Source organism: Microchirus variegatus, assembly GCF_963457635.1.
Source record: "Microchirus variegatus genome assembly, chromosome: 4".
NCBI classification, from domain to species: Eukaryota; Metazoa; Chordata; class Actinopteri; order Pleuronectiformes; family Soleidae; genus Microchirus; species Microchirus variegatus.
This window is the reverse complement of record NC_139805.1, coordinates 4,796,508-5,084,865: the sequence shown is the minus strand read 5'-3', so window position 1 is coordinate 5,084,865 and position 288,358 is coordinate 4,796,508. Positions and strand designations below refer to the sequence as shown.

The following is a 288,358-nucleotide window of genomic DNA, read 5'->3' as shown; positions in this document are numbered from 1 at the left end:
AAAGTGCAGTCTAGCAACAGCAGCGTGTTTCATGATATACAGGTCTAAGCATGCAGACAGCATCGTTAAACCTGTGTGCTGTTGCTCACCTGTCAACAGTTGTCCTGTTGCGTGTGCCGTGCTGTTGCAGTCATGTCCCACTGCGCTGACAGACACAGAGTAGCTCTCACCACAGTGCAGCCCATCCAGCTTACAGTTGGTCGCGTTGGTGTCAAAGGTGACGTTGCCTGACGCGGCAACAGCGTTCACCACGTACGACAACGCTCCATCACTGTCGTACCATGACACCATGGCGGTCTGCGAGGGGCAGTCAAAATGTGCCTGGATGTGTGTTGGTTCGCATGGAACTGAGAGAAGAACAGATGATAAGATGACTTGTTTAAGAGTAAGTGGATGTTATGGTATATTATAGTATTGCACTATGTATTATAGAATAGGATTAACAATATGTCAAACCTTCAAAAAATCACTAGCTATGTTTGCATGGACAAAAATAATTGGAAAATAAAACCCGGAATGGAATAAAAGTAAAACAACTTAAAACATGGCTGGACATGGACATAAAACATGGTGTTCTAATACAATTTGTTTTATTATTTTGGGTTTAAGACCCCTGGTCTAAAATATGAACGATATAACCATATCACAGTGCTTATAGGACAGACGGGAATCCTTACTCTACTTGATTGATCAGTATTATGTAGTGACAGTTACCTGAGGGCAATTCAACCACAGGAGTGGTTGGGCTGTCACATAATCCATCAGAAGCGATCACAGAGACGCGGTAGATCTGACCGCAGCCGATTCCCGGCACATTGCAGCCGCCCTCCGTTGTGCCCTGACAGGTTGTGGTCTGACTGTAGCTGTCCTGCACTGTGGCGATGTACGAGTCAGCTCCTGCACTCTCCGACCAGCTCACAACCAGGGCATTGGCCTCACAGTCCACCACTGAGGAGATGTTTTCTGGGATGCACGGCGCTAGTGAGAGGAGATGGAGACAACATTTTTTGTTATTAGATGTTTCTGATGTTTGTTATGACATAAAAAATATTTAAATTTCAGACTTTAACAACTGGTGTACGGTCATAGAAGCAGAAGTAATCAAGGAGCTGCAGCAAAAGTCTGGACACCCACAGTACAGCACAGCCACACCCAGGCTTTTGAACAGATTGATTAAACACACCGTAACACAGCTTTACAATAAATTAACCATGACATACACTAACAGTGAATCCAGCCCTCCATCAAACTCTTGGCAAGAAAGTGAGAAACAAATGTTCCCATGAAAACAAAAAAACATTTAATGTAATAAAACTGTACAGGAATGAGTGTGTGTCAGTACACACCTGTCCTGATGGTCACATTGTCACTGGGTTGGCTCCTGCAGCCCTGGTCCTCTACTGTCACAGTCGCAATGTAGAGCTGTCCACAGCGAAGGCCTGTCAGCTCACACTGCTTCTGAAAGGAGATGCACTCGTCCTCGTGGCCGTCGGTACTCACAGCTCTCACTCGGTAAAGACCCCAGCCTTTGCTGTAGTCCCACGACATGGTGGCAAGATTGTCAGTGCAGCGCAGACTGGCGTTGAGGTTCTGAGGAACGCATAACACTGTGGGGAGAGATTAACACAGCAATGAACGTCTGCAACATTTGGATTCATTTTAATTAATTTTACGCTCAGTTCCCTTCCATTCACATGTACTTTAAACATACTCTACCTGTCCTGGTGATTTGCATTTCAGTCTGGGAGCTGTTGCAGACTCGTCCCTCAGCTGTGAGATGAAGTGTGTAGAATTCTCCACACTCCAGGTCAGTGATGGTGCAGCTATTGTCAGCTGTGGTACAGCAAGTTGTTTGTCCATTCATGTCTTCCAGTGTGGCCTTGTACAGCACTGCACCAAAAACTGTTGACCAGTCGATACTGACTGTGGCGTTGTTGCAGGACACTGTAGTTACTACATTTTCGGGGGGACACGGAGCTAGGGGAAGGAGAAGCCATTTTAAAAATAACCACTTTCACTTTGCACATACCTACGGAGCCCCCGAAGTGACATGAGAAAATTTTAAAAAAGACGAAAAAAAATTAAAATTTTAAACCTCGAGTTTCCCAAAAAAATATGATTTTTTTTTTTGTTAAATGTTTTGTTTTTTTCAATTTTTTTCAAATTTCAAAATTTCAAAATTTCAAAATTTCAAAATTTCAAAATTTCAAAATTTCAAAATTTCAAAATTTCAAAAATGTTTTTCAAATTTTTTCTTTTTTTTTGTTAAATGTTTTGTTTTTTCAAATTTTCAAATTTTCAAATTTCAAAAATGTTTTTCAAATTTATTTATTTTTTCAAATTTTTGAACATTTTCAAATTTCAAAAAAAAAATCTAACATTTTTTTTTTTGTTTTTTGGGAAACTCGAGATCTCAACTTTGAAACTCGAGATTTCATATTTCTTTTTTTTTCATCATTTTTTTTCTTTTTCTCATGTCACTTCGGGGGCTCCGTACATACCCCATCATTTTTCCTTTTACAGCAAAAAAAATCAATAAAACATGTACATGAGTTGTACCTGTCTCTGATGTGACAGCATTGCTGGGTGGACTGGAGCACTGATGGTCGCGTGCCATAAGGGCAAAGGTGAGGTTCTCGCTGCACTTCAGCTCCGGCAGAGAACACACCCCCTCTGAGGAGTCGTTGCACACAAACGTCTGGACGGCACCTAGGCTGTCTGTCACCATGACGACATAGTCCTCAGCCCCTGTAGACTCGTTATACATCAGCCAGGCTGAGTTTGACAGGCAGTCGATCTCCACATCAGAGACTTTGGGTATGCAGGGAACTGGAGGTAACAGGTAAGGAAGGATCAGAAAATAAGTACATGAAGGCTTCAAAACATGTTGGATGCTAAAAATAATGACATCTTTTCTAAATGTGTTTAGTTCAAACAAACTTTTACAAACCTTTGTGCCGTTTTGTACATGTATAACATGATTATGTTTTCGCTCAATATTTTGACTTAATTTAGTTTCTGTTCTTATTTTTTTTGCTGTGTCAATTTGAATTCCCCCCTTAGGGGTCAATAAAAGTACATCTCATCTCAACCAAGTAAAATTCAAGGTGCATCCAGAATTATCCCAGGCTTAAATCAGTCTGGGATAATAATAGAAATCCTTTCCTGTAATGGCTTGCCCACACTGACAGAAGTGCTGTATAAAGGACATAAATGGCAATGAGACAAATAAAAATAAAAATAAAAAGAATAGAAATGTAATACAAGCATTTTGTTACACCCACATGCTCACAATGATCTCTTTACCTAAATTGAATTGAAATAAACTAAAAATATTACTGATCCTTGCCTGTTGTGATCATTTGTGTGGGACTGTCTGTGCCCATACATCCGTCCCTGGAAGGCGTGATGGTGATGTTGTACTCTGTCCCACAATCCAGTGAGCTCAGGTCACAGCTGCTGGTTGTGCCAGTGCAATTGTGCCCGTAACCCATTTTGTCAACCGCCGTCACCGTGTACTCGACTCCTGCCATGCTGTCATTCCAGGTCACGGACACAACTCCAGTGCTGCAGTCAATGGTAGGAGTGTAGGTCAAAGGTGGGCAGGGCGCTGTGCAGAACGAGAGAAGATGAAGACGAAGATGTAGAAGTAGAGGAAGAGAACATCGTTGAGGTGAGGCTACACGATGAGAATGTCTAACGGTACAAAAAAAACCTTCACAAATGGCCGTAAAATATAAAAACTCCAACCAAATTTAAATGTGGATATATCTACAGTATATTTATAACTTTTTTTTTTACTTTTTACAAGAACAAGAACACATTTGTGCATGACAGCATTTCTGATTTTTATTACTTCCATTTCTGTAACACCTAAGATTACTCTGTATGGGTAAAAGGAACCATCCACATACATTCACACCTATGGTCATGTTTTTGGACAGCCCACACGCACACAGGGTAAATGTGTAAACTTTAGGTTATCAACATAACCCTGGTTCTCTGAGTAATATAAGTGAGATGTCTCTTGAATGACGTGGTCCTGTCCGCACACACTATTTATGGTAGGTGGGACTATCTGTGGCAGATTGGACACTTTCACCAGCCAATCAGGATTGGCGTAATGAGATTAATGCTTCTAAGGGCTGCAGCAGGGGCGTGCATCCCATAGTGAGACATCTCACGAGATATTATGAAAGAGAACTCCGGATATAAAAGGGCCCTTGAGCGCAACCGACCGACATTATTATATATATTAAAGCATTACACAACACTGTAACCGTCACCTGGAGCTTTACCTACCTGTAAAGATCTGTTCTTGGGGACTATATGAGCTGTTGCAGAGATTATCCATGGCCATCACTGAAACATTGTACATTGTGTCACACTGCAGGTTTCTCATTACACTGTGATGCTGATCTGTCACGTGGGTGCTGACGTGGCCTTCACTGCTCAACAGGGAGGTACAGAACTGTATAAAGTCTCCCGTGGACTCCCAGGTGATGTTTAGGAGGCCATCCCGACAGTCCAAATGGTGCTGTAGGTTCTGTGGCACACAAGGAGCTGAGGGGAGAGAACACACAGATTGAAGGGAAAATTACCTGTAAACTGTTTGATCAGTGTATAGATTATATTGTAACTAAGTGCATTCATGTTGAATTTCATGGTGAAGGTTTTATTTACTTATAGTTGCAATAAAAAAAAACTGTGACTGTATTGTTTTGTCTGGTGGTATATTTTTATGTATAAAATGTATTATTACAGTGAAGCTGCATATCAGTATCTAGATACCATTTCAAAACATGTATATGTTGTCGTCTCTCACTTGATTTATTTGCAAGCAAACATATGTTTATGTTATGCTAACATCATTAATTAACCAGTTCAACCAGGGAACGCCAAAGATGAAACAGATCTTGGATTTTCACACCTTTGTGCACTTGTTTCACAAAAGCCAGACATGGTTTATAAACCTACCTGTACTAATCGTTTCGATGTTACTCTTGTCTCCGACACACGTTTCATCCACACCCACAGCGTAGACGTGGTACTGCTGTCCACAGGGCAATTGAGTTATCTGGCAGCTGGTGCTGCTGGTGTTGCAGGACCAGCTGCTGCCCTCTGCATTCTCAGCTACAGCCATGTAGGAGGCCGAGCCCTGTGAGGGCTGCCACATCAGCATGATGTCATTTGATGCGCAGTTGGAGAAGACCCTCAGGTTGATGGGAGGGCAGGGAGCTGGAGAAGAATAGACAAGTCACATTCATTACAGGCATCACACGAGCATTTATATACAGTATAACGTAAACACACAAAAACAAGAACAATCAATTGAGTGAAAACCACGGGGGTGTTATTTACAGAGGTGGACAGAGTACACAGCTTCATTACTTGAGTAAAAGTACAGATATCCCTTGCTAAATTTTACTCAAGTACAAGTAAAAGTACTACAGTCAGATGTCTACTTAAGTAAAAGTACTGAAGTACTTGTTTTTAAAAGTACTTGAGTATCATGAGTACAAGAATACATTTTTTAAATATTGCATTACTACTGCCACAGTTCTTACATTTACGTATAGAAATGTCCAACATGGAGTTATGAAAAATGTTAATGTTAATACCTTGAAAAATGTAAAAGGAATTGAAAGTAAAATCAAGTCATTTTCATCTTTTTACCATGTTGCTTTATTTAACATTCCTCACTTGCCCACAAGGCAACAGCACAATGGCAACGCTCTCGCTTAGAAATGTAAGGAAGTTTATTTCAATGTAAGCACCTTGACATGCTTCCTCAAGTTGGAAGACTAAAGGCACCATATAAGAATGGTGGAACTCAATTTAAAATACAGAGGTCTTTTAGGTTTTCGCCGCCATTATAGCTCAGACGTAACTGGCGTCCATGGTTGCTCGGCAGCAGAGACTCTATTGACTGCAATGATTGGTAGATGGCAGTACGTGGCGCCACATGCCAAAAGATGATTTTAAAAAATACACATGATTTACGGATTTACTGTTGTTGTTGGTGAGTTCAGTTTGTCATATGAACATTATTCCTGAGTCTCTGTGACATATTAGGAGGGTTTTATGGCCAGTTGCTTTAGATTTATTACATTATGCACCTTTAATTTTTGTAGGCGGTGATGAAGTTTTGTTTGGGTAAACACAGCAAACACTTGAGGTGAACACTATCATTAACTTGTTCAGAAAATTGAAATAGTCTGGCGAGGTGGGGCCACGTGTTGGCACATTCCCAGGATAGTGCTGCTGCGTCTTCGTCCATTGTTTCGTCCATGGTTTCGTCTCCCAACTAAATCTGACCATGAAATTGTTGGGGGGGTTTTTTTGTTATAGAAGAAGTAACAGGTTCTCACGGTTATAGATAGAAATGTATTGGAGTAAAGAGTACAATATTTGCCTCTCAAATGTACTTGAGTAAAGTCACGAGTACTCCCCAAAAATGATACTCGAGTAAAGTACAAATCCCTCAAAATTGTACTTAAGTACTGTACTACTGTACTGTAAGTAAATGTACTCTGTTACTGTCCGCCTCTGGTTAATTGACATCACCATACCTGCGGTTATTCTGTTCCACTCCATGGCTCGGCTGGGGCAGTTTAGTCCCTGTCCACTGACCGACACAATGTAGGTCTCTCCGCACTGCAGAGAGGTGATGTTACAGGAGGAGCCACTGGTGGAGCAGGTCTGCAGTGGTGCGCTGGAAGACGGATCGGCTGAGGCATTGTAGTACAAGATGCCGCTGCCAGGCGTCCAGGACACAGTGGCAATGTTGGTTTTGCAGTCAAATGTGGTCGTTATTCCACTGTGGGGACAAGGACCTAGCATACATAGCAGAATTTCATGTGGATATGCAATTTATATATATATATGTGTAAAAAAAATCTGTTTCAAGTAATATCGATTCCTGAATTTAAATTGACCTTATAAGCAGATTTAATATGTGTGAATATTTAAATGATATGATTCTTTTACCAAATCAGAGCATTACAGTTAGTCTCCGTGAACAGAAATGATGTCATATTCATATATTGTCATATTCCCACACCTTGGTTGACATTAAATTGAAGGATTTTGAAGGACTTTCCTGGACCATTTCCCTCAAATTAAAGGACAGAATGTGCTGACACAACTTAAATTGGTAGGGCAACTTGTAAGAGCCGCTTCACCCACGGCATCCACGTTTATTGATTTGCAGCACGCTCTGCATCTGGTGATCAAGTGATTGTCCTTGGGATCTTCGGCAAGCAAGACTTTTTCTTTGGTGAGCCAGAGATTTTGGAATTTGCATTTCAGCAGGCATCATGTAATTTGCTCTCTCTTGCTTCATTTTACTTGGTCATTGTTCTGCATGCACTGCTAGTAATCATGACTCAATGTTTTTTTTTGGCATAGATCTAGACCATGTACATCAAGCAACGCAGGGCATGAAACAATAGGTGGTGTCATAACAAATAAGGGAGACATTTAACTATGACTTCTTTCTTGCCCATAATTGATTCATGTCTATTTAGGGCAATTTTCAAAAAAACTTTCAAGGAGCTTGAAAAGGTTTTTTTTCAAATTCTCAAACTTTCAAGGATTTCAAGGACCAGTGGGAAGCATGAATATGATTTATATGCTGCATCCCTCACCTGAAAACCAGCTCTATCAATCAATGCAATCGGATCAGACTGTGTGTAAACAGCAGCTGTTATTGCTTTAAGTTTCTTTAAGCATTAAAATTATGTCCTGTGTCTTTTTGTTGGCATTTCTTTGTGTCTTCAGTCATGCTCAAACTTCTTTGCAGTCGTCCCACTTTACTAGCACAATGTTGTGTGTTTCTCTCTGTCTTGACATAAACCAAATCACATCCTGTGCAAAGGCATGATGCATGGTGACAAGGGTTTGAATGTATCAGATATTTATTTACATTTTAATGTCATTCACTTTGTGAGTTATGACTGACATTCATCTGCAACAGGTTAGCAAACCTTGATTGAACAAAAATGTTTTATTACCTGTGGATCTAGTGACGGTCTCACTGACCAAACTGGCGCAGGAGTCGTGAAGAGCCACAACAGTGAAGTTATAGTCCTGGCCACATGGCAGGCTGTTGAAGTTACAGGTGGTGCCTATGCTGCTACAAGTCTTGTTGTAGCCAAGACTGCCATGAGCATAGACGATGTAAGATGAGGCACCAAGCGCAGAGTTCCACATGGTCATGGTGGAACCGGTCAGGCAGTCTATTTGAACCCGGAGGTTGGTGGGAACGCATGGGGCTAGTGAAGATGAAGAGTTAAATATGAGGCAAGGTCATTTTGAGTTGAGCTGCACTGACTAGTGAAAATAATTTATTCCTGTATCATTTTGGCTTTGTTTAGTCCAAGAAAGGTAACATAATTAAAACTAAATCGTTATTTGGACAAATTAGAGAAGATTGGGACAATTCTATTCAAGCCTCTCAGTGAGTTACAGGGTGACGGCACCATCCATCATCCATCATCCTGCACCACAGGGTCGCGGGAAATGCTGTGCCTATCTCAGCTGACATAGGGCGATAGGCGGGTACACTCTGGACAGTTCGCCAGACCATCGCAGGGCCACACATAGAGACAATCAACCATTCACTCTCACATTCACACCTACGGTCAATTTAGAGTGACCAATTCACCTAATACCCAAATCTGGATGTCTTTGGACTGTGGGAGGACGGCGGAGAACCCGGAGAAAACCCACACACACACACGGGGAGAACATGCAAACTCCATGCAGGAAGGCCCTTGTTCCAACCGGGGCTCGAACTCGGATCGTCTTGCTGCAAAGGCAAGAGTGCTAACCACTACACCAACCGTGTGGCCCCGCCCACAGCATCATCATTTCTTATTTAAGCTTAATAAGTTCAATAGTACACACGCAAATCAGGTGATAATTGTATCACCACAGATTAAACCACAACTGTATTGAGATTCTCCTCCATCTACCCTTTCACCTCCAATACATCAAAAAAATGCTGCAAAGAAATATATTATTCAGATATAATTAAACAAATATGTGATTGTTATACAGCTTGTATTCCTGTGTTGTATTTCTTCATAATGTCATTATCTACTATTATTATTATCATCATTATTATTATTATTATTATAATAATAATAATAATAATAATGCATTATATTTGAAGGCGCCTTTCATGACACTTAATAATGATAATAATAATAATAATAACATATATGCATATATACATATATATATACATACACTGATTTGCATGTACCAATGCTATCTTTGCATGTGATAAAAATAAAGGTAATTCGAAAGAAAATACATATTTACATTTCAGAGCTACATCTGTAGGGACCAAATTGTCTGTAAAAATCATTCAAATGAACAGAAGATGCACAGATTGTCTGCTGCACATTACAATAATGTTTGCTACCTTATGAGTGATTCTACCTGTGTTGAGGCTTTTGGTAACAGGCGGGTCACTGCTGCATGAGTTTGTGTGGCCGACCACACTGATGACGTAGGTGTCGCCACAGGTCAGATGGTCAAAGGTGCAGTTGGAGCAGCTCGAGTTGCACGTGGTGATCACTCCCGCGCTGTCGACCGCTGTCACCACCTGAGTCTGGTTCGGGCCTGAGTTTTCCCACGTCACCGATGCCAAGTGAGTGCTGCACTCCAGACTCACCATCACATTGTCTGGTTTACAAGGCGCTGGTGATTTGGACAAGAAAAAATAGGATTAAAAGTGAAATGTAAGAGCCATCATATTACCAAGAACTAGGCTGAAACTCAGAGGGCATCGGGCTTTTCGCGGCCATGGCTCCCGATCTAGTTGCAGAACTTCTAACTTTATTTTTATTATTATTGTACAGCACTTTGGGCGACTGCGTGTGCCTGTGTTTTTAAATGTGCTCTGTAAAAAAGGGGATTGGATTGGATTGGAAACAAATCCTAACTTGTTTAAGGGTGCAATCTACAGAGGCATCTCAAATATAAATGTTATTTGCCATAGTGGCGAGTCATTCTTGAGTCATGAAATTTGAATCTTAAATAAAAAATAATAAAAAACATGCATCCACTTAAAAAAACCGACACAGGATGTAAATGTTGCAAAGCCACAGGAAAACAAAGTGAGCATTAGAGATGCTGGACGTCAAACTTTGTTATGATTGTTTCATTTTGCTCTTTTGTGGTAAAAAAGCCTTTACAACATTGAACAACACCACTGGCGACCATATGCATGTGTGGGAGTATTACTTGTACCAGGGATGTTCTAGTATGTTTGTTTGTTGATGTTCTTGCTTTCATTTGTCTGTCTGAATTATGCTGTGAGCAGCATCACCCACAAAGTAAACACACAGATTCTGATGACATTTCTGGAGACGTAGGTTAAGGCCCCTGAGGCTTTACATTCTAATAGAGCTTTCTCTAGTGTGTTAGGACATAATAAACTTTTGCTACCTGACTGCACCATGTAGTCCGAGCCCTCGATGATGCCGCAGTCCACTGTCGGTGTGGTGACAACGATGCTGTAGATGACGCCACACTGGAGGTTCTCGATGGTGCATTCAGTGGTTGTTGAGTTACAAGCAAATCGCGTGTCATCACTTCCAATAGCCATGGCAGTGTAATAGCCAGCATAACCAATGCTTCCCATCCACTCCACCGCAAAGGAGTTGACATTGCAGTCCAGGTGTGCGACCACATTGTCAGGCAGGCAGGGAGCTGTGGACGAGGAGGACGATGAGGAGAAAATGTTTGATGTTCAGAAAAAGAACAAACACCGAGTCCAATTCGGACAGTTTCAGTGAGAAACAAGTTTCATTTACCTGAGATAAATGACAAGGTGGCCCCAGCACTGCCGTTGCATGTTGCACTGGAGGCAAAAACAACTGCAGAGTATTGCTGTCCACAGTCCAGCTTCACAGAGCAACTTGTTGTGTTGGAGGTACAGGAAACCTCGTGGCCATGTGTACCAGTTGCTGTAGCTATGTAGGAGATGGCGTGGGGACTTGGATCCCAGATCAGTATTCCCAAATTTGTGCCACATTCAGTGGTGACATTCATATTAGTTGGTGGACATGGAGCTGGCAGGAAAGACGGAAGATAGAAACACTTTAGAGTTATGGGATAATATTTTATAATACATAAGCAATACTAGTAGGATAATATTTAAGTGATAAATGTATTTTTATTTTCTTCTTTTCTATATAAATCAAATGCACAGCCAGTGATTCACGTTGTTATGGGTCCAGAACAGTTTATTTGAAAACTTTCTGGGCTTTGGTCTATAAAGGCATCTCTCTATCACAAACCGTATCATAATTCCCGCATCATAAGAAAATAATGAATAAGCCAGTAAAATAAGTTAAATGTGATTAAAACCATAGCTGTAACTTCAGCTGAGAAGACTGGGGTAAAATCCTCGGAACCGTTTGGGTTATTTGTAAATAATTGCATTTTAATCACATAAAAATTATATCAATTTGCAATTCAAAACAATTTTTAAGGCCAGATCAACAATGTAAAGCAACTCTTACCAGTGTATCTCGATTGGGGAAAGTTAATTACTGAACTGGACTTTAGCTTTTATCAATTTCAGATCAAAATAAGTGCAACAAACCAGAGGAAACACAACCTACTTCATAAATGTTTACACAACAGCATTTCCAGTTCAGTTGCCTTCTCTGTTTTATACAGGCTATGTATAAGCCCTGGGCAGATGAATGAACCAGGCTGCAGCATTTACACATGAATACACTGCAGCTGCAGCTGCATTTATTTATTCATTTATTCATTCATTCATTCATTCATTCATTCATTCATTCATTTTAGTTCGAGTTCCGCACGAGAAACATACAAGGAAAATATCCGGATATTAACCTGTGTCAGCGTGTATTGGCGTGCTGACAACACTGGTGCACTCGGAGTCAGTGGCAGTGACTGTGATTGTGTACAACTCTCCACACTGCAGCCCAGTCATCACACGGGACGTCTGTGTTGTGGAGTGGGTGTCTATGGCACCACCGTCTTCTTCGCTGTGTAGGAAATAGCTGACACCACTTTCAGGACTCGGGTCCCAGCTCACTGTGATGTCACTGTTTACACATGAGGTCACTCCTGTCACGTTGGTGGGGGGGCAGATAACTGAGGACAAGAGACATTGAGAGAGTCATTTTAAAGACATGTTGTAAATTAAACTGTTTGAATATTTTTAATATAACCTTTACTTTTTACCTTATTAGAAATCAAGTTAAAACACAATCAAAGTCACTAGTACAACCTAAAGATATATGCCTAATACTTCACAGAAGAATGTATTTAATGTGGTAAACTGTAAGCTTTCGGTTTTTTTCTTTACTATTTTAACCCATTATTCTCACACCTGACTGGAAAGTGAAAGGCAGACTGGGATTGCTCATGCAGCCTCTCTCAATGGTGACCACGGTGACAATAGACGTCTCTCCACAGTCGAGGTCTGTGAGGGAGCAGCTGGTACCACTGGAGGTGCAGTTGTGTATGCGATCATCCGTGGCAGTGACCACGTACTGGTCTGCTTGCAGTGCAGCGTCCCAGGTTACATGGCCCACATTACCCTCACACTGCAGGGAAACATGGACATTGGTGGGAGGGCAGGGACCTGAGAGAAAGATCAATGAGGAGGAGAAAATAATGTAACAAACGCGTTCTTAGGTTATACGCTGAAGTTGTGTTTAATATAACAAAATATAAAAAAAGTCCTATGATAACTAATATTCAGAGACTGACAGCAACATATGTAGGCGGCTAGATATTTAGTGTTTTTTCAGCGCTTAGCGCTGCAAAAACTCTTAATCAAAGTTTCCAAAGCTTGGGCACATTTCACTGAAAATAAACCAGCGAAACACGTTAAATGCAATCTCTGTAAAGCGAGAGACTATGATAGTGTTTGTGAGAGACTATGATAGTGTTTGTGAGAGAGTATAGTAGTGTTTGTGAGAGACTATAATAGTAAGTGTGCTCGACTATATTAGTGTTTGTGAGAGACTATGATAGTGTTTGTGAGAGAGTATAGTAGTGTTTGTGAGAGACTATAATAGTAAGTGCGCTCGACTATATTAGTGTTTGTGAGAGAGTATAGTAGTGTCTGTGAGAGCGTATAGTAGTGTTTGTGAGAGAGTATAATAGTAGGTATGCTCGACTATATTAGTGTTTGAGAGTATGTTGTAACGTGAGTGCAAGACTGAATTATTTCTCAAATGGCCTCTCATAGATACAGTACAACTCATCATTCATTTTCCAGTGTTTTCTGAAGGCCAACACATATGTGGTCCAGACCAAATACAACAAACAGATCATATAGGACTGAATCTAATACAATTATTACCAATGAGACATGGCTAATTTAAAAGTGCAACAGTCTTCCTCACCTGCAATGAAGGAGATTGCGGAGCTGTCGTCACCCTTGCATGTAGAGAAGGGGCTGACGGTGATGCTGTAGGTCTCGGCGCAGAGCATGTTGCGTAGGGAACAACTTGTTTCATTTGTAGTGCACTGTTTGATGTCGCCATCTGCACCAATTGCTGTCGCTGTGTAAGAAATTGCACCAGCACTGTGTTGCCAGCTGACCACTGCTGTGTTGTAGCCACACAAGAGGGCGGCGCTCACATTTGTGGGAGCACAGGGGGCTGATGGGACATGAAAAGGGAAAATGTCATGCATAGAAACGTGTTTCATAGCTGTTAAAAAACAAGGGTGTTACTAAGGTTCCCATCCTCACAAAAGGAAAAACACACCTTAAAGTAAGTTTTAGGATGCTCATTTTGTAGTTAAAATTAAACCTGGAAGTTTTACCCACAAACCTTCACCCTCATCAACACATACACCCTGCCGATGGCCCACCACTGTCTTACCTGTCTCTACCTGTGTTTCCCCAGGGACACTGCTGTTGCAGTGGTCAGCCACAGCTGTCACATCCACGTCATAAGTGCGGCCACAGAGCAATGAAGTGAGTGCGCAGTGGGTCTGCTGGTTGCTGCAGGAGTCCATGTGGTCTCCAGACTGGGCGTGTACGTAGAAACTCTGTCTTCCCATCGTCTCATCCCAGCTGACATTGGCAATGCCACCGGTGCAGAGGAAACTATGCACTACATTTGTAGGGGTGCAGGGTGCTGGGAGAGAGACAGAGGAGTACACTCAGATCCTGAACATGCAACTTTGAACTACAATTTATTTTAATTTGTAATTTGTAAGTTTAACCTTAAAAGGTTTAGTGTGTAATATTTAGTGACATCTAGTGTTGAAGTCGTTGACTGCAACCAGCTGAATTCCCATCACCTCACCCTTTCCTTCCCTTCCAGTGACTTTCAGGTAAAATGAGAAGATGACTCTCTCAACAACCAGTAATCGGTTTGTTTCTTTTGCACTTCTTTTGAAACATGAAGGTGCAACATGTAAGAGGTCCCACTCATATAAACATGAAGGTTATTTGTTCCAGGTAATCACGAAAAACATTACTATTTGAGACATTGTTTATTAAAGCTGATCTAAATCCAACACCCTGGGCCTTTAAACCCTTTCCTGATTAAACAAGAGAGTTAAAAATGTTTTACATTTAATTTATAAAATGATGATATTCCACATTTAAATGGGATAGTGTGTAACATTTAGGAGGGTTTGTTTGTAGAAGGTTAAAACCTTTGGTTTTTATAGCCCTAGAATCTGTCTTTTATATGTGCTTAAAGACTAGAGACTGAGAAATGATGGTCTACAGCAGTGTTTCCCAACCCTGGTCCTCAGGGAACGCGGCCATGCCATGTTTTAGCTTTTGCCCTGCTCCAAAAAAACACACCTGATTCAGATGAAACATTCATTTTTGATTGTTCTTTTTTTAAAAGTTGAAACATTATTATTATTAGTATTTTTATTATATTATATTATATTATATTTATTTTATTATTAAAATTTTGGGAAAAATGTTGTCAAAAAAAAAATCGAAGTTGAGCTTGATGATGAGCTGACGATTTATTTGTACCAGGTGTTTTTAGAGCAGGGAAACATGTAAAACATGGCAGGGCAGTGTTCCCTGAGGACCAGGGTTGGGAAACACTGGTCTACAGGTCATTGCACTGCAATATACCAAGCAAAATAAAATAGTAAATTACATACAAACACAAGCACATGTTTAATATATGCAGAAAAAGTCTAAACACAGAGTAGAGACTGTGTTAACTACAACTTACCAGTGACAATCTCAATAGTTGTGCTGTGTTGGCCCCAACAGCGGATTCCTTGTGCAAGCGCGTGCACAGTGTAGGTGTGTCCACACTGCAGCTCCTCCAGAGTACAATTGGTGATCGAGGAGGAGCTGCAGGATGTTGAGTGACTAAGAGTGGAAATGGCGACGACTGTAACATTCAGAGCATCCTCATCCTCAGCCCAGGTGACCACGGCGTGGTTGGAGACGCAGTCGAAAACGTGAGCCTGAATCACTGGAGCACAGGGAGCTGGAAGAAGAAAGATCACCTCCTGCTTTCATTTCAGCTTAGATCCCAAACACTTTCAATTCAGCTTTTTCTTCAAACTTTTGAACAATATGTTTGTTTTTGTCAAAAGGATAAAGGTTACATTATGCAGATTCTACTGATTCTATTCAGTTTTGTGAATTTCCTGCAACCTGGGGGGAGTTTACGTTCTGTTATTAGAAATAGTAAACGCACATCCAGATGTTTGTTCCACCTCAATGTCTGTCTTATGTATAGTAATTATCTCCTTATTGTTTCAGAGTGTAAGACAGACTCAAAAAGCACCTTTATCATCTTCACTTACCTGTGGTTATGTCAGTTTTGGCGAGTATGGAGCTGTTACACTTTCCGTCCCCCGCCAGTACAGTCACAGTGTAGTCCTCCCCACACTGCAGCCCAGTCAGATCACAGGACGTGCCGGTGGAATTACACCAGTCAGAGAGTCCGTTGGCCTCCGCAAGGACAGAGTAATAATTTGCTCCAGCGCTGGCCCCCCATGTTACCGTCGCAACACCAGACCCACAGTCCAGTGCGGCGGTCACACTTGTAGGATCACAGGGCGCTGAAAGATGAGTATCATGATTGTGTTTAATCCATGATGAAATATACAAAATCTTAAGAGCGATTAAATAAATACAATTTGAATTTGAATTTGAATTGAACATTTTTATGATAAAAACAGAATTGGAATTGCTAATGCGAGAAATCTTCAGTAAATTTTGTGAAATTTGTGAGGGTCAAATTTAAAACTAGTTTGAAAACTCTAAAGTCTAAAATCTCAGTTGGTACCTATACTCACAATACCTGGTCTTGTCCTAAAATTTAAGGCTACTTGATGGATTTTGTCCTAGATAAATGACAACCCCTGACAACCCCTGACCTACTAAAACTGGCACGATAATAATGAAATGTTTCCCCCTTATACCTGACGTGTCTGCTTCATTCTTCAGAGGGACACAAGACGTGTTTCCAGGGACACTGGAAGCACGTCTGCTTCCAAAGAATGTGGTGACAACCTCGCCATCTTTTTATGGCACAGACAAATGGCTATAATGCAGCTACCAATGAATGTCACATTTACAATTTAAAAAGCATATATTTACCAGTTGTTGCTGGGACTATGTCGCTCTTGGAGCTGTTACACCTGTCGTTGACGGCGACCACACACAGCATATATGTCTGAGCACACTCGAGGCCAGGAAAGCTGCAACTCTTGTCAGCGGTGGAATGGGAAGCAGAGAAACCTCCTGCTCCAGTCAGAGTTGTGATAAAAGACACTGCACTGGAAGAAGTCAACGCATCCCAAGACGCATGCAGCGTGTGAGCGGAACAGTCCATCATGCCTTGGACACTCATAGGAGAACAGGGAACTGTATGTAACCATGACACAGAAAAAAGAGTTATCCAGATACATCAAAATTCTTTTTGATTTTCTGTATTTACAAATAACACTTACCAGAATGAACAATCTCTGGGACACTGCTGTGTCCTTCACACGTGCTGCTGATGGCTTGGACTGTCACAGTGTACTGCTCTCCACACTCCAGATTCATCAGAGTACAGCTAGAGCCCTCGCTGATGCAGCGCAGAACAGTTCCGCTTACATCTGCGGGCCGGGCGTTGACGCTGTAGTTTACCGGAATGGATTCAAGTGTCCATCTGACTGTTAGTGCGTTGGTGCTACAGTCTAGACTGCTGACCACATTTTGAACCGAGCATGGAGCTGAAATGGGAGACAAAGAGTTAGAAACGGGGGGTAGTTTGATCACAAAAATAGGCAGAAAGCTGCAATAGTTGCAAAATTAATTTAAAATTAAATTAATTGCATTTATTGATTTTGTTTGTCGGTCACTTGGGGTCATAAGAATTCAACATACTGATAAAAACAAGATACTAAAAAGTATGACGAAAGAAGTTTTGTGTGTCGTTTTATCAGCTGCTGTTCTCAAAGTTATTGTGTGACACCTTCATTATCAGAAGTTAAACTTTGCCAAACAGTGATTAAGCCCCACACCAGTTAATGAATGGATCCCACACTGTTATTCCCTTTTGTCATTCATTATTTTCCAGGTTGTCAAGAAGAAGAAGAAAAACACACAACCAGTAAGCAAGCTGCAAAGTCGAGGTTGGGACCAAGGAACATGAACAGGAACTGTAAAAGTTTCAGAAAAAGGAGTAAAATTACCAGTTTTTTGGAAGACTGGACTGCTGTCAGGAGTCTGGCAGTAACCATCTGAGGCTGACACAGTGAAACTGTACTCCGTGCCACAGTGCAGCCCATCCATGTGGCAGCTGAGCTCTGTTCCTGCATCACAGCTCACATTGTGTCCATCTGAGCTCACTGCTTTGCCTGTGTAGGACACTGCGTTGGGGCTGCTGCTCCAGGTCAACTCCACTGAGTTACTGCTGCAGTTCACTGAGGCAGTGAGCTGAGAGGGAGGGCAGGGCGCTGATGAGGAAGCACACACAGAACAGCAGGGTGATGCGAGGCGTCGTGTAATATACAGTTAATATGTATTTATTTACTTTATTTACAGCATTTACCTGTTGTCTGTGTCACCACGGCGCTCCCTGGGCCAGTGCAGTGGTCGTTCACTGCGGCCACACTGACATTGTAAACCTGGCCACACATTACACCCACCAGGCTGCACGACGTCTCATTGGACACGCACGTCAAGTTGCCAGCAGTTCCAACGGCACTTACTGCGTAGGTTTTGGCTCCAAGACTTGCTTGCCATGTCACTTCCATAAAACTCTGACCACAGTTTTTCTCCGCCACCACATTAGTGGGCGCACATGGTGCTGAGAGAGGTGAGAACCTTGGATTAGCTCAGTATGTTTGGTTTGAGAAAGTTTTAACTTGCATTTCAGTATACTGTATGTTCTTTTTTTTAATCCTGACCTGATTCAGAAAGTGGATTCAAGCAAACTGATTATAAAGATCACACATCCACATTTTAAGCTTCATTCACTCATATTCACAACTACATCCAGCATCCAGACTACTGCCAAATCGTAAAAACCCTTAACAAATTCTTTATAAATGTATCTTACCTTCCCTGACAGTTAAGACTGAGGGAAAACTGAAGCAGGAGTGACTGAAGGACATCACCGTCACCGTGTACTCATTTCCACACCCCTGTGTGTTGACGCTGAGCATAGGCTGTGAGGTATTGTGTGACGTCTGACCGCTGCTATCTGAGACCACCGTTGAGTAGCCTTCTGCATTTTTGGATGGGTCCCAGTCGACGCTCAGTCCACCTGATCCACAGTCCACATTGGCCTGTATGTTGTCTGGTCCACAAGGAACTGTACAAAGAGACCTGACTTTAGAATGTAACTTAATAACCATTATTATGTTGATGCCAGACTCTTCACAAAAACAACTGTCCACTACTCCCTTTTGTACTTATAACTGTCATCGATTTGAGCCACACTTTGTTTCTGCTGAATGCGCTGGGAAGCATACAAATGTCATGGTTTACAAAATCTATGACAGTGTTTCCCAACCCTGGTCCTCAGGGAACACTTCCCTTTTGTCTTTTTTTTGTTCAAATAATCAAAAATCAAACATTTTGTTCTAGCTATTGTCATAAAAACAGAAGTTATATTTAATTAATTAATTCATTTATTTGTTTTCATTTTTTTTTACAAAAATGTAATGTTTCAACTTTTATATATATATATATATACATATATATATATATATATATATATATATATATATATATATATATATATATATTTAATCTTTCAACTTTTGTCAATTTTTTTTTCCAAAAATAGTAATGTTACAACTTTTTTCAAATTTCTTATCTTTTTAAATATTGCGTTTTAACTTTTGTCTCTTTTTTCAAAAATATAATGTTTCAACTTGTGTCTTTGTTTTCAAAAAAAGTTTCAAATTTGTTAAAAAAAAAAAATGTTTAATTAAATGTAATGTTTCATCCAAATCAGGTGTTTTGGGAGCAGGGCAACATGTCAAACATGGCAGGGCAGTGTTCCCTGAGGACCAGGGTTGGGAAACACTGATCTATGATGTATCGAAAGCAGAACCTCAGCAGAGAAAACTGATATTATCAAAGAAGGCTCATCAAGTTGTCTGGAACAAACCTCTTCGTCCCCTTTCTTTTCTTTGTTTTAAGTTGTTGAAGCAGATGAAAGCTGCTGAAAATCTCCCAGACGGAGATATAAACAAACAGGGCTCTATCCCTTTGAGCCTGACTTAATAACAACAACAACTGTATTTAATTGTTCAAGGTGTGTTTCTTTGAGGAGACAAGACATACAGTGACCTGCAAACTACGAGCAGAACATGTTCCTACCAGACTCAAAGAAGATGGGTGAGGAGGGGATACTGGGGCAGATGCCGTCGTGATGACGGACAGTAAGCGAGTAGAGTGTGCCACATTTCAGGTTTGGTATTGAACAGTTGGATACAGAAGAGGCGCAGCTGAGAAGTACTTGGTCGTCATCCTCGACGGTGGCTGTGTAAGAGTTGATTTGTGGCTGACCATGCCATGAAATATGAGCCTCATTGGCTGCACAGTCCATGGAGGCACCAATGTTACTCGGTGGGCAAGCATCTGTATAAAAAACAACAACACATTATTAAACTTGAAGTATTTGAAATGATATGCTGATACAGCTGAAGATGATCAGGATTAGAAATGAGTATAATGGAGGGACAGCTCAGGTTGAACGGGTTAGAAATAAAGTATAGAGAGTCAAGGTTGAAATGGTTTGGTCACATGCAGACGAGGCATTGCGATTATATTGGACAAAGGATGTTAAAGATGGAGGAAAAGAGGAAGACCACATAGAAGGAGCATGGATGTTGTGAAGGAGGACACGAGGACCGTTGGTGTAACAGAAGAGGGAACTTAGGAACACGTCTGAGGCTATTTTTGAATCTTGAATCTGTATAACATATCTAGATTTGAGGGTTTTGGGAAGTACAGTTCATTCAAAATATGGCGTTATATTACAATCCACATATTACCTCTATGTAATGAACATACACTTTCCATCCTCTGCCTGGTGTCAGTTTGTAAAAAGTAATCTCAGCAGCTTAACAGTAAAATAACTGAGAAGAAAACAAACGGGTATTTTCTCATTACCTGTCAGTAAGGTAACCATCTGGCTTTCAGAGCTGTTGCACAAAAAGTTGGTGCCAATGACGTACACTGAATAGTTGGTGCTGCACTCCAAGCCACTGATCTTACAACTCAGATCAAAAGAGTTACAGTGGTGAGTGACACCGTTGCTGTCCTCTGCGATTGCAACATAAAAAATTGCACCAGGAGTCATGGTCCAGGTGGCTGTGACGGAGTCAGCTCCACATTCCTTCACCGCTGACACGTTCTGGGGAGTGCATGGGCCTGAAAGACACAATCATCTTATTACTTTAACATGCCAACACTGTGTGAACAGATCATTTCTGGGAGATCTAATTACTTTTACTAATCACTGGTAATATGTGATGAACAGACTCTTAGGGATTTGCCTCACCGGTTTCAGCCACAGTACCCAGCTTGCTTGGACTGGGGCATTCATCATCATAAGCTGTGATGTAGACTGTCAAGTGTTCTCCACATGGGATTCCTTCTATAGCACAGCTGTTGGACACTGAGCTGCAGCTGTATGTGTCATTGAACCCCTGGTTGCCAAAGGCCTCTACAGTGTAACTTAGCGCCCCCTCTGCCAGGTCCCACTTGCTGAGCAGCATATCTGACTTGCAGTCGGACGATGTTTGCAGGTTTGTGGGAACACATGGTGCTGGAGAGATGCAAAATGAAGTCAAACACCTAAATGCAATGTTTTTATTTGTGAGTGCAAACATGAAAGAAAACAAAGGTGCATTTTTTAGCAACAAGACTATACATTTTCCAATACTCTGTCAGTACCAAGTAAAAGTTAAACAATTTCTCAAAGCTTAATTGTTAAAAGTTAAACACATTTATCTGGTGATTAGGTGAGTGTCTATTAACTGCTTATGTGTAAGAGATTTATCCGTATGCAGACATCTATATCAAACCCCAGACACATGAATGACAAAAGTGACGTCAATAAGGCTGAATTGCAGATATCTGTAACTGCAGTTGTGATTAGTAAGAATGACGTTGCAGATATCAGTACAGTAGTGAATATCCTAGCGATTTAAATGTTTATTTTCATATGGATAGCTGGGGTTTTTGGTTAATACAGCCACAAAGTATCTTACCTGTGCGCACATCGACAGCGGTGCTCAGCTGACTTTTGCAGGTATCTTCAGTTACTCCCGACACCGTGAATACCGCTGACACCGTGAACACATATTGTTGTCCACACGCCATGTTTGTGAAATAACAGAAGTCTTCCACGGTCGTACATGGCTTGACCACTCCCTGGGACCAGAAAAGGTGTTAAAAACACAGTGTTAAACACAGAGCTGCTAACCGCTAACTCTTGAAATCTGTGGTGTAGTATCGACACGAAGCTAAAGCTAGCAGTCCGTTTACAACAAAGACTAAAAGTTACACCTAATTTAGAGGTTTTATAAATAATAAGTATAGTTACTATACTTATAAATAATAAGTATATTTACCCACAGGTGTTACTAGTGATGGTTCCCAACCTTGGGTCCAAGTACCCCTCTGGGGGACGCCTAGCGATCACATGGGGGGCACAGAGCTTTGTACTAGGGCCTAAGCACGAATGTGCCAGGAACCTAATGTTCCTGTTGAGATTTTTTTTCTCTCTCCTCATTTTTGAGGGGGTTAACATGAATAAAAATTTCTTTAAATTTGGCATGGAGGTCGGGTTGGCAAAAAAGTGATAGGGGCATAGGCCACAAACCCGTTCATAGCCCCAGGGCTCTGTAGTGCCCCCAGAAGTTGGGGGTGCTATAGCCGTCGGAAGGGCACAAAACTTGTTGAGTGTCGGCCTTACTTCAATTTTTGGTTATTTTTGACACGAGGCAAAGTGGTCAAAATTGCGTTAAATTAAAAAGTCTCAGACACACATGGTTGTTCCAATTTGAACCAAACAGTTGTTTTACTCTCATGATTCCAAACACATTTCAAATTTTTGTCTGGGTTTTTCTGGCCTTTAGGAAGATTTTTCAAATATGAAACTCCGTGAATTGAAAATATAGAATATATAGATCTATGAAAGCCTGTGTCCATGTCTTGAGGTGTCATGTGGACACTTTTACAGACGTCTCTTGCTTGACTGGATTACTGTCCTATACTATACATAACTGTTCTCCCTATGAAACGTTTGAATGATTGAATTCACTGTGGTTCTTCCAACATTTGGTTGCCTCAGCCATTCCGAGGCCGTGATTGACAACATTTGGTCCACAGCTGTAGCCCTAATTTCATTAGGAATCTGTGAATGAATGTGTTTGGTCTCTTCTCCCTCTTCCCCTGTTTTGTTCCCTTTCTTCTTCCTCCCCACACCCTCACCCCTCTTCCACGATGCTGACCTTCCATTTCTGTGTCACAGAACAGCATTTTTTCACTTCAGGAGACATTTCCAGGAAAAAATGATAACGATATAAGATATAAAATTTGCTTGAGAGTATTTGATAACTAGTTCAGGGAACAGTTTTGTATGTAATGACTCAACCAATGAAATGAAGAGTTAGTTTTATTGGGAACGATTATTCAGCGTTCTTTTCAGTTCTGACCCTTTTTTTTGCATTGGAAAACACTGAGAGAATAAAGTGTCATAATGAAAACATGACAAAGCCATTTGACTATCTTTTTCATAAACGATGATGTCAAGACTTCTCATTTTGATGACACTGGCAGTTTCATTGACATGAATACTTGCTTTTGAGGAATGGACGATCCATTTTGAGCAAGTGACATGCTTTTGCAGGTTATCCACTAGGTTTTTTGCAGTTTGCACTAATTGTTTTGAGAAATGCATTAACTGTTGTGCAAATGTTAATAATGATGTGAGAAAAGCACCAAAGAGACTGAGAAAAACTGTAATCTGCACTAATACTTTTTGTATCCCATCATGAAAACAATAAAATACACACGGGAATGATCGACCCTCGTCTCATGTGTTGCTCAGAGTCGTGATTTAAGGTTTGGGTGTGGAGGATCTCAGAGGGTTTTCAGATTTCAAAGCGGGCCCCTGGCACTAATCAACACAACACGCAGTAAACACAAATCAATACATTTACACTACCTTGTTGTCCGTTGCAAAAGCCTCGTAGTATTCTGTGTCATTTGTGTGCGCCCAGGAAAAGAGGATGGCATCACTGGAACAGTCTCTCAACAAATTCAGGTTCCCAGGAGGACATTGGACTTAAAAGACAGATAATTTATGCATTAATTAATTAATCAGATAGATAGATAGATAGATAGATAGATAGATAGATAGATAGATAGATAGATAGATAGATAGATAGATAGATAGATAGATAGATAGATAGATAGATAGATAGATAGATAGATAGATAGATAGATAGATAGATAGATAGATAGATAGATAGATTGAGCAAAGCGGAACAAGAGCGTTAACAGAGAAAAATAAGTAAAGGGATTAAATATCAACATTAAAGTGAAGCGTGACAAATCCTTTTTCAGGTTAAAACGCCCTGATACTGAAGATTACAGCTCCAATGTTTCTTTTCACTGTACGAGGTTTCAGGTTTAAGAAAAACACAAAAACACAGGCTCATTCTAACACAAAACAATATGATATTGACAGCGGAGCTCAATAGAAGACCCAGTTTTCAAAGGAGACACCCAGTGATGCACAAACAGAGGCCAAACAAAAGTATGCTGAGAAAAAAACGGTCATAAACATGCTGCATTCCCAAATGACCTCTGGTATGACGGCACAATAATCCTTATCCTGTGGTCAAAACAGGAAAAAAAAAAACTAATCTAATTACCAGCTTTGTGCGATTTCAACGTCCAAATCAAAATGTCGATTTGAAACACTGAACTGTAATTATATTACAAAGGTAGGTCTAAAATGATCATTGTGCCTTTAGGCTTTCCTGCCGAGGCTTTGTTTCACCAAAGTGAGTTATTTAAGGTCCTTCCTCTGGTGTTATATAGCTGTATATTTGAAATACAACAATTACATGTCATGAAATTACATTCAGCATCACAACATCCTAGTTGTGCACAATGAGGCTTCAGGGGTGCGGTTGGATAGAAAATCTGGATCAGCCTCTCAAACAGAATAGAGTGATATGTGAGATGAAAGGATTAACTGCCAGCACCACATAGATGACAGGGTGGAGTAGCAAAGATGTTCGTCATTCTGACATTTTATTAACCAGTGCTGGTTACTTGGTTTGGTTTAGTCACGTCGCTCTCCTTTTGGCAATGCCAGGATGTCAACTTTGAATTGATGGTGCTGTAAAAACCTCATATGAACCTCATACCTGCACTGCATGTCTGAAAGCAACTTACGTGTGTTGGTTTGAATTATCTGCGTGAGCGTGTGATCGAAGATACTGTTGGGCTTGGTGTTTTATTTAAGGGATATTAAGGATATTTTTCTTTTGTCTCACCAGTGTGAAAAGTGGTTGTGATGTGGCTCATCGAGTTTTCGCAGTTTGCCGATACGGGTGTTACTTGCGCCGTATATATCTGACCACAGTTCAGCCCGGTGATCTGGCAGCTGGTGCCCTGGTCCGTGCACATCAGATGAGCCCCGTTTTTGTCCGTGACCTTTGCCCTGTAGGAGTCGGCTCCGACCACAGTGGACCAATGTATGGTGGCAGAGTTAGCGTCGCAGGAGTAGTCCACCGAAATGGACGAAACTGGTGTGAGCTCTGAAGGCAGCACAGAATGATGACATTATTATTTGGAGACATCTAATGGTGATTATACATTTCCAATACACACTTGATATCGCTCTGTTCATGATAATGGAGCTAAAGAACAATTTACTGCATATACTGTGATATATGGTTGCAGGTCATATATCTCATTATAAAATAAAATAGGCCCAAGGACCTGTTTTTTTTTTTCTCAGGCCCGTGTTTACCCTGACAGCCTCAATAACAAGTAGGTTGTCAGAACATCTGAGTCCTTTCTCTCCCCGAGGATTATATTCTGCGTGTCTGAAAGGAGCGCCTCGGAGAGAATAGCTGACCTAGATCCTAATCACAAAGTTATTCATATTGGTTTTGGCTCCGCAACTCACTGTTGGTGCTGTACGTGTGCGTCGTGGGTTCGCTCGGCACCAAGAACTGGCTGAGCGAGGAAACTGATATCAGATAGGTGGTACAAGGGAGGATGTTATCAACATCCCACTCTGTGTCTGGGACTTCCTGCTCAGATGGCGTGCTGGTGGGATCGTCGATGTTCTGGATGGAAACTTTGTACATCAGGACATCGGCCACCGCGCTCCATGCCACCTTTGCTGTGAAGTCGCCAGTCTGTGTTGCGGTGACATTCTCCGGAGGCTGCGCCACTAAAAGAAGACATGTAGACACTTAGCCAGAGGGTAATAATACACAAAGGGATATCACTGATTTGTCATTTCTTTTTATAATTATATGACTAAGAGGCAAATAATAATAAACCATCAAATGTATAAATGACACTGGTTGAATTAAATCACAGAATGCACAGACAGTGCTACCACACAAGAGATCATGGTTTTCATAAAAAACGTACGCTGGCGACCCCAATACAACTGAACTGCATAGCGTTAGATTTGTGCCACTTAACGTGAATAATATACTCAACAACGACAACAACTGTGAAGAAAATGGCTCCAGTGGAAATTGTCATTGGATCATTAACAATGAAGAGTTATTGAAAATATTAGTTTTTTATTACATGAATTTGTGTTGTACTGGTGTGATGTAAAAAATATTTGTATTGGTTTATTTTATTGATTTATTTATTTTTATAAATATGCATCACATATTTGTTAAACGGAATTATTGTCTTTGAAAAAATTTCAAATTTTTTCTTTGCCTTATTACCGAGCGTGAGTTCTGTTTTAGCTTATTTTCTTCTTTTTTTCTTATAACTTGCTTCTTTTAATGTCTTTTATGTGTGACGTATGTATTGTTAGTCATTTCTAGCTCTCTTATTGTTGATGTTGTATCCTGTGTACTGCACTATAGTTCGCCCTGTGGTTTCAAAATGTGCCGTATAACTAAAATTTGATTGTATCGTAACAAAGCACTTTTTATTTACAGCTCCAAATGGTCAGATCGTGGTCACTCACGAGTCGTGATGGTCCTCAGTTTGCTGGCGTCTCCCATGCCAGCGTTGTTAACCGTGTACACGTAGAAGTCATAGTGGGTGGAAGGCGTGAGGTTTTCCACGACAGCGCTGGTGTTGGTGTTGGGGTAGGTGAGATTGAACATTTGTCCAGTGTCTTGACTGGACACGGCCAGGATGTAGTTTTCCGTTGAGGTCACATCGTCCCATTCTAGATAGGCCGAATGACTCGTCAGCGCCTTGCCCTCCTTTATCTGTGATGTGTCAGGTCCTGAGAGGAAGGCGCGTTAACACAATAACACAAGTTTGTGAGTAGAGATGCATTTTCAATTGACTACAACGTTATACAGTCTCTATCCCGATTATACAAATACATGACCCCTGAGGGCATCTTGCATGAAGATGGGGGGGAAATGTGACAACTCTTTACCTGTGATCGCGTCAGCTGTGTCCTTACACACCACAAAGTAGTACTGGAAGACTTTCACAGTCACGGTATAATGCATCCCCGGTCGCAGACCTTGGACATTGAACTCTGTGTCCGTCTGTGGCAGGGTCACCACGACCGGCGCGAAACTTGTCTCGTTTTTTACCCGTAAGTCCAAAAAATAGCTTGTTGCTGTGGCGTATTTCTCCCATTTTATCTTAATCGATGAGGGGCCTGAGGCGGTTGCTGACAAAATTTTGCAACCTTCGAGAGAGAGAGAGGAAAACATGACACGGAGTTTTAAACATTGTTGTATACAATGCAATTTTCATTGTATCCACGCAAAGCCACGCTAATTTACACATATTGATAATGAATCAATTACATATTTACTGAAAATACATACACCAAATATTATTTTAACTTACTTCCTGCATCTGTAAATGGTATCTGTAAACGACAAAAATAATGTTAGTGGAATATTTTGCTACTACTACTATTGGATCCATATTCTTCACCAGTTTTACACATGATAATAACAAATAGACATATTTACCTGAGTTAGAGACACCAATACTAAAGAAAAGCCTATAGCTCCCAACAATCCCATCTTTGACATTAACGGCAGGATTACATTTAGTTTAGTATACAAGGGAGACAAATACAAAAGGTGTTCTGGATTCTTTTGTGGTTTAGCCCAGTGTGCATGTGAACCAATCAGTATATCCCAAATGGGGCCAGGCGGTCCCACCAATGGCCCCAGGCAATCAGAGCTGCCCTGAGAACACAACAGAAGGGAGGGAACGATGGATGGAGGGATGGATGAAAGTTTGCTGACTTTACCTGTAATCGGGATGACAAAAGAATCTCTGTTTCCATTGCCTGTCACGCATCTGTCCATAATCGTTATAAATATCAGTGAACTTTTATCTCATAACTGCCTGTTTGCGCCAATCACTCTGCGACTCGGTTGGGAACAAGGGCCATTTCTGCACGGAGTTTGCATGTTCTCCCCGTGTGTGTACATGGGTTTCCACAGTCCACAAACATGCAGATTTGGTGATTTAACAAAAGTGTATGCTCTAAATGAACCGCAGGTGTGAGAGTGGATTGTTGTTTGTCTCTATGTGTCCCTGCGATGGACTGGTGACCTATCCAGGGTCGGATTGGCACCAGTGATCCCCCACGACCATCATGTAGAGGATAAATGCAGTAGGAGATGGATGGATGGATTATTTGTATTTATAATACACATTTTTTGCAGACACAACATGCAGATTTTGAGAGTGTTATTCAATAAATGCTTTTGTGTGTCATTTGTTATTACTGAAATGTTATATTTTATCCATTATCTACCACTTTATCCACCACCGGAGTGTCGCGGGAGGCAGCTCGCCAGTTCATCGCAGGGCGATAAATAAAGATCAGCATCATATATCGGGTGCACTGATTTGTACAGATGAATCTTTGCAGTTTGTGTAATATTTTCATTTTTAAAACAGTACATTTGAAAATTAATGGATGACAATAATAATTATATTTTAGCATAAAAAATTTAATTTTGGTTAAAGAGCTTTTACATACTGGTGTATTAACCAGTGCAGAAACATAATTTAACATGACTTTGATAATTACCAATGCTGTTAATGATGGTATGGTATAAGATAGTTGTGTGTGAATGGTATAGACGGCACTTTCATAACAAATCCGTTTATTCGTTCATTTCTAATTGAGTTCGGTCACCAAACTGTGCACAGTGCTTTGTTAAACTGTGCCGATCAATGTATGGGACACATAGAGTCCCTCTAGGGTACAAAATATGAGATGATCCACTTAAAGACTTCAGTGGTGGTCACCGATCGTCACACCGATCTTATCACATATATAGTAGGTCTACTTTTGTGTCCAACAGAGGCCGCATGCAACTTGACTTCACTGACCCAGTAACAGAGCTCTCCCTCACTTACAAAGTTCACCTGAGAAACACCTGTGACCTGCATCATCCATTTGTTGTTGTTGTTGTTTTTTTCAAGTATTTATAATTGATTATAATTTCTCTATCTTTCTCTTTCCACCCTTCTTCCATCTGAGTTACAGAAAAGTCAAAAACCTAACTGCTCTGCGCCAGCTCCTTTTCTGTCTTTCTTTTTTTTCTTTTTTTTTTAACCTTTTCACAGTACGTGAGAACACAGCCAGTGACCTACAGCAAAGAAATAAAGACTTAGGCGGGGCCGCCAAAGCAAAGGGGACAAGTGCCACTGAAACCAAAGGCAAGAATGTGAACTTGGGAACTAGGACTTCATCTGAATAGGATGTGCTCTGAGAAAACATGAGGCTTGGGACTGTTAATAAGTGTTTTCTCAAACCTTATTGCCAAACAAGTTTTGAGGTATTTAACCCTTAGAACACAGAGCAGTTTGGCGTTTTTTTTTTCATTACTATGTTTAAACATAGAGTATATACAGAGGCTTTAAGAAAATCCAGTAATTTATATCCTTTTTTTCAGCACAACCCGTATAGGCAATCTGATGAAACATTTGTTTTATTTTCACCAACGATATGAACACACCTGAGCAAAAATGACAAAAAAATTTAAAGTAGGATTGAATTTGATAAATTTGGAAATACATGACAGTTTAAAGTTCACATTCGCTAGTTTTTATGAACAAAAAGAAATGATCATGTGACCCGTGGCACATGTCTGTGCCACATGAGCGCTAAGGGTTAATAGATTGCAGATTCTAAACCATCACGACTCGAGTGACCACTTTCTGAGCGTTTGGAGCTTTGAACCCTTTAAAATAACAGTGCTGTGTTAAACTGAGGACGTGCGTTTACAAAGATCATGTGGATAACAGACTGTCCAATCCAATTTCATTTATAAAGCACATTTTTAAAAGTGCAAAGTCAACAATCAGAGAGCGAACAAACTAATAACAATACATAAGTAAGTCACACATAAAAGAAGCAAGAAAGTAATAATAAAACAGAGACATGAAACAAAACTCACTCTGGGTTAAAAGCCAAAGAAAATCAAGTCAGTTTCCCCTGATATATATATGACTTTATATTTATTTATATATTTCCTTTATCACAGGATAACAACGTGATATCACCTCCTAGTTACTCATAGAGCATTAGAAGAAAAAATAAAGGAAGTCAACATGAAAGTGGATATATGCCATAAACCTGACAGGAAACTTAAGCTCCCGACTTCAGCAACACAGCACTTTTTTTTAACGGGCGAATAACGACACGTGATGCGATGCACCTGGATATTTCATTTCACTGTATTTTTATGTGGTTGTGATGTTGTCTTACACTGTTACAGGTCACAGGTGTCCAACACGGTGATGCACCCTCTGACAAACACGTTGTCCTGTTGCACCTGTTGCTAAAATGTAAAAATTATGCTTTTTGATACGTGGTTCTCAAACTGTGGTATACGTGTGCTGGTGGCAGTACTTGGAGGAAAATCAGAAATACTGTTCTACTGTATATACCTTGGTATGTGGTGTGGTGTGGTGTAGAGTGTGTAGAAATGGAATAATGAATTAAATAACGATAATTAGGGTGAATTCCAATTCCTTGCTTAACCCTCAATCTTAACCCTCAATCTTAAAAATGTGCGCTCCCTTTAGTCCAAGTGCTGTCCCGATTCTCAGAAAAATTAAGTTGAGGGCCAAGTTTAAGGGCTGTATCGCCCTCAATATTGAGATTTTCCCGAGACCACCCTTGGGAGCAAGGGCTACCCAGAATGCATTGCGTGTTTTCACATAAGAAAGATGGCGTCGAAAGCAGCGATGTGAGTGCGATACAAATTAAGTATTTTCTTTGTTAATAGAGATATAAAAATTATGAAAACCATTGTATTAGCTTAGTTTAGGCCCATATTATGGATTACTGATTGTCATTGTTGCGTAACATTTATTTTTATTTTACGATCTTTTGTCAATAGCCGGCCGGTGCGGACAAGCGATCGTTTGCTATCGTTTACTTTTCAATAAGCCGTGGTGTGTGGTAACTGTCAGCTGAATATTTGTATGAGTATCATCTTATAACTAACTGAAATAAAATAAGAAATAAATAATCGTGACGTAAATGTGTGCTTCTTCTTTTTTGGAGTTGACAAACTGGCGTAGCTTTCGCGTTATTCTGCCCCCCACAGTCTGAAGACGTATCTGCATTTAAGGGGTGTCCCATTTCTAAGTGACAAAATAACCCTCAACACTTGGTTTTGAGGGTTAGTTAAGATTAAGGGTTGAGCTTGAGGGTTAAGATTGAGGGTTAAGATAGGAATTGGAATTGGCCCTTAGAGTCACCTCATCTCTCGCTCCATCTTAATCTAATTTCATTATACTAGTGAGTGAAGTTTTTGTGTTACTTCGAGCGCTCAATCTAGTCTATATGTGTCTTTGAGCAAGACACTTAAAGGTGCATTATGTAATAAATCTAAAGCAACTGGCCATAAAATCCCCCTAATATGTCACAGAGACTCAGGAATAATGTTCATATAACAAACTGAACTCACCAACAACAACAGTACAGACAAAATATTTGCATCAAAAAAAATATTTTGCAGACTGCAAATCATGTTTATGTTTTGAAATCATGTTCTGGCATGTGACCAATCATTGTCAGTAGAGTCTCAGCCACCACAGGTTGCCAGTTAAGTCTGAGCTACTATGGCGGAGAAAACGAAACTTAAAAGACCTCTGTATTTTGAATTTGAGTGTAGTAAGTGTTTATGGACACATTCTTACATATGGCGCCTTTAACCCCATGTTGCAGTGTGTAAATGACAAAACTATAGTTACTAGTGTAAAGCAGCTCAAGATTAGAAACGCTCTATATAAATGCAGACCATTACCTACTGTTCTTCTTCTTCTGAGTTTATTTGGTAGTAATGAGTAAAAATTCAACTATCAACTAAACACACCTGAGCAAAAAGTACTCAAAATGTTTTGAAATCGGATTGAATTTGTGAAATTTGGAAAACCCTTTAAAGTAGACTTTGCTAGTTTTTATGAAGAAAAAAAAACCGCTCTATTTTGTGACTTCTGTGCAATTATTGTAACTTTATATCACTACTAAAAATGGGATATAAAATAAATCACAACTTTGACTCAACAAACACTTAAGAAGAATTTAAAGCCTCAATATGTGACCTATAAACTCACACACCCCAGGATGTCCATATAAGGAGATAAGACACCACTAGTGTGCTTGAAAGAATGTTCAAGCCTGTTGCAGCGTCCCAGATAGCCCCCCAAGAAAAAAAAAACAATAAAAGGACCCTTCATACATGTCCATACATGTGAATGTGTCTTGTGAGGACAACAGGCAACGTTAATGACATAAGTTTAACATAAAAAGACAAAAGACAGCTTCCTCCGCATGACTTTGTCTGTATTTCTCTCAGTCGTTCCCAGCGATGCCTACAGGAAGTGACTCGTTTCAATTCATTTCATGAGATTGATGAGTTGCAGGTGAGTGGCTCAGATGCTCCGCCCACCATCCAGCCTCGCCTCCAAAAACATAAAGCAGAACACACTACACAGAAACTTTAACACCCCCATGACCGTTATAGTACTGACACTGTCATTTATACTGGCAGGTGCAGAAAATGTTGACTAAAGAAGAAAAAAAAGTAACATTTTCAGCAGTTTCACGGGATAAATGCCTCTTTTTGGCTGAGTCATGTTGCATTTTTCACTAAAAGCCAACAATTCCCCCTCCAAGATCCATGACAGTATCATTCAACCCTTTTCACTGATTTCCATTCCACAGGGAAAAAAACCACGAACCATCCCTTTTCCATTGCTTTTGTGTTTCAGGGGACTTAAGACGAGCAAAACCACGTGTTTGAGAAATCCATGCAGGGTGATACATGTTTAGGTGATAGCTCATATTGGTGGTTGCATATGTTTGTGTTGGATTTAGGGGGCTTCTATCGAAAGAAATTGAATATAATATTCACAGTTGCATTATCACAACTGTATATGTGTGTCACTGTGTTTTTATTTGCTTCGATTATTTGAAGAAGGTGGAAAGTAATGAATTTCCCTTGTGTTATTGTAATTGAGTAGATTATTTGTGCACTTGTGTGTACATACTGTAAAATAAATATTTTCCTTTTTTATTTTTAATTTCTCACTATTGTCTGATTAAGACGCGGCGATAAATGATAAATAAATACAGTGCTTAAAGGTGCATTATGTAATAAATCTAAAGCAACTGGCCATAAAATCCAAATCCAAAAACAAACTGAACTCACCAACAAAAATAGTACAACAAAAATATTTGCCTTAAAAAAAATATTTTTTGCACCGCAAAGTTTGTTTATGTTTTGACATTATGTTTTGGCATGACGCGCCATCTACCGCCGTCTACCAATCATAGCAGTCAGTAGAGTCTCAGCTGCTGAGCAGCCATGGGTTGCCAGTTACGTAGCTACAATTGAAATGAAAACTTCCATTGAAATGAAACTTGAGAGGAATTTCAAAACAGATGCAGAATGGGCTCTTCTCCTAGACAGGTAAGTTCAGCTTGGCTAACTAAGTTAGCATCATAGCTCGACTGTCAAGTTCTGTTTTTTAACTGTTCCCTCGGTTTTGGAGGCTGCCGTTCAAGACGCACCGAAGCCGCCGGGAGCGGCCGCCGTACCCACTTCAGCGCAGCGGCACCACCGGCAGTTCTGTTCTGTCAGCGGCTGCGGCCGGTTCTGCTCGGCGCGGGCTGCGGCGGCAGTTCAGATGACACAGAGATGCGTCTTTTAGTCTCTTTCTTATCTAACCTAATGGTCTTCTTCTGACATGCACAGAGAGTATAACAGTAGTAGTCGAGCGGTTAAATAGGTGGACTTGTATCGGGAAGGTAGTAGGATTGATTCCCGACACATTATTAAATAAATAATTATTAAGTAAATAATGCACACAACATTATTTACCTTACTATTGTATAAAGTATTATAAGTATTTATAAGCTTGCAATGCATAAAATATTACCATAAATATATTACATATAAAAATATTGGGTGTGTGATGGTAATTTGCCCCGCATGCCATGATGTCTCACTCTAAGGTTTTGTCAGAAGTTGGCAGCCCTGCTATATAACATTGTAAAAGGGGAGGCAAAAATGAAGGACAGTTCTGTCAAATATCATGCATAAAGTTATTCCATCTGCTATATCCATCCCTAGTCAACAGCTAATGTTACCATAAATGATTATACATCTAGAGAGAACAGAATTGTGTGTCTTAGAGCCACTCATTTATGATAAAAATACTCGCTCCTCGCTCCTCGCTGACGGAGTTACATGTCAACCGATCTGGCAACCTTGACTCTGGAAGGGAGGGGTGGAGTGGGAGGGGGATACGACTCGCCGCAGTGTTTTGATTTTGAGTGTGGTAACCGTTTTTGGCCGCATTGTTACAGATGGCGCCTTTAACACATTTATTAGACTACCTGTCATGAAAATGACAAAACATAAATATTTTAGAAACTATACATCTTATTGCTATTTATTTGCCAAATAACAAACTGATTTCACCTCTTTATACACAAATTTGAGCTGAATCACTGGGCTTCTGCTCTGAGAAGTCAGAAATGTAATAAAGCATAACATTCAACCACTAAAACTAATATTTCTGTTCACAAATGCAAGCAAATAACCATAGTTTTACATCAAGAAATAATAATGTGCTTTACTATTTTTCCCTGTTTTTTTTTTTTTGTAAAACAGTGAATGTGAAAATTATAAAACAATAATAATTACATTTTAGCATAAAAAATATATAATTTCGGTTAAAGAGATTATTTTTGATCATTACCAATGCTGTTAATAGGGCAGATGTGGCTTTGGGGATCTATTACCTTTTGTTAATGACTGTTTATTGTGTTCACATTGATCTTCTAATCTAATCAATTCACCTTCAAGTGAGTAACTGCGTCAAAGTTGTGAGGCTGTCCCTCAAAGCATTCTGGGACGCTGCGTTCACAAGGCCAAAAAAAAAAATCCAAGGTGACCCTAACCTTTGACCTCCAAATTTAAAACACCTCTTCACTGAGCCCAAATGATTGTTTGTACCAGGTCTAGATGTCATAAGATGTTCTGCAACTCAACCAAGCAAAACAGAAAACAGTTGCAACACACAACCAAGCAAATGACGCCACCTGCTGTCTCCTGCGACACACGCACCAAGTTTGTAGCAGAGAATTGTAGGTGAGACTGTGATTGTTATGATGCTGGTAATTCTTTATTAGCAGGAATATGCTTCATCGGGTTTACATTAATTCCAGATTCATCCTGAGAACGAGCAACAGTATCTGCCACTTTATCTCCAGGAGGCTTCTTACTTCAGGGTCCAGGCTAAGACACGTATCTATATTTGATTGTCGATCGTCATTCAAATGTTTATTCAAGAATTAAAGGGGCCAAAGGTTTCATGAGAGATACAAAATGTGCTATTTTTTCCTATCATTTAGATCAGGGCTCTCAAACTCAAATGACCTGGGGGCCAATTCGCACCTATTGTGGTCAAGAGGGGGCCGGCCTAGAGAATAAAAAGTGGGAAATAAATCAACTGTTCACAATATTGCACACCACTGCATACGTAATAATACTATTTATGATGCAAAATCAGGAATTTATTTTAAATTACGTAAATAATAATGTGAACAACTGTAATTAAAATTTGTGCCGTTTCGGCCACTGCCATTCCTAATTATGACCAAATGTGTTATTATTACTGTTATAAAAACATTGCTAGCTAACATATATTATATTCTATCACCTCACTGGCAGCTGTGCCTCAGCTACACACTGTGGGTGGTCGTGGGCCATGTTTTCATTATAACATATTCAGTGGGGGGCCGCATGTAATCTATTGGGGGGCCGCATGTGGCCCCCGGGCCACCAGTTTGAGACCCCTGATTTAGATAATGTGTTTGTTGCTTAGGGTAAAAACTAATGTTTAGTTTTGTTTGTTTGCTGATAAAACGTTATATCATGACAATGTTTTCACTATTTATAGCTTTTTTTTAAATGTATATTTGTCCTTGCTTTTCTGAAATTAAAATACCTGATTATTCTTTTCTTGTCCGAGTATCAATTAAAGGCAGGTTTTACAACACAGAACAATATCACAGACACCAATTTCACTGTGGTTATAAATATATATGTATAAATATATATATTTATCTAATATAGCCAAGACAAATGTGTTGAATAACAGTACGGCTTTTCCATTTCTTTTTTCAGGCTGGCTTCATTTAGATGAGTGAGGACGACACGGGAAGAAGAAGATGATGGAATTTATCTGTGCAGGAGATTCTGTCGAGACAAAACCACAATCATTTGTTGTTGGATATTTAATGCAGAACAACAGGAAGACAAACAAAAAAGATATACAGTAATTATACTCACCATACGCTAGTCCACACTTCTTTTACCTCTGTAGATCACTGAAGAGAATGCATTGGAAAATATTAGGATATTAGGAAAATAAATCATGATATCATATATGTGTATATATATATATCTATATATATATAGATATATATATATATATATATGTGTGTAGTGATCCAAAGTTAAAGAAATCAATTCTACATGCAAAATATATAAAAAAAAAAACAACCTGTGACATGCTTACCTGCACCAATGTTGCTGTTTGAACAAGTTACTACAAGAACAGAGACAATGACAGCAATTAAAACACAGTAAAAATCTAAATATTAGTCAAAATAAGTGAAATTTAGGTCACACACACACACACACACACACACACACTCTCTCTCTCTCTCTCTCTCAAAAAGCAAACTTCGATGAAGTTTTGGCCAAATATTCAATTGCTTAGCTCAACCACATTTTTTAGTCCTCGCAAAGATACCCATACAAGAACACACGCATGCACACACTCACGTACTCACACACTGGTTTCCATGACTTCTGAGGAGATTGCATTGACTTAGATTAATTTCCTGAAGACTTACTCTAACATTAAAGCGGAACTAGACCGGAAGTTCCTATTATCGCTGTTTTTTTGGTGTGTATCTGCGTCATTAGCTTGTTTATGAAGCCTGAAGGTTCGAAACAAACAGTTCAGCCATTGCTGAGAACGCTGTGTTTTATTGTAATCTTAGGGCTCAACGAGATCACTGAAAATCCCGTAAGAGTTACGTAAGCAGCTGTTCTCCTGAACAACCGATCGCCCTGCTCTGGGCGGTAGTCCGGGCACATCCGGTTACGTACATTGAACCGCAGAAGAAGAATAACGTCCGTTGTGGAGGTGTTTCACGAGCAACAGTGTCTTCTGACTCTGGGTCTGACTCCGGTTTAAAGTCATAAAAGGGACTGCGGCGGGGAGTCGTGACGAAGCTATTTTTAAACACTGTTAAAACAATGTTTTGATAATGAGGAGCAGTGCATCCACCGTTCCAGAGGGGGGCGCTGCGTTTCTGAGAACGGATGTGCTGGATAGTACTGGCCAATCACAAGACTCTGTCTTCTGGGGGTGAAAGTTCACTCTGAAATCTCGCAGCAGAAAAACACTGTCAGAAAAGAGGATTTCTATCGGCTAGGTTACAGCAACTAGGAGGTTTTTGACCATAAAAACAAGTTAATATATGTAAGTAGACCTCCATAACTAACATTTATGTGCAACAGGACCACTCTATGTGACCTTTAACCAGAATTGCTGCTGGCCTAATCTTAACCCTGACCCTAGGTCCCCACAACATAAGGAATACCAGGTACACAGACATACACACGCACACACACACACGGCAGATAAGGAAATTACAACACAATCACAGGTTCAATAAAATGTACAGATCAAAATATCTGAGATGTCTGGACGCAGGCAAATGCAGGTGTGTTTCATATTTACCTGAGAACACTCTCACAGAACAGAAGATGCCTTTGCTGCCGTCTGCTGACAGCGGTGCCACCACCACATGATAGGTGTCCCCACACAGGACGTTGGCGAGGTTGCACTTGTGTTCCCCTGGCGCTGCGGTGCAGGTGAAGTTTGTGTTGGTGCTGGACATCTCTACACTGTGGCTGTGGCTGCTGCTGGAGCTGCGCCAATGAACTTGCATAGAGTTATCTGCCATCTTGTAGAGCCTGATGCCTGACGGACAGCAGGCACCTGCGCGACAGAGAGAGAAATTAAAAGTGGGTGTGATTTCACTTAGAGTCACGTAGAGAATAGTACTACTACTGCTAGTAATAACAATAATATAATAAGACATCATCACACCAGTTTTAGCTTCACTTCCATGATTACCTATTCATTTTAGAGTACATTTTAAAATTCTGGTCCTTATTTTTAGAGCTTTATATGGACAAACTCCGAGGTACATTCCACACAATGTCCTTTTAAACAATTCAAAGTTAAACAGATACTTCTTCAGTAAATGTTTGTTGCGTCTCATTGCTTGAAATGGACTGACTCACTGGACGAGAAACCCTCGTACATGCAGTTGGACGTGCGTCCGCTGTGACTCTGCGCCTCCACGGCGACGGTGTAGCTCGTTCCACAAGTGACGCATCCCATGATGCAGTGGGATTCCTGCGTGTGGCAGCGGGCGTGGCCACGCGGCGATGTCAGAGAAGTGAGGAAGAAGTGTGCCCCTTTGGCGTCAGACCATGAGACGTTTGACATGGCCTGGGTCACCTGAACCACTGTTAGATTCTCAGGGCAACACGGCTCTGTAAAAGAAGAGGTTATATAGTGTACGTGTTATTATTCAAATCTTAATGAAAAGGTAACTACATGATAAAGAAAGCGATAAAGAGAGAGATGCTGCACACACTGGCGGGAGGACGTTAGGCCCGTTGACCACTTCTTGTCTTGTTTTCGTAGTTTTTCAATGTTACAGTAAGTGTACAGTTGCTATAGCAGAATTAATTTAACTAGTGTTAGTGAACTCATTTCTGGGACCATGAAAAACGGGATGGGGTGAATCCAGTATTTACAGTATATACTTCTGCCTTTAATCTCTTGACAACTACAGTAAAATACAGGCTTCAAAATCTCCTTATTGTCAAAAATTACACCACTCTTAGGGCCAATTCCAATTCCTATCTTACCCTCAAGCTCAACCCTTAATCTTAACTGGCCCTCAAAACCAAGTGTTGAGGGTTATTTTGTCACTTAGAAATGGGACACCCCTTAAATGCAGATACGTCTTCAGACTGTGGGGGGCAGAATAACGCGAAAGCTGCGTCCAGTCTGTCAACTCCAAAAAAGAAGAAGAACACATTTACGTCACGATTATTTATTACGATCCGTTTAGTCAAGTTATTAGGTTGTCAGTTAGTTATAAGATGATACTCATACAAATACCACAACCACAGACATATTCAGCTGACAGTTACCACACACCACGGCTTATTGAAAAGTAAACGATAGCAAACGACCGCTTGTCCGCACTGGCCGGCTATTGACAAAAGATTGTAAAATATAAATAAATGTTACGCTACAATGACGTAAGTAATCTATAATATGGGCCTAAACTAAGATAATACAATGTTTTTCATCATTTATATATCTCTATTAACAAAGAAAATATACTTCATTTGTACTAGTTTTGCTGCTTTCGGCACCATCTTTGTTCTGTCAGAACACGCAATGACCTGCAGTGGTCCGAGACCACCCTTGCTCCCAAGGGTGGTCTCGGAAAATCTCAATATTGAGGGCGATACAGCCCTTAAACTTGGCCCTCAACTTAATTTTCCTGAGAATCGGGACAGCACTTGCACTAGAGGGAGCGCACATTTTTGAGTTTGAGGGTTAAGATTGAGGGTTAAGCAAGGAATTGGAATTCACCCTTAATCTTTAACTTAAGCCGTGTTCATGTAAACAGATGCAGAAGTTGTAGAATGCAAGGCTGGGTGTTGCAGAACGCAATGCAAACATCTCTGCTCAAACCACTGCAGGGCTGTGGTTCCCGAAAACATTTGTCTTAATGCTAAACACGTGGCCCAGTTGTTTATATCTGGGTCAGTCCAAACCTTATGGGCTACTCACCGGTCTCCAGAGAATCAGAGTAGCTGGGTAAACTCTGACCGGCGTCGCTGTCTGCCGTGACAGTGACTTCAAAGGTAGAGCCACAGGGAAGGTCTGTGACGTCGCAGCTGCTTCCCGTGGTGGTGCAGGTGAGTGTGCCGCCGTCATCTCCCAGTGCGCTCACTGTGTAGTTAGCGGCCCTGTTTGTCGACGTCCAGCTGACGGTGACACAGGTGGAGTTCTGCTCGTTCAGCACCAGGTTTGTCGGCACGCAGGGAGCTGATGAGCATTGAAAGAGGAGAGTCATTCGAAAGTGGGCCCACTTTTGTTTTAGCTGTTATATTTGTAAGGTGACCTTGAGAGTCCTGAAAGGCACCTAATCATTAAAAATAATAATAACAATAACAATAATTCTTCTTCTTATTGTTATTATTATTATTATTATTACCATCATTATTATTCCTGTAAATTGACTAATAATACATTTTCAAATGGGGTCCTTTATATAATGTAATAAAGTTCTGTTTTTGTCACATAGTGCTTTTGTATTTTTGCACCGAAACAGTTCGTACTAGAAAATAAATCAGTATTTTACTCAAAGTGGGAATAGGACAAAGGTTTTTCCTGTGTACAAACCATTTTATTTGAAACTATATAAGACAGGTGAGGTATAGGTGCAAAATGTAATGGGTCATTTGCTGGATACATGATAAACACAGTATGTTTTCCTACCTGTTTCTTTGGTGTGAGCTTGGCATGCATGGTTGCAGCCAACGAAGTCATTGCAGGGTATCACCACCACGCTGTAGGGACTGTCACAGGTGAGGTCAGAGAGGGCGCACTCCGGTGCCGTGTCATTACACAGGATGACCTCGGAATTGTCCACAGCATGAGTCTGGTACATGTCTGCCCCGCGTGAAGCCGTCCACGTGATCTCCAGAGTGTCAGTGCTCACCAAAGAGACAGTCAGATTCTCCGGACAACAGGGCACTGAAGGGAAAGATGAAGACAGAGAGGAAAAGATTAAGTACAAATACTTTGTTACTGTACTTAATTACAAAATTCATGTATCTGTACTTTACTGTGTTGTTTATATTTACATTTCTAGCAATTTTTACTTTTACTCCACTACATTTCCTGTAACTGTCTTTGTTACCCGTTACTACACTCACTAAGTAGAACCATATAAGGTTCTTCGGCTTCATAGGAGAATACCTTTTTGAGGGTTCTACCAAGAAACCCTTTCTTCGGGGAAAGCAAATGGTTCCAGGTAGAACCTCAGCCCTTGTAGAAGGACCCTTTTGGAACCCTTATTCCTAAGAGTGTATCAAACAGTTGGTAATGGTCTGTATTTATACAGAGCTTTTCTAGTCTTGATGAGCTGCTTGTTTTGCCATTCACACGCTGCAACATGGGGTTAAGTGTCTTGCTCAAGGACACAACTCACCATACCAGTGAGCAACCATGGCTCCATCCTAACTCCTCACTCCTTTAATACTTTTACTTAAGTAATATTATAAAAAAAGTGTCTTCAACTTTTAACACAGTCATTTTCTGGTAAGATACTTGTACTGTTACTCAAGTATCCCTTTTAGGTACTTTATACAAGACTGTGTAGTGGTTAGAACTCTTGCCTCTGCAGCAAGAAAACCCGGGTTCACGACCCGGGCCAAACTTTCTGCATGGAGTTTGCATGTTCTACCCGGGTGTGTGTGGGTTTTCTCCGGGTTCTCCAGTTTCCTCCCACAGACTAAAAACGGGAATTAGGTCAATTGGAGTTGTTTGTCTCTATGTGTCCCTGTGATGGACTGGTGACCTGTCCAGGTTGTACCCCGCCTTTTTCCCTATCAGTCAGCTGGGATTGGCACCAGTGCCCCCACGACCCCCATGCGAAGGATAAAGCATTAGAAGAGGGATGGACGGATGATGCTCAAACATAAAATCAGAAAATGAATAGAAATGTATTTCAAATTGGGCTCTTATCTGGTCAGAGAGCAAAAGCGAAGATGCTTGGGCGCCACTTGGGTTCTATCTGTGCGTGTTTACAATACCTGTGCTGCTACTTACAGGTGGTGTAATTGAGATTCTCTCCCGGCGGACTGTCGCCGGCCTGGTTGAACGCCACCACAGAGAGCAGGTATGTGTAGCCACACTGGCAGTGGTAGGTGCAGTTGTTGCTGGTGGTGTTACAGATTTCCTCAACACCGTCTCCTGTCTCGACGAAGGCCTTGTAGCCGTCGGCGTGAGTCACCGTGTCCCAGCTCAGTGTGCAGTTCTCTTCTGTGTCCTCCACATGATGAGTCAAAGACTCGGGTGGGCAGGGGACTGGCAGCACAGGAGAGGAGTCACAATCACACAGGAACAGTGCTTTTAAAGCTGTCAGTGTATTATTCTTTTTTTGTCCCATTAGTGTTTGTCACCTCTCCCCCATAATCAACAGCTATTGGTTGGATTACATTCTGGACCCTGCATTTTTATTATTCCAAGACTGAATGGAAAATATCACAAATATAATGATAGATATGTATCTGCAACAACTGTGTTATTGTGGTAAGGATCCATAGTCTAACTCAGGGGTCTGCAACCTTAAGGATGAAAAGAGCCATTTTTGTCGCCTCGCCACCCAATTAAAATCCATTTGGAGCCGCAAAACAACCCACAAAATGAAGATAACACGAATAAGGGTTTTTATGCAGATATAATGCATAAAAGAGCAATAGTTCTTTTCATTTATGAACTTTAAGAACTACAAAATGTTCAGTTTATACCCAACCTCTTATAAAGTGGACCAAAAATAAAACACATATTGACGTAGACCTGGTTCTTCCATTGTTTCATTGTTTTTGACAAATTATTGAAATTAAAATGAACCCACTTTGAAATAAATTAAGCAAACATTTGGATTGTGTGTAGTTCATACTTGAGAAAAAGTCATGTGGATCCAAAGATGGACAGGACACATCCAAATGTGTACTTAATATTGCATTTTACGTCGACGTTGGATGTGATGCACAACATTTTAAAACACTTTTATTTGTCGCCTTGTTCTCTAAAGCTACAAGGAGCCACTGCAGAGTCGCTGAAGAGCCACATGTGGCTCTAGAGCCGCAGGTTGCAGACCCCTGGTCGAAATGCTACATACTGGTTGGCTCTGATGGAGTAATAAGTCATATTTTGTGCCTGTTGCCCCTCACACACACACTGTTTATTTCTGTGTGCCCCAGTTGTTCTGATTTAGCATTAAAATCTAAACAAGAAAGAAAAACAGCGTCAGTTAGATTAGAGTACTCACAGCTGATGAAGACTTCAGGGTCCGATGGGTAGCTGGGCCCAGCCTCGTTTGAGGCCGTGACCTGGATCATGTGAACTTCTCCACAGCTCACTGGAGACAGGCTACAGGGGCTGGACGTGGAGTTACACGTGAGGCTGTGGTCGCTGGTCACAAAGTAGTCGACGGATCCGTAGACGTCCGGATCGATTGCCCAGGACACGGAGAGTTCGGTCACGTTGTTACTCGTCACCATAGAGACACTGACAGACGACGGTGTTGGAGGACCTGTTAAAGGAGAGGGACACATCGGATCATCACAACACAGGAACACACATCGACATCAAGTGAGGTGGTACAAAGCTTATGTAGATACAATTACACCAGTTATCAGACTCTAGTCTGGACACTGTTTAAATACAGTTTCAGTCTTTATTAAATGCATTTATATCAGTTAACTTGTGGTTCTCACATTCTGTTATTTTTTGTGCAGATACATTATAGTATATCCGTTAGCTCCTTTAGTGTCGTTAGCGCACCTACAGTGGAACTGGAGCGGTCTGTTATTAAAGGAAAAGAGCAGCGCTACAAATAACCAGTAAAAAAAATAAAAATAAAATAAAGTTTAGTGTTACTTTAAAGACTCATTTTAACAACCGGGAGTTACGTAAACATGACGTCACGTGCGTCTTTTTCCGGTCAGTTGCCATGGAAACACGTCATGCGTTGCGTTAACGTTAATGCCATATAGTGCCCAGCAGCACTATATTATTATAAATCATTTTTTAAGATTTTTTGTTATCATGTAATATTCGTGAAACCTTTAAGTTCTTTGCTCCATTTGACAAAAAAACATTAAAACTAGATTCCAGGTTTGATAAACACTGATCAACATTTTAACTATATTTTATGGACAAAAAAATATTTGATTAATGGAGAAAATAATTGACAGATTGATTCTTAAACTAAACAGTATATTTCATTAAACACTGAAGAGACATCTCTAGCAGTGTTTGACAACCACTTTCACTTCAAGATGGAAATTGTGGCACTGAGTCCATCTCTCCCAAGATGAAAGTCTCTGTGAGTAGTGAAAGAGCATTTACATTTTTTTAAACATGGTTTAACTCTTTTCTATGTAGGCTACTGCACTTTATTTTAATTTTTGAAATAATACAATGCCGTTGCGTCATGGTAGGTGCACCGTATATATTTTCCTTTTTTTTGTCCTTTGCCAATCACACCCCCATTTGAACCACAGCAAGTTACAAAGACCAGTTGATAGAGGAGGCTTAGGTCTGCCAAAAATGTTGTTTTACTACTATGCTTTTAATTTAAGGTACCCGGCCTATTGGTCTTTCCCTCCCAAAAGAGCCCCCTCCCCCTCCCCCCGTGGTACTCTATGGAACAAGCTGTGATGGCCCCTCTGTAACCTATGAAAGTTTTGTCTACTAAATTAAGTAAAAAAGCAAAAACACATCCAATAATCTCTCATATTGAAATAATTTGGACTAAGGTTTGCTCGAATATTTAAATTTGATCCCTTTCTAAATGTCTCTTTGAGTACCTGGTTAAATCCTAAATTACAGATTGGTAAATTTCCCATTTATTGGAAGGTAATGGCGGGAGAATGAAGTGATGACATTGGGGGATCTGTATTGTGATGGTTCCTCAAAGTCTTTTGGGGATGTGGTGAGGCAGTTCAGTATTCCTACATCTCACTTGTTTAGATACTTTTTGGGTCTGCTGCATCAAAACGCAGAATTTCTAGATAAAAATGATTAAGGGGTTTGGAAAGGGGCATGAGGCAACTACCTATTATTCTACGATGATTCAGACTCTTGGTGACGGGTGACTATCTCAGCTCTCCAGAGGACACGGGAAAGGGACTTGAACTTGACATTTGGTGACGAAGACTGGAACGGAATTTGTAGAAGTGTTAAAGTAGTCTCAAGGGATGCAAGAGTACGTCTTATCCAATTCAAGATTATACATCGTTTTTTATGGGACTCCCTCCAGATTATTTAGATTGGGATTATTAACCACATCAAACTGTTGGCGATGCAAATCTGAGGAAGGTGATTTAGTTCATGTTTTATGGTCCTGTGATAAAGTTCAACAATACTGGATCAATATTTATGATAATTTGTGTGAGATTACAGGTATACAAGCGTTATTGTATTGCTGAAATAATGAAAATAAAAATGTTAATCACAAAAAATGCACATTTCCACTGCGGCATTATTGTGAGTAAAATCTTTTCACAGTCTGGATGTCAGAGCCCATGTGCTCGTTTATAATAATACATTAATTTTTACTTTGATGTTGTTGTTATGTCTCATGATAAGTCAGTGCTGCTGCTTTTAGTGGCAACAGTGGAACAAGTGTGCCAGTGCCTCCTTACGTGTTGTCTGGTTGACGTCCAAACTCTCCTCTCCCTTTCGACCCTCGGGGTCCCAGGCGTAACCTTTGATGGAGTAGAGGGAGCCAGCGTCCAGGCCAGAAATAGTCATGTAGGTGTTGGAGGTATTGTACTGCATGCTGGTGTTGGAACCAAACTGGAATGTGGACACACTGTACTGGACGGCGTGAGCCACAGCAACCCAGGTTAGGGTGATGCTGTCGTTGCTGGGCGACGAGGAGACGAGCTGAGGAGGAGACAGAACTGTGGAGGAGGAAGATTTGCTTGTGTGAGATGTTGGTTAAAGGCCACAGTTGCGTCATAAAATACAGATTTTAAGAAGTTACTCCATGATAATTAGATGGAAATCTGTGTTTTTTTAGTGTTTTTTTAACTGTCTGGATCCGAATGAACTGATTTCACAACTGAAGTCAAATCTCAAGTCTATCAGAAAAAGTTAAAAGAGTAAAAGTAACATGTGGGTGGCCAGTTCAAATCCCCTGAGTGCCCCTGAGCAATTAATAAACCAATGTTGCTAAAATAAGTTAAAATCTGAAGATCCTTAAACAAAAAACTGCTCATTGTGTTGTTGAGGATCACATTTTTCCCCCCGAGGTGAGAGGTGACACTTTTGTACTCAGGGTGAGTTCAACTCTTTGTGTGATTGTCACTGAAGGGTCAGGTGTAGTTGATACCGATACAGGAGACACCCTGAGGGTCGCTGATGCATTTGTTGGATATAAGACAAACGAGGATTTTGCCTGAAGACGTGTGTGTAAACATTGGTCCACAGTACTCATGGTTCATAATGGAGCAGATCAGTTGACTTCTTGAGGTGCATGATGACAAAAGTTTCCTGCATGGGTCTCATTTCTATAAAAAGCATGAAACTGCCCCATGGGTGTATTTTCTTTTAAACAGTTGAATTCATTCATTTCGGAGGTTTTATTTCCAGGTTGGGGAAAGAAAGAGAGAAAGAAGAAAAAAAGAAAAGAAAAACATTCTTGTTCTGCCCATAAACAAAGACGACGTGAGAGACAACAGTACCTGTCTTTGCAGTCACAGTGGGAGAGGGCTGGCTGCGGCCTCCACTGTTCACAGCCATGATGCTGAGCGTGTACTCAGTGTACGGTGAGAGGGACTGGATCTGCGCAGGGGAGGAAGACACGGTGTCTTCTCTGTAGAAGCCGTCAGAGTTCAGGACACGTATGATGTAGTTAGTGGCTTGACTGTCCAAGGTGAACTCCGCTGTCAGGGTTGTGCTATCCTTTGACTCCACATTCTGCAGGGGATCCATCATCTCCGGGGCTTAAATTATATATATTTTTCAAATAATTAAGCACACGCAACACCAGAATATGTACTAAATGATTCTGTCACTAAGTGTCACTTAGAATGAAACAGAAGAGTACCACACCTGTTGATGACGGACTAGTCGCCGCACTGCTCAGAACTTCTTGGCTACTGCCCAGAGCTTCAACTGTGAAGATATAGATGGTGTTTCGGGACAGCGAGCTGATCGAGCCCATCACTGTGTTTGCACCAAAGAGAGCAAAGGCAATGGGTTGGCTTGGTGAGCTTTGCAGGGCAGCGGAGACCTTGTATGAACTGGCTCCAGAGTACCTGCTCCATCTGAGAATCGCAGTCTTGGATGTGACTGAGAACACGGTCACTGTTAAACCTGACGAGAAAAAAAATGGACATCATTATCTTGTCGCCGCTTATCACAAAGGCGGCATGGTTTATTTGTAAAGCACATTTCATACACAGCTACAACTCAGTGTGTTTTAGACTAAAACAAAAAACAAACTTCAACATAAATAAAACAGATTACACAATAATGGAGAAAAACTTGACAAAGCAAAGGTGACACCTTTGTTTTGTCGAGTTTTTCTTGCACTGCTCTGTTTTATCAAGTGTTTAAGTCAGTGACTTTTAAACTTCTAAAGTTTTGATGTTTTATTGCTGTTTGTTTTTATTGTTGGATGTGTTGTTATGTATGTATATGTTAATCCAGTGTGAGCTATGGGATACTTGAATTTCCTCAAAGGGATGAACAAAGGTTATCTATATCTATAATCTAATCTAATCTAAAATGGAGCATAACATATGATCATGCATCATAAAACAATAATTTATTTTACAGTGATTCACAGAATGAGAAAATCTGCTTAATTATAAGCATATGAGGAAAATAAATATTTATAATTTAATTTGGCCCACAAAGTTTATATTCTTTTAATATTTCAGTAATACATTCTGGACCTAAACAATTTACTGATCAAACATAAATGCAAAATACATTTAAGGTGTTGTGCCTTGTGTATAATCATGTATGACTAATAAAAGAGCTACAGTTTAATATGTTTTTTAAAAAAGAATATAGAGTACCTGATGCTGTCGCAGTCTGCAAATAGAAATGAGAGGACATTAACATTAGTTTGTGTGCCGTTCATGTACTGAACCACTTTGCCTGAATCTGAATTTGAAAAGTGTCTGTTATGGTAAATGTAATTACTGTACCTGTGAGAATATGCCCAGCAAGACAAAAATCACCAGCCACTTCATCGTGCCCATTCTTCACCTCTGTCAAGAAACACTCGTCTGTTTTGTTTTATTAGTCTGTAGCCTCTGTTTTGGGGTTTTTTCTCTCCACAAATGGTTCAAATGGTTTTATTCTCTTGGCCCTGAAAGTTGAAATACCTGCATGTGGACCCTCCCACTGGGTGACAATGTCCAACCATAGTGAAGAGAGGGGGGGGGGGTGTAACTTGGGGACCGGTGCAGTTTGAATAACATGAGAAGGAAACATGTTTAGCTACTGGCCTGATATTCTATATTCAAGGAAGCAGTCAGGAGACAAATACAGTGTAATACACTGGTCAGTGATTCTGTAGCTTGAGGCATCGAAACACTGATGGGTTCCAGGAAGGACTACATTGTCATAATTGAAATAGACGCCTATCTGTATTATTATATTTCTACACAATATATTAAATATTTTGTCCATGTCAGACCTAGAAGCCCATAATTATAATCATAAGTATTGCAATGCGGAGAGAGCTAGCTGTAAATGTGTTTTTACTTGAAATACAATTTTAAGTATGAAAGCATGAAAGTAATCATTCAAATTTCACTTAGTAATTACTTAGATGGGCATTAAAGGGGAAATAAGTAGTTTATAGTGCCATCTAGAGGAGAGGCTGAAATTTACAACAAAGACCTCCTGCTCTGCTCACCCCCTCCCTTCCCTGAGCGCTACGGTAACCTCAGCCGGTCAAATGTCGTCCTCGTTGTCTTTCTCCGTGTCAGCAGATGAGGTTCGTGAGGCGAGGGAGAGGGCGAGCTACCGCGGCCGTAGCAGACGAAGCGGAGAGAGAGGAGGCGGGACTTCCGCTACAAGTACAGAGACGCTTGTTTTGTTCTCTCGCGTTTGTCCTTACAGGCTCCGGTAGAAACATGGCGTCTCGCTGCTAACAGTGGCTATGCAACCGCGGTCCGCGGTCATGTTATTTTACATGACTTTTTGAAACACTACGAAAATGAAACAAAAACTATTATACAGCGACTAGACAATGCAGGAACACATAATATGTATAAAAATGTGGATTTTGGGTTATTTAAACCCATAAATACTACACATTGTACCTTTAAAAAGGAGTAGCAGTTGTAATAGCAGTTGTAGTAGTAGGAGTAACAGTTGTAGTAGTAGTAGTAACAGTTGAAGTATTAGTAGTAGCAGTTGTAGTAGTAGTAGTAGTAGTAGTAACAGTTGAAGTATTAGTAGTACTACCAGTGACGGTTAAAAGTCCTGACCGGGGAAAAAACTACAAAGCTTCGTCGCACACTTGGTGACGCGATGACGTCAGAGACCGGAGACAGGAAGAAGAGGCGCTTCAGAGGAAACAAAAATGGCAGCGGCCTCAGATCACGGACTGAAGAGAATAGTTTGGAAAAGTAAGTATTGCACATGGAAACAGTTTTTACAACATTTATGAAGGTGCGTGAGACTTATTATTCAAACCTACAGGACTCGAAAGTAACAACGAGCCGACTGATGGTGTCCTTCGCTGGGACAGTGGACGTTTTACTTCTCGTGAAGCAGTTGTGTTGTTCTTTTGGGAGCGGAAGTTGACAGATGAGGGTTGAAGGGAAGAATAGATAGAATGATAATCATAGAATGATAATCACAGAATGAAAACACTGGATCTAATTCTCGATTGTATCGTTTGTATGGCGACTCCACCGTCATATTACCACTGTTAGTTGTTGTGTGGAGCCCCGCCTCGCATCAACAGGCTGTTCCCCGTTAACTGTGACGTTGGTGGAAAAGAGACATTAACAAAGCGTGACGTCTTATCAACCATATCACGGGGATTTACCAAATAAACGCAATTGAAAATTCTCGAAAAAATGTAAGCAAAAACACATTGACCAAAACCGGTGTAATTCTGTTCTCTTCCTCTCCTCAGTCTCATTCTCTTCTTCTCTCACCAGTCTCACCTCTCTTTCAGAGGATATTGTGCATTTCATGTCCTAAAGTATGCTCCATGCACTGTTTTCAGAGGTCACTACAGAGATTCTTCTGCCAGTTTCACACTCTAATACAGGGTTCCCATGGGACCTTGAAACCCGTGAAAGTTTGTGAATTAGAAAAACAAAGAAACAAACTGGCCCTTGAAAGTTAATGAAAATCACCCTAAAAGACATGGATCATTGAAAGTGCCTGGATTTTGTGCAAAATAGAGGTTAAGTTGATATTTTGGTAAATGTCTCTCTTGTTTCTTACGACACACTACTGTTTTATGTGCCCTGCATTGCTTGATGTATGCAGACTACCTGCTGTGTTGTGGACATTGTTCACCGTCTCTCTCGTGGTAACGTGAGATTCCATGCAGAACTATGAGCGAGTAACGTTAAGCAAGAGACAGCAAATTATGTGATCCCTGGGAAATGTAAATTCCAAAATCTCTGGCTCACCAAAGAAAATGTACAAATACTGACTTTGATTAAGATCTGATTAATAAGAGTCAGAGTGTGCTGCAAATTAATAAAAGTAGACGCCATGGGCTAAGAAGCTCTAACAAGTTGCCCTACCTAAGCTGTCATAGCACATTCAATCCTGCAAAGTCATTGAAAAGACCTTGAATTTGGTGTAAACCATGGTGTGGGAACCCTGTTAATCTCTGGTGGATGTGTGTGTCAGCTCATGTTAGAACACATCAGGAGAAACTACACAGGATCCACAGCGAGTGTCTTGCTTCCTATATGCTCAAGTCAGTCTGGCTCCTCTGGAGATTCTCCTGCTGTTTTAAATGTGTCTCATCCAGATGACGTCTAGCCATGTACATCATATATTATATTGTAACAGCAAACTGCACAGAAAGTGTAGACCCAAGTGTCCAGATATTTCCTAGAGATTGTGTCTGAAAACAGTTTAGTGTCATAACCAAGTATCTTTGATGCCATAATCAGGGTTTTTTCTCAGAAGACAGAGTATTAGGGCAGCACTGATGGCAAGGGAGCAGAGCAACCAAGCAGGGATGGTTCTCCTAACCACCACCCACCCCCCAAAAAAAGATTAGCTCCTTGCTATATGTTTGTGCACAGTGATATTAAGTGGTTAGTGACACTGATGTTGTTTGTGGTTGGCGTCATGTTGTTTTCATGAACCATATTCTGCATCTCTTACAGGGATAAAGGAAACAATCATTGCAGACTGCAGAAAATCGGAAGTATGGAAGGTAGGACAAGTCCTGTGTTTTGTTACTGTTTTCACTTGCACACAGATACATAACACATAATTGTAATGTGGAGCTCCATTAGCTAGTTACAGTCGAGTGTGATACTTAATTTAACTGTACTATGTATCACCTTCACAGATACTGATCTTGGATCCTTTCACCACCAAACTCCTCTCATCATGCTGCAAAATGTCCGATCTCATGGCAGAGAAAATAACAAGTATGCTATGTTTCAATGACAGTGAAAATATGACATCATAATACTGACAATACTGTGGATCTATTGAAGTATGTGTGCACCATTACCCCTGTGTTAAAGTACATTTCTTATTGCAAATAGTTGTGGAGGACCTGTACAAAATCAGAGAGCCTGTTCAAGAAATGAAGGCCATCTACTTTATGTCACCAACAACTAAGGTTTGTCACTGTAACCCTGTCAATGTTATCTTGTACACTACACAAAATATCTAACTGTGATTATTCTGAGACATATTGCGATTTGATTTGTGTTGGAGCGTTATCACATGCAATCTCCTAAATTTTGTTCTTTAAATCATGATTATAATTTGAAAATGAATGATTCTTCAGCTTTTATCTTGCATTACCTTCTTTACACGTTTCCTTTTATTTCAAACTTTTTCTCACAATTTCCTGAAATCCCTTAGTGTGTGGATGCCTTTATTGCTGACTTCAAGCCCAAACCCAAGTATAAAGCAGCCTATGTCTATTTCACTGACTGTAAGTAACCTCCAAATAACTTATCAAATCTACTGTAGGAGCAAATTCACTTAGGAGAAGACAAGTTGCAAAACAAAGTTGATTCAAATGTTGCTGTCGTTTTCTGTTTGTTTTTTGTGGCAGTTTATATGCAAAGTAAATAAAGTAAAAGTAAATATTCTGCTTCCACAGACTGCCCTGATGAGCTTTTCAACAACATGAAACTGTACTGTGCAAAGTACATAAGAGTCTGTAAGGAAATCAACATGTCCTTCATCCCGCAAGAGGCACAAGTGAGTGTTTCTCCAGGAATTTCTGTCATGCTCCTTTTCCTATTTATGCAGATGCTGTTGTTACTTGGTTGCCAAGTGATAGTTTCTTGTTTTATTGCTTAGAAGGCTGATTTAAATAGTCATATATTTAATATTGTAGTTAAGTTTTGGGAATTGTGTCCAGTCCTTTTTTTGTTTTGAGTATTTTTATTTGTTTTTATTGATACTTATTTTTCAGGTATTCACATGCGACAGTCCAGTAGCTTTCCATAGTATTTACAGTCCCAAGAGTCAGGACAAAAAGAAGACCCTGGAGACACTCGCAAACCAGCTTGTCACGCTCTGTGCCACATTGGACGAGTATCCAGGAATCAGATACAAGAAGTAAGCCAGAGGAAATGTTCCTTCTTACCTTACCTTATCGTATCTCTGCCAACATGCACAGTGAGGGAAAAACTTGAACCAAGATCAAAGAATGTATTATCTCACTTCTTGCTTAGGGTGCACAATAAGTCTAAACATGATCCCCATGCTTGGAAATGGTTCTGGTTGTTGTTTTAGGCGTTTTGAGACAAAAGGAACCTATTTTTACCCATTTCTACCAGTCAATCATGAAAACACTCAAAATCTTATAAAACTCACATTTTGTACAAAGTAGTAGTTTAGTAATGTTCTCTGTGCTTGGAAACGGTTGCTTAGTATTATAAGTGTAATTTTTAAATTTAACTGTCACCTTAGGAGTCATCAAATATTTAGTTAGTTACAGATGACATAGGGAGTTTACCTGTAAAGGGAAGAGACAGTAGTCTGTAACGTTTACTTATTTATGTAAAAAATGTGAATCTCTGTCGATGCATCTCTGCTTCAGTCTTCTGTATGCAAAGCCGAATTTGTACATTAAAAGTAAACACACTAGTTTGAAATTATCATTTGTCACAAGAAGAATTTGGCTACAAACCTGCATTGGCCAGTTAACTGTAAACTCTTCTGTGTATGTACCAGTGTAGATTAACCTTTGTCCCTCTTCAGTTTGATGTCTGCTGTTGTAGAGGCTGGATTAACTAATAGGTGTAGCGAAGCCTCTATATTGACTTGACTCTGGTAACTATGAAATGAATGTTTATCAACCAGAGACAGCAACATGGAGAACGCAAAGACTCTTGCAGAGCTGGTGGACAACAAGCTGGCCAGACATTACGAGCTGGATGATAGTGGCAAGAAAAAGGTGAGATTCCAGCTGAACACAGGGTGTTTACAGCTTCAACGGCTTAGCCCAGGGAGTAAATGGGAAACCCCCCCCGACAGGTTAACAAAAGGTATCGCGTAAAGGGAAAAAAAATTCCCTCCTTTGCCTTAAGCAGATCAAAGTGTTTGTAAAAAAGGAAATGTTGGCTGCTTTTGTCCAATAGAGGCTCATCATTAGCACAGAAAGGCAGGAATAGTGTATTGACAACACTGAACTGTAACCACAATTTTTTTTTTTTATTAAAAAGTAAAATATATTATTTTTAATTAATCATATTTTATTCTCCATATCACCAGGGAAAGACCCAGGCCCAGCTGCTGATTGTGGAAAGAGGTTTTGATCCTGTCAGCCCCATCCTACACGAGCTCACCTACCAGGCCATGGCCCACGACCTCATTGATATCCAAAACGACACCTACAAGTAAAACAACTTCTCTATCTGTATTTGTCCCTGTTCGCTTGCTTACATATTGCACGCGTATGGCAGAAGAGGACGGTTTCAGATCAGAAAATGCCAGTTGTGTTCTTATTGTGGTGGCCAGGTACAAGTCCAAAGACGGCTCAGAGAAGCAGGCCCTGCTGAATGAGGACGACATGCTTTGGGTTAGGCTGAGGCACAAACACATTGCTGAGGTTTCAGAGTAAGTGTGCAACATTTGAAGGATGGGTGTGTCCCATTCCTGTCTTCCTCGCCACATCTCTGAGCCAATTTTATTTGTTACAATAGACAAATCCCCAAGATGGTAAAAGAAATATCTGCAAGCAAGAAACAGCCAGATGGGAAGGTAACGTTATCTCTTGATCTCCTAAAACTGTGTGTTAAACAATTATAGTTCTTCAAAAGAAAAACGGTTCAATTGAATTTTCTTTCCAGATCACAATTAGCAATTTGGCCCAAATGATGAAGAAGATGCCTACATTTCGTAAGCAGATGACTGAGGTATGAGCTATTCATCTTCTAAATATGTTACCCTAAGGTTATCTATTCAATTTGAGTCAAGTTAGAGGGTTGACTCAACGGAGCAATTTCTGGAAATCTGACATGCCATGGAGGTACAGTGACTCATGTAGGGTGTGGTGTTTTTAAACCTTGTTATTGTGTCGTTAACCGGAATATTATACATGTAGCAGTACAACAAAATGGAAAAGTCCTCATTTATGGCATGTATATTATCAACAACTCTTTGTTCACTACTGTATTTGAATTCTAGCAAACCATTCATCTGCAGCTGGCTGAGGACTGCATGCAACATTTCTCAAGCAATGTGGAGAAACTCTGCAAAGCTGAACAGGTATGATGTCCATGACGTATGTTTTTATGGAACTGGGACTTCTCCATGTGGCAAACATTCACTTCTTGTCTTCACACATTATATGACTTAGAAAATAGTGGCTGAGAACATGCAGGTGTAAAGAATTATGCAGTTAAAACAAAAAATAGTTTACAGTTAGTACATCTAAAAATATTGCTTCACGATGCACAGAAGCCATAGTTCAATTCAACTCCTCCTCAAACTGGGTGTCGATATAAAAACTCTCGGCACATTTTTAATGCTGTTTCCCAGCCTTAGAGGTAATACATATTTCTGGGACAAAGCCAGCCCAAATTAATTACGTTTTCATCTAAGCAAAGAAAGAGGAATAGGCTACAGAGAAGAAGTCTTGGAAAGAGATCTGCTAGAAAGGGAACAGTGGACTGATAGAGGGTGAGAGTGCCGAGGTCCAAGTACAGAAGGAGGGGATAGGGTAAGTGCTAGGACAGAATATGCTCTTGGAAGAGCTGGGTTTTCAAGGGCTTGAAGAAGACAGTAGAGTAGGAGCATAGGAGCAGGATCATACACTATATAATCACACGATCTATGGAGCCAGGCTTTGTATGATCTTTGTTAAAAACTAGAAAAAAAATAGAATTATGTTGATCAAAAAAAGGTGACTTTGAGCAAGACATAGATTTCCGGTGTGATCTCAGGTCAGTCAGTCCATCAATCAATACAATATGCACCTTCCCTTAATTTCCTGTTATTTAAGAAACATTCCATCTCCAAAAACAAAACTAATTCTGATTATGTGCCATCACTGCATTGATGTCTGCATCACATTGCATCTCATCAACAGAACGTAAACACCCCTAATCTGATCGCTGACTGACTTGGAGAGAACTTTATCAGGTGCTAAAACTGATCCTGCTAACATTTGCAGTCCACTTGACAGTTATCAGTGTTTTGTCTCTTGTGTAGGACCTTGCAGTGGGGTCAGATGTGGACGGCTTGAAGGTGAAAGATTCCATGCGGACCCTGCTGCCTGTGTTGCTATACCCATACAGCACTCACGACAAGGTCAGAGCTGTGCTGCTCTACATCTTCAGCCTCAATGGTACGACTTCCCCCACCTTAAGTTTTCATGTCACGCACAAAGACATAAAGAGACCAAGACTTTGAGATATAGTCTGTTTGACTTCTCAAAAACATCAATAAAATGGATGTTTGTAAACAGGAACAACAGACGAGAACTTGAACAAACTCATCCAGCATGTTAAGATCGAAGATGAACGAGAGTTTATCCTGAACTGGAAAGAACTGGGCGTTCCTATCATCACAACGGTATGTGGATTGCAGTTGATTTTTAGCGAGTTCTTTATTTTATATCTCATCAGTCCCAACTGAAATCCTGCTCATTGTTGCTTCTATTTCTTTTGTTTCCAGCCCAGTATCTTCCCTCGCAAAACAGCCAGACGTGATCGTTCCCAGGATCAGACATACAACCTTTCCAGATGGACTCCGGTCATAAAAGATGTGATGGAGGTCAGTGAGGGGAGATTTCTGTCATTTAACATTTATTCTTACATTCACTCACTTATCGTTTGTCTTTTTTTCCCCCACATCCACGTGAGTACAAGAAATATAACATGAAAATGAAGTGTGAGTGATGGTGTGGTAATAAGTTAAATTATACACTCCTAGTACACTAAAATTCCACTAAGACATCTTAAAATGTTGGGAGAAAAAGCACATCATAGGATACCTTGAGATTTTAAAAGACCCATGTGTAAAAAAAAAAATGAAGATAAAATAGAAGATTGATTTGATTTTGAGTTTTTATGCCAACTTCAGGCTTAACATGTTCTAACACACTTGGTAGAGAAGAATGCTGCTAAAGTTTACACACTGTACATTTTTAAAAGTATAAATGCATGATAAATGAAGTTGTTAAAAAATGAGCCATGTTTCCTGAGTTTTTCATCAATATTTGACACAATTAAAGGTTTTAGACACAAGAGCATTTCTTAGTTTTTAAATACTGTTAATGATTCCAAAGAACATATTAAATGCATGTTTTAAGTCATCACCATGTTATTTAATGGAATACTGAGTTGGGGGTGTTTGACATTTAAACGAGGATAAAGATTAATTTCCTGTCTAGTCTGTTAATTATGGACATTTAATTATGCCTTGAAATACAAAAGAACGCATTCTGCTTAGTTTATATACAGTGCTGGGAAGACTCCATGTTTTATTATAACAAGTAACTAATGATACCAGGTTTGTAGCGATTGTTTGATTAATCGAATATTATTACTCCATTATTAATAGCATTTTGATATTAATTCTGTTTCAGAGTTTTTTTTTTTTTTTATTATTATTAGTAATAACAATAATTATAATAAAAATAATAATAACAATAAAAAACAAGCTTTCAGATTTTTCAGCTTCTTAAATGTGCATATTTTCTGGCTTCTTTGCTCCATTTGTCAAAGATATCATCAAAACTGAAAACATCTGAGAACATGATTATTTTGAGATTTGAAAAACACTGATCGACATTTTTCAGCATTTTCATTTCATGGACCAAACAAATACTTGTCAGATCAATCGATTATGAAAATAATCGTTAGTTGCAGTTCTAAACGATTATTCAATTAAAATGCATTATTACATGTTGGGTGAGGCTATGAGGCAGTTATGTAATGATAGGATGTAGGAAAACAACTCGGACATGCTGCTGTAAGTAATCTCTTACATTTTCCATACATGTGGCCAGATCCTGTTCAGTACGCTGACATTGTCCCCTGAATGGGATCTGTGAGAAAAGACCACTGAATGCACCACAGAAATGTGTTATCAGATTTGTGTCATACAATAGGCAGTGTCACATGTATGATTGTGTTTTACAAACGGCATCTTAGCATGTGTAAGGTTCAGTGTCACTGAAGCACCTCGTGTGTGTTGATCCCTCGGGATGATCCTTTGTGCTGATCTTCAAATGCTGATAATAGTGTTTGTTAAACACGTTCCGTAGAAGAGGTTATTGTGACAAGGTGCGATGATGTATTGTGGTAGCCACAGCGACCCCACATGTATAACAATAATAATAATAATAATAATAATAATGCATTATATTTGGAGGCGCCTTTCATGACACTCGAGGTCGCCGATCTCTATTTGTGCAGTTGCATTTTGTCCGTGTTTAGTCTTTCTTGCCTCCTCCTTATCTGCTGAGAGCCACGGAAGAAGTCAATGAGGGAATAATAATAATAATAATAAAAATAATAATAATAATAATAATAATAATAATAAGACATGCTGACTTAGACTTGACATTCCCAACTCAATAAAAACTTGAATAAGCACTCAGAGAACACACACCTCTGCCACCGCAAGGCCGTTCTGTGTCTGTATTCAGATATCCCCCAAATCACAATGATTTATTCCTCGAGCCATGATCTCCATCTCCAAAGAATTTGATCACAATCCACTCTTTTCTGATTTATGCTGCTGCTCGATCGAATGCAAGCAAAAGCACAACCTTCTTTGCAACACTGAAGAAGAAAACATCAAGTTATCAGTAAGTAAACTTCTGGGTCAAACCCACCATGTGCCGTGTACCTTCTCTGTCAGTACTCAAACCTGACTGAAAATATTAATAAAAAACAATAAGCATTACACTAGACCAGCTATTCCCAACTGTTTAAATTAAATAAACCTGCAGCCCACCAAAACTTAAAATGACACGAACAAGCAGTAAAAAACATGTAAACTGTGAATCAGTTAAAAACTGCCTTGAAAAAGGTCAGTAAATATAATCAGTCTTGAGCTTTGTTACAGCTGAAAAAGGCTGAAAAGAGTTCAAATCTCTTTGTGCCTCACCACCACATGAGAGGTTTATGTCATTGTCTTCTCTTTATTTGTACTTTCCTGTTACAACATGACAGGGCCATTTCCTGTGAGTTGGAGCACCTGAGTTCCTGTAAACTGCAGTGAACAATTTCCTCTTGCAACCGCAAACGAGCAAAGGGTTTTAAGTGTGGAAGCATAATATCAGGTGTTCAGCAGAGGTCTGAGTGTGTGTGACAACTCGGAAGTGTCTTGATCTTTGAACATGTTTTTATGTCCCCAGTAGCTTGTTTATGTAGCAAAGGAAACTGTACATTGAGGTCGACCATTGTGCGAGTTTCTATGGCCGATGCAGATTTTGTAACTTAAACCGATTGTGTAACTGTTAAATGATAACAAATAATACAAAAAAACCTGTCTTTTCAATCTGCACTTTAAGTCTACACCACGGTCTAGTTATATACAGTATTTTTTATAATGTAAAAATATTTTAAATAATGTATTGTGATATGTACTGTATTGGTTATTTGGTGTTAGTTAAGTCGTTGACTGAAATGTAACCTTCCATAAATACAGTTTCTTGCTTTATGTGCATATAAATGTATGTAAGACGTGAACATTTTGATGACTGAGGTTCTCCAGATGATAGTGTTTGTTTGTTTACTTTCAGGATGCTGTAGAGAACAAACTGGACACCAGAGAGTGGCCTCACCAGTCCGAGTCTCCTGCTGCCTGGAATGGCTCTGGAGCCGTCAGGTGGGTTTAGTGTTATGAGTCTGTTAGATTATTTCCTTAAATACATATTAAGCAATCACTTTTATAAATCATTTCCTATAATCTGTGACATTTATGTAATCTATAGTCGGACAGCACTTTTGATTGCCTGGTATATGGTAATATGCAAACATGATTTATGTTTATTTATGTATGTTACTTACAATCCAAATTTGAAAATGCATTTTTGAAATGTTTCAAATTTGAAATGCATTTTAAAAGCATTTTTCACTGAACCCATGTTAATGTTCTACCCAAGTCACTACATTTCCAGAGAAGTTGCTTGAAATGTTTTGATGTCTGTCACACAATCCTGATTATGTGTAAAAGTTTTTTTATACAGAACAACATACTATATTACAAGTTACACTACAGTTTTTTTTATTCTATTATGCGTTCTACCAGCTACTACTTCAATGTTATAGGCAGCTATGCATTAGTATTCATATAAAGATCCATGTTTCACACTTTGAATGTATCTGCAGTGTGAATTAGCACCTCCCCACTGACATTTTGTGCTACTGCATGCAGTTCTCGCTCTGTGATGTGTGTGTACACTATGTCCTGTGTTTTTTGTCATTTTTTTCTTCCCTTATTTCTTTCCACAACTTGTGGGTGAGTGAGTTTGTTTTCCGTCTGCTCCACAGTGCCCGTCAGAAGCACAAAGCCAGCAGTCAGGACGAACGCCGGAGTGGCTCGCGCCTCATCATCTTCATCATAGGAGGAATCGGCTACTCTGAGATGCGCTCAGCCTACGAGGTCACCCAGGCTGTCAAATCCTGTGAGGTCATCATAGGTGAGCGTCAATACTGGACTACTATCACCTCTTTCCTTAGCACTCTGGGTTAATATGTATAATAATACATTTGTTTATTGGTAGCTGGATGCCAATGAAAGTTATTCGGCCACCACTGCATGTTTGCATGCTCAGGAATGTGGACTGAATGTGATTTCTCTGAAGAAACATTACCAAGGGTTCCCATGGGTCTTTTATATCCTTGAAAGTTTGTGAATTTGAAAAGAATATAATAATTCAAGGGTTTTGAAAGCTTTTGAAAATCATCCTAAATAGACATTAAAAGTGGGAGCCATAATTACTAGCGGTATTGTGGACACTGTCCACTGTCTCTCTCCGCAGTTGACGTGAGATTCCATGCAGAGCAATGAGCGAGTAACTTTAAGCAAGAGAGAGCAAATCACGTGATGCCTGGGAAATGTAAATTCCAAAATCTCTGTCTCACTGAAGAAAATTACAAAGACCAACTTGCCCAGAGCATACAGAGCATGCTGCAATAAAAGTGAACACCACAGGCTGAAGCAGTTCTCACAAGTTGCCCTCCCATCTCAAACTGTGTCTGCACATTTGGTCCTTGAATTTGAGGGAATTGTTCCTGGAAAGTCCTTGAATTTGATGTCAACCAAGGCATGGGGACCCTGATAAGCTGATTCAGTCCTGCACTTGATGCGATCTGGCTGTAGTCAGCTCACTGAGGGCGGATGTTAATTCCAGATCTGAATGGGCTCCTAATTGATCTTTATGCTTTGTTTTCAGGGTCATCCCACATTTTGACCCCTACCCGTCTCCTGAATGACATCAAGGTCCTGAGCAAAGGCCCCGTGGAGGCTTTCACAATAGAGGAACGGAGCAACGCCTGAGAAGTCGCCCCCACTTCACATCTCATATCACTCAGCACACTGCACTCAAATCAACGAATCTCCTGAATGGGAGACTGAAGGGAATTAACCTTATATTCATCTTTATGTTTTCATACTCGTTTAAAACTGGGGGGGGGGACATGTACAGTAGATATGCAGTCAAATTCTCCTTAAAGCAAATTTTCTCAGTAGGAAAGTGTTGGCTGTGATAATGTGGTCTGCATTATCATGGCTTTGTTTTTGGTTTTTTTTACACTACATTGACATTTGATGATGCAGATTATATTGAAGGTGGACTGGACCTCGTCCTACTGAGAGCTTCACACTGTCTAACCTGCACCTTTGTTTGCTTTTGTCCTTAAAGCTAACGTGAGTACATTTTTGCAGCAAATATCACTCATCCCTTCCAAGTGTGTTGGAGAACCCATGTCGCCTCTGGGTAGCATCAAACCTGAAACAAATTTGTGGGTTTTTGTAAAAACATTGCGACTTCTGATACATTTCATACAATCAGGTGGTACACACGCTCACACCAAAAATGTACACACTGGACCATAAAAAGAAATACAAGTAATGTTACATGATGAAAGAACTCGAGCATCGAACATCCAGAGACGGAGTGGTTTAGGGAAAAAAGCACAAAGATTATGTATATAAGTAACACCATGTTGGCTTCCTCAATCCCTGCTGTTCATTAGCACTTTCAAAGATTGTTTTTAACCCAGAATTTTACGTTTTTTTGTTTGTTATTCTTGTACCGAACAACTGACTAATAAAAGGATGAAGTGGTTCAACATTTGGATTTAGAGGTTTCGGTAGTGTTTACACGAGCGCCGTAGTGACCGATACGGTGGGATACAGTATTTAGGTCAGTCAAAAGAATCGTAATGAAAGCATATAATCACCACAGCTCTTCAGAACAGAAGAAACTCAATATTCTTTAGAAATAACTACCAGGAAAATGAGTTGAATTGAACGGACAATTGTCAGGAGCGTTCAGAGGTTGCGCTGTGTTCCTGCTGAGGAGACAATACCACGGGATACAAGGATGTTGTGCTGTTTCTGCTGTATCCTAATTCAGAGCTACCCTACTTTTCCTATTGTCCACTACACACTAAAGACCATAAACACAATGCACAAAAAGGTACATCATTCCACCAGGCTAAAAATGGAACGGGTGCTCCATCTTCAAGTGGTGAGAAGGAGGCTTTGTCTGGTTAGTAAAAGGAACAACTGCTATGTGAAAAGAGTGCATTTACTGAAATGAAGGGAGGGGTCTTTGAGTTCAGAGTGGTGTTGACACAATAGCAACAAAAGATAGGGGAAGCATAAACAGTACTAGTTTGTAAGGACTAGGGGTGGGTATTGTAAAATCACAGCTCTAATGGACTGAAACATCAATTGATTGTTTTATGAGGATCCACACAAAGTTTAATGTTAATTTGTAACGTCAGTTCAACCGCACACAATACTGCAATAATTCCCTAGTAACGACTGCAACTATTAATCCATCATTTATCAACTTCAACTGTTGTTTATTCAGCTTTGTCAGATTGTTAAATCTGTATATTTTTGATAGATTTTGTGATGTCTCTTCTCCACTGAGGATAAACTAAATATTTTTGATGATTGGCGAAATGATGATGAAATAATTTTTTCCCCATTTGCCGACATTTTATGGACCTAGCATCTAATCCGTGAATATTTGACAAATCCCAGCATTTTCACTTCCTGTCAGATGGGCAGCTGAAGGTCAGATGATGACGATGTGAGAAGTCAATCAGTGTGTGTCCATGCAAGTTAAAAGTACGATTGTAGTTGGACTAAGACAATCCAGTTTTTGTAATGTCATGTAAACATTTAAGTCCGACGAAAATCGAGCTTAGTCTGACCAACGTACATGGATAATACGATTCATAGTCTGACTACTCCTGCATGTATACGCTTAGTGGGAATTAAAGTTGCTAAAGTTAAAGCTGTTGCACAAAGATAAGTATAAGTAACCAAAGATGTATTATTACTATAGTAGTTACGTGAGAGCGACAATTGAAGGATAAATAAATATCTAATCTGCTTCTTCTTTTGCACACGTCTGATAATCCTGTGATGAAAACTGTGTCATCCACCAACATAAAGCAGGAGCAGAGAAGAAGTGTCAGGTGACGTGCAGTATACATGAATACATGTACACACACACTGGTCCTGCTTCAGTGCTGCTGTATAGAAGGCCACTTAGCTGTAACAATGTGACCCTTCTCTTTCACAGTGACCTACTTTCCCTTTTAATGTAGTGTATTATTTAGTTATTGTGTAGGGTAGTTATTATTTAACCAGGCTGGTCCCATTGAGATCTCTTTTGCAAGGGGAGGCCACAGCATAATTTAAACAATAAACAATAGATTAAATTGAAGTTCTATAAAACACTTGCAGATCGTAGACTGTGACTTCTACGTGTGTAGGCCTACCATACAGCATGCAGATTCATTACCGTCGTCCCCGTTGTGTTATCTATTCTAAAATTCGTCTCATCTTTAATCTTAAAGATGCAAAAAGCTCAGGTTTTTTTTCAATGTTTCTAATACAAGATGTTTATTGTTAATACACAGAAGGGGAAAAAACAAACAAAAAAAACAGCAGTTTAGACCAAACAGTGAAATGTGTACTTGACTCAGAAAGGCTTTAACATGCTGGCATCAGTCATGTGATGTTACTCTCTTATTCTTCTCCTCTTTGTCTCACATCCATACTTTATATTTCAAATATGGAAATTCAATATGTGTATGAGCAATATGACGTGAGATACTGTGAGAGGTACTGTGTGAGCAATATTAACAAATATGAATATTGACAGTACTTATTTTATTTTTCATAGGGACAACAATGCAGTTAGCATAGTTTCGCATTAGCATTTAGCATAGACGGCGCATAAACCTCCAGAGCTGCACAGAGTTTTCCAGCTCCAGTGCCCACTCAGGCTTTTAAATAAAATATATATATTAAAAAAAGTGCATATCATAAAGCACACATACAACAGAGTTAGTTTAGGCTAAAATTATATGATTTCAGTTGGTAATGAGTTCAATAGTTATAGTCTCTTATAGCAAAAAGATGATGCAGTTATCTTTGCTCCTCCATTTACTTTATCAAGTTCCACATTCATTTTGCGTCATAAATATGTTTTATTGTGAACTACATATCAGTTCATGTCAAGAAACACTGTTGTTTTGAAAAATTGTGTCACAAATAACATTATTAGATGATTGTGATATTATTTTAAGCTTAATGTGAAACAAAATGGCCGTTCTTCTCTTCACTCGACCGCCCTTACTGGACAAACTGGATGTTCAGAGGCCACCTGGCGAATTTGAGTTTGAGAGCCCTGTCCCCGAAATCACCTCATACTGTCCTGTCTTTGATAAATCTGGAGAGGAGAGACATTCTGACATGTTGAGACACTCATTTAAGAAAGCAACATTTGGTAAAGCTGTCAAAATGAAGCTATTTTCTGTCTGGAGTAGGTGAGTAAAACATGCTAACAGCTGCAAAACAACAAGGAAGATAAAAGGACAAAAGGTAAAATAACACAATATATAATGTCAATAGAACAAAGAAGACATTGTGTTTTTTTGAAGCATTTATGTGATGTGATATGTTTGAGGTTGTTGTTACATAACGGCACTTAAAATGAGGAAAACCTTAAAAGCTCAAAATTCACTTTAAACGATGTATGTTAATAGTTCGTCTGCGCATGCGTGGAAAGAACCCCGCACACGTTTTTCCCCCCGGTGTCATGACAACACAGCAAATCTAATCACACTGTGACACTTCAACTCCTTTTAACTGAGAAAAAGTTCACTTGAAACGAGTTTCTGTTTTCGTCGAACACATTTCACAGAGGAGACAATGAGTGTTCCAGGAGGAGCAGAAACAGGTGAACAAAGTTCCCCAAACAGAGACGCTGAGGTCGGCGAAGAGAGGCGACAAGGTCCCGGTGTTCAGCTGTGGGCCGACGGCTCCACGTATGAGGGAGACTTTGAGAACGGCTTCAAACACGGCAGAGGAAAGTTCACCTGGTCGAACAAAGAGGTAAAACAAGGCACAGCATCACTGGTCCCTCACTGTTTTATTTGGATTTTATTCTAAAATGAAGTTGTAACTCATTAATCAAACTTATATCACTGTTATACCGAAGAATATAACGTTTTATAACTATATTTTTCTTCTTAATTAAAGGGCCACTTCACCCCAAAAAAAATTTGCATTGTATTTTTTTTTTCTAATTTCCAAAGAAATTTAAAAAAATGTCCTTTGTTTTTATTGGTGCAGTACTACGAGGGCTCTTTCTACAAAGACTACAGACATGGAGACGGACTGTTCTGCTGGCCCACGGGCCACAAGTTCATAGGCAAGTTCTACTTGAACACAAAAGAAGGATATGGTCAACATCTGTTCCCCGATGGAGCCTCTTTTCAGGTAAACTGGGCTGGAAGCGCGTGATGGCAGATATTTTTTCGATTTCTTTGTATGTTGTTTGTACAAACCAGTAAATAGTAATAAAATCTACCTACCGACTGTCAGGGTTTGTACCATGCTGACCAAAGGTTTGGTCCAGGTGTGGTCACTTATTCAGACGGCCGTCAGGACGTGGGTCTGTGGCTTGGTCATCGCCTGCTGAGGCTCTGCACTGCTGTGGAAGAGGCCTTTACCCTGGAGAACTTTCCTGAATATGCTCCCTACATGGAGGCAGCTGCGACCACTGACTCGCTGACTCAGGTACAACATCTACATTTAGTATCTGCTTATTAATAATCATGTTTTTATTGACTTAAAAAAAAGCTGTTTTTGTCTTTTGACCGTGCCAAGAAAAAGTAAAAACCTCTTCAGGTCATATTTTCTACACTGATTAACTTACTTTATATTTAACATTTTGCCACCAAATCAACAGCCATCAAATCAACATGACCTATTTTTGTCCTGGTGTTTACACAATTATAACACTGGCATGAATACAAATGTGCAGAAAGATAGTGAACAGAACTTTCTGCTTCTCCTTTTAAGCCTCCCGATCTCTCCGGTTGTCTGCAGACAAACGCCAGGACACACTTGGAGGTAAAGTCATATACAGCCATATACTGTATAAGGCACCTTGTGACACAAATGCACAGTATGTCGTTTTACAGTATGTAGTAGTAACAATAACAACATTTAGTTTTTAGTCAATTTAGAGGCTGACCATACAGAAAAGAGTTTAGGTGAATCCAACATTTTCAGTCCACGTTTTATTCACATAGAATCCTTTGGGAGCCCTGAAACTGTATTTTTTTTCCGAAAAATCTCAAAACGCCACCCTTGTGACAGTGATGTCATAGTCCCGCCTCTGTCTTGCGCTGGCATTCACTGTCCCTATCTTCTTCTCTGTTCACTTTATGATACCTTTTGCTATATTTCCTTTGTTTCCCCTGGCTTTCTTAATTGGCTGTCTCCTATGGCTGTGATTGTCACAGTATACGCGGGGGTCTTAAAAAGTCTTAAATCCAATATTTGAATTTAAGGCCTTAAAATGTCTAAAATTCTCCTAAAATCTCATAAAAGGTCTTAAATACAATTTTGAAAGGTCTTAAAAATATATTAACGTGACTTTTATTTAAAACGTGCATAAACTTCAGTCTCGCTTTGAAATGTTTTTTCGATTTTTGAGGATGCGATAACATAACTACAACACGGAACTAAAGTCGAGCACCACTAGCCAGTGTGGTGTGTTTACAGCTTAGCATAGCAGCGGAGAAAACTATACGAAAGCCCACAGCTAAGCCGAACTGCTTGCATAAGTTCAACGATTTGTGGCTCCAATTTTCCTTCATCTCTTGTGTACTTTTTTGGCAGTATGGATATGAAATGGGTCTTAAATTGTATTCATTATGGTCTTAAAAAAGTCTTAAAAAGTCTTAAATTTGACTTGTTGAAACCTGCAGAGACCCTGGATTGTATACTGTACATTGCAATGTATACTCCTTCAAATAAACCAAAAAAGTTTACATACAGAGCACATGCTTTATGCGCATGTTCTACGTCTTCTCTGTTTTTGGTGTAGCAGCGTTACAGCGTCACGTATAGGCCTGGCATACTACAGCGTCTTGAGTCATTGTGGGGGGGTTTCATGCGGATGGATCATGAGAAATGTTGTATCAGCTTGTCTTTTTTTTTCCAGTTCCTGTGTGAGTTAGTGCGTTACAGGAAGAGCTTAGGTGGCAGAACGCAGTGCAAATGTGTAGTTGTGAACCATTAGTGACAAATACACACAATAAAATACTGAATATTCTAGTATTTGCCCCAAAAGTTACAGCAGAAACAGTAAATAAAAAATATGGATTTGTATGTACTTGTATATATATTTGAATCTCGTAATTTGAAATATATTTAACTCAAAGCAGGTAAATGAAATTCCCTATCCTGATTAGGCACATACAGACAGAGACCTGCTGTCAGATGAGAAATTTATCTACCCCGCTGACATGGAGAGTTACTCAACAGACGGTAACCACCTGCCGCTGCCCCCGGGCCGCAGGAAGGAGCTGGATCAGCACTTTTATGGCGAGCAATGGGAGCCCGGTGCTGATCTGCACCAAGGCTATGAACGAGATCCACTTTCTAACCTTCCCTTACAGGCGCGCATGCAGGCTCACATATACAACCACAGGTCAGACTTACAGTATGTCAGAGACTCATACATCTTGCTTGTACGGGGGACTGCTAACGGTTGGACGTGTGTATTTTGTGTGTCTCAGACGACAGGCTGAAAACGTGGGCTGGAACGTGGAAGCCGTTCTCTCTTTGGACCGGGACGGTTTTGGTCCTAAAGGGCCTCTGGAAGTGGACTCGGAGCGGTTCATCTGTCACGCCAGCCGGGGGGAAGTGCAGGCTGTTCGTCAGATCCTCAAAAGTGGTTTGGTCCACCCTGACGTAGCAGATTCACAGGGAGACACGGCACTGATTGCTGCCACGGTAACACATTATCCTTCTTTTTATGTCTTTTGTTTGTTAATTCAGAAAGAGACTGGAGAACAAAAGTTGATGACTGAACCTAAAAGAAAAGACTTGTAGAGGGTTCAGGAGTTGGTGGACTGGTGGTGTGACAATCCAGCCTAGGAAAAATGAAATTACAAAAAAGACCAAAAGAAGATTAAAATCTTCACCAAAGATATTGAGGCAAATACTCTGCAAGCAGGTTTTCTTCAAGATTAAGGAGTAAACAGCGGTGTTGTTTCTTCCAGGTCCACTGCCATAATGACTTGATCCAGTTGTTGTTGGATATGGGTGCCGACATTGACAAACTGAATCATGAAGGCATGTCTGCCCTGGCCGTGTGTCATGTTCTCTACTACCCTTTCTGCTCTCTGGACACCACCTTGGCCAAACCACCTGCCAAAACTCTAGTAAGATTGAACATAGTCATGAAGGAGAGGAGGCAGGGCTTTATGCTGAAAGCATGACTGGCCCTAATCTTCAGTCTTGTTTGCCCTAATGTGTCCTTTAGGCTTTGTTGTCCCTCTCAGCATGTGGCAACAGTCCTCAGATCAGCCAGGTGGACTCTAATACAGACACATCGGAGCCTCACAACAGACCTCAGACAAGTAACACATCCCTGAGTGACCAGAGCCTCATCACTGACCAGTAAGAATATCGCTAATAACACTCATCTGTCGTGGAAGAGATGCTATACTATCAGTGTCTTTAAAATAAGCGTAGCTATGACTTTTAATTCTCTATTGGTCTGGTTTTCAGGGCAGCACAAGAACAAATGGAGAACAAGTCACATCATGGAGGAAAAACGTGCAGTGACAGTGACCTGGCCGCCCTTGAGTGTCGGGCTGCTCCAGAGGAGACAGAGGAAGGAGGAGAGCTGCAAGTGAGTGAGGAAAGCAGACATAAGGACAACGAAGGAGGGAGCGAAAGGAAGGAAAGGAGCGTTGTTGAAGAACATGATCGAGCGTGGGAAAGTGAAAATTGTGCCAAGCGGTTTGTTGAATCAAGAAATGGAGCTGTTGAGTTGGGAGACTGTGAGAGTGTGAGACACAGAGAGGAAAGAAGAAGTGTGCACCGTTCCATTCAGGTGTTGGACGGTCACATTGCACTGGGCAGCGTGCAGTGGAGGGAACGTCGGGTCAATGCAGCGGCAGTCATTGAGGTGAAATGTGCGCAGATCCTGTCGTGTAATTTGTTTGATTGGCTCGCACGAGCTTTAACGATGTCTTCTCGTCTGTCTCCAGCAGGACAAAGACGAAGACAAAGACCTGACCATAAAGCAGAGCTTTGACTCTGCCTGCTCTCTCAGCAGCTACAGCATCCACGTCACAGAGGAGGCGATGCAGCGCTCGGCCGAAGCTCTGAGTCGCATCGGGCTTCTTCAGTACTCTGGCACGCAGGAGACCGTTCGCAAAATGGCTGCCATGAAAACTGAGTCAGTTCTGTTTCCCGTGCTGTTTTTTTTTTGTTGTGTGTTTATTTTGATGATACTTTACTCTCTGCCTCTTGTGTTTGACCAGACATCGTGGTTATCTGAGCACTCTGGAGCTGTTATTAGACCGGGGAGCTGACCCCAACGTGTCCAAGGTCCCGATGCCTGTCCTCTTCTTGGCTATCATGGCTGCTGACACCGAGGCTGTCAAGAGACTGCTGCTGTGTGGCGCTCACACTGACATTCCCCTTCCACCTGAGGTAGGGAATTCATCTTCTTCTTTCCCAAAATAGGGTTTGTTGTGTTTGAGGCTAATGCAATGAGATAGATGCAAAAGTTGCATCGATGCATTCCTGATTTTTCACTTTTTCCCGCTCTGCTTCCTCAAAAATTCAAATTGAGCATTTTCAAGTGTGTGCTAATAGACTGTTATACTCAGTTTATTAAGTCAGTCCCTGCTGACTCTATTCCTTCTCTTTTTTTGTTTGTGTGTTTGCTTGTCAGTGTAGTAGGCTCTGTGTCTCTGTGAGGACATTTTGGCTGCTTTCTTTTTTTTTTTTAATTTTAAAGGTTTTTTTGAAGGTTAATATTTGGTTTTAGGGTTAGAGTTATACTTGGGTTTATGTTAGGGTTGTCATGGTTAAGGTTATAGTAAAGGGAAAAGGAACACATTATGTCTGTGAGTCGGAAGAGATATGAATTGTTTGTGGGGATCCACCGTAAAGCCCGGAGTGGAGTTTTTGAGTTGCCTTTCTGATTTGGTTTTGAACCGGATTGAACTGTTTTTTGTTTTTGGGAACACCGGATTCTGTCCTGGCTGGATTGAACTTTGAGACTGTGGGCAATTTTGCACATAACACTGAATAATAGTACACATTTGTTTTTGCAGTGCTGGTTTTTGTTGACATTTCATCTGCTGCTTCATAATATTTGCTCTGTTGTTTGTATGGTTTGACGGAGCTCTCTTCTTTCTATGTTATATTATTATTTGTCAGGCTTGACTCTGACTGGCACCCCACTAACTTTTAAACGCGTCAAACCACGCGTTTGCTCGGGTTTGCTCCATAAAAAAAATGTGCAAACCTGTTTGAGGGGAATGTTTTCTGAGCCCCTCAACTTTAAAGGGCTTTTTCAGGGTTAAGACCTGGTTTTAGGGTTAGTTTAAGGCAGTGTTACCCAGTCCTGGTCCTTAGTGACCCACTGCCCTGCATGTTTTAGATGTTTCCAACTTCTAAAACATGCAGAGCAGGGGTCCCAGAGGACCAGGACTGGGTAACACTGGGTTAAGGGTTAGGGTTAATCACTTAACTGTGATGGTTAAGGTTCGGGTATGGGCTTGGGAATGCATTATGTCTATGACAAAGACATGAAAACAAGTTTGTGTGTGTGTGCAGTGGAGATTCCCATTTTTAAATGGGAACCTTTGCTCTACAGGAAGAGTTTGTTGAGAGTCACTGAGAGCATCTGCACTGCACTATCCATCATTTCCCTTATCTTTTTGTAGAGGAAAGGTCTTTACCCTCTGCACGTGGCTGCAGCACTGCCAGGTTCTGCAGGTACCATGATCACAGAGCTCCTGTTGCACGCCGTCACTGACCCAGATTTACATGCTTGTGACCACGATGAGATCTATGAGCCGGACAGGGTACGTGTGTTCTTACTGATTTTGTACGTTGAGCTTCATTTAAATCCTTTCAGTAGTAACAGAATCCAACTCCTGGTCTTTTATAGGCTTCCATGAAGTGTCAGAAACCACCAATTGTCAAACAAGGTGGCAGAACAGCCCTGCATGTAGCCTGCCAAAGAGACAAAGGATACCAAGTCAGTCTACACTGTGCTCACACTCACTCACAACTTACACACACTTTCCCTGAACATAAACCCTGATGTGTAAAGACTGATTAAGGTACGGTGTGTAAAAATGAAGCAATATTTATTACATCATAAAGATAAAAATAATACACATGCATTACCCATTAAGATGGGTTGGATTAAATATACATTAGATGTGTAGTTTGTCCATTATGGGCTTCTGTATATTTATATTTTCTGTATTTTGGTTTACTCTCACTCACTGGACCTTCAGTTTGTTGATACAAGTTTATTGATATCTTTGGTTTGAACTAACGATTATTTTCATAATCCATTAATCTTCTGATTTATTTTTTTCAATTCATCGATTAGTTGTTTGGTCTGTAAAATATCAGAAAATGTTGATCAGTGTTTCTCAAACCTGGAAATTCTGATTTTCTTTTTATCACTCAAATTTTATTAAATGTTATTTATGCCATACAAATTACAGCATTTGTGTCCATATTAAATTAAAGAACATTTGCGCAATAAAGAAAAAGAAATAAACAAAAAGCAGTAAAAAATAATATAGATAACACTACCTTGTAAGGATCAACAAGGTGACATGTGAGTTTCTTACTTTAATTATAGTGCTACCGTCTCATTAGCTAAACGGAAATCCGGATTTTTTTAAATGTCTTGTTTTGTCCACAAACTAAATTTTTTTTTTCTTTCTTATATGGAGCAAAGAAACACAAAAAACACAAATATTTGACAATCAATTTATAATATAATTATAATATATTATAATAATCGAGTAATCGGAAGCATTACTTTCTGTGTATTTGGAACAAGCAAAATTAAGCAGCTATTAAAACTTATTAAAATCTTACACCAGGTTATTATGTATCTATTCAGCCTTAAAACCTGTATCTGGACATGAAGCCAATTTGAACAAACATGAGAAAATGTTACAGAAACAAATGACAGACTTTAAGCCAACATAGTTGTTGTTGTTGTTGTTGTTTTTTAACCAGGATGCCAGTACGGTGGTGGCTCTCCTGCTCTCACACAGTGCCAGGACTGATCTCCTCTGGAGTGGACACTCGCCTCTCTCTTTGGCTATAGCGAGTGGCAATGAACTGGTATATACAATATAAACACACACACATGCACTCACACACACAGTCCTATTACCTTTGTTTCCCCCTTTTCTTCTCTTCTCAGGCAGTGGAGGAGTTGTTGAAAGGAGGTGCAGATCCAAACATCCCTCTGGGCCGTGGTGTGGGCAGCGCCCTCTGTACTGTCACCAACTTCAGTTATCCCTTAGATGGCAAAAGACCCAACCTGGTATATTTATTATATAGACTGTATATGTACACACACTCAAAAGCTCACACGCCTCAACGGAGACTTAACCATAACCAGTTAATGACTAACCCTAACCTCAACCAAACCACAATTTACATCTGATCTCAAACCTTAACCAATTAGACACACATTTGTTTGTCCTGAAAAAGTCCCTGTTTTTACCATTAAAAAGGACCATATAACAATCAAACAATAATTTTTATGACTGATTATTTTACTGGGTATATATTCTTGTGGTCCAGAACATTGTGAAACTTACAGTATATATCAGTGTTTCCTAAATTTCAAAATGACACAGAAGAGCAAATAAATGAGAAAATAAATACTATTATTGTTTCATTAATGATTATAAAAGGAGATGGTCGTTGCAACCTTAGACTAATGTATTTAAATGTGACATTAAATTGAGAATCTTAACATCCAAAACAATACTACGACAATAATCTGTTCTTAGATCAATTTCAAGCAATTTCAAAATAAAAGGAAAATAAAATACACTTTTAACTAGTGATGAGCTGATAGGAGACCTGGTATCTACATATATATCTATATATGCACAGTAATGTGCAAAAGTTTCAGGGCATCACCAGCTCTGTTGTTTTTTCTGTCTGTCAAATTCTGTGATCATGTGAATTTGGAATGAAGTGATGCGACTTAAAGTTGCTCTCATATATTAGTGAGCTGTCAATGAGTTTAACTCATGCAACTTGTGTATGTAATGCTCAAGCAAGTCTTGAATAAACCTGGCGTAACAGACGTTTTTTACAGCAGATATTTAAATGAAATAGTAGGACAAACACAGGATTTACCAGTAACATTAATTAAGGTTCCACTCCAGTATTAACAGAGCTGTGTTATTGTTCAAGTGTAAGGATAGATCACGCTAAATACTTGACACCTGTAGAGGAGTATTTTTATTTTTTTTAATCAAATTTTCTAAGATTTCTGCACAGTACTGTATATATATATATATACATATATATATACATATTCATCCTGCTTCAAACTAACTTTTTTCAGAGTCTCTTTCACTCACGCTGATTGACACTGAAGGCAGCATGAGCATTATTGCATTTCACCGTGCACAGACTGTAAAAATGTCAATACAATTCAGCAACATCATTTTAGCTGAGTCATGATATGGTCTGTTTGAAGAATATTATGTTACACAGCTGGAGAACGATGTCTTTGAAATCACTCAGCACAACACAGCTTCATAGTTTTATTTAAGGGTCTAAAATAACAGTGTCGGACTGATATCGGTATCGGCAGATACTGGAGTTTGTGACCTGTGACTCTCCCTAAGGTTTCTACCCTTTTTCCCTTTTACAAGGGTTTTTTCCCCTGGTAGTTTTTCCTTACTCTGATCGAAGGTCTAAGGACAGAGGATGTTACCAACCCTGTGAAGTCCCGTGAGACAAACTATGTTTTGTAAACTGTGGGCTATATAAATAAAGATTGATTGATTGATTGATTGATATCGGTTATTGAAAAAGTGGAATCGTCCCGTCCGTACTTTTAACTGTATGTTATGTTCATGTGTGTCTGTGATGTAGCTGGACATGTTGGTGAAGGCCGGCGCTGACGCCCTGATGCCAGTGATGGTGGGTGATTTCATGGGTACCGCAGTGGACTACGCACACTCGTCGTTTTATCAGGTAACACTGCACGATTTATGCAGGACAAAAACATATAAAAATGTATGTACGCGGGCCCACGGTTGGTGTAGTGGTTAGCACTCTTGCCTTTGCAGCAAGAAGACCCGGGTTCCTGGGTTCAAGCCCAGTTTGGAACAACAAGGGCCTTTCTGGAAGGAGTTTGCATGTTTTTCCTGTATGTGCGTGGGTTTTCTCTGGCTTCCTCCCACAGTCCAAAAACATGCGATATGGGGATTAGGTAAATTGGCCCTGTGATGGACTGGCGAACTGTCCAGGGTGTACCCCGCCTATCGCCCAAGGTCAGCTGAGATAGGCACAGCACCCCCGTGACCCTCTGGTGGAGGATAAAGCGGTAGATAATGGATGTATATATATATATGTATATATATCTAATGCAGTGGGTTTCAAACTTTCTTATACCAAGTACCACCTGAGGAAATACTGAGCTCTCGAAGTGAGCAAGGAGAAGGAGGAGGAGGCACATTTATTCCCAAAAGATTACTCTCTCATCATCCTCCTCTTCCTCACATAATGCTCCACACACTGGTATAGTAACATTAGATTAAGGTGGCGTGAGAGATAAAGTATGATCATGCAGACGAGCGAACTCCATCTCCTCTCATGTCCAGAACAGTGATGACCAACTTCTCCCCTCAAACAGATGAATCAGAATTCCCTCAAACAACACGATAAATTGTAAAATCCATTCATCCATTCTGTCGGTGAAATAACATCGAGCCCACGGACCATTATTTTGCATGGTCTGTCTGTCCTGACTGGTGTGTGTGTGTGTGTGTGTACTGTAAGTCTAACATGTATTTGCTGCATGAAGTGCAAAAGGAATTTCAGTGAAAACTGATAATAAAGTCGTATCGTATCATATCTTCTACACATATATTCTACACACTGCTGTCAAAATTCCTCTGCTCCACTTCGACCACATACCCTGGTTACAGTAGAACAGTGTTTCAGATTTTCCAACAGAGGAAACTACACGTACCACATTTATTAATTTTTCCTGAATAGTTATCTGTATATTTAACATTTACCATCTAGGACTTACGGATCGCCAACACTCCCTTCCACGCTCTGAACGTGCAAGAGAGGGAGACGTTTATAGCTCGGCGCCAGCTGCTGAGCACGATGGGAGACCTGCTGAGACAGACTGTCATGAAGAGAGAGGCAGAGGCTCTGGAGAGAGAACGACAGCTCATACTTGATGGTCGGTAGAACACGTTTGTGTCCGTGAAAGGGCAAAACAATATCGGTGTACAGCTGTAAATCACCATCTGTTTTCATATGTACCCTTTGATTTAGGTGGCACAGATCCCTCAAGACTCCACATAACGGGAAAACATAAGTATACACAAGTTTTTTTCTCCAATAACGTGACAAAAAAAATCTTTAGAATCTTACAGAATCTCACACAATCCTACCTGTTGTGTGTGTGTGAATTTCCTTCTCAGGAAGTCGTCTTTTAAGTTCTGCTACCAATGCGGCCTCTCTGCGTCCATGAAGCTGACGGCGTGCACTCGCTGCAACAAGGTCTTCTTCTGCTCCACGGACTGTAAACTGAAAGCATGGGACGAAAGACACAAGGAGGAGTGTGTCCGGGTGTCAGGTGTGCGAACAAAGACAGCAAAACGCCTCCAAACGCCTCCAAATCTTATATCAAGAAACATTAGATTGACAATATTGTTCTTCGTCTGTGATATCTGTTTTATTGCTGGGACAAAAATGAATCTTGGGTAACACTTTGTCTTTCTGTCTCTTGATCCAGCGTCTGCAAATGGCATCAAGAAAAAATGTACGACTGACCCAGAGACGGCAGAGACAGCAGAGGCAGCAGAGACGGATGTTATCCTAAAAGAAAACTACAGCCTCAACTGATGGACAATTCAAATTGAACGTTAAAATTCAATTTTTTTCAACCGGCCGGTCCTGCCAGATATTTTTTTTCTCTCCACTGTCGTCAAGTCCTTGCTCGTCGCGTGAATGTTAGGTTTCTCTTCTTCAGGTTCGAGCCTCACTCTATAAAGTGCTGAGATTCTCAAGGTCAGCGGTGTCAAACTGGCAGTAGTATGTTTGATAGAAATATTTTTATAATAGTAATAGTATAGTATGGCATTCAACATTAAATTACACCCACACACACACACACACAGACAATTGTTTTTATTTACTTTTGATATTAATAGGTTAATTTAGCATAAATACTTTTAATTGTGAAGTAGTTCCATCTCAAAACAAGCACTTTTACTTTGAAATTCTGTAATATTGTATTATTTTAAGCTCGTACTGCTCACCTATTACTGTAAAGTACTCCCCCGCCTCATCCTCTCAGACCTACACAGCAACCTCCATCCTTCCATCCACCACCGTTACGACAATAAAACTTAATTCCTCACGAGTGAAATCATGACAACTGTGAACACGGCTTCCAACTTCACAGCTTTGATAAAAGGCACATAGAATATTCTTGGTATATCGTCTGCTAAAACACATTTGGAGACATTGACTGTAGAAACTGACATCTTCTGATCATACATACTGATCAACACGCCAAAAAAGTGAGCCTCTAAAGCCGTGATTCCCAAAGTGAACTGCAGGTGGACTTTAAAAGGTAATTAAATATAAATAAATGTGTTTGAATATCAGTTTTGCAATTAACTGCTGTAAAATACGTACAACAGATTTGAAGAAATATTTTTCTTTTATCTGACCTAGTATAACAGCAATACTGTGACATTTGAATGTTTAAATATCCAATGCAAACCGGTCAGCATACAGGCCTAATATTTCAATACTTGCACTCAATGTTCATTTGTTAATTGTTGTTTATATCGATGGATAATAACGCACTTCGATGCAAAGCTAAACCTTTCAAATATGACATGAAGCATATAAACTGTAATAAGCACATGCACTTTTTAAAAGCATTAATATACTTAATATACTCGTGTGTTGCTCAGAGTTGTGGTTCAAGATTTGGGTTTGGACCTCAGAGGATTTTCAGATTTCATGCCCTAAAGTAATTCCTTTGCTACAGTTGCTCTGTAGTTTATTATCACCACCTGGTGGTCATAAATCAGTATGACAAAGATGTAAAAAAAAGATTTGTAATGGTGAAACTACAAATAAATTACTTCAAATAATAATATACAACAATATTTCATGCCCATATGTAGCAAATGACTGAAAAATAAGATAATCCTATATTTTCACTATATGCCACTGATGCTCTACCCTTTCTCTGGCTGTCGGTTAAAGCAGCAGAAGGACTAGTTATAGTTGTGGTACTCTGAATAGAGGGTGCAGGACCCGCCCTGAAAGTGACCCCCACCACCACTATATTCAGGCAGCCTGGTGAGACAGCGCCAGCAGAAACGCCGTTCACACCTGGAGCAGGTCATCATGTTACATCCTCCATTCTTCTGCAACACACAACACACAACAATGGATTTATTACAGAAAACACTGTCGTAAGACTATAAGGCACTGGCTTTTATAAATACAATCAAAAAAAAGTGATGCACAACAACTGTCACGACCCACCTAATAAAGTCACAGGAGTAGCAGAGAGGGTAGTTATCTGCTGATGTTTATCATTTGTTGTGAATAAGATGGTTTTGCATTAAAATCAAACATTTCTAAAAAAAATAAATACTCAGCAATACTCTAGCAATAATAACCATGTTCAAAGTCAATTAAATCACCTTTCTCACCCATTCTGATATTTGTAAGTTGCTACCATGTGATTGTTTAATTACATATCTGTGTTAACAAGCACTTGACACAGGTGCTCCTCATCATGCACAATAATGAATACCTGTATTTTGCAGAAGCAGTGCGGACAGTTCTTGCTGTGGGCGACGACCCAGTCTTCACTCAGGTACTCCGGCAGAACGACCTGCATCGCCTTGCGTCCGTATCTGCTCTGCAGGAGGCGCTGCCTCTCCCCACTGCCTCCAAAGTAGTCGTCCATCAGGGCCTTCATCCCCTCTGAGGTAAACACAACCGACACACACACAGAGCAGAGACTCAAATAACACAGACACACATCTGCATCATAACAAACTGAGATTCTACTTTACAGTAAGATTACCCTTGTTATATGATTGGGTTATTGATCTGGTTCATAAACAAATCAAACACAGTTCACACATTCATAGGGTCCCCACGATTTGCATCCTTTATCTGCTTGGTACCTATTGATGATACTAATGTGTTTAGATTTACAAAAAGCAACAACAAGAAAACAAAATATTTTTGTGAAGTGCAAAACACACAGTCCAGAAAAAGTCAGTCTCACTTACATCTTGGTAATAATCTATAAATTACAGGAAGGTGTGTGTGCGTGTTAGTGTGTGCGTGTGTGTCTGGTTGTGTCTGTTATGCAAGTTCAATTTTCCAGATTTATTGTATGCCATTATGTCAGTATCAGTATTTGCTTTTCTACCATACACAAATAAAAATGTCACTGAACCTTTGTTGTGTAACAGTAACAATGAGCACTCAAACACACCAAACCAACAATTACTAAAAACACACACACACAAACAGATTTTGCATGGGCACTGCACTAGTAAAACAATTTTTAAACCATTTGTGAATATCTTATAATGGTCAGTTTAGTAATTCAACTGTCTTGAACAAAAATATGTTTTATACTAGTCGCGTTTATGTAATATCAACCCGTTATCCGTTATGTCATCTTCTTCTATTGGACGGTGTTTGTTTTTTTTAACTGTGCTATGTAAAAAAAAATTACATTTTGGAAAAAAAAAATCATAATAAGAAAACACTTTTTATAATTTATAACATATGATGACGCATTGAGGTCTAAGTTAAAAGCAGTGCCTCTTTGCTGTTCCACAACACGTACAAACACACAACATGTAGTTCATATCTAAGTCTAAAAATATGAAATTGCCCAAAACCGTATAAATTGTGTGTGTTTTTTTTCCAACAATCTATGCTAGTGCTTGTATAAATGACATTGTAGTACTATAATCATATAATAACCCATTCACACCTAAACCTGTCAAATATCTGCTCCTGGTCTTTCTCTTCTGTCCCTACATTATCTTCTTCTTTCCCTTTCTCTTCCCCATGTTTCCTTTCACCCCAACCTGTCTAGGCAGATGCTGCACATCTTTGAGTCTGGTTCTGTTTTTTTAACAGATTTCTTCCCGTTAAAAGGGAGTTCATATTGCCTTGAGATAATGTATTTTGTAATTTGGTGCTATACAAATACATTTTCTTGTATACCTTGTGACTGCGGCAGATCGGCACCTCCTTGCTGTCCGTCTGTGAGCATCTGTCTTTTCACCACACTCGCCTTTGGTGCACAGTCGTTGGTTCCGTGGTACGTCTTTTTGCAGGTGACGCAGAAAGCAAAATTGCACACAGAGCACATCGCCGCAGTGCTGGACTTCTCCAGGATGACGGGGGAACCACAAGCACGCTGGGGACAGTATGTGACATCTGCATGCAGGAGAAGACATCAACTCACTGTACTTACACAATGATAGTTAAAGACCTTTGTTTATATCTGGTTCTTTGACTCTCTCCAGGAGACATGACTGCATGAAACGCATTCTCTGTTTCACAGACAAAACAACGGGACACACACCAGACATGCGGTCCAGAGTGGACATTAGCAGGAGACGATCGTAGCGGCTGAACAGCTCGTCGCCCACCAGATCTTTCACCTTCAACACAGAAACAGAGAAGCAGAGATTTGCAATTTTCCCAAAAATATGTGTAAGCGACAGTTGTATTTTGCATTTTAGTATTCAGCCATGCTCCATGTTTGGATAAATCTGGTGAGAGATTCTGGGGCCATATTATTGACACCTTTTACACTGAGGACAGTACCTGTGCAGGTGTGGGGCTGGCTGTGCAGTTTGCCTGAGGACAGGCGACACCGCGGACATTCCCCTCTGTTATCCTGATTCTACAGAACTCTGCAAGACAAGCCTTGCAGAAAACGTGTCCACACTCGGGCAAGTGCACGCAGTCTGAGCCGAGCCAGCCCACAAAACACACGCCACAATCAAACACTGTGAAGGCAAACGCCTTCTGTCTCTGCTCAGCATCATGGATCAGGATCTGGGACAGTAGGGTTTGGGATGGAGTCAGGGAGAGACCGGCGGTCAAGGTTTGGACCGGCAGAGAAGCAGCAGCTCCTTGTGCGTCCAACTCTCCTGTGGAGGCAGAGGCTGAAGCTTCTACACCTGTGCTGTTCCAGCTTTGTTCATCTGTGGATCCTGATTCTGAAGCACCTGGATTATTCTTTGTCAGTGACAGTGCAGTATTCCGTGAGTCCTGAGTGCTGCACTTGTCTGAGGAGAGCTCCAGAGGAGTGTGAATATCCAGGAACCTGAGGGCATCCTCTCTGAGAACCTGCACCCAGGAGAAGAGCACCACAGCGCCTCCTGTGGACTGGTAGAGATCAGTGAGATGAGAGCCGAGTGCAGAGAGCTTAGGAGGGAGGAGAGAGACAAGAGTAAAGCATGATGTAACCTCTACACATAAGATGAAATCAGTGGAAATGTGATCAGTCATGCTGTTTCTTCCGATTACCTGTGAGTGTGTGAGCCAGCTGCAGGTGAGGGTGAATGAGGGAGGAGAGGAGGATGGGTAGTCTGCAGGGAGGTTAAAGGTCAGGAGCAGAGGGGGAAGGAAGGAGATTTCATATTGTCTCAATGTTTCACCTGAGAAAGAGACAGAAAAAAAAAACATTAATAACAAACAAGACCAATACTGTCAACTGTGGACTGACATCTGTTTTGTCTGCTTACATTGATTTAATGTATTTGCAACATTAGCATTGATAGCCTAAGCTAGCTTAAAATGCAAAATCTGTTTTTGTGTGTGTTTTTGTGTCATTGTTGATCTGGTGTGTTTGAGTGCGGTTGAGCGGCGAAAGCCAATGTGTGTTTATTTTACCAATAAAATTAGGGATGCACCGATTAATCGGCCAGTGATCGGAATCGGCCGATTTTCACGTGATCGGCCGAAATCGGTGACCGGCCGATCAGTCAGAATATTCCGATTTTAATAAGCCGATCAAATGCACCCGCATCGCGCAGCATCACCAACACACGTGCACGCGGCTACACGCACATGTAGTAGAGTGTAGGGCTGGGCGGTATACCGGTTCACACTGAATACCGTTTTTTTTCCGTTATGATATGAATTTTTAATATACGGCCATACCGGTGTATTTGATTACACAACATCCGCGAAACCGCAGCGCTGTGGCGGTGCTGCGCCGCTGTTGTCTGCTTTGCGAGTGAGCGCTCTGCATGTAAACGTTTCATTAATGTTTATATATTTGTTTCAATCACTGAACGAAGCCTGTCATATTTGGGACAAGAGTCAGGATCTTAAATCACTTGCACAAAACTTTTGATCAGCACTCAGCATTTGTTTGTTTGTCATTTAAATCTGTGCGCACAGAGAGCGCGAGGCATTGTTGGCACGGGGCGGGAGAGAGAGACACACACACACAGAGAGAGAGAGAGAGCGAGCGAGAGAGAGAGAGAGGTCATTTACTTATTTGTGTGTAGGTACTATGTTGTGAAATATGTTTAAACTTAAATAAACTACACATACAGCTAGTGATTCGTTTTTGTATTTTTAGTTGGATATTGAATGTGAACAACATGGTTCCATAACACTGCACTTTTAAGATGTGTGTGAATATTCCACAGCATTATTTAGTTCTATTTTATAGGGTAATCTAAAGTCACACTTTAAGTTATTATGTTCCATGGTAGCATGTTCAAATGTATCATGACAATTGTTTTTGTATTTTTATATATACTTCTATGTTATAGTGATTCGTTTTGTATTTTTAGTTGGATATTGGATGTGAACTGATTGTATTTCTATGTTAAAATGTTCTATTAAAGAGAAAAGATGCAAAAAATATATCTTTCTGTATGCTGAAAAGTGGTTTAAAAAATTGAAATCGGACAAAATCGGTATCGGCAGGTCAAACTTCTTGAAAAATCGGAAATCGGAATCGGCCCCAAAAAAGGCAATCGGTGCATCCCTAAATAAAATATTGTACTCAGGTAAAAGTACAAATACTTTGATCAAATATTACTCAAGTAGAAGTAAAAGTAGTCATCTGAAAATGTACTCAAGTAGAAGTAAAAGGTAGTTCATTTGAAAGTACTTTAAGTAAAAGGTACTTAGTTACTTTGTGTGGGGGTGTGAGGGTAGTAGAAATATGACAAGGGGTCAGAAATCCAACACTATTTTGGATATTACATCACTTTTAATCTAATCATCATTAAGCTAATCACATCATCATTCGTCTGGTTCATTCATTGTGCTGAGTTTTTATTTTTACTCAGTAACGGATAGGATTTATAAAGTAACTTAGTACAATACTTGAGTCAATACGTACACAAGTAAAATACCAAATCCTGATTTTAAATTGTACTTAAAAAATACAAAATACACAAAAAAATATTCAATACAGTAACTTGAGTAAATGTATTTTTCCACCTCTGATAGATGCTCATTGGCCCCCAGGTTAACATTGAGTTGAACTTGTGATCATGATGTCTCTGCACACAGAAGTTACACAGAAGCGGTCTTAACCAATGAGCTACTCCACCACCCCACTGTAATGGTGCCCCCATTAGCTTCTTTGACTGGGGCCCCCCAGAGTCTAAGGTTCGCCTCTGCCAGTATGCAGTGAGTTCTCTTTTTTCCTAAACAATATAATCGTTTAAATCAGTGCCGCCGACATGGTCATTTTGATCATTTTGCTGTCGTTAGCTTGACTCACTCACTCACTCACTCACCCTCTGTCAGTGACACAGTGAAATGTGCCGGAAGCTCCGCCGACACTCGTAATTCTCCGGCATTGTTCGACTCCTTCCGCACAAATTCCTCCGAGTCAAAGATACTGTGGAGGGCGAGCAGCTCGTCTTCCTGCTCCTCCAGGTCTACGCTCATGTCAGCTGTTCGAAACACGGTAAACAATCCTCACCTCCTCCTCCTCCTCTGTTTCCGTAGAGTTTAGTTTGTTTAAGTTTGTGTTGAATTCAACGTCTTCAACGCGTGTGCTTGTTTCAAAGGTAGTGAGTGAACAAACAGCGTGAGTGAATCTAACCCGTCCCACAGCTGACTCATCATCTGAGTATGATGTAAGACAACAGCAGCGGCAGCAACTATGGTCATTATTATTCCCCATGACGCATTCAGGGTCCTCATGTTTACATATTAAAACACGTATTACTATGTTGTCACACAGATCTAAATCATAATCATCATAATAATAACAAAAAAATAGTGATAAAGAACCTTTATTGATCTCAGTGGGGAACATTCAGGGCTTACGACAACACGAAAAGAAAAATATAGCAAATGAATAATTCATACTTTAAGAAGAATAATCAAAACCTATTTATTTTCTACATTCTCATATATACTATATGTACACATAGTATGACAGTATAGTACAAACATTAACAATATTATACATATGTAACGGTGTGATTATTACTTGTTTTTATTGTAAATTCCTGTCAAACTTGGGACTACAACCAACGTTATTTTATTTTGAAAATCCACAGCGGAAGGCTGTGCTGCACTTAATGCTGCGCATCTTGTTTAGTGCTCAGAAGTCAAATGATGCGCTGCAGGTAAGTTGTCGTTCTGTTCGCTCGGACATAAAACTCCGTTGTACATGTAAATTATGCTTCATCTGACATATAAAATACATCTGCATTTACTGTATGAGATGCTTGTCTAATGAAACGCTGCTAAAACCTGTGGTTTTATTGCTTTGTGACTAATTATTGCTGGAATGTGCAAAGAGTGTGTAGGTTAGCTACTGACACGTGCCAAAAGAGTTTAAGCTAGCTATGAATAGTACAGAGTGTGCGTGATTTGAGTGTACTAATACGGAACTCCTTTTTTTAAAGTTCGAGCGACAGTAAACTTCATGTGTATTAACAGCAGACTGGTTGTGTGTTTGTCCCATGTTGCAGGTATGTTATTTGCACTGTTGAGTGTGTAATGTTGTTGTGTGTGTGTGTGTGTTAATATGTAAATGCAAAAAACGGAGTTTGGCAGGGGATTGATGTGTTGATGTGAGATTAGTGAAACGTAATTTGCAAATAATGCCACTATACAATCAGTGCTCAGAAGTCAAATGATGTGCTGTAGTTCGAGCGACAGTAAACTTCATGTGTATTAACATTAGACTGGTTGTGTGTTTGTCCCATGTTGCAGCAATAAACCAGTCCAGTGCTCCATCCAACTGCCTCCTTGAAATTTGTACCTAAAAGCAGCAGAGCCTAATGACAAAGGTCACACATACACAAACATAATATTAATATATCATTCCTATTATGTGAAGTAGGATTATTTAAACGTGTGCTGCAAATCAAAACGGTGGTGGAATCTAATTTAGGCCATTAAAGGGACAATGTGTAGTATTTATGGGTTTATATAACCCAAAATCCACTTTTTTATACATATTATGTGCTCCTGCATTGTCTAGTCGCTGTATAATAGTTTTTGTTTCATTTTCGTAGTGTTTCAAAAAGTCATGTAAAATAACATGGTCACGGGCAGCGGTTGCATAGCCACTGTTAGCAGCGAGACGCCATGTTTCTACTGGAGCCTGTAAGGACAAACGCGAGAGAACAATTCAAGCGTCTCTTTACTTGTAGCAGAAGTCCCGCCTCCTCTCTCTCCGCTTCGTCTGCTACGGCCGTGGTAGCTCGCCCTCTCCCTCGCCTCACGAACCTCATCTGCTGACACGGAGAAAGACGACGAGGACGACATTTGACCAGCTGAGGATACCGTAGCGCTCAGGGAAGGGAGGGGGTGAGCAGAGCAGCAGTTCTTTGTTGTAAATTTCAGCCTCTCCTCTAGATGGCACTATAAACTACTTACTTCACCTTTAACTTCTGGACAGGGCCCACGGTTGGTGTAGTGGTTAGCACTCTTGCCTTTGCAGCAAGAAAACCCGAGTTCCTGGGTCCGGGCCGCGGTTTGGAACAACTTCGGAACAAGGGCCTTTCTGCAAGGAGTTTGCATGTTCTCCCCGTGTGAGTGGGTTTTCTCCGGGTTCTCCGGCTTCCTCCGACAGTCCAAAAACAAGCGATATGGGGATTAGGTGAATTGGTCACTCTAAATTGACCGTGTGAGTGAATGGTTTTTTGTCTCTATATGTGGCCCTGTGATGGACTGGCGAACTGTCCAGGGTGTACCCCGCCTATCGCCCAATGTCTGCTGAGATAGGCACAGGACCCCCCGTGACCCTCGGGTGGAGGAAAAAGCGGTAGATGATGGATGGATGGAACTTCTGGACAAGACTGCCAAAAAAACACTTTTATTGTACTTTTTTGAGAAAAGTCCCATATTTGTACTTTTTAATCTAAAAAAAAAAAAGGCAACAGAGCAGTGCAGCAGTAGTGAGTCAGATGTTGTAAACACACAAACATGCACATGGCAGTGTGCACACAAACACTTAACGGTGAACCCACATGACACACACACACACACAAGAGGGTTCAAGCTAAAATCCAAATAAAAGGATTTGGTCTCTGACTGTAAGGGCAAAGTGGAAGATAATAGATGCTGGAGAACACACAGGGGGGATAGAAGGCTGGTACATACACAAAAAGAGAGAATAGTGGAGGCAATAATGAACTAACTGGGAAGTGGTCTGCACTCGCTGTGGCACAATTGGAGGTGGAAGTGAAGCCGAGTGAGTGCAGCTTATCGTAATTGATATGTGGGAAACAACAGGATGTAAGAATAAGCACAGAACAAGAAGTAAGGTTAAACCAGAGAGACAGACAGACTAAATAAGACAACACATGGAAATATGAATGCAAAACCACTAATTCCAACGCAGGATCATCAAAAATAAATAAATCCAAAAGTCTGAAATTAAGCAAAGCACTAAACATGTAATTCATGGGTCAAAGCAGAAGTAAAAACTCAACAAAGAATGTTGGGACATTTACTGTAAACACAAAAGATGAAAACAAAGAAACAGATGGAAGAGTGAGATAATTAGGAACAGGTGAAAACAATTAGGAACAGGTGTGTTTAATCAGAGAACACTACAGTAAGGACAGCAGAGGAAACTAATAAAAACCTCAGTGAACAAACAGCAGCAGTAGTTGATTCTTGTGCACAGGACATTTACAAGAAATAAAAAAAATCTAATATTTGATCTCGTGTTGTTGCTAAATAGGACACTGGTTTACCCAACACCTGAAAACAAATATCACTTTCTTATTACCTTCATACATGCTTTAAAAGTACAGTTTGTCGCCTTCATTTAGGATCAAAAACTCAAAATAGTTTGTCCAATGTGGGCTATTGTAAACAAAAGCATGATATATAAACATACACTATAGACAAAAGTATTTGGCCGTGTTTGTGTGTGTGTGTGTGTGTCTCCCCATCTAACGCTCAATGATTAAATTGCCAATTAGTTCAATGACCAGTTGCAGCAAAAATGGCTGTGACAAATGTACATAGCAGTAAGAGGCCAAAAAATGTGTTAAGTATATTTTTTGTTATGTTTATTGCAAAATGTGAGTTGTTGACACAGACATTTTGTAAGCTTTAACATAATATAAGCTTTGAGAATAAATGCTAAAAAAAAAACATGAGTAGTTTACTTGGCTCAGTGGTGCAAGACCTCTGCTTTAATAGTTTTCCGTAGCCGTGTACGACTTTTGGGATTTATTTCACACTGTGGGGCACATTGTAACTAAGACATGCCTGGAAAAGGAGTGAGCCGAAAGCTAACGTTAGCAATTACTTTAGCTGCTCATGCTAGCCAGGGAGTTGACATAGCTGAACGACTGGATGATTTAAAACTATCCATTGAAGGACACTTGGACATAAGGGACACCTCTTTGTCAACTCTCCAGAATGGAACACCATGAGTCTACAAAGGACGATGGAAGGCTGGTGGTGTAAGGCGTCCCAGTACTTTTGTCCATATAGTGGGAAAGGCTCATTTCATTTTCATTTTCACAAACATTAAAACATTTCACCCAAATGTACACATTGGACCTTTTAGAAAGACCTTTACTGACCTTTAAAACGTGTCGGTAAAGTCATGGCTGGTACTGGCTCAGATTTACAAATACAGCAGAACCATCCAGGCACAAAAATACTGACTGTCCCCTTTGCACGGCAGCCATTTTGATATTTATGAGCGCAAAATGTTACTGATAACTGCAATGATGGCTCTTCTCTGAGGAAATTGTCACCGTACATCTGTGCCTTTGCTACTGTGACCTGTCAAAAAAGCTCATAAGTGAAATGTACGGTATAAGACCAGGAAACCCCAATTTAAACATCTGTGTTTGTGACAGATTGTCATGTTGACAGGGAAACAACAGGAGACACTTTAATATGGCAAAAGTAATAATGGGAAAGAAGATCATGAAGAGAGGCTTCTCCCTCTGAGCACATTATAATGTCTATACAGATCAAGTATTTTAAGAGGCCACATACAACATAATATAATAATCACAAACTCAGTTCAGCTATTCATATCGTCTGCATGTTTATTCATCAGTCAGTAAACACACACACACACACACACACACATTCTTGTACTTGCCCCATACTGAGGACTGGGTTGCTGACAAAGTGAGGACCAGCATTTCCGCTTTATAAATCAACACAATTACAAATATCTACTTCATGAATGACAGCGACAAAGAACTACTGGTTGCAGTACCATAACATGTCTGCAGGTGGAGCCCCAGAGCAAAAAGGGCTGGAAAACTTTTAGATTTTTTTTTTTTTGGGTCAAAAAATTTGACAAACGTCATACTATACTATGTCGTCCAAAATTTGAAAACATTTTGACCAAAAAATTTTGGTCCTAAATTTGACAAAAACGTCATACTATACCATGTCGATAAAAAAACCAAAACATTTTTTTGATAAAAAATTTTTGGTCCAAAATTGGACAAAAACGTAATACTATACTATGTCGACCAAAAAAAACAACATTTTGACCAAAAAATTTTGGTGCAAAATTTGACAAAAAAATCATACTATACTATTTCGTCCAAATTTTTTTTTTTTTTTTGACAAATTGAGAATAGCATGTTATAGCAGCCTAAGGAAGTGATGAAATAAGGAAAACAAAGTGAGGACCGGCCAAAATGTCCTCACTCCGTAAAAATGACCTCACTTTGTTGGTTAAAAACCCTCACTGGTCCTCAGTATGCTGCAAGTACAAGAACACACACACACACACACACCTACAAACACACACAAACACACAGGCTTCCATTGCGTCAGTGGTTTATTGGCAACATACAGTGGTTCAGAGGCACTGACAGTGTACTGAGGTTTTCACAGAGAATATTGATGTGTGTGTGTGTGTGTGTGTGCGTATACACAGTTTATACTGCCCTGCAGGGGGCACTGCTTTGAGGTTGGAGGAAGGATGGAGGTGTGGATTGTGACCGACTCATTCTGAACACCAGGATACACAGGCTTTTATGTGAGGTAAAGAGAACATGTTCATAGTACTGTGATTTATACACCTGCTCACTCTATATCTGTGGTTCTCAAACTGGGGTATGCGAGCACAGTTGGTACACATGGTACTCGGAGGGAAATTTTGAAATACAGTTCTACTGTGGAGTCATTTTTATTCCAAATAATAATAAATTAAATAACAATAATTAGAGTCACCTTATCTCTCACACCATCTTAATCTAATCTGATGGTGTTACTTCAACAGCTTTATATTGTATTTATTTATATTCAGGTGGTACTTGGTATAAAGTTAATAAAAAGAGAACCACTGCTCTATATCATGAGCTCTCATATACTTTAATAACTATATAAAATGAATGACCTCCTTTTAAAAAATAATTCAGATCTGTGAAAACTGATCTAATTGCATATTATAAACTTCTTTTAAAATAATTTGTGGCAGATGTCACAGTGTCATTTTTCTTCTGCCTTACCTCGCAGTGTTGCCCGTCTATCCTGGTTTTAATCAATCCAACAGAGCAGCACGTGGACAAACACACAGGATTACAAACATGATCCACATCCATAACAGCGTCGACGCATCACCTTGTAAACATTAGGATAAAACAATAACAACAGTAGCAAAGTGTTCACTTGAAATAATAAATGCTAGTGTGTCATTTCCTTGTTGTTTTTTTTTATATGTGTGTGTGTGTGTGTGTGTTCAGTGCAAAAATTGCGTCATTTTGTAGATTGGGCACAGCAAACAGACATTTCCGACAACAAAAATAAATAAATAAATAAACATCATAAAAACAACAGTCTTCAACCAACCTCTCCACAGTAGAAATGTCTATAAACATGGGATCAGTTATGAAGTATAACATGCGCGAAACAAACCCAAAATAATAATATAGTATAATAATAATAATAATAATTCCTCTGTCATTTACAACTAAATCAATCAACTCAACTTAAAACAGATGCTTCTGTCAGACACATGTTAGAATGTATGTAACTGCGTTGGTTAACAGCAATGAAACCTTTAATTATGGATATATTATAGTTACTGACCATTACAGTCTTTAACATGTAAACATGAAACAAACACAAATAATATTGTATGTATTTTTACCAGACCAAACAATAACTTGTTTTTCTACAGTATTTCAGTGAACAGACTGAATCAAAGTGCTGAATGCCAACGTTTGTATTATTATTATTTTCTAATATTTGCCACCGTTGTTTTTCATGATTTTGTTTGTTTTCAACAGTTAGGGCTTTTTTTCTCTCCTTAGTTATTTCTATTAAAAATTTGGCGGGGTGAAGATTTTCTTAAATGAAGGAGAATTTAATTTAAACTGACCAAAGAGGCTTGGTAGCCAGGGATAATAATCATAATGTCCTTACCACAACAGTATAGTTTAATAAAAGAGCAGTGATATTTTATGTGTTTTTGTTTGGGGGTTTTTAAACTCAAATAAATGTAGAACCGCTGTGAAAAATGATGAAGATGAAAGTGCTGAGCAGTTTGGAGCAGATAAATCCTCAGTGTTACAATAATAATTGAAAAGATTAGATATAATATGACTTTTAATATGATATTCTTACTTCTGAAATAGTGGATCATTTAAAATCTCCAGGGCCTGTGCAAATAGTCGACGTGACAGTTTTGGAATTTGCCCAGAGACCCAGAAACCAACCAGCAAAACATCCAACACGCAAAAAAACAGTCCTTAAACCAAGTATTTCGGGCCCAAGAGGCAGGCGACTGCATTTAATCCAGCCTTGTTCAAATGAATTTAATGGAGAAAATATCAATCTTTGGTTGAGCTGCTCATAAATCATGTCCTTGCTAAGGCCTTCACCAGTGGTTTTGGTCTGTGTGTGCTTTGAGGCAACCAAACACACAACTCAAGGGAACCAACGTTGGCTTCTCGACTTGACAGGATTTAAAAAGGTCCCTCGACTCTCTCCTCATGTTCTCTATCCCTTTAGCAGTGCACTACATTGTGATTTATGACTGCTGGAGCTTTTCAACATAATAAAAGCTCTCGTGTGAGACAATGCTTGTTATTACTCTAAAGGTGTAGGCGCGCTATTATCAGACTGCAGCATCTCCTCCAACGTGTCTCACCCCATAGCTTTGGTTACAGCTCCACTTCCATCGGTTCCTCTTTGTTCTGTTGTGGAGTAAACCTCACGGCACAGTGGGGAATTTTTTATTTTCTAAGCTTTGTCTCCATCTCCTCCACAGTGTGCTGTCTGTCTGTCTCGCTCCTCACAGTGTCCTCGTGGGACCATGTCAGGTGTGTGTTTGTGCTCTAGAGACAAATGTAAGACAGAAAGCCAGGAGGCTGCGTTCCTTTCACTCGTGACCCCATCAGACCTTTGACGGATTCAATTATGTGGTAAAATGTGTGTGTGTGTCGCTGAAAAGCTTGTAAAAAGCACATGTAAAGTGGCGAGATGTTTGAAGGAAAAGGACAGTAAAAAATAAAACATTTAGTAGGCATCTAAAACTGAGAGAAAATATCTTTAACTGCTTCCTAGACATTATATTTAATGGATTAAAGCTTCAGTGTGTAACCTCTGTCACCAAAACGATCATAGACATAAGGACCATTTATACACAATTTACGTCCGTCCATCCCAAAAGTTATCTTCGTCACTAGTACTCCCTCTAGAGGGCAGTGCAGCGTACCAAGTTGCAGGCATCAACAATAATATTTATTCACTTAAAGCGGACCTAGACCGGAAGTTCCAATTAACGCTGTTTATTTAGTGTGTATCTGCGCCATTACCTTGTTTACGAAGCCCTGAAGGATCCAAACAAACAGTTCAGCCACTGCTGAGAACGCTGTGTTTTATTGTAATCTCGGGGCTCAGCGAGATCTCTGAAAAAAACCCGGTCCGGTTACGTAAACAGCGGTTCGCCCGAACAGCAGATCCTCCTGCTCCGGGCACTAGTCCGGGCACATCTGGTTGCGACTGCGACCGGGAGTCGTGACAAAGCTATTTTTTAAACATTGTTGAAAAAATGTTTTGATAACGAGGAGCAGTGCATCCACCGTTCCAGAGGGGGGAGCTGCGCTTCTGAGAGCGGGAGTGCTGAATAGTATTGGCCAATCACAAGACTCTGTCTTCTGGGGGTGAGAGTTCACTAGTGAGAAATATCGCGACTCAGGAACAGCGTCAGAAAAGAGGATTCGGCTCGTTTAAAACAGAAACATCCACAAGCTTCATTTGCAAATTAATTAGACGCTCAACCTATATCTTGTCTGTCTGACTAAAGACGAACCAAATGATACCAGACTTATATTATCAATAAATGAACCTGGTGTATGGACACAAACATACTGGGCCGACACTCACTCGGTGCACACTTTGTACAAGAGGTCCTGATAAGTATTAAATAGATAATAAAATGAGTGTTTACAATACTATACTGAGCTAACATTAACCAAAAGAGTCAGCGGTAATCGTTGATATCATATCAACTATATTTATCTATACTATACTGAAATTTGAGGATATTTACATATGTTTTTTAAAAATATAGAAAAACCCAACCAATACTTTCTACCAATGCTAAATGATTAGCCATGGTTAACTACCAAAGCCTTATTCGCCCTAAAGGCACAAACAAGGCTAAACATGTCTTAAGCTTGAAAAGAGGTTGACTAAAGCTAACTAAATTCACGTACGTGGCCGTTTACACGTCACATCTGAAAATGCTTGGAACACCTGGTTTCTGCAGCCTCTATGAATAATGAAGCCATTCGACTACTGCAAGAAAAAATAAATAAAAATAAAAACAAAGATAATGTATGCGTCTCATTCTTCAAACCCAAATAAAAGACGGAGAAATTCACTCACTGATTCAGAAGCTGCATCAGTCTGACCTACTTCTTAGAATGGTTGGCCTGAGTATCCAAAGATAGAGCGTCTGCCGTAAAACTCGTTTCCCCCTCCTCGTCCTGAGGAGCTGATTGGTTCGTTCTTGTCACATGATTAACGAAGGCTGGCGTAGGTTTGTACATGTGCAGAAAAACAGGCACTTCACGACAGACGTGTGCCACTGTCACGTTTGTCCACACACAGAAAAAACATGCTACATGTGAACGGCCTCTGCTTCTTAGGGTTGGGCACCGTTCATAATTGAACCCGATACGGTACCTGTATCTGGAAATCGCTACTGGTACCAAAAGGTACCTTTTTACTTAGTACTTTTAAAACGTCTACACTTCTCAGTTTCAGTTTTTTTTAATGAAGAAGATTTAAAGGGGAAATAAGTAGTTTATAGTGCCATCTAGAGGAGAGGCTGAAATTTACAACAAAGACCTGCTGCTCTGCTCACCCCCTCCCTTCCCTGAGCGCTACGGTATCCGCAGCTGGTCAAATGTCGTCCTCGTCGTCTTTCTCCGTGTCGGCAGATGAGGTTCGTGAGGCGAGGGAGAGGGCGAGCTACCGCGGCCGTAGCAGACGAAGCGGAGAGAGAGGAGGCGGGACTTCCGCTACAAGTAAAGAGACGCTTGTTTTGTTCTCTCGCGTTTGTCCTTACAGGCTCCGGTAGAAACATGGCGTCTCGCTGCTAACAGTGGCTATGCAACCGCGGTCCGCGGTCATGTTATTTAACATGACTTTTTGAAACACTACGAAAATGAAACAAAAACTATTATACAGCGACTAGACAATGCAGGAGCACATAATATGTATAAAAAAGTGGATTTTGGGTTATATAAACCTATAAATACTACATATTGTACCTTTAAGAACAGTAAATAAATAAACATAAATAAATGTTTGTGCTGATAATTACCTGAACGTATCACGACTCGTATCGTCCACGTCAACGTTTGTAGCTTGACTGGCTGTTGCTACTAGCGGTGCTAGTATCACTGCTAGCAGTGCTAGTAGTAGTACTGGGGGTCGTACCTATGTTCCCCGGGTCCTATGTTCCCCGTTTTTCCAAAAAAGGTCCTATGTTCCCCACTTTGTATGTGACAGAGGAACATAGGACCCTTTTTTGAAAATGGGTAGGGTTAGGGTTAGGTTTAGAGAAAGGGTCCTATGTTCCCCGGTCACATACAAATCGGGGAACATAGGTACGGTCCCGTAGTACTGCTAGCATTGGTAGCTGATGCAGCAGTCGTCACTTCCGTGAGTCAAAAACGGTACATTCTTCAGCTTTTAAATAAATCCAGTGTTTAACCAGGCACTTCCTCAGGTCTGAGGTGTTTTCCGCTGCCCGCCTCGCATTTCGCGTCAGAAATATATATAATTGAGCGCTGTCTGCGTCTAATTGTGTGAAATGCAGCCACACTTTCGACTGCTTTCGGCTCGCCATTGTTGCTGTCGTGCTCTCGTAGTCTTATGACGTGTAGCTTTCACATTCTCTCCCAGACATTTACAAGTACAGAAATTTGGAACCGGTTCATGCAAAAGTGAACCAATACTCGGTAGTACCTACGCAAATCTGTACCAAGTACAACATGTACTGGCTTTCGGTACCCAACCCTACTGCTTCTACCCGATGATATTCATTGTGCTTTTGTTTTTTTTGTGTGTATTTTGGGGTTTTATTGCCTCTATTAATTCATAAAGATGTTGAATTTGCACTTTTGAGCCCGGTGGTCACTGAAGTGGTCCCCCCCGCTGCAGGGCCTGTACCAGGAATGACCTATGTTTGTCTCTACACGCTCCTGCTGTTTTTTCAATGATTTCTCTCTATTTTTCAACTTTTAGAGCTCTCTCTGAATTGTATTTTTAAGAGATTTAATAAGTGTTCATTAGCCTTTTTTGTCCTGTTGGGACCCTGTACACCATTCACCACAAAACAAGCTCAAGATTTATTTGCAGTTCATTTACATTTGCATGTATCCTGTCAAAATGCAACCCACTAAAAAATATTTTTTTGATCCATAAATCAAATGAGCTACAATAAAATCTTGAGGCCATTTTGAGTAACACCTTAATTTAACATTATGTCCACTTAAAACACCAAACAGCATTTTCCACCTGCAGCTTCTCCGTTTCCACACGTTCCTTAGCTGTAGCCAAGGTTCTCCATCTCGTGTCGGTACCTCAACTCCGACACTTTAGCTTTGTGCTGCTTGCTCTCCAGGTGCTGCCTGAAGTCTGTCTCCTGCTCAGCTCCACAGTTGCACATGGAGCAGTAGAACTGTCCACTGGGAGTCACGCACATGGCCAAGTCCCTGGGGATGCGCTGCCTTGGTCTGGGGTTGTAGTACGGCCCTGGAGAGACATGACAGTGTGGAATATTAATAAGATAAGATAAGATAAGAAGTCCTTTATTAGTCCCGCAGTGGGGAAATTTCCAGTGTTACAGCAGCAAGACAATAAGGATAAGGATAATAAATAATGAACATGCATTACCAAAAAGAAATAGAATATATAAAGTACAATATATAAAGATATTAACACTGACTATAAAAATAGGTTTAAATAGAATGTAGAATGTACATTACAACCGGTCTGCAGAATATACACAGAATGCACATGGTATTTACAGTGTAAGGAAACAAGACTGAGCTATTAAATAAGGATATTAAATAAAGATATGGATATTGCACTGATGAGAAAACTACAGTATAAAAAATTTGACAGTATGAAAAATGACAATATATTGCACTTCAAAAAAAATTTACATTATGAAAAAATATATACAGTATAGTACAGCAATGAAAAATGAACAGTATATTGCACATGGAGAGTGGAGGTCAGCAACATGTGTACTGTACAAAAAAAATGATGGTCTGCCATATATGCTTGTTTTATTCTGGCTGTCACTTTGAAACCCAAAAGAAAAGATGAAGATTTGAGACTAAAATTAGGAAATATTTGGCTTTTTCAACCAAATTAACAAAAGTGCTGTATTTCCATCATTGTACGGTTTGGTTTGGTACAGTACGGTGGATTTTGGAATGGTAAAGCCATGGGTCAGGCTTTTTTTCATTACTGTGAACACAGTACATTTACTTGGTAGGCAGGCAACAACGACCTTGACTGTCTTGAAAGGCTCCTTCAAATAAAATGCATTATCATTATTATTATTATTATTATCATTAATGAGCGACCAATCATGACACAGCAGACAACAATGGAGGACTTCCAGCAGCTCGTTTTTTCCTGCTCGGTTTGTGGCTCTTTGTCTCTTATTTTCTAAGAATAGACTGCAGGCATTGAAGAAACACCGGTTGCAAGAGAGTTACATTTTTCTGTCCCTCAATCAGCTCACTGTCATGGATGGAGCCGGTCTAGCTCTGGTACCCCAAGGGAAGGGTACCAAAAATGGAACGCTTGGGGCTGGCTATTTTGGTACTATTATGGAAACTGAACCGGTCCACTGGGTGGAAACACGGCTTAGAGGTTAAAGACTTTCTGTTGGTTCACCTTCTTGGTCCAGGCTAAAACATTCAACAACTGCAGACATGGTCCCCAGACATCAGAATTTGACTCAATGTTTTGACAATTTCTGGACAAATTACCCTGAAATGTGTATATCTTCATGTTCTCTTTGGGATGAATTTGAGTCTTAAGTATTTGTGTGACTTTTAATCTAGGTGCCCAACCTTGAATTAATCAATTATTGGACTACATAAAGAGACATAAAGACACCGTTAAACAGAGAGAGAGCTGCATGTTATATTTAGTGCTAATTTGCAAAATATTATCATATTATATTATTATTATTTTATTATAATTATACTTGACATTTAACACTGTCAAAGTTGACTATGTGAACTTCCTGGTGTTAGAATGACCGCTGTGTTTACACTACTCATTACTGTAGACTTGTTGCTTTACTGATTATCAACATAGATGAATCCCATAATGATGTTTGAATAAACATAAACACAAAATATTTAAAGTTAAAGGGAAAAACACCAGGCTACATTCCACAACTGATACATACTGAATATAGCCGAGGATCAGTACCACACACTTGATTCTAATTACACATACTGTACAGGACGTGTGTGTGCAGAGGTGAAGCTTGTGAACAGGCAAGGCAGGCAACTGCTCGGGGCCCCGAGATGATAGGGGGCCCCCGACACTCGGAGCCTGAGGGCTGTTTTTACTGAAATGGGTGATTTGGAATGACATCTCAGTAGGAAACCTCCCTAAAGGGGCCCCACCTCACTTTAACCTGTGTGAAGTTTACGTTCTGCAAGTTGGAAAATGAAGAGGATTTTTTACAGTGTAATGCATCTTTTTTTTTTTTCACCTATTTACAGTATTTCATTGTTCTTTACATTTATATTTTCACATACTTTTTAATTCTTTCATTTTGAAAAAAACCCAAAACATTTTGAACTCATACATTTTCTTTGGTGTCAGATTATATGTAACATAATAGTGATGAACACTGGTTGGAAGGAAGGGCCCCCTGGGAATTTTTGTTTAAGGCCCCTACAGACTCTAGAATCGCCTCTCTCTCTCTCTGTGTGTGTGTGTGTGTGTTTGTGTATGTGTGTGTGTGTGTGCGTGTGTGTGTGCGTGTGTGTGTGTGTGTGTGTGTGTGCGTGTGTGTGTATGGCAGAAAAACTAGAAGCAGATAGAGAGCGAGATAAGACGGTGACAAGTCAACTGCAGTAGAGGCTGCAGCTATTCTGGGGTTTGTCCATCGAGGAGACTGATGAAATCACTGCGGTGTGTGTGTGTGTGTGTGCGTTGTTGTTTTTTTGTCTACAGAAAGAAGAGAAACACAGCGACAAAGAGACGGCTGTTTCTGACGTCAGCAGAGACTCTGACGTTACCTCGTATGTATCTGTTTCACACACACACACACACACACACACACACACACACACACACACACACACACACACACACACACACACATTCTTGTACTTGCTGCATACTGAGGACTGGGTTGCTGAAAAAGTGAGGACCAGCATTTCCACTTTATAAATCAACACAATTACAAATACGTACTTCATGAATGACATCTACAAACAACTACTGGGTGCAGTACCATAAAATGTCTTCAGGTGGAGCCCCAGAGCAAAAAGGGCTGGAAAACTTTTTTTTTTTTTGAATTATTATTATTGGTCCAAAATTAAAAAAAAAAAAAAACCCGCCATACTATACTATGTTGTCCAAAATTTGAAAAAAAAATGTACCCAAAATTTTTGGTCCAAAATTTGACAAAAATGTCATACTATATTATGTCGTCCACATTTTGAAAAAAAAACTTTTGGTCCAAAATTTGACAAAAAAAGTCATACTATACTATGTCGTCCAAAATTATTATTATTATTTTTTTTTACAAATTGAGTATAGCATGTTATAGCAACCTCAGGAAGTGATTTCAATGAAAACAAAGTGAGGACCGGCCAAAATGTCCTCACTCCGTAAAAATAACCTCACTTTGTTGGTTAAAAACCCTCACTGGTCCTCAGTATGCTGCAAGTACAAGAACACACACACACACACACACACACACACACACACACACACACACACACACACGCACACACGCACACAGGTTTCCATGACTTTAGAGGACATTGCATTGACTTACATTAATTTTCATGGAGACTCATAACTTACTCCATAACTGCTAGTGCCCTAATCCTAACTCTGACCCTAACAATAACCTAACCTTAACCTGAGCTTAACTTTAAAAACACGTCTTCAACTTGAAATGTAGTCATTTACTAAGTCCCCATGCTGTCACTGTTTAAACAGTTTAAGGTCCCCACAACATAAGGAATACCAGGTATACACAAAAACATGCTGGTTTTGCATTCTTTGCGTGGACCCCTATTCTAACCCTAACCCTAAAACCAGGTCTTAACCCTGAAAAAGTTGAGGGGCCCAGACAAAATGTCCCTGCAAGATCAAAATGTCCTCACTAAGATAGGTTTGTAAATATGTTTGGACTTCAGTATAGACACACATACACAGCACCAGAGAAGACTGTGAAGTGAGTGCATTAAATCAAATGACGCTGTCTTAATAAGTCTAACATTTAAAAAAGCTGAGGAAAATGATGTAAAATGATGCACCTATTGGTAAAGAGCATTTAAACAAGCGATTAAATCTGTCAGTCTATTTCTTGATTTGATCTATTTGCCCCTAACGTTGAGAAATATTTAGATTATTGTCATAGAGAGGAGCAAAGAAACCAGAAAATATTCATGTTTAATTAGATTAAAACATCGACTAAAACAATAATCTATTTGACAAAATAACAGACTTATTGATGCAGCCGCGACAATGAAATGAAGCTGAACATGTGTTTTTGCATCTCTCTAACTGCAGCAGCAGCTTATTACACAATATGGGGTTAGAAAAATGCCAAACACGCGTCAGAATCTATACTGTGTATGAACAGAGGAATATACTGTATGAATATATCACATCTTATGTTGGGTAAATAAAGTCTGAGCAGCTTACAGGCTGAACAGCCGTTCACTCCACTGCAGTCTGTGTGTGTGTGTGTGTGTGTGTGTGGCCTGATGGATTCTGTCAATTCCGGTGAAAAGTAAGTGTGTCATCGTGAGTGACTGTTGATTATGTCATAACAATTAGCGCGATTATAACTGCTAAAAGCCCTAAAATCACACTCAGCGAGCGACAGTGTGAGCTGAGTTATTTGATTCTGCGACCATGTTTTTACTCTGCTTCTCAACGGGAATTGGCTCCAGATCCCACAACAACCCTCAAATGATAGGCAGATAGATATCGACGATGGACGGTGTATAGGGACGATTTGGGCGACGCCCTCCCAACAAGGAGGAGAAAGATAATTTTTTTCCTCAGCAATTCCAAAGATCCTTAGCACTAATATTCCTTTCAGTCGTCTCTGCCAGCAAAGGTAGTTATTATCAGTGTTCTAGACATATTATCTGTCATCGTCCAATCAGAATCGTCAGATTCAAGTCACGTTTTATGGTTCCGCCTCTTCTGGGGCGATTTGACTGATGTGAAGAATCGCCCAAAAATTCTCCCATTGACTCTCATGTTAAAAACTTTTTTTTTCGAAAAACATACCCTCCAATGCATTTTTAATGAGGATTTATGTGCATGCACTAACGTGCTAACTATCAAACTACATGGAAGTACATGTAGTTTGATAAAGTTGTGAAAGCTCTTGATCCTCGGTCAGTTGATAAATACTTGACTTAATATGCTGCCCCTGTCTTTATGTGGTTGCTGGACACATCCTGTGTCCTGTTTTGCTACTTTACATCATACATTAGATTAATGTAAATAATATTTGTTTATGAAGTTGCCATCTAGTGGACACAAGTAGGACTGTTAATGATCTAACAACACAATGATACTGTCTTGCTTTATGCACCTATTGAATGGGTCACCTTAAAGCGGAACTAGACCGGAAGTTCCTATTATCGCTGTTTTTTTTGGTGTGTATCTGCGTCATTACCTTGTTTATGAAGCCCTGACGGTTCGAAACAAACAGTTCAGCCACTGCTGAGAATTCTGTGGTTTATTGTAATCTCGGGGCTCAACGAGATCACTGAAAATCCCGTAATAGTTACGTAAGCAGCGGTTCTCCTGAACAACCGATCGTCCTCCTCCGGGCGGTAGTCCGGGCACATCCGGTTACGTACATTGAACCGCAGAAGAAGAATAACGTCCGTTGTGGAGGTGTTTCACGAGCAACAGTGTCTTCTGACTCTGGGTCTGACTCCGGTTTAAAGTCATAAAAGGGACTGCGGCGGGGAGTCGTGACGAAGCTATTTTTAAACACTGTTAAAACAATGTTTTGATAATGAGGAGCAGTGCATCCACCGTTCCAGAGGGGGGCGCTGCGCTTCTGAGAACGGATGTGCTGGATAGTACTGGCCAATCACAAGACTCTGTCTTCTGGGGGTGAAAGTTCACTCTGAAACATCGCGGCTGAAAAACACCGTCAGAAAAGAGGATTTCTATCGGCTAATTTACAGAAACTAGGAGGTTTTTGACCATAAAAACAAGTTAATATATGTAAGTAGACCTCCATAACTAACATTTATGTGCAACAGGACCACTCTATGTGATCTTTAATCATTATAAGAAAAAATTGCCCCCCTCTCCTTATGTGTGAATTTATACTGACACTGACTTAACAGAGTATTTCTGATATTTTACCTGACATGGAGGCAGGTAGCTGCGGGCTGCGACGGTTTTTCACCAGTTTGTACTCACTGCCGTCTTTCCTGTTCCTCCTTGGGGCCGTTTCACTGTTACCTTCCCTGCAACAGAACCAAAACACTTCAGCTTGCTCCATCAGCACTCATTATTCTGACCTTACAGTATAAAAGGTTATAGACTTTGACTTGATTGAGATGATCAAGTCCAAGATGAGATCATTTCCTGACTCAAGCATGAAATTAGAGCTGCAACAGACGACTATTTTCCTAATCGATGAATCGTTTGGTCCATAAAATGTCAGAAAATGTTAAAAAACTTTGATCAGTGTTTGTCAAACCTGGAAATTATGATGTTCTCGATTGTCTTTTGTCCACAAACCAAAATGATTCCGTTTTAATGATTTGTTTGTTATGTGGAGCAAAGAAACCAAGAAAATATTCACATTTAAGAAGCTGAAACAATCAGAAATCTTGTTTTAATCATGAAAAAAGCTTCAAACCGATTATCGATTATCAAAATAGTTGGCGATTAATTTAGTAATCAATTAATAATCGATTCATCGATTCATCGTTTCAGCTCTACACGAAATGGTCACAAATACTGCATTTCACATTCAATCCACGTTTACATGAGAACGAAGACGGGGCCAACATAGCACAAAAAACATTTGCTCAAACCTTACATGGTGTTGGCGTTCTGTTGGGCCTCCGCGAGTCTCAGTTTCTTGGCGTGGTTCTTGCCCTGGTAATGGGCTTGTGCAACTGCTGGGGAACTGAAGGAGGCGTCACACAGCTTACAATAGTCGTTCTCTGTGGCTAAAATGACCCGGGTCGCCCCCTTATACAGCGCCTGCAGACACAGAACAAAGCAATGCAGTGAAGAGTGAGAAAGGGAAAAGACGGAAATGTAAAGAAAAAGAAAGAAAAAAGAAAGCACAAGTGAAGGGAAGTTGTAGTTGCTCTATATGGGTATAGCACTAAACTACATTTTCCAAGATTTGTAAATGCATGTTTGGCTGCAAAATATGTAATGAATAACAATTAAATATAATTATCTTTTAATTCTCCTCCAACTTAATATAAATCTCCTAATCGACACAAATCGACATACTGTATGTGCTTTATTTTGTCACTGCTCTTCTACATTACATTTTTTACAACCCACATCGAGTTGTTGCTTTAAATGTAACTTTTGGTAGCAGCAACGAAACACAATGGGTCAGAGGAAGTTGTCTTTCCAGAGAATGGCTCAGAGTCCTGGTAAAAGAGTGTTTGCACTGTTCACATGAATCATAGTGACGACCACCTCTACAGAGAGCGATGGAAGCTCAAATGGAGATTGTTCACTTCTTCAGCAGCAGCAACAGAATTAAACCCACATCCATATTCAAGTTTGAGCCTGACCTGCCTGCCTACGTCACTGTCATTGGATCCTGAGTTGAGGGCGCTCTGACCAGACGCATCCAGGACTTCTGGGATCCGAATGGCCGGTGGCTGTTGACTGCCAGCATAGAAGTTTCTCAGCTTTTTACTGTGGTTCTTCCCCTAAAACGAAGGACAGACATGAGGAAATAGAAGTTAACATTTCTGTATTTGTATCTTATCATTCAACGTGTACTGAGGTGCAGAGGGGGAAGTTTTTTACTGCGTTACATTTTAAACAGAGGTGGAAAAAGTACTAACATATTGTACTCAAGTAAAATTATCAATACTTTGATGAAATATTACTCAAGTAGAAGTAAAAGTAGTCATCTGAAAATGTACTCAAGTAGAAGTAAAAAGTAGTTCATTTGAAATGTACTTTAAGTAAAAGTTACTCAGTTACTTTTGAGTGGGGTTTGAGTGTAGTAGAAATATGACATGAAATCCTGATTTTAAATTGTACTTAAAAAAATTCAAAATACACAAAAAAAAGTATTCAATACAGCAACTTGAGTAAATGTATTTCGTTACTTTCCACCGCTGATTTTAAATCATAACCATTATTGCGTAGGAAGGTGCTTGACGCATAGTGTTTGTCTTCTTTGGGTTCTTTAATGAAAATCACAGCACTTGTGACCTTGACCCTTTTAGAGTTATATATTTTCAGTAGGATTTAATAAAAGGAGGATGGTCACAGACTGCACTTACACACCATCCCCATGCTGTGTGGGCATGAAAAATGTCAAACCAGGCTATTGTCAGCCTGGTTATATTCAGGCTGACAAGATGAGTCCCAAGCGGGTTTGTCCATGACTTCCATGGTGGCCCATCGCATTTTTGCTCACATGGGTTTCCCATCTGGGGCCCATGTGACTGAAACCATATGGCACCTGCATCATTTGCTCACTTCACGCTCATGCCCACTTACTACTCAGGTAGTCTGGAAAGGGTACAAAGTGGGAATGAGCTTAAAGTGAACAAATATGGGTGTCCACAATTTGGATAAACCTACAACCAATCAGACCAATGATCTGGATGACTTGCAGAGAGGCGGATAAGGTGTCAACAAACATGCTTGTAGTTTTCTAGACGTAATGGCTGTCTAGTCATGGCGTCTAAGGACTTTTGCCTGGGGAAGCTCCATGGAGCAAGTCCCTTAAATGGAAGCAACAGACAAATTGAAAGGCAGCTGCTCTTCAGTGGCCAAAGTTGGCTTCCTTACCAGACGTGTCTGCAGAGCCAAATCAAATTGTGGCAGAGTTCACCCAGGCTACTATCTCCCTCAGTCAGTCTGAATGCATGAACGTGTATTTCAACTGACCTGGTAGTGAGCCTGTGCTTGCTGAGCAGAGTTGAGGGTAACATTGCAGAGTTTACAGTACAGTGGTTTGCACAGTTCCTCCAGCCCCAGAGAGTCCTCCTGCTCTTCCATACCCTGTGGAGAGCCCTCATCTTGGAGCCGCTCACTGGCTGGAGCTGCCTGAACTGGAAGTTGAAGGGGGATGAGGGCTGTTCCTGGAGGATGTGGTGGTAGCAATTGTGAAGGGTCTGAGCCTGGAGCAGGAAGGGACGACAGAGGACTGGGAGGGAGGGAGAATCTGGGTGCCACTACTGGTGGGTGCACCAGTGCTTGTGCAGGGGCCAGAGGTGGAGGCCCTAATGGCTGTGTGAGGTCCATGTTTGGAGGCACTATTGCATGTGTGTGATCTACAGGTGGGGGCCCCAGGGTGTGTGGCATTGGTGGGGGGCCCAGAGACTGAGTTGGCGCCATTGGAGGGGGGCCTAATCTGTGTGGTGGGGTGATGTGGGGAGGCCTTAACGTGTGAGTAGCACCTATGGGAGGGGGCCCTAGATTCTGGGGAAGAGCCATAGTTGGAGGTCCAATTGCCTGAGCAGGAGCGATGGGTGGAGGGCCGAGAGGCTGCGTAGGTGCCATTGGTGGAGGTCCCAGCTGGTGCAGAGAGTCCATGTGTTGGAAAGGCTGCTGCGGGTGCCTGAAGAGACTCAGCGGAGGCTTCAACATATTTGGGCCTTTGGATAATGGCAATACAGCAAAGAAACTGATTACACAATGTTTATTCAGACAGACAAGACTGCAGTTGTACATGTATTTACATTATTATATATTTTTGCTATCAGCCTTAATGGTCAATTTAGGAAGGTTTATTGGCAAGTGTCTTGTTTTACAGACATTTTGTGCCATCGTGTTTCTACAGCAGCCTGAACCGACAACAGAACATCAGTCAGAACATGCATTACGCTGGTGGAAGCACAAACAAACAAACAAACAAAGAAGAACAACATCCTTTCTGCTATGTCAAGGCCACCATAGTTACCTGACACATACAGGATGAGAGGAGAGTCCTCTGTTTGTTACAGTGACATTTGTAATTGTACAGTCTCACCAGTGGATGTCACTGATACTTAGAGACTGGGCATCTGATGGACATGATAGCCTTGAAAGACATACACAAACACTTGTATGAATATTAGCAATCATACTCACGATTAGTTAGTTCTGAAATATCTCAACAACTATAGTGAAACAGTAATGGATTTTTTTAGAGAAATGTACTGTCCACAGGAAATGAATCACAATCACTTTTGTGCTTCCCTGTTTTTTTTTGTTTTTTTTTTCAATTTCACAGTCATTGTTTACTTTGTGCTTTAATGTGTGCTTTTTGGTGCTCGTCTGAAATTGTGATGTACAGTGACCATGTTAAATAAATATCTGGACATAAGTATGAACTGTTCTGGCCAACACTCTTTACAATCTTAAAATAATTTAGACAGTTAATTGGGAATAAATAAAGACCAATGCAGTTCACCAGAGGAGCAGTTCCCCTCATGAACTTGCAATTAAAGCTCCAGAAATAATTATGTTCTCTATGTTATCATAGATATCTTCCTGACAACCTGGAAAACAACATGAGATCACAACATTAGCAACATCCCCTTAACCCAATGCAGTACTAGGTTTTAACAGCTGATTATTATGCAGCCGATGCTGCCGATTAAAGTGAATCTTCACACGTGCACCGAGCAGGACGATAACTCCAGAACTACAAGAATGACCTGAATGTGCTGCTCTGTAAGAGAAGTCCAGACAATAACTCCTCTGAGCCCTGAGGCTGCAGAGACACGAAGAGATGGACGAATGGAAAACACATTCTCAAAGACAGGAGCTTCAGCGGCATCAGATAGATTAGGCTGAGCCTGTGTAACAGTACACACATACTCACACACACTCACACATGCAGTGACAACAAACCCCTGAAGCCTCTCTGATCCAAAGAGATCACACAGCGTGGCTGTGTTTGTGTATGCATGGCTGCGTACATACACACACATATATATATATATATATATATATATATAGGTGCTGGTCATATAATTAGAATATCATGAAAACGTTGATTTATTTCAGTAATTCCATTCAAAAAGTGAAACTTGTATAATGTATGCATTCATTCCACACAGACTGATATTATTTCAAGTGTTTATTGCTTTAATGTTGATGATAATAATAACTGACAACTAAAACTAAAACAATGAAAACCCCAAATTCAGTATCTCAGAAAATTAGAATATTGTGAACAGGGAGGTTCACAAAGAGTGGACTGCGGTTGGAGTCAGTGCTTCAAGGACCACCACGCAACGACATATTCAACACATGGGTTTCAGCTGTGCCAATCCTTGTGTCAAGCCACTCTTGAACAAGAGAGAGCGTCAGAAGACAAAAAGGACTGGACTGCTGCTGATTGGTCCAAAGTTATGTTCTCTGATTTTCTTTTGGAAATCAAGGTCCCAGAGTCTGGGGGAAGAGTGCTTGAAGTCCAGTGTAAAGTTTCCACGGTCAGTGATTGTTTGGGGGGGCATGTCATCTGCTGGTGTTGGTCCACTGTGTTTTCTGAGGTCCAGGGTCAACGCAGCCATCTACCAGGAAGTTTTAGAGCACTTCATGCTTCCTGCTGCTGACCAACTTTATGGAGATGCAGATTTAATTTTTTCCGACAGGACTTGGCACCTGCACACATGTGCCAAAGCTACCAGTGCCTGGTTTAAGGACCACGGTATCCCTGTTCTTAATTGGCCAGCAAACTGGCCTGACCTTAACTCCATAGAAAATCAATGGGGTATTGTGAAGAGGAAGATGTGATAAGGCCAGACGCTACATTGCAAAAGAGCTGAAGGCCACTATGAGAGCAACCAGAGCTCTCTTAACACCTGAGCAGTGCCACAGAGTGATCGACTCCAACCCACGCCGCATTGCTGCAGTAATTCAGGCAAAAGGAGCCCCAACTAAGTATTGAGTGCTGTACATGCTCAAACTTTCCACGTTCAAACTTTTCAGTTGGCCAACATTTCTAAAAAAACGTTTTTTTGTATTGGTCTTAAAGGTGCCATATGTAAGAATGTGGCCAAAAAACGGTTACTACATTCAAATTCAAAATACCGAGGTCTTTTAGGTTTCGTTTTCTGACGTAACTGGCAACCCGTGGTTTCTCGGCAGCTGAGACTCTACTGACTGCAATGATTGGTAGACGGCGGTAGGTGGCGCCACATGCCAAAACATGATTTCATAACATAAACATGATTTGCAGTCTGCAAAATATTTTTTTTAAATGCAAATTAAATTAATTCCACATTATTCCTGAGTCTCTGTGACATATTAGGAGGATTTTATGGCCAGTTGCTTTATATTTATTACATAATGCACCTTTAAAGGGACAATGTGTAGTATTTATGGGTTTATATAACCCAAAATCCACTTTTTTATACATATTATGTGCTCCTGCATTGTCTAGTCGCTGTATAATATTCTTTGTTTCATTTTCGTAGTGTTTCAAAAAGTCATTTAAAATAACATGGTTGCGGGCCGCGGTTGCATAGCCACTGTTAGCAGCGAGACGCCATGTTTCTGCCGGAGCCTGTAAGGACAAACGCGAGAGAACAAATCAAGCGTCTCTTTACTTGTAGCAGAAGTCCCGCCTCCTCTCTCTCCGCTTCGTCTGCTACGGCCGCGGTAGCTCGCCCTCTCCCTCGCCTCACGAACCTCCTCTGCTGACACGGAGAAAGACGACGAGGACGACATTTGACCAGCTGCGGATACCGTAGCGCTCAGGGAAGGGAGGGGGTGAGCAGAGCAGCAGGTCTTTGTTGTAAATTTCAGCCTCTCCTCTAGATGTCACTATAAACTACTTACTTCCCCTTTAAGTAATATTCTAATTTTATGAGATACTGAAAATTAGATGTAAATGAAATGTATATATACACTTATGCAGTATATACTGTATAAGCAGCACAGTGGCTTATTTGTCTGCGTTGATTTTTTGCGATTCTAATGCGACATTATATTTGTATTTTTATGTGTACAATAATAGGCCGACAGCTGTGTCAAAACCCACCGCATTGGAAGCTTTCATCTGGAATCCAATCAGACGCCAAAGGGCTGTGATTCACGGACCCAAAATAACACCCTGGGCTGTTTGTGTTTCCGACTGCTGCTAACTGACGGCGTGTCCGTCCCGTCAAAGCGGCTGCCTGACTGTCACCTCGCTTCGCTGACCTCAGGAAAAGGGTATGCTGCAGAAAGCACTGACCTTACGACACGTCTGTCAACTGCAAGATGAGACTGTGGGCAGAGTGGGGCGTGTTGCCCCCACAGTAGTAAATAAATAGCCTAATCACTGTTTTCGTTTAGATTTAAACTTCATTGCCAGAGGACGCTGTGTGAGACGTTTTAACAAAATACTGCTTATGCAAGATTTTCCATTTTCTGATCTTGGGAGCTGCTTTTTAAGCGAATGCTCTCCGGCATCTCCTGAAAGGCGAGTTATTTTTATTTCATAAATAGAGGCACTGAGTTAGCAATAATTGGACAAAGAAAAGCAGCAAACCACCAAGAGACGAGTCGGCTCGCTCAAGCATCGCCGAATGAGAACCCACACTCAAAAAAGACACTTCAGCGCACACATGAGAGATCTGTGAGAAATGAAACAACACGACAAAGACACATTACTCAATGTTTATGTTTAACAAATAAATCAAGGGTCCTAACAAAATTATACCGTTTTTTTGAGTAATTTAATGGTTGGGATTAGATGCGATCCAATACGATATTAAGAATTGGTCAAAATCACAAGGATAGCACCTGAAAAATATGACCCACTGTATATAATGAAAACATGGCCCGTGACCTACTCTTCCCTGTTAACACAGCAGAGGTGGTAGAATATAGACAGAATACTAAATATGTTTGTACGCAATATTTGTTTATTATTATTATAATAATAATAATAATAATGATACATTTGGTTGTATTTATCACATTTAATAAATACATGAAGTCATATATAAGCTTGTTAAATTATGGTTATTTACTTTTTTTTAGTAAATTGTTTTATTTAATTTTTGATTCTGTCTGTTTTTCTTATTTATAGATTCATTTAACATCATAAATGTTTTTTTTTTTTATGTGAACTATACGCTTATTGGCCCCCAGGTCATGTGCCACCACCGTCATGTGACCCAGGATGTGAGTGGAGGCTGTAGAAATTGATCTTAAAGGGGAAATAAGTAGTTTATAGTGCCATCTAGAGGAGAGGCTGAAATTTACAACAAAGACCTGCTGCTCTGCTCACCCCCTCCCTTCCCTGAGCGCTACGGTATCCTCAGCTGGTCAAATGTCGTCCTCGTTGTCTTTCTCCGTGTCAGCAGATGAGGTTCGTGAGGTGAGGGAGAGGGCGGAGCTACCACGGCCGTAGCAGACGAAGTGGAGAGAGAGGAGGCGGGACTTCTGCTACAAGTAAAGAGACGCTTGATTTGTTCTCTCGCATTTGTCCTTACAGGCTCCGGTAGAAACATGGCGTCTCGCTGCTAACAGTGGCTATGCAACCGCGGTCCGCGGTCATGTTATTTTACATGACTTTTTGAAACACTACGAAAATGAAACAAAAACTATTATACAGCGACTAGACAATGCAGGAGCACATAATATGTATAAAAAAGTGGATTTTGGGTTATATAAACCCATAAATACTACACATTGTACCTTTAAGTAAATAACAAATAAATAAAAAAGCATATTTGATTGTTAAATTTTTCTATGTCAGTTAAAACATTTTAATTTAATTTCCTCATTCATCTTTAAATTTCATACATATACGTTAATATGTTGTTGGTGTTGTGTGGTAATGCTCCATCACACTGAAGCTTTTGAAAATATTCCAGATGGCATCACAATAACCGTTTGAGAACTACTACTGTAGTAACTGTACGTGATGTTGTCTTTGTGCGGGACTTGAGATAACGTATCTTTTGATTTGGCGCTATACAATGCACAATTAAGTCTCGATGGCGCAGTGTGATGAGGCCTTCTGCAAAACGTGTCTGTCTTTTATTCGTGTGAGCAGTTCAGAGAACACACTGTGCGACCACACAATAGGTCTGACTGACTGACAAAGTGTTTTTTATCTTGGCATTAGTTACAATAAGCTGTCTCTATTCTTTCTTTCCTGACACAGTCTCCTTCATATGTTTCCTCTATACTTATATTCATTGTAGTTTTTGCAGTATTGCAGTGTTGTAATGCCTTTCCAGAGTTTCATTGTGAGCTTGTAGTGAATGTATGTGGGGCAAGGTCAGTTTATTTTCCCTCCCCTCATAGATGCAGATCCAGGCCCATGAAGTACAATCTACGGAGATGCAGCAGAGTCAAAAATCATCCGTTCATCCATTTTCTACCGCTTTATTCTCCACAAGAGGGTTGTGGGCGGTGCTGTGCTGTATCTCAGCTGACATAGGGTGAAAGGCAGGGTACAGTCTGCCAGTCTATCTCAGGGCCACATAGAGACAAATAACCATCCACTCTCACCTATAGTCAATTTAGAGTGACCAATTTATCTCCCATAGTGCACCCCACACATGCAACATGCAAACTCCATGCAGAAAGTCCCTTGTTCCGACCGGGTGGTGAACCTGAGTCTTCTTGCTGCAAAGGCAAGAGCGCTAATCATTACTACACCAACTGTGTGGCCACAGTCAGAAAACATTAACAACTTAATTGTTCTTCTGCATTTATAGCTAATGAATCTGACTCCAGGTCAACATCAGCAGCAGGTGATTTGGAGTTGGTAATGCAGGAGTAATATTGTCATTTAGACACAGAATATGTGAATTAAACCCAATTTATACTCCTACGTAAAGTGCTCTGCGTAGGCTACGCAGAGCACTTTACGTAGGAGTATAAATTCTGCGTCGACGCTGAACCTGTCGAAGAGCCTCTACGTCGTCTCCGGCTGCACGGAATATTTTTTAGGTGTCCGTCACTCCGTCAAGGGACAACGGAGACGGCAAGAGCTGCGATTGGTCCTCAGGACAGGTCGAGCGAAGCTGCTCTGTGCCGGCTCACAGTGAGCACCGAGCGTCCACAGAGGGCGGAGCTGAAGACCGCCGACTTCGTCGCTGCCAAACTATAAATACGTCATATCTTAACACACACAGCACATGTTTAGACTCTAAATGGCCAATTTCTCGCCTCAAATTATCTTAAAACTGCGTTCCGTCACACAGAAAAGTGACAAACGGCCACTGTTTCAACAACAACAGTCTTTCTCTCTCGGACGCCATTGCTCACTATAGCCAAAAGCACAACAACCTTGCGCAGCGACCCCTACTGATCGGGCGGGAAATTGCAGCGCCTATCCGCAGAAGTATAAAGGCTCGAATGGTCTACGTGGTGACGCAGACGGATAACGCATTACGCAGTCGGAGAAGTATAATGTGGCCTTTAGGGCTGAACCATTTTCAATCATTATGTAATTGCGATTATTTTTGACAGGAATTGCGATGATTTGTGATATCAGAGGGAATAGTACATTTTTTTAACGGATCTGTGAGAAGCAATTATGTTCTCTTCAGTGTGTAGAATAAGATGTGTATAGGTCAAGACAATAATTCATCTAAAAAGATATTTTTGACCACATTTTGGCCATATTGAGATTGCGATAACATTTCTATTAATTGTTCGGCCCTAATGTGAATCCCCCTGCAGCGCAGATTTGTAAACAAATGCAAAAAGTAAAGTTTTTTCTCCTTCTTTGCTCTTAAGGTCTTTGCTTCTCATGAAACTAACCCACAAAATGACTTCTGTGCTGGACAATGATAACTCATTAGGTCTATGACGACTCTCTAAATAGGCCAAGCGTTGGTTTTTCTCTACAGTTTCGCTCTCTGTGCCGTGTTGTTTCACATCAATTATAGAGCAATGGGAAGCACATGCCTCCTGCATTTATTCTAGCTGCTTCACTGAGCCACGGACGAGCACAGATAACACATCTATGTGACTCTGTACGCTACAGTTTATGTCCGGAGCCATCACAGCAAAGCTTTTACACTTTTCTCTGTAGCTCTGAACGTTCAAATCTCATCCACCTCTGAAAGTCCTGCGATGAAGAGCGGACATTAATGTAATAATGAACATAAAATGAGTGGTAATTCCTTTTAGAGTCACCTTCATTAGCCTGCTATTACTGAATGGATGATACACTGATCATTTATCTTCTGTTGGGAAACAGATGTGTATATTTAGAGCTGCACTTACTGTTATTATGGATAATTTATTTGAATGAATGATTTAACACTTATTGTTCAGGAATACTGACAAAAGCCTATATCTACTGACAGACACTGAGAGAAAATCTGATGGAATACATTTTCAGATTATTACAATATCGCAGAGACAGAGGATGGGATTGTGAGTGGAGATTATATGACCAGTTACAATCTCATACATTATAGATTTAGACTACACTTTATTGTCACTCGGCATTATATTATAGTATAGTGTAGAACAGAACAACATTCTGTTTCAGATGCTCCGGTACATAAGATATAAAATACGTTATAGAATTATAACAAAGTATTTACACAGCAGCATGAGGCTGCAATTACTTATTTTCATTTTTGATAACTGTGTAAAGTGTTAATTTGATCTGCCACAGACCAAAAAGACATGAATTTGTCTGGTTTCTTCAGAAACAAAGAAAAGCAGATAGCATTTTCCATTTAAGGAGATGAAGAATCAGTGATTTGTTTTCCTTCAAAATAATATTCATACTGATTCACAGGTTTGTGCAGCTACTACGTACTTCTTAATCTTAAACTATAACCAGTCAATGCCTAACCCTAACCCTGAACCACTTCCTCAGAAAAGAGTTGTTGCCTCATTAGGACCAGGTTTTAGGGCGCTTTCACGCCAACAGCAGTTGGTGCGCACCAAACAATCCAGTCGAACCAAAAACTCTAGTTCGTTTTGTTTTCGTCATCAATCGCACTCGGGTCCGCACCAAATCAAGCAAAAAGAGGTGGTCTCGGTCTGCTTGACTCCGCACCAAATGTCAGACTCTGGTGCGGTCCACTCTGGTGAGAACGCGAACTCGGGTCCAAACCGGCTAGACCAGGGGTCACCAACGTGGTGCCCGCGGGCACCTGGTAGCCCGCAGGCAGATAATACGGTGCCCACGGGCTCACTTTACTTCACCTCACTTGCATGTATCCGTATGATAGCTCAGTAAAATATGTTTGATATTGTTTATAAAAAACTGATAATCGTTAGGAGTAAGCACTGGAATGAATGTGTATGCAGTTGAATGCATAATATTAATCATTTAAATGGTAAACAAAAAAATATTATATGGTAGCCCTCCATATTATTTTTTACCCTTAAGGTAGCTCTCTGTCTCAAAAAGGTTGGTGACCCCTGGGCTAGACTATTAATTCCGTTATTTTACATTTGCTATCAGTGGGAAATTCCCCTGTAGCCTATTGGCCCAACAGATTAGATTCTGCAGTAAATGCCATGGACATAGCCTACCTTGTAGGTCTTTGGAGCAATCTTCGTCTCATAGTTAGCACGACCACATTCATGAAAATATCGCGTCTCCTCTGCCTGAAATGACGCGCTATACGTCTTCGCCGACTCCAGCGCATCAGCACATTGTTCTCCAGACGCAGCCGCGACTCGTTCTCAAATTGGATATTTTGCCAAAAATGGCCAATACAGAGAACGTAATAAACGAAGATCAGAGCAAGTAGCAATGTGCAAACGTGTTGCTCCATAGTGAGTCAAAATTGGCGCTTTTCTACCGGAAGATATATACACATGATGATGAAACGTCAATCGGGCCAATTTTGGTTCGTTTGCTGGTGTGAAAGTGAACCACACTGGAGTCATATGTTACATCATAACAATTGTATTGCCTGGTGCGGATCAAATAATCCAACTAGTGGTGTGAAAGCGCCCTTAGTCTTCATGAGGACTACTGGTCTTGACAAGGTCAGTGTTTATGCCAGAAAATTCTGAATGTTCTAAAGAGGTAACACACACACACACAGTCTGGTTTCCATAACTTCTGAGGACATTGCATTGACTTACATTAATTTCCTGGCGATTCAGCCAGAATTAGTACTGGCCTAATCCTAATCCTAAACCTGACCTCAGCCTAACTTTAAACATGTCTTCACCTTAAAGATTTTGCAATTTTACGTTTTGGAGACTTGATTTTTATGTGACTGTATTTAAACAGATTTAAGTCCCCACAACATCTGTAATACCTGGACCCCACACACACAAAGTCTGGTTTCCATGACTTCAGAGGACATTACATTGAACTCTAACTTTAACCTCACTCTGACCTCATCCAACGTGTCTCCACCTTATTATTAGGGACATGCTTTTTGTCCCCATAATAATAAAAATGTCCCCACAAACAGAGGCGCAGCTTGTGAACAGGCAGGGCAGGCAACTGCTTGGGGCCCCGAGCTGATAGGGGGGCCCCTGACACTTGGAGCCTGAGGGCTGTTTTTACTGAAATGTGCAGTGAGCAGCCGCCTCCCCGTCCCCCTTAAACAACAATGGGCAATTTGCAATGACATCTCAGTAGGAAACCTCCCTAAAGGGGCCCCACCTCACGTTACCCTGTGTGAAGTTATCGTTCTGCAAGTTGGAATATGAAGAGGATTATTTACAGTGTAATGCATATCTTTTTTTTACTCACTTTATATATGTTTTTTTTTCAGTTATTTACAGTATTTCATTGTTCTTTACATTTATATTTCCACATACTTGCAAGGTTTTTCCATGTTATTTCTTATTCCATGTTAAAAAAAATTAAATATTTTGAACTCATACATTGTTCGTTGGTGTCAGATTATTTATAACATAATGGTGATGAACACAGGTTGAAAGAGCCCCCTGGGAATTTTTGCTTAGGGCCCCTACAGACTCTAGAATCGCCTCTGGCCACAAAACCTGGAACGCACACACACGCACACACACACACACACACACACACACACACACACACACACACACACACACACACACACACACACACACACACACACACGCACGCACACAGCGGGGAGTGCGCAGGTGCCACGTAGAAGCGCTCGTTGTATATTTGCCACATGTCACCATCAGCTGTGCAGAGATCAGAAGCAGCAATGATTCACTTTCTATTTCTTCACTTGTGGCAGGAGGAGAAAGATTGAGTGCCACAGTGAAGTGATGAGAAGTGAGCTGCTGCTCTGATGCTGCTGCTGCTGCTGCTGCTGCTGCTGCTGCTTCATGTTACAGTCACAGCACAGAACATGTCCTCTCTCTCACTCACACACACTCTTGTCCCTGCAGCATGAGACTAAAGAAATAACGCTCAGTTCATGAGGCCATGAGAGCAGACAGACACTATATCACTACACCTCTCTCCCTCTCGACCCCAGATTTTGCATCACAGCATCCCTGCTGTCTGAAACCTGGTGAAAATCTCCTCCTCAACATTCTGACATGACAGCAGCATCTTTTTTTTACCCCCATCTTCCTCTGTACCATCTGCAGATGTGTCCCGTTTGGATGATGTGTGTGCAGATTAAGCGCATGTAAGACACTTCTCTTCAAAACATCCTCATCATATAAGGCCAAAGGTTGTTTTTTTTTAAAAATATATATATGTATTACTCTTACCTGGTAATCGGGTTAGATAATGGCTGCTGTTGGCGTAGCTGAGGGAGGGTGAAGTGTAGTTTGTGCAGTATTGTGCGCTGTGGTAATACGCCGCTGCATCCCCGCTCTTCAGCTGCATCATTGCACTTACATCCCCTCTTCTTCTTCTTCTTCTTCTTCTCCTCCAACTTCTCCGCGAGAGAGTGAGAGAGACAGAGGGAAAAAAAAACCCGGCGGCGCAGCAGCAGCAGCAGCAGCAGCAGCAGGATGACAGCAGCAGCAGCAGCAGCAGCAGCAGCGTCTACCACACGCTCGGACACTGTGTTTTCCAGCGGAGGCAGGAGAGGGGTGTGTGTGTGTGTGTGTGTGTGTGTTTAAAGTAAAAGCCAACAACTGTCAGCAACACCTGCTCTCAGGGGCACTGGAGGGTTAAAAACACACACCTGTGCTTTTGTGCATTTCATCATATCATATTTTTTAATTTCACAGGTGGGAAAAAAAAATCCGTGCCAATGTTGCTCCCAACTACCCCCCCCCCCCCTCTCTTCTGTCTTGGTACAGTCCGTTTCCGATGCCACCGCTGCTGATTTGAATGGGCGGCACAATCATGACACATTGTATAAATATGTTGCACCTCTGTGATACTCCTCCTCCTCCTCCTCCTCCTCCTCATCATCATCATCAACATCACTGCTATGCAAATCTGCAGGGAAAACAACAGTGTAATGGAAGTGATGATGTGATATGGACTAATACTAATAATAACATAAACACAGTAACATAATAACAAAATAGCTTGTAAATAAGTATTTCTTAAAGGCCGACACCATTCAATTAACTGCCAACTATATATATATATATATATATATATATATATACATAAATATATATATATATATATATATTACAGTACTGTAATTACAGTACTGTAATTCCTAAATGGTTGAATAACTGCCAGATATCGAAAATGAAAGTTATATTTGAAAAAGGGGCAAACTCATTGAACATTTTTTTTAGTTAAAGCTCACATAGAGTGGTCCTGTTGCACATATATGTTAGTTATGGAGGTCTACTTACATACATTAACTTGTTTTTATGGTCAAAATCCTCCTAGTTGCTGTAAACGAGCAGAAAGAAATCCTCTTTTCTGACGGTGTTTCCCAGCCGCGAGATTTGAGAATCAACTCTCTCACCCAGAAGACAGAGTCTTGTGATTGGCCAGTACCCAGAAGTACACCCGCTCTCAGAAGCGCAGCGCCCCCTCTGGAACGGTGGATGCACTGCTCCTCATTATCAATATAATGTTTTAACAATGTTTAAAAATAGTTTCATAACGACTCCCCGCCGCAGTCCCTTTGACGACCTTTGACCCAGAGTCAGAAGACACTGTCGCTCGTGAAACGCCTCCACAACAGACGTTATTCTTCTTCTGCGGTTCAATGTACGCAACCGGATGTGCCCGGACTAGTGCCCGGAGCAGGAGGATCTGCTGTTTAGCAGAACCACTGTTTACGTAACCGGACCGGGTTTTTTCAGAGATTTCACTGAGCCTGAGATTACAATAAAACACAGCGTTCTCAGCAGTGGCTGAACTGTTTGTTTAGAACCTTCAGGGCTGATACACAGATACGCAGATACACACTAAAAAACAGCATTAATTGGACCTTCCAGTCTTGTTAATCAAGTTTCACTATACCACTGTGTGAAGAATATGTGAGGAAGAGGAGGATGATGAGAGAGCAAATGATCTTATTGGGAATAAATCTGCCTTCGGTGAAAAGTCTGTAGCTGACTTTGCTCGGCCTATTTACACCATTGTGTGTTAATGTTGGTGATAATTTTTGAAGGTGGTACTTGGTGTGTTGTAGGAGTTATAGTTGTTGCCAACTAACAAATAAATGGTTCAGTTTGTTAACGACTACATTATAGTGAGTGAAAAAAAACATGTGTTGCATGTTTATATGCTGATTATAAATGCTAAACTCGAGTTAATTAGATGTGTTTTCATAATATTAATGCACATTGCCACTCGTCTATTGTTAATTTACTTCTTTCTTACCTGCCTCAGGTTTATTTATATACATGATTATAATTTTTGCTCTAATCTGGCATGTTTACATCTTGTACATGTGTAGCCCCATATAAGCAACACATTTAAAAACCTGATCTGATATCTATCATTCCGGTATGGTGCCTAAATTACAGCGATCCATTTCGACATTGAGCCCGCAGAGCTGCAGTGCTGGACGACAGCCGACAGTGTGAACATTGTTGGCACTTCAGAGGCGACATTGGTCATGTAACACCATCTGCAAGGCATCTACTTGGTAGCAAATTCACGGTGCACCATAAGCACAGATGTACGACCGGACTCATAAAGATGGACCGACTCCAGAGAGCTTTGACCTTAGCATCATGGAGTCAGCGTGGGTTTGCATGAGGCGACTGAAGACGGTGTTCTCCAAGATGGTTGTTAAAAATTTTGCTTATTATGTTTTGAAAACACTCTCACTTTTAATGCCTGAAACTACTGTATGATATGTAACTGTGACATTTTTGTTCTTCTTTAAAACACATACTGTAAATTATAGACACCAAATGCACATTTTGGGATGTGTTTATCTGGAGTTGTATAAAGGCACATTTAGTTCATTTACATGACATTAAAAAAAAAAAAAAAATAGTGTCTTAATCCCTGTAAAACTGGACGTTTAAAATACTTTAAACACATGGAGAGGTTTTTTTTTTTTTAAATCTGACTTGATTTTAACAAACAACTGTAACCGTTTTAATCCAGAGAAAGCACAGACTTGGGATCTCACAGAAACTGAGGTGATTTACACATGGTGGACTCCTTTTCTTTCTCTAAGCCAGCCGGGGAACTATAAGGCTTTGCAGGATGTTGTTCTTCCTCTCTTTCATTGTAGAATTCTGCTACAAATGTCAAAACTCACACTCTTTACTTCAAGACTTTTGCCAGTATTGTATAGCACCTTAAAGGGATACTTGAATACAAGTATCTTTACCAGAAAATGACTTTTAATAATCTTACTTAAGTACAAGTCTTAATAAAGTATATGACATTTACTGTACTCAAGTATTAAAAGTAATTTTCTGATATAAAATGCAGTTAAGTTTTAGAAGTATTACAAAAGTGAGGAATTGAGATTGCGCAATGGTAGCTCAGTGGTTGGGTGAGTTGTTTTTCAACTGCAAGGTTGTGGGTTCAATTCCTTGAACAAGACACTTACATGACAACCCCACGTTGTGTGTGATTGGGTATGAAAAATCATCAGGTTGATCAGGACTAGAAATCTCTATATGATTACAGGCCATTATTTACTCTTCTCCTGATTTTGTTTGGCAGTAACGGGTAACAAAGAGAGTAAATGTAAAACGTTTCTGGAAATAAATAAAGTAAAGTACAGATACTTTAATGTGGCACTTAAGTACAGTAACAACATGTTTACACTGGTAAGTAACAGTCTGTATTTTAGAGCTTTTCTGGTCTTGATGAGTTGCTTTTCACTATAGTTTTGCCGTTCAGCCATTCATACACTGCACCATGGGGTTGCGTGCCTTCCTCAAGGACGCAGACAGGCAGAGCCAAGAATTGAACCCCCACCCTCTGAGTTGAATAACAACTTGCCCTACCACTGATCTACCATGGCTCAATCCAACTTTCTGATTGTACTTATCTTTGATACTTAAGTACAGTAAATGTCATACACTTTAAGACTTTTACTTAAGTAATATTATTATTATTATTATTATTATTATTATTATTATTATTATTAATAATAATAATATTATTATTATTATTATTAATAATAATAATAAAAACAAACAACTTCGAACAAAGTAAATTTTTTTGGTAAGATACTTGTTTACCATGTACTGGACTGCTCTCTAATAACAATGTGTGTGTTTTTGTGTGTAATTGTTTGTGGAGTGTGTAGAGGAAGGGAGGAGGGCCACACACGCACGCACACACACACACACACACACACACACACACACACACACACACACACACACACACACACACACACACACACACACACACACACAGTAGTAGTGTGGCTGCATTGTCGCAGCAGCAGCTGAACAACTTGTCTGCTCCAGCTCCAGCAGCAGCAGCAGCACCATTAACACCCGTATGTCGAGCTTTTTTTCTTACTGGAAATGCTCTTATTTTCCTTGACTGCACAAACCCACGGCCGTTGTGTTGTGTTGTGTTTTTGTTGCCGCCGTGGAATAACAAATAACGGCTACTGCTGCTGCTCCATCACGGGCATCCGTCCCACAGGCTGAGGCGCGACTGATAACCGCCTGCTCCGCCCGGCGACGGGAGCCACAAACCCGGCCGCTGGGAGCTGGACGGGTCGGGAGGAGGCTAGCTAAACTGGCTTTAGCCGGGAAGAGCCCGTCCATCCTCTTACGCGTCGCTGCCTTTGACGACACCTAAAACGGGGTAGGTTATTATGTCACACGGGTCACATGTGTTCATTTCAGTGGCCAAATGTCTTGTGTTGAACGTTAGTATTCATTTATTTCCCAACAATAAGGAGGGGATGACAGCCTCAGCGTTAGCCATTAGCTGGCGAAGAAGAGAAATAGCTTAAATCGTCCCCAAACCGGTGGGCATGAGTGAAAGAGGGTGTTTGTGTCAACAAAGAACGACATGGTTGTTTCAATATTTTTTACATTCGAGTGTGTATTTGTGTGTGCGTGTCATTACGTGGAGTAGCTGTCATCCCTGAACACTCACCGTGAGATGAAGCCACTGTTAGCCAGTCTGTCTGTATAAAACTACGTGTTTTTTTAATTCCCTTTTCTCTCAACACAAAATATCCAGTGACGGTGAAGATCTACAGGTCTGAGAAATAAAGGTGGACATGTCCCATCATCGGAGAAAGAGGATTTCTTCCTGAGGTACGAGATATGTCAAACTCCCATTATCTGAATCCATATATGTCCTCTGTTCTATGACAGACCAGCAAAGACACTTGATGTCCAATATTGACTTTTATTTTGTTGTTGACACCTGTTAAGGTGAAAGAGAAGGAAGTTGAAGGAAGGAAGTTCCTTAATCACATGTAAATTTATTATTACCACACCATTATATGCCACGTGTAGACATTTCCTTCCATGATTATCTTGACTGAAATAATCGCGATTCATGATATTACTGAAACGATGAAAACAATATGCTTTGAGCATCGATTTACAGCAAGTTTTCGTACTTTTTTTCCCAAAACTTCCAAATCTTTTTAGACCAATAGTGACATGTAAATACAATAAAATGGGTTTTAATAATTTGGCACCTAAGAAATCTCAAATGGCACAGATGGTGCCAAACGAGGTGCCAGACGAGAGAATCCCGTCATCTCTTTACTAAAACCTCTGTCATTTTACTCTGACCTGATGTTACATGACCTCCATGAGCTCCTACTGCATATTTTAAAGGTGATATTTGCTTTAAAATGCAATATTCTGTTAGGCGACAGAGAAAAATCCTTAATTTATGTCGGGTTCCATCTGCATTTACTCTGACACAGTGGCATCTGCAGTGAAACACCTCTGGTAGAATCTCGCAAATTTTGATACCAAGATAATCCACATGGAGCTTGTAACTGCAGAGATTTACTCTTATTTAGTTTGAATTAGTTTGTTTTTCAAGAAGGGACTCCAAAAAGAGGGTCAGGGAAGAAGAGTTTTAAAGGGACACTGCATAGTATTTATGGGTTTATATTACCCAAAATCCACTTTTTTAGACATATTATGTGCTCCTACATTGTCTAGTCGCTGTATAATAGTTTTAGTTTAATCATGTAAAATAACATGGTCGCGGGCCGTTGTAGCATTACCACTGTTAGCAGCGAGACGCCATGTTTCTACGGGAGCCTGTAAGGACAAACACGAGAGAACAAATCAATCGTCGCTTTACTTGTAGCGGAAGTCCCGCCTCCACCCTCTCCGCTTCTTCTGCTACGGCCGCGGTAGCTCGCCCTCTCCCTCGCCGGCTTCTGACAGCTCTACCGCGGCCACGGAGAGCTGTCCCTCGTCCTCGCCCTCCCCCTCTCCCCCTCTCCCCCTCCCTCTCCCTCTCGTTGTCTGAATAAATACTAGAACCTCATCTGCTGACACGGAGAAAGACGACGAGGACGACATTTGACCGGCTGAGGATACCGTAGCGCTCAGGGAAGGGAGGGGGTGAGCAGAGGAGCAGTTCGTTGTTGTAAATTTCAGCCTCTCCTCTCGATGTCATTATAAACTACTTACTTCACCTTTAAGTGATTTTTTTATCATGATAATGTCTAATATCTATGATAGTATATTGTCCCATCAGTAGCCATGTAATGCTCCATGACAGAGTTGATCTTGACAACCTGTAACAGGAAAAGAAAAAAAAAAGCACCCAAAGAGCCCAAATCTCCACAAAGGCTCTTGTGCACTTCTCCACAGTATGACAATACTTAAACATAGCCTACATGGGGTTCTATTACATGATTACAGAAACACAACCCCCTTGATGGAGGTAGTAAACACAAACTATGGGTCTCAGTGAGGTGATGATCATGGGAAACTGTCAAGTGTTGTGCTCCATATGCATTTTACTTTTAAATCTCAATGATGGTTTAGCCCTTAGGCGTTTCTGCCAGATCACACTGACTATAAGCATAACAATGCAATGCAAAACATTTCCTATGTAGGCTCCACTCCATACCACACCTTGCAGTGATCAGACCAAGCCTTTGCACAAGTGTTCAAAGAGTTGAAACACCACAGAGTTCAACACTGAGACATTAGATCAGCTTCAAACAATCCACTATCATTCAAAAACACATACAAAATACCCAGAGATAACACAACCACAACCTGCCCCTACAATTTATTGTGAAGTTGTGATTCAGTATTTAAAGCCAGCTTGTGTCTCGGCCAGTGTTTTCCCACTCCCCACATCCTGTGTTGTGAGGAAGCTTCCTCTTTTGTCCTAAAGTGCTTAGCTGCATCCTGATCAGGGTCACAGATCGCAGAACTACTCAATGGGTTCCAACTCAGGGCTTTCTGTTTAAGCTTGTTTTTCTATGTTTTCAAAATTACCTTCCCTTGTAAAATATGTTTCCTGTTTTCTTTTCCCATTAAATATAATTTCCATTGTAACTGGCAGACATCTTTCCATTAGCAGGTTTGATGTCAGAATTGTACAGGGTTTACTCTCCCTATTATCCTTTCACTAGCATTTCATTTAGTCCCCAAAACCCTTCAGTTGGGATGTGAATCTTTGGGTGGCTCATGATTCGATTCGATTCCGATACTTAGGGTCACGATTCGATTCAAAGTCGATTCTTGATTCATATGATTCTTGATTCAAACGATTCTCGATTCAAAAATTGATACAACGCATAGTGTGTTAAGGCAAATTATGGCATCAAAACAATACAGTTTGTATAAGATGATGTGATCACACACAGGCAAACTTACAGACAAAAGTTAACATGATTCAAAACAAATATAAACTTACTTACTGTACAACAAAATAACTTCCATAAATAAAAGCTAAGGCTAGCTGACCTTTTCTAAAAATAAACTGTACACAAATAACACAAACTGGTGTTTTGTGTGGTTTTTCAAAATAGAAATTAAATTTTTTTTTTTTTTTTTTTTTAATCGATTTTTGAAGATTATGAATCAATTCAGAATCGTGGATGATTAGAATCGCGATCCCTATGTGAATCGATTTCCCCCCCCACCCTGCCCCTACCCTTCAGCAACTAGATACTTATCCTGGTCAGTATTGTTTTGGCAACAGGGCAAGTAGAGCGGGCCAGCCAGGCATTGCTTTTTTCCTCAGCAGCTTCCTGCAGCTCATTTGGGGCTCCCTCTGGGGGATCCCCAGCCACTCCTAGTCTGATAACGACTGCATTCATGCCATTTCATTAAGTGTTTGCCATTTTGAATCGAAAAACATTTAACAACAGTGTGTCGTACTGCATGTGCATGGCAACTTTCAACAACCTGCTGTGTAACAGCAGTGTCAGTAACTTGTGCTATTTCTGTGGCAATTTTCTGTATTATTGTAATTCTGCTGCATTGACTTTTTCCACTCTCAGCACCTTCTACAAAGCTCAAAGTGTTTACAAAGTGTCAACTGGGGAAATAAATGTCTGTGATCACAGTGACAGTGACAGGCCTCTTGAAACTACTGAGAAAAATCTGGGATGTCAAGTCAAAAGTTTTGGAAACTGGTAAAACTCACCTGTTCAGGATGTTCCCCCCAAAAACATTACCAAAAGATTGGTGCCTTGTGTTCTAAGTGGACACTGTTTTTGTGTGCTTTTATAACTGGAAGATGGTGGTGTGGGATGTGACACTGATACAAGGATTATTCATTGAGATGGTATGTGGAGTCTGACTGAGGTGTTGTTCTGTACAGGTTAGTGTTGTGTCTGTCACAAACGATTTGTCCGAGTGGATCTTCTGAGTGAACGCACTGACTGGGATCACTTCATGAACTGATTCGTTCCTTTCTTAGTTCAGTTGAGCTCAGCTGCGAGCGTGGCGGCCGGGAGTGGAACTGCCACGTTCTGTGAATCACTCGTGAAGTCGTTCGCCGACGGCGTCACTCGCTCGTGAATCTTCGGCAAACGACGCCAGCCAACGTGCGCCGAGCGGGGAGGGAGTGACTAGTAAGAAGAACTTCGTCTGCCGCTCTCACTCACTCCTGGAGGATGCGATTCGTTCGCGCTGTCACTCACTAACTCACTTATGAAACTTATGATTGGCGAACTGTCACGGAAGAGGACGTGAATCACGTTCGCAGCTCGCGCTGATTCCCGAACACAGAACTGTCACGGATTCACGTCCTCAGCAAAACAGTCGTGGCGCGCTTCTGTGTATCTATTGTAGACACACAAGACTTTTACAGAAACGGGTGACAATTTGGCGTCATTTTCTCCAAGCTAACGGCTAATGTTGAGTCAAGCTAAGGGTGTAGTCTATCACTCACTGACCCGTGAACGTACTGAAACACAGAGAACTGGAGAACTGTGGCTGAGGATGTGAATCTCGTTCGCGAACGTACTGGCACAAGAGAACTGTGGCTGAGGATGTGAATCTCGTTCGCGAACGTACTGGCACAAGAGAACTGTGGGCTGAGGATGTGAATCTCATTCGCGCTCTCACTCACTAACTGACCCGCGCACGTACTGACACAAACTGAACTGTGGCTGAGGACGTGAATTTCGTTCACGAGCGAACTGACACAAAGAGAACTGGAGAACGGTGGCTGAGGACGTGTTGTCACTCACTCACTGACCTGCGAACGTACTGCACTCAGGGAGGACGTGAGTCACGTAGCAGGGCACTGGGCTCCTGCTAAGCACTGAACGATTCGGTGAACGAATCTTTTAAACAAATCATTTTAATGAACGGTTTCCAGGGATTCAGTACACTCAAATGAACTGCCGATCCCATCACTAGTACTGGTCAGAAGCATGCATTGTAGTTAAGTAATAAAATTAAGTGCTCTTAATGGATTGATTAGAGCATTAAAGGTATTGACCTCCAATGCGTGACGTCGCCAGACTGTCGGCTACTGATTGGCCAGAGTGCCATCACAGAAAGGGACGTCCAACTCAAGAATCAAACCGAACATTGCTGAAGTGTGGATCAGTTAGAAATACTTAATTTAAAGAAATGTGGGTTAATCTCCTCAACTACCAGGGAAGTGTCTAATCTCAATACTTAACAGAGGAGTCGGGTGTATTTAGCGACAGCACTGCTGATCATGGCCGGCATCACAAACCCCTTTAGTCCAATAACTGTGTCAGACAGAGTCTGTGCTCCGGTCATGGAGGATGTACTGAACACATATTTTAAATTAACTGATTCTAGTGATTTGATTCAGTTGCACTGAAAACAACTGCTTGACAAGTCACTAGTCACTTTTAGTTCAATAGGTGTAGTGGAGATCCACCCTTAACCATGCTGTGCCGAGGTGAGGGAGCCAGGACCATATCGGAAAAGAGCCATTATATATCCCTCTGCTGTGTAAGAATGATCTTTTTTAATACTTGTTTTTTAATACGAGTATAATCAGTGATGGGCTTTTATGTTCCTGCAACATCTCCACAATATCTCATTATGTTTTTTCACAAAACACATTTTCTGCACTCAATTCAATATAATATATTTATTATTATGTGTGCCTGCATTGTAAAACTTAGTTCATAATGTTTGTCAGTATTATGTAGAAATATTAGTCTGCATTTAGCATTTTATGAGACATTTATTTGTTTGTTTGTTTGTGATGTACAGCATTTTGTGCACACTAAGCTGCTCCTCACAAATTGCCCCAAGTGGGGTTAATAAAAATGTCGTAATATATACTGCATATAAATATGTGAGCCTGGTAGACATGGATATATGCTGCGGCTTAACTGATTTGATGATGGAATCGACCCTGAGGTAGATGTTCTTTAGTTCAACCTCAGTTGTTGTTGTTTAATTTGATTTTGCTTGGTTGTCAATAGAGTTGCTGTGCTGTTGTCTGCAGCAGTGCTATAGCAATAAAGACTCTTGAATCTTGACTTGTAGATAGCACAAGAAACATTGCATCATGAGGTTAACGCGACGTAAGGAACACATAGAAAGTATTATACCAGCAGCACTGTGTTGATTTGTACCGCCTGATCATGTGGTGTAGTGAGGCTTTGTGTTCAGTCTAGGTCTGAGTGCTACAGGATGTAGCAGGGAGTTTACATTTTTAAATGTGTCAAGAGGAGCATTTCCTCTCTGACTGCTCAGACAGGTCAAAGCAATGTTCACGTTCACAGTGATGCCCCCACTCCCCATCATCAGCAGTCTTTGCTTGAAATGCTCATCCCTAGTATTTTCTGATTGGTTTTGGCTCAAAATATCTATACTGTGCTATACTGTTTACAGCTAATATTAACCAGATAGAGTATAGCTGTTATAATTGCAAGCACTAAGGACAAGTGCATCCTGGATGAATGAAGCAATTCTTGTTTCTCTTCTCATTCCGGCTGCTTCTCTGAGAAGTGTGTGTGGTTATCAGTTGTTTAAATCACAAGTTAAAGCATCATGTCGAAATTTCATGACACCGCACACAAACACATATTTTCCCAGTCATCTTGTCACATTCTCCGGTTGACTCACTGTATTTATTGTTTGTGCGTCAGTGTTAAAGGTGAAGTAAGTAGTTTATAGTGCCATCTAGAGGAGAGGCTGAAATTTACAACAAAGAACTGCTGCTCTGCTCACCCCCTCCCTTCCCTGAGCGCTACGGTATCCGCAGCTGGTCAAATGTCGTCCTCGTTGTCTTTCTCCGTGTCAGCAGATGAGGTTCGTGAGACGGGGGAGAGGACGAGCTACCGTGGCCGTAGCAGACGAAGCGGAGAGAGAGGAGGCGGGACTTCCGCTACAAGTAAAGAGACGCTTGATTTGTTCTCTCGCGTTTGTCCTTACAGGCTCCGGTAGAAACATGGCATCTCGCTGCTAACAGTGGCTATGCAACCGCGGCCCGCGACCATGTTATTTTACATGACTTTTTGAAACACTACGAAAATGAAACAAAAACTATTATACAGCGACTAGACAATGCAGGAGCACATAATATGTATAAAAAAGTGGATTTTGGGTTATATAAACCCATAAATACTACACATTGTCCCTTTAAAGCCTGTGAAGTCTGGCTTAAATGTCTGTGTCCATGTCTCCAAAGAACAAAGATTCTTAGTAAGTAAGGACAGGAAGTTGAATGTCTGGACTAATCTCGATTGGTTAAATTACAGCTACAGCTTGTAGTCACTTAATCTGCCCTTTGACATTAGTTGGAAAAGTGATGTCGGTCCATTCTGGCAACATGTTGTGCATTACTGAATAATGTCAAACTAACCTGAGAGTTAAAGTTCCAGTGCACTTAAGTATCAAGATCACTGTCGCTCTGGATGGGTAATAATTGGTCGTGCTCAAATTACCAGGGTGATGTGGGTCACGTTTGGTACCTTTGCTAAAGGTGTTCCTCAAAGGTGTTCCTCAAACACATTTCCCTTTTTTATTTTGGGAGGACACAGTTAGTTTTTTGAACTGAACATAAAGGAAATGTAGCTTTTCATTCCAGGTCAATTGAAGGCACTATGGTTTTTAAAGTAAGAAGATGTTCTGTAGCATTCCTAATTACACAGAAGAGAGAGGATGGGCTTGAGATGAAGGTCATCTAGTGGAATTGATCTCTCTAGACCAGGGGTGACTAAATCAAATGACTTGGGGGCCAATCAAGTGTCTTGTCGGGTCAAACAGGGGCCTGTCTACAGAAAAAAAGTACGGAAAAACAACTGCTCAGTCCAGGGTGAGAAACATGAGCTTAAAGTTACAACACAACATTCCTTTGGGATATCACACTTAAGACATTCATGCTGATATTTTGCAGAATTTCAAAGTAAAAGTGTTTGTATGATGCAAAATAAATACATTAATGTTGAAAAACAGACATAATCTAAAATCAAGTAAATACTTGTGCCCGTAGCAAGACACTTCAATGTGAAGGTATATTTGGTGCAAAAGTCACAAGCACATTTAACTACAGATTTCGCATGCCCATACTAAAATCACAAATGTGTAACACTACATTTGAAGTTGTACATATCGTTTTATACCTTGTTAACACAAAATAGGGGCTACGGTTTCACAAATCCTTGTTACAGGCACACAAATCCTATCCTGTGCATCAAAACTTCCAGCAGTCTTGCACTAGACATTTTTTCCTCCAATCGTTGCGGTGCAGTTGGTGCAAAACACATTTGCACATCCGTGTTTCATAATCTGAGAACATGAACAGCATTCGCGCATTTGTAAACCCAAATGTGAACTAATGCATCAGAAGTTGTGCATCTGTGAAATATTTTCTCATTAATAAAATTCTGTAGATCGCTAAGATCTAAATGCTCAATGATCTAATAAAATTTTTCTTGCACGACTACTAGTCAATTGATACATGTGCTCGAATCTGCTTCTACGAGTTTCAGCTGTTGTTTTCCGGACAGATACTTTTTCACCTCGCAAGGTGGTATAAGTGGTGCAAAAGAGTTTGTAATTTGTTCACGCCGAGCGAATCGATCGATAAGAAAACAAGGCTTAGAGTGGGCGGGCCTTAGGAAGCTCTCTGCTGATTTTTGAGTGACGACTCAAGACGCAGATTCACAAGATTAAAAGTGTCAAAAATATGAGAAAATAAAGTCACAGATTTATGAGATTAAAAGAACATTTCCATTTGATCAAATATATCGACTCGCACCCACGATTTATCTCGCTGTTTATGTGTTTTATACATATTAACCGTATGAGAAAATAGGACTTCCCAACACCAAAAAAAGTTTCCATAATGTAGTTCCTCTTTCCCATTTAATTGTTTCTGTTTTAGTTTTTTATGTGAAAGATATGGTGTTAAACTCTTGGAGACAAAACGGAACAACATTACACAGTTCACCCTGCACAGCACAGTACAGAGGGGAACTTGGGACTGCATGCACATATTTGCATATATCCATGCAGGAGTTTATGATCTAGCATTTTGCATATAAGATCCAAGAAGTCTGATATTGTCATATGAACAGAAACAAAACACAGCTTTTGTGAGTATATGTGTGTGCATCTATTAGGACAACAATTTTAGTCTGAACAGAACTATATAATAAACATATATACATACATACATGCATTGTTTGGTGAATTTGGAGCTTTTAGACTGTGATTCAGGTTCTGTAGAGTCACTTATATGGTGGTGTTTATTTGCAGGTTGTGCTCTGGAACTGCTGTGCAACTGAGCTGGGAGACGGAGGAAGATGCCTCCCAGGCCGTCCTCTGGGGAGCTATGGGGCATCCACTTGATGCCACCCAGGTATGGTACACTGGATTCTATGTACTGTATGCTTACTGTGTTGCTGTTAATGTGAAGAAAATAGATTTCACATTATTGCCAATTTACTAAATACAATTCTATCTACTGTAAATAGTACCTTTTATACAAGAAATGCTGCTTTGTAATAGAGAAATTAGATGGGACATAAGGAACAGGGAGAAAATTCTATACTTAATGTAATAGAAAAATGTTTATAAAGTGTAATAAAATAAGTAAAATATATCAGAATAACAGGATAAAAAGAGAGATAAGTTTAAAACAAACTCTGATTAAGAAATGTTTAACAATACTGGGTGTGTCTGCAAGGATCCTGGTGGATTGTCTGTTGCCCAACGGCATGATTCTGACCCTGGAGTGTCTCCGTGAAGCCACACTCATCACCATCAAACATGAGCTGTTCAAAGAGGCCAGGAAATATCCGCTCCATCACCTCCTGCAGGAGGAGACGTCCTACATCTTTGTCAGTGTAACACAGGTAAGAACTGTTTATTTGATAAGCCCTTATTGAGCGTTGTGCATCTCAATGAGAAAAAATGATGAAAATCCATTATTAAAATTCTGGTGGAACAACCCCAGACAGTGGATTAGATTAAATATAATAAAAAATAATAAAACCAGATGCTGTATTTGCAATATATTACATTTTCTTTGTAGTGAACAAATAGCTTTAGGAAACAACATGTTTTCCACTTTCCCAAAACATGTATTCTGCATCTGCAGGAAATATCTTACATCACTTCACCTTTTCATAAATAAAAACATAGAAAGTGTTATTTTGAAAACAGGCTCTGTTTTTTTTTCCTGCTTGTAGGAAGCAGAGCGGGAGGAGTTCTATGATGAAACGCGCAGGCTCTGTGATCTCCGCCTCTTCCAGCCCTTCCTCAAGGTCATTGAACCAGTTGGCAACAGGGAAGAAAAGATCCTCAACAGAGAGATAGGTGAGGTATTCCTCTCATCAGGTAGCACTGGTTCTGTTGTAGCCATTTTTGTTTCCTTTTGTTGGTTAAGAAAATATGAATTGATAGTATACTAGTGCAGTGCCCGACGTGCAAAATCTGTTTTTGTGTGTGTTGGTTTGGGGTGTTTGAGTGCTCATTGTTACTGTTACACAACAAAAGTTCAGTGACATTTTCTTTGTGTATGGTAGAAAGCAAATACTGACACTGTCATGGCATATAATACAATACAATAAATATAGAAAATTGAATGACATGGTTGCATAACGGTTGGTGGTCACCGGGATGCAGCGTGAGTTCAATAGGGTGACAGCTGCAGGAAAAAAGCTTCCTCTGAACCTGCTGGTTCAGATGCAGAGATACCTGTAACGCCTCCCGGAGGGGAGTGGGCTGAACAGTCTGTGGTTGGGGGCACTGCGTTCGCCGTCTGCCTCAGCTTGACGGCGCCTTATCTGACGTGCAGCCCGCTTATCCTCTGATTACCGATATATTTCATGATATTTGCATAACTTATCCAAATAATGTCAAACTTGGCACTGCACTTACTCGCGCCTGTAGTAAGATACTTAAAATCAATCGGACCTTTGGTTCGAGAGATATGCAAATAACACAGACACAGACACAGACACAGACACACACACACACACATTCTTGTACTTGCTGCATACTGAGGACTGGGTTGCTGGCAAAGTGAGGACCAGCATTTTCACTTTATATATCAACACAATTACAAATATCTACTTCATGAATGACATCTATAAAGAACTACTGGTTGCAGTACCATAACATGTCTGCAGGTGGAGCCCCAGAGCAAAAAGGGCTGGAAAACTTTTTAGATATTTTTTTATTTTTGGTCCAAAATTTGACTAAAACGTCATACTATACTATGTCGTCCAAAATTTGAAAAAATCTTTGACAAAAATTTTTTGGTCCAAAATTTGACAAAAAAAAATTGGTCCAAAATTTGAAAAAAACAATTTGGTCCAAAATTTGACAAAAACGTAATTTTAGAATATGTCGTCCCAAATTTGAAAAAATCTTTGACAAAAAATTTTTGGTCCAAAATTTTACAAAAACGTCATTCTATACTATGTCGTCCAACATTTGAAAAAATATTTTACAAAAAAAATTTGGTCCAAAATTTTACAAAAAAATTTGGTCCAAATTTGACAAAAAAATTTGGTCCAAATTTGACAAAAAAAATTTGGTCCAAATTTGACAAAAAAATTTGGTCCAAAATTGACCCAAAAAAAATTTGGTCCAAAATTTGACAAAAAAATGTGGTCCAAAATTTAAAAAAAAAAAAAATTTGGCCCAAAATTTAATTTTTTTTTACAAAAACGTCATTTTATACTATGTCGTCCCAAATTTGAAAAAATCTTTAACAAAAAATGTTTGTCCTAAATTTGACAAAAACATCATTCTATTCTATGTCGTCCAAAATGTGTTGCTTTTTTTTGACAAATTAGGTATAGCATGTTATAGCAACCTAAGGAAGTGATTTAAATCAAAACAAAGTGAGGACCGGCCAAAATGTCCTCACTCTAAAAATGACCTCACTTTGTTGGTTAAAAACCCTCACTGGTCCTCAGTATGCCGCAAGTACAAGAACACACACACACACACACACACCCCACAGACACACATACACACACACACAGACCTGGAATTTATAGATAGATGGTGTATTTCTTCAGTTGTTTGTAAAGTTTGTCAGCCTTCAGGTTAGTCGGGTTTTTTAAAGTTAAAAAGAAAGGTTTGGCCTTAAAAAGCCTACCTGCACTGTTATTACACGTATTCTGACATACACAGAACAAAATGTTCTGAAACTGTTTATTTGTCTATGTTGCATTCTAGACATAATGAGAAAAGCCTTATTTATCTTTATCTGTAAATGAATGTAGACCAAAAAACACCCACTGACTGTGGTTTCTGCTCTGTCAGGATTTGCCATTGGGATGCCTGTGTGTGAGTTTGACCTTGTGAAGGATCCCGAGGTTCAGGACTTCAGAAGAAACATCCTGAATGTTTGTAAGGACTCCGTGGAGCTTCGAGACGCCAGTGGGCCACACAGCAGAGCGCTGTATGTTTACCCACCCAATGTAGAGTCCACACAGGAACTTCCCAAACACATCTATAGCAAACTAGACAAAGGTAGGAGAAAGCTTCAAAGGGTGTTTTTAAAGAAAACTACTCTTGAGATGTATAGAATTTTCCTTTGGGATTTTAACAGAAATCAAGCCTGTGACTAACTTTGAGGATAAATACTGTATTTACAAAGAAAGCATCTAAAAACAATTTGGTGTCCTGGTTGGTGCTCAATTCAATTTATTCAGTTTATTGATTGTCAATTAGTTTTTTGTGTCTCTCTTTTTGTAGGTCAGATTATTGTTGTGATATGGGTGATTGTTTCGCCGAACAATGACAAACAAAAGTATACACTGAAGATCAACCACGACTGTGTGCCTGAACAGGTGGGGTGAATGTGCGATTAATTGAAAAAGTCATGACAGCCATACTGAGGAAATGAAAGAGTAGCATATCTATGAACATATCTCCGTAATAATTTTGGTTTTTGGTTTCTTACCATCCTTTTCATTACTGTGCCCTGAAGGTGATTGCAGAGGCTATTCGTAAGAAGACACGCAGCATGCTGTTGTCTCCAGAGCAGCTGAAGATGTGTGTCCAGGAGTACCAGGGTAAATACATCCTCAAAGTTTGTGGCTGTGATGAGTACCTGCTGGAGAAGTACCCCATCAGTCAGTATAAGGTAAGAAACACAAGCACATAAAGTATGGAGAGCAACATTGGAAAAAAGCTCCCCTGGGTTTTACATATTTCCTCCATGTTTCAGGTGTCTGATCTGATCTGTTCTTGTCTAAAGGTCAGGTTGGTTGGATTATTAGGTATTGCTGGTGGGGTATTCTGGGATGGACATGGACAACAGGACTCCACCCTTTACTGAAACACTGCCCAGAAACATTTTCCTATAAACATTGTGAGCACATTCTCTGATCCAAGGGTGATTCCCTCTGATCCAGACACACAGTCAGTGCATTTACCTGCATGTTAAAAGTCTGAGACAATAACTTGCTGTAACCATGTTAGTTCGACTAAAATCGAGCCAGTCTTAATACAGCTGGATAATGTGATTCATAGTCTGATTACTCCTGCATGTACACGCTTAGTCGAACTGGAGTTGGACATCTACCATGTACCAAAATTTCCTCATTGGTCTTTGACCTGGACCTGCAGTACTGTTGCCTGAAAAGAACAAACGACACAATGGCACATACAGAGTCTCTCCCCAATACAGAGAAGACCCAGTTTTGAGCTGACGAAGAGACATACAGCGGCTACGAAACATACTGAACCATAGCAGGATCCATCTCACTGTCCATCTCGCCGCTCACTGTTTTTTTTTTTCTGTGACATCAAGGTCAACAGGAAACTGACTCAATATTCACAGCCTTACCCTGGATTTCCACTGGACGCGGAACGGCCACAGAACGTCAGCAGCGCGGTCGCCGTTGCAAATCGTTTCCATTCTAATCAATGAGAGCATTTCCACCAGACGGGCTGCAGAGCGTCTCAGCAGCGGCCCAGAAGCGGCTTGCCGCGCCGCAGCGCTATCGATAGGAATCAGTTCTATTTTTTCCGTTGCCGCTGCTGAACCTCATAAATTTCAACGAAGCAGATCGCAAAAGACAGTAAGTCCGACACAGAATCAAAGTAAAACATTTCCACCCCCCTTTCAAAATAAAACACAATACGCAGGTCATATCGCCTGTCGCAACTTCACATCAACATTACGTCGTGACCGGTGCTGCCAGGTAAATAGTCAATTAATCAGAGCGTCTCGGAGAGTCATAATGTACGACGAGAGACTGATTGTTGAAGTGGAGAAACATAAAATCATTTATGACACCAGATCAACAGTTCTTCCACGTCGGAGAATGAAAAGAAGCTGTGTTGTTGTTGTTTACTTTATACACACAGTCTATCGCTGGATCTCGCGAACTCGCGTCCAATCGAGATTATCGCGCGATCTTCCGTGAATACCGCCGGCTCCCAAGGCTCCGCGCCGCTGCCGTAACGCGCCCGGTAGGGATTGACGCTGGGGAGAGGACGAAGCAGAACCGCGCCGCTGCCGTTCCGCGTCCAGTGGAAATCCAGGGTGAGCGTGTTTAAACTGTGCATGTAAACGTACTGACTGTCATTTAAAATGTCTTATATTTGTATACTAAGCATTAGCAAACACAAACTGGACCAACTGGCAGTACATATCTGTGCAGGGGGACATCTCAGCCCCTGACCTGTCCCAGGATTCAAACTTCTAGCAAAGGATTCAAGCAACCCTTTACAAGCCAAATTCACTTCTTCCTGGCCACGGGCTGTCTCCTCTGTTTCCTCTTCATTAAGCTGCTGGAAAATGACCAGCTGACATCACTGGCTAAACTTACACTTGGTGTAACTTTATCAGCGTTGTGTGGACTTTCCTTGTAACGGTCCTGCTCTGTGTCATTCTCTCTCCCCGTCTCTCTCCCTCCAGTATATCCGTAGTTGCATCATGCTGACGAGGATGCCTAACCTGATGCTCATGGCCAAGGACAGCCTTTACACTCAGTTGCCTACAGATAACTTTGTCATGCCGTCATACTCTCGACGCATCTCCACTGCAACTTCTTATATGAACGGAGAGGCATCCTCTAAGTCCCTGTGGACCATCAACGGAACTCTGCGAATACGAATCCTGTGTGCTACTTATGTCAACGTTAATATACGGGACATTGACAAGGTGGGGGGACTTCCAGTGCTTACAGGGAATATACCACTGTCTGCATTAATGTCACATTAACCAACCAGGGAGTTCATGTAAACAAGTGACTTTTACCAAGAGAAAGTAGTCATGAAAGCTGATGATAGTTTATTTTCTTTAATATGTTTTTAAAAAAAAATCAATAAAAAAAATCTTATATGTGTTATTGCAATTTTCCATTGTTATAATTTCTCAGTTTTTTATCTAAATGTAATCATCTCTTTGGTCTACTCTCTGCTGATAGATATACGTGAGGACAGGCATTTACCATGGAGGTGAACAGATGTGTGACAATGTGAACACCCAGAGAGTTCCCTGCTCTAATCCAAGGTAATTCATTGCTCTTGATGAAAACATGTTTTACCCCTCTACTGCAGCCCTTAAAGGCGGGAGCTCTGGAGAAAGCACTTAATTTAAAGCTCACATAGAGTTGTCCTGTTGCACATATATGTTATTTATGGAGGTCTACTTACATACATTAACTTGTTTTTATGGTCAAAAACATCCTAGTTGCTGTAAACGAGCCATTAAAAATCCTCTTTTCTGACACTGTACCCCAGCCGCGATATTTCAGACTCAACTCTCACCCCGGCTTCCCAACTGTGTTGTGATTGGCCAGTACCCGGAAGTGACATATTCAGCACACCCGCTCTCAGAAGCGCAGCTCCCCCCTCTGGAACGGTGGATGCACTGCTACTCATTATCAAAACATTGTTTTAACAATGTTTAAAAATAGCTTCTTCACGACTCCCCGCCGCAGTCCCTTTAATGCCTTTGACACGGAGTCAGACCCAGAGTCAGAAGACACTGTCGCTCGTGAAACACCTCCACAACAGACGTTATTCTTCTTCTGCGGTTCAATGTACGCAACCGGATGTGCCCGGACTAGTGCCCGGAGCAGGAGGATCTGCTTTTCCGGAGAACCGGTGTTTACGTAACAGGACCGGGTTTTTTCAGAGATCTCGCTGAGTCCGAGATTACAACAAAACACAGCGTTCTCAGCAGTGGCTGAACTGTTTGTTTAGAACCGTCAGGGCTTCTTAAACAAGGTAATGACGCAGATACACACTAAAAAACAGCGTTAATTGGAATTTTCCGTTATAGGTCCGCTTTAACGTAGTTGCAAAATGCTAAAACATAGAATTGGAGAGAGAGTGATGGAATTTTAAAGAAAAATAAAAAAAGGTTTAGATTGTTTTGTTAAATCAGTTAAATCAAATGATGTTTCCCATTGGAAATGAATACTATTTTATTTCACTTTCACTTAAAACAAATTTAGACAAAAGTGCTTCCTGGTAACACTGAATGGTGTGTTACATTGCTGTTACACCCGAGTGTTGGCCATCAATTAACAGAAATACTGTCTACACACATACAGAATCTGACACAGCTGCTGATATATCTGTGGTTTGATCATTTCCTTTTGTATGTCCTTCATTTTTTTTTACTTTGTAGGTGGAATGAGTGGCTCACCTATGACATGTACATACCAGACATCCCTCGTGCAGCTAGACTCTGCCTATCCATTTGCTCGGTCAAGGGCAGAAAGGGAGCGAAGGAGGTAGGAAACAGTTTGACAAGTCATTGTGAATAATCAAATTGATGATGGCTGAGTTCTGTTTATCTTCCTGTTTAGTTTCGGGGTGGCTGCCGGTTCACTGTCACACAGTCGTGACTTCCTGAACTGTACAGAGCCATCGTTAATGTGATCAGTGGCACTTTTGCCTTTCCTGCTAAAATGTCTGCGATGAAAATGGCCTATGAAGACAGGTCTTAATTAAAAAGGCAATTGTAAAACAGATTAATTATGTTTCTTAAATAGCAAGCAATGATAATCTCACATGAGCTGTTTGAAAATGACTCCTGGTCTTTTCAGTATAATAGCAGTAAGCATGTATGTTGCTCTACATTAACACAGTGCGACAGGTGTCACAGCCTAAATATAGCAGATATCAAATGACCTTCATGTGTCAAAACAATGGCATGCTAACCCATCTTGTAAGGAGCTATATGTATAGGTGCTGAGTGTGTGTGCGCGTGTAAGCATGAACCTACTCAACTCTGTGTGTCAGTCTGTCTGAGTGTATATGTGTCCAGGATGAATGGAAGCTGTGGTATCAGCTTTGGCTCTGTTTAATTACTAATCACCCATGGGTTCTGTGTGTTGGCTTATAACATCACCAGAAACACAATCTGCTCACAGCACTTTTCCATTCCATTCATGACAAAATAAAGTTTGGCCTGTGCGTGCAACTTAAGCAGGAAAAAGCTAATTAAAATATGGTGTTTTTGCTGCAGACAAAGACAACACTGAGGGAAATATCAAATCAAAACTGGCAAGTTAGCAAAATGTAAAGTTTGCTTTATTGTTAACTCGTTGCAATCATTTGTTTTAAGTGTGTAGGTTAGACCTGCCATAAGACACACTTGGTGTTTACTTAAATCAGACAATGACAGGAACTGTTGATTATATTGTAGGTTTTACAGAGCATGTAGTGTAAAACTACTGGAGTGTGTCAGTGTTTAGTTTGGTATTTGATGTAGATCCTGTAACAGACAACCTGACAACCTTACACTGGTCACATTCTGTGTATGTGTGTGTGGTGTTGGTACTGGAGTGTATCAATGAATCCCAGACATTGATATTGTAACAGACACCTGGGTTTAGTCTCGTCCCTGCTGTGCCATGATCTGCTGAGGTCAGGTTAGCGGATGCTCTTTCATGCCCCACCTGAATTAAAAATAAACACCCCTCTAGAATAGCCTTTTGTTCCAGCATTTACTATAAATGGGTGTATTTTAACTGGGTGTCTGTGTGTAACTCTGTCTACTTTGATATGCTACTCTTTAGTCACCTTGGCTGCCCCTCAGTGAAGACTCATTCTGAAGATCTTATCTTAAACATCCACAGTCTTGTGTAAAAGGCTTGCATTTAAGTTGTACTGGAAGCGTTAAGGCCATTACTTTAAGACACATTAACATTAATCTGCACATCATCATTTATTTGTCTATAACTTGTTTTTTAATGTAAGCAATTAAAACAAGCTTTTTGGTTTTTCAGTCTCTAAAATGTGAATAATTTCTGGTTTCTTTGCTCCATATAACAAAGACTTAATTAAAACCAACATTAATTTTGGTTTTTGGACAAAACAAGACATTGGAGAACATCATCATTTCAAGGTCTGAGGAACACAGATCAACATTTTTCAATGTTTTCTGACATTTTTAGGACCAAGCAACAACCGATTTATGAAGAAGATTGGTAGTTGCAGCCCTAAACACAAACGATATTGGAATAACAAAAACAACATCCACAACCAACAGTTTCAGCAGATTGAGCAGTTCATTCACAGTTTGATTAAGGTCACTAACTCACGTTTATAAAAAGTGTGTGTTCTCACCAGTATAAAAGGGGGATGAATGAGTGTCATTACAGAGAGAGCAGATTTAAGACTAAGCTATAAATGTTGAGCTTGTTAATGTCCTCTGTTCACTGAAGTTCCTTTTTAAAAGCAATAGCATTGTATCATATCATGAGGCATCCCTTATGCTTCACAGAGATAATAAATTGGTGTTAAATACCTATTTTGCTTATATTTTTATTTTTTTTTCATTTCCCATGAGATTCTCACACTGATAGTAATGAAAGTAACGCTCAAAATATGACGGTTTTCCATTTAGGAGCACTGTCCATTAGCATGGGGAAATGTCAACTTGTTTGACTACACGCACACTCTGGTGGCCAACAAGATGGCTCTGAACCTCTGGCCCGTCCCTCATGGCCTTGAAGACCTTCTCAACCCCATAGGAGTCACTGGATCCAACCCCAACAAGGTAATAAAACACAATTTGTTGTCTATTGTTAAAAAATCCAGCTTCTCTTTGCCCACATGCTCTTTTTCCACATTTAGACAGAACAGTAACAGTTTTCTTATTTCACAGTCAAACTGTTTTATGAGAGACTTTTATTTATGTCGTCCAGGAAACTCCATGTCTGGAGCTGGAGTTTGACCACTTTAGCAGCCCAGTCAAATACCCAGATATGAACGCAGTAGAGGATCATGCAAACTGGACCATCTCGAGAGAACTGGGATTCAGCTTCAACCTCTCTGGACAGGTAATATTCTGCTAACTGCCTCCAATAAATAGTGGATTGGAAAGCGAAAGTGAAGTTACTGTTTCACACATAAAAATAAAGGAGATTCCATTGAAGTTACGATATATGCACGAAAGAAATTGCTTGGTGAAAGTAAATGCATGTGTTTCTTAATTAAATAAAACGTGTCATACATTGTATTTCTCATATATGTCTAATTGTTGGTGATGACTTATGATTAAAGGATATTATCACAACATTTTAATTAGTTTTACCCCAGAGTAGATTGTTGGTGTCAGAGAGACCTCATCCTAATGTTGGTATGGTAAAATTGTATTTGTAAAATAATTTCTCCCTGTTCTTTCAGAGCAATCGTGTAGCCAGAGATCATGCACTGACAGAGAGCGACACTGAGCAGCTGAGACAGCTGAGTAACAGAGACCCTCTGTCAGAAATCACTGAGCAGGAGAAAGACTTCCTCTGGAGACACAGGTAACCTCCCAGTATCCATACTATACTTCTTAACTATTATATTACTATAATCACAAAGCCACTATTTCAAGTATTTATTTATGAAGCTTGTATTAGTATTTAATCTGTCAAGTTTTAGGCTCCTGTTCCTGTCTCTTCAACACATGAAGAAGTAGACATTGATCAGTATGACATCACTGAGAGCTCAAATGATCAGTCAGTAGGGGGTTGTGCATAATGTAATGGGGCAAACAGCAGGTTGATGATTGTATAGATTATATAGTATGGCTCAGAATTAACAGGTCAGTTTCATATGGAAACTTGGTTTTGTTTAAAAAGCCAAACTGTATATCCAGGATTTACTCAATCAGAGATGCTTTTTCATTTTTTCTTTACCAGGCACTACTGTATGAACATCCCTGAGATCCTTCCAAAGATCCTTCTTGCTGTCAAATGGAACTCCCGAGATGAAGTAGCACAGGTAAAACCATGAAATCTTTTTTTTATTATTATTATTATTTTTTTTTAAATACATAAATCTAGAAGGGTCACACGGTTTGCGTAGTGGTAGCATGTTCTCCCCATGTGTGCGTGGGTTCTCTCTGGGTTCTCCGGCTTTCTCCCACAGTTCAAAAACATATAACACATAAGCATATTTGGGGATTAGGTGAATTGGTCACTCTAAATTGACCGTAGGTGTGAGAGTGTGAGTGAATGGTTGTCTCTATTTGAGCTTAGATAGGCACAGCATCCTGTGCGACTCTCTGGTGGAGGATAAAGCGGTAGATAATGCATGGATGGATATATGTAATGTAATATATGTATGTAATTTTCATAATTTATTATATGGATAATAATTTTGTTTTTCTTTTTCTTTTTTGTTTTGTTTTACCAGATGTACTGCCTGTTAAAGGAGTGGCCCTCTATCCGACCTGAGCAGGCCATGGAGCTGTTAGACTGTAACTATCCAGACCCCATGGTCAGACACTTTGCTGTACGCTGCCTTGAAAAATACCTGACTGACGACAAACTGTCTCAGTACCTGATCCAGCTCGTACAGGTAGGTCTCACAGAGATTGAAGTGTCCAAATCATTTTCTAGAGTCTGTCAGCAATTAAAACTAATGTTCTCATCTGAAGAGCAAGAATTTGGGGCCAGTGTATTTCTGCAGTTCTGCAAAATGTCGTCTTTATCAAATTATTGCAGTGTCTTTAGATTTGGATATTGCACTGTTGATTTTTCGATTATTTTGTGATTAATTGTGCAGCCCTGGTTGTACGTATGTTGTGGGATGTACAGAAATTATAATGCACGTCTTCACAGGGTGTTAAATTATTAATCTGAGCCTCGTTGCAGCATTGTCTCTTGTTCTTTAATTCCACTCTTTCTATACTTTCTCTCTTGTGGTTTTAGGTATTAAAATATGAGCAATATCTTGACAATCCTCTGGCCCGATTCCTTCTCAAAAAGGCGCTAACCAATCAAAGGATAGGACATTTTTACTTCTGGCATCTCAAGTGAGTCCTTTTTTTCTTTATGTTTACATACCTTCCTTTCCCCCCCTCTGTCTCTGCACAAAGTAAACTAGAAAAAGTCATCTTATCTCCCTGACTCTCCTCATTTTTCTCTACAGGTCAGAAATGCACAATAAAACGGTGAGCCAGAGGTTTGGGCTGCTGTTAGAGGCTTACTGCAGGGCTTGTGGCATGTATCTCAAACACCTGAGCAGGCAGGTAGAGGCCATGGAGAAGCTCATTAACCTCACTGACATCCTTAAGCAGGAGAAGAAGGATGAGACGCAGAAGGTAATAGAGGCAGCAACACAGACACACACACACAGGATCATATGATTTTCAGTTTTTCATTTCAAAGTAAAAAGGTTAGCTTTTTAAATTTTACAGCACTTGATTGAGATTGTTCTTTTTTTTGTTTTTTTTAAATGTCCTGCATATATAAAACTTGACTTGTGTGTGTGTGTGTCTTGTGGAGGTCCAGATGAGGTTCCTCGTGGACCAGATGAAGAGACCAGACTACATGGATGCTCTGCAGAACTTCACTTCTCCTCTCAATCCTGCGCACCAACTGGGAAACCTGAGGTTAGACACAGATGTGTATGAGTTACTTTTGTATACGAGTGTGGTCGTAAAAAGATCGGTTGATATAGTTTAATGTCTTGAATGAATTTGTGCACAGGTTAGATGAATGCAGGATCATGTCATCAGCAAAGAGGCCGCTGTGGCTGAACTGGGAGAATCCTGACATCATGTCTGAACTCCTCTTTCAGAACAATGAAATAATCTTCAAAAACGGAGACGGTAAATGAGTCTTTGCCAAATCATTTATGTATTAAGTTTTGCTTTAATGATAAATCTACACACTGAGGAACTTATTCGCATTTCTATTGTATACTAGTCATACAATGAAACAAATGCAGTGCAAAAGAGTATACAACTAGAAATAAGAACATTAATAAAGGAAGCAAGTGGTAAGTAATAGAATAATATAAACAAAACAGGTAACCATGCTTTAAATCTAGATTCAAAAGTACTCAGCTGAGATCTGTGGGTATTCTTTCCCAGATGTGAGCATCATAATTAGAAAACAGGCTTCAACATGTTGAAAGCTCACTCCTGAGAATCAGCTCAGCTGAGACAACTAGAAGGGACATAAAATGACAGATACTATGTGTGTGTTTTTTTTCAGTCCCACTTTCATATCTCCCTGGGCCAGTTTTTCAAAGGTAATCTGATCGGATTTTGGTTATCGGATTGGATCAAATCTGGAAAATGGAAAATTGGATCAGATCATGTAATCCAATCCTAGTTTGGAAATGGATCTAATCTTCAGTTTGTGTTGTTCAAAACTTTTCAGTAGGATTTGGACAACTTTGATCCAAAAAAAACCAGGATTACCCTGATCCCAACAAGGAGTAGGATTTCAAGGTGGATTTCAGGAAGAAAATCTAGTAAAACTTTAAAATTGGTCAAATAATACATTTGTGTCATTTAGTGTATATACTTTTATTTATATTTTGCACTTGACTTGTTTAACCGTTACAGTGATAAAGTAGACATAGGCTACCAATTGAGCCTTTTGGTTTAGTAAAGTAAAAAATAATAATAATATAACATTTTTCATATCCGTCACTGTCATTCATCACTGTATATTAATGTCAAAGAAACAATCATCAGATATGAACCTGTCAAAAATAATTTCAAACAATTGCATCTCTTACTCCACGTCCAGTCAGTCCCTCATTCTGACAGAACTGCAGAGGTTGGTCTGGTTCTTCAACACGCTCAGGTTATTATAAAAGGGTCATAAAATAAATTATAAATGGAAGTGGATGTTTATGTTTTTTGTTTCGTCTCAAAATAAACCCCCATGTTGGCTCTTCTACCTGTTCTTTATATAGCTGGTAATCCAGATTTGGTAATCCTGAAAACTGTGTATCTGGATCAGGGTGATCCAATCCAATGTTGCTTTGAAAAACTGACTTAAAAGTAAGACGGATTACCTGATCCTGGATAGCAAAAAATGGGATTTCCAAATCTGGATCATTTTGATCCGGATTCCATTTTTTGAACAACTGGCCCCCTGATATGTGCTATAAAACTGAAAAATGGGATGCAGCACCAGTCACAGGTTTAAATCCTGAATCACAAGTACTGCAACGTGGCTTAACAATACCTTTCAATACTCGTTGTCTACTCAAATGTTTTTTTAACTGTAACTGCCTTCTTTCTGGGTGTCTGTGTTGTAGACTTGCGGCAGGATATGCTGACGTTGCAGATTATCAAAATCATGGAGAACATTTGGCAGAATCAAGGACTGGACCTGCGGTACTATTATCTCAATCTATGTTTCTCTTCCTCCGTCTCTCTCTCTTTGTACCTTCCTACTTCACTTTCTGTATTCTCTCGCGCACTTGCTTCGTCTTCCCTCTTTGCGTGGGGCTAAGAATCCCTGTCTGGTGTGTGTGTGTCTCTAGGATGCTTCCCTATGGCTGTATGTCATTAGGAGACTGTGTGGGTCTCATTGAGGTGGTCCGAAGCTCACACACTATTATGCAGATCCAGTGCAAAGGAGGTTTGAAGGGGGCCTTGCAGTTCAACTCAAACACTCTGCATCAGTGGCTCAAGGACAAAAACAAGGGAGAGATGTGAGCCCATCGTTCTTGCATCATTAGATACTACGAAATATACATTACCTTAAAGCATCTGCAGGACCTAAAATAATATATATTTAATCGTGTGTTCATGCAGGTATGACATGGCTGTGGATCTGTTTACGAGGTCCTGTGCTGGCTACTGCGTAGCTACGTTTATCCTTGGGATAGGAGACAGGCACAACAGCAACATTATGGTCAAAGACGATGGTCAGGTAACTTGTATATGCTCACACAATTCCCACACTTGCTGTGCAACATTCACAATTTTCATTAGCGCTCACACTGAATCTGATTTCCATCAGACTTGGACTAACATGTGATTTACATATGTATAATATACAGCAGGGGTCACCAAAGTGGTGCCCGCGGGCACCTGGTAGCCCTCGGGCAGCCAATATGGTGCCCGCGGGTTCACTTCACCTCAACTCACTTGCATGCATCCATATGATCATTCGGTAAAATATCATTGATATTGTTTATAAAAACTGACAATCGTTAGGAGTAAGCACTGGAATTAATGTGTATGCAAATGAATGCATAATATTAATCATTTGGTAAATGGTAAAAAAAAAAAATGGTGCATAAAATGTTTATATGGTAGCCCTCCATATTGTTCTATATCCTTCAGGTAGCTCTCGGTCTCAAAAAGGTTGGCGACCCCTGATATACAGTATACAATTCTATATAGCGTAAATGTTGCCCAGTCACCTCCATAATCTGTTCTGGGAGATTCAGTTTAGGGAAGAGAGGCATCACAGCACTAGTTACAAGTTATTAGTTAAATCAGGGGTCACCAACGTGGTGCCCGCGGGCACCTGGTAGCCCGCAGGCAGATAATACGGTGCCCACGGGCTCACTTTACTTCACCTCACTTGCATGTATCCGTATGATAGCTCAGTAAAATATGTTTGATATTGTTTATAAAAAACTGATAATCGTTAGGAGTAAGCACTGGAATGAATGTGTATGCAGTTGAATGCATAATATTAATCATTTAAATGGTAAACAAAAAAATATTATATGGTAGCCCTCCATATTATTTTTTACCCTTAAGGTAGCTCTCTGTCTCAAAAAGGTTGGTGACCCCTGAGTTAAATGCATGACATTTTAAGTGGCTTCCTAAGCCTTTTTTAGTGCAAATAATCCAAATATTTAAGAAGTTTCTTTGCCTGCTACACATTTTTTTTCACATTATTCAGAATATTATTACATTATGCACTGGATATGCTGCCAACACTAAAGATTTGGCTTAAGAGGAGACTAGTAAGATTGAGTCAGTGAACTCTTGAGTTGATGCTTTCCCTCTTTGTTTCTGCTCCTCTTTAGCTGTTTCATATAGATTTTGGCCATTTCCTTGATCATAAGAAGAAGAAATTTGGCTACAAGCGAGAGCGAGTGCCCTTTGTCCTGACGCAAGACTTCCTCATCGTCATCAGCAAGGGATCCCAGGAGTGCACAAAGACAAAAGAGTTTGAGAGGTAGTGCTGCTCACAGTCTTTAACTTTCTGCTTTAATCCGTTACACAGAACTAGTGTCAGTCGGTCTCCTGGTTAAGTCCGTGGTCAACCTCAAAGTTTCTCTCCTCTTGGGCAACATTTTAATCAGCCTCAGTATGCTCTTTGGGAACTCTTACATAAGAAACTTTGCCCTTACTGTAAGATGTCCTGAGGGCAGTTTTACAGAACTTGAGTTCAACATGAGGTATTTTTGGAAGTGAATGCTACTGTACTTCGGCAAAATAAACACACTTCAGCTTTCATTTTGACATTTTCTACCTTAAATCCTTAGATTGCGTCTGTATGGAAATGGTTGTTTCTGACCACGTGATTACTCTCCATGTTGATGACAGTGACTTTCCTGCACAGCAGTGACTTAAGCGTTTTTCTCCATGCCCCTCCAGGTTCCAGGAGATGTGTTACAAAGCCTACCTAGCGATCCGGCAGCATGCTAACCTCTTCATCAATCTCTTCTCCATGATGCTGGGCTCTGGTATGCCTGAGCTGCAGTCATTTGATGACATTGCCTACATCAGAAAGACTCTGGCCTTGGAGAAGAGTGAACAGGTATGTCAACTGTTCTTATCCTTTTGAGAGAAAAATCCCAGAAGCAATGTGCCTATTTTGATAGTCCACCAGTTTTTGAAACGGATAACAAATCATGACCAGCGTGCTCTGCGAAATGCTCCCGAGAGACAGCAGCCATTTCGCTCTGATGTTTACCTGCCATCTCCTGCTGTTCACTGCACAACATGTGAATCCCAGCAGAGATAGGTACAAAGCGAGATGTCTCACTCCTTGGTCAGGTCCACAGCTCAAAAAAGCCGTGCGATGAAGTAACTGACAATTATCTTGGTTTGCGATTAAATCTATCATCGTTTTTTTGTCGATAACGTCGGCTAATTGTATATATTGTAAAATATGGTGTCGTGCAAGTGTTGCTGAAAACCTAAAGACAAACAAAAGGCAAAAAGGTGCTGGCTCTGGAAAGAGCGATGGCAGGAATGAGAGAGTGAGGCCTTTGGAGGTTGGCCTTAAATATCTGCAGCAGCACTGGCACAGGTGCTCCAGATCGGTCTGCTACTAGAATCAGCTGCAATTAACTCTGAGACAAACACAGACCTCCCGACATCAGCAGCAGGGACCATCACACTTTGATGTCACATTACTATTTTCTACTTACGAATCACTTGTGTTTGTTCCAATATGTGCAGGAGGCTTTGGATTATTTCATGAAACAGATGAACGATGCTCACCATGGAGGATGGACCACTAAAATGGACTGGATATTCCACACGATTAGACAACATGCACTAAACTGATCTCCTGCACACATTTTGTCCTCACATGGAGTATTAAGTTCTGTCAATCATTGTTTTTGTTTTTGTTTTTTTTTATGGAATTTCTGTTCTTTCACATGAAGCATAAACAGCTGTGTGTTTTTTTTTTTTAAACACACACTGTTTCTGCTGTTTCTCCATTTTCTGGCCATCATCATCACCACCACCCTCTGCATTTTCTTGATGATACTACACAGCCCTTGGCTTGTTTTTGGCCAGAGGTTTCACCATCTTCAGGTGAAGATGCTTATCTCCAAAGCCACCTCTATATTTTTTTTATGCCAGCATAAACAAACTGTGTTTGCAAGGGAATGTTTCCTCTCTTATACTCTGCTGCTCGTGGAGGAGAAACACAAATTGGTCTACAACAAATGTAGCCACAATGGAAGTTCGACTTGCTGCTCTTTGATGTAGTCGTGCTACACTGTGGCTCCTCCCCTGACACGAGGCATGTGGGGATTTCTTTTTTTTTATGTCAACACTGCTGAGGAGTTATTGGGCCCAAGGGACTGTCTCAAATGTGTTGCATTGTGCAGAGGAACTGAAGTGACGAGCGGCACAGTCTACCCCCGTCTTTGCGGTGAAGTTATCCTTTTCAACGCTCAAACGTTGCACTGCAGGGAAGCCTCTGTGTCGTCGTGCACAGCTCTGCAGTCTCTTGTGGCCTCAGTGAAACAGCACTCCACTCCTGGAGTCAACAGCTGTTGGTGGTGCAGCAGCAGTTTTACAATCGAGCATAAACGTCAGGGTGAAGACGCCCATCCATCGGGAATAAACGGCACTTCAGAAAAGAAGTAGAATAATATACAGATTTATTATGACTTTATGAATTTATTTATGTATCTATACAGACACAGTTCCCAAACTCTCTCCAGCAATCCGTCACTGTTTTTGTAACTGTATTTGTTTGCAGCTTCTTCTGGCCTCCTCAGCTACGACCTGATTTTGACTCATTTTTGTACTGCTGATGTCTTTTTTGCGCTTTCCATCTTTTTCAAGCCAAATTTCACATTTCAACTGTGTCTGAAGCTCAGTTGTGACTCTGTTTGCAGCTCTGAAGAAAGCAAAATGGCGTAAGAGTAAAAGTGCCAGTCCCAAGTTTTTTTTGTTTTTTTTTTGTTTTACAAATAACGACGGGACCTATTTTTAAGCCTTTGTCTGTGATTGTCAGTGAGCAGAGGCCCCCAGGGAATGTCACGTCTTCCTGTTGATAAAATGCCTTGGCGTCACAGCACTGTACACTGCTCGGCCCAACAAACTCCACTGCAAAAGCCAGTTAATAGTAAACAAACACAGCAGCACTAAGAATATGAAAAGCATGGCAGCGTTAAAGAAAGTGTTGTGTATTATTTGTGCTGTGTTTGTGCTGTGTTTTTCTGATGTTGGTCATCAGCATGTCCTCTGTTACAGTTTCTTTGAATTATTGACTCCTGGCATTTTAACTTGTTTATCACATGTTTTTATAACTCACTCTGAGCCTAAAACCCTTGCAGTGTTTGAGCCATTCTTTGTGTTGTGTTGCCGGGGAAAATGTTAAAGCCATTCTCCACTTCTTTTTTTTAATATGGTTTTTCATACTAAAATATTTGAATGTGTTAGGTTTTTCAGTATTTTTTTTTGTCAGGTTACTGGAACAAGTGAAGCAGCATGTGGGGAAAATTAATGTTAACTTATGAGAGTCTTTTAAACAAATCCTTGAAGTTTGATGGGGTCACTTTAGAGTGGCTCAGTCTTTTGTAGCTGAAGCTGAAATGTAAACACAGAATGCACACAGACAGAAGGCAGAGTGAGGTGACGGTCATAATTACATTTCATTGGATTCATCTTTAAGCCCCTGATCTTTTTGTTTTACAGAAAGACAAAAAAAAGTCAAACCTGCTGAACGATTTCACTTCTGAAACTTCCTTGTGTTTTTCCGTCATTCTCCAAACTGTTGGTGGCCGTCCTGCTTTACGTCTATGTTGACATAAAACAAATCACTTTCCTTTGTGCAGCGTGGATCTGATCTTAACACCGTTTTACTGAGAAACACAAAGAGAGTTTTCATGTGGAGCTGATTGGTCTAATCAAACCTGTGTGAACTCATTTGAGAATGCTTTGAATGTAACAGAGAGTTTGTTTATACCTAAAAGTTATCATCTTTAAAGCTAATTCCAGCTGTTTGCTCTCTGGAGACGTGTATTTTGAAATGTTTCTACTTCCACAGAACCACGATGGTCCTGTCATATGTCGAAATCCCCACATGTGCTTTGCTAAAGTAAACGTGACACAATTCTACTTTGTGAGCAATCCTCGTAATATGAAGCCCGATCATGTCGGTGTGAAGGAAACTCTGCTGATGATTGCACTGAAAGCTGCGCTCCGTCCTCACGCGGTGATGTCGTATTATTGCAACATTAATGTCTAGAATGTATTGATTCATCTGAACATGGACCTTCATTTTTTTGTGTTTTGGCATCAGTCACTGATGTTCAGGACTTTTTACCTGTGCCAAAGCAGGCATCACTGCAGCCTGTGAAAGCAAAATGCTGGACTCGTACCTCGCAGTAAGGCCTATCAGTCACAGACGTTTAAAAAACAAGGGTAAAGGTTGTTGGCGTATGCACAAAAAGGGTAATGGGACTGTGTCAGAAGAAAAGGTAGCCTAGCATGCATGTTTATCAAGCAGCATAACCACTAAATGTGATGTACATATTTAAACAGCATTAAGCAGTATGGATGTACAGTTAGTTATCCTGTTTTTCTATGGGAGTTTTTGTGTGTGATCAAACTCGTAATGTTGTAATCTTTAATATCCTTTTGCCATTTATTCTGTGTGTGCGTTCGCGCGTGTGTCCATGTGCATTAATTATGCTTCTGTGCAGGCTGCAGAGCTTCATTGGCAGGCCCCAATGAAAACACACACTATGTATGTATGTACTGCATGAGTGTGTGCGCATATGTCCATGAGTGTGTGCATATGTCCATGACACTAAACTGTGTCTCTAAATGTTTTTTGAAGCCTGTTTTTTTCTGGCTCTGATGAAGCGTTTTTTTTGTACAAACTTCACATTTACAAGAAAATGTAAAAAGAAGGGAAAAAAACTCTTTTTCAGCCAAGAAAAGTTGTGAAATGGAACCACAGCTTTGTTGGTTTGAAGTGTGCAGTGTGTGTGTACACTGTGCCATACGTAAGAATCAAAGTTTGAAGCAGTGCACAGGCTTGTTTGTTTGTTTGATACTGATTGTGGATGAGGTTGTCCTACATTTCAGAGGAGCGGAATACATTCATGAAGTTGGGATAAGATTTCGGAGTTTTTCCGCCTTAAAAAAAAATCATGAATGAGCTGCAGCTGCTCTTGCTCACGTCTTTTGGGAGAGCGTTTGAATTCTGTAATACACGTTGCACTAGTATTTCCCGCCTAAATCAACGGCTTTGATCGCACTCGTTCTTCATTCCGTGGGCTTGATCATGTGACCACACATGCTCAGTAGAAGTGCTAAACAGCACTGCACTGTCTGCCATCACGCTGCTGTTCTTTTTACCTGTTCTTCCCTGAGAGGCAGCAGAGGTGGTTTGTTTGCCGCGAATACAATCGTCACAATCTGACCAGTTATTCAACGTGAACTATCAAAATAGTGGACAATTAATGTATTCATGGAATAATCGCTGCAGCCCTACAGTGATAACATGAACACCCATCAAGGCCATGCAGTGCATATAACCCTCACGTTGATTATCAGTCAGATTTTTTGTTCTAATTATTCTTTTACTGACTGAAGGGTCTTCGTGTTATTTGAATATGTGCACAGATCATCTTCGTTTTTTTTGTGCAATAGTAAAATAAAATAAAAATGTTTTTAAAAAATGAACTGTGTTTTTAGAAATCCTGGTTTAAAACACGGTGAATGACGAGGTGTTTTAAACCAGTTAGAAGAAAGATGTCAACCTTGGATTAAAGGGCACATATACAGTGAATCTTATAGATTATCGTTTGTGATCAGTTTTGTTCCCCTCTCGATCTAAATGATCAGTGGCATCACGTTCGTTTCTAAACTACATTAGTGTAGTGTATCGCCATAACACACCGTGCTGTCAGAACCTCAACCTAATACTATGAATGAATGAATGTAACCCTGGATTTGTTTTTCACAGCCTTTACCTGCATGAGAAAAGGTCAAAATGAATGTGTTATTGTTTTTTCTTTGGTATTTTTATTGAGTCTGCCATGCAGCCATACATATATATTTTTTTTTTATAAATGAACGCCTCAAGTTTGCTTCCTGAAGGATCTTTTTTTTTTTCATTCTCACAACAACCTGCATTTGTCTGTTTGGGTTATTTTTTTTTATATGAGTGTATATTGTGTTTCATTTTGCTCCCTGGTCACAGAGTAAAGGTTTGTACTTTGACTGACTGGTCATCTACGTGTTCTTTGGAGATGTACAAATACATTTGTTAAACATTCACTTGCTGGTGTTTGCTCGTGCTGTTTGAGTGTTTTTTTTTTTTTTTTTTTTAACAGAATCTTTGTTGGAAATAAGTTTTAACAGCAAAAAAATTTTTGTGTGCTTTGTTTTTTTTAATTTGCAAGATTCTTACTCCTATTAAAATCCCTTCATTTTTTGTGGGGGTGGGAATTTAAGGCTGGATTTTCTGTAAGGGGTAAGGGGTGTTTAGCACTGCTAATAACAATTATTTTTCGTAATCCATTAACCTGACGATTATGTTCTTGATTAATCGAGTAAGTGTTTGGTCCATAAAATGTCAGAGAAGTTAAAAAAAAAGTGTTTGTCAAACCCTGAAAAGACAATGTTCTTGAACGTCTTGTTTTGTCCACAAACCAAAATGATTCAATTTTAACGATTTCTTATTTGTTCCATGGAGCAAATAAACCAGGAAATATTCATTTAAGAAGCTAAAACAATCAGAAATCTTGTTTTAATAATGAAAAAAGCTTCAAACCGATTCAAAAACAGTTGACGATTCATTTAGTAATCGAGTAATTGTTTCAGCTCTACAAGTGTCAATCAGATTTTAGATTATTCAAAAGAAAAGCAATGGTATTTAAAGATAATATAAAGGATGGTCTGAGTCAGTATGTGAAGAATAGCTTTTACATCAACACTTAAAACCAACACAAACAGGTTTTGTTCCACTTTCTTTCATTTTACTCTCATCTCTCGTGGACACAGCATCAAATTACACCTTTTATTTCATCCTCACTTTACAAATGACAGGATTAACAGTGCAGCACTCTGTTGACGTTTAATCTAAACTGCTTTGTTATATGAATTGAACACGTTGGCCCTTCATCGTTCTATAACTTTGCATTCCCTCTTCCTTTATAAAAAACCCCGTAATGCAAACTTGACGACTAAACTGCATTTTGAACATAACGGTGTAAACTTTAAGCGAGCAGGTCACTGTCGCTTAAGTCCTTGCCTCCTACCGGCTCTATGGCCACCACATCCACAGTGACCGTCACGGTGGGGTTGACCGGGTGGAAAGGTTTCCAGGGCTTGGACGGGCAGTGGTTTCCGTTCCCAGCCCGTGGGGCTCCATCGGTGGCCGAGGCCTTGCTGGGTGACTTGGTCGCGTTGATGTCCTCCTCAGAAGATTCCTCTTTGGCTGAAGCCTTCGAGGCGGTGGGCGCCTGCGAGGTGGCTGGTGACGGCGGTGCAGTTGCAGAGGCCGCGGGGTAGATCAAGTTCCTGAGAGGAGACCAGCCTGGAGGCCGACGCTTGCTAAATGTCTCGAACTAAAAAAGGACAATGAGTGTCATATAATCAGATATGCATCCGACAGAGGAATCTCACTGGTGGGTTAAAAGTACCACGGTTCTAGAAAATGCCTCACTCACACAGTAGTAAATAGGTAAACTGATGTTTCACTGTTACACATGTGATTAATATTTATAATAATAATAATAATAATGATGATGACAATAACTGAGGCAACATGAGTGACTCTTGGGTGAATTCCAATTCCTTATTCCAAAGTTGAGGGCCAAGTTTAAGGGCTGTATCGCCCTCAATGTTGAGATTTTTCCGAGACCACCCTTGGGAGCAAGGGCTACCCAGAATGCATTGCGTGTTTTCACATAACAAAGATGGCGGCAAAATCAGCGAAACAAGAATGCTACAAATTAAGTATTTTCTTTGTTAATAGAGATTTAAAATGATGAAAACCATTGTATTATCTTAGTTTAGGCCCATATTATGGATTACTGACGTCATTGTTGCGTAACATTTATTTTTATTTTACGATCTTTTGTCAATAGACGGCCGGTGCGGACAAGCGATCGTTTGCTATGGTTTACTTTTCAATAAGCCGTGGTGTGTGGTAACTGTCAGCTGAATATTTGTATGAGTATCATCTTATAACTAACTGACAACCTAATAACTTGACTGACAAACGGATCGTAATAAATAATCGTGACGTAAATGTGTTCTTCTTCTTCTTCTTTTTTGGAGTTGACAGACTGGCGCAGCTTTCGCATTATTCTGCCCCCTACAGTCTGAAGACGTATCTGCATTTAAGGGGTGTCCCATTTCTAAGTGACAAAATAACCCACAACACTTGGTTTTGAGGGCCAGTTAAGATTAAGGGTTGAGCTTGAGGGTTAGGATTGAGGGTTAAGATAGGAATTGGAATTGGCCCATGGACTCTAATTTATTTATTGTTATTATTTTTGTATTTTTTTTATTATGATTGAATATTTTGTTCTCACCACAGGAGGCAGTGCCCCAGCTTCACACTCAATCTTGGCCTCTGGAGGCTCCAGTCTCCACGGAGCTACATCCACTGTGGAGTTACAGTTGGCGTACTCCTGCATATGAACAGACAGACAGAGAGAGGACGTCAAGACAAGTGAACCCAGACACGATCACAGACGTCATCAGAGGTGATATGATATTTACCACATCCGCCTCATCCACGACGCACAGTTCATTGAGTTCTTTGTGTGTGTCCTTGGCACACGTGGTTTTCCTCATGTCAAATCTCACTTTGTACTGGAAACCTGCGACCACCTGTGAGGACACACAAACACACACACACGTAGACCTCACAATCACAACTTAGGGGCTTAGCTGTAACCCCTCAACCTTTTCAACTTGAAGGTTGAGGGTTCGGTTTCCCCGCCACATGCCGATGTGTCCTTGGGCAAGACACGGTATGAATGTGTGAATAATGCGAATGGGTGAATAATATATAACACAATAATTGTAGTGTAAAGAAGCTTTGAGTGCTACCAAAAACCAAATCCTAACCCACAAAAAGTCCTTTTTAGGGGTGAGGGAACGTAAGGACTGACCAAAATGTCCTCACTCCATATGGTTTACAGGGTTTTTTTTTTGGTCCTCACAAAGATACCCATACAAGAACACACACATGTATATTTTCTATTCTTCTTAATACTCTACATTGACTTCCATTAATTTGGACAGCCTTAAAGGTGCATTATGTAATAAATATATAGCAACTGGCCATAAAATCCTCCTAATATGTCACAGAGACTCATGAATAATGTTCATATAACAAACTGAACTCACCAACAGTACAGACAAAATATTTGCATTGAAAACATTTTTTTGCAGACTGCAAATCATGTTTATGTTTTGAAATCATGTTTTGGCGTCATGTGGCGCCACCTACCGCCGTCTACCAATCTTTGCAGTCAGTAGAGTCTCAGCTGCCGAGTAACCACGGGTTGCCAGTTACGTCAGAAAACTAAACCTAAAAGACTTCGGTATTTTGAATTTGAATGTAGTAACCGTTTTTGGCCACATTCTTACATATGGCACCTTTAAACAAAGTGTTATCCCAAACTTTAACCTCACTGCAGTTCAAATCTTAGCCCCAAACCTAACCAGCTCCTCAGAAATGAGTTTCTGCCTCATTAAGACCAGGTTTAGATCCCCCTGAGGTCCTGACACAGCCAGTATTTATGCCCAAAAAAAAAGTCAGCATGCACACAGTTGTACTGTAGTTTGACCCTCTTTTACATAAATATGATCTACCTGTCTGGTGGCATGAACAGCAGTGTTAAAGGTGAATAGGTGAGTCGAGTTGGAGACGGAGTTATACTTGGTGGTGGAGGCAGAGAGAGGGACTTTGAGGTCGTCAGAGTTCACATCGATCTCCTCCGGGCAGCCCAGACAGTGAGCTTTCTCTGGAACAACATAATCATCTGGAGGGGGAAAGTAAAAAGAAACTGGTTTAGAAATAAATGTTGATAAATGAGTTACAATAGTTGTTAAGACTGCTAAAATGCTGCTTTGTTCTTAAATGTGTGGAGTGCATTGTCCTCTAATGACCTCTTAATGTGACTGTGGATCCCTGAAAACACAGGTTTATGCTTTATCTCGTCATCCAAGGGGGGGAAACGTTATCCAAATCAATACTCCACTGCTTTTTGAATTCACAATGAAAACAGTGATTGTGGCTTTAAATTGTATATTAAAATCCTGGCTTGAACATCTTTCATTTTTTTATTTTCCCAAATCTCTGATTCTGTACAAAAAAACAGTTTCCCTGATTAATGATTCATTTTCAGGTCATCAAACTGACATAAAACTGAAATGTAACTTCTGGAAACATGATAGAGATCACATAGCGTCTATTTACTCTGGGCCAACAGTGAGTGGGTTAGGCAAACAGATGAAAGTCTAGACGATACCACTTCCTTTTTTGGTGGCCTGAGTTAACACTGGGCTCTCTCCATCTGCAGGTACTGTTGACATATTACCCAATCTCTGCCCTCTGCCAGCAGTGTTTTCTTGTGCACCGTTGACCCAGGGAAGGTTTTGTTTGACCGTTTTTGTTCTGTCTAAAGCAAGCGAGAAGAGCTGGGTTTGTGACCCAGTAGGAACAAGGTTCTATCTGCGTGGAGTTTGCATGTTCTCCCCATGTGTGTGCGTGGGCTTTCTCAAGGTTCTCTGGTTTCCTCCCACAGTCCACAAACAGGCAGATTTGGAGATTAGGCAATTTTGACACTAGTGGGTGGTTATTTGTCTCTATGTGGCCCTGTGATGGACTGTTGACCTGTTGGGATTGGCACCAGCACCTGCCCACAACCCTCATGTTGAAGATAAAGCAGTAAAAGATGAATGAATGAATGAAAGAATTAATTATAGTTGAGTAAAATGTTTTAGCACAACCAGCTGCTCATTCTGGATGCACTTGTACAACATCTTTAAGGATGTGTTGTTTATCTACCAACTTCCTATACTCTCACGTGTAAGTGGAAACACCACAGCTGTACAAAGAAGGAATAATACTGTATCTCATATCTAGAGCAAATATCTAACCAGAAAAATCAACTAAATCAGGAACAATCAACAGTGCACATTTTGTGCGAAGCTCAAAATAAATATTATATATGGTCTATTGGAAAATGTTTTTTTTGGTCAATAAATACTTTTGTACACAAATGATTGACTCATCTTGAGGAAAAGTCTGGTTTATCAATTCAAACCAGTAGCAGTACACGTTATATAATGTACATATTTGATGTTGTTATGAATTGGGTCACAATCATTTATCATCTTGAAAAAGTGGGTTTTCAACTCACTCACTCACTGACTCACTCACTCACTGACTCACTCACTCACTCACTCACTCACTCACTCACTTACTCACTCACTCACTCACTCACTCACTCACTCACTGACTCACTCACTCACTGACTCACTCACTCACTGACTCACTCACTCACTGACTCAATCACTGACTCACTCACTCACTCACTCACTCACTCACTCACTCACTCACTCACTCACTCACTGACTCACTGACTCACTCACTGACTCACTCACTCACTCACTCACTGACTCACTCACTTACTGACTCACTCACTGACTCACTCACTGACTCACTCACTCACTCACTCACTCACTCACTGACTCACTCACTCACTCACTCACTCACTCACTCACTCACTCACTCACTCACTGACTCACTCACTGACTCACTCACTGACTCACTCACTCACTGACTCACTCACTGACTCACTCACTCACTCACTCACTCACTCACTCACTCACTGACTCACTCACTCACTCACTGACTCACTCACTGACTCACTGACTCACTCACTGACTCACTCACTGACTCACTCACTCACTCACTGACTCACTCACTGACTCACTCACTCACTCACTCACTCACTCACTCACTGACTCACTCACTGACTCACTCACTCACTGACTCACTCACTCACTGACTCACTCACTCACTCACTGACTCACTCACTCACTGACTCACTCACTCACTGACTCAATCACTGACTCACTCACTCACTCACTCACTCACTCACTCACTCACTCACTCACTCACTCACTGACTCACTCACTCACTCAATCACTCACTCACTGACTCACTCACTCACTCACTCACTCACTCACTCACTCACTCACTGACTCACTCACTCACTGACTCACTCACTCAATCACTGACTCACTGACTCACTCACTCACTCACTCACTGACTCACCGAGGTGACACTCCACCTGCTCAGCGTCCGTATCGGTGTCTGTTATATGGACTGTGGCGTTGCATGCCATCGGCTTCTACAGAAACAACAGGACAACAGGATGTTCTGATTCAGACTGTTGACACATTGATGTCAACATGCATCACATGATCGCTGTATTTCATGCCGTCATGGTCAGTACCTTGAGTCCAGTGGACAGGTACTGACAGTCTGTCCACGGCCTTTTGCTTCCAGCCTCGCAGTCGCTCCTCCTGCTGGTGAAGTGCAGTGTATACAGCATGTTTGTTTCGTTCTCTAACTGGAGACACACACACACACGCACACACACGGTCACACAGTGCAGTGTATCACAGGTCAAACTGTCCAAACATGTTTTCCCAGAATGTCCCACAGCTTCAGTTCCAGCTGTAAAGGAGCAGTGAGTCAAACGGTGATCTGAGTCACAACCAGTCTTTGTTTTCTCTAATGTGGGATTAGGTTTAGGATTATGGTGATAGGGTCACATAATATGTGTGTTTATAGGCGATTGTACCTTGACCGATAGGACCTGGAAGAGGGCCAGCTTGTGTCCACTGCTCAGCCTCTCGTTGAACTTGTCCACGGCTTTGAAGACGGCCTTCTCTACAGCCGAGTCGTCACAGAAGCGCTCGACTGCATCCTGGACGAGGGGGAGAGGATGAGATTAGACAAGTGGAGGATTCATACAAACTAAAAGAGGCATTTCTTTACAGAGTTTGCAAAATAACACCAATAGTGGTCTTACCTCAAAAATGAAATGATCAAATGAAAAGCACACATCGACATTTCCGTTTTGGTTATTTCTGCTGTCTAATACTTTCAGGTGAAAATAATACCCAGGAGAATGAGTTACAGTTATTAAAGAGTACTTTGTATCAAGAGGATCACTTGAGCAACACTTAAATATTATTTTAGCTTCCATCCGACCCATTCAAATGTCCTTTTTTTAATTCATTTTTTCTTGTCTGACTTGCTTTTACACTCTGAACCTTCTGGAGAACCTCAGTCAGCATGTCTGTTCCTGTGCTCTCAACACCGTTACCCACAGTTTAACACCCTCACAGTCAGCGACAGAGAAGCTCAGCCTCCGATAAACTTACCTCCCCGAGGACGAGGCTGTGGAAACACAGCAGGCCCAGCACACAAAGGCCCACCGCACTCTTCATTGTCTGAGCTTGATAATGCACGTTTGACTCCGCTCTGCCAACAAGCACATGCAGTTAAAGGCACATGAACTCCTGCAGTCGTACGTTACATTAAAACAACGCAATTTCAGTCTAGATGTGAGGAGTCACCGATGCAGCACTTACAGTGTGTGAAGGTCTGGAGGCTGCTGGAAAAACCCTGTTGCGCTGATCAGTGGAGGAAAAAAATAACTCGACTCCTCTCCACACTGGGACCAACGAGTGTGGGGGAAATTCTCCTGAAACTGTAGGTGGGAATCCTGGGAAAGATGATGACACACACACGCACGCACACACACACGCACACAGGTTTGCACAGCTATCCTTTTAAGGACTGACTTATCTGGACAACCTAAACAAACTAACCTGAACCATAACCAGTTAATGCCTAACCCTAACCCTAAACTAACCACCAGAGGTGGAAAGAGTACTAAAATATTCTACTAAAGTAAAAGTACCACGATTTGGATCACATTTTACTTAAGTACAAGTAAAAGTACTGGTCTGAAAATGTACTCAAGTTAAAGTAAAAAAGTTTAAAATATACTTGAGTTAAATTTTAAATTTTTTTTAAACAAGGTTGTGGTTCTTTCTTGTGTCGTGCAAAAAGGACAAGGGAACACACATCTCACATGAATTGTTTTTGATTAAAGGCAAACCTTTACAAATTAAAGTTCTGACAAAATTAAATATGTAGACACATAATGTATCAGTCAAAATGGGTCAAAGGTCACAAATGATTTAACTTTCTCACTCAGGGACCATAAGTCACGACAATTCACCTGTCCTCATTGTTCACCTGTCCTCTTCATTCACCTGTCCTCATCGTTCACCTGTCATCATCGTTCACCTGTCCTCATCGTTCACATGTCCTCATCGTTCACCTGTCATCATCGTTCACCTGTCCTCATCGTTCACATGTCATCACTGTTCACCTGTCTTCATCGTTCACCTGTCCTCATCGTTCACCTGTCATCATCGTTCACCTGTCCTCATCGTTCACATGTCATCATCGTTCACCTGTCCTCATCGTTCACCTGTCATCATCGTTCACCTGTCCTCATCGTTCACATGTCCTCATCGTTCACCTGTCATCATCGTTCACCTGTCCTCATCGTTCACCTGTCATCATCGTTCACCTGTCCTCATCGTTCACATGTCATCATCGTTCACCTGTCCTCATTGTTCACATGTCCTCATCGTTCACCTGTCCTCATCGTTCACACGTCATCACTGTTCACCTGTCTTCATCGTTCACCTGTCCTCATTGTTCACCCGTCTTCATTGTTCTCCCATCTTCATCGTTCACCTTTCCTCATCGTTCACCCGTTTTCATCTTTCACCTGTCCTCATCGTTCACCTGTCCTCAACATACACCTGTCATCATCGTTCACCTGTCCTCATCGTTCACATGTCATCACTGTTCACCTGTCTTCATCGTTCACCTGTCCTCATTGTTCACCCATCTTCATTGTTCTCCCATCTTCATCGTTCATCTTTCCTCATCGTTCACCCGTTTTCATCTTTCACCTGTCCTCATCGTTCACCTGTCCTCAACATACACCTGTCCTCATTGTTCACCTGTCCTAATGATTCACCTGTCCTCATCGTTCAACTATCCTCATTGTTCACCTGTTCTCATCGTTCACCTGTCCTCATCGTTCACCTGTCCTCATGATTGACCTGTCTTTATCCTTCACCTGTCCTCATCGTTCACCTGTCCTCATGATTGACCTGTCTTTATCCTTCACCTGTCCTCATCGTTCACCTATCCTCATCGTTCACCTGTCCTCATCATTCTCCTGTCCTCATTGTTCACCTTTTCTCATCATTCACCTGTCCTCATCATTCTCCTGTCTTCATGATTTACCTGTCTTTATCGTTCACCTGTCCTCATCGTTCACCTGTCCTCATGATTGACCTGTCTTTATCGTTCACCTGTCCTCATTGTTCACCTATCCTCATCGTTCACCTGTCCTCATTGTTCACCTTTTCTCATCCTTCACCTGTCCTCATCATTCTCCTGTCTTCATCATTCGCCTGTCCTCATGATTTACCTGTCTTTATCGTTCACTGCCAAAGTTTCCGGTGTGTACATTTATTTTACTCCGTAACGGGCGTGATTTAAAATGTTGTGAAGTACAATAACTTACAAATAAACCTACTTAAGTTAATTACAATTTTTTTTATTTCTTCTTCATTTGGACCAGGTTCTGGTCTCCATGACGACTACTGGCGCTGTCAAGGTCAGCGTTTATGACTGAAACGGTCCTGAAGAGGTCACAAATTCAAACGCACACAAATCCTCAAAACAGCTCAGCTTGCTAAATGGAGAGTAAATGTTTGCTTTTCTGTTTGTCCTCATGAATCAATACACGTCATGAGCAGAGAGACAGGAAGGGACATAGAGACAGTAGCTGTGTCTTTACTGACTCTATGTCACATTTTACTCCATGACTGCGAAGGTTCTCATGGTCGTCTTCAGTAGCTCACTGTAGACAGAGTCTCTTTCTCTCTCTCTCTCTCTCTCTCTCTCTCTCTCTCTCTCTCTCTCTCTCTCTCTCTCTCCCTCTCTCTCTTTCACACACACACACACACACACACACACACACACACACACACACGATACAACAATTCTTTCATAATCAATACAATCATGTAGCAATACGCCACGATATCTGTCGAGAACTGAAGAAAACAAAACATCTGTGAAAAGTTAAAAGGATGCAGGATTTTTCTATTTATTCACAACACAGAGAACAAAGTGTATAAAGTCTATGTATTGAATGTGGATGATCCAAAGATTCCCTCAGTAATTTGAGCAGCGCCACCGTGAGGAGACATGAAGTAGCGACGCCTGGCGAGTGACTGTTTACTTTGCCATTTATCACCAAATCGATATTTTTACCCACTCTGATCTTGAAGTAACACCATTAGCACCAAAGTTAAAATACAGTACAGTGGTATAATAAGGCAGAGCAAAGTCAGCTACAGACTTTATTCCCAATTATTTAATTTCATTATTGGCTTCCTTATTATTCTTTTATTAAATAGATTTTTATTAGAAACTGACATTGCAAAAAAATTTTTTTTAAAAAGTAAATTCTAACTCTCTTCTGACCATCCTTTTTTTTAAACTGTCTTATTATGTTGTCACTTTTTATTTATTATAGCAAAAATAAAATCAATAGAACTGAAGCCTTAACCCAAACCCAAACCATAAAACCAGGTCTTAACCCTGAAAAGGCCCTTTAAAGTTGTGGGGCAAAGGTCAACATGTCCCTACAGTTACTCCCTAGGATTGTGGGTATTTTGGACCTCACAAAGCTATAAATACAAGTACACACACACACACATATGCCCTAGATGATTAAAGGTGCCATATGTAAGAATGTGGCCAAAAACGGTTACTACATCCAAATTCAAAATACCGAGGTCTTTTAGGTTTCATTTCCTGACGTAACTGGCAACCCGTGGTTGCTCGGCAGCTGAGACTCTACTGACTGCAATGATTGGTTGACGGCGGTAGGTGGCGCCACATGACGCCAAAACATGATTTCAAAACATAAACATGATTTGCAGTCTGCAAAATATTTTTTTCAACGCAAATATTTTGTCTGTGCTGTTGTTGTTGGTGAGTTCAGTTTGTTATATGAACATTATTCATGAGTCTCTGTGACATATTAGGAGGATTTTACGGCCCGTTGCTTTAGATTTATTACATAATGCACCTTTAAATTATTAAATTATATTTAACCAGAATATGTGCATTTCCACAGGAAATGCAGCTGATGCTGAGTCCTGAGTAATTATTTTCATACGGTATAAAGGTCGTTGTATGAACGGCCTCCTTCGTGTTCTCCTGAAAATATCCTTCTCTTAATACCTGGTACGTTCATGCAAATTTTATTTTTTTTTGTGCCAATGACTTTGCTTAATTTGAGACAGTTATCTGTAAAACCATGAGTCAGTTCACCATCAGAGGTGTGACTTCTGCGTTGTCCTCCTGTGACACTTCACTTCCTCTGGTACAGTTTATGTTTGTTAGGTGTCAAACTGTTTCACCATGAACCACCAAAGTAAGAGCTGAGGCTCTCAAACATGTACATGTAATTGAATTTTTCTCTTCTAGCTATGACACCAGGGGCTGGATGCTGTCTTCTCCTCCTGGCTGCTATGATGCCAGGTAAGTTTGATGATAATCTGAACTATTTCTGTTAGTCTTTGTAATACAAATATGTTGGTATTACAGTGGAATAGATGAGGCCTTTTTTCTTTTTTACCTGGATGATGATTTACTTTTCACGTACATTGTACACGATTCCACATAAGCAAAAGTAAAAAAAAAACTTTATTTAAACCAGGACTCTTTGGCCACTGTACACAATGTTTTGAATTTAATTTGATCTAACCTCAATTTATAGAATAAAAACGAATTGAGAACATAATGTCTTTGGCAGAAGCATGACAGCAATTCATAAATGTGTTTGTATTCGTCTATTCAAACATACAGAATACAATATATAAAACATTTCAACAAAAATATATGTAAATTGCATCTACAGCCAGATGTTTGTGACCCCAAGTCATTTAAAAACCATCACATCACATAAAGTGAATGTAGGAAGGCTGTGGTTCAGTCATTCCAATGATATAATCATATATATATATATATATATGTATGTATATATATATATATATATATATATATATATATACATATCTTTTTTTTTTTTAAATGACAGTTTTGCATGTGTCTCTCCTGTGTGTTCATGTTCACGTGTGGTTTCCTGTCACACAGCGATCGTTGCCTGTGTGGGTTAACAGACGGTGTGACACTGACACTGATGAGTCCGTATTTCCACTCACTTATGTTTCAAAATTATTTTTGAAGAACTTGATTGTTGGAGAAAAGGACATTGTGTCCAAAATTATTGCACTTGTGACATTTTTGGTGTTATTTCCTCTCATTTTAGACCAAGCTCCAGAAATTCTGTTTTCTACTGTGAGAAAATAAACATTAGATTGTGTTTTCCAATGGTTATAATTATATTTTTCTGCAACATTGGGCATTCAAAATGAGTAACTGTCATGGCATCAGTACTTCAGTGGCTCCAAATGCCACATATTCAATGGCTGTTCATTTATTACTAATGGAAGACAGAGGAAATAAAATACAATTTAACCTCGAGAATAGAATAGTGTACTTTAATATAGGAATTTCCTGACTGATTTAGCGTTTAATCAAATTATACTGAGTGGCATCAGGACATATAGACACATAAATTGATAATGTCTCTTCCTTCACCAGGTTTACACCTCAAGATAAGCAACAACCATGTCCAGCCTGTCTCCAACTCCGAGGCTCAGATCTACCAGCCGGTCCTGCGGCCGTCTGAATCCACTCCTCAAACTGGTACACAGTGAGGATTTATTACAAAAATATATACAACGTGTTCATATATTCTGTAGCACGTGCATTGGATTATCGTCAGCTATCGTGCCGACTGGTTTGACATTTGAAGATACGGTGATGTGATGTGAAGTCAGCATTCAGACTTTGTCAACACTGGACAAAACATGTTCAACGTGTGTCTTAAGGTTTCATTTAACCTCACATCTCCAGCTGGAGGGAAGGAAGGGGGAATAGGAGGATTAGTAAATCAAAAGAAAGAAGACAATTCAAATTAAAACACTGTTACACATTGAATCTGTGGTTTCAGACGACTCCGCACCAGATTATAGCGTGTGGACTGGGTTATCAGTAGGACGAAGGAAATACGAGCAACTACCATACCTTGTGTAGTTTGGGAAAAGAGGTCAGCGTTTGAAGATTAAGAGAAAGAGAGAGAAGAAGCTTGGGAGGAAAGGAAAGTGAGGAACATGAGGAACAGACACAGTAGCCCAGAGAAAAAACCAGGATGAGGCCAGGTTAGACGGAAGGGAAGGTGGTGAGGATCAAACAAAAGTTGATATTTGAGGGAGAAAGAGGAATAAACTGCAGTGAACCATATGAAAACTATTATGAAACAGGTAGGAGAGGTTAAATATATTAGTATTTAGAGGGCGGTAACTTACTGATTGGTTAAAACACAAAGGCAAGAAAGCTCCAGTGTGCTAGACTCACTCTTTCTTGGTGTTGAATGGCCGTTTGCTATTAGTGCCTTCTGAGAACACATATCAGATCAGTCACTCACAATATTATTCAGGTTCTTCTTGCAGTGCAGTGTAGCGATATTCCAAAAAGGAAAGCAATGTAAAAGGAGACACTGCTGCCTTTAAACAGATAAAAGGCAGGTACGATTCCCTGCCATGGTTGCCATGGTAAGTCATGAACAGATCAAAGGATTTTATTTATCTTGATTTCTATTGATTTAACTCATATTGAAGGTGAAGAACTTGAAAAGGTGCAGGGCAGCATAGCACCTCTCATTGTACAATCCGGTGGAAATTATTAGAAGAGGAGGAAGGTGATGGTTAATATAAAGCAGTAATGCAACATTACCTCTGACAACTACTGTAAAACACCAACAACAAGACATTTAGCCTAAGCTAAGGAGAAAGAGACAGTAATGGATGATAATAATGTTGACGACGTTAGCCGTCTTCCCTCCACTGTGGTGTCAGATTATCCAAGATCTGGCATCATCGAACGTCTAAAAGAGAAAAACTGCAAAAAACATACAGAAGCTCTGAAACAACTAGGAGTGGAACTGGCAGAACTTGCCAATGCGTGTGAAACTCAAATCAGGGCCGTCAGCGAGGAGCTCCTATCATTCCTGCGAGAGATGGACCTCAGGTTGGACACGCTGAGGCACAGAATGGAACAGCCCGATGATGTCACTATACCAGAAATGCATGATCTCTGGGAACAGGTGAAAAAGGACATTAAGCTGAAAAAGATGCAGGTTGTGGAGTCAAAACATAAACTGAGCGACTGTGAGATGGAACGGACCAACAAGGTCCGAGCTGTGCTCAGGAAATACTGCCACCTGCTGGAGAAGAACAGCTTCTTGCTCCCACCTGACATCCACAGAGTGATCCACAGCGAGGCCATGATGTTGAATCAGTCTCTGCTGGCAAACCGTCGCAGCCTGGCCCGTCTGCTGCTTCTCCTCCAGGAGGGAATCCTGCAACAGGAGTCTCACTTCCATCTGCACTGGCAGAACAGTCTGTGCCTCTGGAAGAAGTGTAGGATCACCAAGGTCATCAATGACTACAGGGGTCTCTGCAACAGTGGAGAGGATCTGCAGTTCATTCCTACCTCAGAGCAGAGCAGTCAGTGCCAGCGAGATCTGACAGCACAACGTTGTGACCTAATCTCCAGAATGTGCTCTCTGGTCCAGCCCACCTGCTCCATTGCTCTAGTCAACGATTGGTTCAACCAACTGACAACAATCAATAATCAAATTGAGAGTTTCCATGCCGATGTCCTCTACCAGCTCCGATGCTGTTACGAGCAGACGTGGCAGCAGCGTCTGACTGAGGTGGAGCACTGCAAGCTGGAGCTCTCCGCTCTGCAGCTGTCAGAGGTGGAGGTGAACGATGTCATCAGGTCGCAGCTCCTCCCTTTAATTGGACAAATCCAGAGTCGAGATGAGGAGAAACTGGCTGCTCTAGACACGTGCTGTGACACTGTGGTAAATCACGCTCTCGCGCTCAGCAGGTGTGTGTTTGACGTGATGCGAGGAGCAGCGCTGCTGTGGGAGATGCACAACCGCAGGATGGCCAGAAGAGAAGACGAAGTGCAGCAGCAGCTGAACGACCTGCGACGCTCCCAGCTGAGACACTTGAAGAGCAAGAAGATTCAGCTGGATGACCTGCTGGCTAAACTCCGTCAGGAGAGCAGCGAGAGCGCTCTGAAAAAGTCCCTGGAGAGAGCCGTCGTCGACCTGCAGGAAATGAAAGACAGCTGCGGAGAGTGCGTGTCCGATCAGTGTGAGGTGTTGGAAAGTCTCCAGTCTCTCTTTCTAAATGAGCTTCTTTCCTACAGCAGCAGTCTTAGCTGCTTCTTCCACCTGAAACACATCTTCACACCGAGCCCGAGAGAACTGCAGCAGTTTGACCTGACATCTACCAAGTTCACCAGCTTGGCTAAAACACAGACACCGGGGGAGGTGACAGATATGTATTCAACCAGCTGTCAAAATTATGTTGACTCCACTCAGCCCTTTCAGAATTGGCTAGCGGAGGCAGAGTCTTCTCTGTTAGATGTCTATGACATCAGCAGGACCATCAGGTTTATATCATCCAGTGGAGTGATGTACACTGGCCCTGCTTTCAAATGCCCCACCATCAACCCGCAGGACAACCCACAGCAGGAGCCACAACTTAGCTTATTTCCAGTGGAACTGCTCACACACACACTGAACAGGACTCGGACTTTGTTTTTGGACAAACTGGAGCAGCATTTCCACGATGTCCTCAACTCAACCCTGACCATGGTAACAGACAGGAAGGAGGCAGTGTGTTGGGACCTGGAGCTCCAACTGCAGCTGCTAAACCCCCAACACATCCAGGCCTATATTCATCAACCCCGCCTGACTGAGATGCACCTACATTGCCATTGTTTAGACGTTCATCACGGGCTGGTGCACGATGCAGTGACCGCCTGCAGAAGAGAACTGTGGGAGCTGCAGGCCGCCATCAGCAGGAAGAACGCCAAGTTCATTGCAACTCTCACCAAAATGATGGACAACATCATGGCTGCCAACAGCAGCCAACAACTGAAGGCTGCCGGCTCCACCCTGCAGCACTGTCTGGATCAACACATCAGATACACTCAGTGTCGTCAGACTGCTTTCAGAAAGACGTTCTACACCAGGCTGAAGGACGTCAGGAACAGAGCAGAAGGACTTCTGAGCTCCTTCAGGTTGTTTAATGAAGGAGGAGAGTTTGCTCCTCAGGAGCTGAAGGTGTGCCAGAGGCGACTGAAGGAGGACACCAAGCACATCAAAGTCACCGAGCAGTACGTCTTCTCTGAGCTGGAGGAGTTTGAGTGCAAGTGTTTACAGCAGGTAAAGACGCTGTCAGATCAGGTCGAGGAGAAACTTTCTTTGCGGACATCTGAAGTGGTATTCATTGAGAAGATTGAGAAAGTTGTCAGTAGCACACGAATTCAGATCAAAGCTGAGGCTGCCGGTAGTAACCAGCGTCAGTCAGTCATCAGCAGCAAGTTGGAGGATTTGAGGAGGACATTGGAGGACACACGTGTGTCCTTAGATCAGGTGAGTTGTCTCGTGTATTCAGTTTGTGAAGACCTGGGAAGGCGCTATCATTACCTGGACTTTGAACAGGAAGGCCCAGCTCTGTCAGCTCTGCAGTCCACAAATCCCATCCAGTCTACTCCACCTCCTGGTCTCCTGCAGCCCAGCAGACCAAACGCTAGTGTCCTCAACGACTCTGTGGTGGACATCATCAAGTTCCTGAACAAGTTTCCTTTGTCCGAGGAGCGGTCAACAGCCGCTGAGGACAGAGATAGGGCTCCTCCACAGAGATATACTGAGCCTGTCGGTGCACGGAGGGCCATCAGAACTGACCGAAGGTTCCAAATCTTTGGACCAGAACCAGAACAGGACCCTCAGTGCTTTATGTCCACAGTGAACTCTGTCCTGTGGAAAACCAATGACATCCTCCTGCAAAGTGCTGAGGGCTTTTACCAATGCGAGCGTCATGGCATGTTCCAGCTGCTTCCTGACACTTTGGACCTGTGGGCTGAGAGCATGCAGCAAAGGCTGCTGGGATACCAGGACCAGTCCATGAAGCTTCTGGAGGCAAGCAGGGAATTCCTTTTGAATCAACAGTCTGTGTTCAATGACCTGCTAAATTTCTTACTCATAGTTCTGATCAGACAACATGGGAAACATCGAGAGGTGGAGTTTATAGAGCTGGTGGGCGGAGTCAGGAAGAAGCTGGAGGAGCATCTGGCATCCAGTGAGAAGAAGAAGGAGGTGAATGTCCAGCAGCTGCGATTGTCTCTGAGAAAGGAAGAGCTGCAGTTGGTGGTGAGCAGGGAGGAGGCAAGGCAGCAGCAGCTGCACAGCGCCATCTGCTGCTCACATGTGGAAGTAAAGGACTGTGTGCAGGCCTGTGGTGAGGAGTTTGTGACGTCGCTGGCTTCCCTAACAGAGAAGCTGCTCTCTCTGCTGGATGACGTTCTCAAATCTGTAATAAAACCCAAGTCGGTGTTACAGCAGGAATCAGAAAGCACCGTTACCATGGAGACGACACCAACACTCGAGCAGGAACAAAGAGAAACAGAGAACAATACCTGGCCTGGTATCCCGTATCTGTCACACGCCGGCAGCTGTGAACCCGCCACGACAGCATCCATCACTACAACCAGGAGCTCCATGGATCATGTGACTGTCATCGAGCAGAGAGACAACGCTGTGAGACGGTTTGAGCAGCTGCTCACATCGGAGCTGTTGGGTTCGGATGTGGACAAAAAAAAACAACTGAAGGAAATAGAGATGTGGACCAAGCATTGGAGAGAGCAAATGCACACACTGATACACATCAACACACAGACACACATGTCAAAATGCTGACTACATGTCGGTTTTGTTCCATAGATATTAGGGATGGGAATTGCTATCGGTCAGTATCGGTATTGGTGTGATAGTGGTCAAAAATTACTGAATCGGATATGGGACAGATAAAATGACTCTGGTTTGGGCTTTTCTGTTAACAATATGTGTTGACGCAGCTCAAATGTGGTGTTCACCACTTCATTGTTCATAAATGGTCTAAAATTAATGTAACTGACTGAACCTTCAAACGTTATTTTGCACTGGTTTATGAAATAAATATGTGTGAAAATCCTGCAGGTGTTTTGAAGGATTATTCCACCCAAATACTGGTCAGGATTAAAGGTACAATATGTAGTATTTATGGGTTTATATAACCCAAAATCCACTTTTTTACACATATTATGTGCTCCTGCATTGTCTAGTCGCTGTATAATAGTTTTTGTTTCATTTTCGTAGTGTTTCAAAAAGTAATGTTAAATAACATGACCGCGGACCGCCGTTGCATAGCCACTGTTAGCAGCGAGACGCCATGTTTCTGCCGGAGCCTGTAAGGACAAACGCGAGAGAACAAATCAAGCGTCTCTTTACCTGTAGCGGAAGTCCCGCCTCCACTCTCTCCACTTCGTCTGCTACGGCCGCGTTAGCTCGCCCTCTCCCTCACCTCACGAACCTCATCTGCTGACACGGAGAAAGACGACGAGGACGACATTTGACCAGGTGCGGATACCGTAGCGCTCAGGGAAGGGAGGGGGTGAGCAGAGCAGCAGATCTTTGTTGTAAATTTCAGCCTCTCCTCTAGATGGCACTATAAACTACTTATTTCCCCTTTAACTGATAATTATCATGTGTCAAGTGTCAAGTCTGCATCAGGTAGTTTAGTTTATGCGCACCCCTGGTTTTATTTTCTGTCTTTCTGTGTGCACTTATATAAATACGCCCTCCTTCCTTTGTGTCGTTGCCAGTGCACAAGTCTTGTGTGTTTCCTTGTCCTGCGCCGCACGTTCTCTTTGGGGCGCTGTTCAAGTCACAAAGCTTTAAAGGTACCAGGTCTTAACAGAAAACAAAACAAAAGATTGTATGCCACCACTGCAGATAAGTGAAGAAGTACAGCACTTCTCTCAGTCGTCGCTCTAAAAGTCCATTTGTCTGGATGAAAAACTGAGTGCTTCTCTTGGGCCTGTCGTTATCTTGATTGTCTTCGGCCTTCATCACCATCCATGGCCCTCACTGATTGACACAAACAAATATGAGGAGACTGTTGTTTTGAAAAGCCAGTCTCATACAGTGGGGGTATACTGACATCATCACTGCCTTATCTGTCCCATTGCCTGTGGTTAGATTGTCGGCATTTTCATGATTAAAGTTAGTTTACATGACTTTTAAATCATCAAATATGTCAAAATAAACAATTTGAAGGCACCCTGACAGAAACAGCCATGTGTTGTGTGTGTGTGTGTGTTTCATACACAGAGACTTACAAGCTGAAAAGCCTGGATGGGAAACCCTGCATCAAAGTCACAATGGGAGCAGAGTTCATCATCACTGAAAAGGTTTTAAAGGCTGTGACTCTGTGTGTGTTTGTGTCAGCATCTGTTGATGAGGTGTTACTGCTATTTGGTTTATTTAAATTTAAAATGACACTCATTCTTCTCCAATATAAGTTGCAAGTGTTAATTCAGTCAAAAAAATTGTGCATAAAGCAAAGAATAAGAGCAGAGAGAGACAATGACTTGTGGCGTGATTTGACATGACATGATTTTAAAACAACATATCTCTCATATTCACTCAGACCAACTGGTATTTCAGTGTGGACCCTTCCACAGTCAGGACCAGTGGTCACTGTGGCAAAGAAGCAGCTGTTTTGTCTCTCACTCTGCCAGGCAACACTGGCAAACTGCAGCTCACCTTCAGAACGGTAACTTTCACATTCTCGTCACCTGTAGAGGAAGAAAACTACAGACTGTATGCTCACACAAAACAAGAGTGAAATAAACTGCTTATACTTATACACAGTCATATGGAAGCCTGTTTCTGCCACTGCAAAATAAAAAATATATATTAGTACAACCAAATTATGAGATAGTACCTCATTATTATGACTTATTATGGCTTAGTATCTCATTATTATGACTTAGTACAACTTAGTATCTCATTACTATGACATAGTATCTCATTATTATGACTTATTATGACTTAGTATGTAATTATTATGACTTAGTACAACAGTATCTCATTATTATGACATAGTATTTCATTATTATGACTTATTATGACTGAGTATCTAATTATTATGACTTAGTACAACATATCTCATTATTATGACTTAGTATAACTTCTTAGTATCTAATTACTATGACCTACACTCTTAGAAATAAAAGTACTTTTGGCTTGTTCAACCCTTTTTGGCTCCAGGTGGAATCTTTATAAAAAGGTTCCACCTGGAACCCTTTTAAAACCCTTTATTCAGGAAAAGGGTTTTAACGGGTTCTCTGGATCAAAATGGTTCTTACTGGAACATTAGTGCTACAAAAGAACCCTTAAAAAAAACCTTTCTTTCTTGTAACAGGTATAACCTCATCCCTTGTAGAAGAACCCTTTTGGAACCCTATTTCTAAGAGTAGTATGAGTATTTCATTATTATGACTTAGTATCTCATTATTATGACCTACAGTAGTACCTCACTATTATGACTTAGTACCTAATTATTATGATTTAATATCTCATTATTAGGACATAGTGTAACTTACCTAATTGTTATCACTTATTATGACGTCCTATCTCATTATTATGACTTAGTATGGCTTAGTACCTCATTATTATGACTTCTTATGACTTATTACCTCATTATTATGACGGTGAGTATGATGTGGCATTTCATTATTATGACTTACAGTGGCACCTCATTATTATGACTTAGTATCTCATAGTGATGGGATATTATGTTAAAATTACGCCTTAGTGTCTCATAATAATGACTCAGTATCTCAATATTATGACTTGCGTATGAATTTTTTTTTTTCAACTGTCAGGAGTAATAATAATAATAATTTTCAATAAAATGTTTTTATATTTTCTTTCCTATTTGTGTAAACTGATCATGAATAGAGATGTTACATTCATTTAAATAACTGTATTGGTCACCACAGGAACATAATACAGAGCATTCGTGAATCTCTTGGATTCCAGTCTGATGAACAATGAACACATGATAATCAGCTCTTTCTCTGTCCTCAGGAAAAGCAGGTCTACTACATCACCAAGTTGACTGCTCATTTATCTCCTTTGCCTGTTTGCCAGAGATGTGCCAGTAAGAGACTAACAAGAGAAGACAGATGAAACAGTATCTGATTAATCCTGTTTCTAATTATGAAGAATAATATCTCTTCAGATAACTGTCACTGTTTTATATCCTCTCTCTCAGATAAGACTTATTCTGGCTTGGTGGACAATAGCAGGTTGTTCACAACAGCTAATGGTCGGATCTTCACCTGCACGTCCGAGACTCTGCTCCTGATGTCACCTGAGCTGAGGCTCAAACTGGTCCCTCTGAAGATACAGGCCTTCACACCGCCCACAGGACTCTATGGAGAAGGTAAGGGGGTGTAAAACATTAAACCACTCAAATTCTGTTTTCAATCATTGTTTTACTAAATGGTGAATCTTTAAAATGATCAAAACAGCAGAGAACAGTTATGTGGTATGAAAAATCATTGATAATTTAATTACTGAACACTGTGCGGTGTAGTTTAATTTCTTAATCAGTGTATGTACATTCTGCACAGTAATGACAGCAAACTTCTTTTTAATGAAGTCTCTCCTGCAGTAAACCTGAGCCGACTTCCTTCTTTGATCCTGAATTTTGAACAAAAATGTTCTTGCAGACGGTGAATTAATGACATTCCTCCAAACATCTTTAAGGTTAAGGTTCAGGTTAAAGTTTGCTTTATTGTCAGTTCTACCACATGTACAGGACAATCCAGTACAGAGGATTGAAATTGCTTAGACTCTAAGAGCCATGGTGTACCAAGATATACATAAAAAAAATAAAAAAACTCAAGTGGAAATGCCAGTTTAATATGAGCAATAACAGATTATAAAGGTCAATTCTTTTTACCCAGTCATCCTTCTTTTTCTCTCCTCTGTGTCAGATGTGGAGTGTTTTGCGGACTTTAACAAGCGAGTAGTTCCCATCGTCCTCGGTGCCACAGCCGTCGGCCTGATATTGATCTCAGTGCTCACCTTGCTGCTCATCAAAGATCGCCGCAGAAACGGCTACAACAGTCTCTGAACTCACTGTGAATATGGAGTGAGGTCACTGTCATGACAGTAAAAGTGCTGTTAAATGTACTTTATTTATCCGACTGTTCTTTCATTCATTTGTCATCTCTTAGCTCCGTGGTTCTCAAACTGAGGTACGTCTAGCACCAGTGGTACGCATGATTCCTCAGGTGATACGTGGTATATTCTACTGTATATTCCAGGGTTCTTCCAGTCCTTCAGCATTCACCTTACCTAATTAATTGACACATACTGTATATTATATCTCCATGGCAGAAAAAAATAAATAAAAGCTGTTAAAATTTTTCTTATAAATTATTTTGTCAGTAACATTTTCTATTAAATGTAATGTTTATTTGAAAACAACATAGCAATCATCTCTATTATTAGGGCTGCATGTAACGATTATTTTCGTAATCAATTCATCTGTTTATTTTCTCGATTAATCGAATACTTTTTTCGTAAAATGGGAAGTGAAGTCTCATGAATGAATCATAAACATGGTGTGTGTATCCTGTGAAAAATGCCGCCCTCTGTTGACAGTTTGTGGTTACCGCAGCTTCGTCGGTTAATGATTCCCCACCTCCATATCCTCTTTCCTCATTGGCTGTCGGCGCTACGGGTCCTCGGAAGGACCTTAAATAATAAATTATACTTTCGTGTGGTATTTACTGTATCTGTGAATGAGTGACACCGTGAAACCACAGGTTTACGTTCTAAGCTTTAAACAAAGTGCTAGTTAAATCAATCGGCGTAGCTTTAAAATAGGGCTTAAATTAAATTAGCACGTAGCCTTTTCCACCTCCTCCGGCTGCTGCTCTGTCAGTCAGTCAGTCAGTCAGCCAGTGAACCTAGCGGAGCTAGCAGTCGTTAGCTATGGCTGCAGTTATCCTGAGTTTCCCCACTCTGCAGGGTCTGCGGGCATTTACACAGTGAGTGTTTCATATTATTGTTGTTGTTAGTGTACTAACGCGTCTTTTTAGTCGTTGTCTGTATTAAACTGACTCCCTTATTCCTCCAGACACAGGCATGTTTTCACGTTGTTCAAAGTGGACCAATGTTGTGAAGCTAATCGCAGAAGATGTACTTAGTTTGTTAAAGTGTTATTTTCAGTCAATAGTACCAAATACTGTTCTTTATCGGCTGAAAACGAGCGCATTGAACAGTGGTTTTCATTCTGCGGGTTATATAAGTGTACATATAGGACGAGGGCAAGGTTAAATAAAGGTAGCGGTTAGCATTGCTAACGTTGCACATTCAGCTGCGAGGTTAAGGGAGTAGTTAGTTTTATTATTTAAATTTGAATAGAGCTGAAACCATTAATCGATGAATCGATTATTAATCGATTACTAAATTAATCGCCAACTATTTTGATAATCGATTAATCGGTTTGAAGCTTTTTTCATCAGTAAAACAAGATTTCTGATTGTTTTAGCTTCTTAAATGTGAATATTTTCTAGGTTTCTTTGCTCCACATAAACAAAGAAATCATTAAAACTGAATCATTTTGGTTTGTGGACAAAACAAGACTTCCGAGAACATCATAATTTTCAGCTTTGACAAACACTGATCAACGTTTTTTAACATTTTCTGACATTTTATGGACCAAACGATTCATCGATTAATTGAGAAAATAATCGACAGATTAATCGATTACGAAAATAATCGTTAGTTGCAGCTCTAAATTTGAAGTCTGTGAACGAGCTGCCTTTACGGAGAGACTCGGAACACGGTTTATGTAAGGTTTTTATATGAATGGGATAGATGTAGAAGCCTATATGACAAATATCAATAACCTTACTATCTACATGCTACATGTGAACTGATTTCAGTAGTTTACAATGCTGACAGACGAGCTGAGCAATAGTTTAGTCACATTGTTGTGATATCATTTTCTTAAATACCAACATAATTAAGGTTCTATATGATGTAAGGGGTGGGAATCACAGGGCACCTACATGCTCCATCATGATACCAAACATATAACAATAGAAAGATTCTGAGATAATCGTTATATTGCAAGACAATTATATTGTGGTACATCATGATATCTGTCTAACGAAAGAAAACAAAAGTGCATCATTTCTCTATTTATTCACACCATAGAGAACAAAGTGCAGAAAGTCTATGTTACGCAGCTTTCTCCACCATTATCAACCACCGCGAGAAGACATGGTTATTTTGAAGTATTTCTTGTTTTCGGTCCTTAAAGAATTTAAAAACAACACTTGATTTTTTCATCTATTGTTTTCTTCTTTTATCTTTGGTTATTGCTTTAATTATCAGTATTTTTTACTTTATTTTTAGCTTTTCTCATTAATGATAATGTAAATGTTTTAACTTTACCACATAGTTTGAATTACTTTGGTATACGCTATACGGGCTCATGCTATCTATCTATTGTATTGTAATTTTTTCCTTCATGTGAAAATAACCCTTCTCTGTTCAGAAAACTGTCATGGACCAAAAGAGGCGTGAGGCATGTGTCAGGAGGTCAGTGAATGTTAATACTGCAAGAATTATCATAACAAAGAAAATTACTGCTGGTCTGCCCCACATATATCCAAGTATTCAATATATTAAATAACATTTTAACAGTTACTGCAATAGTATTGTGAATCACAATTATTTTGGTATGGTTAAATTGGAGGGACAATTGTTTTCTATCTGTCTGGCTTCATTTAAAGAGCAGTTGCTGTCATTTGTAAAGTACTTTTTTCTCTCTAGGTGTGAGAAGAATAGAGAAAGTGTTAATTGCCAATCGAGGGGAGATTGCATGTCGTGTGATGCGAACAGCAAAGAAGATGGGTGTCCGTTCAGTGGCAGTGTACAGTGACGCAGACAGACACTCCATGCACGTGGCCATGGTGAGAGGCTGGATGTATGATCTTCCCTGTTCTCTGCAACTCTGTTTAATGAATTAAGTCAAACATTGTGTTTTATTTCTCTTAGCCTGCTTCTTTCAGCTCTGTCCAGCTGGAAACTGTTTTTTTTCTGTTTGTTTTGCAGGCAGATGAAGCCTACCATATTGGACCTCCACCATCCCAAGAGAGTTACCTCTCCATGGAGAAAGTTTTGAAAGTGGCCAAGGAGTCTGGATCACATGTGAGTGAATTATTATAGGTCTCCTTTTATCTTGTCTGTCGTGTGTTCTTTTGAAAATAAAATATTTTTAATCTTGATTTTTCAGGTTGTTATTACACTACTGTTCTTTTCATGCTGTATTCTTTAAATCTTGTATGTGTGTTTGGGGGTGTGTAGGCGGTCCACCCTGGTTATGGCTTTCTATCAGAAAACACAGAGTTTGCAGAGTCGTGCAAACAGGAAGGCATCATCTTCATCGGGCCACCTTCTGCTGCCATTCGAGACATGGGTATTAAGAGGTGACACATATAACATATTAACATTTTTGTAATATCTCTTTGGAAGTGTGTTGTTCTCTTACAAGGAATTGGGGTATGTCAAGGAACAGCTGAAGAGAAAAAATAAAGCAATAGTTTCAAATCATACATCTTATTCCTCTGTGTCCACTTTCAGCACATCCAAACACATCATGTCAGATGCTGGAGTGCCAATTGTCGGTGGTTACCATGGAGAGGACCAGTCAAATGAAAGGCTATATGCAGAGGCTGCTCAGATCGGATACCCTGTGATGATAAAAGCAGTGCGAGGTGGAGGTGGGAAGGTGAGGATGAGAAACAGACGACGTGACTTTAAGATTGGGCAGCAAACATAATTGTTTGTTTTTGTGTGTGTTTAGGGGATGCGTATTGCACAATCGGAGTCGGATTTCTTAGAGCAGTTGTCATCGGCAAGACGAGAGGCCAGAAAATCCTTCAATGATGACGTCATGCTGATTGAGAAGTTTGTGGAGGACCCCAGGTAACACTTTGTGCTAACCACCCAGTTCTGCCATTCTTTTTTCACATGGACAACAGTAGTTTAAAAATATTTCTCCTCCTGTCTGTGCCCTGTAGACACGTAGAGGTTCAGGTCTTTGGAGACACGCACGGTAACGTTGTCTATCTGTTTGAGAGAGACTGCAGTGTGCAAAGGAGGCATCAGAAAATCATAGAGGAAGCACCTGGGGTGAGTGCACAGTGGTGATCTGACTGATATAGTTGAATCTGTTTCTGGGAATGTGCACTGATTAAACATATTGCACCTCAATTTTAGTTAATTGACCTCCACCAGGAGGTATATGTTTTCGCCGGAGTTTATTTGTTTGTTTGTCTGTCTGTTAGCAACATAACTCAGAAAGTCACAGACGATTTGGATGACATTTTCAGGAAATGTCCGCAATGGGACCAGGAACAGTGATTAGATTTTGGGCGCGATCCGTACACACTTCGTGCCGGCAGGGTGTATTTTGTAGGCACTGAGCTGCCTTGGCGGAGGTCTGCGCTCTTTGCGCTTTTCTAGTTTAATGTGTAATGGTTGAACGACTTTTCCTGGAATATTTTCCTGGTATTATTGTTGGCTGAAATGAAATTATCCCTGAATATATCTTGGAAAACAGCTATTTAAAATATTGGCAAGTTCTGAAACTATTCCAGTTGTGAACATATGTGAAACATGTAAAAAGCTTGTCAACCATTTACTTTGTAAGTGTAAAATGCATTGATTGGTTTGAGAAAAATGTATATAGACTTTAGTTTAAATCTCTGTTTTTCCAAAATCTTGAAAAATGTGTTGAATAGAGTGAAGATCACCCTCTGTGTTGGGGCACTTTAGTGCTGGATTTGTTACACAATGAAAATATCTGGTGCAATCATGTGAAAATATTTGTTAAATATAGTTTATCGTTTACCCTACTTTTTTAATTGATTTTTCAGCCTGGTATTAGTCCAGCAGTTCGGAGGAAACTTGGAGAAGCAGCAGTTAAAGCAGCCAAGGCTGTGAATTATGTAGGCGCAGGTGAGACCCACACACAAACACAGGGTCCATTACATTAACAACAGAACACACGGTACAATGTACGTGGGTAATAATTGTTTTCGTGTGAAGGTACGGTTGAGTTTATAATGGATGCCCAGCACAACTTCTACTTCATGGAGATGAACACGAGGCTGCAGGTGGAGCATCCCGTCTCTGAAATGATCACTGGAACTGACCTGGTGGAGTGGCAGCTCAGGGTAAAAAAAAGAAGGAAACTGAAAGGGAAACATTTAAAAATATATTGCAAGCTTTGGGTATGTTTCTTTAGAGGTTTTATATTCAGAAACCAACAATGTTTGTGAAAATCCTCCAGGTGGCAGCAGGGGAGCGTCTGCCTCTCCTCCAGGATGACATCATCTTAAGGGGGCACTCTTTTGAGGCTCGCATCTACGCAGAGGACCCAAACAATGACTTCCTTCCAGGGGCGGGGCCACTGCTGCATCTCTCCACACCTCCTCCAGATCAACACACTCGCATTGAGACTGGAGTCAGGGAAGGTAAGACGTCTAGATCCAACCTCGTCTGTAAATGTAAATGTACTTTATTTATACAGCCCTTTACAACAATCCTTTCGGAGATCCAAAGTGCTTTACAAGAAATAAATAAATAAAGAGGAAACAAATAAAAGTAATTAAAAACAATAAAAACAATAAAATAGTGCAAAATAAAATAAGATAGAATCAGATAAAAGATAAGAAGACAAAAGATAAAAAGTGTCACCATACTACTCGGTATTAAAAGCCATCCTAAATAAATAGGTTTTTAGCCTTGATTTGAAGAGGCCCAGGTCAGAGATAAGACGCATCTCAACAGGGAGTTTATTCCAGAGCCTGGGAGCAGCAACAGCAAAGGCTCGATCACCCCAGTGTTATTACCCCAGTATATTTTGACCTGGGCACTTCCAGCAACATTTGGTTGTTTGACCTCAGAGCTCTACCCGGATCACGAACAGTTAAAAGCTCAGATAAATAAGATGGGGCAAGATCATGAAGAGCTTTAAAGGCAAACATTAAAAGTTTAAAATCGATTCTAAAAGAGATTGGAAGCCAATGGAGAGAGTGTAGAACAGGGGTGATGTGCTCTCTTCTATTAGTGTTGGTTAAAAGACGGGCAGCAGCGTTTTGAACAAGTTGAAGGCGACTGAGAGAAGTCTGTGTTTATAGTTCCCATTCATCACGTGTGCAACAACAAACATCAACTTTCTTTTGTTGTTCATTCAACAGAACCTATACCTATACTGAAAGCACAAACCAATTAAAGATAACACTTAAATATCTGGGAAATGCAGCGTTGAATCCACTAAGATACCAGTCACCATCATTTCTGATTGTCCAATCTCACTAAAACACTGGTGTAAAAAGTCAAACCCTTTGTATGAACAGTTAAGCCAAGCACCATTCCATGTCTTTCTTCCATCCGCTGCACATGTTTACAGTATAATTCCGTGTACTTGCTGCAGCGATGACATGCTGTTGTTCACAGCTGAAGGATTCAGACTACAGCTGCTTAATGAAGATGCTAAAAACCCTCGACAGAGGGTCAAGGAGGAGGGTATTACCATTAAAATCGAGAGAGCGTTGAGCGTCTTCACCAGACATATTTAGTCTGAATCCTTCAGCTGTACATGACCGCGCATAATCACTGCAGCGAAGTGCAAGGAATTACACGGTAAACATGTGCAGTGATCGGTCACAATAATCAGATGTCATTAACTCACTCATACCAGTGTCTGGGATGAATATGTGCATCATCAGTGAAGATGATCTGTGTGCTACAAACAAATAACTGAGGGGTGAGAGAGCTCCTGTTGCAGCTCATGCAATAATCAATCAATAAACACAACTTTACAGTAAAAAAAAACCCCAATCTTATAACGAGAAATGGCTCACATGTAGTTTACTCCTCTGTGGCAGTTCTATGCTTCCATACAGACTAACAATTATTAGATTTCTTTCCAATGTCATGGAGTTTTGCTAATGAAAGATTATCATGTGACATGTTCAGCCAGTTAAATAATAAATCACTGACCTTGTGTGCTTGTGTATGTGCCTGTTTTAGGGGATGAGGTGTCGGCACATTATGACCCAATGATCGCCAAGCTTGTGGTGTGGGGAAAGGACCGATCGGCCGCCCTGAAGAAGTTGCGTTACTGCTTGCGGCAGTATAATGTAAAACACACACACACACACACACACACACACACACACACACACACACGCACACATTCTTGTACTTGCTGCATACTGAGGACTGCGTTGCTGACAAAGTGAGGACCAGCATTTCCACTTTATAAATCAACACAATTACAAATATCTACTTCATGAATGACATCTATAAAGAACTACTGATTGCAGTACCATAACATGTCTGCAGGTAGAGCCCCAGAGCAAAAAGGGCTGGAAAACATTATTTAAAAAAAAATGTTTTGGTCCAAAATTTTACAAAAACATGTCGACCAAAATTTTTTTTTTTAAATTTGACCAAAAGATTTTGGTCCAAAATTTGACCAAAAGATTTTGGTCCAAAATTCGACCAAAAGTTTTTGGTCCAAAATTCGACCAAAAGTTTTTGGTCCAAAATTTGACAAAAACATCATACTTATACTATGTCGTTCAAAATTTTAACAAATCTTTGACAAAAAAATGTTGGTCCAAAATTTGACAAAAAAAATGTTGGTCCAAAATTTGACAAAAAAAATGTTGTTCCAAAATTTGACAAAAAAAAAATTGGTCCAAAATTTGACAAAAAATAAAATTGGTCCAAAATTTGACCAAAAAAAATTTGGTCCAAAATTTGACTAAATAAATGTTAATCCAAAATGTGACAAAAAAATTTGGTCCAAAATTTGACAAAAAAAAATGGTCCAAAATTTGACAAGAAAAATGTTGGTCCAAAATGTAACCAAAAACATTTTGGTCCAAAATTTGACAAAAAAAATTTGACCCAAAATTTTTGGTCCAAAATTTGACAAAAACGTCATATGTCGTCCAAAATGTGGAAAACAAATTTGGACAAATTGAGTATAGCATGTTATAGCAACCTAGGGAAGTGATTCATTGAAAACAAAGTGAGGACCGGCCAAAATGTCCTCACTCTGTAAAAATGACCTCACTTTGTTGGTTAAAAACCCTCACTGGTCCTCAGTATGCTGCAAGTACAAGAACACACACACGCACACACACACACACGTGATACTTTTCATGTCAAGTCAAGTTCACACAACATGACTTTCAGAGTCGCTTAGTTTCAGTTGCACACTGCAGTGAGCACACATTATCAGTGACGGGGTGGGGGGTCACAAACTACCTGATCCATTCCCAGGATGAGACTTTGACTGCTCAGCATTTATTAAACGGGGGTGTGATTTTTCCATTTTGAAACGGTCGGTGCCTCTGCCACAAGTCTTCATTTCACTCGCAGCATAGTCCGTTATTTTAGCTGACATGCAGGCATGGACTGGCCATGGGTGGGCCAACGCATGTTTTTGGGCCGGTCCAGGGCTGTCATAATTTCATTTAATAAATATATTATTAGTGCTGGGCACGTTAACGGCGTTCTAACGCATGACGAGTTTCCACGACGACTGACCGGAAAAAGATGCACGTAACGTCATATTTACGTGCTTGTTAAAATGTGTTTTTCCCTCCTGCGGCACCGAAGTCCAAGCACCGTTTACCGGTTAGCTCCGTTAGCTCCTTTGGTGTCGTTTAGCGCACCTACAGTGGAACTGGAGCGGTCTGTTTATTAAACAAAAAGAGCAGTGATACAAATAAGCAGCGTACCTGTGTACTGTGTATGTGTGCCTCTGTTTTTAAAGTTTAGCATTACTTTAGAGACTCATTTTAACAATCAGGAGTTAGGTAAACATGATGTCATGTGCGTCTTTTTCCGGTCAGTTGCCATGGAAACGCGCCATGCCTTAACATTAACGCCGTATAGTGCCCAGCACTATATATTATAAATCATTTTTTATGATTTTGTTTGTTTGTTAGTTTTTTTAACAATTAATACAAGCTTTTTTTGTAGCTTCTTAAATGTGAATATTGTCTGGTTTCTTTGCTCCATCTGACAAAAAAATAATCGATTGATCGAGAAAATTGACGGATTGATTCTAAATCTAAACAGTATATTACATTAAACACTGAAAAGACATCTCTAGCAGTGTTTCTTTGACAACCACTTTCACTTCAAGATGGAAATTGTGGCACTGAGGCCATCTCTCCCAAGATGAAAGTCTCTGTGAGTGAAAGAGCAATTGCATTTTTTAACATGGTTTAACTTTTTTCCATGTAGGCTACTGCACTTTTTTTAAATTTTTGAAACAATACAATGCCGTCGCGTCATGGTAGGTGCACCGTATATTTTCCTTTTTTTGTACTTTGCCAATCACACCCCTGATTAAAGCATTCTCATTTTCTTCTTCTCTTTGATGAACCGCAACGGTACTAATTTTCGGGTTTCAGCTGTGTTACGACCAGGCCTAGGGGAAAAACCTGGTCACAACAAGAATAAAGAGACTCCCTCTTCCCAACTCCCAAGAAACCACCAACAACATGTTAAACAAACCATTTTAAAGGTTTATTTAAACCAAGCACAACATGTCTGCTGGCAGTCTGGCTGTGAGAGGTTTGAGGAAGTCCACTGCAGCTGAAATGTTCAGGCCTCATTTTCAGATTCCTCCTGTGCAGGACCAGTCGGTTCCCAGGATCCACCTAGACTCACTCACACACGTCATTCACTCAACCATGCACAGCTGCAACCCATCTCACTCACATGCAGACACACACACACACAAGGAGAAAGTAGTCACGACCCTGGAGTCGTAACAAGATGTAGTTACCTCGTCTTAATCTCTGATTGGCTGTGGTGGCTGGATTTTTCACAAACTCTGATCTGATTTCCAGCATGGTTCAAATAAGATCAGGGTCTGCGGGGTTGGGGACTTACAAAATTTGTCAGCTCAAACAACAGTCCTGAGCTGAAAACTGTGCAGTGTGAGTAAGACTTAAGAGATGTAGAGAGAAGTATTTAAAAAAACCTCAAGCCCTGCCATGCAAGGCAGGATTTGACATGAATTATACAACAAACAAATGCAAATCTTTTCACTAGGGATGTGAATCTTTGGGTGTCTCACGATTCAATTCAATTCTGATTCTTAGGGTCACAATTCGATTCAAAATAGATTTTTGATTCAACTGATTCTCGATTTAAACGATTCTCGATTGTTACAATTCATAGTGTGTTAAAATTACGGCATCAAAACAATACAGTTTGTATAAGATAATGTGATTTTAAAATAAACTGATTCCAATGATGTAATCACTCAAAAGCAAACTTAAGAAAAAAGTTAACATTTATTAATTCAAAACAAATAAAAACTTATTTACTGTACAAAAAAATAACTTGCATAAATAAAAGCTTAGACTAGCTGCCTTTTTCTCCCAGAGGTTACTAAAACAAACTGTACACAAATAACACAAACTGGTGTTTCGTGTACTTACTGCACCCTCTGCGTCTGTCCTCAGATCGTTGGACTGAATACCAACATAGAGTTTCTGCTGAATCTTTCGGGCCACCGGGAGTTTGAGGCTGGGAATGTGTCCACCAGCTTCATCCCTCAGCACCACACTCAGCTATTCCCCACTCCCACACCGCCGTGCGGGATGACAATCTGCCAGGCGGCTCTGGGCCTGGTGCTCCAGGAGAGGAAACGCACAGAGGAGTTCACACAAGCCTCCACTGGTGAGTGGACAACGTTTTCCATGTCAGGACGAACCATTTACGAATAATACAACACATAATATAGAGCCCTATGAAATCCGTTTTATTTTTTTATTCCGTTTTTTACCTTTTACACTTACTTTACCATCATAGAGTGTGTGCTTTTTATGTCGGTGAATAAAATGTCCATTGTAATGCAACTTTCTTCTTGAATCCACTGACTTGTTTTCACTTAAGTTAAATCCTAATTGAGTAAATGCCAGTGAATCTTAAAACAAGCCATGCAATGCTGGTCACATTTAAAAGTGAAATAATTAACATAAATAAATAAGGTGGTAGTGCCCCCTCATCTGGTGCAGACAGATATCTGCGCACTGCCCCTGCGCTGTACTGTTCTCCCTCTCCTGCGTCGTGCGCTTCTCCGTATCCGACTGGATCGTTTCTCTACACGCAATTTTAACCCTACAACGCTGCAATTAAGGGAATAACGGATGCATCAGATGAGCTGATGTCTTTAGTTAACTGCTCAAAGAGAGAGAATGTTCTCTGGTGTGAAGTGAATGTCGCGGGGAGTTCATAAGTTTCACTTTTGGAAATCGGAAATCATAGGGCCCTAATAATACGTGTGTGTGTGTTTGTGTTTTTTCAGATCCTTTCTCCCCATTTGGTGGTAGCAGTGGCTGGAGAAGCAATATTGAGTTCAACAGAATTATGACGCTGCAAGTGGGAGACAAACGTAAGTACAAGTCATACTGATTAGCTTTACTGCCCCCTGGTGTACTGGAAGTGACTCCTGTTCTGCTGCAGAATCACAAGTAGATTTGTTTTTTAATCTGGCTAGTTTTTTTTTTTGTTTGTTTTTTTTGTTTTTTTTGTTTTTTCTGCTAACAAATGCAGTTCCTCATCAGATTATTTAGATATTTATTCAGTCAAGGCCACAGCAAATAAACAATTTACTTAAGTTTATAAAATGTCGGATAACTGTCAATGAAATTTTTTTATATATATACTTTTATACGTCACAAATCTCGGTATTAAAGAAACATAAACTTAAGGATTTGCTGTGGCAAACAGATGATGCATGTTTGTTATTGTTCACAAGAAGCAATGGACAACTTTCCTACCACAGTGCAGTGTCTGTAAGCATGTCATAAGTCGTGTAACGTGCAAACAACATCCAGAAAATAAAAAATGATGAGAGGGAATTCACTTGATTTGTTGTTGTAATAAGCAGCTCAGTATCGTTGAGGTCGACTCATAACTATGCATGCGTTTCAGTTTAATGACCGTTTGAATAATGAGGTTGGGGGCTGGTCTGCTCTCTGACAGTTTGTTAATAAAGTCTCATACATTATTTAAATAGTCGAATAAAAGTATCACTGCAAGGCCAAAAATAAGTACAGTGGTGTCAGGATGATGATGATGATGATGATGATGATGATATTCCCTTTTCCCCCTACTTTTTGTCTCTGTGATTTTTTTGAAAACCCTTTCTTCTCATCTGTGTCTCCAGAAGTTGATGTGTTGATCAAGTACAGCAAAGATGGAAGCTACCGTATGCAGGTGAACTGGAAAAAAAGTTTTTTTTATGGCATAATACTCATTGAAAAGCTACAGTGTTTTAGTTGGGTATTTTTTTTATTTATATTAATAGTAAACGGCTATAATTATAGTTAAATATGTAAATACAATAGTTCTATCATTAGTACACATTTATCCTAACTCAAGTTGATTTTCTTCAGATTGGTGAGGAGTTGTACCACGTGACTGGGGATGTAGAGGTCGAGGGTGGAGCTTCGTATCTCCACTGTTCCGTCAATGGAGTGATGTCACGTCCCAAACTGGTGATCCTGGACAACACCGTCCACCTGTTCTCTGCGGTACGTTCCTAAAACTACTGCCGTCAGTAGCTGTGACCTCACTCTACTTTGAGCATTACCAATGCTCAATTACAGTGGTATAAATAGACTGAGCAAAGTTAGCTGTGGAGGCAGATTTATTCCCAAATAAGATAATTTATTGACAGCTGCCGTGTGACATGTTTGCATGGTTTGTGCAGGAGGCAAGCTCTCAGGTGTCTGTGCCAGTGCCTAAGTATCTGGCTGGTGTGAGTGGCTCTGGAGCTCAGGGTGGAGCAGTGGCCCCCATGACTGGAACCATAGAGAAGGTTGGTGTGGTTATATCTGCAATGAATTTAATACAACATTTTGTGAAGCCTTTCATGGAACTCCAGTAGTACAACAATGATTACTATCAACATGATCTTATAAACTATTATTACATAAACAACAGAACTAGAATAAAAAAATGTAATTGCTGTTAATAATGTCTTATTAAAATAATATATTTTGTTTGGATTCCATGCTTCCCCATGGCATTTGTTATTTTAACCATAAAAGGGCCAGAAAATGTCCTGTGAGTAAATGCTTTTTGCCATTTGTCCAGAATAACTTTCAATATCTTATTTAAAATTTACTGCATGTTAAAATAGTCTTTTAACAATTTAAAATGAAGACAGACAAAAAGTTACAGCCACATTGTTAAAGTTAAATTAAGAATTTTAAAAATATAAAACAAATTTGAGGTTTTGTCTCGATGTCAAAAAACGAAAGTTACAAATGTAACTATGGTTCTATGAATCCTGAATAACCGCCAGAGGCGGTGCGTAAAGCACTGGATATCTCCACCTCACGCATGCGCATTTCGAGTACCTAATACCAACATAATCCCCTGTGACCTCCCCCGTGACATCGGGAAGGCTATATTTTCCTGTGTCGTTAGAGGATCTGTTCCCAGAATCTTCTCGCGAAAACACAAGGATTCTGAGTGACTGGACGCTCTGGCCGTCATCCAGGATTCATAGAACCACAGTTGCATTCATAACTTTACGTTCTATTTCATTCTTACTGACCGCCAGAGGCGGTGTGTAAAGCACTGGATGACTCATACCAACAAGGTCACAAAGAATCCAAAACCCACCTCACTCATCAGAGGCAGCAGAGCTCGGACGCAGGATCACACCCATAGGATGGGGAGCGGCGACGTTGACATGATAAAACCGTACGATTGTGCCAGGCGACGTTCACGATGCCGCATCACACAATGCCGCAGCACAGATCGACTCCAAGATCTGATGTAGAGACTCATCTGGTGGAGTGGCACCTCACCCCAGATGGCAGGGGGCGGCCACTGGCCTTATAGGCTTGCATGATGGCATCGACAACCCAGTGGGACAGCCGCTGTTTGGAAAGTACACAACCTCTGTTAGGGCTATGACACACAAACAGTTGCTCTGACCGCCGTATAGCGGCAGTAGCAGCAACATAAGCTTCTAGCACCCGGACCGGGCATAGCAGCTCCAACGTACCCTCCTCAGACAGGCAGCCAAAGCGCGCGAGCTGGATAGGCTGGTTTAGATGCGTGCGTGAAATCTGTGGCACCCCACTGTGGCACCATCGACCGTTTCGTGTCGGGAAGAAATAGCGGCCACATAGGCTCTCAAAGTGGAATGAGAGCGACCACCATCCAGCAGAGACTGCAGATACTCAAGAACAGTCGCCACAGAGCAACACACAGGGTCTACTGCCTTATCCCTACACCAGTCAGAGAACAGCTTCCCCCTGTTTTCATACCCAATCCGAGTAGATGGCGCCCTGTCATTCAGAATTGTACCCCTGACTCCCGCAGTGCATACCCTCAGAAGAGGGTCGGGCCCTGAAGCGACCAAACCCAGAGCTGGAGGCGACCGGGATCCGGATGCCAAACCTGACCCCCCCAGCTGCAAAAGGAGATCCTTCCTGCAGGGGAGGTGCCATGGAGAGCTGCAGCAGAGCCTGCACAGCAGTGCAAACCTGGGTCTCCCTGGCCACAAAGGGGCCACCAGAAGGAGTCTGTGGCCCTGCAGAAGCACCCGCTGGAGCGTAGGCAGAATCAGGGGAAGCGGTGGGAAGGCATATAGAGGTCTCTGCGGCCAATCGTTAGCCAAAGCGTCCTGGTCGAGGGGGATGATGTGCACGGTTTCCATCAGAAACAGACCAGCATGATTTCATAAAACTGACAAAAAAACCTCTCACTGTAGTGTTAGTGTTTAGACTGAATTGCAAGTGAGACCCAGCGAAGCACACGCGACACATCCAGTGTGAACCAGTGTTAAGCTCAAGGATTACATCAAATCCTTGTGTTCTACTGCACTGAATAAATTCATTGGTGGGGGGAGTCGTCTTTAAATTGGAAGGACAAAGTCGATGTGTCCCTGGGCAGGACTCTGAACCCCGTTTTGCTCCTGACGGCTGGATGAATGGCAATACTCAGCAGCTGTAAACTAGAAAAGCACTGTATAAATAAATACAGACCACTTACCAGACCATTTGTATTCATATAAACTAATGGAATGAACTTCATCTGATTATTTAATCATCGCCCATTAAAGACGTTATCGTTTCAAAGGAAAATGTAGATGCATCAAGAGGCTTTTATAGACATTTATAAACAATTTGTTGCCCGTTGTTATTTAATTGAAACGAGCTGTGAGGTTTTTAGAGTAAACCACTCCCAGTCATCAGTTGAAATGATTCAACAGTGAACTTCATATTTATCTCTCTTTTCATTACTACTTAGATTTGTTTGCATATTCATTATTAAACTGCATGTAAACATAAGACTCTTATCACACAGTGTTCATTCATCACAACAACATGATTTAGGACTGAGTGACTGGTGTTTTTAATATCCTTTTCTTGTTGTGTTTGTGTATTATAATGATATGATATATAATATATGTGTGTATGTGTATATATATATATATATACACACACACACACACACATAATTTAATTGAGAAAGAAGTGAATGAACTTTAATTCACTCGATGCCTCTGCTGTGTTGTCTTCAGGTGCTGGTGAAGGCTGGAGATAAAGTGGCTGTGGGAGATCCACTGATGGTCATGATTGCCATGAAGATGGAGGTGAAGATGTGTACACACACACATTCTTGTACTTGCTGCATACTGAGGACCAGCATTTCCACATTATAAATCAACACAATTACAAATATCTACTTCATGAATGACATCTATAAAGAACTACTGGTTGCAGCACCATAAAATGTCTGCAGGTGGAGCCCCACTATACTATGTCGTCCAAAATTTGAAGAAAAAAATTTGACCCAAAATTTTTGGTCCAAAAAATGACAAAAAGGTTTATACTATACTATGTAGTCCAAAATTTGAAGAACAAAATTTGACCCAAAATTTTTGGTCCAAAATATGACTAAAACGTCATGTCGTCCAAAATTTGAAAAAAAAATTGACCCAAAATGTTTTTCCGAAATTTGACAAAAAAGTCATACTATACTATGTCGTCCGAAAATTGAAGAAAAAAATTTGACCCAAAATTTTTGGTCCAAAATTTGACAAAAACGTCATACTATACTATGTCGTCCAAAATTAGAAACAAAAAATTCACCCAAAATTTTTTTTCCGAAATTTGACAAAAACGTCATACTATACTATGTCGGCCAAAATTAGAAACAAAAAATTCACCCAAAATGTTTTTCCGAAATTTGACAAAAACGTCATACTATACTATGTCGTCCAAAATTAGAAAAAAAAAAATGCACCCAAAATTTTTGGTCCAAAATTTGACAAAAACGTCATACTATACTATGTCGTCCAAAATTAGAAAAAAAAAATTCACCCAAAATTTTTTGTCCGAAATTTGACAAAAACGTCAAACATACTATGACGTCTTTATTTTTTGACAAATTGAGTATAGCATGTTATAGCAACCTAAGGAAGTGATTTCAAGGAAAACAAAGTGAGGACCGGCCAAAATGTCCTCATACTCTGTCGTCCAAAATTTGAAGAAAAAAAATTGACCCAAAATCTTTGGTCCATAATTTGACAAAAATGTCATACTATACTATGTCGTCCGAAAATTGAAGAAAAAAATTTGACCCAAAATTTTTGGTACAAAATTTGACAAAAACGTCATACTATACTATGTCGTCCAAAATTAGAAAAAAAAAATTCACCCAAAATGTTTTTTCTGAAATTTGACAAAAACGTCATACTATACTGTCGTCCAAAATTAGAAAAAAAAAATTCACCCAAAATTTTTGGTACAAAATTTGAAAAAACGTCATACTATACTATGTTGTCCAAAATTACAAAAAAAAATTCACCCAAAATGTTTTTTCTGAAATTTGACAAAAACGTCATACTATACTATGTCGTCCAAAATTAGAAAAAAAAAAATTCACCCAAAATCTTTTTTTCCGAAATTTGACAAAAACGTCATACTATACTGTCGTCCAAAATTAGAAAAAAAAAATTCACCCAAAATGTTTTTCCGAAATTTGACAAAAACGTCATACTATACTATGTCGTCCAAAATTAGAAACAAAATTTTTACCCAAATTTTTTTGTCCAAGATTTGACAAAAACTTCATACTATACTGTCGTCCAAAATTAGAAAAAAAAAAATTCACCCAAAATTTTTGGTCCAAAATTTGACAAAAACGTCATACTATACTATGTCGTCCAAAATTGAAAAAAAAAATTTCACCCAAAATTTGACAAAAACGTCAAACATACTATGACGTCTTCATTTTTTGACAAATTGAGTATAGCATGTTATAGCAACCTAAGGAAGTGATTTCAAGGAAAACAAAGTGAGGACCGGCCAAAATGTCCTCATACTCTGTCGTCCAAAATTTGAAGAAAAAAAATTGACCCAAAATCTTTGGTCCAAAATTTGACAAAAATGTCATACTATACTATGTTGTCCGAAAATTGAAGAAAAAAATTTGACCCAAAATTTTTGGTACAAAATTTGACAAAAACGTCATACTATACTATGTCGTCCAAAATTACAAAAAAAAATTCACCCAAAATGTTTTTTCTGAAATTTGACAAAAACGTCATACTATACTATGTCGTCCAAAATTAGAAAAAAAAAATTCACCCAAAATGTTTTTCCGAAATTTGACAAAAACGTCATACTATACTATGTCGTCCGAAAATTGAAGAAAAAAATTTGACACAAAATTTTTGGTCCAAAATTTGACAAAAACGTCATACTATACTATGTCGTCCAAAATTAGAAAAAAAAAATTCACCCACAATTTTTTTTCCGAAATTTGACAAAAACGTCATACTATACTATGTCGTCCAAAATTAGAAAAAAAAAATTCACCCAAAATGTTTTTCCGAAATTTGACAAAAACGTCATACTATACTATGTCGTCCAAAATTAGAAACAAAATTTTTACCCAAAATTTTTTGTCCAAGATTTGACAAAAACGTCATACTATACTATGTCGTCCAAAATTAGAAACAAAATTTTTACCCAAAAAATTTCACCCAAAATTTGACAAAAACGTCAAACATACTATGACGTCTTCATTTTTTGACAAATTGAGTATAGCATGTTATAGCAACCTAAGGAAGTGATTTCAAGGAAAACAAAGTGAGGACCGGCCAAAATGTCCTCATACTCTGTCGTCCAAAATTTGAAGAAAAAAAATTGACCCAAAATCTTTGGTCCAAAATTTGACAAAAATGTCATACTATACTATGTTGTCCGAAAATTGAAGAAAAAAATTTGACCCAAAATTTTTGGTACAAAATTTGACAAAAACGTCATACTATACTATGTCGTCCAAAATTACAAAAAAAAATTCACCCAAAATGTTTTTTCTGAAATTTGACAAAAACGTCATACTATACTATGTCGTCCAAAATTAGAAAAAAAAAATTCACCCAAAATGTTTTTCCGAAATTTGACAAAAACGTCATACTATACTATGTCGTCCGAAAATTGAAGAAAAAAATTTGACACAAAATTTTTGGTCCAAAATTTGACAAAAACGTCATACTATACTATGTCGTCCAAAATTAGAAAAAAAAAATTAACCCAAAATTTTTTTTCCGAAATTTGACAAAAACGTCATACTATACTATGTCGTCCAAAATTAGAAAAAAAAAATTCACCCAAAATGTTTTTCCGAAATTTGACAAAAACGTCATACTATACTATGTCGTCCAAAATTAGAAACAAAATTTTTACCCAAAATTTTTTGTCCAAGATTTGACAAAAACGTCATACTATACTATGTCGTCCAAAATTAGAAAAAAAAAATTCACCCAAAATTTTTGGTCCAAAATTTGACAAAAACGTCAAACATACTATGACGTCTTTATTTTTTGACAAATTGAGTATAGCATGTTATAGCAACCTAAGGAAGTGATTTCAAGGAAAACAAAGTGAGGACCGGCCAAAATGTCCTCATACTCTGTCGTCCAAAATTTGAAGAAAAAAAATTGACCCAAAATCTTTGGTCCAAAATTTGACAAAAATGTCATACTATACTATGTCGTCCGAAAATTGAAGAAAAAAATTTGACCCAAAATTTTTGGTACAAAATTTGACAAAAATTTCATACTATACTATGTCGTCCAAAATTACAAAAAAAAAATTCACCCAAAATGTTTTTTTCTGAAATTTGACAAAAACGTCATACTATACTTTGTCGTCCAAAATTAGAAAAAAAAATTCACCCAAAATGTTTTTCCGAAATTTGACAAAAACGTCATACTATACTGTCGTCCAAAATTAGAAACAAAATTTTACCCAAAATTTTTGGTCCAAAATTTGACAAAAACGTCATACTATACTATGTCGTCCAAAATGTGAAAAAAAAAATTCACCCAAAATGTTTTTCCGAAATTTGACAAAAACGTCATACTATACTGTCGTCCAAAATTAGAAACAAAATTTTTACCCAAAATTTTTGGTCCAAAATTTGACAAAAACGTCATACTATACTATGTCGTCCGAAAATTGAAGAAAAAAATTTGACCCAAAATTTTTGGTCCAAAATTTGACAAAAACGTCATACTATACTGTCGTCCAAAATTACAAAAAAAAAATTCACCCAAAATGTTTTTTCTGAAATTTGACAAAAACGTCATACTATACTGTCGTCCAAAATTAGAAAAAAAAAATTCACACAACATTTTTGGTCCAAAATTTGACAAAAACGTCATACTATACTATGACGTCTTTATTTTTTGACAAATTGAGTATAGCATGTTATAGCAACCTAAGGAAGTGATTTCAAGGAAAACAAAGTGAGGACCGGCCAAAATGTCCTCATACTCTGTCGTCCAAAATTTGAAGAAAAAAAATTTACCCAAAATCTTTGGTCCAAAATTTGACAAAAATGTCATACTATACTATGTCGTCCGAAAATTGAAGAAAAAAATTTGACCCAAAATTTTTGGTCCAAAATTTGACAAAAACGTCATACTATACTGTCGTCCAAAATTACAAAAAAAAAATTCACCCAAAATGTTTTTTCTGAAATTTGACAAAAACGTCATACTATACTGTCGTCCAAAATTAGAAAAAAAAAATTCACCCAAAATGTTTTTCCGAAATTTGACAAAAACGTCATACTATACTATGTCGTCCAAAATTAGAAACAAAATTTTTACACAAAATTTTTGGTCCAAAATTTGACAAAAACGTCATACTATACTATGTCGTCCAAAATTAGAAAAAAAAAATTCACCCAAAATGTTTTTTCCGAAATTTGACAAAAACGTCATACTATACTATGTCGTCCAAAATTAGAAACAAAATTTTTACCCAAATTTTTTTGTCCAAGATTTGACAAAAACGTCATACTATACTAGATCGTCCAAAATTGGAAAAAAAAAATTCACACAAAATTTTTGGTCCAAAATTTGACAAAAACGTCATACTATACTATGTCGTCCAAAATTAGAAAAAAAAAATTCACACAAAATTTTTTGTCCGAAATTTGACAAAAACGTCATACTATACTGTGTCGTCCAAAATTGGAAAAAAAAAATTTCACCCAAACTTTTTGGTCCAAAATTTGACAAAAACGTCAAACATACTATGACGTCTTTATTTTTTGACAAATTGAGTATAGCATGTTATAGCAACCTAAAGAAGTGATTTCAAGAAAAACAAAGTGAGAACCGGCCAAAATGTCCTCACTCCGTAAAAATAACGTCACTTTGTTGGTTAAAAACCCAAAATTTGACAAAAATGTCATACTATACTATGTCGTCCGAAAATTGAAGAAAAAAATTTGACCCAAAATTTTTGGTCCAAAATTTGACAAAAACGTCATACTATACTGTCGTCCAAAATTACAAAAAAAAAATTCACCCAAAATGTTTTTTCTGAAATTTGACAAAAACGTCATACTATACTGTCGTCCAAAATTAGAAAAAAAAAATTCACCCAAAATGTTTTTCCGAAATTTGACAAAAACGTCATACTATACTATGTCGTCCAAAATTAGAAACAAAATTTTTACACAAAATTTTTGGTCCAAAATTTGACAAAAACGTCATACTATACTATGTCGTCCAAAATTAGAAAAAAAAAATTCACCCAAAATGTTTTTTCCGAAATTTGACAAAAACGTCATACTATACTATGTCGTCCAAAATTAGAAACAAAATTTTTACCCAAATTTTTTTGTCCAAGATTTGACAAAAACGTCATACTATACTAGATCGTCCAAAATTGGAAAAAAAAAATTCACACAAAATTTTTGGTCCAAAATTTGACAAAAACGTCATACTATACTATGTCGTCCAAAATTAGAAAAAAAAAATTCACACAAAATTTTTTGTCCGAAATTTGACAAAAACGTCATACTATACTGTGTCGTCCAAAATTGGAAAAAAAAAATTTCACCCAAACTTTTTGGTCCAAAATTTGACAAAAACGTCAAACATACTATGACGTCTTTATTTTTTGACAAATTGAGTATAGCATGTTATAGCAACCTAAGGAAGTGATTTCAAGAAAAACAAAGTGAGGACCGGCCAAAATGTCCTCACTCCGTAAAAATAACGTCACTTTGTTGGTTAAAAACCCTCACTGGTCATCAGTATGCCTCAAGTACAAGAACACACGCACACACACACACTCTCTCTCTGCTGTGTTTCTTTTTAAATTTAACTGCTCTTTATGCTTTTTGCTCTCTGTCTCGGCAGCACACAATCCGGGCACCAAAGTCTGGCTGGATTAAGAAGGTTTTCTTCAGCGAAGGCTCTCAGGCCAATCGCCACGCTCCTCTGGTGGAGCTGGTGGAGGAGGTGGAGGAGAAGAAGCTGGACGGTGACAGCCAGTGAATTCATTCAGCACACAAACGCACAGACACACACACACACACACACGCGCGGCTGAAGGAGCCGGGACAAGGTACTGTGACGCGTGCAGCATCCAGCATTACACACACTCTTTGTTAAAACAAGTCAGTCTGGTTTAAGCTGCTACCCAGGATGCACTGGTGAAGGTCAAAGCTTGAGTCTGTGTCGATTTCTGTAATTTGCTGACGTTTGTTTTGTTTTGCTTTTGTTTCTTTGTCTCTTCTCTTTTTTCCATTGCTTTATGTTGGAGATTTTGGAGAGTCTCGTCTTTTATTTTATTTCACTCTGATGTACTTTAGTGCAGGTGACGTGGATTACTGCCTGACACTGAAGTGCTTCTTTGTGCCTCACCACGTCTGATATCTGAGTGGGACTGTGGGAAGTAGATTTCTTTGTGATTGGTTTGTGTCCGAGAGAATTACCATGATTTTCCTCCTACTTTGTTAATTTTCCTATCCTGTACTGATAAACTGAAGGATTCTACTCCTTCTCACATAGATGAAGTGTATAGTAATCATGAAATACAGTGTTTGTGTATATATATATTTTATTGTGGGCAGGTTTGTGTTCATTAGGGTTCACACACTCGTCCCAGAAATGACTGGCCCCGAACTGTGACATTTGGTCCCTCAAAATAAAAGCAAGGCTTTAGCTTTTGGCACCGAGGAGAAAAGCCAGATTAAAAACACTCCCGACTGACTGATCACACTCACGGCTCAGAAGATCACTGACAGATGTTTGGCTTGTGTGTTAATCTGCACAGTCGGACCACTTGACTGTGCTGCGTGGCCTTATAGATGACTAATTTGACGAATTATGGTGTAGATTTTTGACTGATGATTAATTTTTTTTTTAAAGAAATAAATGGATTGATCTGATACTGTAATAAATAAAATAAGTGAAAAGTACTCGCAGCTCTGTGCGTCTTCCTTGCAGTCGTGGGTTACTTTGTACATACAGTGGTATGCAAAAGTTTGCGCACCCCTGTAAATGTTCATGGTTTTCCTTTATAAATCATTGGTTGTTTGGATAAGACATTTCAGTTAAATATATCACATAGGAGACAAACACAGTGATATTTGAGAAGTGAAATAAAGTTTATATGATTTACAGAAAGAGTGCAAGAATTATTGAAACACAATTAGGCATGTGCATTAATTAAGGCACCCTGTCAACCCACAGACCAGCTCCAAAGACCTACAACTTAACTTGCTGCAGATGGTGTCACTGTGCATCGTTCAACTATTCAGCGCACTTTACACAAGGAGATGCTGTATGGAAGAGTAATGCAGAAAATGCATTTTCTCTGCACCCGTCACAAACAGAGTCACTTGAGGTATGCTAAAGCACATTTGGACAAGCTAGCTTCATTTTGGAATAAGGTGCTGTGGACTGATGAAACTAAAATAGAGTTATTTGGGCAAAACAAGTAGCGTTATGCATGGTGGAAAAAGAACACAGCATTCCAAGAAAAACACTTACTACCTACAGTAAAATGTGGTGGTGGTTCCATCATGCTGTGGGGCTGTGAGGCCAGTGCAGGGACTGGAAATCTTGTTAAAGTTGGGGTCACATGGATTCCACTCAATATCAGCAGATTCTGGAGAACAATGTCCAAGAATCAGTGACAAAGCTGAAGTTGTGTCGGGGCTGGATCTTTCAACAAGACAACGACCCTAAACACTGCTCAAAATCTACTAAGGCGTTCATGCAGAGGAACAAATACAACGTTCTGGAATGGCCATCTCAGTCCCCAGACCTGAATATTATTGAACATTTGTGGTGTGATTTAAAGCGGACTGTCCATGCTCGGAAACCATCAAACCTGACTGAACTGGAGATGTTTTGTAAAGAAGAATGGTCCAAAATACCTTCATCCAGAATCCAGACTCTAATTGGAAGCTATAGGACGTGTTTAGAGGCTTTTATTTCTGCAAAAGGAGGATGCACAAAATGTTTCTTTTGTGGTGCCTAAACTTATGCACATGCCTAATTTTGTTTAAATAATTCTTGCAGACTTTCTGTAAATTATATAAACTTTATTTCACTTCTCAAATATCACTGTGTTTGTCTCCTATATGATATATTTATATATATATATTCTTACCTCCGTCAAAGAGGTTGTTTTCATCACTGCAGGTTTGTCCTTCTGTGATTTAACTTCAATACTTCAAAACTTTCAATAACTCTCGTCTCTTATAATTGGCAAAAAAAAAATGTAAAAGAAAAATCATTCTAATATCTAATAATATTGAAAATGTGTTTTGCAGGATCAGGGTCAAGTTAGCGGTTCTTTTTGAACCACCTGAGAAAATATTGAGCTCTTGAAGTAACACCATGAGAACCTTGACCCTGAGACTTATGTTTTATTGGAATTACAGGTTTGGCAGCAATTTAACCCTTTAAAACCTAAGCCTCAAAATGTCTATCATATTTTTTTTTGCTTATTTTAACCATAAAACCAGAAAATGTCTTAATGACTTTAGTGCTTTTGCCCATTTTTCCAGAATAACTTTCAATAGCTGGCAGTTATTTACAATGTACTGCATGTTAAAATATTGTATTATCAATTTGAAAAATGAAGAAAAGCAAAAAGTTTGATTTAAAAACAAAACAACAAAACACTGCAGTTATGAATGAACACCAGATTGTGTGCGTTACATTTGACATTTGAACAGTATACAATATATTTAAAGTAAGTATGTTGAGTTTTTGTTTCAATGTCCAAAAACAAGGCAATCAGAGATGGCAACAAGCCTCTGGCGGCCTCTGTTGGTCATATTGTGCAAGTGTGGAAGCACAAACAGACAGACATAGCCACTACAAACAATACTTTACTCCCACTCCTCCAGCCTCTCACACTGTGGTCACATCTCTAACCATGTGTGACTCTACATTTGTAAAAAGTTAAATGTCCCGTTTTTGAGCAAAAAAATATACATTTTGAGATTTAAGAAAAACAAAATGTGCATATCAAATGAAATTGCTCATATTTATGACCTTTGTAGTCGGCGACCTTAACTTCAAAGGTCAGGAACTGTAAAGGTTGCTTTAAACTTCCTGACCTTCAAATTCCACAGCCTGTGTGGTCCTGCAAGTTCACAACCTTTACAGTTCTGGTTATTTGATTGTAGCATTTTTGAATAACATGCCAAAGTAGGCATTTTTTTAGTGTTTTGATATGACTGCATGGGATGGGAATTTTTCAAAAGAAATCATGACAAGTCTATGAGCTCCACCTGATTCTTGTTCTACATGGTCTCAACTACTTGTATGATCATTTTCAAGTTATTTTACTGTAGCCTTTTTGAATAATAAAATGTCAAAATAGTTGTGATATTACTGCATGGGTAAAGTTTCCCAAAAAAATCATTAAAAATCTAAAACAAATTGTTTCCATTGAGCTGTTAATTCTTACTAATTGTTTCTTTGCTGTTTTTTTTCCTGTATTTATAGTATTATGTCACCAATTCCTACAAACTGGGTCAAAACAGTTACAAGATTTAAATAGCTGTCCCTCAACAAAAGCTGTTTTAATGTTGTAATGTTTAAATAGGGCTGTAACTAATGATTATTCTCATAGTCGTTGGTTTTCTTCATGAATAAAAATGTGATGTTTGGTCTAAAAAGTGTCAGAAAGTGTTGATCAGTGTTTCCTGAAACCAGGAAGTGATGATGATGTCGAACGTGTTTTGTTTAACCGAAATGATTCAGTTTGAATCATTTATTTGTTAAATGAAATTTCTGTTTAATTACATGATGTAAATTAACTGGATTAATTTCTTCTCTCACACAAATGAAGTCACACTAATCTCAAATGTTTCGCTTGAAAAAAAAAAAAAAAAAGTGCTTTTATTGTGTAAATAGAACTTCATAAACATCACATATTTATGGACAGACAGAGGAGTGATGTGAAGGAAACAGGAGAGGAAGGAAAAAGCCCTCTGACGTGGGGATGATCTGCAGCGTCGAGCCCCGGCTGATCTTTGCTGAGTCATGGAACATTCTGGGATGACATTTGAATTTACGGTCACCATTTTAAGCAGATTTAATCATGGCAAGTATAATTTGATTCAGGTTTCTAAAGTTGTTCTCGGAGCATCTCTGCACTGACGTCACCTCCATCACTGCAGGGATTGATGGTGAAAAAACAAAGCTCTGCTCACTGGAGGAGTTTAAAGACAAAGATGGTGCAGACACCAGGGGGAAAAGAGCCAGGAAAAACGTCCCTGAGATCAGGATAAAGGAGGACAGTGCTTCTGATGTAAGACAGCGTCATCATCTACTGTTCTAAAATATGTCATGATCTTTTTTTAAATGATGTGGCTGAGTAATATCCTGGTTCTGGAGATAGACCTAAAACCTGCAGCTGTAAAAACTTCATCTTCTAAAACATTTCAAACAACAGTTTTCTGCACAAACGTAAAAAAGTAAAAACACATTTTCAGCTTCTCAAATTATATGTTCTGTTTTCTTGCTTCGCATAACAATGAGAAAATAAATCAATACAACCGAATCATTTGGGACACAAGAACATTGTCGTTTTTTTTTATCGTTTTGGGAAAACACAGATCGGTGGCTTTTAATACATTTTCTGGAACAAAGCAATCGATTGATTAAGAAAAATATGAATACATTTTGAAAATAATTCAAGGTGTCGTTATATAGCTGTTAAAATGTGTTGCCTGTGAATCTCCATCAGTTTGATTACTTCAGCCATAATGTTGCTTTATTTTGGGCACGTTGGGTTTCTGTGTGTGAGCACAAGGGGGCAGCAGGAGCAGCAGCAGGAGCAGGAGGAGGAGCAGAAGGAGGAGGAGGAGCAGGAGGAGGAGGAGGAGCAGCAGGAGGAGGAGGAGCACTGCAGATGTCTCCTCTGTCACCTCCTCTGAGCTGAGATCAGCGCTGCATCCACACATCACAAGTGTCTCCATCTCTCTGCGAGGACTTAGTCATGTTTTTCTTTCTTATGTCGGTCTGTGATAACATTATGGTCTGGATGATTCAGTGCAGACTGACTCAATGACTCATGATCCTAATTATGACTTAATGAAACTGTCACATGATTAGTCGAGGTTCTCATAATAAGTTTAACAATTAATTCTTTTATGAAATGGTTAAAATAATTTCCTTTTCCTTCTGCCCTGCTGGTAGCCATGCTATGAGTGAGAATGAGTGTCTGGAATACAGGTAGATGGACAAAGTCCGTGTTGATGGTTATATAACCAGACTTCAGAAAATGACAAACATTTTGGATGTTTACATTAGTATGATGTACTACATAGTATAGTATGACGTTTTTGTCAAGTTTTGGACCAAAAAAATGTTTTTCAAAAAAATTTCTCCAATTTTGGACGACATAGTATAGTATGTCGTTTCTGTCAAATTTTGGACCAAATTCTTTTTTCAAAAAATGGTCACATTTTGGACAACATAGTATAATATGACGTACTACATAGTATAGTATGACTTTTTTGTCAAATTTTGGACCATATTTTTTTTTCAAAAAATGGTCACATTTTGGAGACATAGTATAATATGACGTACTACATAGTGTAGTATGACGTTTTTGTCAAGTTTTGGACCAAAAAGATGTCTTTCAAAAAAATTGTCCAATTTTGGACGACATAGTATAGTATGTCGTTTTTGTCAAATTTTGGACCAAATTTTTTTTTCAAAAAATGGTCACATTTTGGACAACATAGTATAATATGACGTACTACATAGTATAGTATGACTTTTTTGTCAAGTTTTGGACCAAAAAGATGTCTTTCAAAAAAATTGTCCAATTTTGGACGACATAGTATAGTATGTAGTTTTTGTCAAATTTTGGACCAAATTTTTTTTTCAAAAAATGGTCACATTTTGGACAACATAGTATAATATGACGTACTACATAGTATAGTATGACTTTTTTGTCAAGTTTTGGACCAAAAAGATGTCTTTAAAAATTTTTCCAATTTTGGACGACATAGTATAGTATGTCGTTTTTGTCAAATTTTGGACCAAATTTTTTTTCACAAAATGGACAGATTTTGGACGACATAGTATAGTATGACGTACTACATAGTAAAGTTTGACGTTTTTGTCAAGTTTTGGACCAAAAAGATGTCTTTCAAAAAAATTGTCCAATTTTGGACGACATAGTATAGTATGTCGTTTTTGTCAAATTTTGGACCAAATTTTTTTTCCAAAAAATTGTCAAATTTTGGACAACATAGTAAAATATGACGTACTACATATTATAGTATGACTTTTTTGTCAAGTTTTGGACCAAAAAGATGTCTTTCAAAAAAATTGTCCAATTTTGGACGACATAGTATAGTATGTCGTTTTTGTCAAATTTTGGACCAAATTCTTTTTTCAAAAAATGGTCACATTTTGGACAACATAGTATAATATGACGTACTACATAGTATAGTATGACTTTTTTGTCAAGTTTTGGACCAAAAAGATGTCTTTAAAAATTTTCCAATTTTGGACGACATAGTATAGTATGTCGTTTTTGTCAAATTTTGGACCAAATTTTTTTTCACAAAATGGACAGATTTTGGAGGACATAGTATAGTATGACGTACTAAATAGTAAAGTTTCACGTTTTTGTCAAGTTTTGGACCAAAACAATGTTTTTCAAAAAAATTGTCCAATTTTGGACGACATAGTATAGTATGTCGTTTTTGTCAAATTTTGGACCAAATTTTTTTTCCAAAAAATTGTCAAATTTTGGACAACAGTAAAATATGACGTACTACATATTATAGTATGACTTTTTTGTCAAGTTTTGGACCAAAAAGATGTCTTTCAAAAAAATTGTCCAATTTTGGACGACATAGTATAGTATGTCGTTTTTGTCAAATTTTGGACCAAATTCTTTTTTCAAAAAATGGTCACATTTTGGACAACATAGTATAATATGACGTACTACATAGTATAGTATGACTTTTTTGTCAAGTTTTGGACCAAAAAGATGTCTTTAAAAATTTTCCAATTTTGGACGACATAGTATAGTATGTCGTTTTTGTCAAATTTTGGACCAAATTTTTTTTCACAAAATGGACAGATTTTGGAGGACATAGTATAGTATGACGTACTAAATAGTAAAGTTTCACGTTTTTGTCAAGTTTTGGACCAAAACAATGTTTTTCAAAAAAATTGTCCAATTTTGGACGACATAGTATAGTATGTCGTTTTTGTCAAATTTTGGACCAAATTTTTTTTCCAAAAAATTGTCAAATTTTGGACAACAGTAAAATGTGACGTACTACATATTATAGTATGACTTTTTTGTCAAGTTTTGGACCAAAAAGATGTCTTTCAAAAAAATTGTCCAATTTTGGACGACATAGTATAGTATGTCGTTTTTGTCAAATTTTGGACCAAATTTTTTTTCACAAAATGGACAGATTTTGGAGGACATAGTATAGTATGACGTACTACATAGTAAAGTTTGACGTTTTTGTCAAGTTTTGGACCAAAAAAATGTTTTTCAAAAAAATTGTCCAATTCTGGACGACATAGTATAGTATGTCGTTTTTGTCAAATTTTGGACCAAATTTTTTTTTCAAAAAATTGTCAAATTTTGGACAACATAGTATAATATGACGTACTACATAGTATAGTATGACTTTTTTGTCAAGTTTTGGACCAAAAAGATGTCTTTAAAAAATTGTCCAATTTTGGACGACATAGTATAGTATGTAGTTTTTGTCAAATTTTGGACCAAATTTTTTTTTCAAAAAATGGTCACATTTTGGACAACATAGTATAATATGACGTACTACATAGTATAGTATGACTTTTTTGTCAAGTTTTGGACCAAAAAGATGTCTTTAAAATTTTTTCCAATTTTGGACGACATAGTATAGTATGTCGTTTTTGTCAAATTTTGGACCAAATTTTTTTTCACAAAATGGACAGATTTTGGACGACATAGTATAGTATGACGTACTACATAGTAAAGTTTGACGTTTTTGTCAAGTTTTGGACCAAAAAGATGTCTTTCAAAAAAATTGTCCAATTTTGGACGACATAGTATAGTATGTCGTTTTTGTCAAATTTTGGACCAAATTTTTTTTCCAAAAAATTGTCAAATTTTGGACAACATAGTAAAATATGACGTACTACATATTATAGTATGACTTTTTTGTCAAGTTTTGGACCAAAAAGATGTCTTTCAAAAAAATTGTCCAATTTTGGACGACATAGTATAGTATGTCGTTTTTGTCAAATTTTGGACCAAATTTTTTTTTCAAAAAATGGTCACATTTTGGACAACATAGTATAATATGACGTACTACATAGTATAGTATGACTTTTTTGTCAAGTTTTGGACCAAAAAGATGTCTTTAAAAATTTTCCAATTTTGGACGACATAGTATAGTATGTCGTTTTTGTCAAATTTTGGACCAAATTTTTTTTCACAAAATGGACAGATTTTGGACAACATAGTATAGTATGACGTACTAAATAGTAAAGTTTCACGTTTTTGTCAAGTTTTGGACCAAAAAAATGTTTTTCAAAAAAATTGTCCAATTTTGGACGACATAGTATAGTATGTCGTTTTTGTCAAATTTTGGACCAAATTTTTTTTCCAAAAAATTGTCAAATTTTGGACAACAGTAAAATGTGACGTACTACATATTATAGTATGACTTTTTTGTCAAGTTTTGGACCAAAAAGATGTCTTTCAAAAAAATTGTCCAATTTTGGACGACATAGTATAGTATGTCGTTTTTGTCAAATTTTGGACCAAATTTTTTTTTCAAAAAATGGTCACATTTTGGACAACATAGTATAATATGACGTACTACATAGTATAGTATGACTTTTTTGTCAAGTTTTGGACCAAAAAGATGTCTTTAAAAATTTTCCAATTTTGGACGACATAGTATAGTATGTCGTTTTTGTCAAATTTTGGACCAAATTTTTTTTCACAAAATGGACAGATTTTGGACAACATAGTATAGTATGACGTACTAAATAGTAAAGTTTCACGTTTTTGTCAAGTTTTGGACCAAAAAAATGTTTTTCAAAAAAATTGTCCAATTTTGGACGACATAGTATAGTATGTCGTTTTTGTCAAATTTTGGACCAAATTTTTTTTCCAAAAAATTGTCAAATTTTGGACAACAGTAAAATGTGACGTACTACATATTATAGTATGACTTTTTTGTCAAGTTTTGGACCAAAAAGATGTCTTTCAAAAAAATTGTCCAATTTTGGACGACATAGTATAGTATGTCGTTTTTGTCAAATTTTGGACCAAATTTTTTTTTCAAAAAATGGTCACATTTTGGACAACATAGTATAATATGACGTACTACATAGTATAGTATGACTTTTTTGTCAAGTTTTGGACCAAAAAGATGTCTTTAAAAATGTTTCCAATTTTGGACGACATAGTATAGTATGTGGTTTTTGTCAAATTTTGGACCAAATTTTTTTTCACAAAATGGACAGATTTTGGAGGACATAGTATAGTATGACGTACTACATAGTAAAGTTTGACGTTTTTGTCAAGTTTTGGACCAAAAAAATGTTTTTCAAAAAAATTGTCCAATTCTGGACGACATAGTATAGTATGTCGTTTTTGTCAAATTTTGGACCATATTTTTTTTTCACAAAATGGACAGATTTTGGAGGACATAGTATAGTTTGTCGTTTTTGTCAAATTTTGGACCAAATTTTTTTTCACAAAATGGACAGATTTTGGAGGACATAGTATAGTATGACGTACTACATAGTAAAGTTTGACGTTTTTGTCAAGTTTTGGACCAAAAAAATGTTTTTCAAAAAAATTGTCCAATTCTGGACGACATAGTATAGTATGTCGTTTTTGTCAAATTTTGGACCATATTTTTTTTTCAAAAAATTGTCACATTTTGGAGACATAGTATAATATGACGTACTACATAGTGTAGTATGTCGTTTTTGTCAAATTTTGGACCAAATCTTTTTTTTCAAAAAATGGTCACATTTTGGACAACATAGTATAATATGACATACTACATAGTATAGTATGACTTTTTTGTCAAGTTTTGGACCAAAAAGATGTCTTTAAAAATTTTTCCAATTTTGGACGACATAGTATAGTATGTCGTTTTTGTCAAATTTTGGAACAAATTTTTTTTCACAAAATGGACAGATTTTGGAGGACATAGTATAGTATGACGTACTAAATAGTAAAGTTTGACGTTTTTGTCAAATTTTGGACCAAATTTTTTTTCAGAAAATGGACAGATTTTGGAGGACATAGTATAGTATGTCGTTTTTGTCAAATTTTGGACCAAATTTTTTTTCACAAAATGGACAGATTTTGGAGGACATAGTATAGTATGACGTACTACATAGTAAAGTTTGACGTTTTTGTCAAGTTTTGGACCAAAAAAATGTTTTTAAAAAAAAATGGTCCAATTCTGGACGACATAGGATATAGTATGTCGTTTTTTGTCAAATTTTGGACCAAATTTTTTTTTCAAAAAATGGTCAAATTTTGGACAACATAGTATAATATGACGTACTACATAGTATAGTATGACTTTTTTGTCAAGTTTTGGTCCAAAAAGATGTCTTTCAAAAAAATTGTCCAATTTTGGACGACATAGTATAGTATGTAGTCTTTGTCAAATTTTGGACTAAATTTTTTTTTCAAAAAATGGTCACATTTTGGACAACATAGTATAATATGACGTACTACATAGTATAGTATGACTTTTTTGTCAAGTTTTGGACCAGAAAGATGTCTTTAAAAATGTTTCCAATTTTGGACGACATAGTATAGTTTGTCGTTTTTGTCAAATTTTGGACCAAATTTTTTTTCACAAAATGGACAGATTTTGGAGGACATAGTATAGTATGACGTACTACATAGTGTAGTATGTCGTTTTTGTCAAATTTTGGACCAAATTTTTTTTTCAAAAAATGGTCACATTTTGGACAACATAGTATAATATGACGTACTACATAGTATAGTATGACTTTTTTGTCAAGTTTTGGACCAAAAAGATGTCTTTAAAATTTTTTCCAATTTTGGACGACATAGTATAGTATGTCGTTTTTGTCAAATTTTGGACCAAATTTTTTTTCACAAAATGGACAGATTTTGGAGGACATAGTATAGTATGACGTACTAAATAGTAAAGTTTGACGTTTTTGTCAAGTTTTGGACCAAAAAAATGTTTTTCAAAAAAATTGTCCAATTCTGGACGACATAGTATAGTATGTCGTTTTTGTCAAATTTTGGACCAAATTTTTTTTCACAAAATGGACAGATTTTGGAGGACATAGTATAGTATGTCGTTTTTGTCAAATTTTGGACCAAATTTTTTTTCACAAAATGGACAGATTTTGGAGGACATAGTATAGTATGACGTACTACATAGTAAAGTTTGACGTTTTTGTCAAGTTTTGGACCAAAAAAATGTTTTTCAAAAAAATTGTCCAATTCTGGACGACATAGTATAGTATGTCGTTTTTGTCAAATTTTGGACCATATTTTTTTTTCAAAAAATTGTCACATTTTGGAGACATAGTATAATATGACGTACTACATAGTGTAGTATGTCGTTTTTGTCAAATTTTGGACCAAATCTTTTTTTTCAAAAAATGGTCACATTTTGGACAACATAGTATAATATGACGTACTACATAGTATAGTATGACTTTTTTGTCAAGTTTTGGACCAAAAAGATGTCTTTAAAAAATTTTCCAATTTTGGACGACATAGTATAGTATGTCGTTTTTGTCAAATTTTGGAACAAATTTTTTTTCACAAAATGGACAGATTTTGGAGGACATAGTATAGTATGACGTACTAAATAGTAAAGTTTGACGTTTTTGTCAAATTTTGGACCAAATTTTTTTTTCAAAAAATGGTCAAATTTTGGACAACATAGTATAGTATGTCGTTTTTGTCAAATTTTGGACCAAATTTTTTTTTACAAAAAATGGTCACATTTTGGACAACATAGAATAATATGACGTACTACATAGTGTAGTATGACGGTTTTGTCAAGTTTTGGACCAAAAAGATGTATTTCAAAAAAATTGTCCAATTTTGGACGACATAGTATAGTATGTCGTTTTTGTCAAAATTTTGACCCAATTTTTTTTTCAAAAAATTGTCACATTTTGGACGACATAGTATTGTATGACATACTACATAGTATAGTATGACGTACTAGATAGTATAGTATGACGTTTTTGTCAAGTTTTGGACCAAAAAGATGTTTTTCAAAAAAATTCTCTAATTTTGGACGACATAGTATAGTATGTCGTTTCTGTCAAATTTTGGACCAAAAAGATGTTTTTCAAAAATATTCTCTAATTTTGGACGACATAGTATAGTATGTCGTTTCTGTCAAATTTTGGACCAAATCTTTTTTTTCAAAAAATGGTCACATTTTGGACAACATAGTATAATATGACGTACTACATAGTATAGTATGACATTTATGTCAAGTTTTGGACCAAAAAGATGTTTTTCAAAAAAATTCTCTAATTTTGGACGACATAGTACAGTATGTCGTTTTTGTCAAATTTTGGACCAAATTTTTTTTTCAAAAAATGGTCACATTTTGGACGACATAGTATAATATGACGTACTACATAGTATAGTATGACGTTTTTGGGTTTCCGTGTTTGAGCACAAGGGGGCAGCAGGAGCAGCAGCAGGAGCAGGAGGAGGAGGAGGAGGAGGAGCAGCAGGAGGAGGAGGAGCACTGCAGATGTCTCCTCTGTCACCTCCTCTGAGCTGAGATCAGCGCTGCATCCACACATCACAAGTGTCTCCATCTCTCTGTGTGGACTTAGTCGTGTTTTTCTTTCTTATGTCGGTCTGTGATAACATTATGGTCTGGATGATTCAGTGCAGACTGACTCACTGACTCATGATCCTAATTATGACTTAATGAAACTGTCACATGATTAGTTCGAGGTTCTCATAATAAAGTTTAACAATTAATTCTTATGAACATAAGCTGCTTTTAAACTGCTTTTAAACATCAATGAGTCCATGTAAGTGTTCACAAGAGCATCATTATTGTAGTAAGTGCTTTGTTAGTTTCAGTGTTGTAATGTAACAAAATACAAAAACTTAGTACAGCATTCACATATCTGTACTTTGTTATTTATATTTCCAGCCACTTTTACTCCACTACATTTCCTCTAACTGTCTTTGTTACTCGTTACTACCAAATAAAATCAGAAGAAGAAGAGTTGGTATTATGGTCTGTATTTATATAGAGCTTTTCTAGACTTGACACAGCAGTTTTCACTTATTCATACAGACCACATGCTGCAACATGGGGTACAAGTGTCTTGCTCAAGGACACATATAGACTAGCAGAGCCAGGAATTGAACTCACACCCTCCTCAGGTAAAAGACAACTCGCCCTTCCACTTTTGTAGAAGTACATTTTATATCAGGAAATTACTTTTGATACTTAAGTACAGTAAATGTCATATACTTTAAGACTTTTTTAAGTCATTTTCTGGTAACTTGTACTTGTAGATGACAAAGACTGTGGGAAAACAATGATGGCGTCATTTCTCCTCTTCTTGTTTTTGTTTGGTTTCATTTATGATAATAACTTTTACTTTCTTTCCTTTATTTACCAGACCTGGTTCTGTGATTGTGTGATGGTTTTTTTACGTCTTGTTCTGTGACCGTGGTGTGGACGTGACCACAGCCAAACACCTCCACACGCCTCTCATTGTTCCTCAGATGTTGAACATTCATGCTCCACCAACAGTTCTCCTTGCATCTTGAATGTCATTAACATGAAACTTGCTAAAGTCCTGGAGAAAAAAAAAAACCTTTTATCTCACATTGTCTCTCCTTTTCTGTGTGTGTGTGTGTGTGTAAAACTAGGGACAAACACTAGGTCAAATCAGGACCGCAGTGTATTTGTAATTACTCGTCCACAAGGGGCGATAAAGGGACTTTAAACAGTTTATATCCCCGTCATAAACCTGAATAATAAGATATTGTGTATATATATAAGTGGTAATTAAAATCAGTAACCTTATTGGCATTTACAAGAAACTTGTTAAGACTTTTATATAAAGACGTTTATATGTTTTAATGACCATGCATTAGACAAATTAGACAAGTAAATAATCCGGGTACAAGTATCTAATATGAGCCAATAAGCGTCTTAAAAGTAAATATAAATGTCTTAATTATGCTTTAAAGAAAACTCGTATGGACTTATTAATGATTTTAAGTGTTGTTTAAGGTGTTTTAAGTAGATTAATTGTAAATTACAGCATATAAAAAGGGACTAAAATGAAGTTACTTTTAAAATGTAAAGGATAAATCAACACATTTTTTTACTGTACTGTTTTTATGAAGCAGTATTTCACTCGCACTGTAATTATCCCTCTTATTCGTCACTTTTCCTCCCACTGCAGCTGAAGCGAGGACATTTTTCACACTGAAAAATCCTGACAAATTCTCCACTGAAGGCAGAACAAGAACGACAGTTTTTTCCTCTTACGATGAAGTCATTACACAGAGAAAAAAAACTGATTGAAGCTCAGGAAAACAGTGACAGCCATCGATAACTCTTTCACAGGTAGTCATATATGATATGATCACATTATGTTGAGACTGATCTGAAGGAATATACAGTATGAAACGTTCCTTGAACAGAAAACATTTAGTGTTGTAAAAATATACTAGAATTGATTCATTATGGGAAGGATGAGAATCAGCCTTTTTGACTTGTGCAGTTGAACTCTCCTGTATTTAATTTCATTGTTTTTCCCCAAAGTTCAAATAATGCTGAATCCTACATTTCCCATAATGCAACTTCCCACCTTTCAGATTCTGTGATTTTTTTTTAATTTTAAAAAACATGACATTTTAGGGCTGCAAGGGTAATTAGAATATTAATGAGAGCTGCAACTAACGATTATTTTTGTAATCGATTAATCCGTCGATTGTTTTCTCGATGAATTGTTTGGTCCAGAAAATGTCCCAAAATGTTAAAAAAAAACGTTGATCAGTGTTTGTCAAACCTGGAAATGACGATGTTCTTGAAAGTCTTGTTTTGTCCACAAACCAAAATGAGTCACTTTTAATGATTTCTTTGTTATGTGGAGCAAAGAAACAAAGAAAATATTCACATTTAAGAAGCAAAAACAATCAGAAATCTTGTTTTAATCATGAAAAAAGCTTCAAACCAATTATCAAATAGTTGGCGATTAATTTAGTAATTGATTAATAATCGATTAATCGTTTCGGCTCTAATATTAATCAAACTATTTTGAGTGTTTTCTTTAAATAATTAAAACAAGTTTCTCTGATTTTCCAGCTTCTGAAATGTGAACATTTTCTGGTTTCTTTGCTCCGTGTAACAAAGTAATGAATACGGCTGAATCACTATGGTTTGTGGAAAAAGATCATCAACAGTTTCTGACATCTTTATTACAGACCAAACAAGGACTCCAACATTATAATTATTATTGAAAATAATAATAATAATAATCTTTAGATGCAGCCCTAAATCATTTTTTGGTCCAGATGACATCACCGACTTTACAGGCTGCTCAGGTGGTCCTGAAGATGACGAAAGCACAAACATGGAACGGATAACAAAAGGTATCAAAGGTGCATTGAAGTAGACATTTAATATCAAACATGAGGTTTAAATGGTTAAAATGAAAAGTTACTTTTTCTGCGTAAATGTTGGAAAACTGGCAAACGGCACTGTCGGGCGTGACGCGGACGTCACACGCCGCCTTCAAAAATCAAACGTACAGAGTTTAGACATGCGTTCCGAAGACGTAACCGAGATCAAGTATAAACATCCTACGGAGTCGCTGCATCGTTTCCAAGCTACAGCATCCACAGATGTATCGATATGCAAGAAGGGATGGAACACAGAAAGAGGACATACAGCAATAATAAATAGACATCATCACCTGTGTGAACAGACAGAATATATATAAAGCGTTTTCAACAACATGTACCGTACTGAAAATAAACAAGAAAATCACTCAAAAATTATCAAAGAGTTTACAGACAATTGAACTTCAAAACAAAACAGAAACATCCTGTGTGTGTGTTTCCCATGTGTTTGTCTGGATGTCAAGTTTAAAACAGTTGTCTTTGAAGGTTTCAGCGTGACACCACATCTTTTCCCTAGTTTTTTTTTTTTTTTTTTTCTTCCCCGCTTGAGACTTTTGTTGAGGAATGGAACGCTAACACACAAACACACATCGGAGAGAAACACCGCACCTTATAACAACAACAACAACGCCAAGTACCAAACTTCCTCCAAACACAACATGGCTGTCGCACACAATGAAACACACAGGGCAACAACTTAACATTTAAAGAGAAAAAAAACAAACAAAAAAACATGGAGATATGATTTTGATGACAAAAAACAAACAAAAAGAAAGACGAGGTGATCTCGATATATGTGTGACTTGTGCAAACGTTCTGCTTTTTTCTCTTCATCTCTGCTGAAGCTGAATCATTATCCGTTTGACAAATCCATCTCTGTACGAGTAGAGACATTCTGATTCTGTCTGGGTCAGCGTGTCTCAGCCGTGACACGTGAAACGTGTCATCGCCACCTCTTGCTCTCGTTTGAACACGTCTTTTTTATTTCCGAAATATAATTAGGACTTCTCTATGACCTCAAAAATATCCCTCACACCTCTGTGTTAACTGGGCTGAATGAGAGATGGCGTTGGAGGAGGGGAACGAGTACAAAGTAACCACAGGCTCAAAAAAGCGTCTGCAAAACGTAAAGTACCTTCAATTATCTCACACAATAGTATAACCTCTTGAAAATGTATGGCTTTTTAAACAGACCCCATCTGTCCTACTCCAGTGCTGAGCACTGAGGGAGAAAGGGGTCTGAACAGTCATGACGAGAACGCAGCAACGAACAATCGTAATAATTGTCTTCTTAACAACAATATAAGCTTCTGTACAATCGAGCAGAAAAATAAAAAATTTTTCCGCCCATTTTTTTTACTCCAGTCAGAATCCTTTGGTCTTTGGTACAACAGTAGAGATGATTGAAGCAGTGAGGGGGGGAAACTGTAGGTGTAAAGGAAATGAGATGATTGTGATGAAAGGTTTCCAGATTTCTCCCTTTTCAATCTGAACGAGACACGAACGTGCAGTTCTATCAGCGGCAGATCGAAGGGATGAGATGTTTTCCAGACTCTGCTGAGCTTCTGTCCGTATGCTACACTGACGATCCTCGTGTGGGTGTGGTGTCGTGAAAGAAACACCTCTGTGAGGAAAGTCGACGTGGTTTTGGGTTACAGTCCTCGGGGGGGGGGGGGGCAAAGCTTTACGCTTGTGGTGGGGTGTGATAACTCATGACAATTAATCTTCAAATAAGCTTCACAAGGTCAGCTGCAAGGGAAGAAATACGTGTGCAAACTACTTAAGATGAGAAATAACTGTGTGACAGAATTCATTATTCTAGTCTGACCTCAGAGTTCAGAGGAGTTCCACTTCTGACTCGACATGGCTTCTTGAAGCGTTTTCTTAAACCGTGGTGAATCTAAACAGTTCAGATATCCTGTTTTCTAGCGAGAGTCGTCAAATAACTGCAGCTACAGAGACGCTGACTGGGTATTTTCTAGAGCCGGTGTGTCCACAGATCGGTGTGCTTCGAGTTGCACCGAGTCACACACACTGCACTTCATGTTTCCATTTTCCTTTCGTGTTGGATGCTTTCGACCTGGCGTCAACCGTTACTATCGAGGGACAAAAAAAAAAAAAAAGAACGAGCAGGCTACAGCGACCAGCCAAGTCCTTTGGTTTCAAACGATGCGACAATTCTGCAGTGCATCAAGCTGCAGCTGAGTAAAAGCTGAAGTAGGTTCATAAAATGGCAGCAGGAGGAGGTGATTATGACTCCTGTCCAGTCTCTGTGTGCGTCAGTCATACAGTCAGTGGGGTCAGCAGTGGGTGGCCTCGATGGGTGACAGCGTCAGGATGCTGCGGTCGTTGGAGTAGAAGTTCTCCGTGTCACTCCAAGACCTGGAAACAGGCAGCAGTGACTGAGGGTTAGGACACTGACGCAGTGTGTGTATGCGTGTGTGTGTGTGTGTGTGTGTAAAGTGTCAGTAGGTCCGACCGTCATTATCTTAACAATCACAACCGGACTGGAAGAAGCAGAGAAGAGTGAGGAGTGGAGGGAGTTAGTAATGGTAGTGATGGTGTTAGTAATGAATGAGTGGAGTATCACAAGTCTCTCTTCAATAACCCACACACTAATCCAGGATCTACCAGGGCAGGTTTGTTCAATTTAACTGGATTAAATGCTCTAGTGCAAATTAAAAATATTGGCGAGCGAGCGTTGCACCCCCCCCCCCCCCCCCCTTCCCCAAAGACTCGAGGTTGCCAGGTCATTTGAGGAACCAATCCTGCACTGAACTAAAAGACTGATCTACAAAAAAAATTGGCTGTACCATTGTTATCAGTGAATTCATTTCAAATAAACATGTTTCCTTAATATCTCATCACATATCATGCTCATTTTAAGACTGAATAAAACATTATGTCTTACACAATGCACTGTTAAACTCTGGAGAATATTTTCTAATGAGCCAAATCCTGTTCTCTTATCACTGATGTGAAGAAGACGGGGCTCGGTTGGACAAAGATAATACAACCGTTTACATTCACTTGCAATTAATTAAATGAATGAAAACCTCATTTACAGTGGACTCACATGTCACGCAACACTTGGTGTGACAGTGGACGGGGCTGCCGCCGATTATTATAATAATAATAATAATAATGCATTATATTTGAAGGCGCCTTTCAAGACACTCAATGTTGTATCGCGTATCGTGCAAGTCGGCTGTGGCGACTGTAGGTTTTATTGTAACAACAATTGTTCCCAACTTTAAATCCCATTGTTATTGGTCCATGGTTTGACATCAAGGACTTTCCAGGACCAATTGCCTCCAATTCAAGGAACCAAATGTGCTGACACAGCTTAAGACGGGAGGGCAACTTGTAAGAGCCGTTTCACCCATGGCGTCCACTTTTATCGATTTGCAGCACGCTCTGCACTTGGACAAGTGATTGTCCTTGGGGATCTTGGTCAAAGCCAGTCTTGTAATTGTCTTTGGTGAGCCAGAGATCATGGAATCTCACGTCAACGGCGGAGAGAGACAGTGGACAGTGTCGACAACACCACGAGTAATCACGACTCCAAGCTCGTCTACGTACATCAAGCGAGAAACAGTAGGTGGTGTCGTAAACAAACGAGGGACACATTTACCTAAATCTCAACTTAACTTCTTTCTTGTACAAAATTCAAGCACTTTCAATGACCCATGTCTATTTAGGGGGCGATTTTCAAGAACTTTGAAACACCTTGAGAGGTTTTTTCCAAATTCAAATTTCATGGACCGTGGGAACCCTGTGCTAATATTTTTTAAGGGAATGGTGATGTGATGTTTGCCATGTCCACCCCACTGTTGGGTGTTATCTGAAAGAACAAACATCAGCTACAGGGGATAACAACCTTTTTCAGCAGCTCTATTTGAGCTGTGTAATGTTTGAGGTGAACACATGAACATAACTTTTTTTCTATTGGCCGCTGCTTGAGCTGTTGCTTATAAAGTCGAACATGTCTAACAAATGAACTAGAAGCCTATCATGTGAGTTGGCTGTGGCGACTGTACGTGAATTGTAACAACAATTGTTCCCGACTTTAAATCCCATTGTTATTGGTCCATGGTTTGTTCTCCTTAGTGATAGGGTATGAGTAGAGACTTGGATACAAACATGGATATAAGTCAAGAAGAAATAAATCATAATAACAAACATCAACATTTTTGCCACAGTGTGCATACACTCAAAAACAACAAGGATTCTGATCTTCTGCCGCACAGCAAATATCTCACTAGAAAAATAGGCATCGTAAAGTTCGTACCATGTGTATACAGAATAAAATCTATAGTAATAACTGTATACTTCTACTCTGCAAAAACAACAAAGCCCTTTAAAAATAAAACTCAAGGACAAGATACTGCTCCAAACGGCGTCAAGCCGAGCCAGACAGAAAACATCGTTAGAATTTCCTTTAAAAGGTCATGACTCAACTCTGCTGCACCAACTCGCATCTAAGCTGAAACCAAGCCAAAGATCAGAGTCTGTCCCTCAAAGCACCAGCAGAGACACTGTGGTTCAACATCTACACCTGATCCTCACAAGACTGTGAGTGTACTGATATGACAGAGAAAACTGCTCATATTAGACTGATTTCTCCTTTACTTAAATGTCTAAATGTCAAATTTCTTCCCGTAGGAAATTCCCATGACCTTAAACCTGACACTACCTGGTGTGACGATTAAGACAACCGTTTTAAGACCTGGTTGACGGGGAAACGGGGGGAAACACGGGGACCAGGCTGATGATGATGATTCAAAATGGTGGTTTGACTGGAGGCAGTCTCATGTACCTCACGACTGTTGACCAGGACTGAGGTCAGATTGAAACATCTCAGTGCTAAAACCGTCTTTGCTCGGACACCAAAACGCCTCAGCAAAGAACCAGTGGGAACATAAAACCAAGAAAATAACAGAGCAGACAGATTCCTAACAAGGCGGAGCTCACAGGAGGCATGGACAGCACAGGATAAATAATGTGGAAGGTGGAACATTACACATAGAGAAGACCACACAGAGAGACAGACGAAGATGGGAGGGCACAAATACATACAGGTACATACATTGTGTACAAAACACCAAAGGCAACAGCAGCCCCCATGCAACAAGACAGTCGGGACGTCCTAGTTTTCTAGCCAGAGGTGGACATGGACAGTCAAACACACGAGGTTAGAAAAACAAAAATGCCCTCAATGTTGGCCTCTTCTCAGAAGCACATATAAGGCTTCAGGATCCAGTAGAAAAAGACTTAAGTTTACAGGATGTAGCAAAAAAATAAACAAAAACAACCACAAAAAAAGAAAAAAAACCTCCACACACACTGAGACTACACTTCCCAGAAGCCTCTCTGGTTCAGTATGTGGTTCCATCGATCTAGGAGGGAGGAGCAAGAGAATCTATCATTTACAGTGAAAACGTCTGCGGCTGTTCCCGCTTTGTCGCCACATGACATTATTCAGCGAGCATTCAACGCTACAAGAACAGACCAAGTTGAGCAGCCAGCTACAGGTGGGCTTCCAATAAATATCAGACCAACTGTATTATGTTCTATATATGTTGTAAATATACTTGCTAAATGTCTCCAGTCAGGAAGCATGTTATATAGGACTGGGTCGATACATTCCCTTACCTCTATGGCAGTTTCCTAGCATATTAAGGCCAAATGTGGGACTCATTTACTCCTTCTCTAAGGGTTTCTGTTTTATTTTCATGAAACACAGACAGTGAAGAAGAGGGACAGGAGGGTTGGACAACCCAAAAAAAAAAAGCTGCTTTCAGACATGCACTAAGGTCCAGATATTTCCCCAACTGCAAATGTCACTCTGGACATTTTCAGATACTTTACAGCTCTACAACAATTCAAGGGAAATCTCTGAGTGACTCCACAAGGAATACAGCAAGAGAATTCACAGCGATCAGGCTCGACTAAGGTGCCAACTCTTGACTGAATATTCAGGAAATTCTCCTGCCGTGTTTCTCATCTGTTAATCTCTGATTCTTTGGAATTTGGCTAAAACAGGTTTTAATTTTGAAAAAAAAAAAATATATATATATTACAAAATCTGAAGGTATATCATTATAGACCAAGGTCTTGGCTGTTCAGCAATGTACTGGTGCAACCTCCTCATTTTGTATTATTTTCAGAAAATAGCCATTTTTCCAGTCATTATTATGTACCATCAGTCCCAATATAAAGCAAATTATTTCTGAATTTATTTGGTCTAATATGTATGAGTTTTTAAATCATTATCTGGCATTCTAAGCACACATGCTGTTAAATGTTGAATAATTAATGTTGTTAATTTATATGCTGTTTCACATGTACTCCTTTAAAAGATCTAACATCATAGAATGTTTACTTTAAGCCTAAATAAAAAAAAGTAATGTTTTTTTTTTATTTAAAAACATATTTTGTATTTAAAGAGACCATTACTTTAATATATCAACAATACTGAAGAAACATATTGTAAGCAAATTCATTTAAAACAAATAAAACTCCCACTGACAACGGTGACTTTAGAACTGACAGTGGTGACACACTACAATGTTCTCTTTAATGTGGTAAAGATATTATTCAATTCAATTATTACTTTTCGTTTTTTTTTAAATCAAGTTGAAATGAAAATGTTATTAATTTCCAACAGAATTAGCACTTTTCTTAGTGGGACATGTTTTTGCCAAAAGTTTCAAGAATCAGTGAAATGACAAAAAACGGAAAATGTCTGTATCCAAATTTTTTGCAGTTCGTGTCTGTGAACAGCGACTATGGTGAGCAGGAGGCGGATGAGGAGTCGAGGGAAAGGAACAGAATATGGACAAAACCAATATTTAAAGCACACCTAAGCAAAGCATTTTACTCATGTTTACTATCAATATTCTCAGAGGACAAAGTGGCTGCTGTTTTGTAGTTGGTATGATCTAATTGGTTGCTTTGTGCCACGGTCAGAAAACAAATCAGTCACTCCTGCAGGAACAAGAGAAGCATGCATTAAGTGGTAATTTGACCCTGAAGTGATTTGAATAGCTTACTTTGCTGAAATGGAATGACCTTGACAACAATTAAAATAGATTCTATCTAACAATCTATGTTGTGGATGAATATCCAACAGAGCATTGTTTGAAGAACGCTGAAAGGTACAGACATTAAAATGGATTCATGCCTCCAAGAGACTGAATCAGATTTTTAAATAAGATGACACATAAGATGTTAATTATTTGTACCACTGCCTAATCCTGGTAAAACTACAGCCAATCTAAATGACAAGGGTCTGCAATAACATCAATCATACAGCTGTATCGCTCAGAACTGGCCGACTTCTCTACTTTTGTCAGATGTTGCATCTTTTGGTCCAGAGGGGATAAAAGGAGAGCGTCCCTTATTTGACCCATCTGCTCTCACAACATAGAGTCATGAGTCAACACACATGCTACAATTTTTCCTGCGCAAGATCTATTGCAAAACACTCGCACACAAATGACAACAATGCTACATCTTCATTACCGACCTGATCAATACTGAGTGTCCCCAGCCCTTTTCTGAGGGGAGTGATTGTTCAGCACAAAGGGCTGATCAGGTCAATTAATCAATGATCCCACACTCTGGGATCCAGGTAAAAAAGACACAATAACATTGAAAGTGCAGACGGAGCAGAGCAGGAAACTGTGAACTCAGCAGACCCGTCTTTAAAGCTGAACTCGCCAAAAATATGTCATAAAGACATTTTTTTTTCATGTCGTTCATGTGTTTTATCATCAATGTCAAGGTGCAGCAAACGGGATTCTTGATCAACACTAGGAACTCTCCTTGTGTTATAAAAATGAAATGAATTTCATTTTTATCATTTTCATCTCTAGCATTTAGGAAAACAAGACAATTTGCAGAGTGCAACAACCTCCCGCTTCTCAATCGTAGGTTAATAATAGAGACGTGCATATCCACATTTGGAGTTTGCATCATGTATGATTCAACTGACCATCAAATGTCTGGCATCATTTTACACAGCAAACAATGAACAAGAGGAACTACTGCACAACACAGCAGTGAACCAAAACTAATACGCAAACATAATATCTGACATAGAGACAATGGTGTCATCTGTTAAAGTGCATTGCAGATTTTACAGCTTACATTGTAACCTGGCTAATCAGGCTAAGTCCCATTTGGGTACCCACCTCTAATTCGTATTACAAACATATTTAAGGGAAACGTAGGTATACGGACAGGACAAGAGATCATACCATAGATGATAAAGACAAAAGACACATGAGCTGAAAGACAAGACTCGCCCTAATGTAGGGGCTACACAAAACAGAGCAGCAGTGTTGCGTAGAGCCTGACTGTTATATTGAAAGGCCGATATTAGCTTAACACAGACATATGGTGTCTCTGAATACGATGTCCAACTTGGAAAAAAAAAAGGAAAAGATGCTTGATTCATTTAGAAATTGTGAAAATACACAAACATCTCAACAAAGAAATTGTTTGTGGTCCACTGTCCAGGAAACGGAAATGGACAAACAACCAACAGTGTAGACACAGAGGATCTCATTGTATAATTTGAAGAATATCGGTACATCAATACCAGACTTCTTTTGCTCCCCAAAAATCAGTCAGGCTCTAATGTTGGGTGCCTTTATAATGTTCTAAATAAAACTGCGAGGACCCAAATTCTGGTCAGGCTGCCAAACATACACAGCTGCATGCTCTGTAAATTGGCCACCACAATCCACTGGCCTCTAGGGTTTTTGGTTACAAGGTGTACTAATAATCTAGATAGTACACTACTGTGGATACAAGATGAAACACTTCATTCTGTTCAGGTTCACCAACGTGTCCAGACCACCCCAACACAGACTTTGAGGGAAAAGAGAAGCTGACAAGTTCACGGTTGTGTGATGCACACATCTTCACCCTCAAACTCCTCCTTCAGCTGCTTGACCAAAAGTTCTGCTGAACCACACACACCCTTCATCAACCCGTCTCCTCAGTGACCGTCTGAAACCCAGCTCTCCCACAGCAGGTAGTGTGCTCAACCTGCTATAATCAGGGCAAGAAAAAACACTTACAGTTGAGTTGTACCCACATTATGGGCTATTGCAGTGAGGACTGCAGCTCAGCTTTTTTGAAACCAAGAGGTGATGATGGCTCATCGGGTTTCATAATCACTGCTCGGAGTTTACCGTGGTCCTTCCCCACCTGTTGTTGCGGCTGGACGCCTGGCAATGGTTGACACCGTCCGGACACGGTCCTGTCATTTGCTCCAGGAAGTGGGCCAAGCGGGAACAGCCGCTCTGCCCATGTTGGTAGCAGCACAGGGACTCCACACAGCTGAGGGTCTGCGTGGGGGCTGATAGAGACTAGAGGAAGGTGGTGAGAGAGTGAGAGGGTGTGATAAGTTGGAAGAGGTAGAAAAAGGACAGAAAAAAAACCACATACAGTAGGTTGACTGTCAGTGAAAGGATGATTGTAGGGTGAAGACATGCTGCCACAAGAACAATAATGTACAATATTGAGACAATATTTCAAACATGCTACACAAGGAGCTGAAATGTTGCAAATAAATATGAAAATCATTAAAACAAGCAGACAAATAAACAACAAAAGCCTTCCTTCATTTACTAATTATTATCATTTTTAAAAGCCAAGTATCCAAACACATCTTAGGGGCAAAGACCTGCTGACAAGTATGAACAACTTTAGCCTTTGGATTGACGTTTTTTCTTCCCGTAATGGGTCAAGTTCATCCAGCATGGCACTATAATGTGATTTCAAAGGGCTCATTTACAGACAGACTGTCTCTCTGCTACAACTCCCTCAGACAGACCTTTGATGGATCACTCACTTGACACGCAGAGCAAAATCTGCATCATAAACTAACCATGACTGAAGGCCAGTCAATCACGTTCATCAATTAAGGGCAGTTTCTTTTCAATTTGCTTCATTGCAATCAAATTGGTATTTTATTAGGTTTTATGAGTTGTCTTATAGTCTCTGCGGCATAAAGTGCATTTAATGTTCTGGGATTACACTGCATTAACAGGTTTTAGAAAATAAAACCATTATAGATCTTGGCTTTCCTGCCTTCGTCACTTTAAATATAAATACACAAACGTCCAAAGACACCTTATGTATTTAGAATAGGAAAGTAGACAGTGTTGTGGAAAACTATACAGACATTTGTTTTCATTTAAGTAAAAATAACACAAAATGCAGTCTCTGTACTAATGTAGAAGTCCTTTTGCAAAAGCTCTCACTAATACAGTAATCTCACTGACATAGGTGGACAAAGCTGAATGAAGTTGCTACATAGGAACCTGTGGGATCAGGTGGCTCTACTGATCTGACTCAGCACCCAGGAGAGTGAGAGAGACTGAGGGAGGGAAGAGTGAACGTGAAGAACAAAGAGGGAATACAATTGTTCAGTCTGCAACCTGAACCCTCCGTTTTCACAGACTAACTGAACAGCATAATTATATATCTAGTGATAAATCAGCCATCATTTGTACTACGTGAACATTGAAAAAGTATCCCTATGTTTTTCAAGATCAGTTTGAATAACCACAGTTTGCTATCGTCTGGTTTGTAGTAAACTATTCATTAATGGAGCAAAGTGAATGAATGTCAAGTTCTTTGATTCTGTGCCTTAAATGCGTGACCCTGTCCTGTCTTTTGTCTCTGTGATGCTGCCTTCGTTACTTTTCAATGCAGCAGAAATTGGAGACAGTGTTGGCATAAAACCAAAACTTTCTGGCCAGCAACAGGAAAACACAAACAGGACAAAAAAAAAAAAGAATGTCGACAGGGTCAAATGTCTCTGTATGACACTGTAAAGCAGAGGCTTCCAACTAGAGGTTCTCAACCCCATAGGGGGGCACCCAAAGCCCTTCAAATTTTATTTGAATTGAAAGGTAACTTAAAAGCCTGGCTTGGACAATATGCAATTATGTCAGTTAATTAAGTTAATACTAACAATACAGACACATTATGTTCTACAGAGAACAAAATCAGCTGATACTTTGCAACATCCTCAGAAACTTATCTGTTCTGAACAGAGGTGATCGCTCCATCTATTCAATAATAAAAGTGTGCTGGAGTGCTAGTTTGTTGAGAACAAGCTGTTTATTACAGGTGGAGGAGCAGAGGGCAGGCCTGAAATTAGCCTCCCCTATTTCACAAAGAAACACGTGTTCCATGTGGCTATTGTGGGGTTATTTTTGCAATGAATTGTGGGGTTATTTTTAAATTTGAATAAAAAATGTAAATGTAAAATGTAAATTATGCAATCATACCTAGGTGAATTGAGTAAACATGGCTCCCTAAAGAAAAATGCTGGAAATATAAATGCATTATTGCTATAAATGCTCTTCCTTTATCAAAACGTACTGCAGTTTTCATTTTGAAACACAAAAGGTAGCAAATCGACTTTTGTGACTGCTACACAAGGATCAGTAGAGAATAAAATGATTCCAAACACAAGGTTGTTCCACATACAAACCACAGAAAAAAAGCAGTAACAACAGCCAAGCCACAACTCCAGCTTGGTTTTAAGAGATCCTGCAATAGTTTTTAGGATGGTATGACCACGGGAGCTGGTTTTTCCATTAACTTCATGATAACTTAACTCGAACCAACAAAGCCAACGTGAAACACTAAAGCATCAATCAGTCACCACAGCCAGTGCTAGGCAGAGTTCAGATATTCCGTTAGAATCAAAGTTGTTCATCAATGCCTTTTACCAGAACGACGACCAATAGAGAAATATTAACTTAACTGATCACGTCATGGCACCAATACTGCGTCTGCCAATACTTTTTTCCCTTCACAGTTCTAGAGAAGCCTTAGTAAAATTATACATCATTCCATGGTTGATTGTTGGGGGTGGAGTAGCTCAGTGCTTAAGACCGGTACTCCTGTGTGATGAGACATCATGGTCACAAGTTCAACTCCACCCCTGGCTGGTTGCACTCAATTGTGAGTCGTGTTGGATAAAAGTGTCTGCTAAATGACATGTAATAATAATGATTTATTAAAAGCAGCGCCAGAGTACGTTTAAGTTTAAGTAACAGCATAATAACGTGTATATATTTTGCTGTTCTTACAGTCCAAAACAATGCACAGACACTGCAGTCTGTATGTAAGCAAATAAAAAAGAAAAGATGAAAACAACTAAAAAGTGCAAATAAAACATTTAAAAGATATAAACATTCACAATATGTCAATATGGATGACTATATCAAATATGGTGGTAATAAATGGCCACAAAACACAGGAAATGATCAATGAACTCAGCATGCCAACAGCAGTCTCCCTCTCTTTAACCTCTGCAACTACTGTATATCCACTCAGTCACTATGGGGGCTAAATTTAGACCAGGTTATGGTTGGGGGAGTTCGGGGTCACTACATTTCTGGGCTTACAATTGAGGTATTCATGCAAGGACAGATGGTGTTGGTCATGGTTGTGTCATTCACACAGGGGCAGAGACTGACAGACAGACAGACAGACATACAGGAGGAGTTATTCTATTATTTGAATTAAAAGTTACTAGACAGTTACCAAAGTGTAGGTTGTTTTAATTAACCTAATTCAATTAAGGGGATACATGGTTGATTGGTTGATTGCAGTTGTTAGGGGGTGCAGAGGGTTGGTTGATCCTCAATGGAGGCCATATAGTGCTGGGCAGTGACAGTATGGGAGGGACAATGGGAGTGAAGTACATGTATGGTACTACCTAAGGGAGCAGGGGTCTGGGCCACGGGTAGCAGGGGGAGGATAAGCAGCTAGCAGGTGCCAATTGTCCTCCCCTGGGCTCCGCAGGGCTTTAACAGGGTCATATTCTGTGCCGACTGAACCCTCACCCTCTTCCATCTGAAGGACACAAGATGCTTACAGTGAGCCCTGCTGGCTAGTCAAACAGCTTTGACCATCGGTCAGCCAGGTACACTGTTGATAGGTCAGACATCAACATTGCAACATAACCAGTGCATAACCAAGGCAGCTTGTTCACTGACCAGTCACACTGCAAACATATCCACATTAGTCTCGCATTCGATCGTCAAGTCAACAATTTTTTAATAAATGTGTAAGTCGTAAAACAAACCCTAGTTTCTGGGAAGAAGTCTTGATTTGACAGGGATCTGAAAAGCCTAATTTCCACCGAGTGATACAGAGCACTTCAGTTCACCACGGTGCAGTTTGGAATTGGTAAACCCTGATCGAGTTTGCATTTCCACTGCTGAATGTATGGACTGGATGCGGATAGCTATATTGGGCATGAAATTAACTTGATGACATACCAGCGTGGCAAAGTGTAACCTGCTAATAAATTTCATTAAGAAGAAAAATGCAGCACAGTGTAGAGAACAAAATTGAAATACGAATTGCATGTTCTTTCTTTTTGGCATAAAGCTATTTATCACAAGAAGAAGACAAGTTTTATTTTTAGTAATGATTTAAGTAATGATTCTATGCCTCTAGCTCCACCCTTTAGGAGCTGGACTGGTTATTTTGGTACCTTTCTTAAAGTAAAATACCAAAAATGAAATATTCTGCTTGGTGGAAATGTGGCATTCATGTTTTTAGATATAAAACGACACAACCACAGTAACAGTGGATCATTTTTCAGTGCTCCTGATTTACCAAATTGCAGATTTCAATGTAAGTTGAGGGAGTGAAGGGAGTCTCCTAACAGAGGACATTTCTGAGCCTCAGTCTACAGTGTGCTATAAAAATCTAATAAATAAATAAATTCTCATATCACTCTTGGTCAGCTTTTTAAAGCCCTCCAGGGGTGACCTCACAAAAACAACCACAGAGCTGAAAGCAAACAGCTGCTTCCTGCATCCTGTAACTACACACCGGATCACATCCATGCTATCATTCCACTGCTACAGAGCTGATCTTTATATTAACCCTCAGGAGTTCCTTAAAAAAATCCCCGGTGTTCCTTGTGGCAGAAAACAGCCCCTTGCCAAAAACTGCTGTAAAAATATTATATGTTAATAATAATAAGTCAATCTTTTAAAGCTACTTCAGCCTGAAATATACATCCATCCATCCATTATCTACCGCTTTTTCCTCCACCAGAGGGTCGCGGGGGGTGCTGTGGATATCTCAGCAGACATTGGGTGATAGGCGGGGTACAGGACAGTTCGCCAGTCCATCGCAGGGCCACATAGAAACAAACAACCATTCACTCACACACTCACACCTACGGTCAATTTAGAGTGACCAATTCACCTAATCCCCATATCGCATGTTTTTGGACTGTGGGAGGAAGCCGGAGAACCCGGAGAAAACCCACGCACACAAGGTGAGAACATGCAAACTCGTTGCAGAAAGGCCCTTGTTTCGAAGTTGTTCCAAACAGGGCTCGAACCCAGGAACCCTTGCAAAGGCAAGAGTGCTAACCACTACACCAACCGTGGGCCCTGAAATATACATATAAAATATATTAATTATGTATTTTGACAACAGCTGGTCTGTTTCTACTTCTGAGGCCTCTAAAAGCCTAAATGCCTTTAAAAGACTGACAATTTGAAGTGGAATAAAATATTAATATATAACGTTTTTATAGAAGTTTTTGGGAAGGTGGCCGTTTTCTGCCACGAGGAACAATTTAGTAAGTTCTTGCGTTGCGTAGCCATTTTAGGCTAATTTAAGAAACTGAGAGACAGTTCTAAAGTTTACCAAAAATCTAATTCCTTTGCAAAATTGAGCTGTATTCATTCAACACAGACAAAATGGCTTAACAATTAAAAAACAGAAAGCCACGAAAAGGGCAGAGGGACCCCTGAGGGTTAATTGGTAATGTGATATAACGCTTGAAAGGTTTTGAGAAGTTTTGATGAGGTCACAGGAAGGGGGGCCGTAATTTGTCAAAAAACTGAACACACTGGCAAAAATGCCAGCAAGCTCAGAAATAGCTGTAAAACTGGGTAACAAATGAGCAGAAAGAAGCTGCAGGCGTCTCAAAACGTCTGAAAGGAAAACCAACCTTCTAGTGCAGAAAAGAGCAAATCTATTAGATTTCCAAACCAATAAACCTGCTGCTGAATCTATTAGAGCAACAAGGTTGACAAACAACAGGCAAACCAGGAGAGTCCTCTGGGTTCTCTTGTGATTAATTAAGTCTAATCTAATTTGGAACATAGGACTGAATGGAACTGGATTTCCTTCAACAGAGATGAAGACATTGATTTTATACAGCAAATTAGCATTACAACACCATTTGTACCCAATTAGTTGGTCTCGTGTACTTCTGCTGAGTCAACAAACATATTAGTCTAGTAAAATACAATGCATTTAGTATAAAATGCTTCAGTGCTTTATTAATGCAAGAGGCTTTTATGATGTGCAAGTCTACAGTTTGTTTCTGCTCAAAGAGTTTATGGGATGGGACCTGCATGTATAATATTATTAATAGGTAAAAATATACACTTATTTGCCAGTGTTTCAGGCACACCTAGACCTGCAATAAATCCAAACTTTATTTGGGTCATGTTTACTTACTTGAAGAAACGGCTCTGAAATGGTTGATTTAACTTTATTAAGTCTTATTTTAAGACTTTTGTTGACATACTGACTGAGAGGAGACAATGCATCAGATTAATAGTAAGATTTGTAGCTGGCAACAAAGTGTAATGTCAATCATTTTAAAAGATGAACTTTATAATTATTTGTTAACACCGTGCTAAAATTTCCAAGCAAGTGCTTAATAATATCTAGAATGCATCTAGAATGACAGCATATAATCTCCAAGGCATCATTCTAAAACAGCCGTGACAATAACACAGCAGTCTGTCCTACTTGTGACGGGACAGCATTGTGTGGCTGTGTAAGGCAGCACAGACGAGTGGAGTCTGTCATGCAGCTGTAGTGGGTGGTCGGTCTTTTTTCTGTGGGTCTGCTGATTTCATGCAGGTGGACAAGTCTGTGCCGAGGATGGTGTTCTCTAGCGGTGACACCGTCTGAGGATGTTCAGCTGCAGTGTACGTCAAGAACATTGACCATGCTATAGAGAGAATATGAGGTTTGAGGGGCTGCACCATGCGTCTGAGTGTGGCAGACCAGACTGTGGCTGCATGACAAGACAATTAGCTGATTGTCAGGAGATGGTTCTGACTGGATGCTGTGATTTGGGGCAGATGCAGGACGTCACAGTCCTAATTGTGCTTACTAAATTATGACTCAAGACCCCAAACAGAGTCCCTGCATGACAACATCATATAATACTCTATTATAAGCGCCAGGGAAGCAATCAAAATCAAGAGAGTGAGGATTTGTGATTGACATTCATTCATTCATTCCTTGCTCATTCATTACTTTGTTCATGCCATGGTGAGAGTAATGACAGTACCATGCTGTGGTAGGAGTTTGTGGAGATCTGAGATTAAATTATCTGTGCCTTAAACTAAAATGTCACACATGCATGAGCTCAAAGGCTTCTACGTCACATTCGTCTGCATCATCTCTGACCTCGAAAGGCCCCGTTCGTGCTAAGCTCCCAATCATGGAGAATGCTGCTCGGCTTGTCCAAGGCATGCAGTAACAAACATGAAACGAACAGGCAAACTACAAATACTGACAGCAAAAAGCACAACATCAAATGCACTGCCAGTGTCAGACACAGGCCTAAGTATGAATGAATCAAGTCCAGACCTGGGAGATTAAATGATCATGAACAGGAGGAGTGCTTATTCCATGAAGCAATGCTGACCATGTAATTCGATTTTTGAAGAGACACATTTGGCAAACATATTTACATCTATGCATCTGCTATATTTTTGAAAAGACTTTAAAGTGTACAACATAAAAGCAAGAGTGTTATTTAGTGCCGTTTTGTGCCAAAAAGAGGTATGTAACATCTATCTATAAAGCAAGTTGCACCTAGATTTTATGTTTATGTTTATGCAGGGAGGTGGGAGTGGAAGAGGCTGTCCTCACGGTGGGTGAAACACTTTCACACGGTTTACCGCAGAACATGGTGTTATACTGAAACGACGAGGTGTCCATTCACCATTGCATTAGCATGCTACTACTTTGCGGTTAACTTGGCGAAGTTTCCAAAGGTGAGCTAGCGAGGCTACGATTAGCATTAGCGTAGAGCTAACATAATACAAACACTGTGCAACCTCATTAGGTGTGGCTGAGAGTCACAACAGCTAGGTATGCTAATGGAAAATTAAAATATTTGCGTTGTGCCTAATGAGGTTGCACAGTGTTTGTATTATGTTAGCCTTTACGTTCCTTATCATGCATTACCATAACTGAAAAATCTTATTCAGCTCCCACTATAGGAATACATACTTCATACGGGCACTGCACTAGTGGTTCTAATGTAAAATGTGACAAGAGTAAGAAATTATAATGTTTAAACAACATTGTCAGATGAAAAAAAAATCACTTTATTTCCTTGTTGTTTACATCTTCGATGAGGCTTGTTTTTCTCATGTATTCCACTGAATTGTGAGTCTGAAAATAGACTCGTCGAGGTGCTTTTGTTGTTGTTTTTTGGCAACTATTTTGACAATTGTTTATTCATGTCTGTAGGACATGTTTGAAATTTGCCAATAATTTCCTGCTTCTTTCTGAAATATCAGGACATGATTGAGAAAAAAGGTTAGTTTGGGCCCCAAAAATGCATATTTAAAAGGAAGATAAATGAATTAAAGTTACAAGGACAGGACAGTATTGCTGGCTGTCTGCTCAAACGAACAACAAATTAATTCCAAAATTGAATAACATGGATCAATTCCTTTTGAATAAAGCACTCCAGGGATACTTGTTTTATTGGGATTGATTTTTCATGAATTTTAGGCTAAGGGCTGCATCAGACTGATCTGCTCTACCTAATTTTGCCCAGCTGGCTCTTGGCTCTGGACAGAGGCTGCAGAGCGATGAAGTCATCTCCTATTGCCACACGGTTGGAATACATCTACAGCAGGAGCACATAATGCAGAAAGGAGAGGAGGAGGAAGAACACATACAGACACACAGAGAGGTTAGAAAACAAGCTTCCCCACACAAACACAGACACAGACAGAGAGACATAAACACACACACACGGATTCAAACATATTTCATACTGAACCTGCAGTAAAAATCACACACACACACATACACCCAGAGACACAAAACAGGACAAAGGTTAGAGCAGAAACACCTCAGTTTTTTTCTGTGAAAGAAGAAGAGAGTTTGGCAAAAATGAAAGTATAGGCTAAAGCATAAATAGACAAATCAATACTATAACAGCATGGGTCTGCTGAAAGGTGACCATGCACACTGTGCACTTGTCTATGTGTCTGCGCGTGCATACTGCAGAGAAGGGTCATGTGGTGTGTGTGTGAGGAACGTAACACCAAGCTGTTTGTGTGAAGAAGTGCATTACTCATGACCACAGACCTATTTAAACAACATTAAGACATTGAACATTTTCTGTCTGTGTGGAGAAGTTGAGTTACTTTGACATTTAAGTTTATTTTCTGCCTCTGGGTACATGTCACCTTTCAGGAAACATAATTTCCATGCTACAAGAAGAAATACAGAATCTAGCACTGTACAAAATGACAGTTTAACTATTTAGCTTTACTCCATAATTTAAGAGCTCAAAACCTGAAGAAAACATATACACTAACAATTGTTAAATGGAAGTTGATATAAATTAGGTTATCAAAAATTTTAAGACAAATGTGACAAAAATTTAGCAATTAATTAAACACACTATTAAACCCTATGATGCCATCTCACAATTCCAGGTCATCTATCTGACCTCATCTGTATGTTGTTTCACTCTCACTATTTGCTGATTAAGACACAAACTTCAGATTTATGCCACTGCGGTTGCACAAAATGATGAGCAATCAGCACATGACATGTTAATAAAAGACAAAGACGTACTCTTTCTAACTATTTCTGAGGTTGGTCTCTAGCTTTAAAGGATGTAATTGTGTTGTTAAAATAAAGGTATTTACATATGTGAGTAAATCATACACAATAACAAAGCTTCTCAGGGTAGCGTCAGCAGAAGTAATAACGTGGAATAATTCAGAATGGAAGAGAATAAGTATACACCTAAACTAAAATGATTACAGAAGTGCTCTCTCGAAGAGTGATTACAATGCACCTGGAGTCAGGCCACCAAGGCATGCAAAACACAAAGAAACCTCTGGGGGGGGGGGGGGGGGGGGGAGAACAGGTAAGTGCTGGACCTTTAAATCTCAGCCAATTTGAAACATGACCTTTTTACCAAAGAAAGAATAATCCACTTTAGAAGAATGGCAGGACCTCTTAACCGAGATTCTGAGATTGGATAATCCTTCTCTGATCCCCATGTTACCTGACTCTTTTGCGTGCTGGTGGGCTGCAGGTGTCTGTAGAAGACCTTCTTCACCACATCAGGAAAGAGGCAAGTTATGACAATGATGATGATGGCGAACCAGGCTGAACCACTGGACAGCAGCTGCACAAATACAAAGTACATGTCCTGGGTGTGGAGGAATGGCCTGGAGGGAGAAAGATAAAACAGTTAATTACAGCAGCAGAATGAAAATAAATCAGGAATGGGAGGCAGCTATGAATTGGGTTGTCTAAAACTCAGTATGTTGGCATCAGTGTGAGTGTGAGAGTGTGAGAAGGCTTTATTGTGGAGATGCAGCTAAAGGTTTCCTTCACTATAACAGCCTGGCTCAACTCAGTCTGACCTCTTCATTGAAGATTCAAGGCACCCTAACCCCCACAGGAAAGAGGACTTGATCATCCCCAAGTCTCTGACCACAACAACCTTCGCTACAGGCTGTGACAAACCCAGTGATCCTGATGGATCCTGGCATTTAAAGACTTTTTACTTTCTATTCTTTGTAATTGTGTGAAGGTCTAAGGACAGAGGATGTTACCAACCCTGTGAAGTCACGCGAGACAAACTATGTTTTGTAAACTGTGGGCTATACAAATAAAGATTGATTGATTAATTGATTGATTGAATTAACCCCGGAAAGTATAGACAATTAAAGGACCTGTTTAATGCTCCAATTCTATCAGGAAGGCTCCTGCCAGTCTGGGAGTTGACTTGTGGTAAAGACTGATGTGAACAAACCTTCACAAATTCACAAATTATTAAATCAATTGTTTCCTTCTACAGAAATTTGTGTTTGAGGATTTATTTCAAAGCTACACTTGTTCTTACCAGATGATGCCTCCATAGAAGAGAGAGAAGATGAAGTAGAACGCAATCGAACCCCATGTCACAAAATGGTTCATCCATGTCCAGAAATGAGTCTCCAAAGCAAGCTGTCATAACACACAAATGCAGAGATGAGGGGGAGGAGAGGACAACTGGGTGTAAAAATTGTGGCGAGGACTGAGGAGACATCAACAAACTTCAGCTATCCACCTCAGTGCTGTAAAACAGACCTTGACCCTAACCTGTGACAAACAATATTCACATGTTAATGGGGACTGACATCATCCTCATACATCCTAGCACACTGCATTTCATACTGGCAATGTACCAAGTGTGCTTCTTCATGAACATCAACATGTTAACCAGTGTTCAGCTAATATGCACCACAGAATACAACAGTTTTAAGTGCATTCATTTTATTTTATTTTTATTCACCTAAACGGGTGGACATAAGCATCCCAATAAATATGTATCATTGTCTGCCTCGTGACACAAAGCCAATACCCGACTGATACATTTATGTCTCTGCTTTTCTGAAAAAAAACAACCGATACTACACTATAAAAGCTTCAGGTTGCTGTAGGCAACGCTTACATTTTAGCATATACAAATTTTTGTTGCAGCCCTAGCAACAAGCTTCTAGTGGTCATAATGGCAAGTGCAAGTGTGTAAGCACAAACAACCAAACCGACGACAGACCCACTAAAAACAAAATTTCACCCCCTCCAAACGTTATCTCCATCACTTCCCTACATACTGTGCCTCTTTTATCTTGGTATGGATGATACATAATACTTCCTCAAGAGGGCTGTGCCGAGTGCCAAGTTGCAGGCATCAACAAACATGGTGACCTTTGAAGAGGTTATTTTATTGTGCTTGATCCGAAATAGACTGAAACAAGTGGATTTTGCAGTTGTGGAATGTAAATTACTGATTATAAGCACATATGATGACGTGACACCAGCACCCTAAAGCTCTTATTAACCTTCTATCTTCTTATGAGGTGTGTTTTCATTAACGTTGTTAATCTATGTTACGTTAGTGTTCATTCGAAGACACATACAGGGATTAAAACATGTTTTGTCCTTTAATAATCCACTGTGCGTTTCAGAACATTTTGTGGCTGCATTGTTATTCACTAGCTTCAGGGTCGGCACAAACTGCTGATGTGCTTGAATAATGTGTTAATGACACAGCTTTGTTTATGAAGTATTGACTGTGATGCTTATGAGTTAGGGTTGGGATGAGATAGCACATCATCAGCTCATTCAGGAACAGACTGATCCATCCATTCATTTTTATGAAACAACAAAAACAGATAGTGGAAATATGACTACACAAGTTTAAGTACAAGAAATGATAACAGAATCAACTACCCCCCCTTCCTATATATTTTTTAAGTTATTTCATTTAAAATCTTAAGAGATTATTATGTCCAGTTTTTTATGTATTGTATATGTATTGTTCTGTGTAGCTCACAACAAGAGAGGTGTGGTTTCACTGACAGCTTAGACCAGGAGGGGGTTGTTCTGTATAAATGTGATGATTCCGTCTCTTGGCTCCCAGAAGGTGTAAATCTATAAGGCTAAAATTCTCCCTAAAGCAGTTTGAGGAGTGCCTACATTCAAATGACCATATCTTCTTCAAATATTATCCAATTTAAATGTGTTGGACATTGTTGGAAAGCTTAGAAATCACACATGCAAATAAATAAAATATAATATCTAAATAATATTAGTCATTATTAATTAATATGCACCCACGATTTCCAGTGCTATCGTTCCATTTCCGTTCGTTCTAAGGTGTAATTTACCTTTAATGTGACAGTGATGACCATAACAGTGAAGACGAGCGTTCCAAATGTCCAGTTTCCAAACATCTATGAAACAAACATTGAACAATTAAATTACACAACAACATCACACTACACTACAACAGCAAAGAACAGTGCAGAGGTTGTCGGACATATTGTCATTACCAAAGTAATGGCTATGATTTGGGAACATTGAGTATCATTTTATTAGCACTAGCAGCTTCATCCTGTACTCAGGAGTAAATATTACACATTAACATAATGTTTACTCTCTTTGCCTCAGCAATATTCCTGCCAGTGTAATATAGGGTGACCACCTCCAGACAGACAAAATGTGAGACAAGTAGCATGGTAAAGTGGGACAATTTGGGACAGACGTAATAACTTTAAACTTAAGATATATTGTAGGGCTGGACGATTATGGCAAAAATAATAATCACGATATTGAAATCATGATTAATAAACTAGATTATTTATTGATTTCAAAACTTGAGTATTTATTGAACTACCAAAACTCAACTTTAAATATAACTTAAAAGAACAGCCAGAAATAAATTAGTAACGAGTAAACAAGTAAAAAAATAATAATAGTAAATTAAAATAATGATAGCAATAAAAACAACAAATAAAAAATAAATAACCAATCTGCTTGCACTGCTGCACACCTTGCAAAAATGTACAACATGCAAAAACACTAATAACACAGGCAAAATCAAAACAAAATAGTTGCAGTGGCACTGGCTGACGAACTTTATCGCTGATTTAATAAGCTGGTCGTGTTGCCTTGAGGGGCAGACGCAACAGCACGAGAAACTTTGCAAACAATTTCCTTTTGCTCGACGTCCGTCACATTGAAGCCAAAACGTTTCCAGTTGACTGATATTGTCCCACATTTCTTCTCAACCAAAGGCTGCCTTTCTGTCATGTTTTCAATCGCTCACTCCTCAAATTATATACATATTGATCCCCACACGTCACACGCTTAATGCAGCTCCACGTAACACAGGTGCATTCAAGGTGTTTTTCTAGCATAGGAATTTATATACACGCCGCGCAGTAATCGTTTTTTTCCGATTATAATGTTTTTTATGATCGTGAGAAGTCAAAATTGAAATCGTGATTAAAATTCTGTTAATGGTCCAGCCCTACTACTCGTGTTATTATTTTCAATTAGACAGGGTCGACTGAAAAAGCGGGACAGACGCTCAATTTGCCTGACGCAGGACAAAGGCTAAAAGTGCTGAACAGTACGTAAAGCGGGACAGGTGGTCACTCTGGTGTAATATGACCAAAATGTACAATTAATAATATATATCAACTGATTCTATGTGATACTATTGATTTAGAAATGTAAAAGACACCAGTCTCAGATAACTAGTTGCGTGGTATAACGGTGCCTGAAATGAAGCCTTGTCCTGTGTGTGTAGCTCCACTGCTTCATATGAGAATTTCTCTAACAGGTGTTTTAGAGCTGTGGGGGTGCAGTGTTTTGTTGCCAGCCAATTCAAAACCCTGCTGGAGCATGAGCACTGAACACTAATCCAAAGAGAAACTAAGGGCAGTCCTCAGTACTTCTGGGCCGCTTCATGCGATGCGCATTTGGGCTGTTGTTTATTTATATTGAGGTAACAAAAAAATGCACACTCCAGTTTCTACCACAGCCAAATTAATTGTGCCAATTTGTTGATCGAGAGTATGCAGTATATCTAAATCTAGTTGCTGAACCATCACCACTTTTTAACTTATTATCGGTAGTACCAATATCAATTTTCATTAACCTCTGTTTCTTATGCTATGTTTTATATAATGTTTTTGTTATTGTAAATCTGTAGTGAGGTTAATTGATGGAGTTGGTTGGGAAAAAGAAAATAACTGCACAAGACAAAAATAAGAAGAGTGTGTTGTATGCTTATAGCTGATTGCACAGTTATGTGTGAATCCCAGTGACTTGAGCAGGAGTCGTGGAACAGAACACACAATTGACTTTGAAAAGAAAAAAAGAAGAGTAAAACATTTGTCAAAAGCATTTAAATTTAGGTGACAGTAATGTACACTGTACAAAAACTCATGATGAGAAATCATCCGGAGTCTAATTTAACCCCCCGAAGAGACATGCATTCACCAGTAGAGCAGACTCTTACCAACTGCCTGTTAGCTCGCAAGATCTGAAGGCATGCACAGCATGGAGGCAGAAGGAAAAAAAGAGTAATCAAAAAAAGATAAGAGGAAAACGACGAGCAAGAACAATAAAAGGAAATACCAAACTTCAGACGAGATATGCGAGGAAGAAAAGAGAAGAAACTGATTTTGTGAAGTACCAGAGACACAGAAAAATGTGATAACAATAAAAATAAAAATTACTAGAACTTGAATATTACTTGAATGTGAATGACATACATGCATAAACTGTAGTACAGAAAAAAAACAGGTTGTTAAAGGCTGTTAAACAAAGAAACAGAATGAGGAAGAAGTGAGAGGAAGAAACTGCAGAAAGTCCAGCAGGCAACAGGTTCTGTCAATTACAATAACTCATTATCACGCACACACAAACCTAAAAACATATAGTTGCACTGCATTTGTTAACCGTCTGATGTTTTCACCCTCACAAAAAACAGGGATTTTACAAAAAAACATACAGCGCAAACATGCACAGGCGCGCACACACATACCTGTCCATTGCCCATAAGTGTGGTGTCTTCTCCCATCAGTATGTACGATCCAAAGAAGAAGACAATGGCGTGACAGAAGCCCAACAGAGTCCAGTACAGAAATGTCCGAAAAGACAGCAGTGAGTTCTTGCTGATGTCCCTGTAGGAAACAAAGCGTTATTGATGATAAATAAGTTAACTTTTGGCAAGTTTCAGAATGATTCAGAAAAAATGTGTCACGGTTTGATCAGCCAGCTTTTCTGAAGGCAGCTTTCCACAAACAAACATTGCACTTCACATAGAGGACAGGGTATTACTAGGTATACTGTAACTTCCTGAATAAGATAAGAGTTGGTAAATAACAAAATAATAATAAAAAAAAGAAGAATCAGTCACCCGATTCAGATAATTACCTGTACAGACCAGGTTTATTCTGCAGTACGTGTGGATGAACCAGCTGTTCAAACAGACTGTACACCAGTATGGGCAGTGAGGTGAAGCAGATGTTGTACAATGTCAGATAAACACTGTCATACAGAGTCTGGGATAGACAGAGGCAGAATTTCAATCAACACAAACTTATAAACTAAAACTCACATCCCCAGTTTACCATGAATTGATGCTGAAAGATGTTGAAGTGGATTTGCAGAAGACACACATCAGACATAATACAGGTTATAATGTGGGACAGCCACACTGTACATGTCTACAGTGAACTGGGTCAAATATCTTAACATATATGCTTAATAACAGACTTAAGATTTAGTAACACACTTATGGCCCTTTTCCACTATAGTCCTGGCTCAACACAACACAACACAGTTGAGGTTGCATCTCCACTGCAAAAAAAACCTCACCGTGGGCAGAGTCAACACTGCTGCGGCTGCATGAAGCTGCGGTGACTGTGTTTTAAATTCACCAGACTCCTCTGTTAAATATTGAGATTTTAGGCATTTCCCTGGTAGTTGCTGAAGATTAACCCACATTTTTTGGATTGTTTAGCAGTTTTAACGGATCTGCAGTTCGCCACTGTTCGGCTTGATTTTTGTGTCGGACGTCTCTTCCTGTGATGACATTCTGGCCGGCAGTCTGCCGATGTCACTCATAGTATTGCCTCAGCGTGTTTGGAACCTCACCAGAGCAGGTACTAAAAAGGTACTACCAGCATGGAAGTGGAAACGCAACTTAACTGTGCCATGCCGAGGTGAGGCGTGGCGAGGGGAGTAGAGCAGGTGGAAACACTCCATAAATGCCATTTGTAGTTTGAATAAATATTTATCAGACACTGCCTAGTTCCAGAGCAATGTTGCAGACAATACTATTGGATAGATTGTGACAACTTCATCACTCTCAATGAAGCTCTTGCTTGTTAAGACTTTAAATATAACACTCAAATGGAAATCACTCTCATTATTAAGCATACATATCACAAGATAATGAAACCTTCTGTCAGCTAAGAAATGCACATAACCAGGAAAACAGCAACTGACAATGACATATGAAAATGTGGGAGTAATGAAGAGACTTACTTGTTGTGAAAACAAACAGAAAAACTGGTATAAAAACTGGGGTGTGATAAAACACACATTCTGGAAGAGAGGTAATAAAAGTTAAAAGCGTCACACAATAAAAAAGTTATGATAAACACTGCCTTTATAAATATGGTGTAAAATACCATGTCTGTAAATAAATAAAAAAAAATGCTGGAACAGATAGTAATGACTTCCACATCCACCTTTCTATATCTTACCTTATAGAAAAAGTACTGTACTAGGGTAGTTATTCGAATGTAGTAGAAGTGACCGTGGACAAGCAGTAGTTTAGCCAGGAACTTAAACCTGGCAATTGCATAGTCACTGTTTCTCACGGCCTGACGACCTTCCTTCCCCATGATACCTGGAGACACATAATGTGAAGATATGCAGCAACACTACAGAACACAAATATACTCAGGTTTGAGACCAGTTTGTGTGCCAAGTCTTTACCTATGCCGACGTGGGCTTCCTGTATCATACTGACATCATTGGCTCCATCCCCTATCGCAAGGGTGATGGGTTTCTCCGGAGACGTTTTGAAAAGACGTACCACCTGGACAGGACATAGTCACACTTTTACGTTTTACCAACACAGTCTGTTTTCAAGCATGCTTAGATGAGCTATACATTGAGATGAGTGGTGTGTGTGTGTGTGTTGGCACTTATACCTTAGCTTTCTGCAGTGGAGCCATGCGGCAGCACAACACAGCCGAACAGTTTTTACACACTTCCATAAAGAGCTTCTCGTGTTCCCTCAATGCTAAAGAGAGACTGGCTCCATCCACGACTAACCCGTGCTGTATGACATGGTCCTCCTTTATCCTGAGAACAGACAGACAGATGGAGTGTGTTTTATACTGATGACAAAAGGAACCTTAAAAAAAAAAAAAAGACAACCACACACTCACCTTCTGGACAGTCTTCGGAGCTGCTCGGCACACTCGTTGTCAGAGCGCTGCTGCAGGAGCTCCAGGATGTTCATGGTTCTGTGGAAGTGGCCACAGGACAGGCTGACACTAACGGCTGTTTCATGTTTGTCCCCCGTCAGAACCCATACTTTGATCCCTGCCAGCCGTAAAGCCTCTATGGTCTCTTGGACTTTGTCTTGGAGCCTGAAAGAGATGAAAAGGAAAGAAAATGAACGTTCCAAGTCTTGTATATAAAACTTACATTAGTTTGATCACCAGGGTTTTTGAGTTGTGGGTCAGGTGCAGACCTGGGGCCTAATGTATAAAAGAGGGCGCAGCTTTCATACTGAAAGATGGCGTACTCACAAAAGTTGAGTACATATGCAAATAAATTCTCAGATTTATAAAACTGTGCGTATGCCGAGTCCTTCGCACCTTCTCTTTATATATCCCATCAAACGTGAAACTGAGCGGAGGTGAATGAGTAACACACCACACCCTTGTTCCACCCACAAATGAAAATACAAATGCCTAAAACGCCCTCTCTGATGCCTTCTTCCTGAAGAACAATGACAAATGGAGGAAAGAAGGAAAAGAAAGAGACGGAGAGTTCGAGATCAACGCACCTATTTATGATGTATATATGTCTGGACTCTAAGTGTGGGCGAAACTGTTGATGTAAAAAAAAGATGTAAAAAAAAAAAGCTACAAACATATGGTGAGACTAAAGGGCAGTTGGAGTTTAAGGGCAACAGATGGAACTGAAGACTAACTTCCTGAATTAAATCCATAAATGTAAAGAAGGTAGAAATAGCCTCTTGACAGCATTATTTATTCTCTAAATCTATTTTATTCCTGAAAATGGGTCAAATTTCAAGGGTACCAGAGGATTGTTAAAAGGGAAAGAGACAAGCTGTGATATTACGATGAAAATCAGATTTACACCTCATATCCTACCACCTATATTCATACTGAAAAAAAGCAAATCTAAGCCTGTCTTCAGTAATAAAGGAACTCCTATGAGTGTGGACTGGTCATGTTTGCCCGTGACGGAGGAATTCATTCAGGATACGGAAAGAGAACAGAGAGAGAGAGGAGCTAAATGGAAAAAGAGAAGAGAGGCTTATTGTGAGGAGCAGATGCATATCAACATTCATTTCCAGAGAGGTGGCGTCTCCATCTCCCTGCAGACTATACATTATTTGTTTGTTAGAGATTCTACTTCCTGCTGTTTAACTGTCTGGGTTTTCCCAGACAGTCAAACTATTATCATAATAATAATAATAATAATAATAATAATAATAATAATAATAATAAAGTGGACAACATAATTTTACTTCTGTTGCTGTGAAAGCTTCTTCTTTTTTTCTGACTGAGGGACACAAAAAGTGCACTAGAATGAACAATGAAACATTAATTTACAGTAATACTCTGACCACAACACATGTTGTTGTTAAGCCTCACTTTGAGGGAATAAAACACGTTTTACACACACAATAACAGCATCTTAATTACTGCCTGCCAGTGGAAAAACGTGATTCAAAAACATGTTACATAATTTCACCATGAAACATATGCTGGGCTGTCAATGTCAAAAACAAACAGGCATCCATACATTAAGTAGTATTAAATTAAAGGAATACTTTGATATTTTGAGAAATTAAACTCTCATATAGTATGTGCATAGAGAGCCAACAGCTCATTAGCTTAGCATAAAAGCCGTAAAAATGTAGAAGAAGGTTGTGCTCGTGCAATAGAACACATCTGATTGTATACACTTAGTGGGTCTTTTTGCAATTAACAAACCCTGGGTCACAGTTTCCTGTAACTAGCAACCTTGCTCCTTATTGCATTTTTGCACATTTGATGAAGGAATGGATGCTGATTAAAAACATTACCACTGGTGAAAAACTAATGCGATTAAACAGGTCTTTTGACCAGTGGTAATAAGGTATAACTTTCCTAGCTTTTGATTCCGTGTACAGATATCAAGAATCACATGAAGTATCTGTGTATCAGCAAGAAAGTACAAGCATATTCTCCAGAACTATCACTTTTACGGATTCACTCATACTGCCTCTGTATTGGTGAGATGAATGAATATAAATATGATTAATGAATATGTATTTAGCAAGAGCAACAATAATACATTCCAATTTATTATTTAAAATGTCCATACTTGTCCTCCACCCCCGTTGCGCCCAGAAGGTGCAGTTTTCTCTCAATGTAGCTGAAGGCCTCCTGCAGTTTCTCCTCCCTCTGCTGCAGCGCAGTGCGGGCACTGTTCAGATGCCTGTCCACATCCATGTACTCCTCTGGGCTGAAGTGACGACACGCTACCACCAGAGTCCGCAAACCTTTCTATGGTGTGAGGGAGGGAGAGGTATTGAGAAGATTATGCACTTAAATGCAATTATAAAGGTAAAAATGAAAGTTTGATCGGAGAAGATAAAATAAAAGACGTAAGATAGAAAACAAAGGAAAGTAATACGAGTGGAAAACAAGGGAGGAACTAGAGAAAATCGAATTATTAAATCATGGCTGAGGACCAGCCTGAGACAAACACAAATCAACTGAGCCAGACATACATGTGAGTGTGTGTTTGTATACTTTCTAATGGGAACAGAGAATGACAAAAGTAATAACAACAATGTCTGGAAATGTCCACTCTTTACACACAGAGACAAACATATTGGGATTATTTGGTTTAAGAAGCCAGTCAGAGTCAGATCTTTGAATGTTTCTCATCATCTCTTTGAAAGCACATTTTCTGCAAAGTTAAATGCAGTGTACAGGATTTAAGTCACAATATCATTTAAATAAAGGAGGCAATACAAACTGTTGCTCACCAGTGCAAACTCATCAACATGCAGTCTTGTCTTTTCTATCTCACCACTGGTGGCGAAAGGCAAAATGGCTGATTCTGCTCCCTTGGTAAAGAGCACTTTTCCTCCTTGAGAGTCAAGACAGCATCGAGAAGGTGGGAAAATATTAGTGAGTATACATTAATGTCAAATGAGGCTTGCCAAAACAATCTGAATTGAAATGATGTATATTTTTAATAGAAAATTAATACATGAGACACCTTAATATCTTTATATCCACTATTTCTTAACATACTATTAAAACCACATTTGCTACATAGTGTGTATTGTAGCAATCAGTGCGTTCATTTGAATAATTTCAGTATATTTTATGGTGAAATGACTGTTAAAATGTGTGTTGGATAAAATTGCCATATAAATGTACTCCATTTATCATGAGTAGTAGAATATTTTGTTACCTGAAGGATCCTGGAGAATGACACTCATCCTCCTACGGTTAGCATCAAACTCTAATACATGGAGCAGTTTATACCTGTACGAGCAAAGAGAACATTCACTTAAAGTATAACGGATCAATCATTTTTAGCCTGCTGTCTTTACAGTATGTTTCTGGTTGCATTAAATGACAACGAGAAGAGAACATTTCACAATCTTGAGCTACAATTATTGAAAACGGGACTAAAACTCATCATAAAGCAGTTAAATTGTGGTTAGACAAATGCTGCACAATGTTAAGCCACACTTCATAGATGCTTATAAGGAAAAAGAGTGAGACGTACTTCTCTGACTTTCCATATGTTTTGATTTCCATGGTTTCACCATTGCTGCCAGTGAAGGCAACACCAATTCTGGTCAAAAAACAAACAAACATTACACAGTGAATGGATATAATTATGAAGAGAATGAATAATTTGACCTTTAAATGTGAGATGAAAATCCAATTTGGACCTTTAGAAGGTTGTGAAGGAAAAAGTTTCAGCAACTGTACTGCCTCAGGCCAGTCAATTGTTCATTTATCCAGTTATTAATCTTTGTCATGGTCAAGGTGAGCCGATGCCAACAGAGCTGAACAAATATAAAACCAAGACTTAAAAATATACAGTAAATTCATTCAATGATGTTTATATTTATTTAATTTATATTAATCAAATTGTTTGGAGTCTCTGTTTTATATTTGTTCAGCATAGTATAATGTTACTATAATAACAGGTGAAACATTAATTAAATGGTATATTGTTGAGGTCGGCGCTTGAAGTGAGTCAGGTGTATATCAACACATACGGTCTGAGGCTCAGTGGAGCAGAGAGGCACTGAGTCATGGCTCCAGACCTTCACTGCTCAACATGATTTTTATTTGATGATATAAAACCTACTGTGCATCGGCCAGAATCACAGAGTAAATGCACCATTAAAATTCTGACACATTAGTGTCAGAATTTCCATATCCATCATTCTTTCCATAGATGTGGCGTAGCTCTTTTTGCCCAAACTTTTTCAGCTTACTTCTCTCAAAACCTCTGGTCACATTCGATAAATCCTTTTTTCTTATAACAACCCCTGAGCATTAGGTTGCTGCCTGAGTTGTAATTCTGGGACAATGAAATGTATCACTGGCAAGTGAGAAAAAGTGATACTTTCTATTTGACCAGCAGTTCGACCACCACAAGTATTTCAAGGTCCTATAGCAGTTGACAGTCAGGAGAGGTAGTAGACCAAATTACCCTCATGTCTATCGCCAAGATTTATGCAATGGTCAAGAAGAGTAGGTGCTGTATATTCTCATTTTTGGTGATTTTTGGCATTAGGTTCTCATCTTAAAACAGTAGCTTGAAAGACTAATACAATCACATATCAGTAATAATTTATAATTCAGAAAGGACGCATTTACCTCACCATCGTTGCATCAATGGCACACTGTATGCACACGATCTTTTGAACCCCCCCCCCCCACATTTTAATTCATATTCTATGCACTATATAAAAAAACAAAAGAGAACATGTCTTTTCAAGTATGTCTGACATAGCCTCACCTCTTTGTTGCCTCTACCAACGCTTTCTCATCTGGTGAAGAGGCAAAGTACTCCATGTGATTGGAAGAGAAACCGTTTGCATGGGAGAATGGGTCTCCGTCCCCGACCAGGCAGTCAGGCTGGTCATAGCTGATCTGAACTGTGTGACACAATGACACCGCCTTCAAAAATAACAATTCATCACCAGCCTGAAAGGAGAAGGCAAAAAAGAGAGGATGAGGGAGACAGAAACAAAGAAACATAAATTCACCAAAAACCTTAGACATAATTTAAATGCGACTGTAGGGCTGGGTGATATGGCCTAAAAATAAAACCCCCGATTTATATAATCGTTTTTTTTTTTTTCAATCTAAAATTGGTTTTCTCTAAAGACAAAATAATTATTCATATGATGTACTGTGTAAATGCATGAAGTTTTACACACACATACACAATGTTTGAGTGCCAGGTAAAATATTTTAAATACATCCTCCATGACTGCAGCACAGACTCCATGCCGTGTCACAGTCTCTGGACTAAAATACAGTGACAGCATGATGCCAGTCGCGGACCAGACTGCTGTGTTAAATATTGAGATTTTAGACCTTTCCCTGGTAATTGTCGGAGATTAACCCACGTTTTTGGAAAAGTCAAATATTTTAAATGTTTACAGTTCGGCTTGATCATTGTGTTGGAGGTCTGCGGAGCAATGACTCGCATACATCGGTAGCTCACCGCTCACAATCAGCTGTGCTTTCCCTAATTGTGCTACTGCCTTTTGTTGAAATGGGCTTTTAACAAACTTTGCAGCGTGCAGTCCCTTGTCACGTGCAAACCCAAACTAGGTCCAAATCACTGAAGATACTAGTCCTTTTTTGGCACTCGTTTGCGGTAGCAATGTTGTTGCTGTGTGTGCATCCGCGTCCATGTCTGGAAGGGAAACAAGTAGGAGGGTTCCGCATGGAAGCTCCCGAGGGCAAAAGGTACGCCGTAGTAAGAGGAGGAAATCAATGTTTTCATTTTTAAAATCGTCTGGAACAAAAAACTTGAATTAATCGATAAAATCAATATATCGCCCAGGCCTATTTGACTGTAAATGAAGGCGAAGAACATCTTTTAGTTTTCGAGTTTAGCTGTCCAATAACATGCACACTATACTGCTTGTTTGATGAAAACTGTGTGTACATGTGTCATAAGGTAAGTATGAGTCCAGAGAAAAGTAATGTCATGCATACATAGTATGAATTACCATGTGAGGCAGAGATCCATCTGGTGAATCTTCAGTCATTCCTTCTGGAACCAGTTTGCCGTTGACTTCACGATACTTGGTTCCATTAACCGAACATTCACGGAACTGCATCTCGTTTTCCGTAAGAGTACCAGTCTTATCGGTAAAAACGTACTCCACCTAGGGAAAAAAGTATTGAGACAAAAAAAAGAGTGGTGAATAATGACGGGTGAATAATTACAGAAATTTAGGAAAATACTGTACATAAATTGAGAAAAATAAAATGAGTAGAAATACAGGATAGAAAAAACCCTAATGTTTAATTATGATCGAGTGTCTCTTTTTCAGGCTTTTAAATAATAAAATAAGTTTAAACTTGTGTATTATACAAATAATAACTAATTGAAAGACAAACAGGTAATGATACAAGTCTTCAGTGTATGTTTGTGAGTGAATCTTATGCATGCTTATTCCTTTACTGTGTGTTCTTGTGTGTATAGCCTTTTTTCCATACCTGCCCCAGCTCCTCATTGAGGTCAGAGGTGTTGACTTGAGCTTTCTGGTCACTCTCCTCATGGTAAAGGTCCAAATCCCAGCCAATGAAAAACGAGCCCAGGAACTTCTGCATCTCCACAGTAACGTACAGTGAGATGGGGATGATAAAGTTATAGAGGACCAAAAAAGCCAAGAAGTCTGAGATGAACTTCAAGATCTGAAGGGGGAAGGAGAAAATTCTTTTTAGCAGTGAAATAAGAATCTATATATACATATATATCTACCAAGCCTTACATTGTGATCTACCGTCATGGACATTAGTGAGATTGCAAAATTAATTTGCCTAATGCACATCTTTATCCACGTGCACAGCGAACATGCTTCAGGACTCAACCTTCTAAATCAAAGCTGGCAGTGTAATCCATTCTCATAATGAAGTTAATCATCATAGAATATCGGCAGCTACAAGTGAGTTTAATGACACATTAAACATGGAAGTGAGCTCGGGCCGACTTGGTAAACAAAACAAAAACAAGAAAAATGAAATGAAATGAATTAATTAGGGCTACTTTCTGCTGTCTAAGAGGATGTGCAACGGAATGACTGTACCCTTTATGGAAATACAGGAAATTTGTGGAGTTAAAAAATGCACTTTTTAAATTTGGAAAATATACAACCCACTGAAGGGTTTGATGGCTGATCAGTGGTTGTATCACAAGATAAATGTCACTTTAATGTAAAAAAATGCAGTCATTAGTAAAAGCCATAGTGTACCAAAGCCAGTGAGTTTTTCGAGCAGCTGCTATAGTCCATCCAACAACACATTTATTAATTATTCCTCTCTGTTGTTGGAGAGTATGTTTGTCAGGTTCAAACTTTTTTCTCTCTGTCTAAATACATATATGCTGTTTTGTTCTCTTTGACTGATGAGAGTTGGCAGGCAGACTGACAGCAGGGACACAAACTTCCTCCGTTATGCATCAGTAATACCTAACTTCCCAACACATTCTCTGTGTATGATTGTGTATATGTGCATTCCCACATTTGCACGTCTTCATATTTTCACTCAACATTAATTACATCTACACAAGTTAGAAAGATTATTGTTGAGAAGATGAAGGCGGAAGATGGTGCAGACTGACTCAGCTATCTCTCCGGCTGATGGCCCACAAGACTTGCAAAATGCAAATCAATAAGTCTGTGTTACTCTGCAGCTTAATACAAAGAACACTGACCGGACTGCTGTTTCTCTCTTGTTCAGTCTTTTGGTTGTAGAAAGGCTCGTCCCATTTGTCCTCAGCCTGCCAGGCATACTTCAGGATGGTGCTAAGAATGGCCTCAAACAGCAAGATGCCCAGGTAGATGATTAGGAAGGTATTCATGGACCTGATACAGAAGAACATTTTTCAGTTGAATGTTTGATTAAGCACATCCGGAAACGGAAAAGGAAACCAAACAGTGCGTACTTCTCCACAGCAGAGCGTTTCTGGGATTTGCACTTGTAGTTGAGGGCCATCTTGGCCTCCATCCCCGTGTAAACTGCCACACCTGCAACATCACAGATGGTTTGTGAGACAAATTAGAGCATTGATCAAGTCAGACATAATATAATACATCAAAATGATCCATGTCTATGGTGCAAGTTTAAAAGCACTTATATAATACTTGCTCTAGGGGATGTTGCTGTATAACACTATCAGTCTTCAGTTGACAAATCAGTCTTCACTCATCCGGGCCTTATGTCTACAGGCGTTGGATGTGTTTGTGTCACAGCAAACAAAGCAGTGTCACTACTCTCATCATGTATATGACAATGGAGCTTCTGAAAATGTATTATTTCAGAAAAAACTTGTTCTTAACAGCAGTTTTACGTTTTTGCTCTCTTTATGTAACTGCTTACTTCTCAGACCAACGTTTGGGTTTTTCTTTTACTCACCAAAAATCTCTTTGGTATTTTTCAACCTGGCTCCTCGCAACAGCAGATTCTCTGGACCCAGTGGCCTGAAAGCAAACACAAACAGGTTAAACCCAGATAAAAGAAGATGTGTTTATAGGAGTGTGGTTTACATATGGAATTTGGTAGATGGTATTTAGTTTTTAACCAAACATAATTTTTACCTTTGTTGACAGAACTACATACTTAAACTTTTTGAATCGGGGGGTGTGATTGGCAAAGGACAAAAAAAGGAAAATATATACGGTGCACCTAACATGGCGCGATGGCATTGTATTGTTTCAAAAATTACAATAAAGTGAAGTGGCCTACATGGAAGAGAGTTAAACCACGTTTAAAAAAATGTAAATGCTCTTTCACTACTCACAGAGACTTTCATCTTAGGAGAGATGGACTCAGTGCCACAATTTCCATCTTGAAGTGAAAGTGGTTGTCAAAGAAACACTGCTAGAGATGTCTTTTCAGTGTTTCATGAAATATGCTGTTTAGATTTAGAATCAATCTGACAATTATTTTCTCGATTAATCGAATATCTTTTGTCTATAAAATATAGTTAAAATGTTGATCAGTGTTTATCAAACCTGGAACCTAGTTTTAACGTTTTTTTTGGTCAAATGGAGCAAAGAAACCAGACAATATTCACATTTAAGAAGCTAAAAAAACCACAATGCTTGTATTAATTGTTAAAAAAACAACAACAAAAAAACAATTTAAAATTGATTAATTCATTGTTGCAGTCCTACTGGTTACCTTAATGTTTCACAAATATTACATGATAACAAAAAATCATTAAAAAAAATGTTTTTTTAAATATATAGTGCTGGGCACTATACAGCGCATGACGCGTTTCCACGCACGTGACGTCATGTTTACGTGACTTCCGATTGTTAAAATGAGTCTCTAAAGTAACGCTAACTTTAAAAACAGAGGCACACATACACAGTACACAGTTATGCTGTTTATTTGTTCCTTTAATAAACAGACCGCTCCAGTTCCACTGTAGGTGCGCTAAACAACACTAAAGCAGCTAACGGAGCTAACTGGTAAACGGTGCATGGACTCTGGTGCCACGGCACGAAAAACTAATTTTAACAACCGGGAGGCACGTAAACGGGCATCGCCCGGTACGCCCGATGGCACATCAGCTAAAATAACAAACAGTGCCTGCTATGCGTTTGAAAAACTAATTTCCCACATACTTATTTACATATTACATGCTCAACTTGTGTGCTATATACAGTATACATAATATTATTAAATATCGTGTTGATAATTGTAATATATCCAGACCCATTAATATTTCACCAAAAACCATGCAGTGATAAAACCCAACAAAATACTCTCTCATAGTTGCAATACACATACAGTACAGCCATGCTGCTGTGGCATCTCTATATGAGTATAGAAATTATTTCCATGCAGTGAATACTAGCAAAGTCCATAAATTAGACACAAAATATTTGTGTATATGAGCTGTTAGGGGGATCTCTTAATGAGAAAAATAGTATGTTGTCTGGCATTATTTCCCCGCTGGATAAATGTGATCTTACCTGACGATCTCCTCATCATGCTGAGTCACGGTCATCCGACCAACAAACCTGAGAAACACCGAAGGAATTTCAGTTGAGTGGACTGAGAAAGACAGAAACAACATGGACACACAAATATAACACATACACACCCACAGGTTTGCAAAGTTCTCGTTGGGACACTGCGTGGACTTCCATTCATTCATGAAGAGTAACCTCAACTTGTTAATAACTAACTGTAAAACCAAGCCCTTTGTTGTGAGGACCATAACAATGATGTATTATGACAAAAAGAAATTTTCAAGTCTATCTCTGTCGTGCACATGTAATAAAAGTAACATAAACAAACTTGGTTAAGCGTTAACAATCAGGCTCTTCTGTAACAATCTGATCATGTTGGTCAAAACGCCCATAATCTGATGTAGAAACCATAGTTAATGATTACTGAAGAAATGAAATCCAGAAACCCGTCAACAGCCGTCCTCAGTTCAGGCCATTTCAATGCAGAGAGTGTGACCAGAGACACAGCAACTCAAAGGGGGGGAGCTGACAATGAAACACACTGCAGATCTAAAAATACACTGATCGATCCTAAAGTAGTCAGCTGAGACAGACAAGAGGAAGGGGGGTTGTTGAAGAAGTGATAAAGCCATCTCACTCCATCACCCGAGTCTCAACTCATCCTCAGCAGCACATGTCTACCATGTATTAATCCCTGCGTTTTTCAAAGTAGTGTCTGTAGACTCACAAGGGTTGTTAAGGGAATCCCAAATAAAAATGAGTGAAAGAAAGGAAAGAAATACCACCTTGAACGTGAAAAAGTAGGTGAAACTCAACATATGTGAGGTCATCGAGTGTCTGGAATTCCCCTGAAGGGATAAAAATAAAGGACGTGTTTTTAACCTGCAGGCATGTCTACACGCAGCAGCTGATTACCTGTACAGATCAGCTTCTGGTTGTTGACACTCCACCACAGCCTGCAGAGCCTCTAGGCGGGAAACTGACTGACAAACTGCCGTCTCTGCCACTGAGTAGTGAGTCTGCAAACATACATAACACAAAAGACAGGTTATTTAGGTGACGTGGTTGTTTGAAAAAGGACATTAGGAAGTATTTTTCATCCATCCATCCATTATCCTTAATCTTAGGTGCTGGGTATCTCATTCAGTGTCACTACACAAAACATCAACGCTATGGGATATCAGCTCTCTAAAAGTCTTTGTCAAACTTCGTCTGAACCCAGAATACATATTTACTTTTGCCAATGTGGATATCAGGGTTAGGGTTTTCCATGTTTCTTTTTTAGACCAAGGTGGCAAAGGCTGGAGAACCTGGGTGACGTGCACGGCGTGCAAAGTGTGTGAGAGTGTTCTGACCAATGAACATATTTTACATTTTACACCAAGATGGATCAAAAAATAGAAAGAAAAAAAATCCATTCTAATATTATTTATTTTGGAACCAGGAAATCAACTGAGGAACAGATTGTACAATGTTCGTCCTTGCATGTCACTCTCTGCAGTTTTTGACTAAAAATGCCTAACCAGATCCTTCAAGTCAAGCATGTCTGCTGGAGGTCTATCCACTGTAACCCTGCAGCACAATAAAGTAAGTACATTTTTACCCTTTCATCAATATTTCACTCACTTACAGGGTTGTAGTGGTAAATACAGATGTGGTTAAACTAATGTGGTTAAATTAAGAATAATCTCTTACCTTTATAGGGATTAAAGCAACAAAAAAAGAGATAGATAAACATAGTATTCTAATGATCTAGTTCTGTATGACAGATTATATAGGGATCATATTAACACATAAGTAAAACATCATAACTCCAAGTGTGGTTCCACCAGTGAAAACAGCTGAAGTTGGAGCTTCAGTTTTCATTTACTAACTTAATCAACACAGGACATGTTTGTCCTGTCTCCATCTCGTGAGAGTGTTGTTATTATTTTTGCTGAAATTATTGTGGAGACGGACAACTTTAATGCATGTGCCTTTATCTTGTTGGAAGAAATAATGTTGGGGGTTGTTGGATGTAGTATCGATCTGTTTGGCGTGCTGGAGTTCAATTCGCCCTCACTGCCCTTTTTCAACCAAGGCAGCGGCTAACCCTAACCCTAACCCTAACCAGATGGCCCGCCTTTGCCTTAGATAGACGCCTTAGATGTGACGTAAAAATCCCCCCCCAAAAAAGTTAAGATGAGGCATAAAACTATTACATTTTGAACAATTGCAAAATGTTTTGACAAAGGTATGTGCTCTCTGAGTACTTTTATTTGATTAAATGATACTGTGACTGCAGTACTTGGGACAGCCAGCCACAACAACTGCAACATCACTGTGCTTATTCACTTTGCAATTTGCATTTATGAATATATCAAAAGTTACATACACTCATTTCGACGCAACACAGAACACCACTGTATAAATAGAGCAGAAAATAATTTTACATTGCTTCAAGCTACACAAGTCGGGAGGGTAGGAACAAAAGAAGAAGGATGTAGAAGAGATGGGTGGAGATGAGTCTGGCATTATTAATATCATTATTATTAATAATAATAATAATAATAATAATAATAATAATAATAATAATAATAATAATAATAATAACATATACTCATACACAACCATATCTCATTCAAATCCATTACATATGAATTAGGATTGAGGAAAAATCTACACAATATATCGTGATTCTTTTACTTAGACAATTTAAAAAATAATTCTCTCCCCCAGAATAGACACATTTCTCCAAGCTTGAGAGAGTTTAGTTTACGTGAATATCTGTATGTCATGTCAGCAGCCGCCTTGCAGAGTTTGCAAGTTTGAATCCCAAAACGGCTGGTGTATTTCTTGTTTATTCGATCAAAGGAGAATAACAAACGACACAAATCATATTCCAACATGTGTGTGTGTGCGCTCAAAAGGCTTACACACTCAAAACAGACAGACCTTAAGGTTGGTCTCTCCATCTAGGCTGGCTGTGGTGATATGACAGGTGCCATCTGTACGATCTGAAGACAACAACACCAGGTCAGCAGGGAATGTTTCATCTTTAGCCACACGAACAATATCCCCCACCTGGACGAACACACACAAAAAAACAGACGCATGAGCACAGAGACATGATAGTTTATTTGTTGAAGGGCTACAATTTATTCAATTAATTGATTATTGATCAATAACTAAATTAATTGCAGACTAATTGATAATCAATCAATCGGTTTGATTGTGTTATTTATAAATTAAAACCAGTTTTCAGAATTTTTAGCTTCATAAAAGTGAATATGTTCTGGTTTATCGATATAAAGTAATCTCTTTATATGTCCTCATCTGTCTTAAAGATAATGTGGCAAAAAATGTCTAATTCGGCTTACACGACTTCAAAAAGCTTTTAAATTAGGTGTATATTTTAAAGGTCACATAGAGTGGTCCTGTTGCACATAAATGTTAGTTATGGAGGTCTACTTACATATATTAACTTGTTTTTATGGTCAAAAACCTCCTAGTTTTTGTAAACTAGCCGATAGAAATCCTCTTTTCTGACAGTGTTTTTCAGCCGCGATGTTTCAGAGTGAACTTTCACCCCCAGGAGACAGAGTCTTGTGATTGGCCAGTACTATCCAGCACATCCGCACATCCGTTCTCAGTGGCGCAGCGCCCCCCTCTGGAACGGCGGATGCACTGCTCCTCATTATCAAAACATTGTTTTAACAGTGTTAAAAAAAATAGCTTCGTCACGACTCCCCGCCGCAGTCCCTTTTATGACTTTAAACCGGAGTCAGACCCAGAGTCAGAAGACACTGTTGCTCGTGAAACACCTCCACAACGGACGTTATTCTTCTTCTGCGGTTCAATGTACGTAACCCGATGTGCCCCGGACTACCGCCCGGAGGAGTACGATCGGTTGTTCAGGAGAACCGCTGCTTACGTAACTATTACGGGATTTTCAGAGATCTCGTTGAGCCCCGAGATTACAATAAACACAACGTTCTCAGCAATGGCTGAACTGTTTGTTTCGAACCGTCAGGCTTCATAAACAAGGTAATGACGCAGATACACACCAAAAAAAACAGCGATAATAGGAACTTCCGGTCTAGTTCCGCTTTAAAACCCTGGAAATATCCATTTATGCTGCACAACAGCCTTCTTCCTTACACGTGCATGTTAGATATTCTGTGTATTCTAGTACTTATTTCATGAAAACAACAGTATCATAGTTTCATTGTTACAACAACCTGACATAAAACTGTATCAGAAGACGTTGCCATTTTATCATTGTGACTTTGCACTGCCAGTTTTCAATTCTTGAAATTCGAGTGACAGCCAACAACTCTGTACACCTCTGGCTCGGACAGTTCCTTTAGTCCTCGACTAAAATACACATGCCACTAAGGCAGTAGGTTTTAGGTTTGCCCAACACACACTGTTTACAGTGTATCTGAGAAGCCCGACGTCAGAGGATTTGTATGCACTGCTCACAGGCGTATCCAGGTACCAAATACACCTTACGAAAGAGAGGGGATGTAAGCGATGTTCCATGCTAACGCACTCAAATGACTCAACACTGGGTTACTATGAGCCATGTTTTCAGATTTTCTTTAACAGCTGATAGTCTAGTCTAGTCTGAATGAAGAAAGGCAGCTAATTGTGGCTTCTCAAATGAAATCATAAGTGTTTCCAAAAGTCTACTTTTAAGGAGCTTAAAAAAACTCTGCAGTAGTGTGGAATTCAGACGTATACATAGCAAGTACAATGCTTTTTAACAGTAAAACTAAGTCATGTGGATGTAACCTTAGTAGAATATGTATTTTATTGCATTGTAGAGGATTATAGAGGTTACTGTAACAAATGCATCATTCATTTTGAGATCCATATGATTCATGTTTTTACAATCTTACCCTGATGTTCTTAGATCTCGTTTGGACCAGGCTTCCACTTCGGACCACAAACACTGGAGCTCCGTTCACCTCATTGTCCGCCTTGTGTCTCAGCCAATCCTCATAGCCCTGAACAAACATTTAACCAGAAATCAAGCACAAACAGTAGATGGCATTTCCTAAAAGTCCCTGATGCACTGAAGTTCCCAACAGCTGTTTAATGAAACAATTAACACAGGGTTGTAAATAATAAAACAAAAATCAGCACAAGTATAGATTCGATTCCAGGGTGGTATTTGATTGCATTACACAGTATTACAGTATGGTATTCCAGTACTCTATCTGCTGCTATTCTAGTACCAGGGACACATGATGGCACATACAAACCAGCTTGACCAGGCATGGAGAAACAGTCCAAACATTTCCAAAACAGTTCACTTCTATTTATCTTATTGAGGCTCGTCTTTCCCATGAGGTTGTTCAGTAAAAATGTACTTAACCGTCTGCCCTCACTGATGATGGTGCAGGCAGGATTAAGCTGCTTTCAGACATGCACTGATCTCTGGAGTTTCTCTCTCCAAGTGAGCTCATTTGAGAGCACAGCGGGAGAAACTGCAGAAGATTCACAGCAAGTGAAGAGGCAAGAGCTCTTCTTAAAGCATGCTCCAGCCAGACGCCACATATAGTCTGAATCCTCTGAAGATTCTGCAACTGTTACGAGTGCTGTGTTCATCATGTGCAAACCAAACATCAGAGAAGGCCCAAGACTCAAATTTTCTTGACATTACTTAGAATGTCTGAAAACGGCTTCAGTTTTTCCTCTGAGTTATCACTGCTCAGAGTCATGGATCATCTATCAATTGCAAAAACTCGAGTCACTTTTATTTATTGTTATTGAGGTTGAGTGTCAGAGGAAATTGACACGGCCACACCACCTGTAGTGTTGGTGAGGTTACCTCATGACAAAAAATGTAAACCAAAACAGTGAGAAGACTCAAGAATATAAAAAAGACTTTGGTGGTACCGTAAAAACAGAATTCTGATTCTAATGTGAATCAGTTTTTTCACACATCCCTATTCAAAGAAGGTGCATATCCTACTGCGTGCATGTATCTCAGTTCCCCCTTTTTAGCACAAAAAAGAAGAGGCCATCATGTGCTTGTGCTCTCACCTGTTTTATAGCAGTTACTGTGATCACAAAGAAAAGTGGCAGACCGCTGGTGACTGGGGAAGTGGGGGTGTCTATCATTAACTGTGAAGACAAACAGAGAAGAGGAGATGCAGAGATGTCATCAAACTGGAAGTGCAGTGTAAATCAACAGCAGAGACTCTGTAAGAGTGGGTGTGCCCTCATAGAGACAACGAGACACCTAGAACGTCAACAGAGAGAGGAGTAGTGGCTGATGTGTCAAACAGGAAACATACACGACTTCCCTCGGAGGTTAACTGTCATTTCAGATCTACTCAAACACACTGACAAGCACAACACAATAACAACCAACGCTTACAGGTCCAGAAAACAATTCAGCTTTTTGAATATCACGTGAATCTGTATAAATGTGAGACAACTTGTGCAATTTTTGAACCATAGTTGAGTTATACAGCAATACTTCTATGAGTGAGTCAGTTTAATTATTCTCAGAAGTAGGAGATACAATGCACACTCATGCCTGTGGTTTCACACAAGTATATTTATCAACAGGTGGTGGATGACTGCTCTGCAAAAGACTGTTACAAAATTATGTAAACTAAGAAAAGTTAAACAAAAAATGATTTGCAAATGTTTTACTAGACAGAAAATACACTCAAACCCAAGTTTCACACATACAGATGCATCTCAATAAATTAAAATATCATGGAAAAGTTCATTTATTTCAGTGATTCAACTCAAATAGTGAAAATCTGTATTATATAAATTCAATACACACAGACTGACGTAGTGTAATCTTTGGTTCTTTTAGTTGTGATGGTTTTGGCTCACATTTAACAAGAAAGCAAAGTTCAGTATCTCAAAAAATGAGAACACACCATAAGATCAATAAAAAATAAAACAACAACCATTGGCCTTGTTGAAAGTACGTATGCTCCTTTTGCTTTAATTAGTGCCTCATTTCGGCATGGCATGGAGGTGATCAGTCTGTGGCACTGCTGAGGTGGTATGGAAGACCGGGTTTCTTTGCCAGTGGCCTTCAGCTCATGAAGATCAGCAAGTGCAGTGACATAGGTTATCAAAAAAACACAGTGGACCAACACCAGCAGATGACATTGCAGATGACAGACGCCTCTGACATTGTCTGCGGTTCAGGAGTGGCTTAACAAGAGGAATAAGACAATTGTAGCCAAATTCCCTGACAAGTCTGTGTATGGTGGTGACCCCAGCCTCAGTCAGTTCCTTGTGAAGTTCACCCAAATTCTTGAATCAACTTTCTGTTAACATGCTTGGATACAGCACTCTGTGAACAGCCAGCTTCTTTGGCGATGAATTGTTGTGGCTTACCCTCCTTGTGAAGGGTGTCAATGATTGTCTTCTGTACAACTGTCAGATCAGCCATGTCTTCTCCATGATTGTGTAGCCTTGTGGAACAGACTGAGTGACCATTTTGAAGGCTCAGGAAAACATTTGCAGGTGTTTTGAGTTGATTATCTGATTGGCATGTGACACCATAAAGTTACAATAGTGAACTTTTTCACCAAATTCAAATTTTTTGAGATACTGCATTTTGGGTCACAATTAAAAGAACCAAAGACTTAAACTACTTCAGTCTGTGTGCATTGAATGTATAATACACAAGTTTCACTATTTGAGTTGAATTACTGAAATAAATTAACTTTTCCACAATATTCTAATTTATTGAGATGCACCTGTAGATTAAAGATTATATGGATGATTCGAAATCGAATACAATGAAACCGAGATTACACCTTACTCGACTGGTTAAAGGTTATAGTGCATGGCAATCTAGGAATCCATCTCAGGCCACTTTGAAATGATACAATTAGCCATTAAATCAAATGTCAGGTTCATAATGTCAGAATAAAAAGCGGCCCTCATCTCAATGGGCTGAAGCTAAGATGACTTCACCTTCCCGGTCACCAGCTGAGTGGGTAAAAAAAGAAAAAGAAAACATAGTCTCTCTCTTCACTACACAGGGCCCAAATAAACCAGGAGAAGACTGAACATTTGAAAGCTAAATACCCTATAATCACAGGGTGACTAATGCAAAGTGAAGGCCCAGTGCTTAAGGCTGACTGCAACATCACACATATTAGTAAATGTGTGGGTGTAATGTCTTATGTCAGATATGAACCTGTCTCATCTAGAAGTAGATGAGTCACTCAACCAAGCCCCAACAGTCATTTGTATAGTGAATACACATGTTTGTATTTAGGGCACGAAAAGAGAACACACTTTACGATGTGACCGAGACTGTGTATCTGCAATAAGGAATAGTGAGCGTTGGTGCATTTGTGAGTAAATTTACCTGGACAAGGAAGATGATGAGAAAATAAAAGTTGGCAATCCTTCTGAACTGCTCAAACAGATTCTTTGGGACAAAATTCCAAATTGTGTACTGAAATAGAAAGAACAAAACTACATTTAGAATTGACAGGAATATGACAAAGACAAATAAAACATTTTTATTGCATATTTCAAAAGCCATCGTTAAGAAGCTTAAGAAGCCAGATGGAAAAGCATTTGTAAAATAATAATCTTAAATAAATGCTTGAGGCATCAAATTGGACCTAATTCTGAAACTGTCTAAACTAGTGTAACATCTAAATCCATATTGGCATAGAATCTTACAAATCAAATGATTAAGGAGACCAAAATTAGGGATGTCACGATCAAAAGTAAAAACTCTTTAGTATGAAGCTACTCAAATATTTCAAAAGACTTGATGGAAAATTTTATTTATGGATTCAGAGAACTGAAATACACTGCACTGCTTTTATTCGGAAACAGGTGCCCTTTATCACCGCAACAGCACCGGAGCCCTGCAGTACTGTCTACAGAGTGATCAAAGTTTTACTATGTTATACGGCCGAGGGAAATATTCTTTTCTTTCCTCTGCTATGGAATCAGGCTCATGCAAAATGTCATGATTCATATCTTTCAAAAAAAAAAAAGCACTGATAAAACAGTGTATTTGTGATACTGAAGAAAAAAATATGTTGGACTACATATATACAGTATATATATATATATATATAAAACTGTCTTGACTAGATGCTACAGTTAGAACCAAGTAGTCTTGTAGTGGTGACAGAGAACTCACTCTGACTGACCAACATAAAATCCTGTGGTGACAGAAACATGGGTCAACGTTTGGTACCTTGGATGAAATGATTCGGTTGTCTGTAAAGCGCTGTGGGATGTAGTGGCCATTCTGAGGGAAACGGTTTGCCACATAAACCGTTCTGGTCTCACTCTGATGAGGAGGGTCAAAGCCCTGTGGTAAGAGAGGGATGAGACATGAGACCAGAGATGATGGGGAGAGAAGGAAAAGGGAGGAAAAGAAAAGAGTGAAAATGGTTAGCAACTCTTAAAACGTTTCCTTATATCAACTGTATTTTCATCGTGCCACTGCACTTTCAATGTTTTATAATAGGTCTTACAGATTGGCTGATGGGGAGTTTGACAGTATTGATTAAATTATCAGCTGTGACTTAGGTTAGCTTTATTGTTCATTCCACAAAATGGAAAATTGTCAGTGCAAACATGCAAACTTTCTGTAAATCATATAAACTTTATTTCACTTCTCAAATATCACTGTATTTGCCTCCTATATGATATATTTAACTGAAATTTCTTATCCAAACAACCAATGATTTATAAAGGAAAATCATGAACATTTACAGGGGTGCCCAAACTTTTGAATACCACTGTAACAAGACATAAATTACAAATACAAACAACTACCCTTACCAATATGGATCAACTCTTTCAGCCTTAATTCTGGAGAATAAAAGGTCTAACAAAACTAGTTAAGTTTTGTCTTTTCTGTTTTTTTTTTTTAAATCACACACACGCACACACTCGCGCACACACACATACACACACACAGGAAATGTATCCAGGTCAAGTCACTACCTCACGCCCTGATTCACCTCTGTGAAGAGACACATGCAAACTATGACTGTATTCCTCTCCCTTATGCTCTCAATCTGCTGCAGCAGCTTTCCCTGCTCTTCTTACTTCCATACAATTGCTCAACACCGAATAACACATTTGCAAGAAAGCAAATTTCTTTCCCCCTTTGCTCACAGGTTTGAAAAGAAGGTGGGCTCATTGTCAATTGTTCATTCAAGCTAAATATGAAGCTACCCTGAAAAAACACTCAAACCTGTGTTTAGATTAGTTTAGTCTCACCAGTCAGACATGACAAACTGCAGTATTTATCAACTGAATGAATTCCTGACTGGGAAAATGCAGCCAATAAAGGATGTTCTTACACATTTGACATTTTTGGGTAAATCAATGAACACTGGTTGACACTTCAGAGATGGTGTCTGGGAAAGGCTTAAAGAAGCACTCAGTAAGCAGTTACATTTTCCTCGTCTTTTAACAAAATGCATAATTACTAATTAACATTTTAGGAAGGTTAAGGTTGACTTAAGTTGACCGTTTTATTTATTTCAAAATTATATTTTATTTTTTTCCAAATTCCATTTTTTCCATAAATTTTTTTTTAGAATTGCGTTTTTTATCTTTTACACTTACTTTACCACCATAGAGTGCATGCATTTTGTGTCAGTGAATAAAATGTCCATTTATGAAATGCAACTTCCTTCTTGAATCCGCTGACTTATCAATTGTTTGATGGTTACAAATGGTGATAAGCTGTTCATGTCCTGTTTAGTTGCATATCTTCAAGTTAAGCATAAGCACTGTTCAATAGTCATATTTATTTACGTTAAACATTTTTGTGAACCATTTGTTATTATTCAAATGCTATATTTTATGAAATGGAGGGAAAAAGGGAAAACTAAATATAGATAGTAGGATATATATAGACAGTCAGCTTCAATGGTTTCTAAAGTTTGGCATCAGCCATAGAAAAACCTGTAATGGTTGACCTCTACGTGCACTTAAATTTGAATATGCTGGGAAGTAAAACCGCGTCAGGACATGAAAAGCAAACAAAACTGAGCAAGTTTGCAACGCCACTTAATGAAGCAAATGTTGCACCTGAGCTACAGGTGCTATGACAAACTCAAAGCTCCACACAGTAAAAAAAAAAAACATGTTCTATAAATCATATACACACTGAGGATTTCCTGATTAGGGAAGGGCAGTTAAGTTGGCATCTCTGTGAGGAACAAGCTACTCACTGACTGACCATAGAAGCAGGAGAGGAGAGGTTAGGGTGACTGATTTAGTACGGCCTTCAACAAATGTTTCAATGGTGTGAACCTAGACAAACCTGTTGAAGCAACAGCCTGCATCAGATTCATTCAGGTTAAATAACTGTCAGTTGTTTCAAGTTACACTTTCAAATCACAACTTCTGATGGTTACCAGGAGGAAGCACATTACTGCCACTGTCTACTGTCACTGGCTACTGAGTAGCTCCTATGCAGCAGTTACATTTTTACAGACTTCACTTTAATTCATTTGTAAGTAAACCAAACTACATGTGCCAGCCGTTTTGGACACTGCATCACCGCCAGGAATGGATTATTCAAGACAGATTTTCCACCATCGAGCAAATTGTTGAACCACTGGCATTAGTCAATGGATGTTTTGTAACCTTGTACTTCAGTGTTGACATTTTCCTTAACAAGCCTCTATATAATTGGAGGACTCATTTCAGTGAGTTCCACCCAGTTTTTCAGACAGTCTGAGGAGGCAGAGGTTCTACCCCACTGCTACATCAATCACCTATCACATTGGGTTGCTTAATAACAATTTTTTAAGCCCATAAATGTAGATTGAGAGCTACTGTATTCAAAACTGCCCTGTGCAGCTTTCATGTAGTTATGTTGCAGCTCATAGTCACAATAAGAGGAAGTAGTAACTTCACACTGAACTGTTAATAACAATACAAAATATGTAATAATATTCTTCCATTGCTATGACCCATTGTAAATCAGAGCTTGAGGTAATACGTGAGTACTTGTTCGGTCTGTAAAATCGTATCCACAAACGAGAATATGGAGCAAATAAACAAGAGAATATTCCCATTTAAGAGACTGAAAACTAGATAAGATCAAATTTAAATATTGAAAAAACAATCAAACCGATTAATGGAAAATCAAAAGAGTTGACGATAAATAAATGAATTGATTAATAATAGATTCATGGAATAATCGTTGCAACCCTATCTCCTGCTGATAGTGTTGTTTTAATACTGGAATAAAAATACGGCTTTCATGTAAACACTTGAAATCAGACATTTTTCTTTGTCCCCATACTTTGTCCCTATACTCACTTGTGGTGCCACTACTTTACTTGTAGGCTGACAATTAATTACTAGCATGAAGCCAACAAGAGCCACGGTGCTCTGGGTGAATCGTTACCCTGAACAACGGCTAGAAGACCAAGTCATTTAATCAAATGGGATGAACTCATCAGAGAGGGATGGAGGGAAATATTGAGCTGCATAAAGAGAAATGGTAAAAGCAGAATGACAGCACAAAGAGGAAGGCAGAGAGCAATAGACTGTCTGTATTCAGATGTAATGGGTTCTGCTATTGATGATATTACTGATGACAAGATCAGTACTCACTGCAGGCATGGCATACAAATATCTAACACGAGGCAACATAAATAGCCTAACCCCGGATTTCCACTGGACGCAATAGACCGTGTGTATAAAGGAAACAACAACACAACTTCTTTCATTCTCCGACGTAGAAGAACTGTTGATCTGGTGTCATAAATGATTTTATGTTTCTCCACTTCAACAACCAGTCTCTCGTCGTACATTATGACTCTCCGAGACGCTCTGATTAATTGACTGTTGACCTGGTAGCACCGGTCACGACCACAGGACACCTCGAGACATGGACATGGGCTTTTATAGATCTTTATATGGTAGTGACACTACTGCGCATGCTCTATGGGCCCCATAACCCGGAAATAAACGCGGAAGTCAAAAACTTTTTTTGGCATATGCGCTGGGTGAGCAGCTTCCTAGGAATGAATGGAAGCAAGGGGCGGTGCTCTATCCAGTTCATATAATACATCCATGGTCAAGACGTAATGTTGATGTGAAGTTGTGATAGGCTATATGACCTGCGTATAGTGTTTTATTTTGAAAGGGGGGCGGAAATATTTACCTTGAGTCTGTGTCACACTTCCTGTCTGGTGCGATCGCTCTGTTGAAATTAACGCGGTTTATCAGCGGCAACGGCAAAAATACTGCTACCTATCGAAAGCGATTCGGTGGCAGCGAGCCCCTTCTGGGACGCTGCTGAGATGTTCCGCAGCGCGGCCAGTGGGAATGCCCTCATTGATGAGAATGGGAGCGATTTGCAATGGCGACTGCGCGGCTGCAGCGGGCCCAGTGGAAATCCAGGGGTAAGGAAGAGTAACATATGATACGAATCGCAACAGATTTATCAACAGTGGCATAGATTTGTTACTTATCACGTTTTAATACTTAATTAAAGTGGAAAAATGTCTACAGCAATGTTCAATGCAGATCATAAATATCACAGTAAAAATATATGACAGTCTGTTCGTAGCTCAACAGACTATATGATATGATTATCTCAATTTTAATTACTATATAGCTCAACTCGACATTTCATGTTACTTTGACATGAAAAACTTCTGACTTCTGTATGTTCTGTATGCACTAACTCATTAAACAACGTGAAAGCAATATATTATTTCCCATTCAATGAAATTAGTATCTTATAATTATTCAAAAATATTACACACTGAACTTGCAATACAATGAAAACTCCCTGAAGAGACAGCAAAGTACACACGCGACTTGTGCTGTAATTATAGTATGTGTGTTATGATGTAAATGGACATTACTTTTATGATGTCAATGGAACATTACTTGAATAAAGCTACTGATAGAAACAGAAAGGCATTAAAAGCCTTTCACTCTGCCAGTTAAGACTTCCCTTTGCCTCCTCCTTTCTGCTTCTTCACATGGCTCAGGGGGGAAAAAACGGATGAGTAATCCTGAGAGATTAGACATTTTGTTCATAACCTACCACAGTTGACATCAAGGTCAGACAAATGCCCTGAACAAACTTTTTTTTTAAAAGGCCAGTTGTACTGGGATGCACTTTAATTAGATTTTTAATTAACAGATCATGTACGTGTATGGGCTCAAATGAACAGAGCTATCTCAAAAGGACACAAACTCTCTGTGGTGCTTTTTAAAAAGTTGAGGCCACAGTTCATTTCTAAAAGCAGAGGAAGTTTGTGTGCACACTGACAAACTGAGCAAAAGTTGAGGACAATAAGTGACACAGTCATACGCTTAAAATTGTAAGTACAGGAAGCAATCAGCAACTACTCACAGAGCTCAGAAACACATTTGCATTAATTAAGCTTACTGGAAATATACCATTGGGTCAGTGTGACCAGCCTAGTGTGTATGCAAGCGTTCATCAACACATTCATTTACTCACACAATCATTGCCCCACACACACATGCTCACACACCTTCTGCTTCTGCACTTAAAACAAGTGTCAATGCATGTTCATATCTGAACTTTAAACTTCAACAGGCACAATTGCAATTGATTCAACACATTACCAACCGATTCTAAATCGATTTCTCGAAATTATTACTGAATTGAATGCCCTAAATTTGCCATTATTTAGCCATTTAGAGAAGCAAACTCTCTGCTTATGACATCATGAATGTGGATGTGATTTACTGGTTTATCTAGAACTGAATATCGTTGGTTTGTGGGCAAAAAAAAAAAGAAAACAAAAAGAAGACGTGAATTAAATGACTCAATTTATTACTAATACTAGATGCACCGTTTACTCTCAACACTGGTTAAAACAAAGTCACACCTCATCATCTCATAGGAACTTCAAACTCAAATGCGCCTGGCAGGATGTTTATTGTTTACGTGGTGCCTCCGTCTGCCAATGCGTCACAATACAGTCATGTTTGGAGGCACAACAGGTGATTTCAGCGCTCACTGGGTGCCGTTTTCCTTAACGTGTTACTGTTCATGTACAAAATCACCGCATTTGAACGTAGCTGTAGAATAAATAGTAAATCCGTAATGACGTGATCAAAAAGGACTCAAATAATTCACAATGGAAACTCCTTGACTATTTGATTCAGTGTATAATTATATATGTATTATCTTTTGTGTTTATGGTCAGCACTTTGGTTAGCGTCAGCCGTGTTTAAATGTGCTTTAGAAAACAACATTTTCCTCACTTGCTGCCTGTGTTGCAGAAACAGGGCTGAGTCAGTCCTCGTCCTGTCCTGAGCAACGCTGTTTGACTTTGATAAGTTGTACAACCCTAACCTGGTTAGCTCACGTTGCCTCAGGTGACTGACGTGCTTCAGCTGTTGTAGAAAAACATAACATAACACTAAACTATAACCCTCAAAACTCCAGTAGTCAAGTAGTTAGCGGCGTTAACTAAGCTAAAGGTGGCTAGCTGGTGAGGTGGCTAACATGTTAACCTGTGTACCTGGACGCCACCACTTGCACGGAAGACAAACAATGTTTACACACACAGGCAGCTAGTTGCATATAAACACAAAACTAATGCGGTTTTCATTGGCTAAGTTTTGTGTTGTGTGACTATAGTGGTGGGCTGTCCGAAGCTAACGATAACGGGTAGGGAAGCGGGTTTTTTTTTTTTTTCTTTACCAGCTGCTGTCGTATCCTCCGAAGCATCCTGACAAGAACACACGGTCCAAGTAGCGAGAGCACAGTCGCTAGCCTCCGCGCTAGCAACTAGCCACTCAAATAAAAACGTCCCGAACCATTGATATTTCCCTCCAACAGGCGGCTCTTCTCGGCGGCATTACGCGACACACTCACGCCGCGTAAGCGGGCAAAAAGACAAGTCCACTCGCCCCCATTCCGAGGTAAAAGTCAGAGAAAAGAGCCCTGATTAAAAAAAAAAAAAAGTGACAGACGCTTAGCCACGGAGTCCCAGGGAGCGACGCACCATCTCATTTCACGTCTCCGCTTTGCCACGATCTTCCCCTGCTGCTGCTGCTGCTGCTGACTGACACACATACACACACAAACAATGCGATCTGCAGCGGCTTCACAGCGGCCCCTGCCGGTCTGTACACAAAATGACTAGATAGATAGATAGATAGATAGATAGATAGATAGATAGATAGATAGATAGATAGATAGATAGATAGATAGATAGATAGATAGATAGATAGATAGACAGATAGATAGATAGATAGATAGATAGATAGATAGATAGATAGATAGATAGATAGATAGATAGATAGATAGATAGATAGATAGATAGATAGATAGATAGATAGATCCTGCCACCCTAAACAAAAACCTTTACCGCCTGGATTGTTGAAATATATATACATACAAATCAGGAAAAAGTAGAATGTTACCTTAATGTAAGCATCATTTAAATGTAAATAAAAAAACTAAAACATATGATCTTCCTTTATAGTAAGTTATTGGAAAAACAAAACAAGTGAGAGGAAACAACTACGTTTATTAAATGTAGTAATGTGTGGCATGTTTGCTGTACATTTTGATTTTTTACTTGTATTTTTTTTTTTTTTTACATATTATGGCTACGGCAAATGTGTGGCACTTCCCTTTAAGTTATCTTTTTACATACATTTTTGTGGGTACCATTCAGTGTATGGGTGCTTATACAGCATGGTCTCTCCCATTTCTATAGTATGTGTACCTTTTCACATTTTTTTCCCACCATTTTAGCTTCTCTGTTCAATATTTTAAGACCTTCCTGTCAAAACTAATATTTTTTTCAATTGTTTAATTTGTTTCAGGGGCTCCACATGATCAGTCAATGGGGATCTTGAAATGGTTTGTGGTCCAGTCCCTTTTCTACAAGGAAACACAACATAGGCATTTTCACAGACACTCCACACATTAAGATGTATGTATTGCAGTCGTGCTATACATTGCTGAGAGCTCAGCTGACTGCATCATACATTATATGCACCAACCAGAAATAATGCAGGACTCTGAGACACTTTATAAAACGTGTAGCACCATAAAGTGTGTTTTGCTATGTTAAATCAGAGAAAAGTGGTTTCTCATCTAATTGGGCAATTCCTAACTGTACACATTTATTCACAGGCCATTGGTCATCCAAGTCCTTTAATTTCCCATGAATGATTACGTGGCCCATTTTTGCACTGGGAAATTATGAATATAATATTTTAGAAGTAGATTTGCCTTTTTCATTTGCACTCTCAGTGCTTTGTACCTCTCGAGTTGTTCCAGGATTTCACTTGTAAGGCATGTCACATAAAGTGAGATCATGAGATTACAGTGGAGACTTGGCCGCTGTACATCTCAATTAGTCGGTAATGTATTGGCAACTAATGATACCAAGCGGGGAGGAGGATACATTTGAAAATCTATCTTTCTTAAGAGTTGAGGCTGCGCTGTGCATTTTCAAAATGGATCCAGAATGTTGCGTATGATGGAAAACACTCAAGTAATGTTCCCATCAATGGCAAGAGAAGTAAATGGTCAATGATTATGATGCTGTGTAATCAATGTGCTCCAGCGGCTATATTTAGCAGGAGCAAGGATGTTGAACAGCAGTTTCTTCTCTGCTTCTGTTCTCCTGAATGAAAAAAGTGAGTCACACAAAGATATTTGCATTATTCTCAACAACCTCACATTTGCTCCTTAATGTCCTAGTGTGACTCAGATTGTCTTCCCTCCTCCTTGCTTCTCCAACATGACAGCTTTACTTACAGAAAAACACTGAATCCAAGCCAAATGCCACCATCGAGCAAACATTAATCTCCAGAACTGAGACAGCTTCAGGCCACTCTGAGTCAGCAGCGATGCACTCACTGTACCACAGTGCTTCTCTTCTTCGTTTCAAGCCCTCATCATCTATATTATCACCAGTATCATGACTTATTGAGATGTTTTGTACTGCCATGTAACCAGCAAAACTAGAAATGTCAATAGAAAGGCAGCTTTTCGCTGCAAATCCCCTGGTATAATCCACTATCTGACGTGTGTGTGAGCCACATAGCCCAGCTGCTAACCATGCCCATGTGACTGACAATCTCTGGGTTACACTGACTTATCACTTATATCTTGCCACTGCAGCAGCAGCAGCAGCAGTGGCAGCAGCTTGGAGCTCTAACTTCACAGCTGGATTGGATTCAGTCAGTGTTTCACATGCACGTTCAACATGCAGGGTTGTTGATGACAAGACTACAAACCAGTATGCATCCTTATAAAAACATTGTTTTCGGAGACTGACAATGTTACAACTTTGTGTGACAGTAAAAAGCAGTGTTTGGTATGAACCACACCAAGCTTCTTTTACATGCTGCGTTGACTCACATTCACTGTCTACAATCCACAGAGTCTCCTCCTTGTATTTGTCTTGAATTTATGCCATGCATTATGTCAGTAATGCAGTTTGTGTAATATTACATTTCTGGAGGCCTCAGACAGAAGAGCATTGGCCAGTGATCCGTAATGCCCCGGATGTCTGTCATGGAAGTAAGTGGTATTATACCAGATAATGTACGGCTGCAGATTTGTACAGATTTATATCAAATTTGGTTCAACATCCTTCAAATTTCTCTGTTATATGATGCTCTAGTCAAGGCTAACAGGTTGTAGAAACAGAAAATGCAGTTGGGAATGTTGAATATGTCGGAGAGTGTATTTCTGTTACATTCACTAAAGATGTGCTCATGCTTATGCCTCTTAATCCATTTTCTATGGGAGAAAAGTTGCAGAAAAAGTTAAACATAATCATTTTTATATATGAATTACTTGAACAAATTGTTTTTATGTATAATATATGATGTGAGGAGATAATGTAAAAAAACACTAAAGGATTAACAAGAAGGAAGCTCTTTACAATTATATACTGTATATGGTTTTACCTTTGAAATGTTATACAATAGATCCACTTAATAATATAATTTCCCAGTACAGTGGTTCTCAAACTTTTTATACCAAGTACCATTTGAGAGAATATTGAACTCTCAAAGTAAAACCATTATCACCAACGTTAGAAGTGGCGTAAATGGACTGAGCAAAGTCAGCTATAGACTTTTCACAGGAGCCAGATTTATTACCAATAAGATCATGTTCTCTCTCATTATCCTCCTCTTCCTCACTTACTTCATACACTGGTATGGTGACATTAGATTAAGATGGAGCAAGAGATAAGGTGACTCTAATTATTATTATTTTATTTATTTTATTTGTTATTTGTCTAATTTTCTGGTCAAAATTCCTCTGCTCCACTCCAATCACATACCCTGGTATACGTACCATTTGAGAGCCTGTGAGAACTGGGAAACTGCTGGAAATTGTTATAATTATAATAATAATAATAATAATAATAAACCCAAGAATCTAGAGTTATGTGTAGGGAGTAGGCCTATCTTAATTTTAAATTACCTGTGTTTGTGGTGTGATGATCAAAGACATAGAAACATACAATTAAACTGTCTGTACATCCATCAATCCATCAATCCATCAATCCATCAATCCATCAATCCATCAATCCATCAATCCATCAATCCATCAATCCATCAATCCATCAATCCATCTGTGCTACTCTTCCTTTTGAGGGTTGTGTGGGTTCCAGCTGACAACTTGGATAAGTCAGCATCTTTTCAATTACCATATTCAATAATCCATATATTTGCATCTTTACGACTCAGCATTCAAACCTGTACAGTTTTTGGTCCTCTCCTCTCCTCTCCTCTCCTCTCCTCTCCTCTCCTCTCCTCTCTCCTCTCCTCTCCTCTCCTCTCCTCTCCTCTCCTCTCCTCTCCTCTCCTCTCCTCTCCTCTCCTCTCCTCTCCTCTCCTCTCCTCTCCCCTCCCCTCCCCTCTCCTCTCCTCTCCTCTCCTCTCCTCTCCTCTCCCCTCTCCTCTCCTCTCCTCTCCTCTCCTCTCCTCTCTCCTCTCCTCTCCTCTCCTCTCCTATTGCAGGTCTCAGCAGGCTGGACCGAGTTAATCCATCAGGCTGATCCTCTTGGCAAACACTCCAGTGCTTGGTAAATACCAAGTGGCTTTCAATCATTACCACCAAGTATCACTAGTACTAATAGGCTTAGGACAAGTTTTTCACCTCACTGTACAGACAGACCCCCCTCCTCTCTCTGTGTAAGTGATACTCACTCAGGCTATATATATATATATTAGTGTCCGTCATGTTGCATTAACATAGACGTCTGTCTCACTGTGAGGACTCCACACAGCCAGTCACGTGGGGGAAAGGAAACTAATGAATTGGCTTTTAAACTAAATGAATCAATACCAACTGACTGTTAGTCAAAAAGAAGCAAGACAGGCTTTGAAGGTGAGTGTTTCAGTGTCAACCCCTTAATGTTATAATCATCACATCTCAGATTTGTGTAATGCTGGTCATAAATAATTTTAAAGTGTTAATTTTCCAAGCGGTGTGGCTTGAGATCTCATACAGTATGTGTGCGTCTCCCTCTTGAGGACAAACTGTGGTGTTACAACTACAAGCCAATTTACTTCTAATTCGTAAAAAAAAAAGGAACAAATAACAATAATACTGTGTTTGCAATTTTCTGTGTCTTATATTTGGTGAGTGTAGATTATCTAACAAAGCCTCTGGCAGTGATGAGATCACTCCAGGAGTTACAGGATAGACTGGATGTAAACCGGTATATGGTATTAACAATTTTATTGTTCGAGTTCTTCCAACTAATGCGAAAAAAACCCTAAATAGAGATCCGGCCAAGACCACCTGTATAGGGATTCACTGGGCCAGGTGGGTGCGATTGGATTTCCTAAGGAGCTACTAATTCTTCACCTAACACCCTGACCTCTTTACTCTGTGACCCGGAGAGACAGAGACGAGGCAGCTTGTCAACCACTTAACTAAAACTGTGTGTACCTGTAGCTTTTACCACTCTAGGACCTTTTTCTTACATAAACACCAACATTGTCAGGACCAGTAGTCCCCACGGAGAGCAAAAGCTGGTGTAGGCTTAAACTCATTTCTGAGGAACTAATTAAAGGGACAATGTGTAGTATTTATGGGTTTATATAACCCAAAATCCACTTTTTTATACATATGATGTGCTCCTGCATTGTCTAGTCGCTGTATAATAGTTGTTGTTTCATTTTCGTAGTGTTTCAAAAAGTCATGTAAAATAACATGGTCGCGGACCGCGGTTGCATAGCCACTGTTAGCAGAGAGACGCCATGTTTCTACCGGAGCCTGTAAGGACAAACGCGAGAGAACAAATCAAGCGTCTCTTTACTTGTAGCTGAAGTCCCGCCTCCTCTCTCTCCGCTTCGTCTGCTACGGCCGCGGTAGCTCCGCCCTCTCCCTCACCTCACGAACCTCATCTGCTGACACGGAGAAAGACGACGAGGACGACATTTGACCAGCTGCTGATACCGTAGCGCTCAGGGAAGGGAGGGGGTGAGCAGAGCAGCAGGTCTTTGTTGTAAATTTCAGCCTCTCCTCTAGATGGCACTATAAACTACTTATTTCCCCTTTAAGTGTAGGGCTAAGATTTAAGGTTAAGTTTGGGATAGTGCTTTATTAAAGCTGTGTCCAATGAAAAGAAACAAATGACAGTCTTTAAATCATGGGTCTCAAACTCAAATTACCTGGGGGTCAATTAGCATTTAGTCTGGGTAGGGTGCCGGTCATGTGAAATAACAGTCCAAATTTTTGGGGAAAAAATCATCTTTTCAGTAGAGGTGGGCAATATGAGCTTAAAATGATATCACGATTTTACCATCATGACATAGCAATGACAATTTCTTCTGACGATATTTCACACAACTTCAAAATAAAAGCATTTTTGTTGCTGTGGAATGGTGTATACATTACAATAAATCTACATTCATGATGCAAAAATCAATCTTAATAGAAGATACAAATATAACTAATTATAACTTGATATTAAGTGTTAGGCTGCATTAAATCAATGAGGGCTGCATGTGGCCATAACTGTTTAGCTGTGTTTGTTTGTGCTCATCATATTTACACCCTTCATTCTCTGTGGATGGAACATCTATAGGTTTGGGAACCTGTGGTGTCATCAGACACAATGGAAAATCAGAATTTTTATTATAACCAGGAATGTTGCTTTTTTTTCTTCTGTTCTTGTTTTGCACAAATCGTATATATCCAGCAGTTTATCAGATGAGATAAGATCTGAGTAATTTTACGGCATTTTTTTTTATCTCTGCTGCCACTCTGAAGTTTACTTCTCTCAGCAAACGTTGAAAACAGATTTGGACGATGAATCTCAGAGATGAGTCATGGGATTTGGACGATGCAGATACTGAGCCACGTAGTAGCAGCTGCAGTAGAGCCACCCACAAAGCACCTTAACACTTCTGGATCTCTTGTCAAAAACTTTCCTGCTTGAGTAAGATGCTCAGGGCATGTGTGTGCGTGTGTGCGCACGTGTATGTATGTGAGAGAGTGTTGTGTTTAAATACTTAGCTGCTTTTCTGATCTGCTTAATTCCAAGCCGGACGAGCAGCTGCTTGAAAATGCCAGCCTTGGCCCCTCCATCACTGTGACACACACAAACAAACATTTCATTCTGAGCAGTGTGGTTTAGGAAAGGATGGATTTTGATTCTGCACCTAATGTTAGTTCACTCCGTTGTTTCTCTAAATATAGAGAAAGAAAAACTAAAAAAACATGTCTACGGAAACATATGTCTAATCAACTGTCTATAATTAAAAGTGTGTATTTTGTAGTAAGTTACCGCGGTAACGCTGGGTCATAGCATGCATCTGCCTGTGCAAATGCATCTGTGCGTGTCTGACGTTGCCACGGTAACCTTGGCCCCTGCTGACCTTGGCCTTTTAGGGCCCCTATGCTCTTCTTTGTGTTTTCCTTCTCTTGGCTCTGCAGCTTGTGAGCGCCTGAGTGGCAGCTGGATCAGACCGGTGTGTCTCCATGAGTTCAGACACGCTCACTGGCATCTGGCTTGTTCAGTTTGCTAGCAGGTGGCTAACTTAGTGATAGTTGGCGGCAAAAGTTCTCCCACCATCACTGGAGGTGGAAGCAGCAACAATCGTAATCTAATTACTGCTGATGGATTGAAATGATAGCAGCATTTTTACAATCGGAAAACTGTGATATCCAAGGTGAACCTGATTTTATCTGTACTCTATATGGACATAATTATTAGTAAGTTGGGTTAATACACAACAAAGCGTGAAAGATATTTGTCGTTGTACAGCGACCTTGAGTGTCTTGAAAGGCGCCTTCAAATATAATGCATTATTATTGTTATTATTATTATAATAATATAAACACAAGATATGTTTGTTTGTAAGACCTTAATTCACAAAGCAAGTACAGTTGTTTGTATACAAGTTGTTGTACATAAGTGGAATAAAAAAGTGGAATATTTTAAGGGCAATACTTAGTGATGTTTCTACGCAAAAACTGATGTGTCTTTTCTCTTTGTGATGCCTGTCTCCACTGTGTCCTTGGGCAGAACACTTAAGCCACCGTTCCTCCTGACGACTGTGCTGGCAGGTGTGAAAGATGAGTGATAGGTAAGTGCACTATGTAAATGCAATACATTTGCCAATCCTTGCATGTAAAGACTAAAAGGCTGTGGTGGCTGCTTCTTTCATACCACCACCTGTTACAAGTTAACTTATTAGTTGTGGAACCTTCTGTCAGTCAGACTGTCATTCTTACAATATGGCCCGAAATTATTTTAAGGGCGTAACAAGGGTGTATTCAATTAAATTGACATATACTTTAAATGGACAAAAGTATTTGGCCACAGCTCTTAAGTATTGACTTTTCCGGTGTTTCCATCAGGCTTTGGTCTCGACCCCTTATCTCCAATGAAGGACAACGTTAACGCTTGAGCATATCACGACATTTTGGACAATGCTGTACTTCCAACTTGTGGCCACAGTTTGAGGAAGGCCCTTTTTTTATTCTTATTTATTATAAAAACATAGTTTGTTCAAACTATGTTTGCTATCCAATCAAATCAAATCAAATCAAATCAAATCAAATAAATTCAAATCAAATGTTATGTCTATAGCCCACAATTAGAAAACACAGTTTGTCTCACGGGGTTTCATTCTTTGTAACATCCTCTGTCCTTAGACCCTCGACCAGGGTAAGGAAACACTACCAGGGAAATAAAAGCCTTGTAACAGGGAAAAAGAAAGAAACCTTAGGGAGAACCACAGGTGAGGGATCCACTCCCTGGACGGACAGACATGCAGTAGATGTTACCCAAAACATACAATACACAATAAGAATAAAAAGTAAAAAGTCTTTAAATGCTAGGATCCATCTGGATCACTGGGTTTGTCTCTGCAGAACGAATGAATGGACACAAATTCAGGTGTTTGAAGAGGTGTTGAACATTTAGTGTAAATGCTTTTATCTCTTAAATAAAGGTTATATTTTTCAAATGAAAACGTGTCCCAACCTGCAAATTTAATCCATTATAGTCACAAAGTGCAGGATAGAAAGCCTTTTTCTTTCGCTTCTGTGATGATAACTTAATTTGGATTAATGCTTTGCTCCTTGTCACCTGCTCTGTGTGTGTGTTAGTGTGTGTCAGTGTGCAGCCGGGTCACTGCAGGTGTACATGCACGACTGTACATACGGCTGTGAATGTTATCAGGGAAAACCTCTGGATGAACTCTCTGTGGATCGCACAGTTCCACAGGGAAGACAGTGTCTGTGTGTGTGTGTTCTTGTGCGTGCGGATTTAGCCGACACCAGTCATTCCCCGCTGCGTGAGACGTCAACATCTATGTATGAATAAAATAATGGAAAAATCAAAAACAAATGTTGTTTTTCCCATGGTACGCGTGAAACCTCTGATACAGTACTATCCTACACACGCTGAATACGTTACATCTTCTCTATCTTACAGGCCTCAGCAGCCTCCAGGCGCCCGGGGGGGCAGCGACCTGTCTGTCCATCAGCAGTTATAAGCCTTCTAATAGTTCGCTCTGTTTAAATGACAGGCCTTTCATCTGTCTGTCTGCCCTCTCCAGCTACACGACTTTAATGGCCCTGACATCATGTAAGCCGTAGCAGCTGGCTGCTTGTGTGTGTGTGTGTGTGTGTGTGTGTGTGTGTGTGTGTGTGTGTGTGTGTGTGTGTGTGTGTGTGTGTGTGTAGATGAACAGGGAGTTGTTGATACCTGCATGGTGGTGTAGCTCTAATCCATGTTTGTTCTGCTCCAGCACCGGAAGAGAATGTCCCACACACACACTTACGGCACACCTGCAGCGTTAGGGACACACACACACACACACACACACACACACACACACACACACACACACACACACTGAACTCAAGAGCTGCTCCCTTATTTTCATGATTGTAAATCATCCTGTTTGAGCACAAGTAGTTATTTTATTTTTCAAAGCAGGATTAGGATCTTGAAGGAACCTGTCTTATTAGTGTGTTTGCTGAAAGGCAGCACACTATTGTCCTTCTTAAGTTTTCTTATTCCTGTCAGACAGATTTTTTGGTCAGCTCCTGCTCCTAGACCATTTGAGAAAATCTCCACCGGTCCAACTCTGGAAGGTCAGGCCGGAACCGGTGTAGTGTGGAAATTGGAGATTCTTCTTTTTCATATTGGATTGAAGCAAAACTAAACTTTCACAGGTCACACATTTTGTCCGAAACTTCACGAAACTTGACATAAACGATCCTTGGACCGAGCCTCGCAAAAGTTACCAGAAGGAATTTTGATTTTCGGAAGCATTTGCCCGTCACAGCCAGATGAATTTGGTGGTGTAGCCGCCAAACAGGAAGTTGGCTCATATATCAAGAACGCTTTCACGTATCGAAACCAAACTTTGTACATGAACTCGAGACTCCAATATGAGGAAGCACAAGATCTGAATTTTTTTTTTTTTTAATTTTATTGATATTTCACAGACTTATTTACATGACCACACCAAGGCAACTGTACACCTTCGTCACTTCGACACCTTCGTCGAACTACCTGAAGGGTAAAGAATAATATGGAGGGCTACCACATTAACATTTATCCACCATTTTTTTTTATTTAAAGGTGAAATAAGTAGTTTATAGTGCCATCTAGAGGAGAGGCTGAAATTTACAACAAAGACCTGCTCCTCTGCTCACCCCCTCCCTTCCCTGAGCGCTACGGTATCCTCAGCCGGTCAAATGTCGTCCTCGTCGTCTTTCTCCGTGTCAGCAGATGAGGTTCGTGAGGCGAGGGAGAGGGCGGAGCTACCGCGGCCGTAGCAGACGAAGCGGAGAGAGAGGAGGCGGGACTTCCGCTACAAGTAAAGAGACGCTTGATTTGTTCTCTTGCGTTTGTCCTTACAGGCTCCGGTAGAAACATAGCGTCTCGCTGCTAACAGTGGCTATGCAACCGCGTCCCGCGACCATGGTATTTTACATGACTTTTTGAAACACTACGAAAATTAAACAAAGAATATTATACAGCGACTAGACAATGCAGGAGCACATAATATGTATAAAAAAGTGGATTTTGGGTTATATAAACCCATAAATACTACATAGTGTCCCTTTAAATGATTAATATTATGCATTCAACTGCTTACACATTCATTCCAGTGCTTACTCCTAGCAATGATCAGTTTTTATAAACAACATCGATGATATTTTACTGAGTGATCATATGGATACATGAAAGTGAGGTGAGGCTGCAGGCACCACATTGGTGACTCGTGCCCTACACTATCGAACCGTTGCTAAATGTAGAACCATGTGTTATATATACCCTGCACAGTCATGGTGTTCAAATCTAACTTGTTTCATTGTGATGATAGCAAAAACAAGTTAGGAGAGTAATATTCCAATGTTTACATCTATAAAAAAGCATACAAATTAATATATTTACGGATGATTATGAATTTTTGTGTTGCTTTGCAGTGTTTAAAGACTAGCAATGCATTCTGGGTAGGCAGCGGCTATTTCACCGAAGCTGTAACGTACCCATACAAACATTGGTAAAAGAGGCATATTTTATATATCCATAGACATCCTTTCCTGTTGGGCAACATTTGAGATTACATGTTGAACCTGTCAGTAGCGAAAAAAAGAGGTTCATCTCACACTTTTAATGTTAATGCATTTATACACTAGGTGGCACTGTTGTGTTACATTTAACATCTAAATACGGTTAAATCATTACCATTACTGTAGATATTATGGTAAACAAATATGTTCTGTATGTCTATAAATGGAGAAACAGCTGTTATAAGCTGCTCGAGGTCTTTTAGGTTTCGTTTTCTTACGTAACTGGCAACCCGTGGTTGCTCGGCAGCTGAGACTCTACTGACTGCAATGATTGGTAGATGGCGCTAGGTGGCGCTACATGCCAAAACATGATTTCAAAACATAAACATGATTTGCAGTCTGCAAAAAAATGTTGTTGTTGTTGAGTACAGTTTGTTATATGAACATTATTCCTGAGTCTCTGTGACATATTAGGAGGGTTTTATGGCCAGTTGCTTTAGATTTATTACATCATGCACCTTCTTGCTCTCAATGATCTCTTGAATTTTTTTTATTTTCATACAATACTTTTTTGCACTCAACACTGTCTTATTTACTGTGATTTACTTGCATGTTTTCATTAAAATGGTGTGTGATCTGTGATAAAAAAAATGTAAAATAAGTGGTTTTAAATATAAGTGAGTTACTTTTGCCCTAAACCACACTGACTCACAGTTTTAAGTTGTACATACCAGTCAGTCCGGAGATTAATCTTATCTGAGAGAGAAAAACAAGAGGGGGAAAGACCACCAACATGGTCTATAACTTGCTCTCTCTCTCTGTGTGTGTGTGTTTTTGAAAGACAGAGTGAGGGAGAGAGAGAGAGAGAGAGAGAGAGAGAGAGAGAGAGAGAGAGAGAGAGAGAGAGAGAGAGAGAGAGAGAGAGAGAGAGAGAGGCGTTATCACTCCACAGTTTTACAGTTTTGATATGAGACTGATTTTGAGCTGAAGTGGAAAGATTTGCACAGTTCATTTCTCAACTGCACTTATCTGTGCGGACTGAAGTAATGTCTGATACTGATACTGCTACTATATCTGTGACAAGGTTATTATAGTGAACAACAAAATAACGAAAACTACATATGAAATAAAAACAAACTATAGTTGCTAACTATAAAATGCTAACTATCTGAAACTGAATTGTGTTTTTTACAAAACTAACTAAAACTCACTAAGATTGGAGCAAAAATGTGCTTAGTTTTCATGCCTTGTAAGCATGATTTGTTGTTGGGTTTTTATGACACAATACTTTATTATGACATTTTTGAAGCTTGCACCTGGTATATACTCCATATTACCAAAAACCAAGACCAAAACTAATAAAAACTAACCATTTACATAAAAAAAAAACTAATAATAATAATAAAAAAAAAACCTAGCAATTTTATATTTTACCTGGATTAAATTGTGTTGAGCTCATGATTATGTTTGCTTCAGGGTGCAAACATATGAACTGAAAAAGCTTTGATTTGCATTTATAAACTCAGTCTGGCATTAGGAATAAACTGTACTGTCCGCCCAGCTGATATGTTGCTAAACTGAGATTTGCATAGATTAACTGCATTAATACGGATCCACTGTGCTCCCTGACTAGTTCTTCTGTACACACTGCTGACAGAACAACAGCCAGTATGAGTAATGCTAGCTGTGCCTTACCTTACACAGAAATCATGATTACAAGTGAAAAAGGATTCCAGAGTTTATCAGAGAGTGGAAGAGGTGTACATGGGGAAAAGGAGTGTCTCTATTTTCATTCTGCTACATGTGGAGTCAGGTGGTGTTTGGAGGTTTGGAGGCAGGCGAGGCAGGCGAGGCCGGCATGTTTATCTGAAGCCTCTATCAGCCACAGACCAAACATTTGGCCTGACATGCTTCATCCTCTCTCCCTCCTTTTCTCCCCATCACTCTTTTTTTGTGCCCCCATATCTTTCCTTGTGAAGAGGCAGCGTGCTGCTAAACAGCTATCAAAGACAAAGCAGGAAATGAAGGAGGACAGGGGGCTTTTTCAAAAGTGTCTGTATATACATGCACGTGTGTGTGTGTGTGTGTGTGTGTGTGTGTGTGTGTGTGTGTGTGTGTGTGTGTGTTCTTGTACTTGCGGCATACTGAGGACCAGTGAGGGTTTTCAACCAACGAAGTGAGGTCATTTTTACGGAGTGAGGACATTTTGGCCGGTCCTCACTTTGTTTTCATTGAAATCACTTCCTTAGGTTGCCATAACATGCTATACTCAATTTGTCAAAAAATTTAATTTTGGACGACTTTTTCTCAAATTTTGGACCATAATTTTTTTTTAAATTTTGGACCAAATTTTTTTTTTCAAATTTTGGACCAAAAATTTTGGGTCAATTTTTTTTTCAAATTTTGGACGACATAGTATAGAATGACGTTTTTGTCAAATTCTTTTTAAAATTTGTGTCATTTTTTTTTTTTAATTTTGTGTCAAATTTTTTTTTTTTAATTTTGGGTCAACATTTTTTTTTTAAATTTTGGGTCAAAATTTCTTTTTTAAATTTTGGGTCAAAATTTTTTTTTTACATTTTGGGTCAAAAATTTTTTTTACATTTTGGGTCAAAATTTCTTTTTTAAATTTGGGTCAAAATTTCTTTTTTAATTTTGGGTCAAATTTTTTTTTTTTAATTTCGGGTCAAAAAATGTTTTTTTAATTTTCGGTCAATTTTTTTTTTCAAACGACATAGTATAGTATGCCGTTTTTGTAAAATTTTGGAGCACACATTTTTTCAAATTTTTGACGAATTTGTAGTGTTGTATGACGTTTTTGTAAAATGTTGGACCAAAAATGTTTGGTCAAATTATGTTTTAAATTTTGGTCGACATAGTATTGTATGACGTTTTTGTAAAATGTTGGACCAAAAATTTAAAAAAAAAAAAAATCGAAAAAGTTTTCCAGCCCTTTTTGCTCTGGGGCTCCACCTGCAGACATTTTATGGTACTGCAACCAGTAGTTCTTTGTAGATGTCATTCATGAAGTAGATATTTGTAATTGTGTTGATTTATAAAGTGGAAATGCTGGTCCTCACTTTGTTAGCAACCCAGTCCTCAGTATGCAGCAAGTACAATAATGTGTGTGTGTGTGTGTGTGTGTGTGTGTGTGTGTTGAAGTCTGCTCAAGAGAGGCCCTCGTATTTCACTGGTCTCACTTTTTTTTATATATATAAACCAGTGGTTTGTGATCTTTTTATATGAAGAACCACCTGAAGAAATATTGAGCTCTTGAAGTAACACCATTATCACAGTGGTGTAGGCCAGACTTTTCACAGGAGGACGTCAGATTATTCCCAATCAGATTTGCTCTGCCATCATCCTCCTCTTCCTCACATATACTTCACACACTGGTATAGTGAAATTAGACTAAGATGAAACGAGAGATAAGGTGACTCTTATAGTTATTATTGTTATTTTTGATTCGTTTATTTTTTTGATGCACAAAATTACTCAGCTCCACTCCGATCACATACCCTGGTATATAATACACACTACAAACATGATCTTCAAGAAAGTGAAATAAGCCTAATTTCTGGGAAATTTTTCTTATTTTTTTGCCTACAAAGAAAAATAATCTTGACAAGCAAGTTTTGCAGTAGAAAAGCTAAGATATTACAGCTCACTTTAAGCTTTACTGATCAGTGTCAAGTGTTCATGACTGTTACACATTAAATAGAGAAGAAATAAAATCCACTTGTAGCAAACGTTGGCAGATTAGTTGTCTTAAAACTTCAACAGAATGCCAATCAATTAAAGAATATTTGGCGGTTTTTGCAGTATTTCAAATTTTTCTCCTAGAACCATGGATATTCATGCCTAATTATTATTATTATTACTACTATAATTATTATTATTGGTCCCATTACAGAAACTTGAATATTTGTCATAAAGGTGTTATTTTTTCTTTTTTTTTAAAGCATTTGTTCATGATTTCTTCATACGTTTCATCTTTGGTAAACTAACCGTTTAGTCAGTACAGTGTCAGATGCAATTATAAAATAGCTTCAGCAGAACTTCATTATTCAATCTTCTGGACATAAAATGTTGCTTATAAGGGCATTATATTTTTCTGAGGACTTGTCAGTTCTCACCCTCACCACTAGATGGTAATGTATACTCACCAATAAGCACAAAGCAGCCTCACGACAGGAACTCCATGAGGATATTTTTTTTACCCTGGTGCTTGGTTCACTGTGTTCTTGTCTGTGAGACTATGTTGAATGAGAATGTTCTTTAAACATGAAAATCAACTTGATTCTAGAAGATGCCGAACATTCGGAAAAGAGGAAGTGATTCAAAAATACTTATGCTAACCTTGTTTGAGTGACTTTGTGTAAACAGAGCCACATACACATGTCAGTGTGTTTCAGCTCAGTTCAGTTCAGTTCAGAGCTTCCATCACTGGGATAGTTTAGTCATTAGAACAATACAAATTATTTAACACAACTAACAAGGACATCCGATGACACAGCGCAACCAAACTTGACTCAAAACAATCCCAAACTAATTCCACATTCACGAGAACTGTCATTAAAGTGTAATAAGAATTGTGCAACTGTGCAGACTGATTGCACTGATTGTGCATTGTGAGCGTGTTTCCCCAGCTGTTTTCACTGCGGCTTCGGCTGTTACGTAATGCACACCTGTACCGAGTACCAAGCTTTTTTCACCGCCTGACACGCACTGTGAGAACTTCCTGCCCCGTTTCGTACCGAGTAAATATTTGCATCTGAAAACTTCAAAGATATTTGCTCCATTTTTGTTTCATCTATTGTCCGTTTTGAATTGCTTGCACAGAAGAACGGGGGCCGACCGAGCGGCTTCTTGTTTAGGGACAAAGAGAGAGAGAGAGAGAGAAAAGGGAGTTGGGAGCGACTTAAAGGGTGTGTTGTTTTTGTGACATGATGATTGTACAGGTTACATTTTTTCTGCCGTCAAATCCAAACCAGCTGTGTCACTGTCGGTGTTTTGTCTTTTGAACGACTTTCAAAGTTTAAAGGTATTCCCAGAGTTTGCCTTCTTTCAATGTAGATGAATTTGACCACAACAATCCAGCAGTAGATGAATGACTGTGGCTCTGACTTTTTCATCCCACGGTGACGCTGAATGGAGACTAAACTGTTCTCACAACTCAAAGACAAGTCCACGTGGAAAACATCTGACTCAACACTGTCAATGAAAATCTACCTGCTTTAAAAAGAACTATTTCAATAAAAGTCAGTTTTAACTTGGGATTAAATAGAGTGTGATTGTGGGCAAGATATTTAAAAGTGTGTGATTTCTCACTAGTTTAGTAAAGCTGTTTTGCCGTAAAAATCGATCACAAAAAAGAAACACAATAATTAATGTCAGCTTATATTTTACATGTTTTAGTCAGGTCTTTTTCAATAAAACCTGATGTCAGTTTTGTGATTTTAGGTACAGTAAATAGTACATAGAACATATACATGGTTGTATACGTGTACATTAAATCTCTCTCTGTTTTGACTGTGTTTTCATAACAAACAATTTATTTTCCTGACTGTCACTCTTAATTTTTCATTTAATAAACAATCATCATTTGTTAATAAGGAAAAATGTTACTGTTTTATGTCAAATTACTAGTTTTCTGGAGTCAGAGGTTCACACTTTTCAAGTTTTCCAATTAAGTTACTCTTCCTGTATCAGGCTACTGAGTTGTGAACTTCCTCAAAACTTCTTCTTCTTCTTCTTTTTTTTTTTTCTTTATTTCTGATGTGGACAGAGACTCAGAGCTGGAGCCTGTGACGGTTAATAAGGAGGAGGAAGAATTAGAAGTGGTGATTAAAGATGATGGTTGTTAAGGAGAGAGAAATATCTCCCTCTCAGTCTCACACAACCATCTCAGGCCGTCTGCAGCAATATCAATGGGAGCTCTCACTTCTTATGATAATACGTGTGTGTGTGTGTGTGTGTGTGCACGCTTGCAGGTGTGTGTGTGCGTGTGTGTCTGACTGTGTCCAACAGTCCACTCCACTGCATGAGTGGTTTGGAGAGTTGCCAGCATGAAAAACCTAGCAACAAGATTTGACTTGGCCAGCAGAGAGAGAGAGGGAGAGTGAGAGTGTGTGTGTGTGTGTGAGATAGAGAGAGAGAGAGAGAGAGAGAGAGCTGGCATATACACAGCCTGGGCATATGGATCTTTGTCCGTTTTGGACCATTTAGTCATTCTGTCACTCCAACTGGACTACTTAGTGAATTGGTGGTACTTCAAAGATCTGAATTACAAACCACACACACACACACACACACACACACACACACACACACACACACACACACACACACACACACACACACATTTGTACAGCTATTCTTCTAAGGACACTGCATTGACTTCCATTCATTTGAAAACCCGTAAACAAAGCTTGCAAAGATTGTTAACCTTAACCATAACTAATAAATGCCTAAACCTAACCTAACCACAATTCCCTTGCCAGTTCTTTCGTTGAGATTCTGTGTCATTAGGACCACGTTTAGGTCTCCATGAGGACAACTGTTCCCTGAAAAGGTCAGTATCTATGCTAGGGTCCTAAAGAGGTGACAAATGCAAGTACACACACAAACAAACACATAATACATTCCATAGCCCCTTACCCTAACCTTAATAATCACAATTACGTGCCAAACCCTTTTCATAACTTCCTGGAGACTTACTCTAAACTTATTTAACTTAATAATGACTAATCCTATCCTCAACCTAACCTTAAAAAAATGTCTTCACATTAAAATATAGTCATTTACTGCTTTTCTGTCCCCAGAAAGCAGACAAGTCCCCATAATGTGACTGTGTAAACAGTGTTAGGTCCCCACAACATTAGTAATACACGGGCACGCAAGCACACACGCACGCACACACACACACACACACACACACACACACACACACACACACACACACACACACACACACACACACACACACACACACACACACACACACACACACACACACACACACACACACACACACACACACACACAGGCCAGGACTTGACTGGGCTGCTTTACAGTGTGTTACTGTTCACATGGCCTGAATGAAATGAAGAACCTTTTCCAATTAATCCTTTTAACCAACATGTGTGATCGCTGGCTCACACTCATGTGGCCTTCAAACTCCGCAGATCTGAGCCAAGTCAAGTCGCTTCATATCCTCTGGGGCTTTTTCCCTGAATCAGTGATGAAGGCAGGGCTGCACTGGTCTGGCCTCCATCTACTTCAAAATCCAATATATCACAATATCAGTGTGAGGCTTATTTAAAGACCAGCCAGTTTTTTGTCTTCTGTCTCCAGCATCAGGTCATTGCATTACCTTGACAGAGGCTCTGGCATTTTATTTTGTATACTTTTCCATTTTTGAGTATACCCACTACAATTACTAATATTTAGTTCTTAAAGACAATTGGTGCTGTTGACATCTAACTTCTTATTCTGAGGGGAACAGAATAATTTAAACAAAGCGCTTTTGGAATTGGTAAAAAAAAAAAAAGGCTGAACGTTGGAGGGGTGACTTTCTGAAGAACCCAAGTTTTTAAGATACATTTTCAATATTTTAGCATCCAATTTAATCCTTTTCCTACATATAAATAAGTGCATATCTGTTCAATTAAATTCTATTTGTATTTGTATAGCACCAAATCACAACAAACAACAAGGCATAAACCTTTATATTAAAATATATATATATATATATATATATATATATATATATATATATATATATATATATATATATACATATATATATATATACATATATATACATATATTATATAAATATTATAGAGAGAGAAGAAACCAATTCACACAATGAGCAAGCACTAGGGATCCAGGTAGAACCTTTATAAAAAGGCTCTACCTGGATCAAATGGTTCTTACTGGAACCATTAGTGTCACCAAGAACCAAAAGCAAATGGTTCCAGGTAGAACCTCAGCCCTTGTCGAAGGACCCTTTTGGAACCCTTATTTCTAAAAGTGTAGACAGGTTGGGGTGAAAGGAAAAATGGGGGGCAGACAGAAGAGAGAGACCAGGAGCAGATATATAACACACAAGTTAGATTATATAAGATATAAAAGACATATAACACTTGAATCAAGTTATATAAAGCCATATTATTGCCTATAAGATTTCTAGCTCAGGCTAATTTGCAATTTGTGTCCCTGGTTAGGCTTTTCTACTGTACAATTATCAAAAATACGTCAATCAGTAAAACATTTACATATCAAAGAGCACATATAAATCGATTATCATTATTGTTTCAGGCCCCTTTTCACCTTTCCGTTCAACTTTTTCACGTCAGATAGTGTTTTAATTCCAAAAAAATGAATCCATTGAACTGAAAAAGATGACTGACCAAAGGTAGTTATGCACTGGTTGTTTTTATATCACCAGAAATTAAAAAAAAACTTTTCAAGCGTGGACATGTGTCTAAATTAACCTTTAAGTCCCACACAAGAAAAACATTAAATGAGTCGAGTTGAACTTCTTGGTGCGTCATTTCCTCAACATGGCAACGTGTCAAGAAATCCCCCAGGGTTCCTTGTAGCTTCAAACCTCTGCAAGAATTAAAACCATTTTTTAAATTAGCTCTGTTCAGAAATAGTCTAAATCTGTCATGCTCTAACGTGGTGTCACATTGCCTCAGATTACCATCATTACAGTAATTAATGCTTTAATTTCTGGGTATGTTTTGAAATGAAATCCAAAGTGCTGTGATTTTAATGTAATATGGGACTAATGTGGTGTGGGACATTTCGTAATCTGGCTCCCACATGTCTTGGGTCTGCCAAATGGGTTTTTATCTGCTGTTAAACAGTTCAAACACTGAGCTACAGCCAGTCAGGCACTAAATAGACACTAGAAAATGACTTGAATGATGTTAGGAACAGTGTTTTAGCATCACTGCCTTTTTCAGAAAGCATATCCTGCTGACTCAGAAAGTCAGTACAAGTGACATGATGAGACTTTGTGAAACTTTATCTCAGTGTTTCAAATTCAGCTTCTGTTTCTGTCCTGTTCATAATCACTAATATAACACAACAAAACGGAAACTGAAGATTGAGATTTCTTTTTCCTAAACTGGCCTGAACAATCTTTGAGTCTCCAACTCCCAACAGATGAATCACTGAGTTAGTGTCACAGAAAATACACACACACACACACACACACACACACACCCCCCCCCCCCCCACACACACACACAAACACACACACAGAAATCCTGTGTGTGTTGATGTGTGAAGTCACATTAGTCCTGTATAACAGAGGTGTGAAGTTAAAACTGAAACTCATAACACACACACACGCGCGCACACACACACGCTGTAAAACATCCTTTGTCCACTTATTACTTCTTACGGGCATTTTTCACTGACCTTGTGGTCGTGTTGGGATTACAATTTTTTTAAAAGCGGACCTAGACCGGAACTTCCAATTAACGCTGTTTTTTTTTAGTGTGTATCTGCGACATTACCTCGTTTATGAAGCCCTGGAGGTTCAAAACAAACAGTTCAGCCACTGCTGAGAACGCTGTGTTGTATTTTAATCTCGGGGCTCAGGGAGATCTCTGAAAAAACCCGGTCCGGTTATGTAAACAGCACAAGAACGTCCGTTGTGGAGGTGTTTCACGAGCGACAGTGTCTTCTGACTCCGGGTCAAAGGTCGTCAAAGGGACTGCGGCGGGGAGTCGTGAAGAAGCTATTTTTAAACACTGTTAAAACAATGTTTTGATAATGAGTAGCAGTGCATCCACCGTTCCAGAGGGGGGAGCTGCGCTTCTGAGAGCTGGTGTGCTAATTACCTCACTTCCAGGGTATTGGCCAATCACAAGACAGTTGGGAAAGCTCTACGCTGGCTGGCCAATCACAACACACTCTGTCTTCTGGGCGTGAGATTTCAGGCTGAAACAGCTCGACTGACGAGAGCTTCAGTGAGGAGTGATGTCCATCGTCTCATTTCCAGCAACTATGAGCCATGTCCATTTTTGACCATAAAAACAAGTTAATGTATGTGAGTAGACCTCCATAACTAACATATATGTGCAGCAGGACCACTCTATGTGAGCTTTAAGACTGTTCAAAGAAATGGAAGACAATGGGACACCTTAAGTGGAACCTGTGTGTGTGAGAGCATTGTTTATGAGTGTATATAATCCATGTGTGTGTGCATATATTCCATTGCAACTACTCTCTGCACTATGGTTCTTTGTTGTCCAAGGCTGTGGCATAAATCAAATAGAATGACAAGGATTGTCTAATGTTGCCAGTGGAACAACATCAACGACAAAGCAACTATGCTGATTGATATAAAATCTGAAGAAATACTGACTTATTGTACATTTTATATTGTTAATGTAAATAAATAAATAAATAAATACATATGGAAATGATGAGCTGAAAGATGCCATAGGCTGGCGTTGTTCACCTCACTGGTGATATTTCCATCAGTTATGGAGGTGTATTTGGAGAAATGTTCCCATTAAACTGGTGAAATGTTAAATATGCAGACGAGGATGTTTAGAGAACAATCATGTCTGAGCTGAGTCTTACATTGTTTATCTGCTACAGTTAATTAAATGAATCAGATGAGTTAAATGAGTCAGACCATGAACACACACACACACACACACACACACACACACACACACACACACACACACACACACACACACACACACACACACACACACACACACACACACACACACACACACACACACACACACACACACACACACACACGGTCTCTCATTAGAGACAGCTTCACAATAGCCATTATTCAGTGTGTGTCAGTCATACTGTGTACTGTATATACATGTTTAAAAAAAATAACAACATGAATGCCAAGAAAATTTCAGGTTATTCACAGATTAATTACATGAAAAAAAAAAAAAAATGTGCATACAGTATGTAAATGGTTTCAGTAATGTATTGGAACAGGCTGTCATTTCCTTAATCTTTTGTTAATCTTTCTTTTTTTTATACATTACATGTCTTGTTGTATGAGTGAATTTAAGTTGTTTAAATGCTTATTTTGTTGATAAACGTGATTTTTTTCTTGTTTTCTTAGCAAAGTTTACCATGTAAACCACTGAAAAGTGATATATGAGGGAAATTATTTTCTGTGTGACAGCAATGATTCAACACCGTTTTTGTCAAGAATTACTTCCTGTCTTTCTCACATATCCCACCCCCCCCACACACACACACTAAAGGCCACATTATACTTCTCCAACTGCGTAATGCGTCATCCGACTGCGTAACCACGGAGACCCCTCGAGCATTCATACTTCTCCGTCGCGGTGACGGATACGCACTGCAATTTCCCCACCCGATCAGTAGGGGTAGCTACGCAAGGTTGTTGTGCTTTTGGCTACAGAGAGCAATGGTGTCCGAGAGAGAAAGACTGTTGTTGTTGTTGCAGCGGAATAACTAAGTTAATAGTTTTAAGATAATTTGAAGCGTGATATTAGCCATTTAGAGTCTAAACATGTGCTGTGTGTATTAAGATATGACGTATTTATAGTTTGGCAGCGACGTTGTCAGCGGTGATCAGCTCCGCCCTCTGTGGACGCTCGCTGCTCACTGTGAGCCGGCACAGAGCAGCTTCGCTCGGCCTGTCCCGAGGACCAATCGCAGCTCTTGCCGTCTCCGTTGTCCCTTGATGAAATGACAGACACTTGAAAAATATTTTGTGCAGCCGGCTCTGCGTATATCCTACGTAGAACACTTTACGCAAGAGTATAAATTGGGCTTTACAGGCCTGATTAATGGCACCTAATTAGCAATGGTAATGACCAGGTGTCTGAGAACCAGCCAGCTTCTTCCAGTGTAAGGGGGGTGAGGGGTGAAAGAGTGTGTGTGTGTGTGTGTGTTAAATGCAGTGTGGTGTTCGTGGGGGATCCCAGTTCCCAGAAAATCTATTCCCACTGAGTGTCATTCCCTCTCTTCTCTCTCTCTCTCTCACACACACACACACAGCCAAGATCAATTAAGGTTTCGGCCAATTAGGGTGGGAACTGTTCTGATGGTGTTGATGGCAGTGGTGGGGGAAACTTGAACCAGAGGCCTGTTCCCCCAAAACTAGAATAAGGGATTAAGCCGGGCTACGTTGCTTATCCTGGCCTTAATTTATCTGTGATCCAGTTGTTCAAAAACAGGATAGGGAAAAGCAGAGTTATGACATAAGTTACCATGGAGATTTATCCTGTGGCCTTAGCCTGGTCTGGAGCGGGCTAAGGCCACAGGATTTATTAAATCTCATCCCTCATCTCAGCCAGCAGTCACCACAGATGGAAACCAATAGTTAATTCCACTGCCCACTACACCATGTTTTCACATTCAACTATACCCACGGTCATCATCTAAACATTTGTGGTCATTGATTACAATAATGTATTTATTTATTTATTAGAAATTGTTATTAATAATAATAATTGTATTTATACACACTGTAGAAATATAAAAACACATCAAAGAGTAACATGATGTTGCTTTATTGAACAAGGATAAATCAAAGCAAGTAAATCAGCCCCTTTCAAAACTCTATCTCTACAAGACCGAAAGCACACATTCAAATCATATTATAGAACATAAGAATAAATGCATATTCAAAGGTCTGTATATAATACAGAGCCCACATCACATCTGCACATTGAAATGAATACAGGACAAATCCATACACAAATGAATGGATGCCTCCCAGCAAGCTTGTATGCATACAGTATACAACACAAACATAAGAGGAAAAATATTAATGCATATTAACTGAAATAGATGGCAGGATGGCAGGATTGTTCCCGTCCATGTGTGATGGCACTCTGGAAGCCCTCACCTTCCTCAGGCAGGACACATTGTGAAAGACAACAATGTGTTAGTAGACATCCTGTAGGTAAAAACATGTATGTTTGTGCATTGTTAAATATTAGTCAGGGCACTTGTGAATTAGCTACAACCCAAATGTGCTACCACACTCAAACTATGCATCTGCTTTGTCCAGTGTAGTCGTGATGTCCACATCAAGTACGATTGAAAAAAAATAATAATAATCATCTCATAACTATTGACATTATTATGCATGTCGTATTTTGCTTGCTTGTGTATGTAAGTAGACTGAACTGCTGACACGAAATCGTCCATGTTTTCTAACATTAGACTTCAATTGCTGTAACGCTTTG

General features: G+C 39.5%; 10 protein-coding genes across 10 annotated transcripts; 5 read left to right on the top strand and 5 right to left on the bottom strand.

The window, feature by feature from the left end:
* Positions 1–36,561: 36,561 nt before the first annotated feature.
* On the bottom strand, positions 36,562–48,390 carry LOC310925728 (fibronectin type III domain-containing protein 7-like; the record flags this gene model as incomplete). The annotated part of the gene is made up of 13 exons (XM_083887742.1): positions 36,562–36,593; positions 36,785–36,814; positions 38,021–38,281; positions 38,590–38,844; positions 40,166–40,423; positions 40,877–41,134; positions 42,212–42,469; positions 43,437–43,700; positions 45,817–46,077; positions 46,861–47,121; positions 47,231–47,494; positions 48,205–48,220; positions 48,337–48,390. The coding sequence occupies 13 exons, from the start codon at positions 48,388–48,390 to the stop codon at positions 36,562–36,564; spliced, it is 2,472 nt and encodes an 823-aa protein (XP_083743868.1).
* A 1,326-nt stretch (positions 48,391–49,716) lies between these two features.
* Positions 49,717–62,082, top strand: stxbp3 (syntaxin binding protein 3). Its single transcript, XM_083888698.1, has 19 exons — positions 49,717–49,770; positions 51,508–51,557; positions 51,696–51,777; positions 51,898–51,974; positions 52,223–52,295; positions 52,467–52,567; positions 52,785–52,930; positions 53,678–53,771; positions 54,089–54,213; positions 54,335–54,433; positions 54,520–54,577; positions 54,667–54,732; positions 55,004–55,084; positions 56,030–56,165; positions 56,286–56,392; positions 56,495–56,593; positions 59,574–59,659; positions 60,325–60,473; positions 61,230–62,082. Exons 1-19 carry the CDS (start codon positions 49,725–49,727, stop codon positions 61,331–61,333), a joined length of 1,779 nt encoding a protein of 592 aa, XP_083744824.1. The 5' UTR covers positions 49,717–49,724; the 3' UTR covers positions 61,334–62,082.
* A 3,154-nt stretch (positions 62,083–65,236) lies between these two features.
* ankmy1 (ankyrin repeat and MYND domain containing 1) lies at positions 65,237–76,498 on the top strand (the record flags this gene model as incomplete). Its single annotated transcript, XM_083887741.1, has 19 exons — positions 65,237–65,419; positions 65,660–65,806; positions 65,912–66,106; positions 66,419–66,442; positions 67,792–68,030; positions 68,119–68,335; positions 68,605–68,766; positions 68,868–69,004; positions 69,116–69,494; positions 69,601–69,791; positions 69,877–70,048; positions 71,293–71,439; positions 71,520–71,609; positions 72,617–72,724; positions 72,807–72,929; positions 74,507–74,608; positions 75,665–75,834; positions 76,075–76,229; positions 76,389–76,498. 19 exons carry the CDS (start codon positions 65,237–65,239, stop codon positions 76,496–76,498), a joined length of 3,051 nt encoding a protein of 1,016 aa, XP_083743867.1.
* Positions 76,499–76,905: 407 nt separating this feature from the next.
* On the bottom strand, positions 76,906–83,698 carry LOC310926596 (E3 ubiquitin-protein ligase RNF14-like). The gene is made up of 7 exons (XM_083888764.1): positions 83,437–83,698; positions 81,197–81,327; positions 80,489–81,094; positions 80,244–80,322; positions 79,880–80,095; positions 78,438–78,610; positions 76,906–78,042 (listed from the first exon to the last, which is right to left on the bottom strand). The coding sequence occupies exons 1-7, from the start codon at positions 83,588–83,590 to the stop codon at positions 77,890–77,892; spliced, it is 1,512 nt and encodes a 503-aa protein (XP_083744890.1). The 5' UTR covers positions 83,591–83,698; the 3' UTR covers positions 76,906–77,889.
* Positions 83,699–94,993: 11,295 nt separating this feature from the next.
* zmat3 (zinc finger, matrin-type 3) lies at positions 94,994–115,837 on the bottom strand. The gene is made up of 6 exons (XM_083888684.1): positions 115,691–115,837; positions 103,988–104,697; positions 102,649–102,789; positions 101,928–102,094; positions 101,243–101,346; positions 94,994–95,374 (listed from the first exon to the last, which is right to left on the bottom strand). Exons 1-6 carry the CDS (start codon positions 115,809–115,811, stop codon positions 95,166–95,168), a joined length of 1,452 nt encoding a protein of 483 aa, XP_083744810.1. The 5' UTR covers positions 115,812–115,837; the 3' UTR covers positions 94,994–95,165.
* A 4,221-nt stretch (positions 115,838–120,058) lies between these two features.
* LOC310926403 (phosphatidylinositol 4,5-bisphosphate 3-kinase catalytic subunit alpha isoform-like) lies at positions 120,059–146,945 on the top strand (the record flags this gene model as incomplete). Its single annotated transcript, XM_083888524.1, has 26 exons — positions 120,059–120,143; positions 120,528–120,604; positions 129,491–129,593; positions 129,921–130,089; positions 130,426–130,552; positions 132,515–132,724; positions 132,950–133,044; positions 133,185–133,340; positions 135,123–135,368; positions 135,634–135,719; positions 136,845–136,950; positions 139,071–139,223; positions 139,372–139,506; positions 139,853–139,977; positions 140,356–140,437; positions 140,852–141,016; positions 141,370–141,473; positions 141,590–141,761; positions 141,946–142,052; positions 142,150–142,271; positions 143,720–143,798; positions 143,948–144,118; positions 144,222–144,339; positions 145,454–145,605; positions 146,028–146,190; positions 146,838–146,945. The coding sequence occupies exons 3-26, from the start codon at positions 129,538–129,540 to the stop codon at positions 146,943–146,945; spliced, it is 3,207 nt and encodes a 1,068-aa protein (XP_083744650.1). The 5' UTR covers positions 120,059–120,143; positions 120,528–120,604; positions 129,491–129,537.
* A 5,408-nt stretch (positions 146,946–152,353) lies between these two features.
* On the bottom strand, positions 152,354–158,624 carry kng1 (kininogen 1; the record flags this gene model as incomplete). Its single annotated transcript, XM_083887740.1, has 8 exons — positions 152,354–152,704; positions 153,677–153,775; positions 153,867–153,977; positions 154,968–155,137; positions 157,441–157,516; positions 157,622–157,738; positions 157,973–158,098; positions 158,559–158,624. The coding sequence occupies 8 exons, from the start codon at positions 158,622–158,624 to the stop codon at positions 152,354–152,356; spliced, it is 1,116 nt and encodes a 371-aa protein (XP_083743866.1).
* A 3,980-nt stretch (positions 158,625–162,604) lies between these two features.
* ccdc180 (coiled-coil domain containing 180) lies at positions 162,605–173,462 on the top strand (the record flags this gene model as incomplete). Its single annotated transcript, XM_083887739.1, has 8 exons — positions 162,605–162,626; positions 162,775–162,828; positions 163,954–164,058; positions 165,270–169,033; positions 170,964–171,089; positions 172,409–172,481; positions 172,596–172,766; positions 173,323–173,462. 8 exons carry the CDS (start codon positions 162,605–162,607, stop codon positions 173,460–173,462), a joined length of 4,455 nt encoding a protein of 1,484 aa, XP_083743865.1.
* An 834-nt stretch (positions 173,463–174,296) lies between these two features.
* mccc1 (methylcrotonyl-CoA carboxylase subunit) lies at positions 174,297–196,124 on the top strand. The gene is made up of 19 exons (XM_083887579.1): positions 174,297–174,384; positions 175,902–175,945; positions 176,180–176,319; positions 176,462–176,557; positions 176,714–176,835; positions 176,990–177,137; positions 177,213–177,334; positions 177,430–177,541; positions 178,288–178,369; positions 178,460–178,587; positions 178,704–178,887; positions 180,449–180,558; positions 183,916–184,132; positions 184,761–184,847; positions 185,625–185,674; positions 185,854–185,991; positions 186,171–186,278; positions 189,003–189,074; positions 195,153–196,124. The coding sequence occupies exons 1-19, from the start codon at positions 174,329–174,331 to the stop codon at positions 195,288–195,290; spliced, it is 2,154 nt and encodes a 717-aa protein (XP_083743705.1). The 5' UTR covers positions 174,297–174,328; the 3' UTR covers positions 195,291–196,124.
* A 17,118-nt stretch (positions 196,125–213,242) lies between these two features.
* On the bottom strand, positions 213,243–263,876 carry atp11b (ATPase phospholipid transporting 11B; the record flags this gene model as incomplete). The annotated part of the gene is made up of 30 exons (XM_083887738.1): positions 263,790–263,876; positions 257,310–257,426; positions 256,458–256,547; positions 254,147–254,227; positions 252,997–253,104; positions 251,048–251,176; positions 249,029–249,132; positions 248,114–248,161; positions 246,546–246,610; positions 246,076–246,157; positions 245,845–245,995; positions 244,629–244,826; positions 244,136–244,294; positions 242,908–243,095; positions 241,657–241,725; positions 241,336–241,409; positions 240,902–241,005; positions 240,232–240,413; positions 238,053–238,256; positions 237,813–237,966; positions 237,595–237,697; positions 237,360–237,505; positions 237,139–237,198; positions 236,023–236,150; positions 235,631–235,769; positions 232,962–233,027; positions 231,152–231,255; positions 230,306–230,471; positions 220,165–220,325; positions 213,243–213,324 (listed from the first exon to the last, which is right to left on the bottom strand). The coding sequence occupies exons 1-30, from the start codon at positions 263,814–263,816 to the stop codon at positions 213,243–213,245; spliced, it is 3,489 nt and encodes a 1,162-aa protein (XP_083743864.1). The 5' UTR covers positions 263,817–263,876.
* Between the last annotated feature and the right edge of the window lie 24,482 nt (positions 263,877–288,358).

Excerpts from the sequence above, each read along its gene's own strand:
- stxbp3 (XM_083888698.1), top strand. The coding sequence starts at position 49,725 with ATGGCAGCGGCCTCAGATCACGGACTGAAGAGAATAGTTTGGAAAA. Across the intron at positions 51,558-51,695 it reads GAAAATCGGAAGTATGGAAG|ATACTGATCTTGGATCCTTT; the intron begins GTAGGACAAGTC and ends TCACCTTCACAG. Across the intron at positions 56,594-59,573 it reads TCATAAAAGATGTGATGGAG|GATGCTGTAGAGAACAAACT; the intron begins GTCAGTGAGGGG and ends GTTTACTTTCAG.
- zmat3 (XM_083888684.1), bottom strand. The coding sequence starts at position 115,811 with ATGATGCAGCTGAAGAGCGGGGATGCAGCGGCGTATTACCACAGCGCA. Across the intron at positions 102,095-102,648 it reads ACAGTGACGTAGGCAGGCAG|GCGCTGTATAAGGGGGCGAC; the intron begins GTCAGGCTCAAA and ends CTGTGTCTGCAG. Across the intron at positions 101,347-101,927 it reads CAACAGAACGCCAACACCAT|GGAAGGTAACAGTGAAACGG; the intron begins GTAAGGTTTGAG and ends GTTCTGTTGCAG.
- mccc1 (XM_083887579.1), top strand. The coding sequence starts at position 174,329 with ATGGCTGCAGTTATCCTGAGTTTCCCCACTCTGCAGGGTCTGCGGGCA. Across the intron at positions 176,836-176,989 it reads CGAGACATGGGTATTAAGAG|CACATCCAAACACATCATGT; the intron begins GTGACACATATA and ends GTCCACTTTCAG. Across the intron at positions 180,559-183,915 it reads ACTGCTTGCGGCAGTATAAT|ATCGTTGGACTGAATACCAA; the intron begins GTAAAACACACA and ends GTCTGTCCTCAG.
- LOC310926596 (XM_083888764.1), bottom strand. The coding sequence starts at position 83,590 with ATGAGCGTAGACCTGGAGGAGCAGGAAGACGAGCTGCTCGCCCTCCAC. Across the intron at positions 81,095-81,196 it reads GCTGGCTCACACACTCACAG|CTCTCTGCACTCGGCTCTCA; the intron begins GTAATCGGAAGA and ends CTCCCTCCTAAG. Across the intron at positions 80,323-80,488 it reads CCAGCCCCACACCTGCACAG|GTGAAAGATCTGGTGGGCGA; the intron begins GTACTGTCCTCA and ends TCTGTGTTGAAG.